The 288,358-nt window shown below is 41.5% G+C and overlaps 7 protein-coding genes and 1 pseudogene across 13 annotated transcripts; 6 read left to right on the top strand and 2 right to left on the bottom strand.

Moving 5' to 3' along the window:
* Positions 1 to 50,153: 50,153 nt before the first annotated feature.
* MAPK11 (mitogen-activated protein kinase 11) lies at positions 50,154 to 82,359 on the top strand. The gene is made up of 12 exons (XM_086747057.1): positions 50,154 to 50,334; positions 64,203 to 64,332; positions 65,298 to 65,356; positions 66,434 to 66,545; positions 69,477 to 69,506; positions 69,643 to 69,690; positions 72,129 to 72,243; positions 72,367 to 72,438; positions 74,044 to 74,123; positions 77,408 to 77,486; positions 78,864 to 79,037; positions 81,696 to 82,359. The coding sequence occupies exons 1-12, from the start codon at positions 50,222 to 50,224 to the stop codon at positions 81,767 to 81,769; spliced, it is 1,086 nt and encodes a 361-aa protein (XP_086603183.1). The 5' UTR covers positions 50,154 to 50,221; the 3' UTR covers positions 81,770 to 82,359.
* An 8,269-nt stretch (positions 82,360 to 90,628) lies between these two features.
* MAPK12 (mitogen-activated protein kinase 12) lies at positions 90,629 to 144,962 on the top strand. Of its 2 annotated transcripts, none has more exons than XM_086747074.1 (12): positions 90,629 to 90,896; positions 91,616 to 91,745; positions 101,584 to 101,642; positions 105,260 to 105,371; positions 118,264 to 118,293; positions 120,007 to 120,054; positions 124,833 to 124,947; positions 125,608 to 125,679; positions 127,589 to 127,668; positions 128,454 to 128,532; positions 130,582 to 130,755; positions 132,714 to 135,514. In XM_086747074.1, exons 1-12 carry the CDS (start codon positions 90,781 to 90,783, stop codon positions 132,782 to 132,784), a joined length of 1,086 nt encoding a protein of 361 aa, XP_086603200.1. In that variant the 5' UTR covers positions 90,629 to 90,780; the 3' UTR covers positions 132,785 to 135,514. The 2 variants fall into 2 exon arrangements, with proteins under 2 accessions (XP_086603200.1, XP_086603191.1); XM_086747065.1 differs by lacking the exon at positions 132,714 to 135,514 and adding an exon at positions 144,813 to 144,962 and having other exon boundaries at positions 90,634 to 90,896.
* A 5,983-nt stretch (positions 144,963 to 150,945) lies between these two features.
* LOC104484901 (secreted frizzled-related protein 2) lies at positions 150,946 to 154,462 on the top strand. The gene is made up of 4 exons (XM_010127111.2): positions 150,946 to 151,232; positions 151,761 to 151,930; positions 152,803 to 152,895; positions 153,982 to 154,462. Exons 1-4 carry the CDS (start codon positions 150,946 to 150,948, stop codon positions 154,290 to 154,292), a joined length of 861 nt encoding a protein of 286 aa, XP_010125413.2. The 3' UTR covers positions 154,293 to 154,462.
* A 1,833-nt stretch (positions 154,463 to 156,295) lies between these two features.
* Positions 156,296 to 174,864, top strand: HDAC10 (histone deacetylase 10). 4 transcript variants are annotated; one of them, XM_086739979.1, is made up of 22 exons: positions 156,296 to 156,348; positions 156,449 to 156,580; positions 157,017 to 157,083; positions 157,896 to 158,030; positions 158,675 to 158,771; positions 159,457 to 159,554; positions 159,632 to 159,736; positions 159,928 to 159,996; positions 160,647 to 160,773; positions 161,254 to 161,319; positions 161,712 to 161,771; positions 162,147 to 162,236; positions 163,547 to 163,653; positions 165,142 to 165,209; positions 165,666 to 165,936; positions 166,574 to 166,664; positions 169,412 to 169,497; positions 169,988 to 170,041; positions 170,671 to 170,755; positions 171,179 to 171,364; positions 173,180 to 173,339; positions 174,036 to 174,864. In XM_086739979.1, exons 3-22 carry the CDS (start codon positions 157,019 to 157,021, stop codon positions 174,059 to 174,061), a joined length of 2,046 nt encoding a protein of 681 aa, XP_086596105.1. In that variant the 5' UTR covers positions 156,296 to 156,348; positions 156,449 to 156,580; positions 157,017 to 157,018; the 3' UTR covers positions 174,062 to 174,864. The 4 variants fall into 4 exon arrangements, with proteins under 4 accessions (XP_086596105.1, XP_086596103.1, XP_086596104.1 ...); XM_086739977.1 differs by lacking the exon at positions 174,036 to 174,864 and having other exon boundaries at positions 173,180 to 173,374; XM_086739980.1 differs by lacking the exon at positions 156,296 to 156,348 and having other exon boundaries at positions 156,552 to 156,580; positions 157,017 to 157,079; positions 158,675 to 158,775.
* Positions 174,865 to 175,489: 625 nt separating this feature from the next.
* TUBGCP6 (tubulin gamma complex component 6) lies at positions 175,490 to 199,983 on the top strand. 3 transcript variants are annotated; one of them, XM_086747043.1, is made up of 27 exons: positions 175,490 to 175,550; positions 176,049 to 176,150; positions 176,262 to 177,069; positions 178,557 to 178,720; positions 180,086 to 180,296; positions 180,800 to 180,973; positions 181,815 to 181,936; positions 182,262 to 182,337; positions 182,843 to 182,952; positions 184,820 to 184,911; positions 185,009 to 185,148; positions 186,868 to 187,017; positions 187,880 to 187,961; positions 188,039 to 188,127; positions 188,312 to 188,427; positions 189,103 to 189,241; positions 189,330 to 189,446; positions 189,696 to 191,004; positions 191,410 to 191,471; positions 191,733 to 191,925; positions 192,196 to 192,364; positions 193,723 to 193,864; positions 195,026 to 195,220; positions 195,491 to 195,623; positions 195,857 to 196,070; positions 197,201 to 197,400; positions 199,175 to 199,983. In XM_086747043.1, exons 3-27 carry the CDS (start codon positions 176,323 to 176,325, stop codon positions 199,264 to 199,266), a joined length of 5,238 nt encoding a protein of 1,745 aa, XP_086603169.1. In that variant the 5' UTR covers positions 175,490 to 175,550; positions 176,049 to 176,150; positions 176,262 to 176,322; the 3' UTR covers positions 199,267 to 199,983. The 3 variants fall into 3 exon arrangements, with proteins under 3 accessions (XP_086603169.1, XP_086603164.1, XP_086603175.1); XM_086747038.1 differs by lacking the exon at positions 176,049 to 176,150 and having other exon boundaries at positions 175,503 to 175,550; XM_086747049.1 differs by lacking the exons at positions 175,490 to 175,550; positions 176,049 to 176,150; positions 176,262 to 177,069 and having other exon boundaries at positions 178,609 to 178,720; positions 180,064 to 180,296.
* A 7,865-nt stretch (positions 199,984 to 207,848) lies between these two features.
* On the bottom strand, positions 207,849 to 221,908 carry SELENOO (selenoprotein O). The gene is made up of 9 exons (XM_086747029.1): positions 221,380 to 221,908; positions 219,791 to 219,994; positions 219,039 to 219,219; positions 215,461 to 215,591; positions 214,771 to 215,051; positions 214,265 to 214,415; positions 211,914 to 212,099; positions 210,645 to 210,801; positions 207,849 to 208,856 (listed from the first exon to the last, which is right to left on the bottom strand). The coding sequence occupies exons 1-9, from the start codon at positions 221,862 to 221,864 to the stop codon at positions 208,662 to 208,664; spliced, it is 1,971 nt and encodes a 656-aa protein (XP_086603155.1). The 5' UTR covers positions 221,865 to 221,908; the 3' UTR covers positions 207,849 to 208,661.
* Positions 221,909 to 226,979: 5,071 nt separating this feature from the next.
* Positions 226,980 to 261,357, bottom strand: TRABD (TraB domain containing). The gene is made up of 10 exons (XM_086747016.1): positions 261,273 to 261,357; positions 251,185 to 251,248; positions 248,931 to 249,009; positions 246,169 to 246,335; positions 245,037 to 245,177; positions 239,694 to 239,804; positions 238,436 to 238,575; positions 236,517 to 236,689; positions 233,835 to 233,946; positions 226,980 to 231,572 (listed from the first exon to the last, which is right to left on the bottom strand). The coding sequence occupies exons 2-10, from the start codon at positions 251,206 to 251,208 to the stop codon at positions 231,395 to 231,397; spliced, it is 1,125 nt and encodes a 374-aa protein (XP_086603142.1). The 5' UTR covers positions 251,209 to 251,248; positions 261,273 to 261,357; the 3' UTR covers positions 226,980 to 231,394.
* Positions 261,358 to 278,426: 17,069 nt separating this feature from the next.
* Positions 278,427 to 279,143, top strand: LOC147601984 (tetraspanin-7 pseudogene; annotated as a pseudogene).
* The last annotated feature ends 9,215 nt before the right edge of the window (positions 279,144 to 288,358 follow it).

Raw genomic sequence — 288,358 nt, 5'->3', positions numbered from 1 at the left:
AGAATTAAATGGTATTTTAAAATTTTTTCCCCTTTAAATAATCTAAAATGTCATTTACCATGAGCAAGGAAATTTGATTTTACAGATACCTAAATACATATGTAACTATATATGTGAGCAGGGAGTGTTGTATAACTGTATTTAACACAGCATGCCTTTAATAAAACTTTCCTGTGAAAAACTCTCAGGGATTTTTAATCCAAGCAGCTAATCATAAAGTTTTCCCCATAACAGTAGATTATGACAATTTTGCCCAAGGCTTTAACATCCCTGAATTTTGCTCTCTGCTTTGAATTAGATTGTGGTGATCAATATTAATAGTTCTGATCAGATATGGTCACCGCAAAACTAAGATGAAACCCTCTTTGCCTCTGAATTTTCCTGCAAATGTGAACATTTATCAACACTTACTCAAGACATAAATGTGAAAGAGAACAGCTATATCATGAGTTTAGTTAAAATTTAACCTCCATGCCAGGCATCTAGAATATTTTCCAGAAACAAATGTAGACTTAGTGTTACTGCAGGAAAGGTGGTAAAATCTGCAAGTATTTGTGATCAGCATAAACCCGGTCCACTCCTAACTGTTCTGGAGAGTAAGAAAGTATGATTTTTTTCTTTCTGCGATCATAGCTTTTTTACAGTAGCTCTCAGACACACTCACATGACAGTCTGTCTGTCTCCAGCTGTTGTTGTTTAGAATATAAAAATTTCCTAAACCTCTGTTTACAAGTAATGACAATATACCCCAGAACAGCCAAAATACCCAGCCCCTTCAATGTCACCACACCTTTTGTTGGGCTGCTCCATTTTGCCGCACGCCCAGCATGAAGCAGCAGCCACGCCGCGTTGAGGCTCGCCTGGGACGGGTCACGCTCCACGCAGCCGGGCTTTCGCTTCCTGGCACGACTTGCACATTGAACTAAAGTTTGCCCTTGCCGTTTTGATGAGAACCATCTCAAAACATTTTGCTTGTGCTCGTTGATGGGATACATACATGTATCTGTAAGGTAAGGCAGAAAAGGCGTTTGCCCAAAAGAGCTGGCAAGGCCGGGGGGAATCTTGCAACAAAACATTGGTTAAAAGCTGTGTTTAGCTGTTTGAATGTAAAACAGGCTCGGAGAGAGGTGAGTCATTTTTCAAACAGCACAACAGAGCTACCAGGGGCAGGAGGAAAAAGGAAACATGCATTTTTAAAGCAGATTTTGTATGATTCAAGTCAAACATGCTCGTTATTGGAATCAGTACAAGAAGCTTGCTGCACTAACGACCCCTCAGAGCCGGGGCACATTGCGTTTCTCATCTTCTCCCCTCAGGGATATCTTACTACAGGAGGGTAACTTTGTCCAGTCACATACCCACCGAGCCAGGGGTTCTGCGGGGCATCTCAGGTGCCCCATCCCTGTTTCTCAGTGCACCTCACACTCCCACTCTTTTGCACCATCTTTGTAGGCCACCCTGTTGGTGCATGCAACCAGCGACATGAGAGACAAAAGACCACCTGGGGTAGAAAACAGCTCCAAATCCAGCAGGTCTTTCCTCCAGTCCTATGCCATGGCTGTGGTGAAAGCAAAAATCTCCTCTTCCTCCTCCTTCTCCAGCATAGAGTCCCTGAAGACCAGACAGGAGATGGGCACCTGGGGGCTGACTGCTGCTGCTCCCCAACAGCCCAGCACCCACCTCCTCCACCATCTGCCCTAGTACCAACGTGTGTCCACAGCTCCTCACTGTCAGTGGGTAAAAAGAGAACTTAAAACCCAGAGATGACATCTCCCATGTTTGCCACAGGTTTGCCTGAAGAGTGTGTTCAACCATTAGTGTCCCAGGAGGTAGAGATGCTGTTAGGGTGGCCAGTTTGACCAATTACTCCTGTGACTAGGGGAAAAAAAGCCAAGAGAAAAGTCTGAAACAGGGAGTTGACAGTATTTACTCTCTAGGCCCTAAACCTTGCAATGTCCTCATTTTTTCCTACGTGTTCTCTAAAACTGTAAGGGTTCATTTCTCAGTTCTAGCAAGTGGAGCTTTAAGAAAACACAAAACAGCCTGAGCCTTGGATGCAGTTCGATGAGGTGATGACAAGCCTGGTCTCCAGCTCAGAGGAGAGAACTGGCTTTACTTGTTGCCCTCCTCTTTGCTTTCTCATGTTCCTTTCTCAGCCAGGAGAAGAGAGAGGGTTTCTGCCACGGAGTGTCACAGTAAAGCACGCCCAGAAACCAAGAAGCCTGCAGGCACTCTTGTTTCCATTTCTTCCTCTCAGTGTCTGCCTTTGAAAGTGATAATAATAGAAAAGAGACCTCAAGTGAGTACAAGTTCCTGCGCTATCTTATACCTTAAAATCACCAAGTTCTGTTTCAGGAATTTTATTCTGAGGTTAATCACTCCATCAGCTCAATTTACAGAAGATTAGCATGACTTCTAGCAAGACCTTGGACCCTTTCACTGAACTTTCGGAGGTGAGATTTTCTAGCATTATTTATTGTAACTACTCCTGTATTGCCTCAACAGCTTCTCTACTGTAATACCCCTCATCTTTTCGTCCCACCCACGCAATCACCCTGCATAGCCCAGTGACTCTCACACAAAGTCTGTTTACCTCCTGCACCCTTATTCCCTTATGCTTCTTGGACCTACTACTCACCACCCATTTCCTAGGATCATGGGACAATTCGGGTTGGACAGGGCTGCAGGAAGAGGTTATCCCTCTCTACTTGGAAATTGTTGGACCTCATCTAGAGTACTGTGCCCAGTCCATTTGCTCCAGTCAGCACAAGAAAGACCAAAACATGTTCAGTGTAGGGCCAGGGGGGTGATTGGGTGCTGGAGCACTTGCCCTGGGAGGGGAGGCTGAGGGAGATGGGCTTGTCCAGCCTGGCTTCAGGCAGACTCAACAGCAGCCCCATCACTATCTAAGGGGAGGTCATCAGGAAGGCAGGGACAGGCTCTCAACAGGCACAGGCAAACATCCATTTCATGAACTCCCAGGATGAGCCTGCAGCCAGAAGAACACATGACATTTTGTTTGGATGGCACTCCCTGGCCTGCACTATTTAGAAAATCAAAATATTTCATTTTAAGTCTACAAATCTAGATATATTAACATAAAAATATCTGTTACTAACATATTACATCAGTCATCTGTGATCCCCCTCCCAGCCAGTAACGGCATCAAAGTCGTTATCTGCACTATTATTAGGTGCCTTGTTTACAAAAGCACAGAAGACCACAGAGAGAGTTAAAAAGATGTTTGCCATCTCTCATTAGTAATGCCAACACTGTCGCTTGGGTAAAAGGATCTTTGGCTAAAAGGGTAAAATCTTCCATCTGGAAGGTTTGAAACTTTCTCTGAGTTTGTGTTCCTTGAAGTTTTTGGTGTCTGATTCCTATGTTGGGGGGAGGGTTGTCTGTACATCAGTTTCTCTTACTGGAGGCACAATCTGTTTTGTGAGTTCTGTTTTCCTCTTTTTCAAAGGGGCAGTTACAAGTCATTCACTCAGTGTTGTTTATAATTTTCTGTTCTTTCAGAATAATTTTCTAAACATTTTGATTTTCTTTTCAGCTGTGAAAGAATAATCCAAGACCAAACATGTTATTCTTTGAAATTAACTCACTCACTAAAGCTGGTTTCCCTATAAATTTTACTGAAGTGGATGATTAAGAACTCTTCTCTACAAATAATGTCTCATGCAATACAGCTGTAATGAGACTACAGTCTGATTATTTAAATGGATGAACATTTTCATTAACTGCAAAATCACTTCTGGCATGCTCTGTATTTAGTACTTAGTGAGACTTCGAAATGACAATAGTGTTTTCACACATGGTTAGGGCGGTTAACTCCAAAAGCTTGTTACTTCAGTCCTCAAAGTTGACTCTGGCCTTCATGTTCCTCTAGGACACCAATTAAACCTAAACAACAAGTTCTACCAAGAACCTGAATGTGGAGTTAGATTCCGTATACTCCCTACTTCCGTGCCCTGCACAGAGCAGATGCAGGGTTATTTGGTCCCAATGGATTTCCGATGTGCTTTTGTTACCGAAATCCGGAATAAAACTCCTTAACAGCAATGAGAAGTTAAGAAGCAGGCACTTCTTTATTGCAGCGCTGGGCGCACGGGGGATCGCTCCACCTAGCGTGCACACCCATTTGATCAACAGCACGGGTTAAATACACATTAATTATACATATTCATTAAATTCCAAGAAATAATATGCATAAACATAAAATTTCTGAGAAACCATTACATCATTTCCCCACCCACTCGCGCATGCCCAGTCTTTTGAGTCGAGGGTCTTTTAGTGGTCTTGGTGGTCGTCAAAACGCCCCCTCCTCAAATTCGCTGGTCAAACTCCTCCTTGAAATCTCCATATATGGTCTTGAGAACAGGTCGCGATGCTCCTTGATTTTCCTGGCTCCAAAGTGATGGCTCAGGGCCTATTTCTGCAGGTGGTGTTTGGGGGTGTTTGGGACTTACCATTGTATTAAAGATATGCTAGGCTAGCTTCTAACAAATGCGTATTATAATATCTCTAGGGTCCCACTCCCTCTAAGGACAAATAGATTTCGTATAAAATTTAACCTATGTGACTACAGTTCTACAGTTAGCAAGAATCACCTCATATTGTTATTTAATTTTCAACATTTATGTCATGTAACACTTTAAAGAGCAAAAATCTCACCTCGGATGGCAGTCATCTATGCACATCTGCAAGTGGATGAGAAAAAAAAAGGAACATAACAAATAAAGACATGAAATAAAATTAAGACTGTAATGAAATAATAAAGAGTACATAAAGTGAAATTCTTCAGTAGACATATGTTCTGTACAACAAAGTCAATTAAAATGAGTTTCTAAAAAGTCTTTTTCCCTAGCTAGCGTGAAGCAAGAGCACAGCATTCATGAGAAGCTCCTAACCCACAAAGTTACCCTCCAGCAATGGGCGAGCTTCAGCCTCATGGCTCACCAGGAGAAACAGGTTAGAGGGATCCAGAATGACATTCCCAGGGAACTCTGTGAAGAACAGCCCACTCAGGAGATATACACGGAAATGGTTTGGCTGTGGGAATCTGGTTCCTTCAGAGCTTTTGAAGCTCAGGAGTTTTTAGACTTAGCCAGTGTTAAGTTCCACTAAGAGATATTTTGCTTCTGTATTTCCCTTGCAGAAATTTGAATTGCAGACACGTGATAGGTGCTGGGTCTTCCTCAACAAACTGATAATGTCTTAAGTTATGCTGCAATTATTTGTGACATTTCTCCTTTCTCTGAAGCCTGGTGAAATAGTTATTCAATTATCCGCTACTCTGAATTGTTACAAAGGACCCCTAGGACAAGCACCTGTGTGGTCTAGGATCTGAACACAGGTTACTCATTTTAGTACAACGAGATGTTGCTACGGAGATGAACCATTAGACGGCACTGGTCTGAAGCTGTGTAGAGCATGGCACTGTGTCCAACCCTCCCTGTCCTGCTTCTCAGCGCTACTTACTTTCTCTTGCTACTACTCCAAGCTAGTTACACAGCTTTCAGTGCTGAGCTTGCTGTGGCAATAGGCAGTGGTGAAACACAGTCTAGCCAAAGCCACATGTGCTACTGTAAAAAGTGGATATGCCCAGAAGCCCTTGCATTGTTTGCCTCCAGACTGTGGCACATTAGAGGCTGGCAGGTAATTGTGGTTTGAACAGAGAATAGTCAAAAAGAAAGAAAATTGCCTGACAATACAAGAAGGCTGGATTGAGAATCTGGCTTTTGCTGCGCGCTCATGTAACGATACCAGTGAGCCATAATGATACCCACGAAGAAGCTGTATGATGATCCCTATCAATCCCAATGGGTGGTTCTTACACTGGTGGTGTCTGTTGTCCTCCTTTAGAGAGCAATGAGACCAGACTGGAGCAGAGAAGGAGAGGCTTTCCTAGTAGATCACTTTAAGCCTTGATGATTGATTGGAGGAGAAGTGTGAAGTCTTTAGACTGGCACCTTTTCCTTGACTTTGACCCTTCACAGAACCATGAGCGCATCAGAAATATCCCACTCAGAAAGGAGCTTTCTCACATTTCCATGCTTTCTTACCTTGTTTTGTGCAAATGTCCTTTTCTCCTCCCAAATTATCCAGCTTAATGCATGTGAGAGAGAAAAGATTATCTGGCCCTGAGAGAGCTGCACTCTATAATTGTCAGCTGAAGGGCTAACTGTGGTATTTTGAAGGCAAAAAAAGTCCTACATGAGACAGGTCTCTTGTGAAGGAGAAGAGAACTTACTAAGCTTCTGAACAAAACTCTTTTTTTTTTATGATAAGTGTGCTGAGACACTGGAACGGGCTGCCCAGAGAGGCTGTGGATGCCCAGCCCCTGGAAGTGTTCAAACTCAGGTTGGATGTGGTTTTGAGCGACCTGATCTAGTAAAAGATGTCCCTGCCCATAGCAGGGGGGCTAGACTAGACTAGACGATCTTTAAAGATCCCTTCCAACCCAAACCATTCTATGATTCTGTGATTTATGAAGAAGTGTTTCAGCCTTCCAGGTAACAAGCCAAGAGGGCTCTCAATAAAAATAAGCCATGTTCATTTCCTGAGTATTAACTGGTCTAGAGTACAAATGTACTGAATGAACCTGTGTCTATATAGAGATAAACAAATAGATGATGCTTGAAGTTTGAAGTGCAGAGATTTCATGAGGACTTTTTCCTATGGCAGAGTAGCACCATTAAAACTTTTAAACTAAGGATTAAAAAAAAAAAACAGAAACAACCACCCAGCTGAGCACTTAAATGCATCAACAGAGGCTTTCACTTGAAAATTATCCCTTTTATCCTTTCTTTTAACTTCAGAAAAATCATATAAAAGGCCAACTCTTTCTCCATTTGGCAACACTTGAGATGGTGCTAAAGATAGGAGCCATTGTCAGGAGATGGGGGAGAGAGTTTGATCTGGCTTCCCTGAACACAAATTAGAGCAAATCACATAAAATCAAGAGATAACAAATGCAGCCTTTGTTTCTGGTGTAACTTTCTGCTGAACAGTCACAGACGCATGCATAGCCTTATCAGTCACAGATGTATTCAAGCGTCACGTTGTTTAAAGTTTTTCTTTTAGTTGCCTTTTTAGCCATAGGCTTAGAATAACATTGCAAAGTATTCAAGCTTAGTCAGCTGAACCAGACTTCCATTAAAAAGAAGGTATAAACTACTAGATAAGAAAAGAGATGAAAGACAGGGAAGTTGAAAAAAGGTGATATTCAGGAAAGACACAGTGGATGTGACCTAGCCAGGTTCTAGTTGTCTGAGCCGGTGACATCTCTGGGTGCCTGAAGGTGGAGGGTTGTCATCGTGGGTCCCACAACCCTAAAGGTGGGGATGTGGCAGTCACCATGGTAAAGTTTGCTTCTTCCAGTCCATCTGCTCTCCTGTCATTGATATTTACAGCCCTACAAATGTCAATAAGCCCAGCCACTGATGCTTTCATTATTGGACCCAGCATGCAGCACATAAAATTTTGTTCATTAATTTCCAATTTCACATTTGTCTTATTTATCAAAATAGCCTTTGGGTGATAGCAGTGAGAATCTTGGGGTTTGCTAATCTCATCTTTTTCTCTTTAACCCTTTCTTTACTTGTATGAACAATTTTAGATAATAGCTTGACTCTTTTTTTATTTTGGAAACTTGGAATAGAAAACTCTCATCACTATGCTCTCACCTTCTTTAAGTGATCTGGAGACTTAAGTGAGTCCTTCCTGCAGGTAGCAAAAAGAACCAGAACAGGGGTTGCTAAAGAAGTATTGCCATGTTTCCCTGTACTAAACCATCAGTGTCATCTTGCCTTCATTCCTGTACCATAAGCATCCACTTACCTCCTGTGAACTCCTTTCTTCTACCTTCCTTCTGGAATCAGTAAAGATCATTTTTCAACTTTAAAAAGATTTAGAGGATAGGAATGTAATAAACCCTCATAAACATGGTTTTAGGGAAATAGCTCTTGTCAAATAAACCTGAATTACTTCTAAAACGATATTACAACTTTGATTAAGTATGTCATAGCTCCACAGTTATCTTTGACTTCTATAGATCTGTTGAATTAATACATGATCTAAAAATTGGTGCTATGTAACATAAAAGCAATAAGGTAGAAAGTTAACTCTATTCGTGGCAAACATCATCGCCAACAGAGTACCATCAGTGACTGCAGGAGAGTTTCACTAATCAGGACTTTGACTTTTCACAAGTGATCAAGGAGTAAATTGTAGTTCTAGGGACAAAGACTGAAAAAGTGGTAAATAGTATTGGAGAACAGAGCAGACCAAAGCCTCTGATTGCATGGTAGTCTGAGCCCATCCAAAGAAATTGGGATAGCCAAAGGATATTCTTCCTTTTTAGAAAGAGGAAGGGAAAGCTAGACTTAGTGAATAGTGGCAAGGATGCAAGAAAAGACTGAGGGCACGGTAGACTAAAACTGTAGCAACAAAAACCAGGTTAATACCTCAGCTAGGGAAGGTTGAAGAGGATTAGTAAATTGATTAAGTGTTACAGGTATTGGTGAGTGAAGACTGAAATACTGTGTGTGGTTTGGGGGCCATTTTTTAAAAGAATGTTGACAAACTGGAGAAGATAAAGCAACTAAATTTCTGAAGGGCTGGAGTGACAAATATAAGAAGCCTGGTCTTTTTTAGCTTACCAAAATGAAGACCAAAGAGTGGTTATGTAAACACTTTTAACTACTGAGTAGTAACACAGTTTTTAACTCTAGCAGTGAAAAACCTATCAAGAACCAGTAATGAAGGAAAGAAAAGTAAGGAAGGGAAAGGCAGGGGCAAAGGGGAGGGAAAAAAGGAGGGATGAAGGGAGGGACAAAGGAAGGGAGGCAGGCAGGCAGTTCAACCATAGAACTATGTTTGAAAAAGCAGGTGATTAACCATTGAAACAAACTACCAAATGAAAGGGTTTACTCTTCACATCTGAGTTTCCAAATTAAGTCTACATGCTTTCTCAAGCACAGCTTCTCCTGGAAAATAAGACATGTTCATAAAGAAACTATTATCACTTCAGTATAGGGTATCCATAATTGTCAGTGACTCATGGGAAGCCCCATCTGATGATCTAAGGACCTCATGTCATGTAGGGTATTTGTAAATAGTTGTTGGTAGTTTTGAGATCAATAGTTAAGTTAAATTTGCTCAGAACTTTGCATTAGGTTAAAAATTTGCCATATGTAAGTTAAAAAAAAAAATTATGAACTGCTTATGTGCTTCACCGTTCCTTTCTTTACAGTGACTTCATGCATGGCAAGAACAGTCTGGTGTTTTCTGTGAGCCGACATGCTGAGGAGGCCCACTGCCTATATTTTCTAGAGCAGGAGTTTGAAACATGGCACAGGAAAACTGTCTTCTGCTGGCCACAAAACATCTATGTTTGACCAAATTGTACACTTCTGAGAATCAACATTTACACATTGTTAACACGGCAGACAGGAAAAGTCATTTCCAATAGAAAAGGCAAATTTAATTCTACTAATGAACCCTTTGTTTTCTTAGTGTCATCTCATGAACAGCCTCACCAGGCATATTCAGAGCTTGGACAACACACTCCAGACCAGGCTTTTCTGCCATTGCCCTTCCAGGACACTGTGTTGGGTGTCCCTGCCAATGTTTTGGCAGAGGGGGATGTTGCAGGGGTGGCCTCTGTGAGAAAAGGCCAGGGCCTGCCCTGTGCCAGACACAGCCAGTTCCAGTCAGCTCAAACAGATCCACCACAGGACACTGCTCAGCCCCTCAGCCAACCTGGTGGCCCCTTCTGTGATAACATATTTAAGAAAGGAGAGAAAACGCCAGACAGGCAGAGAAGGAGTAGGGAGCAAAAAGTGTGAGAAACAGCTGAGGGGACACCAAATTTCTTTATCTTGACCCATGAGCTTACTCACTCCTGTTATTCCTATTTTCCCCATGGCCTGTGCTGCTAATGGTGGGAACGGAGCAGCCGGGTGGGAGTTTGGCTGCTGGCTGGGGCCAATCCACCACACATATTTTGGCCAGTGTCAGAACGGAGCCTGAGGAGCAACTCTGTGTATCTGGAGGGAATCAGGGCAAGGTCAAGTCATGTCCTTTTCCTCCTTGTTCTCTCCTGAGAGGTGCAGCAGAATGTGCAGCATAGGCAGCTGAGGGGACATGGGCTAGGTCGACACCTGCAAACTAAATTCTCAGACCAGCACTGGCACACTGCTGGACAGGGCCAAGAAATACTCCCCCACATAATTCTTGGCCATAATTCAGGTATTTGCATACCACTGCTAAGAGGCAAAGAGTGTGAGCTGACCCAGTTTCAGCAGATAAGAGAGTTTAAGGGCACAGACATAGCCTGTTTCATGACAGTTGATCCCAGCGTCAGACACCAGCCCCGGGCACACTGAGTTTGCTATCAATGACACACCCATGCTGTCCTCAGGAATTAGTCCCGGTGAACAAACATGTGTTTGCATTTATAGGGTTAATAAAGTTAGCTATGCCCTCACCTGGCATTAACCAACATATTTAGCTGAAGACAATGGAGCAAAATTGATTTATACCAGTTTATTTAGGGCTCTTGTGGAAATACTGTACCATTTTCTAAGCTCTAGCCCCAGAGCGCCAATGGTGAAGCACTAATTCTCAGGTTAAAATTCAGAAGGTTAATTAAAAAAAAAAAAAGTTTTATTTTTGCATAAGTACCATAACTATAGCGTGTTTCATGAAATTTTTTGTGTCTTGACCAAATTATTGAAGTGCCCACCTGGAAGGCCCTGGGAATCTGGCTTTCAGTGCTGTGCTTCAGAAGTTCCCGTGATTCTCTAAAAGCTCTTTGTGAAGGTTTTCACCCTGACAGAAGGTAGCATTGAAAGGACGATCATTAAATCCCAATCAGACAAGACACAGCTATTTCTTGGAACTAATCTCGTCCCTTGAATTTTAACGTTCTTGGGCAAAAAATATTTTCCATTTTTCTAAGCACTGCATGCTGTTCTTTATTGTCAATCTCAGTGAGTCATTTAATTATCAACTTAAAATCTGTTTCTTTATTTTCAGAGTGAAAATGTGATTTATTATAATTATGCTGAGTTAAAATTAATGCATGTGTTTGTGGTATATAATTTTAAATGCTGCAATGCCTTGAGACCTTAGGAAAGACCACATGTGCTTGCTTAAAAAGGCACTTCTGGCATGGGTACCGTTTAAACAAACAGCGTATGCAAATAAGTAGTTGTAAGCAAGCAAAAGAGAGTTCTCCACTAATAAGAGCTAATGTTTATTATTGTTCCTATCACCATTCCTGGAGCCAGAAATTACAAAACTAGATTTCCTAATTTGACTTATTAATAAATAAATAAAAAGAACCAAGCTTCCTTTTTATTTCTTTTCCTTTTTTTTTTTCAAAATGAATAAAGCCAAGTTTGTTCCCATCTTCCATATTTCTTCTCCCAACTGAGCAGCTTATTGTACTATCAATGGAATGCAACAGATTGTGAAGGCGTCAAGGAGACGTTTGAAAACAGGTTTGTTCAGCCATACCCTGCAAACAGCACATCTGTTATTGACAGAGTGAAAATAGAGCCTGCAAGGACTTAGCACTAAATGTAATTCAGACTCAGGAACAGCATTCTTGCCTGGATCTTACTTTCTTATTTTGCTTAGGTAAAGTTGTCTCCACTTCAATACAACTGCCATAAGCAGGCACAGGGGGCCTATTTTAAAGGTCCCTAGGCAATGAAAGACACTGTTCAAAATCATATATTACAAGCTCATTCCACATCGTGCTTGTGACACCTTCACAAATGTGAAAATTATTTGTTAAAAGAACAGAGAGATTGCAGTGAGAACAGCTCAAACTGTTGGGTCACTGAGGTTATCAAGTCTCGGTGGACATGCCTTATTTTTTCACCTGGAAATGTAACATTAGAAGAAATTGAGTATTTTAGCACTTGTTTGATTTCTAGAGAGTTCAGCTTTCTGTGCAGCCTGCGTGTAACGATTTTGATGCAATCTGGGAATTGATGAACCCCTTCCATATGCATCCAAGAAATCTCTTGAAAGAGCTACAGCAATCTTGGGAAATATTCATAACAGCTTTAATTTTACTCCTGGGATGCAGTCCTCATTCACATCACCTAACTTGAGCTATCTGAAAGTTTCTCTCCAGCCTTATCTATTCTTCTATGATCCTTCTACAACTGGAGAGGAGGACAGGCATGTCCAGGCAGGGTGACAGATCCACAGTGGGATGATAAGGAATTAGATTAGACCAGACATCAGTTCCTAAACAGCTCCAGTTAGACTTGCAGCTTTTGTATACAGCCATTTTACACTCCCGACATTCACATTCCACATATTTTACATTTGCATTTTTTCCACAGACCCTCCTGCTTCCAGAAGCCACAGCCTTCGCTGAACAAGCACCTGCTCAATGAATTTCCCTAATCCATTCAGAAAACACATTTCTTGCCCAGGCCTTCTTGGCTGCATCATCCAAACCCACACTAAGTTGAGTCATTCACGTTCTTATTACTGGGACTGTTGGCATTTTTGAGGGGAGAAGCCAATAACTCACATGCCAAGTGTTCAGCAACCTGCTAATAGAAGGCAGAGCTCTTGTCTCCAACCTACAGCATCCATCACAGTTTGTTACCAGCTGATGGCAGGATGCTGTTCCCCACCACCAATTTCCAAGCATCCAGTCAAAAGCAGCACTACAACAAACACCCCTGAGAGGAGGCTGAATACAGGCTAGCAATTGGGAATGGTTTGTCCTCCCACAAAACCATGTCTGACTGGGTGAGTGTCTGCACAGCCATCTGCAGCGGGTTGCTCTGTTTCTGTGGATCAGACAGAGGAGTTAAATTGCCTGTTTGGCTCTTTTTAGGAGCATTACATTTGTCCACAGTTCTCAGGTCAGCACTGGCCTAGCAGAGATCTCCAGACCTGCTAAGACCTGGAGAAGGCTTTTTTTTTATTATTAAAAAATTAGATTTCTTTAGAATATAAAAGAATTGAAACCGCAGCCAACCTTAAAAGAGAAAGCAGGGTAATTACATCGCTACAAGGCAGTCGTTGAATTACTAGTGTAAAGGAGTACGCACACATGTAACTATCCCAAAGGTAATGCCATCAGGCTATATGTGATACAGATGCTATTGCTTCCCAGGCTTACTGCATTCTCCTTTAACATAAGTAGTTCTTGTGTTCCTGTTTTCACTGACTTATCTACATTAGGATTTTTAGTCACTTCAGAAATTAATTACCTGCAAGACTAAATACAAATCCTAGGGTGAAGGGACAGAGAAAGAGGCTTTCTGGAGCACAGCTGCCCTTGATCTCATGATCTAGAACACTTCTCCCCTCCTCACAGCTAAATTTTATTTAAAACTGGCAGTTAAAATGGTAGTGTGAGGTCTTTCCCAACCTTAAGTATCATTTGCTTTAGTGCACAAACTGAAAGTTTCACAGTAACAATGTTCCTCCCATCTCTCTGGTGTAGTATTTCAAGTCTTGGATGCACTACTGTCAGGTAAACAAATATAATCTACTTTCTTCTGTAATGTGTTCACAGTAGCTGATAATGCTTTCTTTTACGACTTACCATATCTACATTTTTTAGGATTATAGCTATAGGCAAATACTCTTGGTAAAAACAAAATAACATAGACCAGGAAATATTAGAGAAAGAAGGGACAGGATGTCAGTTTTTCTCCATCTGGTAAGCTTTTGTCCATGCATTACAATCTCCCAACTTTCCCCAAACTGCTGTATTTTATTTTCTGAATGGCAAAATTCACAAAAAAAAAATATTAGAAAAGAGCTCTCATAACTTTCCAGACAAAACAAAATGCAGAATAAGATACTCTCAGTGTAGATTTTAATCTTTTTCTGCTACATTTTTTCATGTCCTCAGTAGTTTGACTTTCTGGATCGATAAAAATAATTCTGCTCTACATTCTGTTTCTCCGGGGAAAAAAAAGGAATCTCATATAAGTGTTTATCATGAGCTCAAACAGACAAAAAGTAAAGACACCTCAGGTAGGGTCCTTGCGGGGATGGTTTTGTCATATGAACAACCTGAATCAAAGGCTCTTCACTGTTGAAAGCTGGAAAGTTGGGGTTTTTTTCCCTCCACTTGCTATGTTCCCTCCCTTTTGCTTTGTTCCTTCCCCCTGTTCTCTGCCTCCCTCCCCTGCTCTAGCTCTGGGGTTCATCTGGTTTTCATGGCTTGTTTCCATGTCACTGTATCAACTAGGAGATAAGCTATTATCACAGAATAATTTTATTCCACATTGATACTATATCACTTACTTTATCTGTTACACAGCACTCAATGCCAGCATGTTAGGTAGGCAAATCAGTCTGTCATCTTAAAAAGGTTACTGCTTTATTCCCTTTTTTCCGTTTAAATGTCATGTTGCTCTGCGCATATTTCAGTGCTTGCTTCAGCGCAGGCTCCCTGCAACAGCAGGACCATGACCACTTCACCAGGGCAACTAAATCAGGAACACAGCTTCCTTTGCTAAGAATATTATCAACAGGGGGAAAACCAGACATAATCCAAGAGTTACTCAATCCATGTACTATCTGACTTGTCCTGCAAATATGCCTCTTTCCCTTTTGTCAAAGTAGGAACCCACACCAGCTGTACTCCTATGAGACATCTACATCAAGTTCCAAAGTTCACCAGGATTAACTGAAGCATGTACCTGCAATGACAGGAAATACTTTTGGAGGCTGAAACAACAGCATACGGCTGGCAACCTGATTTTGCCACAGCTATGCCGGGGCTATCAATCTTGTCCCTGAAATGCTCTTGTTTGAGTTTCTCAACAACTTTTTTGAAACAGAGCGAGTGGGAAGAAATATGTTTTAAATGTCTGAATCAGCAGAGCCTGGGCTTTTATTAATAATGGAAGAGGATATAGGAAGCAATTGTTATAAGCTCAGCATACTGCCTTTCAGCTGTTTCTACAGAGCACTGATTTCAGATCAGCTCAGGCTGCTCACCTACACACCATCCAGATCCTTATATTTTCCCAAAGATTTTCTTAGGAGAGGAAAAGAGTAACATGCACCTTGCAACATATTTAGATTCACCTGCCAAGTTAGGGATGATAGAGCAGACGCAGAGATATGAATCACTATGTCCAGAGGGTATGTGTCAGGCTGAAGTGCAAACCTCAGCTAGCTCCTCTTGCACTGCAGATGAACCCTGAGTCACATACAGGTCAAATGTTGTGTCCCCAAACAACCTGTGACAGTGCCTTGGTGGCTGGGCTTGCAGACAAGCTTGTGCTTTTAAATGCAAATGCAAACCTCTTCCTGAATCAGAAAGACAACTGTCAACAAGCATTTTTTTCTCCCATTTTTCATACTGCCAACAGTGATATGTGTTTGTTTGTTTTTAAAGACCATTGTGAGGACAAGTAGAACTGGAACTGGAAGATCTAGCATCTCTCATGTTGGCTAGAGTGACTAGAGATCATCCAGGCATGCTAGTACAGAAAACAGCTCCTTGTTAATGAGGTGAACTGTGATCAAGCATGTGCATTTTGTGGAAACCTCCAGGCCTAAAAGAGGCCAGAAAACAGCACTGGGTGTTGCTGCTGAATGCTTCAGGGGCAAGAAGAGCTACGTGGAAGAATTACTGGCCAGAGTGAGAGCTGCCTACCAATCCCCACTTAAGCCTAATGGAAGCCAACAACGCTGTCTCTAATCACACCTCCCTAAAAGGCTCGTACAGTCAAAATAGACCACATGCCCTTTTTTGTGTCTTGGCAATGGATTAAAATCTGGGGTTTTTCCCTTTGTTGTAAGGGACCTCTGTGGTTGGTTGTGAAAGCCTGGAGGGAGGGGCCACAGAGTAGGAGAAGGATGGGGAGGCCTCGGCACTGAGGCCAGCTGTATCACAGAAGTCACATTGCTTGGACCAGAAACTGCTGGACTCCACACTCAGCAGAAATTATCTCATTAGTTCTCAAGCTGAGGAGAAAGTTCCAAGCTGACAGGCTCTCTGCTGCCTAAGCGTTGTCTAAGAAACATCTGTCCTTTCTTTGATCAATGAAAGTACCCTTGCTGGTAGGAGTGTGTGGGCAGCTGGGCTGAGCTTTGCAGTGCCTCGTTCTCAACTTCCACAGAAATTTTTCGGAGTAGACAAAGCAAGGGCAGTGACACGACTGTTTTACCACTTTTCCTGAACAGCTGCTTCTAGCACCGCTTAGGAGGGTGTAGTATCAGCTCAGTAATTACCAACTACAACCTCAGCAACTGCAGTTGTTTGATAAAAGAGCTCTAAGACATGAGGATTCTGAACTCTTGTGTCCTGGAGGACATCAGCCCAAACTTATCCAAGGAAATAAACTGATAGCTATTAAGGGCGTTTGATAGTTTGCTGTTCACAGCAAAGGCGTGGAGAGAAAAGCATGAGCAAGGAACTACTTCCCTAACAGAGTGTTAAAGGCTTATGCCTGGGAAGTGAAATGGCTGGGCTTCAGTCCCTACTGCAGTGGCTTTCAAAGAGCTCTGAGCAAAACCAAAGCTGCTAAAATAAGAGAGACATGGACCAGATCAGCCCTTAGCTCAGGCACTACTTCAGTTCCCTTGTCAAAGGTAGGCAGAGAGCATCTGAAGTCAGATTTCATTCCTTTCATGACTTATGCTAACATGCCATGCCATCATGACAATTGAGATGTCTATAAAAGGGACATCACTTCTCCCACTTTATGACTTAAACCCTTTTATTTTATCAGACCTGATAAAATCAAGGTAATCAAAATAATGTTAAAATCTATTCTCTGCTTTATTTTGACAAAAACCTGTCCATGCTGGATAAGCCTTTGCATGCAGTCTGGTCCTTTCACCTCAGAGGGAATAGAAGTTGAAAAGCGGAGATGAACACAGTGAGGATGGTCCAAGGCAGTGAACAGTTCTGAGTAAGAGAACACCAAACAGATAAGGAGTCTCCATGTTGGAAAAAGACAAATGAGGAAGGGTACAAACAATGAACGGTGCCGAAGAGGTGACGAGGTAATGATTACTCACTGCGTCGCACCACACAAAAACTACAGGGCACCCACTGAAATTATTAGGTGTCAAATTAGGAGGAGAGAGCAGATATTTCTTTGCACAGTGCATAATTATATTGTCACAGGCTGCCACACAGGCCAAAAGTGTAGATAAAGTCAAAAAGTCATTAGAGAAATTCAAGGAGGGCTGGTCCAGTGGTAAAAAATAATGAAAAAAAAATAGTAGTCTTAATTCAATCTCTGACTCAGGAAAGCAGAGGAGGATAGATCTCTGTTCACGTACTCTCTTGTGCTTTCTCTGAGCATTACTGCTGAAGTGCCATAGGCACTGCGATAGACAGGCTACTGCACTAACTTCTCTGTACAGGGATGTGAAGGTTCCTAGTCTGATTTTAATTTTGTTTTACATTTTAGCTGAGAAAATCAAGTATTCACACAACTCACAGTACAGACATAGGATAGACAGGACACATGAAGCATCCCACCTCTCCAATGTCACTGCTGGGTAAAGTCTCTAATTACGATGCTTTGTATACACATGCCCTAAAACTATACCTATACAGGCAAAAGCATTACATGAAAAGCATTAGTTAAAATCTGTCTCTAAAGTTACCATAATACAGTATTTATAACTAAAAATACACCAAGACAATTACCATATCTCAAACAGAACAATAATACTACACATTTTCTCCTGCTAGGCTATATTTCACTTTCTACCATCACACTACTTTTTCTATGCCATTTCCTATATCACCCCCGGTATGTCCTTGTTTGAGAGTTCGGACTCACAGAAAGGTAAAACATCTGTTTCTGACATATTAAGGAGGAAATTAAAAAGCTTGTTTATTCAAGGATAAACACTGCCATTCCTTTCCATAACATCCTTGTCTATCTTGGGATGAAATTTGGTCCACTGCCTAGCACTATAGAATACCTCACAACCCAGCCTGCGCTGCCGCCAGAAAGCTCATGTTTAACACCACCTAAGGGAACATCTCAAACTTGTTTGCCGTTTCTACTAACGGGGCAGTCATAAGCTGGGGTAAGTAATGCCGGGACCTGGACTAGTTCTTATAAAAGTTGTTTTTCCTCTTCATGAAGGATCATTTGTTAGTTAGTGCGCAAAATGGCTCGTTTTACCCTCCTGGACATTATACCCTCCCAGGCTGTCTCCTATTTAACCTGTTGCTGAATGTCCATGCCCCAGTATAGCAACCCCTGCTCCTCCGAGCCCTCAGTGATGCTGAGACAGCACTGAAATCTTTACAGAAGGGAGACCCCGTACAGTGACCTACGCCAAAAGAAATCCTTTCCTGTTATAAGAAAGTTTGACATCTGATAGCACAAGTGAGGAGGAAATAAAGTACATTTCAGTCAGCTTTGGAGTTTCTTCTACAGTTCTCCCCAATCTAATGCATCGTGGGAGGTTTTGTGTTCTGTCTATGTTAAGCCCAGGCTGCCTCCTATGGCAAACACACTGAATTTTGCTTCCAAAACAAAGGCTTCCCAAAGGGGCCTGCCTTTTTTTTCCTGAGGAATCAGACACTTGGGCCTCTAAAAATCTGGCCTGTTTAGCGTATCTCAATCAGACACCTAAAACAGATGTAAAAAGACACTTCACAAGAATTAAGCCAGACGGAGTTTTAGAGAAAACATTTTCTGGTAAGTAAAAAAAGCATAGCACACTGGAGATGTACATCACATGCTTGTGGTATTTCTGTCCAGCTATGCTGAGGAAAGAGTAACAAAACAATGAAAAAAATGGCATGTATCAGTTTAATTGGATTGACTAATTGTCTCAGTTTGAAATAAGCACTAAGCATGGGACAGCATATCAATTTTCTTTAAAAATGACTGAGAAAAACAGATACTCGTCTGCTGGAAAGGAAGCTGGGAGAGTCATGGGAAAGCTCGCTCAATGCTCTTGCAAACATTAGGTCTCATTCGTGCCAGAGGAAAGGGGCAAAGCTTAGCTTTTCTACAGGTTCTTTCGTTTTATTGTTTTTTGTTTTCAGTAAACTGTTCACATGGTATCTCTCGGTAGGCTAAAATAAAAATGGTCTGAACTATGGGAGAATTTTTAAAAGGACGAGTGGGAAGCGGGTGCTCTCTGCAAGGGAAGTGCAGCAGGAGGCAGTGCACACCTGGCTGCTTTCCCCAGGAACTGGAAGTGGGAGTGGGAGGGAGGATTCCTGCCTGATTCCCTCACCTGAAGTTCGCAGCATGATCCACGTGAGGAGTGAGGTAGTAACTTGTTGCTGAGCCGAGCTTCAAACCACAAAGCAAAGTAAGACCTTATGAGCATACACGCCCCAGGAGGCACCAGTTTCCTACCTCCCAGACCCAACTGGATTATTTTTCTCTGAGTGACCTTTCATCTGGTAGGAAGCTAGTTTCCTGCCTGTCCCCAAAACACATGTGATTATTCGGGGAATGTGACAGCACCTCTGCATTGGATTAATTCAGAGGACGGTATGAATTTATTCACTTACCAGTTCTGACCAATTGTGGGTTTAAAATCAGAAAATAAGGTCAGCCACAACACACTGTTACATTTCACATCTGGAATGTGTGCTGCAGCTGCACTTCAGTCTCAAGGCAATTATTTTGATCCCAAACCCGGTTGCTGTAAATAAATCTAATTAATTTGAATGTTTTTCCTTTGCCTTTACAGAAAAAAAAAAACCCTCTGTGTTTCAGCAGAACCATAACCACCAGAAGTAGGTCCTTGCTGCTGTTCTGCTCAGTTGTCCTAATTTATAAGAAACATTCTTCAGTTAAACCTCCATCTATTTCCCTCCCACACAACTCAGTTTTATCTCAGATTTCTGACACTAAATCACTTCTATCAGAAAGGCTGCATCAGTTCCCTGAAGCCTTAGCTTAATGCTAAGAAAATTAAAACTACTACATTCTGGAACATTTCTACACTGTTATTTTCTTTCAGTTTCTCATTTCTGACCTTGGTCACAAAAGCAAGCTGGTGCTGTTTTCTCTTCAATTATATTCATTCCAACTGCTTTAGGGTTCATTTTGGTTTTGCTGTTTTCTCTAACGAGTAGCACACAGCTTGCAAAAATATTACAAACACTAAAATAAACTGAGCATACTTCCCAAACTCCCTGGCTAGAATTCCCCTCTGGACGAGACAGCAAAAATGCTGCAAGTTGGTAAACATGACCAGTGGACATCCTCCTGAACCAGCAGATCAAATAGCTTCTTGCATTCCTAGGAAATTCTTCTCTCTCTCTCCTGGCAAACTGAAACATAGACAAAAGCTAAGACTGTACTGCTTGAGTGAAAAAAAAAGAAATCTCAAATTATTTAAAAATTTATGTGGTGTAAAATGTCACAATTACACAACTAAAATTCGTTTAAAGTAGGTTTTAAAAGGCTTTTATATCATTCTGATTTGCCACCATTTGTATTGTAATTGTATTTTTAAAAGACAATTTGGTGGTCGAGACTCCAAGTGAATCGTATGGCGTTTGTTCTTTTAGCTGCGTAACTACTTCAACACCTCTCGTCAGCAGGTACCGGCAGCGGGGGAGGCGGGAACGCGGCCAGCGGGCCCCAGCGCCTTGCGACTCCTCCTGCCTGAAAACCTCCGGGCACTCACCCGCATTTGTCAAAATCCTAAACCCTTGTTTAAAAAATAAAAATAAGTAAACGGAGACCTCCTCGGGCAAGTTTGAAGGGTGGCCGAGGCCTGTCCCTGTCTCGACCCCGGCTCCGGCCCCGGCCCCGCTCCCCCGCCCGGCAGCCGGGCACCCTCAGGGCGGCGGCGGCGGCTCCGGCTGGCGGCGCGCGCCATCTAGCGGCGGGAAAGCGTTCGCCGTGTCTCCAGCGCTTCCCGAGAAAAGCGCCTAAAACACACCTACCCCTCGGTCAGGGTGCCGGTCAGCCCGGAAGGGCTGCGGCTCTCAGAAACACCCCCGGCCAGGCCGTTAGGAAACACCCAGGAGCCATTTCACCAGGCCGTGGCATCTGTGGCGTTTCCCACTTGCACCCCGTTAGAAACGGTCCACCCGCCTCCACATGTGACTCTGCGGCCTTCAAGGCCCAAACGCCACTCAGAGAGTAGTGTCAGCCCTGGGATTCTAAAAAAGATCTTGAAGACATTAATTCGTGTGGTTTTGCACTGTATAGAAAAAAAAAGAAAATAAAAGAACTGGAAGATTTCTGTTGCAATTATTTCATGAAACTGCGTATACACCAGCATTATCCGTGCTGCCAGTAACCTCCAGCCTGATCACGGCCATTGAGCTGAGACCGCGAGGCCACGTTATCTGTTTCTCTGTGACAGGTTAATTCTACAATCCATTATTTTCATGGGCGATAAATTTCACAAGGAAGCTCATTTCTTGGTAACAGACTGAAATATTTCTGCTTGCTTTTGCCTTCACTTAAATGATGTGGCTGCTGTGCATCAAGTGCTGATAAGCCCCCATCCTCACCCAGGGCCATGTCAGGGCTTATAAAGATTTCTGAGAAAATTTTGGAAGCACAATTACAACCTCCTTGTCATGGCCTGTTTTCAGAAGGCAAGGCTTCCCTACAAGCTATTTTACAACTCTATTAAGAGCTATACTCTGAATAACAGACCTGAGTAGTTGTTAATGTATTACTCAACTGGTGTATATAGCACTGTAGGGCTGGGGAGCAATTAGGTTGTATAAACCTGGCATGGTGAAGGAGTGACAAAATGAAGACGGTGTTTAATGCCTTGGCAATCCCACCTTATACAGCAACTCATGTAAAACCCAAGAGCATTTTGTCCGTATTATTTTTATGGTGAGAAGATGTGTTTGGCAAAACCATTTTTTTCTTCAACTTATTCAGGTAAAACATCCATCATCTAGAGGTAGATTATGATCTTAAAGTTACTCAGTGTAGAGGCATTTAATTCACATTTTAAATTTTGATAGACTTACTAGACATTTAAATATTATGAGAGAAAGGAGAATTTTCTTAGGTTAAAATTCAGCTCTATCTGTTGAAGACAAGAGCTGTCAAGACCTTACTTTTGAAGTCCTGTATCTCTGTTATTTATTAACCCTCTCCTTAGCAAGCCTTTCGTTAAAACAGACTGGCTTGGATGCTTTGTTGCTGGGCAACTATGAGAAAGGTCAGCAAACTTTGTATGAATGATGATGTACTAAATAACTCCACCCAGGTCTCCTTCCTGTTCCTGAATGCAATCTAATGTGGCCAAGTATAGCCTCATGTCCTTTCTTGGACAAGTGTAGCAATTTTTCAAGTGCAGCACATGCCTATGGTGATCAGATAAACCATTTGCCCAAAATAAAAACAAAACAAAAAAAAACCTAGCAAGGTTCATAAAGGATTATTCAAAGTTATAATTAAGTAACAGAAATACTAGTGTTGACATAATAACAGTACTTCTAAAACAAATATAATTACTCTGTCTCTTGCGGTATTAACTGAAAATCACAAAGCTGTGCAAACAGCAATCTAGTATGTGAATAAGAGGAGGAAAGAGCATTTCTTACAGAAACATGCAAACTGGAGAATTAAGTGATTTGTCTAATTACTTTGTCCATCTCTCTAGTAGGACAGACTGATCCCTTTGTATTCTGTATATTTGATTTCTAATTCCATACCATGCGCAATGCTATTCCACTTCAAAACTGAGCACTTAAAAGGATTAGTGTTTGTTGATTGCTTTCATGAGATAATATAGCCTTGTTCTCCTTTATGCTTTATCCATTATCTTTTATTTCCAAGGAGAAAATCCTGATTAGCTTTATAGCTTTGAATAGCAGAATTATTCCTAGAGTGTGACAATTGTGTAATCATTCAAATAAGCCAGTAAACAAGCCAGGACAAATTTATCCCCAGCATAACAATTCTGATTCAATTGAAATAAAAACAGTCATAAATTCAATCCACAATAACAGAGTAAAATGCCCTTGGGGGTTCAACGAGTGAAACCTCTCAGGCCGGAAATACCTGCTCTGGTTTCTTAACCAGATTAATGCATCAGCCTTGCAGAATATGTTGTGTGTTAAAATACAGTGACATGGACAGAGACCAATGAAACCAGTTCCCAAACAAGCTGAAATTGCTTTAGTAAATACAAAGCAGAACTAACATTGTAGCTACTATAGGCATCTGGGCTTGGAAGTAAATTATGAAAGGTAGATTTCTAATTTCTAATAACTTTTTTTTTCAGAGAGAAACTGAACCTTTAGGACTTTTTAATTAAAATGGAAAAGATGCATGTGGCCTTTCAGAGAGACCTGGGGAGGCTTGTGGAGCACTGAAGTCTGAAGAACCAGTGATGATACAATTTTTGTTACTTGGTGGTTTATGTAACCACAAACTCATGGCCAGTATGGCTTTAATTTATTACATGGTTAGAAAACAAAGAATGCACAACACAGCCCAGAGCGCTCCTTCACCACAGTGGAGGTGAAGTCTGTGGCCATAAATGGAATACTGTCCACCGTTAACTGCTACATTCTTTTCAGGGCTCTGAAAAAAGTGAAAGGACTTCCAAAATGACTTAGAAAAATGATGGAAGCCCAGGGAACCTCATAACAGAAGAACCTCAAACTATTTAATTTGTTGAAAAGAAAGCTCAGAGTTGATTTGATCAAAGTATCTGTTTAGGAGAAGATTTCTAATAGTCAAAGCTGAAGGGAAAGGATGATTCTTTAACTGGAAGCTGAGCCAAATAAAATCGGAACAGAAATAAGGACCAAATTTTTCACAGTGAGCATAATTAACACCTGGAATTATCTACTCAGGGAGCAGGCGTTTTCTCCATCATTCTGAGTGTATCTGGGGCAGGTATGAGCTTTGCACATTAATATTTGGAAAGAGACATACTGAGACCTGCTGAAAAACATTACTGCAGCTTGTCCAAACATTGAAAGTGCCAGCTTGCCCAGATGCAGTGAGAAAAGCTCATGATTCAGTGGCAACTGCCTGCTGCTGCCTACTAGCACTCACACAAGTAGGCCGTGTGAAGCTATTACAAATCTTTCCATGGCTGACACACCATCAGGGAGCTGAGAGGAAGAAGGCAGCAACAAGCCTCTCAGATCTGAAGGTCCCAGTGCTCGCAGGACCAACCAGGGTCCTGGGTGGTCTAACAGCCAGCCTCAGCAGCCTGTTTTGAGTTCCTTCCTCATATTGCAGAGGTTCAGCCTCCTGATCAGCACAATCCTGATGCCAGCCACCCTTCCTCAGGAACCACACTTCAGTGGCCTCCTCAGACAAGGAGAGGATGTGCTGTGAACGTCTAGGGGGACAAAGACGCTACGTGTGGAAAGCGGGCATGGGGAATAGGGTTGCTTTGAGTATGTGGTGGTGTTATGCTTGAGAGGTATTGCTGTCAGGAGTTCTGTAATGACGTGAAGACCATCTGTAACTGTCTTCCTGCACCTGAGTAACCATCACCTGAAGCACTGACACCAGGGTGCAAAGGCAAGAAACTGGAGAGAAAAGACCCAGAGAGTAGAAGACCTTCTGAAGGAACTTCCTGCCAGATCTAAGGGACATGAAAGGCTGCATAAATATCTCTCCTGAGCTCAGAAAGCATAGAGGGTGCTTAAAGTGCTCAAGTGAAGCTGTGTATCGTTCTCAGCATTACAAAAGTTTGCCCAGAGCTAAAGAACAGTGTCAGCAGAGCTACAGGACTCAGTTGAACCAGCTCACAGCCCCCGGACAGTGCTCAGGGAATGGGAATGGCTCCACGGCAGAGCAAGGCGCAGCTGTAAGAAACGAATCAATTGTGTTGTATAAAATTTTCTAATTAAAATTTCAGTGCAAAGCAGATATTCAAGAAGGAAACTTCAACAAAACCATTAACATTTGGTGAGACTGTAAACATGGTGAAGTGTATGACACTGTATCAATAATAGGCTGTACTGCTTGTATACTCTACATAAAATAATCTCATTTATGCAGGAGGGAAGGCAACGACTTAAATTCTTGTTAACAAAAGGTTACAGTGGAATCAAGTGCTAGTCAGAAGCTTCCAAAAAAGAGCACTGTATTTTGCAGTCATCCTAGGTAAATTCAATGACTGTTCACCTCTCCTGCCTTGTCCTTTTGCTCCATGATAGATGTAGTCTTATTGCTTATTTTTGAAACTTCAACTTTTCAAATCTTCTTGTCATTTAGATAGTGATAATAATTCACTGTAGCTAAAAATCCCAATGCCTGTGATAAAAAATGTTCTTCCATATTTTATACTGCCAGAAGGATCCATTAGTAAGAGACCTGAATCATATTGCCAATTTCATTTTTCTCAGGGAAAAAAAATGTTCTGAGCTCATTTCTCATTATAATTATGTTGTTCATTGTTTTCTTAGGAAACTCTTCTTCCTCAGAAAACAGACTGGATCAATTCCCCTTTCAGCATTCACAGGATGCACATACCAGTGTCCCAAAATGGCGAAAGAATTACATCAGGCAGCAGTGGGCATCTCTAAAATCAATCAAAGTATCCATTTATCCAACTTCAGCACAGACTTTCATATGTTATATTCAGTGCTCTGAAGCAAGCTTGCTTGGTGCTATCAAATCTCAAATCATTAGTAAGGAGGCTCTCAGCTTGCAGAATGAACTGCCAAGCATGGATGCACGGGAGCCAGTCAAGAACAGACTGTGTGATCTTCAGATGGATCCTGTGTCTCAAAAACAAAACATCTTAGCACAGCGAGCACCAGCCTGGAGGAAGTGCCATGGGCTGGTTTGACCAGAAGTCAGCCCCCAGCCTCTACTTGAATTATACATCCACCTACAAAGCAATGCAGCTTAACTACTTGGGAGTGCCCAAGGTCAGTTTACATGGGGCTTTCAGCAAGCTTATCTAGTGAAAGATGTCTCTGCCCATGGCAGAGCAGATGATCTTCAATGATCCCTTCCAACCTAAACCATTCTACGATACTGTGGCTTATTATGAGGAAGGAACAGTTTTACTCTGTCTGGTTTCTGTATATGTTGTTCTTTTATAATTCTTTGTATGTGTGTGTGTGTGTGTGTATTTTTTTTTACATACAATACAATTTTACCTCTTTGTGAAGATTCCCAGTGTGATTTTAATTTTGTCTCAGCGTAACCCTTCAATCTGGAGTCAGCAAGATAAGTTAATATATATTATTTATTTTATATTATATTTAATATGTTCAACTTAAAATCAAAGGCCTAAATATTGGCAATAGAAGCAGCTAAAGGGGGTCTGCAAATTCCAGTCTGACCAAGGTCAGTGGCAGTGGCCTTGATCTGTGCCTTCGTTAGTCCAGCTGCTGACTGCATCCTTTGAGTTCTGCCTCGGGCATGCTGTGCTCTGGACAAGCTGCCTTTCCATGCCTGTGCCTCCCACAGCCTCCCTGTACTGCAGGACCCTCTTTGATTAGAGCAGCCAGACATCTGTGAGTGGTCACCTGGAGTCACCAATGAGGAGGTATATCGGGAGAGATGGTCCCAGCCAGACCTCTGAAGGGTTTTTGTGCACTCGGGAGGCAGGCTGGAGGCTCACTGCCATGGTGTAACCCAGATGTGCCTTTCCTCATCCTGACTGTGCCAGATGTGTGCCTCCTGATGTGAACAAGTAGAGTTTCCACCTCAGTACAAAGGGAAGGTCTATTAAACACCCGTTTTCATGTCTTACAAGATGTCTAATAAGCTTACTTAGACAGTTTAAAGAAATGTGCTTTCAAATTCCCAGCTTATCTGTCTGAGACAGGGACCAATAGCTAAAATGTTGAGGCCTGCATAAATCACTTTGTTTAACATAAACATTTGTTACGTTGTAAATTTAAGCTTTAAAATCTTTAAAATTTCAGCCAGGTCATTGTGGAAATAAGTGCAAGGAAATTTCTTCGAAGGGCAGCTACTTTTTCTAATAAGGGAGCATTTGCCTGGGTTTTGTTTTTCTGAATATACAAAATTTCCCAGGCTGGGCAAATTGAGCCAAGAAGAGACAATCCAAGGACAGGCTAAGTCCATTAGGAACACTAGCATAAAAACATACTACTGAAATGAACTCAGAGAAATAATTTTCTTACTGGAGAATACCAGTATTTCATAAAGTGCTCTTACATCCAGTCTGCTTTTAGGACAATATTTTAGTTTCTTGGAAACAAAAAAAACATTGCATTCTGCTGAAGAGCACGTAAATAAGTAAGTAAATAAATACAAATTATTTGATAATTAAATCATCCTATCTTTGCAGTGGTACATTATCGTGCTGTTATCAGATCAAGACTGTTTTTTCTCCTAACTAATCAGATGGGGGGATTAAAACCTGCATACGCCAGTGAAACACAAAACAGCCAGAGGGAGAAAAGCCAATTTGATAGGACAGATGGGTTGGGATATGGTGACATGCAGTGCCTTACCGTGGCTGGGCAGAAGAGTGGCAACTTTGTCATGAAAATGGATTGGCAGAAATAAATCAGCAGCGGCAACTTTGACAGCCTGCAGGATCTACTCTTTTTGCCTCCAGCCTCTCAGGGCACAGGTTTTCCAGGAAGTATTTTATAAGGGCACAAATAGGTGACACAGATGATGAACTTCACAATGAATTGTCACAATTTGGAACAGTTATGATATATTCTGTCTACAAGGGTGCTTTCAAACATGGCTGTATGTGTTAGTGACTGCTGCACCAACTTAATACCTTCCTCAATTCCTAATAATTTAAAGCATTGCTGTGATAGGCCCATATTTAAATGCACTTGCTAAAACCATTGCCTCTATTCAGTTCCCACATCAGAGTAATACCTAGCAGTACCTTTTCTCTTCTGCATGGTTTGTGGTGCTTGGTGCAGTTCTGTGCCCCTGGAAAACCAACAGCAGCTGTGCAAGAGACATATGTGTTCAAAGAAGCTGCCACAGGCAGTTTCTGAATCACAGAGGATCAATATTAATTACATTTCATCACTTTGATACTGTACTGGGGGGAGAAAAAAAGCTAAAAATAGAGCTATTTCCCCTGTTTATGTTCTTCCTCCTTCTCAGTCTTTTCATTCCATTTCTCTTCTTTGAACTCCAGTTGCATACATGGGAGTACATGCGAGGCATTCCAAACCATGTTAAAATCCTCAACTAACCTGAGTGCGGTTCTGACCTCCCTACATCCCTGGAGCAGGGCAAAGACACCCAGGAATGGCCTCATTACCATCTGAACTGTCATTTTTTCCATCCAGTAGCTAGAGATAGTCTAGCATTTTCATGACTCTTGCATGAAAAGCCATTTTCTTTAAAACTGTTGCTCATACTCTGTTTTCTTGGTCTTTATCTCCCTCCTCGCTGATCTGTTCCTTACTCTTCCTTTGAGTTGCTATTTAATCTTTGTTTGCACTGTGTCCAGCTACTGGCTCCTTTTCCCCCAGCTATTTCATTTCTGCAGGAGGAAGCTATTTCTGCTGTAGCGACACCTGAAAGCAGCTCTCCTCCTACATTAAAAGCAGCAGTCTTTTAACGGCTTAATTAAACTGGAATATTTCTGCCAACAGCACTTAAGGTTTCTGCAAGGGGACATCTTGCATCTCATGCAAGTAATAACTTGCTAGAAAAGCTTAATTAAAAAAAAAAAACAAAAGAGAGAGAAAATAAAACCTCAGCTCTGACTCTCCTCCCTACTTCAGCAATATGAACTTCTATTGAGATATTCTCAGTTTGCATGAGGAAAAGAGAGGAGGATATGGTCCTTAATGTGCCTTGTAGGGACTGTGGATCACTGGCACACACATTTGGACTCGTTTCTTGAGTATTGCAGCAGTAAGTACTTTGAATTTTCAAGCAACTGAGAAAACTGTACATCCCTGTTCCTCTCCCTCCTCTTTCCTAGTAGTACTTGCTAACAAATGCATCCAGTCACAAGTGCAGCCCTTCCACTAACATGGTGGCCACACTCAGCCATAAGAAAAGCTTCGGCAATCAGGGGTCACTGTTTGTGTCAAAAATATTTCCTTGATTTTACAGAGCAGTTATTTTGCCTAAGGTGAATTTTGGTCCTTTGTCAGTTTTCATTTAATTTTTTGTAAAGAAGAAAGATTTATTTTGATGAAAGGTAACATCCTGGACAGTGCAGTATGACTCGGCAGAAGCAAACCAGTTTGCCGGCAAATTGGGACTGTATAATAGGGATTTTCCTCTGCAGCAAGCTGACTACGCAAAGTTCAACGAAAGTCAGGAGTAACTCTTTAACCTTGGACATTGGCTACAGTGAGAGGAAGCAAAGGAAGTCGTGGGCTACAGCTCTAAAACCAATTAACAGACTGTCATTACCCTCTCACCATGACCTGTCAGAACTGAGTGGCTGCCACTGCCGTTACTATTTGCCTCCCACATACATGTGAGAGCAGTAGATCTGATTCTGTGCCTCACAGCAAAATTGGTTTCTAGAACGTTACTTCATGTGCTTGTGCTTCTTCACGTAAGCATATCAATTTCTACACGAATGCCGTCACAACTTCAGATCCATTAAAGTCTAAAGTATGTACATGATTAAGGATTAGAGCACTTCAAAAGAATAAAGATATCTTCTGAATTAGGACAAGAGGCCAGAAATGCATTATATATAACAATCTAGCAAGGTGTAAGTTGAATGAGTAGATCTTTGAGATCTACTGTTTTTTGATCTACTTTGAGACCCCACCTGCAATACTGCATTCAGCTGTGGGCCCCCCCAACATAAGGATGACATGGACTTGTTGGAGTGAGTCCAGAGGAGGGCCACAAAGATGATCAGAGGGCTGGAGCACCTCTCCTATGAGGAAAGGCTGAAAGAGCTGAGGCTGTACAGCCTGGAGAAGAGGAGGCTCCAAGGAGACCCTATAGTGGCCTTCCAGTACCTAAAGGGGGCCTACAGGAAAGCTGGAGAGGGACTTTTTATAAGAGCATGTAGTGATAGGACAAGGGGTAGTGGCTTTAAACTGGAAGAGGGTAAATTTAGGTTAGATATAAGGAAGAAATTCTTCACTGTGAGGGTGGTGAGGCACTGGAACAGGTTGCCCAGAGCAGCTGTGGATGCCTCATCCCTGGAAGTGTTCAAGGCCAGGTTGGATGGGGCTTTGAGCAACCTGGTCTAGCAGAAGGTGCCCCTGCCCATGGCAAGGAGGTTGGACTAGATGATCTTTTAAGGTCCTTCCAACTCAACCCATTCTATGATCTTTGGATGTCACCCATCTGAATTTTTGTGAAATCATCAGGCAAGCTGACACCTGAGGTATAGAAAAAGCCTTTAAAATGTGTAGAGCTGTGGGGGTTTTTTTTTGCAATTATTCTAAGTATTCTTTTTCATACTACGTTTTAACTGCATAGGTGTTTATTCAGTCTTACTGCTTTTCCTATATAAAACCACAGTGTATTTTGGATTTGTATACAGAACAGCAGACATCTACAAGGGCTATGTAAAACACAAATTATGACGTTTGATACCAATAGTTCAAGGAACAAACCTAAACCAAAGTTAATTTTAAGGCTGCATCTTTAATCTTACATGTTTCTTAAAACTGAGTTCATTCTTCTTCACTCTGCTAAAAATAACTGATGACATGGCAAGTCTCCATATTTTGTGCTTTGTGTTTCAGAGTATTCTCCAGATAGCAACCTTGGCCTGGCCGTGAGCCAAACAAATCTCTTTGTGTTTCCTTTCTTTCATTCAACCTTTTAAAAATGCTTTGCTTTTAAGTTTTTAGCCTAGAGCTGTAAAAGAGCAACTTGATACAATACAGATCTCAGGATATGATGTGATTCATAGGAGATGATATACCAAATTTTAAAAGCACTGCTCAGTCTGGAGCTTTAACAGCTTCAATTAAAAACTCTTATTTGTGCCCAAATAAATGAATCATCCTCAAAAATTATTGAGCTTTAAAGCTGGAGAAGCAACCTTTTTAAGAGCACATGGCAAACTATTTTCTTTCTCAATTTAGAGGTTAAGAGCAGCCCTGGTAGAAGTTCAGTGGAAGCTGAGGGATGCTGCCTCACAGAGAGGCAAGATGATACCAGTCAACCAGCTGGCAGTACCTTGCCTCTGAAGGGCAGGGACTGTCTGTGCCCTCTGAATTCAATGGATTCCACTGAATTCAGAAGAAACTAGAAAATTTTGCCTTCCATAGATGAGTTTTCAAACTGCAGAATTTCTCAGCACTGTCCCAAACTGCACTATGGGCAATTCAAAATATGCTCCTGTGTCGCAAATTGTTAACCACTGGTCCTGGATATTACTGAAGATAAGTGAATTAGCACTGCTAAAGTAAGAGGAATTTTGGTGTCCATAATCTATAAGACAGAATTTAACATTAACTCTTGATTTGAAATGCCCAATTCTGTGAAAGTCAAGGAGAACTTACAAAGCTGAAAGCATATATCTTTTTTCAATTATATTAACAGACCTAATATAAACTAATTCCTCTCCTCAACAAATCTAATATAGGCCAACTCCTCTCCCCACAAACTTCAGCTCTTACACTCTTAAAGCATCACAGCTGTTGCAGTACTATTGCTTCAGCCCCATGGAGAACAGAGAACATGGACAAAAGAAGCAACGGTGGAGAGAGGAGTTACACAGGTACATGTAATAGCCAAATGCAGTCTAATGTTGATGTTAATAGTGAATTGTCTTTGCCTGGGGCTGTGATGATATCTAGCGATGATTGTAAACTTATTTCTCCTACTTTTCAAATTCATGTGGTTTTTGTAGGAACACTGCTTTTGTTTCATTGATCTAAACTAGCTCAACTCTTAGGGAGGAAAAGCAGCACAGTAACAGAGGCTTTATCCTTTTTTCGATTCTATTATATATGCTACATGTCCCTTTCACCCCTACCAGCAGTGAAAACAAAGTCAAATTTGCGCAGATACCAATTCAATGCTGGGCAATGGGCTGAATCCTAGGTCCAGCCTCTCTGGCCTCCAGCAACTGGGACTTGTAAGAACCTTTGCTGAATCTTTACTGGGGAGTGGAGCGAGAAAGGGAAAACAAGGTAAGTTGCTGGAAGGATGCTCATAATCTCTTCTCGAGTTTCTTCTTGGGCATGGATTACCCTTTTCACAGTGCTTGCACCATGCACTCTTCTCTGAAAATTGTGGCCAAGGTGCAGCATAGTTGTGACGAACTTTGATGATGACATAGTGCAGCTGAGAAGGTGTGAGGCCTCAGCATGGATTTTGGCTATGCAAGGATCTGCCATGTTGAAGTGAAAAATGCCTCAAGGTAAGTGCTGCAAGGGAATTATCTTTCTTCTGAGATCTTTTACTGTATGTCTGAATAACTGCTCGTATTGCCTATGCAAACTTCATAGGTTGCTCATGCTGAGTGAATGTCTGTTTCAAAAAGCAAGATTGCTCTTAAATACTTAATTTTTATGCGCTGCTTGAAGTCCCAAATTGTTATTCAAGGACAGCAAGTATATTTCCAACAATAAAAACAACTCAGTGGGAAGTTTAACTATTTTATCCTTGTCTTTGCTGTCTCACAAATGAGACATGGTTTCTTCTTTTCAAAACCCTGCTCTAATCCTACATGCCTTCAAACTTTTTGATAAAGTGTCTGTCTTTTAAATGCTACAGAGATCTCAATGCATCAGGCGTTTACATTGACAGAAGCATTAAAATACAAATCATAATGTGGCGCTTTTTAAGATGCAAAGGAAAGGTAGTTTTGAACATCTTTCTAGTAGAAGCCCAAAGTAATAAATTAGGGCTACAGAAGACATTAGTTAAATAAACCTTATCTTGGCTAAGACATGGCAGGAATCACTTGAAGAAACGCACTTGAAGAGCAGTACGAAGAGCAGAGGCTTTGCTCTCACTTGCAATTGTAGTCCTGGTGCACATTCTTTCTTGAAACTACAGCACCCTAGCTACCACTGGTGAACTGCAGTGTGCAGAATGACACAAGCCCACAACATGAGTGATTACACAAACATGGCCGTAGGCAGATGTTTTTACCAGTCCAGCCACATGGACTGGTTTCCTGCCCGTTTCCTGCTCGCTTTGATCTTGCAGTCTCTGTCTTTCTCACAGTTTGATCAAGATGTACAGGCATAGCATGTGACATAGTTTAAAGATGATTTATAAGCAGGTTGAACTCATACAATATTTTAGCAATTATTTATGTACTTCATGATGCAGATCTTAAAAAATTAAGAAAATTTAAAGCACATGAAAAGTCAACATCAGTGACAGTCCAATTAAAGTCTTCATCCTTATGTATGCTAATCAGACTTCATACTCCTCCTAGGAACCTGAACTCATCAGCAGTTATTTCATGGTAGAAGTCCTGTGACCGCTGGTTTCTCAGCTGATGGTCATGCTGATAGGATCACGCTCACTTCGTCCAGTCATATGTGGGGCATCCTATCAAGACACACCTATTGACTTGCTACAAAAGCCATCTCTTCGTGCAGGTCTGCATCTCAAAGTTGCAGCATCTAGTTGCCCCGTCCTTCCAAATGGCTACTGCCAACTGCATTTTATCTACTAGATAATTGTGTTGGGTGAGTGAGACAGGTTGATTGTCTGGTCTGCTTATCAACCTGTGGTTGTCATCCTTCCTCTAGATGAGGCTTGTGTGAAAAAGAGCAATGGTGGGCTGCCCCTGTCCAAGCTGGATCTTTCTTACTGCCTCCCTATGCTCAGCCATCTCCTCCAGCAGTACCAGGACTGTCACTCCTGACTCAGGGCTCACTCCTTACCCGTCCTTATTCTGCTTCCTCTTGCTCACTATGAACCCGCTTCCCACAGAGCAGGCACTGAAGCCAGGCTAGTGAGCTTACCTGAACCTGGCTAATCCAGGTCAGAGCCTCTCTCAGCCATTTCAGTGCTCTCTCCCCATGCTCCAAGCATGAGGCATGCTGCAAAAACAGTCCAGTCACCCTCAAGCTCTCCATTGAGCCCCAGCATTGTCCTTGCACCTCTCCAGTGAGGTCTTCCTTACTTGTTGCATCCCCTTGCAGGTTCAGCAAGACAGCCTGGACAGGTCATGTACATTCAGGTGTTAAAAATGATGGCGTGAGCTGCTCCTTGCCAGAAAAACAAAGAAGCTAAATGAGGAAAAAATCCATGAACACTCAGCCTTGGAACAAATTAAAGTTTCCTGACTCAGATGTGTAGCTTGACACAATTGCTTTATGCAAAAGCTTGTCAAATGTGAGTACCAAAACATTTTGTTTAATCAAGCATAACATACTGTACCATAATATTAGTCTTGGCTGTGCGTGTGTCAGGGGAGTTCATGTCACCATGAATCACTTGTTATGTTTTGTTTAAAGACTTGGTGAGCAGCTCGGAGTGAGAGATGGGTTCTTGTTAACTCAGGAATGTTCTCGTTTCGATGATTTAGGCTTCAGAAGGGAAAGTCCCTGAAACTGATATGGAAGTTGGATGCCTTGATGCACCCCCACCTCCCACGAGAGACCTTTGCCTGCTTGAAAATTTCCTGTCTATTGAAAGTCAGTGTAAAACTAGATGGATTCTTGCAATAACAGTGACCTATGCCTGAATTGAGGTTTATCCCCTAGCCTATTCATATGACGTATGCCGAGGTTACTGAAAAATCAGACATTGCCAATGGAGAGACATTTCTGTCCACAGATTCCTGTGGCCTCTTCTGCCATACATCTTTCTTTTCTTACTAAAAAAAAAAAGTAAACAAAACCTAGGGACCAAAAGCAGCAAGTCAAAGCAGCCAATTAATAAAGGAAAGAAGTACTCTAGGTCAAGGGAGATTAATTGACCTGCGTCCCCGAACAGACTATTCAGCTGCCAGAATAACTGCTATCGCAAAGCTTATGCATGACCCAGTCACTTTTTGTTCTGAAAACATTTCCTGCTACAATAGACTGTTCGGCCCTGGAGCCTCTGTTTTCCTGTGGTTTTCACTGTCAGAAAGTGTGTGGATTTGCATTACTTGTATCAGCACAGTAGCAGTCAGCAATATTTTAACGATCATCAAGGCAGAGGGAGTCAACTGCATCAGTTCTGACTGACTAGAAAATGGATTATTTTTGTTAGCATCTTTTGCCAAGTATATTTACTTGAAAAACATTACCCATTCCTGTAGTCATGTGTCTGCTCAGCACAACTCTGTGTTACCTGTGAATACCTGGGCTGCTTCTAAATAAGCCACAGTAGCATGGAGTTCCAGATCTGATAATTAGCCTCACCTTTTCTGTAATGTTGTCTCATCTGCCTTTACTCCATACGCAGCGTGCAGCACAGATATGCCCCGCAGGATAAGGTCACACAGCAAAATTAAGGTGTGGTTGTACCATGGGTTGGTAACAGCAGCTGCGATGCTTTAACACCACAGCCCTCAGCACATGCTAGCAACCAAAGCAAGCACAATCAGATAGACCAAGACAATAAAAACTGACTTAGTTTGACACTCTTAGTTGTTTGGTCCCTCCCTACAAGCCTATCTTACTCTTCCCTTCCATGACAGCAAGAACTTGCACCTTCCCAGACTGTGAGGAACTGAAGCCAGGCTGCAACACTGTGCAGGAGCCAGATGCCCCTTTGATGCTCCACTGTTACTGTCACCCAGACTAAGATTTGCATGCTTGCACATCCTCCAGTCACACATTCCCTCCACTGGATATACAATCTTTTAAATATTCATGTAGACGCTCATTACTGTGCAAACTAACAACTTAGCATTTTTTTAGGACTTTTACCCTCATAAAAAGCCTTGGGAAAATGTAAAAAACTATTATTGTTGTTTGAGAAAAGCAGGAAAAGAAATATAGAGGGTCAGATTCAGAAGGCCAGCTTTTGTGTCCACCTCAGTTTTTAGACAGCAATTAGATGCAGAAGTCTAATACCATGAACTTCAAAACTCTGGCTTGTACTCCTAGTGCATAAGTTATCAGGGTGAAGGTCCCTTGCCTACAGTTCTACTTTTGTGAATGAATGGAACTGCCTTGATCTCTTCAGGCCTAGCAAGTCATACCTCTCATGCTTGAGCTGACTAGAATCTAAAAATTAGGCTTTCCCAAAGTGCCTCCATTGAGCCTGTTCTCTGTAAGACATGCTCCAGAAGGTTATGGTACTTAGGAAATCAGTGTCTGGATTCTGTTCTTCCCTCTGCTTATGCAGAATCAAAGTTCTCCTTTCCCCTCTTTGCCCTGTCCTCCCATCCCCTAGGACCTTAAGGACACTGGTTATGCAGATGCACTACTGCTCTTACTTCCTTTGTTTGAAGCAGCTCCATTTTGCAAACAAGAATAGAATATTCACTAAGAAAAATTATTTCAAATTTTAAAAATCATCCTTGATGACTTGACTAAAGCAACTCTGGAATCCAGGCATGCTATGCAACTGATGAGCAGCTTACTTGCCCTCCAGCTTGTTTGGTCTTTAAATTCTGTCAGTACAAAACACTACACATTCTTTTGGAGGAATAGTTTCTCCTTCCCATCCCATCTTGAACCATTTGCACTTCCCTTCCTCCTCCCCCATACCCTGGAACCTGGGGACGGGGACAGACTTAGGCAGTGGGCAGACATCTAGGGTTCAAGACAGTAAGTTTGAAGGAAGAATTGAAATCAGACTTCTCACGCCTAGATGAGTTCTGCAAACACTGAAGTCTTGTATAGAAAAGTGTCTGTTTCTCCTAGTGTTAGAAGAAGGGAGTGACTCTTTCTCTAACACCTGCTGGATGCTTAATTCCTGTGCAACTTTGGTACCTAGCTCTTCAGAGTGTATTCTTCAGAGAATGAGCACGTAAAAGTTTTAGGCATGAAAAAAAAAGCAAGTCTTTTTAAGTATCTGGACCAGACAAAGGAAATTATTTCAATAAAATCCCACAGGATGTCTGTGCGAGCACAAGAACTGAATCCGCATTTCTTAAGGTCTGGGCAACTGCTGTTTGTGAACACCCTTCCTCTTTCTGGCTGATAATGGATGTGTCTGCTTGCTGTGTGAAATGCCTGGGGCGCTGTGTGGCTGCTGGTAAACAAGAGCAAAAGAGGCGGGATTCAAGTTGTGCTGAAGCCTGTCAGCTTAACTATAGTCATAACTGTGGCTAAAATAATTGCCTTCTCCTTATGGTTGAGAGTGGGACAGCTGCTATTTTAACAGCTCGCCAAGCACTTGCAGCGGCATGGAGTATTTTACCTCCTGATGCCACCTGTCCCATACTTTCCCAAGTTACCTGCCAAAAAGAGAAACAGCAGTGCTCTTGCTTGCTCTGGTTTTGTCCAAGATTTATTTATAATAAAAACCAATTTCTATTTCATAAAACCAGTTTTTTCTTTAATTTCCTTTCCTGCTTTGATGGGGAAAAAAAAAAAGATAAAAGGGGAAAAAAGCAATAATCTATCATTTGATTTCAGTCACTAGTTACTGCTCTGAGAATCTAGCAGCCCCTGTGTAAAGACTTCTACGTCATGGAAAGCTATTCCCTGTATGCCTTTGCTTTACTTAGAGAACTCACAATGACTTCTGATCACAGCATTTCCTGATTGCAGGATTGCAACTCACTCCTGTACGACAGAGCGCAAAAATCCAGTGTTTATGGTTGGATTGGCCAGGAAAGCTGCACCTGCAGGGAAAGGCATGGGGCGTGTGATTGCTTTCCAGAACAGTAGAGCTATTAGCTTTGTGGCAAAGGCGTAGAGCTGGAAAGGTTGTGTTCATTGTGTTGTGGGAATTGTTTGATTGACTGCTGAAGCTTGCCATATGTGTGAAACATTTGTCTGCTTTCCTCTCTATGATTGCAGTTATTTCATTAAATAAAGAGGGAAAGCTACAACATTTACAGCCTAAGCATCCTCGTCTGTTGCCTTTTCCTCTCAAAGCATCACCTGTCATATTCCTTATGCTGAGGGCCATCACCTTAACCAAAAGATCTAAGGAAACTAATATTTGTGTCTAAGCTAAACTTTTATCAATTTGTACCTCAAATAGAAAACACAAACCTTGGTTAAGCTTTTGTAATTGTTCTTTTTGTTTGCTCGTTGAACAAATATTGCATAGCTATTATTAGTTCAGGCTCAGTTATGCTTCCTGCAGAACTCATGAATGGAAAGCAGAAGGTCACTGAGCCCAAGCTCAGTAATTTTGTTCCTCATGCCCTCTTAACAGTGATCCTTCCAGGCTAGTCACACATTCACACTATCTGCAGCTTGCCCTGCGGAGGGGAAATTCCCTGCTAGGCAGATGCCTCCAGCCATATAGCCTGGATCTATCAGCAGAATGGTGAAAAGCAGACATTAGGGAAGAAAGAGAGCATTCAGAATCTAGTAGTTCTAGGCAAGGTACTGAACGAGAATGCATGATCAACATAGCAGTGGGGGCTACTTCTAGCCAACCCAGCTGCCCTCAGTTTCTTTTTATCTTCTTGTCTGCCATATGGGACTGTGGGAAACGTCTTCAGGGCTTGTTTTGGTCTAAGACACATAGGGAAGAAACAAAGGAAACAATGAAAGAAAATGTTGACACTACTGGGGTGAGTATCGCGGAAAGGAATGTCTAGGAAGATTTATGTCCCTGTTAAAGCAGAACTGCTGATAACTGTCCATGCTTGGCTATAGAAGGAAATAACTGAACATAGAGTACCTTGAAGAAGAATCTAGCCTTCTCATCTTACTTTAATTTTAAACAAAATATTTTCTGGTCTACACAGCTTTTTATGTAGTTGTGAAGATCTGAGCTCTGTTGTATTTAAGTTTTGTACTGCAGTGTGGGCTTGAGGTACAACGAGTCACTGGACAGTGGGGTTGAGGTAGGGAACTGTGTCTTCCCAGAGAACTTCTTGTGCTGCTTCTTATCCGTGTGCTGTGATTTAGCTTTTTCTTCTCTTTGCCATTTTGTCTTTTGCTTGAGTGGTTTGTAACAGGAACATCACAGTACTGGGAAGGAATCTCATAGGTCAAGTCCAGACTCCTGTTGTCATCAAATACTGTTACAACAGTCACAATTATAGAATCATAGAATACCCTGATGGTGTCCAATCTTAACAAATGGTTGTTATTTGTGGAGTGGGAGTCCTGCCAAGTTGGAATGAGGCTGGGATCCTCAATGGGAAATGAGGAAAAGGGAGAAGTCAGATGAATTAAACTAAAAAGATCTCATCACCTTGCAGCTGTTGCAATATGAGAAAATCACTTATCTAGGAGAGAAGAAAGTTTCAAAAGGCTGGATGGTTGCAAAAAAATCTACCGCTCCACCTGCATGGGGAGTGTGGGAGTTTCTAACAGCTAATGACATAATTTATTGATTTTCTGAGAATAAAGGAGCCACTCGATAGGCAGCAATTTCTGTAAGTCAGCACACAAAATAGTGCTGAGATTGAATGACTTTGCAGGCTCACCTGTCCAAAAAGCCACTGGTGATTGCAAAGCTCTTCAGCTGCTATAGCAGAGTCAAACAGAAAGTACTGTATTTTCCCAGTATGTGGCTGGATTAAGAGTTTGGCGGAACATTACAAGTTTAGCAATTCATCACACCAAAACAAGGCACAGGAAACTGCAGGAGTAACATGGCCTCTTTCGAGTGGCACACAGCAAAACTGGTACAGAACCAGGCTCTGAGCACCGCGGCATATCTCGGGAGAGATATCAATGGCTTTACAGATACTTGGATCTCATTGGGTTCAAAACCCAGCAGCCTCTATTTGTATAAAGGCAAAACATCACCACTCCACTGAGCTCCTGGTAACATACTTGTTGTCTAAATAGGAGGAAAAAACAGTCTAGCACGAGGCCCTTGAAATGTTGCTAACCCTTGTTTGAAAAATGTGTTAGTGTAGGGTACAGAAACTGAGACAACTCCAAGCATTGATTTGGGCCTCAAAAATACATGCATAATTGCTGAATCCGGGGAGAGAGATCTGGTAAAGCTGCTAGGTAGATGCAACACCATCACACAAAAAAAAACCAAGACACAGATCAGGCAGAAGGAGTAAATGAACACTCTGCAAGGGCATCCATTACGTTCTGGAGACAGTAAAGAACTTGAATTTTACAATACATAACAAAAACTACTTTCAAATGAAGCTTGAGTCAAGGTTTGCAGCTTCTATGTTTCAAAACAGGAAAAGTTGTGAAAATCAGTAAAGGCCCTACTGGGAAAAGCCTTCTGTGGAGCTTTCTAGAAGGAGAATTAGCTAAAACTGATACAATATTTGCTAAACCTCTATGTTATGGAATGGAGGCATAAAGACTGGCAGAGAGAATTTGTTTCAATGGCCATGCTTAAAATCAATCTAAAGTTTTAAAGAAAATATTGGGATCTATCCCAAAGCGAAAATTGTTGAAACTGACAAGGCAGTTGGCTGATGTATTTCAGGAGGAAACTCGAACAGATTGGAACAGATGAAATTAAAAAATCGTACTTGAAGAAAAGGGTGCTTGAAAGCTCATTCACTGTTTCACACTACTGCAAAAGAGAGGCAGACCACTAGATGTATAAAGAAGGCTAACTGGGGTAAGATGGAGTGTGTTACTTGGCTGTAATAAAAGATGAGTTCACACCCATCTCTGTCATGATTTCAAGAACACCAGTGGCATGGCATAAAAATCACTATCTGTTATCTGCAATTAAGGATGTATTTGCCTTATTAGCTGGTGATAAGGATTTCCTTAAGGTATATTCAGTCTAATCCTACATAAACTGGAAATTGAAGATGATAAGAAGTTATATTAAGAAACATTAGCTTACGAAGGTATTTTGCTGTAAAATAGGCTGGTGTTTAGGACAAGTGTGCTGCCTTTGCCAGTAAAGACATCTTGCATTGGTTTCCCTCAGCATTACAGAAACAGTAACTTTGCAGGCACTGGGAAATTGTATTGAAATGCTTCTTGCTTTTGCTTGTAGGTCTCTTACCTCTGCCAAGTTTAATTACACTCACATTGAGACAGAAGCCCCCAAATGCACTCTGGGGATGTAAAAGGTTTTGCCACAGGTCACTGTCCTGTCATTTAAACGTTCACACAAAGAAGGCAATGGGCATGACCATTACTTTTGAAAGCCTGCTGCTATGCCATTCATGTCGGAGAGTCTCAGTCAATAAGAAAATGCAGCCTATTTGTTATTTCACCATTAGAAGCAGGAGATAACAGTAAGGAAGCAGCAAAAAGGACGGCCTGTGTGTTTTGCTACAGGCTGAGTAAAACTTCAAGGAAATTGGGAATAATTAATTCTAGCTGAAACAATAGACTGTTGTACAAAAAAGGACTACTTCATAACTCCCCAGTGGCCAGAGAACCGTCACACGGTATTTTTCACAAAATAATCAGCTCCACAGGAGGAGCTGTTCCAGTTTTTGCTCACCCCTCTTCTCAAAATCATACAAGGACGAGTGAGCCTCTTTTAAGGCAGGAGACTCAAAGAGCTCAGCGTATTTCATCTGAACGCTGCCACAGACACGCTTGGTGTCTAGAAATACACTGGGGAAATGGAAAAGCCAAGGAAGGGCCACAGAGCACATTGGCACAAGCACAAATATATGTTTGTGCTTGAAAGGTCGAGGGGTAATGGTTTTAAAATAGGAAGTAGATTCAGACTGGACATAAGGAAATTTTTTTTACAATGAAGGTGGTGAAACACTGGAACAGGTTGCCCAGAAATGTGGTGGATGCCCCATCCCTGGAAACATTCAAGGCCAGGTTGGATGAGGCTCTGAGCAACCTGATCTGGTTGGAGATGTCCCTGCTCCTTGCAGGGGAGTTGGATTAGATGACCTTTAAAGGTCCCTTCCAACCCAAACTATTCTACGAAACTATTCTATATTGGGTTTACAAACCAGTATGTGTTTTCTGACAAGACCAGCGAAAAACTAATTACTTTTAAATTGGCACATAGTAATTTATCATGGTGAATGTAGCACCTGTAACTCAATGACCTATCTAGGAAGTCACCTCCAATCTTGTATTCCTTATTGATCCAGCAGCCTTCGCTTGGAAGCTCTTTCCAACACAGTTCCCTTCACCTTTTTGTGTGTTCATACACTTGCTGCAGTCAGGATCAATCTCACTTATTTCTTGCAACTGCTGATAACCCCATTCCTTTCCAGGGCCTCTGATCTTACAATGATTTAGTATTCCTTTTGTTAAGTTCCAGTTTATAAAAGGGACATCAAAGGATTAAATCCTCAGGTCCAGGGCCCTTAATTAATTGTTTCTCAAAAAAAAAAACCTTATCTCTGCCATTGCTTTTATTCATCAATGTAACTGTACACAGTCAGGTACAATAATATAAAACAGGTAAACTGAGGCACCATCTGATATTTATTTCTGAAATATTAGTAAACATATGTCATAGAATCATAGAATCATAGAATGGTTAGGGTTGGAAGGGACCTTCAAAGGTCATCTAGTCCAAGACCCCTGCAAGGAGCAGGGACATCCCTGACTAGGTCAGGTTGCTCAGAGCCTCATCCAGCCTGGCCTTGAACGTTTCCAGAGATGGGGCCTCCATCACCTTTCTGGGCAACCTGTTCCAGTGTTCTACAACTCGCATTGTAAAAAATTTTTTCCTAATTTCTAATCTAAATCTACCCCCCTCTATTTTAAAACCATTACCTCTCGTCCTATTGCAACAGGCCCTACTAAACAGCCTTTCCCCATCTTTCTTGTAGGCCCCCTTGAGGTACTGGAAGACCGCTATCAGGTCTCCCCGGAGCCTCCTCTTCTGCAGGCTGAACAGCCCCAACTCTCTCAGCCTGTCCTCATAAGAGAGGTGCTCCAGCCCTTTTATCATCTTTGTGGCCCTCCTCTGGACCTTCTCCAACTGGTCCATGTCCTTCTTGTGCTGGGGGCTCCAGAACTGGACACAGTACTCCAGGTGGGGTCTCACCAGGGCAGAGTAGAGGGGGAGAATCAACTCCCTCGACCTGCTGGCCACGCTCCTCTTGATGCAGCCCAGGATGCAGTTGGCCTTCTGGGCCGCAAGGGCGCATTGCCTGCTCATGTTAAGCTTCTCATCCACCAGCACTCCCAAGTCCTTCTCCTCAGGGCTGCTCTCAATCCATTCCCCGCCCAGCCTGTATTTGTGCCTGGGATTGCCATGACCCAGGGGCAGGACCTTGCACTTGGCCTGGTTGAACTTCATGAGGTTGGCATGGGCCCACCTCTCCAGCCTGTCAAGGTCCCTCTGGATGGCATCCCTCCCTTCCAGCGTGTCGACGGCACCACACAACTTGGTGTCGTCGGCGAACTTGCTGAGGGTGCACTCTATCCCACTGTCCATGTCGCCGACAAAGATGTTGAACAGGGCCGGGCCCAGCACGGACCCCTGAGGGACGCCACTCGTGACTGGTCTCCACAGGGACATTGAGCCATTAGTGACATTAGTAAACATATGTCATAGAATCATAGAATCATGGAATGGTTAGGGTTGTCATATGTATACACAACTCCATATACAGAGGTTTATGGCTTTATTTGTTTTAAGACGGGAATACATATATAAGAATGTGGCTTAATCTTTGGGTACAGCTTATGTAGCTCAGTTCATAAGAAATCTCATAAACACAAGAAAAACTGAAACGTAATAAACTACTCTTTCACAGCAATTTCATATAGACTATGTAAGTTCATTAATAGAAATAATATTGGATTTCAGTAGATGCATGGTCTAAATAGCCTGAGAAATCCAGTGTGTATCAGACACATCCTGAATAATGATGAAACTGGGAAAAATTGGCCCCCTTTGTGGATGGCAGCTCTTGAACAGAATGTGGATCACACAGATCACAGTTTTTATCCAAATAGCTGTTTGGATTGATTTGAATAATGACATTATTGCCTTACCATCCTGCCATAATAATAATAGCAGAAAGTTTGATCCAGATATTTAGCAAGCAAAGTATGTTGTGGGCCCAAATGTGCCCAATAAATGAACAGTGTGCCAAGCCATATGACAACCATTTCACTGGGTTTATCAAGCCCCTGTGAAGCCTCAGTAGAGGGCATGCCTCCATCAGGTCCATTATTGTCCACGCTGTTCAACATCTGCATTATAATTTGTCCCATTCCAGCCACGTTACAGCCATTATTTGCAGCCTTGCTGTCATGCTTTCTTTGAGGAACCGAAAGTCTGTTCAGCAGAGTCCAAAAGACAGGACGTTAAGTCAAAATCAAGAAGGTGACATTATAACATCAGTGAGGAGGAAATTGTTATTAAAATAGAAATTCCGCTTTTTATCTTTGTGGAATAGCTTACTGTGCACTGGAATCACGCTGATGGAAAAAAAAACCAAACCTGCAGATAGGTTGGAGAGGTTCATATACAATAGAACAAGTGAATTTGTACCATTTTTCTCAAATAGCCTGAGTTGCATCTTCACAATATATCGAATAATGACTGAAAAACACAGCGATGGAGAAGGATGCAGTATTCTCAGTATGCTAAGGTTGAGCGTAAGCGCTTTATGGGAAATGAACAGCACCAGATTGAAGTACAAAATTCTGAAGATGAGCAGCAGATGGCAAATGAAGGCATGTGAATACATGCATCCCATACTAAGCCAGGCTAATAATTTACTAGAGATTTGTGTTGTGATTTTACAAGTTTTAGCATTAATAACTGTTTCTGCTAGGTGTTCATGAAGAGTTAAAGCTGAAGCAGAACTCACATCTTGTTCTGCTGTAACTGCAAATATTTGCATCTTTTTAAAGTGCTCTTTTAGTGCTTACCATGTTTGGAAGCTCCCCGGAATCAGGCAGAGCAGCCCTACAGGTGTAGGTGCGAGTTTGTACATATCTACAACCGTGCATATTTAGAAGCCCTATAAGTAACAAGTTCTCCTCAGATTAACTTAGTGTGTAGGATAAACACAATTTTAGCCAAATCGACAACTCGTTAATATACTTGCTCCAATACATAAACATTTTTGGATTGTGATTAGAGGAATTAATGATTAGCGTATGATTAGGATATTAGGAAAATGCATAGTTATTTTAAAGATCCACGGTGTTTTCTTTGGAGCCAAAAGAGAAAACACAATAGTCAGTTAAACAGCCTTCCTTGAGTGTGATTTCTTAATGCTCCAGCCACGCATAGAGCTTGGTGTACGTCAGCTCCTACATCCACATCTGCTTTTACCTTTGAAGTGTCTTCAGAGTCAAGCAGGAGAAATTTACAACTGATGTTTATTCGGGACACAAACCCAAATTAATGCGTTCGGAACAACGTGTTCTTGCTGCCATTCAGATAATGAAATTTGCCTTTGACTTGAATGGGAGCAGCGCTGGGCTCTCCGCAGCTAGTGATTACACATGTCAGTGTCAGGCTGTGTTTGAATGATACTGTATTATGCATAAGAATAAAGTATGATGGAGTTGTTGTCAGACACCAGGCACCATAATTACATGGATTGCAAGAGAAACATACAGCAAAATATAGCACTACATATTAATAGCCCATCTCAGCCTTCCCTCATTATCTCTGGACCTTTGTTTACTTAATTAGGATTTATTTTAAAGTTAAATCTGTGTTTATTTTTCAGATGATGGCCTTGTTCTGAATGTACATACACTGAGAAGCCCTTGTTGACACGACTGAGCAGGATATTGTATTTTATTAAATTTACTTTGGAGGCTTCTGATGCCAATTGCTAGCATGTTTGCAGTCCCAATAGCATTGAAAATCTAATATCCACGTGAGCTTAGAATAATACCCATATGTTGTTCCTGGATGAAGAGAACACTGCCACCCTGTACTGGTAGGCTACAGGAGGCCAAGATACACTTCACTATAACTTCAGGTAAAGCAGACTGATTTTTTTTTTTTTTCAGAATTACATTTATTTAACAGGATATTAGAAAATAATTCCCACCCTGCAACCACAGCAGTATGAGAGGACTATTTGAAAAATCTGTTATCATTATCTGCAAACAATAATCATAGCTAGTACAAGTGCTATTACTATCTGAGGTAATATCAATCTCATATAGTTATCCTTACATCCTAGTGTCAGTTCATAAGTGTGGAAAGGTGGCACAGAGGTATCTAGTGGCCATCACAATTCCCCATAGAAAGAATGAGGGAGAGAAGGAAGCAAAGCCCCAACTCTGAACTCAAACCATATTAGAATCTGTCTTCTCAGAAAGAGTAAAAACCTATTCTTGCCATGTAATTATTACGATGTAAGTCAGATTTTAAAAGTCCTCAGTCAATAGCAGGATTCCTCAGTGGATTTAATGCCTAATCACGGGTATGAAATACCTTGGATTTTTCATGAGCAAACTTGAGGTTCAAAATGAGTAGCTAAGTATTAACACTTTTCTCCAAAGCAAGACCCTTCATGTTCTCACAAAGTCAAAAAAAGTTTCTCCAGTTTAAATATCTAAGCTGTTACAGGACAAATAGTCTCAGGGTTGAGCAGGTCAACTGAATCAGCTTAGGTGCTACATAAAACTTCCAAACAGGTATTCAGCAGCAACGAGCGTTAATAGCAGAGATAAGAATGATGCTGCCTTGCAGGCATATGCAACAAGTGTCTTATAATTCAGTCACAAAAATACAGTCTCTCGCAAAGCAATCTCATGGAAACCGATGTATTAAGACTAGCTAATGATTGACTCGCTATTTACAGAAGGCTTCATTAAACCTTTCCTGCTGCCTGTGCTTCGTCTTTTCTGTCGTTACAAACAGTGACGGCTTTTCTATGTTATAATTACTTATTTGTAAACGTATAATTACTTATTTGAAACATGGTTTCAGAAATTTGCAAGAACCTGCTAATAAAACCAGCACTGTAGCTAATTATCACAATGTATTATTAATAGTAATGGGGATAATATTCTAATATAATTTTTTCTTTTATAAAGATGTTAATGATTCCTTAGAACATTTTCTAAAGAAAGCGACACAGGAAGCATCTTCATGGCATTCTCAGGTTTATTTTACTGTTAGTAATTTCAGGTGGATATGCTGAAACCTATTAATGGGCATCTCCAAGTTAAAAATTAATTCCACAACAGATCTAGGGATGGAATCAAGGTGGTTCATCCTAAAACCTCACTGATACTTGGTAAATCTTTAGTTAGAGCTACCCTATATTTACAGCATCTGTCCTTTGTTTTCCAGAGCCTGTTTTAAATCAGTGCTGGGTTTACAATAATATGATTACGTTTCCAGCCAGGAAGTGATATGTTTTCAGTAGTAAAGTGGGATTTTCTTTCTTTGAGTTTCCATATTTATTTTTAGTATGGAATTTGCAGTCTTTAAACTGTGTTACCTATTAAATTTGTGATTCCTAAATTGAAAATCAAAGCAGAGCCAGAGAGAGAGACTAAATTATAATTGAAAGGAGCCAGAAGGAGGTTAGCAAAGATGTGCAAGCTTTCCACAATGTATCAAACAGAAAAAAAGGAAGTAAAAGAGGAATGAGGAATGACTGGAAATTAGTAACTCAGAACTGGCTAAAATAATAAATTCCTTTGTTTTCACTGGGTTTTGTTCTAGTGAGAATAGAATTTGACTATGCAGTGCAAGAACACGCCACAATAGAAAAGTGGTGCCCTGCCACACCAGCCAGTTTCCTGCTGGAACGGCTGTGCATCAGAGGGACCCGCACATCCCCTCTCTCCTGAGGGCACGACCTCCTCAGGCCCGCAGCCAGCGCTCACGCCCACACCCAACACCCTGCTCACCAGGCATGAGGCTCATGCAGCTGGACCCTACCTCACCCGCTGCCCACCCCATGGCAGCACACGGGCCTCCCTCCCACGCAGCGATGCCGTCTGTGAAATGCAGTGAGTGCCACTGACCTGTCGCCCTCCGGCCATCAGCACTTGGCGTGGGGAGGAACTGTCACAGAGTTAGGCAGCCGTCGAGGCAAGAGGGGAAGGGGTGGGCAGCATGCACATTGGTTTTATGGCCTTCCCCTGTCCATGGGCAGCCCCAACACAGCCTTAGGCACAGTTTAACGTAGCAGCATTTCACATATGGGAAATGAAAGCTCCTAAGAAGGCAACGTGTGTAGAGAGGAAGCCATGACCTTATCTTTTCCTTATGCCTTCACACCTCTTCCGAGTGCACTCACTCTCCTCTCCCTTGTACACGCACAGACCTGGCTGCCCTGTAAAACAGGAACTAAAAGACAAGAATGCAGCTGACAAGGGAGCTCCCTCTTCCTCTTCCTCGTGTGCCTCCGCAGAGCCGGCAAAGATGGATGAGCTGCTTCTGCTGTGGGAGGAACAGCTGTCAGGGCTTGCTTTATGGGAGGCTTCTGGAGACCTGGAACCTACCTAGCTCTGAGACAACACAAATGCACTGTCCTCTGTTTATGTTTTCTTACATCTCCCTCATTACATGGAGTCGAACATCACATATGTAATATCCAATCAAACAAGGTAATCAAGCACAATCTGAGAGTCATGACTGCAATACAAATAACTGACAGAAGCTCACAGAAGTCAGGAAATTGAGAGCAGCTGTAAATATCAACAAGGCAGAAAACTAACTCCTGTGGAGATTGCATGATTAGAAGCTTGGGCAGATGCGGATAGCCTCGGCTTCCAAAGATCAGGGCTGCAGTTAGCAAGAAATAATCTTGGTGGGCTGGTGAGGCCAGAGGCCAAAACATCTCCAGAGACCAAGTAGAATAAAAGTCAGCAAGTAGGACTATTTGCTTCATTTTGGCGCTGTAAAACATTTGGGCCTACTTACTTTACAGAGGATGGCAGAGGCAGAAATATTTCTTCTTGGCTTGGTGTAGAGTCACTGTACTGTTATTCTGTTTTAAAATTCAAAGTGGTGGTACTGAGAAAAATAAGATAAGTGAATGTATTGTTGGATTTTTCACACTTACCACTTCCTTCAAGTCCTATGCCCTCAGCACAGAAATCCAAGTGGGAGCAAGGAGCAGTCTGGCAAGGACTGGAAATGTCTGTTGCACTAGAGCAGGGTAGAACTGAAAACTAGGCTACAGCTTTAGGAGTACTTACTAGCCTTGAGTGGATGGCTGCAGATAAATGGCTGTAGTAGCATTATTCATTTATTTTTTCAATTTGAAATGCACTAAGCAAATGCCAAAGCTGCTGGCACTGTTCACTCAGGTAGACCTAATATGGAAGCCCTGTTGTGCAACACGGGCTGTGGGTTCAGAGCCGGAACCTGAACCATCCACAAAAACTTGCCTTCTGGCTCATCATGCTCACAACTATTAAAGCACACATGTTCTTTACGCTCACAGTGACATCCTAGCATGAGCTGAGCATCCATTTGTCAAAGTGATGTGCAATTCATGGTATAGGAACACAGTGGACTTACATGTGGGTTGTGAAAAGAGAGGATTTACATCCCACACCAATTCAAAGGCAAGTGCAGAGCAAGCTCCATACACCGAATCTACACAAGCAGGCTACGTACAACTTATTTATTGGTGCTCAAAGAAGTGTAAGAAGCTATGGAAGGAAATGATACATAGCAAAACATACTGGTAACATTGCAGTAGTGCTGCAATGATTCCAAAAGTAATTGAGATACTGTATAAAGCACATTTTGGAAAAAAAAAAAAGAAAAAAAAAACCCCAGTAAATAAATCAGAGAACCTGTTACTTTAATTGGTGCATGAGTTTTGGAGATTTAAAGTTTTCAAGATTTTTCCTCGGTTGTCTTGAGGGCTCGAGCCTCCCTTGAAGAACGGTGGAGGTGTTCAGATGACTGCATGTGGGAGCCAACGCTTTGAGGGGAAATTCTCGGTACCGGGGGACGCCCGGTAAAGCCGAGATCCGGCTGGAAGTGAGGTCTGGCGGGCTGAGGGGCAGCTTCGGCGGCCGCGGCAGCAGAAGAAAGGTGTCAGCACGGCTTGAGAAAGCCTGAGGGACACCAGGCGGAGGACGAGGCGACTGGGCCCGCCCGTCCCCGCGGGGAGCTGCGGGCCGCGACGCTGGCCCCATCCCGCACGTTCGGGCAGGGGCGGCCGGGGCTGTTCCCGCAGCGATACCGGCCGCTCCGGGGCGAGCTCGGCACCTCGCCACACCCCACAGCCCCCCCGCTCCACTCCACCGGTAGCCCCGCGAGAGGAGACCGGGGTCCTCACCGGGGCTCCTGGGCCTGTGCGCCAGGCGCCCCTCGCCCCAACCCGGACTCCCCCGGCCCCCGGCGCTGCCCCCACCCCCTCGGCCTCCCGCCTTCCCCTCCCCTTCCCCTCCCGGTCCCTCCTCCCCGCCGGCGCCGGCCGTGCCCGCCTCGCTCCCCGCCCCGGCTGAGGGGCGGCTGCCGCTGCTGCTGTTGCCGGCAGCGGCTCCGGGAAGATGTCCGAGCGCGGCGGCTTCTACCGGCAGGAGCTGAACAAGACGGTGTGGGAGGTGCCCCAGCGCTACCAGAACCTCACCCCCGTCGGCTCCGGCGCTTACGGCTCCGTCTGGTGAGAGGGGGCCGGGAGCCGGCAGGTGCCGCCGGCCGGCAGCAGCGGGGCGGGAGCTGGGGGGGAGGGAGGGTGGGCAGCCGATGGTGGGGAGGCGGGAGGCCCCCGCATCGCATCAAGACCCGCGCGGCCGTGCCGAGCGCCGGGGGTCGTGTGCGCGCAGCGGGCCGGGAGCTGGGGTGCCCGGGCGGCGGCGGGGCCGGCCCCGAGCGTGCCGGGGCGGGGCCGTGCCCGTTGGGCGGCCGGGGCGTGCGGCGCGGCCCTGGGGCTGGGCCGCCCCCCACGGCCGGCGGGGCCCGCGCACGCCTCGCCGTCACCCGGGCGACCCGGACCCGCGGCCGCCGGAGGGCGGCCCCTCCCCGCCCCCCCGGGCCACTGCAGCCCCCCCGGGCCGCCGCGCCGGCTGTTCAGCCCCCTCGGGCGAAAACGGCGAAAATCGCCCCGAAGCTGGGAATCCTGCACAGTCATGGCGTGACCGAGCGGGGACGGAAAGGGGGGTTCACCCGGCGATTTCGGGGGGAATCGCAGATGGGGGTAGATGGCGGCCCCAGGGCTGCGGCGCCTTAGGGGTGCCTTCGGGTTGCTTGAGGGTTTGTTACATCTTATCATAAAACCTTTCCCTCTTTTTGATAATTACTGTGTCAGGCTTGAACTTTCGGCAGCTCCCGGTGCAGATGGGGCTGTTATGTTTGTGTCTGATGCACACTTACCTATGCTTGTTGAAGTTTTGAATCAATTTTTGGAAATAATAGTGATGTTTAAGGGGTTTCTGAAAAAAAAATCGTGTTTCTTTTGTAAGCTGGGTAGGTGGAATTATGTGAAAATCCATAATGGGCCTTTAAATACGTTCTACAAAAAAAAAAAAAAAAGATTTGTGCAGAATGTAACTTTTTGCCATGGACTGAACTTGTGCAATAGTCACTCACTTTCTTCCTCTTCACAGTCAGATACCAGAAAAAAAACTACGGAGTTTCATATTTGTTGCTTCCTTCTCTAACTCTGTGAAATGCCCTGATTACGTGGAAACTGGGAATATGCATTTTAAAAACCTCCAACAACCAGGAGAAGCACTCAGGACTAGTGTGAAGTATCTCTGAATTCTTCTCTTTTTTATTGTGTCAGGCTTATGCTTGCACCTGGGAAATCTAGGCAAATATTTTTTGGCCATTAGTACCTGCCATTGTAGTTAAGTCCACAGTCCTGTGGCTATCTGATGTGAATCGTTTCAAAAGGACCTAATTTATTTAGACTGTAAAATCTTAGTTTACTTTCTCCTCTTTTATTTTACAAACTGGGACCTGGATATACAGTTGGAGGGTAACTATTGGTGTGTTCCAATTGAACCTGCATTTCTAGTTATTTTCCCTGTTCATGCTGACACTGTTTTAAGGGGAAGACCTACCCTGCTGAATTTTGTAATGAGATGTCAAGACTTTTGAAAAATTGCGAAGGAAATGAAAACATGTGGTGGTTCACTTGCAGCACAGCTGGTGCTTTGTTTTTTTTAAACTGTTAGTGTTGTTAAATCATTGTACTTACTTCTTTTCTGTCTGTAAAGATAAGGAAATCCTAGTATTTTATCAATGGAGAAGCCTAGGAACTGGGATGTAAATGGAGACTGGAAGATGCTATGGGAAAGGTTTAAACTAAAATAGACGTTTAAGAACAGAGTACAGCAATAAAATATGACTCTATATTAATAGCCTTGTTAACGTCGATGAACTATAAACCTAAACAGAAGCTTGAATGTGAGGAAAAGGTTTGCATCTCTCAGAAAAGCCATCTATTTTTAGTGTCTATTGAAATTGATTTTTTTTTTCCCCTCTGTGTGCATGTGCTTTACCCAGGAGACCCAAGAGACACAGTCATTCCCTTGAGTAATCTGCTGTATTCCTTTTGTGAATAATTGTACTTCTATTCAGTAAAATATCTAAAAACGTAAGTCTTACAGAAACCACTAGAATTAAACAAATTCTTTAGTGCTTTGCTGAATAGAAGCCAAGGTCCTGAACTCCAAACACTGGCTTTAAAACAGGAACAAAGTTGTTGTAACAAATCTTTTCCTACCTCAGTGAAACTCTTCTCTAGTCCTACCCTTTCCTTTTTTACAGTAAATTATCAGTCACATCCGATAGACTTGTGCAACTGAAGTGATAACTGGTAATAAGAAACCTATTGTAAATATTTGCATTTAAGCTAACTTCTGCTTGCCCTTTTTTTGATTGCAGCTCAAAATCAATGGAAGAGTTTGTGTCAGGAGACTGTATTTTGGCCCAATTTATTAGCATTTCATGAGCCTCATAGAATTCATGTTCAGGTTAGTTTTTATATGCAGGTGCATCAAGTGTGCTATGGAGGTAGATATTACTGTTTTAAAACAAATTCACTTTCAGAAAGTTATCTATATCAAGCACAGTGTTTTCCAGTACGTTTTTCTTGGTTTTTATTTAGATATGGAATATGTATAAAAAGCAAACCTTCCTTAGCATAAAGAGCTCCACCGCTTTTTTTTTTTCTCACTTTTTTTTTTAATGACATGCCATAAGGAACGGTCAAGAACTCAGCCACACTGTCGGGCAGAGCTACACTTCAAGCATCTGCGTGAACCGCAGAGAGAACTGTGAGGTCTTTCCCTCAAGTACTTCACCCTTGCAGTACATTTTGCGTTACTCTTGTATTTTAACTCTGCGGAGGGCTTCCTTTTACCTGGGCTCTTCCTATGGCCATTCAAGCTGGTGGACGTTCTGTCATTTGCTGCTGTCAGATCTGATTTTTTTTTTTTTAAACTTAGGAAAAAGAATTAAAGCCCTATGGAAATGTAATGTGTAGTTTAATTATGGTTAGAATGATCAATGGAGTCTTCAACAGTACATTTTGGTTAATTTATCTTTTTTCCAGGGGTTGTTTCCTTATTAGCAAATATCAATTTTACATGCACAACTGTTTCTTTTGGAGTTGTTTTCTTTTTGTGCTATAGCTTTGCTTATCAAGTTGAGAGGTTTGGTTTTTTTTTGTATTAGACAATTATTTTATCTTTTCTTCAAGCCAAAACTCAGTTAAATGCACGGTTTTCCTGAAAAAATGCATTTTCACAGTGTCCACCCTTTCTCTTTCTCAGAAGTCACAGAGTTGGTTGACTGTTATAGACCACACGTTATCCCTGCTAATTGTGAGTTTTAAAATCATTTCTGACTTTAAGTGCAGCGTTTAAGCCGATAACCATTTGGAGGGGGAGTGAGCAAGCTTACTTTCACAAGATCATCTACAACCATTTTGTTTCAGTTCTAGAGAAAAGAGGCAACTCATGTTTCAGGCCAAGGCACATTTTAAATTCTTGTCCCTTGTAACTCTGCCTTTTAAATAAGAATCATGGCTGTGCTTGAGTCTTTTGGCTGTCCTGGTGATATTGCTGGACCTCCAGCCTGCGCGTCTCTGCCTCCCTGCTCTCTTACCCTGCTAGGTCCTTTATGGTTTGGTACCTGTCCGCTTTTTCCCCTGGGAGCTGGTGTCACCACCTGCTTGAAAAAGAGCTTCTTCATCTCTTCTTATTTTTTTTTTTTTAAAGACTTTTTATTATACTGTAAATTATGTAATGTGGATAGATTTTTGGTTTACTGGTTTGTTTTTGTTTTTTTTTTTCCCAAGACTATATGCCTCTTTTCATGCCAGCTTTTGTAAACTGTCTTCCGATCTACTTAGTCCTATTTTTGCTTGGGAGGTATAGACTGCCTTCTGCCACGCGCTGTCTCTGAGCTCTTCAACATGTTGTTTCCCAGTAGCATGTTGCAAGTTCTGTGTTCCGCCTTCTTTGGAAAGAACAGACCTTGCAAAATGAACCGCAATGAGTCCAGAGCTTCTTCCCAACCAGAAACTCCTGCAGTGTTTCCTCAGAGGCCGTTGGCATCACTAGTACTTACATCACGCCGTCAGTCTCTTCACTTTAAGAGTGTGCAGCACCTAACATGACCTCAGATGGTGTAACACATTTTTAGAAAGAGGCTTGCTAAGTCTGAGTGTAATGGCACAGGCCTCGGTTCAAGAAAAGTGGGAAAGCAAAGCCTGCCTCAAGTCATTTAGGCCATGCAGCACTTCAGCAGGTCCCTCCATCCTGCTAACTTTAAGTGCATGACTAAGATCCATTAATTTTGCGTAAAAATAGGAGAAGGTGGGGTGGTGTTTAGGCTTCTGATTTGTTTTGAGGAAGTACAACTGGAGAAATAGAAGCAGAAGGGTTTCATCCTGAAGTTTAACCTCTTCTTTCCCCCATCCATCCCGTCCTGTGCTTCTGGTCAGATTGTCACTCACAAGAGTTTTAAGGGTGGCATGGAAGACTGGACCGTAACATTGCTGATACTGTCCTTTCCACATTTGGCACCTTTAAGGAGATGCTGGGACGAATCAGTAGCATGTGAGGTTTTCTTAAAAGCTGGTATAAACTGTCTTTGACTGACAAAGAGAAAAAAAATCCTTCATCCAAGACACTACTTGATTGCTATTGGATGACAAGGGTTTTTTTTAAAGGGACCTTTTACTTAGCTGTAGTGATACTAAGTATACGATTTCAACTACAAGATCAGGTTACTGGAGTTGTGGTATGTGTCGCTGTAACATTACATGCTAGTTTAAATAATAAATGCTGAGATAAACTTTTAGAGTAGTAGTAACACACACCTGCTGTATGTAAATACAGCTGGAAACTGAAAACTGTAGATCTCTGCAGGCTAGAGGCAGAATCCCAGACAGGTGTAGAGCCAGTTGATTCCAGGGGACTCCCTTTGGGCTCTTCCTCTTTCCGGTTAGGTCTTTTGTTTCCAGTGCAAATATGGGGGCTGAAATTAATCCTATACATGTTTATGGTTATATTTTATTGGAAATATTTCAAACAATACTGTTAAAACACTGCTGTCCAAGATCTGTTAGCAGTTGTCTATTTTTGGTATGCATCATTCAGAAGGAAAGTTTTGAAGCCTTTCGTTAATTTTGCACATATTTACAATGAGCTGTGCTAAGCTTATTCAAACACTTTCTTGAAAACTGAGTGAGAAAAGAAGGCTGATATGAGAGTCCAGTCAGAGGCTGGACACCTCTTGAGAGTAAGTGTCTGTAATAACGATAATTAGAAACAAGGCCTTGAAAGTGAGGTTGCAACAGGGAGGAGAGCTAAATAAAAGGAGTTGCGTGATCAACGTTACAGGTTAGGAGGAGGATCTTTGCAGCAGCATTGCTAGAATGATTGGATGAAAATAAGTGAAGCAACAAAAAATGAAAGTGTTGCAGAGTGAGAAAGACCCTCAGAGAACCATGATGAAATAGCTTTTAGGAATGAATACACAATGGGGTTTGCAGCTACAAAGCCGAGGGAGGTCAAGAATTCAAGAAATTTAGTGAAAGATACATGAAGGAAGATCGAAGAGTTTTTCTGAGCACTGGCCAGGGAGATACCACTAGAGAGTTCGCTGAGAGTGGTTTTGTTGGAGTGCGAGGATGGAATGCAGATTGCTCGTCATTCCTTTGTCCAGTTTCATCCTGTGTATTTTCCAGCTGTTGGAACAGTGTAGTTACTGACTTCGGAAAGGAAAGGGAAGTGGGATGGTGATTAGTGGAGTCAAGGTTCCTATTTTAAATGAGAATGTCTAAGAATGCTTTTAATGAAGGAGAGTGAATCCGGAAGGAGGTGTTTGTGGAGAAGGACGAGAAGGGCTGAGAATGGCTGTGATGGAGATCTTTATGTGGGATGCTGTCACTAAACCTGTGGAGTAGTTGGAGAGCAGATGAGAAACATCTGAATGGGTGTAAGGAGGGTGGTAGAGGGAGTTGTAGGAAGGGTGAAGAGAAGGCAAGCTTGAGAAGTGGGAAGGCCACTTTGTATTGTCCAGATTTTCTTTCAGGAAGAATTAATAAGATCTTTTTTAGAGAAGGGGGGGCATGGGATGGAAGAGAGATGAGAGGCACGAAATGAGCCAGTTGTGGCAGAAAGGCAGCAAGGATCGTGGAATTACGGCCTTCTGTGTGGCTGTAGGAATACGTTAGCAGAGTGAAAATTCTCTGCAGAGGGTCTCCTCCATCCCTACTTCAATGTAATTTGTTACAGTACGCACCTTCCTGACCACTGTGCGGCACTGGCGTAGCTAACTGCTCTCCTCTCCTGCCATCAGTCATCACTGTGATTGCAGTTGGCTAGGGGACACGGTCCCTATTCCAGATCCCAGGTCTTAGGGCCTCATTGCTTCAACATGGCTTCCCAAGGAGCTGTTTGCAATTTCAGAACCTATTAACTAGGTGGTACCGAAAATTCAGTATCTTAGTTCTGTGTATACCGTCTGGAAGAGAGTGTGTGTTTCAAAACACCTATGTGACCTGGGAACAAATTGCTACCATTTAATGTTTTGGCTGTTGTAGAGGCAGAAAGCAGGAAATGTGAAGGAGAAGTGGGGGAGGAATAGGAAAAAGAAGGGCAACAATATAAGTGAGATTTTGTCTGCTTAGGCTTATGTAAAGTATTTGAAAGCACCGGTATTTTTCATATTAAACTTTATATCCAGATTAACCACAAGCATTTCTAGCTGTAGCTTTGAAGCCCACAATTTATAACTACCTGGCAGTCTTTTTTTTTAATGAAATGCTGAATAGAATATATTTGTCATTAGTGGTGTACTGGCTTAGTGGCAGCTGACAGATTTTCTTGTTTACATACTGACATTGGGCTTATAGGCTATTTCAAATACGTTATTATTTTAGTATCCATGAGCTGGTTACGCATGCTGAGGAAGCTAACAGCTTATGACCCCAACCTTCTGTATGTGTTTCTCACAAGCATGAATTTAAATGCATCACTCCCACTGATATAAGCTGTACTGTCTATAACTTCACCTAGGAAGGTGTCACTGCTCCTCTGTAAAGTTATTTGAGTATTTAAGTCACTGTGGAGACATAAGAAACAGGTCGGAAAATAAAAAGTAGCTTGTGGATTCAGAGGCTGATAGAGCCTTTCTATGATCATATTGTTACATTGAAAGAAGACTGGTGATGTATTCACGTAAACATATGGATAGCAATTATTTTTTAGTATTTTTCAGTGTCTGCTTAAACATATGTACGTATTTTTAGGTTTGTTATGGAAAAATTATGTTACATATGTAAGAGATATTTTGTGCTTTTATATTTAGATTTAGTGGTAAATTAATCTGAGATAATTGACAGTGACTGTACTAAAGCCAAGACAATTGATGCTAGTGCTCAGCATGGTGTGTTGGAATAATACCCAAGTGATGGGATGTAATTTTACAGTACAATAACCTGTCATCATCAAGCAAGGCTATTTTTCTCTAATGAGGAGATTAATGTGTCATTTCAGAGCTGCCCATTACTCATCCTCTCACCTTTTGTCTTGCTACTATCTCATTTTTCTTCATGGTTTCCTTCTGATGCACATATGTGTCATGATTTGTGTGGTTTAGTAAACAAACACATGCTCTGCACCTTAAATCAAGCTCTTGGACGGTGGAAATCACCAACTTGAACTTGCATAAAGTAACAAAACATTTCTAAAGAAGAAACAAATGAATCATTTCCTGGGTTTACTTTGCTGCTTAACTTAAGCTTACTGAGGGCTGTCTTTTTTTGTTGTTTCTCTTGCTGTACTGCTAATAGCTATTGTGGTCCATTTTCTGGTATTGGATAGGTGTTGCATGTGCTTTTTGCAAGACTATTCTATATCTTAATAAAAAATATCTCTATTTAAAAAAAAAAAAATTATGTTGTAAAAAAGAAGAGCAAAATCTTGAAGAAGACCCAGAAGGCAAAGCTCACAAACTACACCTTGCAAACAAAACCCAAAATCCATGTTACTCACTTACATGACATTTATGAGAAATGTAAAAAGGGTTGTCATTCACTGAAGTTGTGAGGAACCCAGATTATACGACTGGGCACTAGAAAATGTCCCAAGGCAGGGTTCCTGTGTGTCCCCCCTTTTCTATCTTACTTGCCAATGTGTGCTGCAGTAAGGGCTGCCTGCCTCAATGATTAGGTCCTCTGCGCGTTGCCCCTCTTCAGTCCCTTCCCCTCAATGCTTGTTCACATCCACCCTTCTGCTGCTGTTACTTGTTTTTATCAGACATTCAGGATTCTGTGTACTTTCCATTTTGTTTTCTAGGTGTTGCCTTCTTTCTTAACAAAATCGGTACAATTCTGCCCACGCGAATCTGTGGTTTTGAGCATGAATTGCGTTTTTTCTGTTTTTTCTCTTAACACTCACATGTAATGGTGAGTTTTCACGTGTTCTGGAGGAATGTAGCCCAGTGAAGGAAAGAAACTTGTGTTGTGCTGCAGTGAAAGAAATAAAAGGAGAAGCCTAGAGCAATATGGGGAAAACCCAGACCCAGTGTCATTGTCACATGGAGCAAATTTAAGGATCTGCCTGTGTACAGCATTCTCTCCAAGTTTGCTATAGTGTGTCCATCCAGTTGTCAAGCTTCTCATGACGTAAGGGTAACAACCTTGCAAGCTGGGACACCAAGTTATATAAAATAAATTGGAAAAGTTAGTCTTTGTATTTTTTGCACTTAGCCCCAAATGAATCACTTAGAATCAGTGAACCTAATTATCTGTACAGATATAATGCATCCCAAAGCATAAAGTCACACTTTGCAGACAACCAAAACCTTGTGGTTATCTGGGGTGATGAGGATGGGATATTAGCTGACACAGGTAACCTACAGCAGATGGGGAGTTCACTGCAGACACAAGACTGGCACCGCGTACAACCAGCTTGGGTCATGCCTTCATTCTGCATCATCTAGACCTGACCTGGCTCCAGGAATGAAGAGAACTCACTAAACACTGCAGTCAAGCTGAACTTTTTCTGGGCATTTGCAGCACAGAAAGCCAACCACATCCTGGGCTGCATCAAGAGGAGTGTGGCCAGCAGGTCAAGGATGGTGATTCTGCCCCTCTACTCTGCTCTTGTGAGACCCCACCTGGAGTAGTGTGTCCAGAAAGACATGGACCTATTGGAGCAGGTCCAGAGGAGGGCCATCAAAATGGTCAGAGGGCTGGAGCACCTCTCCTGTGAAGACAGACTAAGAGAGTTGGGGCTGTTCAGCCTGGAGAAGAGAAGGTTCCGGGGAGGCCTTATAATGGTCTTCAGTACCTACAGGGGGTTTGTAAGAAAGACAGGGAGAAACTCTTTAGGAGGGCCTGTTGTGATAGGACAGGGGAAATGGTTTTAAAATAGAGGGAGGTAGATTCAGATAAGATATTAGGAAAAAAATTTTTACAGTGAGGGTGGTGGAACACTGGAACGGGTTGCCCAGAGAGGTGGTGGATGCCCCATCCCTGGAAAACATTCAAGGCCAGGTTGGACGGTGCTCTGAGCAACCTGATCTGGTTGGAGATGTCCCTGCTTCTTGCAGGGGGGTTGGACTAGATGACCTTTAAAGGTCCCTTCCAACCCTAACCATTCTATGATTCTGTGATTTTTGGGTAGTACTCTGCCCAGCTAATAAGCCCTCTCCAAGCCCAGAGCATCAGGAAGTTCAGGGGCCAGCTGTTCTCCAGCAAGACCAGTTGATCCCAGGAAGAATTCCTCCTGCATTGGATACTGGAGTTTGCTAAATAGGATACGAGTTGGCTCCATGTGTGGGTTGTTAGATTGGGCTCCCACAAGCAGCCCTCCAGCTATTGAAGCAAATTTGATGCCGAACGCTAAGTAGCCATAGCTGACTAGTGTGCTCCTAATCCCACAGGCCCTGAAGGGTCTAAGCAGGCTGCACACATGAATGCCTCGTCTGTCCAGTATTACCGCTCTGCAACCACAGAGGGTAAATGGCTGGTGGATACGAGGGAAATGATTGTATGTACAGCCAAGTTGATAAATATGGGTGACTAAAAATCCATGCCCCATCAAAAATCATGAAGTTAGCATGAAGCTGTTAAAATCCAATGTTTTTTGCCTCCTGAATTTTTGGACTGCATTAGCTTCCTATGTTCCAACTTTTCTCTGAAACCTTAAGAACTGGGAAAGTGTGCATATAAATAGAGATTGTTATTTCATCTAGTGGAACTTCAATAGAATTATTAAATATAGGAGCTGACAACATTGAAAAGGTAGGTCTAATTTAAGCAATGATTGAAAATCACACTAAGCAAAAGTCTCTAATCTGTGTGAAAATGATGCCGTCCCGGTAAGCAGAATAATGGCTTTTTAATCCTTGATCTTAGAAAGGACAGACAGCAAAAAATATGTCATAACTGCAAAGAGTTCTGGGTCAAGAATGATCGTATCTGAAAAAGCTGTTGCTAAGTTTGTTACAAAGTTGTTTCTTGTAAAATTTTAAAAAAGATAAGAATTGTGTTTCTTTTTAAATTATGGTAGAAACCCTCTTTGAAGTGGTGTTCCCCTATACTATCGAAGCATGAGAGCATATTGCTCTATGATAATGTAAGAAATACTCACTGATTTATTATGCAATTAAAAAGTCAGTTATTTTCACTGCCTGCATCAAATTAAATGCTAGGAACAGATTAGAGATGGAAGGTGATAGCCCTTTACAAATATCAAAGTTTATCTCTGTCATACTATTCTGTCCAGTTACATGAGGTAACAATAATCAGACGTAAGATGTTCCAGAATAAGTAGTCTGAAAGAAACCACTCCTACTTTCAGTAAACAGTAGCTGTTGTGGGTTTGTTGTTTGTTTTGGTTTGGTTTGGTTTGGTTTTTTAAGAAGCTGTTTTGAATAATTTTACTCAGGGGCTGGTCACAGGCCCCCACGGAAGGGTTTGGAGATGCTGAACAGAGGTGGGCCCATACAGTCGCTGTGACTGGGACTAGAGACATCCTGTCCAGGGACTGGTCTGAAAACTGAATACTCTCAGGGAAGTCACACAGAAAGGAAAGCAGTTCATCCTGCCACCTAACAGTTTACTCAGGGGACAATAAGAGATTCAGGGGACAACCTAGATTGCAGCTATGATGATATAATAGGAAGCGGAGGAGGCCGAGTCTAAAATAAGACGAGTAAGTGTACCCGGGGAGGCAGCGTCCTGCTGCTTGCAAGATGGGATCGTGGAGGCAGTAGAAGAGATCACAGACACAAGTCATCCTTGAATTGACAAACAAGAGAGTTCAGCAATGCAAAATCTGTAATTTTGAATGCTTCACTGTTAATAACTTGAAGGTAAACTAGGCAAGGAAAGAGCCTGAAGGCATTAGCTCTGACTGCCATTTGGTACAGTTTCTTGACTGCAGAGCAGCTCATTTAAACCAAGCCGGTTCCTGGCCTGTGCAGGTTCAATTCATACTTTCCTATTGGGAGTCCCAAGGACTCAAGCTGCCATTTGTTTTCTCTTTCTTTTAATTTTTTTTTTTCCTCTCTCCTTATGTGCTTCCATCCTGGGTCTAAAAAGCTGCTGTCATAAGAATTACTAAAGCTAAAAAAAATAGTGCTTTGTACCATCTGAAAGCTTTGCAGCCTTGAGTCATGTGGAGGGTAAAAAGCAATCCATCTTAAACATCAGTGGTTTTTAAACCACCAAAACCCACATTTGACCTTAGAAGTGGAAGGAGAGGGATGTTTATAATGATAACGGGATTTAAAACCTAATTCCTTCTAGCCTTGTATAATGTACAGTATCTCACAAAGCGGTACAAGCATGAGTGGGAAGGCTTGTGAATTACCAGAAGAGCTGAGATGTTAAGCACAAACTGCTGTTCTGGGTAATGTTATTTATTTATCTGGATAAATATTTCCTTTTTCTTTGGAAAAAAGTTGGAAAGGATATAGAGAGTATGTATTTGTGAGACTTGGCAGTATTATCCAGTGGCTTCATTGGCCAGGATTACAGACTGGGCAATTATATCTAATCTTTGTTACATTAACAGCTATGAATTGTCTTCCTTTCTATTTCTTCAGATTTACTTGTGCAACCTTTGTGTTGTCCCTGTGGGCAGTCGTGTGGAATTTAAGATAGCTCTGTTGTCAGTTCTTCTCACACTGTTCATTCCTTGAGCTGCTCCACGTATTTGAGCAACATGGTGTCCTCATATCCTGAATAACTATGTCCCTACCCTACTGCCGGAATAAACATCTCTGTCATATCCCTTCCACCCACTCTTCAGAGTGATACCAGTCTTCTCCTTCTTCCTATGGTTTCTTTCTTCAGCTCAGGGAATGCCCCTCCTGAGGTGGTCAGCAAAGCCACAACCCTGTATGCCTTTAAAACTTCCCTGAAGATCCACTTCTGTGATGCTTGCAAGAATGTAGCTAAGTAATCCGCTTATCTATTTCATTTCTCTCATGAGTGACTCACTCCTTCCATGGTGCCTGCGAGAAACTTGTTGATTAAATCTACTTCCTCTTACTTTGTTTCTATCAAGTAAAAACATTGCTGGATTGTACCCTGCAGTGGCCTTTGTGGAGGTTGGGTGAATTCTAGGATAACTGGATCACAATCACCTTTCAGATGCCACTCTGTTCTTCATGCCCATTTGTTGCTTGCACCCTTTTGTTGCTTCTCATTAGAAACACCACCTTGTCCTCCAGCTGCCTGCAAATAAAGAGGCTTTGCTCTTCACTTGGCTCTTCGTCACTTTAGCAGAGCACCACGTATGTGTAGGAGTCCAGCTCCTTGGAGCTGATAATAGGCTCGGTGTATTAGTTTGGGAGCTTCCCCAGTGTCCTGGTTTCAATGGGTTTCAATGGCATGATCAATGGGTTTTGTCTCTAGCAGGTGTCTCCTACCACAATTTGCAGGAGTGTCTAAAACACTGTTCATAAGGAGCAAATAGCATTCAGTGTGACTATTGACTGTTGTGATCATACTCCATGAATTTTTAATATTACCTAATTTTCAGCGTTTGTAACTCCAAAAAACTTCTGTAAGATAAACGTGGGAAGGTTCTTGGCTTGCTAGTGCTCTCTAGCAAGCACAGATAGTGTTATCCACATTTTAAACAGAGAATTCAAAGGTATTTTAATTGAACACAATTTTAATGTAATGGATAAGAGGAACAATTTAAAGAAATCTTTTTTCTTTATAGGAGAAGGTAGTAAATGGAATCTTTTAATAATTGTACTGTGTAGTGTCATGAAATAATACATACAGGGATCATTTTTATTCCTGTGCCACATAACAGGCAGCATTTATTCATGGCTTGTTGTGCTTGCCATGTCTCTCTAACACACAAAAACCAGTGGGTCTCCCTTTTGTGACGTGTGTGTTTAGTGTCCTCTTCAGTGGGACACCTCCATCTGTGTGAAGTTAAGCACATGCAGTGCGTCAGCAGGATCTGTGGGCTGAGGTATGAGACATGTACCCGTTGTTCACTCGTTACCAGCATTTCCCAAGGAAATGGTGTTGCCTTGGCTATGTCAACATCCTAATTTTATACCAGTTTTATGGCATTATCACCTAGGAAGATAATGGTCATGTAGGTAATTAATATTGCTAGACACAATGTCAGCATTCCTCTAATTAGTAAAGACTCCAGTTTGTTCAGTAAGACCCAGAATTTGGATCCCCATATTCCCTACGAGCCTTGCCTTGGTGCTGGAGGCTGGAGCTGCACTAATGGAGCTAATTTCTCTGCTTACTTTTCCTGCCGTATGGGGAAGGGTTACCTGGGGGTGAGCCCTGAACATCATCAGAAGCATTAGTAATTTGCCAGATGGAAAACAAGAACTGTCTTTGAAGACTCAGACTTACTGGTGACTAGCTCCCCTGGTCGCAGTCCCTGAGTAGAAGGTGAAAGAGGGCAAAGGAGGGAGTCAGAGCCCCCAGGAGAGTGCAGGTTTCTCCAGTGAACTAGCTGAGAGCTTTAAAGTAGAACATGACTTCAATGAGGACTTTTTCTTTTCCTCTTCTAGTTCAGCTTATGATACCAAAACACGGCAGAAGGTGGCAGTAAAAAAGCTTTCAAGACCTTTTCAATCACTTATTCACGCCAGGAGGACCTACCGGGAGCTTAGGCTGCTTAAGCACATGAAGCATGAGAACGTAAGTGGAGAGCGAGTTCTTTCCCTTCGGATGTTTATGACAAAAATTTGCAATATAACCTTAATTTCAGTAAGGTACAATCTTGTCCAAAATCTATATGCAATCTGGCTACCCAAGATACCTGGACCTAGCCATCCTATGTGTAGTGAAGTCACTGGACTGACTTTAAAGTAGAGACTTTCAGTAAAAGGCTGCCTTTTTGTTGAAAAATGATCTAATCTCATCTTGAAGATGCAGCTAATGAAATCCAAAACAAGTAGTCCTACTCCTCTCTCACTAAAGTAATAAGAGTGTTCTGCTCGCTACTGTTGGAGGCTCTTGAAACATCGGTCCAGGAAAAAAAATAACTCAGACCTCCTCTTGCTGAATTTGGATTCTGTTGAGAAATTAAGGGCAGATACTCTCCTTGAAATTAACAACAGTGTAGTATCTAGATGAAAGATTGGAGAACTTCAGGCCTCAAATAATTGAGTACTATTCTAAATTCATGTGGCAAAGAGTTGATTTCAGTGGGAGTATCCACCTACTTAAAAGTAACCTGATGAATTGAAGACTGAATAAAATATAATGGATTGAAAAGTATCCTGGAGAAAGAATGCTAAAAAACTTAAACAACAACAGAACAAAATAAGCCATGAAATTGTGCATAATCTTAAGTATTACAAGTGTATAAGCCATGCGGCAGCTTTTCTGTAATGAGACATTACTTTTCCTGCCTTTATTTCTGATTGTCTGAAGTCTTGTTGTAATTACTTTTTGTAAGTAATATAATTTTCTGTTGGTCCCAGAGATAGCTGAGGCTATACCTGTATAGACTATTTATTCTGTCACTTGTACTGTTTTCAGGATGGCCATATGTCATATTTTTTTTTTGTTTCATCCCAAAAATGCTAAGCATTGTCAATACTAATGCATGTTGCTTTACAGATTTCTAAAAATAAAATGTTGATTCCTTCATCTTTCAGGTTATAGGATTGCTAGATGTTTTTACACCTGCAACATCAATAGAAAATTTTAATGAAGTGTAAGTAAAATTTTACAGTCATTCTTGACTAGTTACTAAGCAGGTAATTACCACTCTGGTTTTAAAAAGAAAGCATGTACCTTTCTAACAGACTTTTAGCCACAGTTGGCTTTGTATGAAGAACCCAAATAAATCTTTTTGCAACTTTTCCACAAAAGAAAAGGCAGGAGGCAGGAGGATGTCCCTCATTTTTGTACTTTTTTGAATGATAATTAATAAGATTATTGGTATATGGTAAATGGTTTGATGCTGCATAAATGCTAGTAAACATAAAACTTTATCAGTTCAACTATGTGTTAGCTGTACATTATTTTTTCACAGCTAGATGGGATTTCAGGAACATAGGAAAGTTCTGTCAGTTAACTGAGACTAGGTGAATTTAAGCTAAATTTCTGACTAACCTAGGACTAGATGTGTTTTGGGGTTACTCAAACATATGATTTATGCTGAGTTCCCCTTGGTTTACATTGTGTATAAGCACTTAGGTAAGCAAATTAACAGAAGAAATAGTAATATAGGTTTGTCTCCTTGGAAATTAGTGGCCAAACTCCTCTGGGAGTTTTGTCCCAGCACTGTTTTTGGAAAAGAATCAACATTTCTGCAAAAATTGTCAAAAAATAAAACTTCTAGTGCAGGCAGGGAGGGAGGTTACACAAAATGCTCTTATTTTACCAATCCAATGTCAATCTCCATCACCAGATATTCCGGCGCCTTGCAGGTACTGTAGTTTCAGTGCCTCAGGCTCCCACTTTGATGTTGGCTGAGGCTTTCTGTTCCTCAAAATACAATGAGTTCTGTCCTCACTGCTGTAGTGTGTCGTGGAGAAAACAGAGATAAAAGCTTTTAACATACTGTAAGGATTTTTCTTTTTCATTATATTAAATCTCATAGCTGTGATTCCAGTATTAAAGCTCATAGCTGATTTAAAGGGCATAAACTGTGCATTAGTAGAAAATGGAAAAGGAACCTACATGAGAGTGTGTAGTTTAGATGTGCTGCTTTTAGGAGGATTTATATTCTGCCATTCTTAAATGAGGTATGTTTCTTTGTTTTCTTCTCTCTGTTTTATTTTCACAGGTATCTTGTGACAAATTTAATGGGTGCTGACCTGAATAACATTGTGAAGTGCCAGAAGTTAACGGATGACCATATACAGTTTCTCATCTATCAGTTACTTCGAGGTCTTAAGGTAGTGGCTGAACGCAAGGGTTTTAGAGTCAGCAACCAAAATATTGTAGTAATGACTGGTTCATTGCAGTGACTGTACTCAAACACATTTTTAATGTCTTAAGAGTGTGCAGATTGCAGCAATCGTTTCAGAAATTATCAGATCATTTTTCTAATCAGAAATAAAACTCCAAGCCTGCCAATGTTTACATGTGCAATGCATGTGAATACTCCCCTTGAGCATTAACTTCAGATCACTCTCTATTTAAGTTATTATTGAAGGAGAATCACTTGCTATATAGTGTCTCAAGTTTTTATATAGTGTCTCATGTTTTGTGTGTTTTAGACACTTCACTTGTCATGAAAAGGTAGTGAAGAAACCTCTGAAGAATGTAAAATTCATAAAAAACAATATGGCAAGTAACTCATATTTGTGCTTTGAAAGACATGAAAAACTAGAGCTCTGATTTTTGCAGAGTGCATCACATAGGTGAAGAGATAACCAAGTTAGCTGGGTTCTTTGGGAAATGTCTGGAAGTAGAAGTTCTCCTAGCAACGTATGATGTTGCACACAAACACCTAGGATCTACTCTGCCTGTAAAGTCATTGTTTCCTGTAATTGTATCAGTTAACAGATAACACAGATGAAACCATAGCAAAAATTTCTTCCAAAAGAATTAAAATATGTATCATTTTGCTGACATTAAACATATAAGTGTCTATAAACAGGAGAAGATGTAGAAAATGCTTCCCATTACTAGGTGATAAACGTTTTCTTGGACAAGTGTTGATTTTCCCAGGTATAAGCAAAAAGAAAAGAGAGAGGTCAGCTGCTTTAGTAGCTAACATAGCAGTAATTGATATTTTAGACATGGAAAATAACGGTATGTTTGAAAGCAAGCCCTGGTAAATACTGGCTCTGAAATATACTGACTACATAATTTTCAGCAAGTCACCTTGTGCATGAGACAGTAATTCTTATTCATGCATGCAAGTTCTGTCAATTTAAGTGCAGATTTTAGTGAATAAAAATTGCAGAACTGAGCCCTTAATTGCTTTGTCTCATTTACTTAAGTTAATAGCTTAATTAGGAAGATGGATTCTGGAGTTAGTTATCCAGCTTGCAGTTTTGAATATAAGGCTATGTTGTGTCAGAGCTAAATAATGGGAAGAATTGTGCTCTAAAGTGAATATTAATTTCAGAAATGCACTCAGGTGCATTTCTGGCTCTTTTTCGAAGGGGAGGGGTTGCTGGTGGCTTGTCTTTTCCAGAACTGAAATTCTCATGTCTCATTAGAATCATAGAGTCATAGAATGGTTAGGATTGGAAGGGACATTTAAAGGTCATCTAGTCCAACCCCCCTGCAAGGAGCAGGGACATCTCCAACCAGATCAGGTTGCTCAGAGCCCCATCCAACCTGGCCTTGAATGTTTCCAGGGACAGGGCATCCACCACCTCTCTGGGCAACCTGTTCCAGTGTTCTACCACCCTAATTGTAAAATTTTTTTTCCTTATATCAAGTCTGAATCTACCTCCGTCTATTTTAAAACCATTACCCCTCATCCAGCCACAACAGGCCCTGCTTAGGAATTAGTCCCTGTCTTTCCTGTAGGCCCCCTTGAGGTACTGGAAGGCTACTGTAAGGTCTCCCCAGGGCCTTCTCTTCTCCAGGCTGAACAGCCCCAACTCTCTCAGCCTATTCTCATAGGTGAGGTGCTCCAGCCCTCTGATTGTCTTTGTGGCCCTCTGCAAAGGACCCTTAGTTGAAGAACATTTGATCGTATAGAACTCCTGACTTACATCTCTACTGGAGTCATTACGGCATGTATTTGCCTACCTGAGTGAGCGTTGGGCTGGCTGGTAGGTGTGTTCAGCAGGACAGAGCACAGGCTTCACGCCCTGCAGCAGCTGTCTGAGCAGACAAAGTGCCAGTGCGGAGATGCGTAGTTTGGCAGGCTCCTGAGCTGGCTGGTAGAGGACTGCTTGGTGGCACCCAGAGGAGCTGCTGTTGTCGCCTCGGCAGAGCAGGGGCACAGCTCCTGCTGTCGCAAGTGGTGGTTTGGTTTCCTCTGCGTTCAGCTGCTCGCAGCTGTTGTGGGGAGCGCTCAGGGGTGGCCCTGCCCTTCTGATAAACAGTGCGTAGGTCTGGAACAAGAAGAATGCCCTTGTGTTTTCTTTGGATTTTCCCAGTCGATATATAGGTTTTGCCTGTAATCTCTGCTCTTAAAAAAGAAGGTGAATTCACCTCTAGAGAGTAGAAGGGAAGGTTTTCAAGGTCTTGCTGATCCAGGCCCGTAAGACGGTAGATAAATTGGTTGTTAATCCTAAGAAGGGAACAAAAGGCAATTATAGAGTAAGCTTTTCTCAATCTTTGAGTTTTAATGTTTTATGTAAAATAGCCAAGACACTAAATAGCCACTGAAATACTGCTTTGGGTCCCTGCTTTGAAAGTGGACCTGAAGTAATGCTGTGGGTTAGGTGGGTGTTTTGGTCACTAACCTGTCCCAGGGTGTGGGTATCTCTCACCCACATTCAGCATTCACAGTGTGGGGAGGTGACTTACATCATCTAGGAGTTAACCATACTGGTCTCTGGGCCACTGACCTCACTGAGCCACTAGCTGATCATAGATGGACATCCAGGTAAGACTGGACTAAATTCCAAATTGGTAAGAAACTTTCCACGGAAGAATCACTGCAAGTGCTGTCTTTTATGATAGAATCTAGTCTTCATTGTTACCTTTCTTGAAATATCTGGCTCTGGATAAGACAAAACAAGGTTTTGAAGTTCGTCATACCTCCATTTGATCTGAAAATGTAATGTGACCTAAGTCTTTCCTGTGTATAAAACGATCAGTCTCAGAAGCGAAAAGGTAAGACAAGTGACTTAGACCTTCCTTCACCTCTAACTTGAAATCTTACCTTTTTTTTTTTTTTTTTTCCTGTTTCACAGTATATTCACTCAGCTGGAATCATCCACCGGGTGAGTTCACTCATTGCAATAATAAAAATGAATGAAGTGTGTCCCTCTGTGCATCAAATGTGTTACTAAGATATAGTTATAATATACTTTAAAAGGTTAAAGTCGTACTTGAGTAACTCTCTCTGTTTTGCTGCAGGACCTGAAGCCCAGTAACCTAGCTGTAAACGAAGACTGTGAATTGAGGGTAGGTATGCTGTTGTAATTAAGAGTGTTGTAAAAGCTCTCAAGATGACAGTTTTCTGAGAAAACGTTAGCTACCACTTTTATTTCTGATTCCATTAATTTCAACTGTTTGCTGCTGTTGCTCCCCTGGCATAAAAAACCCATTTCCATGACCATGTGTTTTCTCCCAAATATTAATTTAGCATGAACGCAAATACCTTTGCAAAATGTTCATCCCTAGTTCCTCGCGGATGGTACATAGACTAAGAATTTGGCCTATGAGCGAGTACTTAACTGAGTATATCTTGAAAGATTGACCTGTGATATGCATCTGCCGTGTTTAGATGAAGCCTTGTAACAACCTTCATTTTTATCTCTACAGAGTCTCTCTATACAAGCTAAATTAAATAATGATATGAAAAAAGATACCAGTGTTACCAGTTACATTACCAATTACAGGCAGTTTAAAAAAAAAACCAAAAAACCAAACCAACCAAAAAGAAGCCCGTAATCTACACTTCTCAAATGCTATTTAATGTACACATCTATATAAATACATATCTTTGTGTATCTTTGTGATACAGTATTACATAATAAGCATGAGACTCCGGAGAAGGAAAAGGTATCTTGTAGCTTTCTAAGCCTTTAAGCCTAAGAATGAGGAATTTAGCTTTTCTCCATGACAGGCAGAAACATCTTTCTCCCTGTGACTGAGACTCTGATGTAATCACTTTATTCCAGCTGCGAGGGATTTAAGAAAAGATTCCACAAACTACAAGATCAGCAAAAAATCACAATAGTGAATAAGAGCAGTGCAGTTAGGTTCTCGCACTGATCTGGGTCTGTGGTGAGAAGCTGTAGTTCCTGTTTGCTTTAGTGGCACTTGCAGATGCTCAGCAAGTTTCGTGATTATCCCTTTAATGTCTTCATGCATGTATGTTCAGCATCTGTGAAATTTTATGAGTCATCTGGGTCTGATCATGCACTCTAAAATGTGTGCTGTATTCTTGTACTGTAAGTAAAGGAGACTTTTAATCTTTTTTCTTCTGTTATTACGGTATCTGTGCATCTCCCTGCCTAGCATTTGTTACACTGCTCTTTGCTTTGTTTATAACTTTACTTCCTCTGACACCAAATTATTTTCTAATAGAACAAACTAGCAGATATTTCCAGGTACTTACAAAAAGGAAATAGAAGCAAAAAGAATGGAGAATGTGTGTGTACACATTTGATGGAAAGGATCAGCTACTAAAGAAAAATATTGCTGAAACCCTTATAAAAATGAGGGCATTAGTTTTTGAGTTTCATGCCATTATTCACGCCTTGTTTGCCTCATGGCTTTATTTTTGCTTATTTAAGAAGCAAATAATGCTTTTAAATTATATTAGAAGTAAAAATGTTAATGTGTTATTTATATATTAATATTTTTCTTTAGGCTTTTTATATCTTTAAATCGGATTATAACTGAGGAATTTTGAATGATACTCTTAACATATTCTTACTGCCAGTGAAAAGGATTATCCATTAGCTTAATAAATAATCCTGGATCTCATCATGGGAGGTTGCTACTGATCTTCATTCACATTTCTATTTGAAGAGATGCTAAGTAGCTGAGATGACTGACTTCACGAACAGCACTGAGGCTCAGATGGTACTCTTTACAACAGTCTCCCCTAGAATTAGGGATACCTTTTAGCTCCATAATCAGTGGGACATAAGACTAATCAAAAAACAGAAAGCAAAGAAATGAGCAGGAAAAAATTAATTGCAGTAACTTCGCATCAATGTAAACTTAGCAAGGGAGAGCATATGGAGGGTGAACATTTTGCCATCAAGCCTATGAGTAATATGTGTACCTAAACAGAGCTCCTTTGTTGTTTCAGTGGGGGAGTTCTACTGAAAACAGATGGGATGTGATTTAAATCTACCTTGTTAAGCAGGATGTATGTCTCTCTCCTAGTAGCATCAGAACAACGCATGATTTGGGTAAATGCTACCTGTGTGCAACTGTGCTTGGATATAGATGGGAGGGAAACAACAGAAATTCTGCGGATTTATGATCGGCTCATGTGGTTGTTAAATGTTTAGATGGCCAGTGGCGCTTGCTGTTGGCATTTTACACAAACATTCCCACTTGGTAATGTTTCACTTTTTATAGCAACAGTGCTGATTTTCAGCAAATGAATGTCAGCAAAAAGTTGAGCTTGAGGCAAAATGTAAAGTTTGCCTTCGAGGACAAAGGGCCAGGCTTCTCGCAGTGGAAGCATCTTTGTGCAGACCCGCAGGCTGCAGGGATACAGCAGGGAGAGCAGGTGAGCGCGTCTGCACAGCGTTGCTGTTTTACTTCACCGGCAGTGAGCGACTATGGGCAAACTCAGAAATTATTAATGGGGAAAATCAATACCTATAACAAAATTGAAAAGGGATTTTTAATTTTTTTTTTTTTTTTGTATTCTGTAGATTTTAGACTTCGGTTTAGCTCGACAGACTGATGATGAAATGACCGGATATGTTGCAACAAGATGGTACAGAGCTCCAGAAATTATGTTAAACTGGATGCACTACAATCAAACAGGTAAACTGTGAAGATTTGCATTTTGCTATAGCTGAATATAGTGATAGTTTTAAACCAAGAGGTAACTCTATTTAATTATCTCTTTGATTCATCATCCACATTTCTCTCTCCATTTTTTGGCAGTTGACATCTGGTCGGTTGGATGCATCATGGCAGAGCTATTGAAAGGGAAGGCCCTATTTCCTGGAAATGATTGTATCCTTAACATGAAGCATAAAATGCAGCTATAGAAATACTCTCTAATTCTTCCTTTTTTTCTAATGATTCAAGTGTGTCTATAGAAATGTTTTTGAAGTAGCAAACTTCTAAAATAGCAGACAATTTTTGCTGATCTTTCAATTTAGTGTATACGACAGCTGAATTTGAGACCCACTGGTAGGAAAAAATAGTGACAGATGTTCCCAAACAACAATAAATTACATTTACTCTTTGTTGTGTATCTGTATTTAAATAATGACCTAGTTACAACAGAGCAGATTTCTTCCATGTGTGTATCTTACTGAAATAACATACATTAAAACTGAAGCTGAGTAAAGGCAATATTTTTTTATTAGCTAATATAATTTTTAAAAAACAGAACTGCTTTTAGGCTAGAAGTTCCTAAAATGCAAACAAATTCACTTATTATTTAGAAGTTAATTAATAGGCGTACTGTCTCCTATTATTAAAAAAGCCATCAGTTCCAGAAATGCTACAGAAGCAACAAAACCCTCTCTTTTCTTCAGCGCTATGGCCTCTGCTGGAGCATCAGGGATTTCCATTGGCATTTTTTGCACTGATAAGAGGAACAAAGGAGCCATTGCTGAGGAGAGCAGTAAAATAATAAAAAAAAACCTGAAGAAAAACAGATAATGAGGAATGAGGAAACAACTGCATCAGAGGAGGAAGGCTTTTAATATGAGAAACAAAGGCACATTCTTCTGTACTGAATATTGACATTTCTCACTACTATGAAACCCCTCGAAAAGCAAATGCTTCTGCTAAAACTAAGCCGTTACCAGGTGCAAAACAACATGACATTAGTATTGCCTGCAAAACTGTTAAGAGAGCTGAGAGACCAAGTCTCCCCGCTGACCTTTCTATTGTGCTCAGCATCATTAGGCTCTATTGTGACCACAGGCATTGTCCAGATGTTTGTCATCTGGATGATGACTGCGCTTCAGACTCTTTGATTACAAGATATGTGGTGTCTGGAAAAATCAATACACCTAGTTTTCAAGAAATAAGTTGTTTTTTGCTGTCATAAAATATTATCTACAATTATGTGAGCACATCAGTTTAAATAAAGCTGTAAAATAAACTTGAGTCTCTAGGGAAAATGTCATATACTTTACAGGTCACATATGACAATGAAAAAATGAACTCTTAAAAGTGATAAAACCCACATTTTTTTAAAGCTACCAAATGAGAATTTTCCACTTACCAGCTCTCAGATTAGTAACCTAGCCCTATGTGCTGTAATAGGCTGTTCTTCAGAAATCCTTCAGATCGTTGAAACATAGATGTGCTATTAAAATTAAAGTTAAAAATATTTTAAATTGGCAACTAGGACAGTGAAGCAATATTTTACATGCACCTTCCTCACATACAGGCACAGCTGACAGAGATTCACATAGTACAAGCGGAGAATTTGATATTCCAGGACTAAGCCTAAGGAGGTATGAATTGGTATCCTTCCATGGTCTATGATGGAATTGTCTTGCTGAATATTTTTAAACATTTTAACTATCTGCATAAAAGGTCATTAATTGTTTAAACCCAGAAGGACCGTGTGCTGTTTATTTCCCTGAAATAATGCAGATATCGATCAACTAAAAAGAATAATGGAGGTTGTGGGCACACCCAGTTCTGAACTTCTGAAGAAGATATCATCAGAACATGTGAGTTCACAGCTTCATTCGGTTAACTGACTTTCTGTCATTATAATTGGCATCGGATGTCACTGGTTGTGTTGCACAGATACTCTGATTTCGAAATGGACAGATACTTCAAAGTGATCTCTTTTTTGCTGCTAGAATGGCATGATTTAAAAAATTATTATTTTTAGAGGTATCCAAATGCCTTGACTGTCAGCTGGATTAATTTTTATACTTATGTACTCCATTTCTGAAAGGAGTTTTGCATTTGGTCCTGATGATCTTTTATTTCACTGCCATACTTATAATAAAAAAATTCAAACTAGTGCTCAGCTCAGAGCATTATATTGTTGCTATTAAATCTGATGTCTCTTTAATTTTTATACTTTTCATTGTTGTAAGGGATCTAAACAGAGATAGAAGAATCAAATATTGTGTGTTCTGCGTGAGTCCTCTCATTTGGATCCCTAATTTGGAATTCATATTTATTAATTTCTCAGAATGCTTGTGTGAGATCCACTTCCATGATAATATCTGTAGTTATCAGTAGGATTCTTAACTTTCCATATGACTTCTTTAAGATAGTTATCTAGTAAATTAACAATTTCCACTTTGTTTCTTTGGTAAAGCTACACTTAAGGGATTCACTTTAAGCAATAAGCGTGGATATGCAGCTGAGGAATGAGATGTGGTACTGGTTCATAAAGGCAGGTGACGGGCACAGTGTAAAAATTCAGATAAACAGCAGCACACAAATAGCTCCTGAGCTGAAGCTGTCTTCTTAAACCTTTTCTGTATACACCTCAATTTAATACTAATGGCTATTTTTCAGCTTGTGTGTATAACAATGGGTTTTCTTTGAACTCATTAGTGAATACACCAGAGGGTTAAGTAAGCAGGAACAGTAGACAAGCTAGAGCAACACTGTGTTTCTGGAAGGTCCAAGCATAACAAAACCTCATCAGCCCAGGGCAACACACATGTGGCTCCAGAGTTTGTGAGTACTCAGCACCTGGGAATGGCCAGGGCAGGAGGAGGATCCATCTTTGTGCCAGGGACTGGATCAAGCAGCAAATCTCAGACTCTGCTGTCCTAACCACAGGTCTTTGTATAGCCTTTATGTGTTATTGAGATGCTACGGGTTTTGCAGTAACACGTTCAGAGTGGTGTATAGGAATGTGTGATTTACCCACAACGTCATTTTGTGGGCTTTTTGATTAAGAGATTAAGCACCTGAAGATAGTATCTGCTTTTGTCTTTAATTTATTGTGTTTCAGAGCATACTCCATTGAGCTACAGGAATCCTGAAACTTTCTTATTGGGGCTAATTATACCTTTAGAGCATAGGTAGAACACAAAAACCCAGTTAATGAATGGGAGTGCTGCTAGGTCACCTCTGGGCTGTTCCTGCCTAGTTAGAAGAGCAAGGTCAAAGGAGATACAAACCTTTCTTGGAGGTACTTGCCTCTTGCAAGGGAGTGTCTTATTCTATTCCTTTGTTCTAGTTCTTCTTTACCTTGTAGTTTGGCCCTATTGTTTAGATATTTCTTAATGTGGCTGCAACCTGTTCTAGCAGGTGTTTGCTGCCTTTATGAACTTTAGGGGCATCAAATAGGTGGAGTGACACTTGTGTTTGACTATTCTCTGCATGACTGGCTACATCTGCTAAGAAAAAAAGCATCCTCAGAAAGCATTGCTGTCAGCCCCCATAATAAAACAGAGAATCATAGGATAGTTTGGGTTGGGAGGAACCCCTAAAGGTCATCTAGTCCAACCCCCCTGCAAGGAGCAGGGACATCTCCAACCAGATCAGGTTGCTCAGAGCCCTGTTCAACCTTGAATGTTTCCAGGGATGGGGCTTCCACCACCTCTTTGGCAACCTGTGCCAGTGTTCCACCACCCTCATTGTAAAAAATTTCTTCCTTATGTCCAGTCTGAATATACTTCCCTCTATTTTAAAACCATTACCCCTTGTCCTATCAAATGGTAATATAGTTTTAACAGGTTGGGGACACAATGCATGAAGGCTTGCTTCCTTTAGTAAGACTGAAACATGTCACTAATGGTAGTCTTGAGATATGTTAGAATATGCTTACATCTTATAAAAAGCAGAAAAAATAGATAGATCTGCCTCGTTAAATTAGAACAGTTTGGAAAGTGACTTAAAAGGTCTTTATATCAGTTCATTGTAGCTACAGAAATTAAGATGATGGCAGACAGAACTGTGTAGGGAACAGGATCTGTTTTTCAAGTGTGGTTGTAGGATTGCACAGATGATATGTCAGAGTATTTTATAGCCGCTTCATGATGCACTGAATTGGTCAGTCCTGAACATAGTTCCACAATTCTCAATCCGATATCTCACTTGAAGCCATGGAGCTCCTCAGTGTGAATAACTTTATTTTATTTGCTGTGTTCAATAGGCCAAGGATGCTTAGCCTCCTGCAGATAGTCTCCTTCTAACAGGATTGCTAAGCAGGCAGGCAGACATCCCTGTAACACAAACATGCTTTTAAAAGGATTAAGGTTTGTTCAAAGACCAACTGGGTTTTCTACAGATTTGGGGACAACCTTTTGCCTCTTTCAGAACTTCCTGTTCTGTCTGATCCCAGCCTTTAGGACCAGCATTCAATCTCTTCTCTTGCCAATAAACATTTACCTATCTACTTCAGCCCAGAAATTTGGCTCACTGTCCTGGTTTCGGCAGGGATGGAATTAATTTTCCTCTCAGTAATGTCAGGCTCCATGCCGGCATTGTGGGCCCAATACAAGGGCAGCCCTTTCCTAACTGAGTTTGGATGAGCCTTTCACAGCCACAGTGACAAGGCAAGCTGTAAATTCTGTTAAAATCTGCAGATCTGTGCCCTGGGAGGAGCATCAGGATTTGTTCTGTGCTTAGTGAAGCTACTGTTTGACAGAGGAGAGAGGAGGGAAGGACGCAGATAGGATTATACCACTTCGCAGAGGGTAACTGAAGGATGATGTATGCTGCAGCTTCTGGCTGAACGTTACATGCCTGTATTCCCCAGGGATATACTGCAATGAACCAGTAACCAGACGTGAAGACCTAAGTGCAAACACATAACCCTTAGAGGAAAATACACCAGTTTAAAACTCTCTTGGTTAATGTACAATACACAGGAGTGACTGTTTAAACCAAAATTATACATTATGGTTTTATGTAAAAAAGGTTTCTCATGTATAAGAAACATAAAAATATTATGTTTGATTTTTTTCGAGTTGGTGTGATAACTGATGGGCAAAAATTAACCTCTGCCCATGTGGTATCTATATTGATTTATTCCTAGGCAAGAAAATACATTGAATCTCTTCCACATATGCCTCAACAGGATTTGAAAGCAGTATTTCGTGGTGCCAATCCATTAGGTAAGAAAGTCAGACTGATATAGTTTAAATCTAACATAGGAACTCAAGCCTTCCTTTGCTGTATGATCCCATATAATGATGATCAGTCCAGTGAGAAGAGCATTGCTTAACCTTTCATCCTGAGACTGTTTTCCCTTCATGAAGCCTGTGTCTTTTGTTTCTAGTGGAGATTATGGGAACCTCCTAAAGGAAACTGATCTGTGGATGAAAAGCTAAAGCCAGCTATATATAGCAGGAATTAATAAAAATGTCATGGGGTCTAGTCTAGAGACATCACTTCTGGCTCAGGAAGACCGTGAGCCGTAAATTGCTGGTGAGCAGAAGAACATACCAGGAAGTATTGCTGTCTGAATGACCCTTTTGAGTATTATTTCCTAGGAATGTATTAGCCGTTGTTGGACACAGGATAATGAGCTAGACAGACCTTGGGTCTGATCCTGCACAATTGCTTTTATGTCTAACCAGCTGGTTCTGCCTGTGCAAAAGAGATGTTTCTGTGAACCATTTCTTGTGGCATGGCAATGGAGACGTTTGAGTCAATGGAGTCACACTACTACAGTCATTGAGTGCACATTAAAATATTGTATATAGGGAAGTATTATGACTTAAAATGTTTTTAATTCATTCTGTGTACTAAAAGACAATTTTATTTTTACATACACAAGTAGCTGTGAATGCTTTTGTATAAAAAATAGGATTTATTCACGTGAGGTACATGAGAGTATGCTACATATTAATATCATAAAGGTGAATTAATGACAATGCTTTTATGAAAGCACTAAAATAATTTTAACATAATATTTTAAATAGTTATTATAAACTTTCCATATAAACCCAATTTTAGCGTTACAGACCTCTCTCATTTCTAATATTCTGCAACTGTTGACGTCAAACATATTTCCTCTGTGCTTGGTCCTGTAAAGTTGCTTTGGGGTTTCCATCTGATTGTTCCATGGGTGCAGCTAATGAAAAGTGTAATCTCACATTCATAATTTTAAGTTACTTAAGTTTGCACTGGTCAGGACCAAGTTAAGCACATGATGCACAACACAGGATATTTAACTTTTAAGCACACAGAGATCTTTTCAGAATGAAGGCCTTGGATGTCTGAAGAGGTGAATCAGATATCAAATAGACTATAATGAACGTTTGTGCATACCACAAGCAAACCAGAAGCTTCCTTCAGCTCTGAAAATTGTACTCACAGTATAAAATCTTCAAAACTTATTCATTATATTGCCTAAATTTTGTGGGTTTGCCAATAATGTTGACTGTGTTTAAGGTTGGTGAGAATAGATTGTGTGTAAACAGTTGTCTTCTCTTTTATGTCCACATGGTCTCTTCTGGCTTTGAACCGCATTGCTCTTTTTCCCTTAGCTGTAGATCTTCTTGAAAAGATGCTTATATTAGACAGCGATAAAAGAATTAGTGCCTCGGAAGCACTTGCACATCCATACTTTGTACAGTATCACGATCCGGATGATGAACCTGAGGCTGAGCTGTATGATGAGACAATAGAGAATAAGGAGCGAACCATAGATGAATGGAAAGGTAACAATTGCACACAGTAGTTAATACATGCAGCAGAACAAAACCTTACTTAAATAACAGTTTTCCTCTCTTTCTAACCAGAGCAATTTGAACTCTTAAGCCTCAGGGAAACAAGATAAGTCCATGTGTATGCTTGTGGGAGCGGAGAGGTGGAAAGGGTTGTGTTTCCTCTCTGGATTTTGCTCCCTTCCCCCATTCTGTCATCTCCTCACTAGATTCCCTGTAGCAGGTTTAATCTTAACTAAAAGCTGATGCTAGTTACCAGGTAACCACACATTCTGTCTTGCTTTTAGTTTTCTAGGTCAGACCCTCAGCTGAAGTAACTGCCCTAGGGCAATGACACTATTGGGGATCCCGATCTAGCTTTCTTCAGAATGAGAAATGAATGTTTTCCACATAGATGTGTATTTTGTTAATCTTTCCTTAGATAGCCAAGTAATTGGGATTAATAGATAAACCATGCTGTTGATCCCGTTTGAGATGAGAGTTGATGATTTTACTTGGGAGTGACACCTCAAAACCCATCCTTGAGAAATACTGCAACAACCTTTTTTTATTAGTTAATTCCATGCTTGCATCATGATCACATTGCACTACAGTATCACGGAAGTAAGGTGGCTAAACATTAAGTTTGCAAGTACTCTGAAAAGTACAGTCCCATTTCATCATTGTCTAATGAGGACATATTATGCTAAAAGTTCCTTACTAGACATTTTAAATTGAGAGTAATGTTCTAGAAAACTAATTGTTCCTGTTTATCAACAAAGTCCTTTTCTTGGCTTAAGATGAAATATATATTCTATAAAATAAGTGTTCTTCTGTTTCTATTTGTATATTCTATAACTTTTGCTCCAGAAAGGTTTGATAAAAATGTATTAGTGGGTTTATGATGAAAAATACTGACTTCTCATGTCTTACTCATGCCCTTCCAATTGTGTCATGTTTTATCCTGGGCATCGCAGGGGAGACAAGCAGACTAACTACAGCAAATACATCTTGAAGAAAGATGGGAGCAGGGTGATGGGTCTTTTTATGACAAAGTAACCTCATAGAATTCTGAAAAGATTTTTCTAGAAGCCTACTGCGTCTGTACAAAAAGGGAGGATTGACTGGTATTGCTTACTCCTTACACATGCTCTCCTCTGCAAAACCTGGCAGCATACAGCACCGCCCATGCATCGTGTTTATTGAGAGGCGTGTTCAATTTGCTGCTGTACTTAGCAGTGGATGATTTGTCTTCTGCTACTTTTTCAGTTGTTTCATCAGTTAGAAAATATTTCAAAATTTTAGAGGCCAAGAGTGTGCTATTCAGAGTTGAATGCTGTGCACTATCTCTCCTCAGCTGTTGCTCCAGTTGTACATATCTCAGCGTAACATCTGTACTCTCGGCTGAGTAGGTGGCACAAGAACTGGGTAAGGAGCTTCATAAACATACACTGCACAGCCAGCAGGAATAATTTCTAATACAGTTCCAGGTGTCTGATTTGTGAGGACACTGGCTTTTTCCGATTCAGTCAGGACCACTCTAGCTCCTACTGACTGCCTGTGACCAGATGCTACTTAATAGCTGCAGGTTAATCACTGAAACAGTCACCTAACGAATCCTTCTGCCTCAGGAGTTCTGCACACAGAATTTCTTTCAGAGAAATCCTTCACTGAAGCTGGCGCATTGATCAGCATACACCATGCTTCAGCATAACACAACAGAGCGTAAGCAAGACTCAGCCCAAAGACTTTTCCATACTTCTTAGAGGAGGGCAGTGCCACTGGCAGGTGTAGCAGCTGTCTGGGTCAGATCTGTTTAATAAACAAGCTAATAGGCACATGTTTGATAGGATGTAAACATCACTGTTTGGAAAACAGAACCTGAAATAATGCCTTGTTAGCCATATATTTGTGTGTGAACAGGATCTGATCCTTTAAATACAGTATCTAACTTGAGAAAATACACAGGAGGCAGCCGCTGATGACATACTCCATTACTGTGCAAGGCAAAAAACCAGGACATGACTGTCGGCATGCAAAGATAAAGGGCTATTGCTAAAGCAGGGTAAAATAGCAGGGAATCTGTGTTTCTAGCTAAGCCCTTCTTGATGAAAATAGGACTGTTACATGCTTCTAAGACAAAATAATTTTTTTTCAGAGGACCTTAAAATTAACTTAGTTACAATAAAACATTAAAAATACCTAAAGCCTAGATCCCCAGGCATTAGCACAGAATTGCACGTGATTTATGTTGAAGGCAATTGACTGAGAGATTATAAAGAACATTCTCCGTGTGGAAAGTGTACATTTTAAAACCTGTTTGGGTGCTTTTAAAGATTCCATTTTCCATTACATTTTGTCTTTTATTACATCATTTTGGCAGGTCATCTGACAGCATAATTGATGTTTCCATTTCAGGGCCTGTGTGTTTTAGTAATTAGCTGAAAGGGACAGACATGTCGTACAATAACAGTATTTGTGAGTCTAATTTGTAATCTGAGGTTAACAGAAGGATTCCTAGTGAATTCCGGCTATTTTTGGATCTGGACTCTAAAAAGGCTGGAAATAAAAACTACAAGTCACATGCATCCATGGAACTGTTTTGTCTGGAATATTTTTCTTTTGAAGAGAATATCACCTAATTGTTCTCTCTCCCTTACACCCTCTCTACAGAACTTACCTATGAAGAAGTGGTTAGCTTTAAACCCCCTGACTTAAAAATGGATAACCTGGAGATAGAACAGTGAATATTGGCAGCTCCATCTTGCCTTGCTGCACTATGAGGACTGTTAAAATATAACCATACAATTTAACCTGTGGTCAGATGTAGATTTTCCTATCCAAAGATGTTGGAGAAGATGTGGAAAAGCAGAAGCAGAAGCCAGACGTGGTCTGTTTTGGGTGGGGATTTTTTGCCTTGTAATATGAATGTATTTCCAGCTCACAAAGGGTGATAAAGAACTGCTTCATTCTGACAAAATTATGCACTGAGTTCTGTCCAGCTGTGTGTTCTGCATGTTTCATTTTATCAGTTGTATTGCCAAAATAAAGGTGACTTTTAAAATTAATTTTAAGATTGTACATTTAAAGCATGAATGTATACAAACACAAATATAGAAGTCCATACAAGCAGTCCGGTTTTTTTTCTGGCATTTTATCTGTCCGTTTTCATATTTATAGTTAGTGCCTTTATGAAGCGAGGGTGTGGTAGTGAGGTAGACAGAATATGCATATGTAGTCATATCTCTGGTGGTCTTACAGATTTACTGGATGTCTCCCAAGAGATCTTAACATCAGTTGAAAGTCAGTAAAAATAAATCTTTGTCTTCTGTTGCCATTCAAGTGTCTGTTCTCATTATTTTCCCCATGTATGTTTTTTTAATCTGCACAACACCCGTTTGTGAGACGATTTTACTTCCCGATGGTGCTCCTAACCATGCTGTCGGTGGAGTGCTGGTGAATTTGCCCAAGTTTACAGGGACGTGCCCTGAAGGCACTGCAGCAGAGCTCTGTGGTCTTCTGCAAGCTTCAGCAAAGGCTGTCACAGATGGCAGCGCAAGAGTACTTAGCTCACAGCTTTGAATTTCAATATTCCTCATTGTCTTATTTTCCCTCACGTAATCCTTGGGAAAATAATCTAATAATTGCTATTGGAAGACATGACAGAACAAGAAGATTTAAAAATTTGTTTGTGAAAAGCAAAATATCCATCTCATCACCATTTCATTGTAAGCAAAATTTTAAAGGCTTTCCAGCTCTGAAAAGTTGGAAATAATAAATTGCAGGATACACCAGATACCGGGATTTCTTAAGTAATTACATTTATGTGATTTACATATTGAAGGCATAATACTGAAACAGGAATACCCTTTGGTATGGGGCCTCTTGTGGTATACTGGCTGTGTCTTTCTACATACTTGTGATTCACAGTTGTTCAATGTCGTTCATTTTTGTGTCTTGTTCTCACTCCGTCAGAGTCTCATTTTGGGGTGGCTTAGGTTTTCTGCAACTTTTGTCATTAAGATTCAGTTGTACAGCCATTACATGGGGTAATGAATTCTACTGCATTTATTTACTGTCCTCTGTACCTTTTCTATGTAAAAAGAAAAACTTTTTCTTAATAAACAGATTAAAAAAAAAAGTCAAGTCCAAGAACTTGGATTTTTTCAGAGATGCTTGATACAGTATTGTTTGTCTTCTTTGAGGAACAGAAATAAGCATTCCATCTAGAAAATGTGCTCCTAATTTGTGGACTAAGTGGTGAACTGCTGTTGACAATGTTGGCCAGTTATCCAATCTTGCGTCCAGTGGAATACAGCCACTTGCATTCAGCTTTCTGCAAGGTGTGTTAATCTGAACGCAAATGCCTGTGTGGATTTCTGGCAGCTCCTCTGAAGTGTTGTCTGGCCATGTTACTCTGGCTTCCTTTGAAGCTGGATGAGGCCTCTAATGGTCATGCAACAACAGAATTTCATGCTGACTAAAATAGGTGAAAAGGTTGTAAATCCTTAAATTATTTGTCTGACTACATAATGAAAATAATCACTTAGTCATGTCTTAAATATATTTGTTTTCATTTGTTTGTTTACCAATTAACAGAAGAGTAGCTCAGTGCTTTATTTCCTCTGAAAGCTGATAATGAGCTTGCTGGCCTGTTCTGATGCTCTGTTCCAGCTGGAAGGGCAGGGATGAAGTAAAGAGATTTCACAAGAACCTCTTGCATCCAACGATAATTAATTTAGTGTGGGATCTGTCCCATCATTTGTTTAATCTGGTTTCCTGGCTATGAGGGTGGCCGTTGCCAAATGTTTCAAAGGATGTGTAAAACTCTGTGGTAGGCAAAGACCAGATAGTCTGCTCTTGCCATAGCTCTACTTGGGGCAGAAAGAAAGTTTTATATCACTTCCAAATTTTGTTCTTCTGGCAAGTCTGAATCTTCCGCTGAATATTTCCTTTTACATTCAAAGATGTAATTTTTTCTAGGAAATAAATTATGTAGGAAGAATACGGTCACAGTCACATTTAAACTAACAAAAGGTGACAGTAATGGGTAACGAGCTCAGCTATTTTTAATGAAATACCATAAAGCCCCATAAATAATCTCATTTTAATGTCAACAAAAACATTAGGGAGCCAGACATCTTCCTAGATTTGCAAAACTAAGGCGATTTCTTAGACCTCAAAAGCCACTAATTAAAGTATTTTTCTAGAGCAGGTAACCGACTCCCCTGTGGTAATCCAACGTGGGACTGCAGTGTGCTAAGTTTATCAGTTTACAACAGCAGGACAGGGTAATTGCAAAGCTGGTACCCCACTGGGACGGAAAGGTGGAAGGCTGAGCACTGACAATGCTTATCGTTTGAGCACAGATGGAAAAAACGATTTGTCAACCAACACAAACAGGCGAATGGAGGTGAACATCTAGGAGTGAGGGCTTTGTCAAGCTTGGTAAGCCCGTAAGGCAGATCGCTTGAAAGTAGATTTTAAAGAGTAAATAAATATAAAAACAAGGATTTTATTTTATAAAAATCTATTTGCTAAAAATGTCTTTAATGAAGGCATTGTTTACATGGCACAAATTTTATTTGCACAACTTGTAGCGGAGCTTGGCTAAACTGTAGGGTTTTAATCTCCTGACACCGCTCTTACTCTCATTATTGCAATCGTGCTTTTGCAGGTCCTCTACACATCGCATGTACGTTTGAGGAGAGCCTCACGGGGTTTAGCCCACACTGAATTAGGGTGCTCATTGTCCCTGACCTCCTGCCAGAGGGGTGCTCCTCAGCACAGAAGGGGTGCTCAGAGGAGCACGGCTGGGCGATACGAGCAGAGAAGGCGGCTCAGGTTCCCACTGTGGGAGAACGCAACTCTCTGAGGGCTTTATCTGGTCAATTACTGTCATCGTTAACGATTTACTTCTAATCTGAATTCACCTAATTTCAGCTTTCAGTCACAAGAGCTTGTTAGCCCTCCACCTACTGAATCGAAATAACTTCTAGTGTTTATTATCTCACTCTATAATCAGTGTTAAGTGCAACCCCAAGCCTAGTAATTTTATCATCACTGGAAGCAAAAGGTCTTGCAAAAGGAAAACGAAATCTTTTGCATACATCTGAATCTTTTGACATGCAGAAGTATACACTACACTTCTTTTAAAATTTGCATCTTTACCTTACAAGCTCTCTACCTCATCAGCACTGAAGCCAGCAGCAGGAAACCGATATGCCACAGCCTAAGCAGAAACAAAGACAAAAGAAATCTCTAATTTACTATGTGCTAATGGAAAGAAAAACCAAGGATGGTTTAGAGGAAAAGCACAGCGTTGGAGGGTATCACGTGCAATAATACACAGAATTCTCTCCTCCCAGAACATACAAAGTGGCTACACAAGCATGAAACAGCGGGTTACTAATAACTTTGGCAATTTATAGGAGGAAAAAATAATAGGAAATTAGGTAATCAACACTGATATATGAAAAAATATATCATGCACCAGTAGGTCAACAGCCATTAATTAGACAGCATTGTTGCAGAATTCCCATGAGGGCTCTTGGCGTGTTTTTGAGGTGGTGCAAAAGATGAAAGCAAGAGAGAAGGAGGGTCAGTGCACTGCAGGATCCGACACAGCGAGCTCACCCTCAGGACAGGACGGGGACAACCTTTTCAAGGACAAAACACTGGCAGCAAAAGCACCTTTGACAGAGGTGGGGAGCAGTCGATACAAAAGTCACTTCCTTCCTTTCTTCCCGACACATGTGCTCCTGGATCATAACAAGAAAACAAACCTCCACCTTCCCGACTCTCGGGACCTGGTCAACGGTGAATCCGTTAAAAAAGTACCGTGTTCAGCTGGAGGCACAAATTACTTAACTAGCCTTTGCTACATCTGTAAATTGCTGACTTGGCCCAAGAATCCCTGACAGATGAGCAGTGGTAAAGATTTAGCTCTTGCAAAAAGAGAATTGCACTGCAAGTTGGGTAAATTACGCCCTTCGATAAAGGCAGAAAGGAATTCAGCCTTGGTGAGCTCAGTCTCCCTAGGAAGAAACTAATAGCAACTGTTTGCTTTAAAAGCAGCTGCTTGTTTCTCTTACATGTGATCCATGCTGCTAGTGTTTATGGATGTAACACAACTCTCTAAAGCTGGTCCTTAGGAAATCAGCTCGCTCGCACAAGTGAGAGGACCAAGTGTCATTAATTTATGAGTCCAGGCAAAAAGCGTAAGGATTTTTATGGGACTAGTACCAAGGGACTCAGAAAGCTGCATTAGTGTAGCTGCCACTGACCTTATTTCTGCTGTGAGATAAAATATTGAACTGATATGCCTAAAAGGGTCTACGTTTTCACTACAAGGAGGGAATATATTGTGAGTTTCCCATGCGAACACTAACCTTCCAACTGGTCCGACACTTAATCCATTAGATGGGAAATTTCTACATAATGAGCAGAACTGTTCAATTAGGCTTCAGTCTTGCATGCATACAAATGCTTCATTTTGCACTCACACAGTGCCCCAGCTTCAATTATTGTCACAAGTTACGATGTGGACCATAGTGCAGACGTTTTAGCTGGTCCTTTTGGGTTCCAACTTGATCACAAGTAACACTGAACGCAGTGGAAATACTGAATCACAGTGGCAGCCCTGAGACAAATGTACATTAAATCTGCCATAACTGGCAGCCTCCACTGAGCCATACTTCGCTCCTTATAGAATAATATCCTCTAGACGGGCTCTAAGATAATATATTCCTATTTCATACTCATTTTATAATAGAGTCCAAAGGCTCGACTCAAGAATAAACCCTAGTTACATTATATTCTGTGCAAAAATAACACACCATGCTCCTGTCCTGTCCAACTCTCTCATTAGGTTGAGACGGAAACGTAACAAATGAATGCAATGTTACGGAGAATGGGAGATGGGGTAAGAGTACCACTAAGTTTTTGGTGATTTAAACAGGTGATGTGCACAACTATGTAGTGACAAATAAGTAAAACTATCAATCAGTCATACCCATTAATGCTCTTTTTGTATTATTTTTGCATTGAAGTTGGGAAACTCTTCATCATGAGTTGGTTGTTTGTTTTTTTTTCCCCTGTCTCAGATTGTGATAATCTTTCATAGTTTAAAAATTAAGAAGTCCTACAGTTTACTGTAGGAATGAGTATGAAGGGGACCTTTAGGCAGGCTCTGAGGAGAAAGAGGAGAGTGTTAAAAGCAGTTGGTTCGTACATAGCTGTTTGCTACCCTCTACACCTGGCCTTGCTTCCTCTGCCCCCCTCCAGCGAGCAGGGATGACGGGGTAGTAAACAGCTACAGTTGTCACTTGACCTCTTGAACAAATGAAACAGCCAGTTTTTTAAAAAAAAAAAAAAAAATTATTTTTTAAAAAGCACTTTGGTGGCCCATATTTATTCCTTTCTGCTGATGGCTGAGTACCTTCACAGCATGGTGAGGTCCCCAGGGGTGTGGGGTGTCACAAAAACTGGAACTGATGAACCCTGCTCAGGGGTCAGAGAGACAAAACCAGAAAAGTTGCAAAATAGTTGGCAGCAGCTCCACTGGGGAAGGGTGGGGACACAATAGCATGGAAATATTTTCAGATGAAAACTAATTTTTTTTCAATTTAAGCTTTAATTCTTGTTGTACTAAATAAAATGGTCTTACTTCCTCCATGGCAACGTATGTAAGTAGACAGAACAGAGTACTTTTTGAAGATGGGGATAGAAAGCTGGTGAAAAAATAATATTCTAGGAATCAGCTTTTAACAACTAATTTTAACAAATTAACAATTTAAGCAAGATTTTATGTTTACTGACATTTAAGGTATGTTTTACAGCACTTAAGTATTCGTATGTGAATTGGTGCATCAAGAATAAAATGACTACGTGAAAGACATTTTATAGAAATAAACAAACAGAAAGATGGGAAGGTGTTTGATTTTTCCAAGGACCTTGCAGGATCTCCTGCTTTTCCCCAGCTGAATCCACGTCGCCAGTGCCTGGACTGGGGGATCAAGGTCCCAGTCCCTCTCCCTGCTCACACAGACACATCTCCTTCGCCCAGGGCCCAGCAGCCAGCCTGCAGTTCAGCTCCTGACAAACCAAGATGTGCCATTTCATCACTGCTAATTAACAGTTTGTTGTGAGCAGCATGGCCATCAAACATTCTCAACCTGACTCTGTACCTGCAGAACTTCTCAGGAAAGCACGGTGAGCTTTCTCTCTTGCAGAGCTCCTGCTCCAGCATCGAAGCCTTACGTCCAGACTGGAGCGTAAATTGAGTTCTCAGTCCTCGGAGGGATTAGAAAGACTTCTGTACACATCCCATCTACCTCATATGCTTTGCAGATGATGGCAACCTTCCAACACATTGAAAGTTGGCTCTTTAAAAAAAAAACAAAAAACAAAGGCATCAAAATGAATGCTTCTTCCTGGTTACAAACTTGCCAAGCTTCCCTTTATAGGATGGGCATTAGAAAAGTGGGACTTTTGCAACATTACTGCATTTATTATCTTTTATTCATGATGTTTGAAGAAGGTTCCTTTTGTTTTATAAACTTTACGATAAATACATGCTAAAAGTATAAATGTCGGAGAGCATTCCTTTTTCAATTTACCCTGTCAAGCACACACTGTGTGGGATAAGATACAGCCGTAGAATCCTATTATTCTCATTGCAACAGATTGTCTTTGGGAGAACACATCATCATCTATCCGGCCGAGCCTAGCAGGATGCTGAGGCTCGTGCATTCTGTGATGCTGCTGTAAGATCAACCAGCTGTAGAGGGATCCAAGTTTCTCCTCTCACTGCCTTCATAGACACATTTAATGGTTTTCTTAGACAAAGCTTCCCTTCGTACAGGAGTGCCGATCCCCTTTTTAGTCTTTTCAGTAAGTTTATCAGTTCATCTGCTATACATGTGACTTGATGAGGAAAAGCAGTCTTCTATTTGACCTACACTGCTACCTCATCCATCTACTACAAAGTACAACTAAATACTTAGACAAAGGAAAAACATGGTGAAAACACCATTGCCCATTTCTGTCACTGAGTTTTAAATATCTTACAGATGTTGCTCTGTAAGCTTCTCAGCTTCTGCACAAGAACGATATCTTGGTGCTTGGTTAGTACTTTCATCTCCTGCATGAAAATAATCTACTTTCTGCCTTAATAAAAAAAGCAAATAGTAAGCATAATTTAGCCACAACTGGATAAAGAAAAATAGGCGAGAGATCAAAGGCAGAACTAATCCTTACTGCAGTAGACACGTATACATTTGTCATTACAAGCAATTTAACTAATGGACTGGCTCAAAACTGAGTGGAAGGTAAAGCTGCTCTATCCTTCACCTTGCCCGTACCACATTTCGCTCCAGCCATCATCTGAATAGCAAACATGGCATAAAAGTGAAGTCAGAAATTTAAAATGTATATATGTATCTGCTGGGGCAGTGGATTTTAAAAACAAACACGTGTCATTAATCTAACACTTGATTAAACATGTTACCCAACAACTGTCAGAAGGTTGGTTTCCACTCTCACTAAACCAGGGAGGCAAACGGCTCATGGCTCGGCAGAGAGCGGCGCTGGGAGGCGGTGGGTGGAAGGATGTTAGTCCAGGCTTAGCAAATTTGCAGGGCTGCTCTGCAAGCGACTTCAGAAATGGTCTTTTCCTCCTGTACCCAACATGTAAGTATTGGGAGGAGAGAGGGCAGAGCTGCTCTTCCACGTTCAGCAGTCAGGCAGGAAAAGGCCTGGGCCCACGGCAGCTCCCAAAAAGGCCTTGGGAGCAATGACACTTGGCCGGATTGCCCCTTTCGAGCTAAGCTCGAAACTGAACTCTCGTGACAGCAAGTCTGAATTACCTAACCTCAGCAACATTGCTCAGGGGTGAAGTCAGACAAAACAAAGGCTTTACCGGACCCCGAAGGACAAGAATTTTAATTATGTTCACACAGAGAACACATTAAACATTTTTTTAGAGCAAGTCTTTGCCTCACAAGTGCCGGTCCAGGCCTACTTTCTGTAGCGATCCTGAGAAGGTCGCTATTCTCTGCGCCCAGCACCGCAACTGTTTCAAGCTGCAGCTTGAGCCACACCAACCACGCGTGGGACTGCTCGCTCCGAGCGACCGAACCAAGCGTGGGCTTGTTTCTTGTTTAACTGTACAAAACGCTGTTGAAACCTGGGGTCTGACCCCGAGACGAACTGGGAAGCCCCCAGCCCCACACCTTCGAGTGAAGGCCGTTTGCAGGGTCACTTTTGTGCTGCCAGCTCTCACCAAACTCGGTTCCTTCGCACTTTTAATGCCAGAGCCGGCTGCACCCTCTCAGGTCCGCAGCAGGACTGCGGAACGAGCCCCGAGCCGGGGGACCTACACGGCGGGAGGCGGGAGGGGGGGAGGTTCGCTTCCAGCTCCGTGGCAAGGGCTCGCCCTGGCAGCGGCAGCCTCGCCACCTGTTTCCCTGCCTGTGCACGCCCCGCTGCCCCCCCCGGCCCTGGCCAGGACTCCCCCGGCCGCTCCCAACCTGCAGTTACACCCGCCCGGGCTGGGGGCGGGCCGGCTTGGTCCCAGCCCCGCCGGGGAGGCGGGCGGCCGGGCCTCCCGCGTGTTGGGGAGTGGGGGGCGGGAGGCGCCGCTCGGCCAAGCCCAGCCCCTCGCCGCAGCCCGGCTCGGCGGCGCTGGCCGCTCCCGTTCTTTCCCCCCACACCCGCCCCGCGTCCGGGCTCTTTGCCGGCGGGGGGCCGCAGCGCCATGTCCTCCCCCCAGAACGGCTTCTACCGGCAGGACATCACTAAGACCCTCTGGGAAGTGCGGGATCGCTACCGGGACCTGCAGCCGGTGGGCTCCGGCGCCTACGGAGCCGTCTGGTGAGCGGGGCGGGGCGGCCCCGGGAGGGGGCGGCGGCGGGGCACGGCCCGACGGTGGGCTCAGCCCCGGGCCCGGGGGAACGCGGCCCGGCCCGGCCCGGCGCTCTCTCGCATTGTTCCCTGGTAACTTTTTCCGGTGGTTATGCCCGAGCCGGGCTGGCCCCAGCCCGCTGCTGCCGGGCCCCGCTGCCCACCTGGCCGGGATGCAGGCAGTGCCGCCGGGGGAGCCCGGCCTTTCGCCGGGGAGCGAGTGGGCGAAGTACCCGCCAGCCCACGCGTGTTTTCGTCCCCGCGGCATGCAGAGCCCGGGGCACCGCCCCCGCCCAGCCCAGCCCAGCCCGGGGGACGCTGCCCGCTGCTCCGCCCGCGCGGCAGCGTCCCCAAAACCCGGGGTGTTGGCCCTTGGGACGGGACACCCGGTTTGGGTTTGTGGTGTTGGTGGTTTTTTGGGGATTTTTTTTTTTTTGTTTTTTTTTTCCTTTTGTTTTTCTTCCTTCCCAGATGTTCCTCTTTAAAGCTTTTGAAAATTGGCTACTTTTTCATCGCGGAGCCTGGCAGCGTTTTAAACAAATGAAAGGAGACGCCAGATGCTGCCAGCGAGGTGTTTTTGGGGAGGTGGTCCCCTCCCTTGCCACAGCGAGGCTGAGGGCTGGGCAGCACTGGGCACGGTTTGCAGTCTTGCTTCAGCCGTTGCTCACGTTCTTCCCTTTCCCTTAAAGCTCAGCCGTCGATGGAAGAAGTGGTACCAAAGTGGCCATTAAGAAGTTGTACCGCCCGTTTCAGTCTGAACTCTTTGCCAAACGAGCCTACCGAGAACTGCGCCTCCTGAAACACATGAAGCATGAAAACGTGAGTTGGGTCGTTAGCAGGTGTCCCCCCAAGACCACTGTTTACACGCCCTAAAAACAAAGAAAATTGTGCAGAGTTGGACAAGGCAGATGTGTTGGCTGCATGGTATTCAGGAGTCTTTGGGCAAGACCTGCATGTCTGTCTTTTGTCTGTCTGTCCTTTAGCTATGAACATCAGTTCGCACAAACTAGAGTGGTGTGGGAAACACACTTCATTTCCATGCAGGAAAGATTGGATGAGGAAGGTTATGACCAAGGTGGAGTTTGTGCTCAGAGCTAGCGAGAGAGGTTAAGGACCAGAAATTACCATCTCCATCACTGCGTTCCTGTGAAGCGTAGGAGAGTGCAGAGGATGGGTCTGTGCCTGTGGGTCTTGGATGCCAGCATCTCTTGTTTTTTCTGAAATTACCTGAGGAGGGCTATGCTACGTGTGCATATCTTTGGGGAGGGTGTAACATTTTCCTTTTTTTTTTTTTATCATTCACGAAGCATTTGAGAGTTTTGGGTTCGTACTAATGTGAAACAGGACAGGGTTGTGAATGACTACATAAATTGCTTTACTGGGAAGCAGAGAATAGGATACACAGCTCTGCACAGATTCCCACGTAATGTGAAAAAAGAACGGCCATAGAAAGAAGTGTTGAAAGCGTCATCACGATACTTAGTCCCAGCAGTGCTTAGTGGTTTAAGAAAAAAAAGAGGAGAGATTTGTGTGAAAAGTTTTTGTGGAATCAAAGCATGGGCTCCAGGTGAGAAGGGTCCCAGAGTGAGCTTGGAGGATCAAAGTAGTGGCTTTAAGTGCTGTTTGTTATGAATGCATGTGAAAAAAAAAAAAAAAGAGAGTTTGGAGGGAGTTGTTAAAATGATGCGTGCTAATAATGTGGGAGATTATGGCGTAGGTGCATTCAGATGGCCTTCAAGGTAAGCTAAGAGACTGAAAATGAGGATAAGAGAAACTGGTAATAACAATAGCCAGTCACTGCCATTTAACGTTTTGTATTAACATTGTGAATACCAACAATATCCAGGTTCATTTTGAAGAGTAGTCTGTGGGATGTCCTGACTGCTGAAAAATACGGACCTTTTTGTAGGCTTAAGAACCTGTGTGCCTGTTAACATTTTGGTCTGAATCTTTTAATACATTTGATCACTGTACTTGGTTCCTTTGAAGTAAGTGCTTCTTAACCACTGCTGTATATGTTGAAGAGTTAATGCTCACAGGGAACTTCTCTGTCATGCATGTGCTTTCATACTCTCAGCGTTTTCTTTACTGAACATTTGGGAGCAGAGCAGCTCGCGCAGTTGCCAAGCTCCTAACTGTGTCCAGAATTTTGAGATTATTTTCCTTCCATTTCCCAGAATAATCTGTTGGGTAGCATTTTCCACTCCAGAGGGGGGTTGTGCAGTGTATGCCCTTCAGGATAATACTCGAGTCCCTCCACGGACTCGTTTGATAATTAAAGAGTCTAGAAAAAAATTGCTCCCTGGGGAATGTGAGCACAATCTGTAAAAGTTACAAATCAATGTATATGAAGGAAGGGAATAATTTACAGTGTTAGGAAACAGTTTGAGCCACAGAAAGAAGAATCTGGTCTACATACTAAGGAAAAGTTTACCATGAATTATGACACCTGCTCATTAGAGAACAAAGACTGAATAAATGATCCTGCAGGGCACCGTGGAGGCAGAAGCCAGCTACTCCACCCGACTGCGATGAGGCTGAGATGGCAGTACAGCCCATCGAGAGAATTTCCATCCGCCATCCCAGCCTCACACCCTTCTGTCAGTTGTTTTGCCCACAGTGAATTAGGAGTAGCAACGCCTTTTAGGATTTCTAGTCCCTGTGCTGATCTCAGGATACTCCTTTAGTTGCTCCACCCATCCAAAATTAAACCAGAGTGGCAGTATCACTCCTCGTCAGGATTTTCAGCCCCCTCTTTGACCCACCACCATATTTTTTTTTACGTATTTCTACCAAAGGATGGATTTACAGGCAGACAGCAAGGTCCTTTCCTGTTCACATCAGCAGCCCCCAGTGTGCTGTGCACATCTTTAATGGTATGTACAGTAGTGACAGGACAGCTGCCTGTTCTCTGGCATTACCGTTGCGGCTTCTGTGGGTCTGGCTATGGACCCCACTCATGTGGGTGTGTGTCTCTGTATAATAGGAATTAGTAGACTAGAACAGTATCTTCCCTGATTTTTCTGTTAACTAATATGTTACACTATACCGCTATAAAATAGCAACTATCTCTCTTTCTGGCTGTACTATAAATACAACTGCCATTAAAAATTAGTGAAACGGAAGTAATTGTTTCAAAGACCACAATAAAATAGCGTTGCCACTGATTATCTCTGTCTTGGGTGTTGGTAATCAAAGTATGTAGAGGAGGTGGCATGTCATAGCCACTCTAATGGTACTGCCACTATGAATTAAAATTAGGGTATTATTGCAATGTTGCACTAAACTGCCAGTACAAATCTTCATCTTGCTTTTTTCCTACTTCAGGATATAAATTATTTCAAGCTTCTGTTTATTTGATAGTCAAAATTACGTTCAAGTTGTTCTTCTGCTCTGTTTTTCTTTTAAAATGACTTCTGTAATCATGATATATTTGGTGTTGGATTACATGAAAAGTGTGATGTTTTGTTTGTTCTCCATGATTACCTCTCAATGGACCATCTCTGCCCTTCGCAGCTTTCCAGGAAGCGTTGTGTTAAGCATGTAGCAATACATTATCATATTTTATTTAACCTTATGCGGTATTCAGAATGATGAAAGAAATTGTAATGGTCTGACACATTGTGTTAAAAATAGCACCTCTGATCCTCCATTAAGGTAGCAGAAGATACCATTAAACTCGTGCCACAGTGATATAATTCATCAGCATGTCATGCTTTCAGCGAAGAGGAAAAGTTCTGCTTAGTACCCTGGATGACCTCCATTATAGACCCTTTGAGGAATATGCTCAGCTCCTTAATGTGGAAGGGTTGTAGGTTGACCAGGAGTCCTGTGAAAAAAAATATAGGAGTCATCCTATGGAGGATGAATTTTACTGGAATTGTATTTTACCTTGTAAGGAAGTTAACTCACAGGTCAGTTTGCTTGTCTATTTAGGTGTTTTCAGGAGAAGGCAACTGGTTGCTGACATGACCGTCTTTCATTATACATGCTAAACCTTTGTTCTCCCTAATACCTCTCAAGTGGGTAATTACTTAAACCTAGTGAGGAATATTTCTGCATAAACCGTGCAAACTTGATAGCGTGAGACTTCTCATCAACCCTTTGCAAACAAATCCAGAGGAGAAATGGTGTTGAGGACCACGGGGAAGAGGCTGTGTGTGAAGAGGATGAGACCTGGCTGTTAGGAGAATAAATTGCTGTCTCTAAGGGCACTGGTAACTCTTTTTATTTTGTAGGTTTTTTTTTTTTTGAGAGGATCTGGGATGTTTCAGAAACATCATGAGCTATTTCTGCTGCCCTAGAAGCAGTCTAACCCAGATAAATTCCTCAGGCATTGCCAAAAAGAAAAGTTAGTTTCCAGCGGGATGAGCTGCTGGTTCACTGTGTAGCTGCATAAACAGATATTCTGTCAGAAGAGAGGGAATGGTGCGAAAATGAGGAATAAAAACAAGAGTGAAGAAAGCACTAGTTTGGGGTTGTTTTTTTTCTTCATTTATTCATGCTAGCTTGATGTATTCATCCCACTACAGCTCTTGATACTTAGCAGCTCTTGATTATTTCTTTAGCATCTGCTGCATCTTGTATAGAGGAACAGACTGTTTACCTTTAGGAAGTTTTTTTCAATAGTGCTGCTTTTGTTCCCTGTTTCTTTCCATTCTGAGCTCAATTAAAGTGAGAACCCTTAAAACTGTATATTATGGCTCTGACTTAAAACCAAAAACAGTGAAAATATGGCCAGTGTGCTAACTTTGTCCCTAGCTTTGGCTCTCAAACATTTGCATAGTTCTGCATTCATGTATTCTTCTGCAGCTAATGGAGATGTCTGTATATGCAAAGCTAAACAGACAAGCAAGCGGAGGTGCAGAACCATTACCTTCGTTTGGCAAATAACTTGGATTTTATTTGTGCATTTGGACTGGAAGTGAAACTGTGATACTCACTTTTGTTGAAACAGCTGCATAGTGACTCGTACTGATCCAGTCCTGGTGCCATTCTCACCTCCCAGTTTGCTAACAGAAGTTTGGGAGCTGCCATCAGGAGTGCAAAATAGCTGGTGAGGGGAGGTGGCACTGGAGAGAGGGGGAGAGCAGCAGCGGCTCGTGCTGATGTCTTGTGTCAGAGCAGAGTGAGAATGTAGTATACGCATAGTTTGTGTGGATACACCTATGTGTACATGTAAGCACATACACTACTTCTGACCCAGTTCTGCCAACTTAAGTTCTGAATGTGTTTCTGGCATAAAATTTTTGACAAATGCCCGTTAAACGTTTCTTGGGCCCGTTAATATTCTACAGATGTTTTCTCTTCCTGGAAACTCTGTGCGTAAGAGGCAACTGCAGTATTTGTTTAAAGGTACTCTGTATGATGCTCTCATTCATTGCTCTGAGTGGAAACTATTCTCTGGTATATTCTCACATCTGAAGACCGGTGTGTGTTTTACGTTATGAGAACCATGTAGCTTTTTTTTTCCCCTTTTGGAAGGAACTCTGGTATCCAACAGACACCAAATTGTCTGTATCTCTACAGTTACGCTTCTGAGGATGATGCAGGCCTTCACTTTTAGGTTAGCTAATACTGAATTCTGTTGACTTCTTTATTTTGAAAAAATGTTGAGGTTTTTATTTATGCTTACACAGTATCAACCAAGGGAGGGGTTTGTTCCAGATAAATTAGCAGGGCACTCTATATTCCTGCCTGAGAAGATCTTAAAGCTGTCTCCTTTTGCAGTTCATCTAGCCTGACACGAGCATTAGAAGAGCAACAGCCTCTGTGGTGTACAAAATCAGACCAAGAAGCGAGATGTAGATGAGTGATGCCTTTACAGATGAAGGCATGCTCACTGTGTTAGAAGAGGTTTTCTGCAGGAAGTCCTGCAGGACTGCACCAACTAAAAATTCACATCCTCTGGGTGCAAGTGCCAGTAAAGTGCAATTCGGGAAGCCTGGCTGGAGATGGCAAATCTCCTTGTGGGTCCTTATGAAAGCAAAAATACAGTTATAACTGGATAGTTCATTGCTGTCAAAAGATTGTAGAGGAGAAACACTCCTGGCTGCTTTTCTGCAAGTGGAAAGCTTAGCGCAGCTAGAGAGCTGACAACCAGAGTCTCTTATTTTGGTACTCAAAAGGCAATAAATCAACACAGTGGTATCGGTTGTCACTTCTCCTTATTTTCACAAATCTGCCTAATAAGTGTTTTACCTAGGCTGGGCTTCGCCTGATGGCCATTTATTCACACTCCTTGGGTACTAATAAAGCAGACTGATCAGCCTAGTCCAGTAAATGAAAATAAGGAAGACAGCACTGAAACCCAAACCTTCTCTTTGGATTGTCATCAAATCCAGAGATGAAGGTGTGTCTGTCCAAAGGATTTGAACCTGTCCGATATTACGTATGGGTCCTTTGAAAGAAGAATGTGGTGATGCTCATGGGCACAGCTTGTGCCTGCCAGTGTGCTGGCTGGCAGGAGAAAAGGAAAGAAGCTCTGAGTCCATCAGCAGGCATCTCTCGTGTCATGTAGCAGTAATCAGGGAGGAGAAAGGGCAACTGTGGTGCAAGCCTTGTGTGTGGATAGTTAAAATTTTCAAAAGATTAAAACTTCTTAGTGTAGTAAAAGGATCCTTTGGTGCCCTGTGATGTGTAACAGTGCAGGAACTTGAAGCTAACCCTGCAGAAAATTTAATGCAGCATAATATGTAGCTCAGTGCACCCCAAGAGGAATCTCTCTTTAAAAATGCACTTGCATTTGTAGCCCGAGTGCCAAAGCCACTCAACTTCACTGTGTTTTCATGCGTAACATCCGCAAGAGAAAGCAGCACTTACTGTATGAGACATAACCTACATTACATATTAATTTATACAAGATCTGAATCTTTTGTTGATGTGCTGCTGCTTACATCAGAAACGTTCCTTTACAGAAACGCAGTAGAAGGATCCTTCGATAAAAGTAATACAGTACGTGAAAGTGCAGGGGAGGATAGAGATGAGGGGCTCTTCAATCCTGTGTTCCACTGCTGGGATAACATTTGGAAAAGGAGGCAGCTGAGAAGGGAAGGGCAGAAACCACCTTAGCAACACAAAGCTGTTATTTATTTGTTGACAGTAGTTAAAGTTGGTCAGTGTGGTCAGCATAAATGTCTTGGTGGGGACAGACCACGACACGGACGATAGGGATAAAAAGGACTGGAGACACTGCCATCCACCCCAGCCTGGCTTCATAGGGAAGAGACACAGTCAACAAAGTAAATATATTGAGTAAAAGCTTACCTGTGGAAAACAAGTTAGACCAGTAGATGGGTAATTTTGCTGTTACTGTGGTTTTGCTTTGCGGGAAGATGGGAGAGACATAGTATTGCACTCTGTCCTCGAGATACAAGCAAGGAAGGTAGTTGAGCGGAGGCTGCGGAAATCCAGGTTGTTTTTCAGCCAGATGGGCGGTAGGAAACAACATGTGTGCTTTGTGGGCTAATTAATTTGAGAAATTGCCTTTTGGCAGAGTTAATGGGGAAAAAAAATGAGACCCTGAAAGGGCTACGCTGCTGCTGGTTTCCACAGATGCTTTTCATTGCCATCGCAGACTGTACTGGGTTCATTCCTCAGCTATGCTTCCATCTCTGATAGTATTAATAATTGTGCTGAATTAATTCACCTACAGAAGGTTTCACAGATACTTCCATTACATTTCATATAGACCACACTATGAAAAACAAATTATTCTTGTAATTGTTTTACAGTGGCTTACTTTTGTGCTGGGATATTATCTTTAAGTATCGTAAACTTTTTTACAAATACTTTATTTAATTGAGAGCATTTTAGGCAAACACAGGATTTTCCATGGCATTATGGAGGAGGGAGTTTGCTACACTGTCCATTTCTTTTTCTTTTCCTGAAGAAATAGCTGTAGTTCTGTCTTTCTTGGAGGTTTTATTTTATCCTGTACCTCCTTGTGCTTAACATATCTGCAGAAAGCTGTGACCTAAATGGAAATACTAATGACTCTGTTCCAGTACAGGAAAATCATCCCAAAGCACAGCTATTAAATAAAGATCACTGAGGAAAAGGAAACGGGTCCCTCACTTTTATTTTTAAATTGATTAACTGTTAGCATGTCTTACCACTTTGAACACTAAAATGGATTTCAGGATTTTTAGAAAGCTGAAGTAACAAGAAGAAAAGAAGTATTGTGAAATCCTTGGCATGTTAAAAAGAGTTTTCTGGTTTATTATCTACAGTTCCCTTCAGCGGGAGCTGAGTCTCAGCGGTGTTCTTCACCGTAGAGGATTTGCAGCAATGATAAACTTCTCTCCATCACTTTGCAACCTTACCTCAGATGTAATGTATATTGTATTTCAGGCAGCATTAAGTAACTACTGGGAACTCCGTTTACTTGAATGGAAGAGTAGTAAAATGTTAGTGAGCTTCATTAAGTGTGTTTTGGGGCTGATGTGTTCTTTATGGAATTGTGTTCCTCATGCTCCCATGTTTCACAGTGAGTGCCTGGTAAAACCTTTGTACACAGATGGATGTGGTACAGCAGCCATCCTTTCATCCTCGTCCTCATCCCTTCTTTTTGTTGTTGTGGTGCCCGTGTGTTTTCACTGCTACGTTCAGACCTGATGGGGTTTATTTTCTTATGTTTCTTGCTTAGGTAAATGAAGGCATGGAAATACCTCCTTGAGGAGAACAAGGAGGACTTCTGAAAAAGTGGGGATTAATAGGGAAAGAAGTGCATAATGGATAAGATTACTGTTAAGACGTTAACTTCCTTCTTTTTAATACTGAAATCTGTGGAGAGCACACAGCTTTTCTGGCTGTGTATGCTCTGTGTGTGTGTGTACTCACGCTGCCTTAGGAAACGCCTGTAGAGCTGCATTATGCTCCATTGCTGTCACATACATCTTCCTAATTCCTCTCTCCTCCCTTTCTCTCCCTGCCTCCTCATAGAAATGGAAAACCTTATGTAAAACTGTCATTAAAAAAAAAAATTACTGTAGCATTAGCACTGAAGATATTACTTCCAATAATAACCACATCCTCTGTGGGTTTAATTATTGTTTTATGGTAGTTATATTATTCTTATTTAATTAGATTCATATAACAGTCCTCAGGAAAATATGATTAGTGATTTTTTTTCGAAGATACATGTGGCTACAAAGAAAAAGAGCTGTAATTTTCTGTCTTCATGTTTATTAGTTTTTCTGTCTTGTTAATCATTATAACATTTTGATAATATCCAGGCTAACCCCCCCTGAATGTGGAAAACATAAAAATATGTGCAGAATGAATTTCATCACAGTTGGAGATTTTATTTAAAGCTTTAAATAAAGGAAATCACCTTTTTGCAATTTTTTTCCTGCATTTCTGCTCTCACTTCTCTTTATTTTCATGTACTTTTTAAAATAACACATTCTGTGGAGCAATAAAGACGTAGTAGTAATGTCCAAAATCTATCTTAATTGTTATCAAAGTGGATTTTGCAGTCCTTCTTTTAGTACTTTGATGATAATATCAGACAATGTAATATGCTGTTACCCCTGGTGTCTTTCTTGCAGTTGCTAATTTTATACAGTTTTAGTTTGATATATAATTTGACATCTTTAAATTGCATGGCCGTGGAGACAGGTCTGAACAAGGTTATGAAGGTTATTAGTCTTCCAGCTTGCTTTCCAGCAAACCCCTGCACACCCCTGTCGACACAGCAGCCTGCGCCTGGAAAACACCATGAGCAGTCCAGGGCTTTGGAGGCTTCCTCTGAGCAGACAGAAATGGTCATGAATTACTAGAAGCAGAAAAGAAGTACCTCTAAAAGCCTGTGCTGTTTAGACACTACCTGGATTAAGCAGCATCCAAGCTGAGATCTGACTTTAGACAATTCCAGCCGCATCTTTTGGAGCATCAAGTTCTGTATATTTAGTTTTCTGGTGTTTAATGGGCTTGAGAGAAGCATTGGCAGTTACTGTAATGCATCTAGTCAGTTGGTATAGTTCTGCTGAAGACCATACTTAGGAAAAACTGTGGTGAGAGATCTGTTTTACTAGATTGTTACTTCTCTGTTGAGTGATAGAATGCTTTTGTTTGACAAAAAATATTCTTAAGGAGAACCTAGGGTATAAGCCAGAGTAAATGGTATTAAGCTCTTGATAATTTACTCTCTATAAAAACAATTTAGTCTTAGTTTCTTCTCCATACTCCCAATTAGATATTGTAGTCTACATACCTGTTACTGAAATTAGAAGACATTTATAAAGTGTTCTTCGTTGTCAGGCAGCAGGCCCAGCTAGGTAAAGAGCACTTACGACTGCTTCAGGTTATAAACCGATTTGTCTGGTTTATTTTTGACACTTCAGTGGCTCAAATTAAAATACTCTCTCCTCTGACATAAAACTGTTGGCCTCTGAACTTTTTGTTCAAGTGAATACGTTTTAAAATTTTTTATCACAGGGTCAAAGAGCCCTCAGAGCTTTGCATTATTTACCACATAACAAATCCTAGTGTTGCTAGGCTCTACTTCAGGTATTCTTCCTGCCATCTTTATGCCTGTAGCTAATGTCTCACTATGGAAATGTTTTTGATTATATTTTTCACTTATGCAGTTCATGATTTTTTGTGTTAAATCAATATTAATCTATGGGGTTTTTTTTCTCTCCCTTATTTTTAGGTCATTGGAATATTGGATGTGTTCACACCAGATGTTACACTGGAGAAGTTTAATGACTTGTAAGTTTTGAGTTGTTTGTGTTTGGGAGCAGGGCATTGTTGCTCGTGCGGGAGGAAGGATGGTTGCTTTTTTAAATGGAGAATTCAAAACATGTCACTTCATGGATTTTTTCTGAATTTCATTTTCATGTAATGCTTATGTGCAACTTCAAAATTGGTAGGCTGAGGTTTTCAGGTTGTCGTTAGAACTAGTTTCGTATCATAAAAGGTGTGTACTTCTTTCAGCCCTTAGTAAGTGGCAGTTTGGTGAATTCCCTAATCCACCTTTCAGATACTGATTCCTTACTCTAAGGCACAGGTTGCTTAAATGATAGGACAATTCTTAACCCAGAGAAGCAGGCTGAAAGTGATGCCTGCTACGTGACAGGTCTCCGGTGTGATCTGTCCTAATTCACGGGTTAATTCAAAACTGATGCTGCTGACTCATTTCCCAGTCCAGTAGTCCAAACAGCACATGATATAGGTAATTTCTAGCACCAGGCATATACATCTCCCTGACCTTTCGGCAGCATCTCAGACACAAGATATTTAGCATGTCTGTTGTTTTGCTTCTGGATCCTGCTGCAGTTCTTGTGAATTAGAGTCACTGGAGAAACAGTGGTCAGAAGTCCTGGTGGGCTGAGTGTAGATGTCACAATACATTCGTAGAACTGTTCTGGATTTCATCTAATGTAGCAATGTTTCAAAACCAATCTTGCATATTTATACGTTAAAAAGAAAGCTAACTGACAGGAAAATGTAGAAAATTAAGTACAGGAAACATGGACAGTGTGTTCATGTTGATCACTGGGCCCAAATGATCATCTGAGACAAAAAAAGATGATGTCCATGTTGCCTATTGTGCTAGCATTTTAGATAACATCTATAATAAAATGCACATGTATGTGATTGGCATTCAAGCGCTGTGTTTTAAATGGGATCCTAAAATCATCCTTCAAGTTTCAGAGGTGCAAGTTATGTAGGAGGGACATTTTTATAACTGAAACTGCAACAGGTAAACCTATGGCAAAATTTACTTTCCAAACTTTTGGGCAAGCTGTTAGAGATGAGCAGAGGTAAAAGTCTGTACATTTAAAACAAAAGTGGAGAAACTGCTGTTGTGAGTTAAGGTCAAGTGGGTCATTTGAGGGACACGTTCTTTTTGCTGACCAGTCATGAGATGTTATCTGTGGCCTATTGTATAAAGATAAAATTCAAACGGATTTGTTGCTAGAAGCAGCAGAAGCAGGGTGGGTGGTTTCACCAAGGCCAGTCCCTAAAGTTGATCTTAGCGAAGAAACCCAAGGCCTCAGACAGCTTCTAGCCCTAGCGTGCTCTTGCTCCACCTGTGCCTCTACTCTACCAGTCAGTGTAACAAAGATCGAAGACAATGTTCCATTTCCTTTATGAAAGAATATTCAGCATCTTTTCCCTGCTCATGCTTGTGCTGATCTTCCAAATTCAACTGATTTAAATGGTGTACAAAATCAGAAATACATATATCTCTACCAATTTAAGTCCCACTCCACCAGCTGCTTTTCACCCTCTTAATCTCTACTTCTTGCTTTGCCTGTGCTTCTGTCATACACAATGTGCCAGAACAGGTTGCTGCTCCTCATTTTGTAAGAATTTTGGGTTTTTACTGGAACTTGCAAAGAACTTAAATGTGTTAGGCATCAAGTTCCCATAGAGGTGAATTATTAATTGGGTACCTAACCTCATCAGCTTATTTGAGGATTCCAGTTGTGGCTTGTAAATACATTTTTAGTAATAAAAACAACTTTGCAAAGTTTTAAGTAGTAGACAGAGTGTTAAAAGTGAGCTCATAGTGTTTGAGCCCATTGTTGTGCTGTTCCAATGTGTTGCTTATAATTGATTACTAAAGTTTGGATTTTCAAGCTCAGATAGGAGTAGATTTTCTCTCTCTTATATTTTGTTTGTTTCTGCACTTACCTAGACCTCTCTCTACTTGACTGTAAGAGATTTGATGTCATAAATTTGTAAACTTAGCAAATTGTGTGTATGTAAAAATACAGTCTTGTTTGCCCTTCTCAGCCTGCTCTTTACAGTGCTTAGTGGTTATATATTGTTTTGAACTTTGTCTGTTCACATAAATCGCCATCCATCCAGAGCTTTGGGACTTGTACAGGTGATGGCAAGCAAGCAAAATCCTCATGAATCCTTGAAGGTCTCTATCAGTAGTCAAAAATGTGTAGATATTTCTCTTGCTCCACCTCTTTCTACCTCTGTTTTTTTTCTAGAACAGTCTCAAAAGGTTTTTTTTTTTATGGCTCATTCCAAATATTGATGACCTCTGGGAAAACATATTTAATAAATCTGAGTGGCAGGAGAATTTAATATGCTTTGAACAGTTAGGAACATCAACAAAGAAGTTATTCTGTTCTCTAAGTTACTTGGTCTCTTGATGAGAAACATTTTGTGTGTTATACTGAGGGAGAAATAAGAAATGTCATTCTCTTCTCCATATTTGCTCTATCCTTACATCGTTACAGAATTAAATTGCTCATCTTTTATATCCAAAGGACAGCAAATTTGTCTGTGAATGCTGGGAGTTGAGCCTGAGTCCTGATCCCCGAAGTTATGGGGAAAAACCATTTGGTACCTAGAAAAAGTTGAAAATACTGCCTATAGATCTTAGTGACAAAATCAGTGTCCCATCTCCCTTACGATTTTATATTCAATTTCTATTTTGTTTATAGTTACAATTCTAATAGGATAAATGAAGTTTTCATACCAGTTTCATGGTAGAAATGAGCAAAATTACAATTTGCATATCTGAACCAGGGTAAACCCATTTAAGTCTAAATAATAAAATTTGTAGCTATGAAACAGTGGTTACATCTAATTCTTCCCTTCATGAAAACGCATCTGCTCGTCTTCAGAAAAAGAGGAAAACTGATTACTTTATCCTCAGGTGCCAGACCTGACTGGCTCTGTCTGTGTTCAGACTTTAAGGATAGACTCTGAGGGATGAGTTTACTACAAGCAATGTGAAGAACAGTTTTTTGGGTCTTAAGTGAAGATTAGCCCTGAAATGCCGACTGAGCATTCTCAAGCATTCTATTGCTGGTGTCACTTCCCAGTACTAAATACCAAAGATCCCAATTTCTCATCCCAAATGAAAATTAATGTAAGTTATTGTTGCCTCCTAATTTGATCAACTCTGTTTCTGTTTGTCTGACCTTGTCTATTGGAATGAACCCTCTAGGCCCTTTGGTTGCTGCTAGTTCAGTGCTGTGATCGTGACTGTGAGAAACATAGCATTGCATGAATGTCTTCATTTTCTGTGTAGGTGCCTTTGAAATATCCCATGGTTCTTGGTTAAGTTCTTTCTGACCAGTTCAGGCTCTGCACTCTTCTGATAACTAGCAGCTTTGCATAATCAGTGGCAGGACTGGGCAATACTTCTTTATGACAACCAGAATATATAAAACCAGAGAAGCTTGGAGGGCAGAGGGATGATAATGGAATTGTTTGGTAAACGGAATGATCTATAATTTAATATTGTCACTGAACTATACTGTACAATTATATTTCAATTTAATTGACAAATTAAAGTTTTTCTGCCCTTTATTTTTTCTTTCTTTTTCTTTTTTTTTTTTTTTTTTTTTTTTAAGCTACCTTGTCATGCCATTTATGGGAACAGACTTGAGCAAGATAATGAAGCATGAGAAACTAACTGAAGACCGAATCCAGTTCCTGGTATATCAAGTGTTGAAAGGTTTAAAGGTTTGCTACTTTTGCTATTATTTTGATTTCACAATCTTTTTTTCTAGTAAACCATCATGGAGAACTAGAAATACTTGTCACTTGATAGCAAGATAAAATTTATCTTACCTTGTATAATAAAAGTAATGACATTCTGTGTAGCAGTTGTTTTGTGATGATAAATGTTATCTAGGTTTTTTTTTGTATGATGGTTTTGTCTGTGGCTTTTTTCAAGAAAAAAGAAAATGCAGTTTTTCAGGGTCTATATAGTACATTGAGCCATGATGACCTTGGTTTCCTTATTTGAGTACACCGGAAAGTCCCTGCTGTGATTTTTAGTTGCCTTCTTCCCTAGTAGTTGATTGTGGTGCTGCTTTACCACGGTTTGTACTGTGGCTAGTTGAAGAGCATACAGACTGAGAACGAAACCACAGCTGAGTTCAGAGGCAGAACTCCCCTTGGCTGGAGCCCTCAGCTGTGTCATCAGCTTCAGATCTCTCTGATTTGAAATTTTTTCCGTGGCTGATCTGATGCGCTGTTGCTAAGGCACTCTGCACGCAACCTGCTCTAAGTGTAGTATCTTTCTGTGCTCCTCTGAAGAGCATATATATGTGTGTGTGTTATATACATATATATGTGATGGGGGGGGGGCAGTGTTTGTACCATACATATAGGTATGGTATGCATATAGGTATGGTATTTATGTACCATACATATCTATCAACCTATAGATGTGTTGTATTGGAGTGAAAGTCTGACCTTGAGAGGGACTCTGAGCCCCATTGACTCCTAGTGCTCAGACTGGTTTTGGGAAATGTTCAAGCACTAGTAAGTGGTACTGTGGTCCCTGTGTGTTAGAAGTCCAGTTCTGAAAAGTACTAAAGCTCATTGCTAAATAAAATAGCTAAGAAGTCATTGAGATTATTTCTGTTTTGAAATACTTTTCTGAGCCAGATATCTGAATGTTTTCTGTGAAATTGAAAAGTATATGTCCTTTGCGTAATATGCATGTGAAGTTAAAGCGTCTCTGAAGTCTCTGGGATAGCTTTGATAAAGAGGAAGAACTGTGGATTTTTAGCAACAAATCTGAGTAGGAGGTGGCTGAGAGAAGCATAGGTAAATCAGTTCCAAGCCCAAACTAATAGGCACCTGAGTTAAACAACTGTGAAAGATGTCAGAGGGAGTCCACTGAAAAAAGGCATTAAAAAGTTATTTTCTGTCAGACTCACTGAGATTGGGAGGGACCTCTGGAGACTGTGTAGTCCAGCTCCCCTACACAAAGCAGGGTCAAACTGAGCAGGCTGCTCAGGAGCTTGTGCAGTTGGATTTTGAGTATATCCAAGGATGGAGACTCCCACAGCCTCTGGGGAACCTGTTCCAGAGTTCAGTCTCCCTTACAGCGAAATAAGTTCTTCTTAGGTTTGAATGGAAATTCCTGTATTTCAGTTTTTGCTCTTTGCCTCTTGTCCTTTCACTGCGCACTACCTCGAGGTATCTGGTTCTGTCTGCTTTACTGCCTCTGTCATCTATTTATGCACGTTGGTAAGATGCACCACAAGCATTTTCCCAGCTAAACAATCCTGGCTGTCTCAATTTCTCCTCTTGTATCAAAGGCTCCAGTCCCATAGTCATCTTCATGGAGCTTCAGTGGATTTGTTTGACTGTCTGTCTTTGACTGGAAATCCTAGTGCTGGACACAGCACTCCAGGTGTGTCTCACCAGAGCTGAGAAGAGGGGAAGGATCACCTCCCTCAAGCTGCTGGCAATCCTCTGCCTAATGGAGGAGGTTTTTGGTTGTCTTTTCTGCCAAGCTGGTCAGCCCCTAGCCTGTACTGGTGCAAGAGGTTATTCCTTCCCAGGTCCAGGATTTTGCTGAGCTTTGGTGAGTTCCTGTCAGCCCATTTCTCCAGCCTGTGGAGGTCTCACTGAATGGCAGCACAATTATCTGGTGTATGAACATTCCTCTCAGTTTTTTATCATTTGCTGACTTGCTGAGGGTGCACTCTATCCCATCATTCAGGTCAGTAATGAAGATGTTAAACAGGACTGGCCTCAGTACTGACCCTAGGGAGGACACTGCTGGTGATGAGCCTCCAGCTGGACTTCCTGCCACTGATCACAGCGCTTTCATCCAGCCGGTTCAGCCAATTGATTCAGTCAGCTTTGATCCAGGCAGTTCAGTCTACCTCACTGTCCGTTAGTCTGGCTCGTACTTCCTCTGTCTGTGAGGGTGTTATGGGAGAGAGTTTCAAAAAGCCTGGCTATAGCCAAGGTAAACAATGTCGACTGCCCTCCTATCATCCACCAAGCCAGTCACCTTATCATAGGAGGCAAACAGGTTAATCAGGCATTATTTTCCTCTTTGTAAATCCTTGTTGACTACCATCAGTCACCTCCTTGTTATGTTTGGAAGTGGTTTCCAGAATTATTTGCTCATTACCTTCCCACGGAGTGAGGCGTGGCTGACTGGCCTTTAGTTCCTTGATCCTCTTCCTCCTTGCCCTTTTTGAAGACACAAACAATATTTACTATTTTCCCATCATAAGGAAGATCTCCTAATCACCGTGACCTTTCACATATGATTGAGTCGCCTCACAATGACATTGTCCAACTTCCCTTAGCATTCATGAGCGCATCCCATCAGAGACCAGGAACTTGTGTCTATCCAGTTTGTTTAAACGTTCTCTAATCTGATCCTCTTCAACCAAGGATAAGTCTTCCTTGCTCCAGACTTTTCCAGTGGTCTCAAGGTCCTATGATTTGGGAAATATTACTAGTAAAGATGGGGGGGAAAGAAAGCATTGAGTACCTTGGCCTTTTCCATGCCTCTTGTCACCTGATGCTCTGCCCCATTCAGCAGTGGGCCAGCATTTTCCCTAGTTTCTTTTTGCTCCTAATGTGCATGCAGAAGCCTTTCTTGTTGCCCTTCATATCCCTCACCAGGTTCAACATCAGGTGGACTTTGCCTTTCCTAACTCCATCTCTGCACACTTGGACAGTGCCCCCACATTCCTGTTGGGTGACCTGACTCTGCTTCCACCTCATGTACACTTCCTTTTTATGTTGCGGTTTCCGTAGGAGCTCTTCATTCATCATGCAGACTTCCTGCCACCTTCACTTGATTTTGTCTTCTAGTGCCTGTTTTTGTAATGTGCCAGCATTTTCCACTGTCAAATTATGGAAGGATTCATAAAAGGCCAGAAAGGACCATTCAGATTTGTCTAGCTTTGAATTGTGTAGGAAAGCTTCATCTTGTAGCTCTTCCAGTAAGTTGCGACTTAGCTGGAGCATGACATCTGGGGAATAATAATAATTTTGATGTAAAATTTTCTTATACTTTAACAAAAAGTATAACGAGACTCCATCCTTAAGTTAATTGTTGAGATCCTTCATTATTCTCTTTTTTTTTTTAATTATTTTCAGAGAATAACCCTGGCTCTAAGCCCAGCTAAACTTGACCATTAATCCCCCATTCTTTCTCAGAAGTAATGTTTACATTCACCTCTCTTTTATCTCTTGGATCTTATACTTCTGTGGACTGCAGAGCCAACAGCAATAGCAAAACAACATACCTTTGTGTTTTACTGACTCTCACAGAGATGATTCTGAATGTATTAGCTGTCATATACTTGGCTCGTCTCTCTGCTAAATACTGTTTATTATTGCTACTGCTTTTTTCCTCTATTTGGCTTTTTAAAAATGGACTGTGGTTATTAATTTTTTTTGTCTTACAATACAAAAAGAAGATACTCTTTAAGCTCCGTGTCCATCTATAACCTGTATTAATGTGATATGAAAGTACTTCTCAGTCTAGATCAGCACTGTGGTTCTTAAATGACAGTGTTTGCTTTTTGGATGTACAAAACTGTGGATCATAAAAAGACTATTAGTACTTTATTTTTTTTTTCCTTTTGGTGACACGATTCCAAGAGAAGAAAAACCTTGACCTAGCTCTGCAGGCTTCAGCCAGACTCTCCTGCAGTGATGGCTGTTTAATTCTCTTTGCTGTTCTGGAGATACACGTTGTAATAACGCTGTGAAACAGCGCTGTCTGGAATTGTATGCTGTTCCTTGGCTGCTGCTTGCACTGTACAATTTTGGTTTGCCTGTAACATACAACATATGGGTAGACTTTCGTCTGCACTCGTATGGAGATAAGTGGAGTCGGTGGGCTGGAAGGTGTGTTGCATAGGGATGTGCTTGTGCAGTGGAAATACAAAACTAGTTTTGATAAACAAAGGTCTGGCATATCCATCAGGATGGTGATTCTTCCAGATCTATATTTGCATTGCCAAACACTATTAAAAATAAACAATAGAGCAGGACAGCGTGCTGTTCTGGGACAAGAACTCGGAGAACAGTGTACCCAAGTTTCCGTTGTCTCTTAATACTTAATGGATACAGAAAGGCAAGTAAATTGTTTTACTCCCATCACAAAACTTAGTAAATAGACTTTGTTGTTGAGTCCTTCATTATTAATTTCTCTTTGACCCTACCTTGATTTTGTGTTATTCATTCGTAGATTTTCACTCAAACAGCCTTTTACATATGCCAAGTAATTATCCTCTTTATTCTACAGTTGTGCATTTAAATGCTAATTCCCATTTTACAAATGCAGAAACTAAAGCCAGGTTTAGGGAAATTTGCTTTATTTAAATAAGAAGGACTTCACCTCCGATCTGGGCTTTGAACATGGAGTTACGATTTCAGTTTTGTAGTTAGTTCTCTAATTACAAAGCCATGTCCTCATAAGTATTTTGTCAAGGACCGTATAAGTGGAGTAGTCTGCTTGGTTGCAGGTAACTGTCTGGGAAACAGGTTTGCAGCAGAGGCATGCTATTCACCAGAGATTAAAAACATCGTTTGGTCTAATTTTACAGACAAGCAATGTATGAACTGTAAAAAAATTAGCTTGAGCTGAGTGTAGTGGAAAGGATGAATAATTAATTTAATTCCAGCGAAATGGCCTAGAAATGTATTTTGGTCCTAGTGGCCTAGATTATCTCATAAAGGCCAGTAGAGTGGAGTTTGTGGTCCTTGAGGTTGACACTGAAGTCTGTTGCATCAGTAAATGTGGAAGGCAAGCAGAGAAATGTGCATGGTTGACATTACTCTGAAGAAAACAGAGTGTACTGGGTTTGTGTAGGCAGGTTTGGTAGTGGGGGGCTGCAGGGATGGCTTCTGTGAGAAAACACCTGGAGGTGCCACCATGTCGAACACAGCCAGCCGGCTCCAAGACGAACCTGCTGCTGGCTACTGCTGAGCCCATCACCAATGTTCGTGGCACCTCATGATAACATATTAAAGGAGGGGTGAAAAATACTGTGCAGCAGCTGTGAGAGAGGAATGAGAATATATGAGAGAAATGAACTTGCATACACCAACGTCAGGGAAGAAGGAGGGGGAGGAGGTGCTCCAGATGCCAGAGCAGAGATTCCCCTGCAGCCCGTGCTGCCGCCCATGGTGAGGCCAGGTGTCCCTGCAGCCCGTGGAGGACCATGGAGGAGCAGAGATTCACCTGCAGCCCGTGGAGGACCATGGAGGAGCAGAGATTCACCTGCAGCCCGTGGAGGATCCCTTGCAGCTATGCCTTGAAGGAAGCTGCAGCCCATGGAGAGCCTATGCTGGAGCAGGCTTCTGGCACATTTTGTGGCAAGACCTGTGCCCCACGGGGAACCCACATTGGAGCAGTCTGAAGGACTGCATCCCATGAAAAGGACCCATGCTGGTGCAGCTGGTGAAGGACTGTCTCCCATGGGGAGGGACCCTATGCTGGAGCAGCGGAAGAGTGTGAGGAGGAAAGAACAGCAGAGACAATGCATAATGAACTGACCGCCGTCCCCGTTCCCCATCCCTCTATGCTGCTCATGAGGGAGGAGGTAGAAGAGTCAGGAGTGAAATTGAGCCTAGGAGGAAGGGAGGGGTGGGGGGAAGGTGGTTTTAGTTTTGGGTTTTTTTTCTAACTATCCTATTCTGTTATTAATTGGCAGCAAATTAAAATAATCTTCCCCAAGTCGAGTCTGTTTTGCTCATGAATTAAGTGATTTCCCTGTCCTTGTCTTGACCCACGAGCTTTTCCATTGTATTTTCTCCCCCCTGTCCTGCTGCGCAGGATGAATGAGAGAGCAGCTTGGTGGGCACCTGGTGTCCAGCCAAGGTCAGCCCACCACAGAGGAAAAGAGCAAGAAGCCTTTGATGTAAGCTGCTATTCCCAGGATTTTATAAAAATGAGGACGTTCTCATTCCAGTTACAAGGCAACCAGCAGGGATGCTGAGATAGTCTCAGTAAATTGATATCTTTGGTCTCTGTAACTGTGTTAAATCTTCTATAGGAAGCAATTCGCCTGAATATTTTGCCTCTTCCCTCACATTTTTGAAGAGCACAACTGTACTTACCTCAAAATTACCAGCAGGAGATAAGACATTATTCTGCTACTACACTCAGATGTTTTGTCATTTCCTATTGCACAGCAAACATTTGAGAACAGTCTTTACTGTATCTGTGGCATTAAATTTTGGATTATTCTTGAACCAATCCATCCAGCCGCAATAATACACCTAGCTGGAAACATCTTTAAGAAATAGGAGTGGTCCATTGAGGGACGTTCTTGCAGCACTGTCCTTGCTAGGCAGTGGGTTAAGCAGTATTGTTATGAAAGCAGTATTACTAGCATGCAGAGAAAAAAGAAAATGGGTCAGTAATTTGTTTCTTATTTTACAGATACCAATAAATTATCTGTTTAAGAAAGGGGCTGCCAAGTTTTGCATTAAAATATGGTACTTCTTAAGGTCTACTGTATCTGGATTAAAGACAGCCCATCTGTGTTTACTTAGATTGCTTTTTTGGCATGGTGGAGGGAACAAAGCATATACTTAGCTAGCGCTCAGTTGAGGCATTACAAGGGAAAAATACTTGCAACACCTGGGAAGGAGGAATATGCCACTGTAAAACTCTTTCAACTTCCCAGGCTTAGCCTCTCCTTTTTACAATTATTTTTTTGCATATTATTTTTTTGCACCTTTTAACTTCGATGGACTCTATTTTGTTGTTGTTGGGGTTTTTTTTGTGTTAAAGATGTTAGCTGCAATATGCATTTTTCCTTTGTGTAAAGTACATAAGCACTTTATGGTATCTGTTTATGTCTGGTCAAAGGCAAGAAGGCTGTTCATAATTTTTGTCACATTCCATACTTCTATTGTAACAACGTGTTTACATGTGACAGTTAAATGCATGTAGAAAAAAATTCTGCACGAATGATTTATTGTGAAGAGATAAGAGAGATTTTTGCTAAGCCCTCAGGTCATTTCATTGCAGACTTTGTTTCTACATTATACCTGTAGAGTGGTTCTGGGTTGGTTGTATACCAAAATGCTCAACAGGCTTGATTTAAAAAATACATACAAATTGAGGTCAACAGAAAGTTCATACTGAGTTCAGGAAGATTTGTATCAAGCCTTCAGATCTTTGCTCAGTAAGTCTGTACTGTCCTTGGTTGTCAGTTAGTTTCTGGTCTCGTTATTTTGCTGTTTTCTTTCTATAGAGAATGAAATATTCATTTCTTTTCTTTGGTGAGGCTTGTAATTTATCAGCATTTAACTTCATCTGTGGTAGGAAAAAAACGATGTGATTTGACACTACTTAAAAAAATGATGTGCATCTCCTTTGTCTGTTTCCTTAGTTTGGCATTAAATTTTGTTTAACTATGAGCTTGCAACTTGGAAAGGCTTTCATAACTTTTTTTGTTTGACAGAAAAGCTGTATATTGTCAAAGAATACAGAAGGCAAGTTGAACATAAATGTCTTTATGTGGGTGGAAAGGGGCTGGAGCTTCCAGCGCTTTCAGTCTTAGGTCCCTCTTCTGCAGCAGTGTGATTTGGATTTGTGTTCCCTGAGGCCTGGGGAGGTGGGTGGCAGCCCCATTTCTTTATTCATACAGTATTTGAGAACGGATGGATAGCTCTTGGGCCATACAAACACCTGTTCAAGCTTCTTTTGCCATACTTGTGGTAACATTTACCTGCTCTAGTTCTCTCCTCTTGTCATTTCTACTATCTTTCGTGCACGTTTATGTTTTTCTTTCTGCTTCTCTGTTTTCCCTTCCCCCTCTCACCCATTTCCTCTTCAGTTTTTCCTTCCCTGCCAAGTCACTCATTTTCATTTTGCATACTGTCTAGAATACTTTTTCCTGAGTATTTTTTAATTCCCTTTTGATTAGGTTTTTATTTTGTGTAGAGATTGCATATACAGACAAGAATGCTTAGCATTTAGTGAACTGTTGGATAGCTTCCTAGCACAATCTGAAGCTTGCATTCAAGAATTTATGCATGCTACCAAAAATTGTCTTCAGGATAATGCACAGAGCTCCTGTGCTCCAAGGCACTTTGCTCACATTAACTGGGTTCTTGCATCAAATGTTGTTCAGGTGAAGTGGTAATAACGTTGTGAAGGATATGTCTGCTCGGGTCTGGATGTTTTTCCCGTGTTAAGAGTAAAAAAATCTGTAAATAAATGGATAACTTAATGAAGAGAATCAGTAAGAACAGGATCCTGTTTCAGAAAGTTATTGAACTGATATGGAAAATTTTCTTGACAAAGACTGGCATAGTTCCAGTGCTACTACCTGTCAGGAGATAATAAAATGTAGTTTAAAAAATACTGCTATTGTTAAAGAAACACTGCAGCACAGCACCAGTATTTCAGTTTACAGAAAGGCTGATGTGTACATTAGCACCAGCAATAAGTGCTATTTCATGTAATCTCAGCACCATTATATTAAGAGGAGTATTTAGAAAATATAGAGTTATTCCCAAAGTGTTAACGTTATTTTAGTGCTGTGAAAACTCATAAAACCTTCAGTGGGTGAACGTGAAACCATGTTCTTCCTCCCAAACAGGTGAGATTTACTTTAACTAAAACTCCGAAGAGTGCAGTCCTTTTAATTCCTATTTCTACATGCCGCATTCTTAGGTGCAGAAGTTCCTGGATCTGCTAGTTATTTCCTTATTGTGTACAGTCATACCAGCAAAAATAGCTTGTAAAATATTTAAAGCATCTGCTCTGGAAAATCAAGAGGCTTCAGTAAGAAGACATTGAAATTATTTAGAATGCAAGTAGTCATTGTGATGTCCTTGATCAAGATGGCCATTGGCAGAAGACATAATCTTCTTCTTCATTTATTGGGAATCTACTTACTTTTTTTTTTAAAAAAAAAGCATATATCTCCTCTCTGGTCTCTGCGTACAAATGACAAATTTCGTCTTTCTGTATCTGGTTCCTCCCATCCCGATCTAATTCATACAGATCCATGACAGATACAGCATTTCGTAGTTCTTCGTTTGCTGTAGCGGTTTTACAGCCTGCGTTCTGGGGAACAGCCCTGCACCCTCAGCCACTTGTGTCTGCCCCAGGAAATCCTGTGAAGCGCTTTGGCATTTCCTGCGGGTGATGTTAAACCTTGCCTAATCTGCAAGTAATACACAGCAGGAACTGGTCTACTGCTGTCCTGGTTTTGTGCAGCGGAGGAGCTGTGGTGGCAGCTTCTGTGAGAAGCCGCTAGAAGTTTCCCCTTTGTCTGGTGGACTTGGCTGGGTCTAGGGTCGACCCACCACAGGCCAGGGCTGAGCCAACTGGTTACAGTGGTGACGCCTCTGTGGTAATGTATTTAAGAAGGGGAAAATTTAATTTAATTTTTTTTTTTTTTTTTAAAGTGAAGAAGCAGATGCGAGGGGCAGAGGTGGGGGGGGGGTGAGCCTTGTGGGCCTTGTGGCCCTCACCCTCTGGCTTCCCGCCGGGCGGCCGTCTGGGCCCAACTCGGCCCAGCCTGGCCAAGAGAAGTGAAGAGAACCTGAGAGGTGTCTGCCTGAGCTGATTGTGAAGAATTTCTTGTGAGAGGAACGGCTGCAGACGCCAAGGTCAGTGCAGAAGGAGGGGGAGGAGTAATGCTGCTCCTGGCAGAAATTCCCCTGCAGCCCGTGGTGCAGCCCATGGTGAGGCCGGCTGTGCCCCTGCAGCCCATGGAGGTCCACGGAGGAGTAGAGATCCACCTGCATCCCATGGAGGACCCCACACTGGGGCAGGTGGATGCCTGACGGAGGCTGTGGCCTGTGGAGGGCCCGCTGGGACAGTCATTCCTGAGGTACTGCACCCTGTGGAAAAGGGCCCCACGCTGGAGCAGTTCATGAAGGACTGTGGCCCGTGGGAGGGACCCCACGCTGGAGCAGAGGAGGAATGTGAAGAGTTCTTCCCCTGAGGAGGAAGGAGCGGTGGAAAGCGACAAGCGATGAACTGGCTGTAACCCCCATTCCCTATTCCCTCCCTGTGCTGCTCAGGGAGGGGAAGGAGGTAGAGATCATTTGAAATAAAATTAAGTCTGGGAAGAGGGAGTGGTGGGGGGAAGTTGTTTTTGTTCTCTCTCATTATCCTGCTTTGGTTTTATTAATAATAAATTGAACAATTTTTCCCCAATTCAAGTCTGTTTTGCCTGTAACGGTAACTTGAATGATCTCTCCCTGTCCTTACCTCAGACCTGGAGCTTTTTATTGTATTATGTCTCCCTTGTTCCCTCAGAGGGTGGGGAGAGTGAGTGAGGGGCTGTGTAGCTTGGTCCTGAGCAGGGCTAAACTATCACAACCGCAAATGCCGAGACCAGCATGGACTCAGGCATGGCAGTCAGCAGTGCACCCATGCGGCAGCAGAGCCTTACCACGATCTGGACTGGATTGGTAAGGTTGTAGGGACAGGGTTAAGGGAAATTATTTTTTTCCCTGTTTTCAGAACCTGCAAGACCACATCTGGAGTGCTTTGTCAGGTGTAAGAGATGAGAAAGTAAATGTCAGAGATTTTAGTTTTGTTCAGTCACTGCTTTAAGAACTCTGCCTTAAATCCAGATCTTGTGCTGCTTGGGTTAGGTTTTATGGATTTCGTTTCAGTTCAGAAACCTAAGTCTGAAATGCACATTGGATCTGTTTGAAGAAGTTGACTTTAATCTATAAATTTACTTTCTTTTCCCTGGTCCCTTCATCAGGTGGCCTGTGAGGATCCCTTTGAGAGGGACTGTTGCATTTACAATGTTAATTGCTCATCTTCATGGCTGCTGGCAAAGAAGATAATGGTTACGGGGGCTACGGCTGGTTGGTAGCTACCCTGCAAAGTTCAGGGCTTCTGTGCATCTCTGTGATGCCACACTGACTGTCCCTGGTTGGTCTTTCCTGGCCCTGACAGCTTGTTCACAGTAACTCTTTGCTCAGTTATTGTCCCACTCTTGAGGGTGGAATGAAGTGAAAACTCTCTGGGTGAAGCTGATGGGATTCGCATCGCATCCATCTTTTCTGGGGACTTTAAAAAAGGCCTTTATTGTTCCTGTGTTGCTTAGTGTTAGTAGTATGAGCTGCCATCAGTAGTACGGTCTGTGGGGTTTTCAGATCAGTTCCCCATACTTGATGCAAACAGTACTAGCACAACTCAGGACAACTTTCTGCATTTCAGAAGAGATGCCTAGGTCTGAACTAGTTACTAGAGGGTCCCTTTATTGTCCATGATGAAAATAGTCTCTTCTAGGGCATCATTCAGCTGGTGAGAGCAACTGCGTACCTCAGTGGGGAGCACTGGTGACAGTCACAGTGCAGACATCTGTATTTGGTCAGCTGCCTTCCCAAAAGAACAAGTTCTAGGTGTCCAGTTTGTTGGTTTGACTTTTGTGAGCCCTTAAATTGGTCACTAGAAAAAGGGTGAAGAAGATGTTCAGGTAAAGGAGAATGTACCATGACCTCTCCATGTTTCATTAAGGAACTATCGAAAGCATCTAGCGAGACTTAGCTGAGAGCGAAGACGTTGACTGGCCCTCATAGTGGTCTTAAATGATCTCTTAAAACTTAGTGCTGCTGGAGCATATGAATCTAAACTATGATGGCACACCAGAGACGTCTATTGCAAGAGAGCATTTCTGATATATAAAATATCAGGATTTATTTTGATGCATACATGCACATCTAGCAATACAAAAATTAACTGGAAACAGGATTTTATGTATGGGAAGTGTGCTGATTTTGGCTAAGGTAGAGTTATCTTTCTTCATAGCAGCTTGCATGAGGCTGTGTTGTGGATTTGTGCTGGAAAAAATGTTGATAACACAGGGATCTTTTAATTACTGCTGAGCAGTGGTTACACAGAGTCAAGGCCTTTTTTGCTCCTCACACCATCTCGCTAGTGAGTGGGCTGGGGGTGCACAGAAGCTGAGAGGAGACACAGCCAGGACAGCTGACCCCAGCTGACCAGGGACATATTCCACACCATACGACATCATGATCAGCAATAAAACTGGGGGGAAGGTTGGTCAGGGGGCTGCTGCTTGGGGACTGGCTGGGCATCGGTCTTTTGGAGGTGAGCAATTGCTTTCATTTTATCACTTGTCTTTCTTGGGTTTTATTGCTCTCTCTTTTGTTATTTTCCTTTTCATTATGAATTTTTAAATTATTATTAGAATTATTTTTATTTTATTTTGTTTTATTTCAATTATTAAACTGCTCTTATCTCAACCTATGAGTTTTCTCACTTTTACCCTTCCAGTTCTCTTCCCCCTATTCTGCTCGAGGGAGGAGTTAGCAAACGGCTATGTGGTGCTTAGCTGCTGGCTGGAGTTAAACCACAACAAGAAGAATTTGAAAAAACTATATGATCTGTTGCAGTACTCAAACTGATTTACTAGTTTCTCATTATTGGGGGAGAGGATGGAGGAGATACTAGTTTAATTATCTGTATACTTAAAAATATAGCTAAAAAGATCTTCTGTGCAATAAATAAACCTCTTCTAATTTCAGATTACCTTAGCATCATGAAAATGGACTTTCTTCCCTGCCCCAGGCAACTTCTTAAAGTCAGGACCTCATTAACGAAAAATACTTTCTCTTTTTACAGTATATTCACTCATCAGGCATTATTCACAGGGTAAGTGGAAGCATAGAAAAGATATTTATATTCTGTTAATATGAGTGGTGTTTGTGTATAAGCATGCACGTAAATATGCTTGAACTTCTGTTTATAGTGTCTCAGTTTGATGATGCCTTTGGTTTCTTCTTCAGTAGGAAGAAAAGCTGGTAGTGACTACCTCAGTGTTAGCTGGGCACTCAAGCTGCACTGAATACAGCTTAGATTTGGATTTCTTAAATTACATCGTGAAGTTGAGTTGTAAGTTGCCACAAGAGCAAATAATGTCTGAACTGAGATGGACAAGAGGGGTTTTTTTTTCTGGCTTTTTTAAAAAATTAAGGTTAAACTTTTAAAAACAAAGTTTAAATGTTGTTTAAATACCATGTTAATATTCAAAGTTGTGAGGGGGAATGAAAACACAGAAACTGAAAAAAATAGTCCAAAATTTTAGACCCTTAAAAACCTCCATTTTTTTCCTGAGAGAAATTAAGCATTCAATTCTTTTTTAATCCCTGCTGTGTCAAAAGTCCACTTAAAATAATGTCTGCACTGTGAAGACAAAGTTCTGAATGATGCCCTCGTGATACCAAGTAGCATAACTTCCGCCAAAACTGCATAAGAACAGGAGAAACTGGCTGTTCGTAATAAAATATCAGGAGCACCACAGAAAGTGCAATATTGTATAGTAGCTTTAAGCTAGACATGAAAACTACACGAACTGCCAAAATAATGTAATAAATCAATACTTCTATTTCTACAACTGCTGTGATCATGGTCTAAATTTACTGTTACTTAGACTTTTTCTAAGCTCCTTCTTGATAGCTCTTGAGCTTCTTGGTTTCATTACGGTTCTTTGCACCAATTTGTTTCTCTCCAGGGTCCCTCTGATCTTAAAACATATTCTTATAAAATAGCTGGATGCCTGTTAAAAAGTTCAGAGAGAAGATTCTTCTAAACATCTTGTACTAAAGTGACAAACAAAGGTTTGCAAAAGCAGAAGGGAAACTTATTTCTGATTTTTTTTTTTTCTTTCTTTTTATAACTGAGTGTCTAAGAGTCACTGTCATTGCAAAATCTTTTTAGTCATTGCCAGTACTCTTTCCTTTGATGCTAAATTTAGAAGTACAACTTTTAAAGATCATTAGAAGTCTCTACAATAGCTGAAGAGGCTTAAGGGAATTTTTTTTTCATGTTGCAGTCTTCATTTAGTTGACTTCATTAGGAAATTGATTTTCCCACGGAAGAGAGCATAGGCTTTTATGTAAAATCTTGTTTGATTCCTTCAGTACTCCTTCTAGGTCTATCAGGGTATGCAAGCTTTTTAAAGCATATTTAAATATGCAATGTGTACAGTCCAGAAATAGTGAAGGAAATTTATTTTACTCCATCTCAGTATATATGAATTCTTAACTTTGTGGTGTTAGTATTAAATGCCACAAATTTATGTCCAAACTCTAGTCACAGTAAGATGAGTGAGTTCCTTCACTGGCAAGTATTTTCCTGACTTCTAGCAGAAAAGAGTTGATTTGTCTAGGGGGAAAACATACTGGAAAAAAGCCAAACATATTCAAGCTTGTGTCTTTCTTTCTGTTATGTATTACATTTAATTTTGTAATTTAAATTTATGACATAATTTTACCTGTTGCTGTAGTTGTATGAAAACCATTAAACCTAAATGAAAGAAAGAAAGAAAGTGTGCTTTATTGTACTTTATTTCAAATCTGATTACAGGATCTAAAGCCTGGAAACTTGGCAGTAAATGAAGACTGTGAATTGAAGGTAGGATATGTTTATTTGAAAAAACAGTCAGATGTATTAGAAACACACCACAGAAGGCAACGGGTGCGACAGCTGTGGGCGTGCTGGCTGGTTTCAGTGATGGGCCAGGCTTTCAGGCTTTGAGGAGCCATAGAGAAATAGGGGAATGCTGGAAAATGAAAGGGAAGAGGATCAGATGGGCAGTGGTAGCAATCTTGAAAAAAAATACAAGAGGCTGCTCCATATAAGTGTTTTCCTGTTTGTCTGGCTTCAGTTGCCACAAGAATAATTAAATATTTATTTAAGAAATAAAGCCCTGAATAGTGAGAGTCTGTTTACCTCCTACTTGTATGTCCTTGACTGACATAAAGATGCATTTCATATGAATGGCAGAGGTGATGCTCAATTTCTGAGATCATTCTGGAGCCAAGCACAAGAAATGGCTGCACCTCAAGCTAGAAACGTAGCCCAGGATGTCCCAGCTGAAAGCATCTAGTCCAGATAGGACACTCCAGGAAGCTGATACCCAGTGCTAACAGGGGAGAGATGGAGATTGACTCCGAAGTGTAGAGGAGGATTTCTGCAGAAGAAGTCAGTGCCACAGGTTATTACATTCATGGCATTGTTGGAGCGGTTGCTGATGTGGGTCCCTCCAGCTGGTTGAAGGGCGGTGTAAGAACTGAAACTGCTTGTGCAGGTTTGGCATTGACGGAGCAGTCCACACCACAGCTGTGTGCCCATGCCAAGCACATGTGCGTGACAGTAATAGTCACCCTTTTCCCATGTGATGTGTATGTTGCAATGAATACTGGTATATTTTTATGCAGTCACTCAACTAAAAATACTTTTCAAGAAATACCATGTCATGGTTACAGTCCGGTAAGAGCTGTAATGGAGAATTGTTTTTATGATTCAACATTCAAGGCCAGGTTGGAAGAGGCTCTGAGCAACCTGATCTAGTCGGGGATGTCCCTGCTCCTTGCAGGGAGATTGGACTAGAAGACCTTTGAAGGTCCCTTCCAACCCTAACCATTCTATGATTCTATGATATATTGCAGCTGATCACTTCAGAGGGGCATGAGAGGAATCACATACTGCTGTCCATGAACAAGAACATCTTATTTCTTTGAAAGTGATTCCCTCTGCACTGTTATAACTAGCAGTAGTATCAAGTCCATGTAGACTACAGTGTATTTCATAGCAGGAATGTATTGGTTCTGCTTCATTTTTGCTCTTAATGGAAGTAGTGAGAAAAAAAAAAAAATCATTAAAGGGAGACAATTCCTAATTCAGCCTCCTGTATTTAAGCTCCTGCAAGACAGGTGCACTTGATGGCAGGTTTTATATTACTTGGTTGCTGCTTCTCTGGAGTCAGGAAAGCATTGGCATGTACCGTGACTCCCTTTGTCCTACCCATTGGGGCTGCCTTCCCCAGGAGGATGGTGCACACCCACACTCCTTTCCAGTATGGAAACTGGGCTTACCTGGCATGCACCCTCAGAGACCGGGGCTGTGGCACCCATTATGGAAAGTTATCCCTCCATAAGTGTAGATGTTGCCACTTCCTTGGAAATGTTCTCAGTAGAGTCCATCTGAGTAGTAATTCTTCTCCTGCACATTTGTCACCTCAAGCCTCCTAAATCATTGAACTGAAATACTGAATCTGGCCTGTTCTGATTGCAGTTTCTTACATATGTGGAAAATCTTCCAAAGCCTGTTAGAGTGGATAATTTTTGTACTTCAGAAATAATTATGCAGTGTACCCTGACCTAGCAAAAATGCATCTGTCTGGCTGTGTTGAGTGACTTTGTTGTAAAAAAGCCAGTTGTTTATTATGAAGTAGAATGATGTAGTACTCACCACTGCTTATTTTAGGAATATAGTTTTTTCTCTTGAGTGTAGTAATAGTGGCCCTGCACTACTTCCAGTCCCCAGTTAATTCTGTTCTTGTCTTTTAATTTTTTATTAGTTTTTAGAATTGCTTTTGTCATTTATCTTCTCTTAGCTCTAGCAATCTGAAAGGATAGTCAGAGTTTTTCAGTTAATGACAAAATCAAGTTATGTCTTCTATGCTGTGCTTGAATTATGACTGGCCTATACGTCCTCACAAAACAACCGTAAATTTGAATGGGGGCTTTTGTGTCCTGATGTGTAAGTACATGTAGATCTTACAGCCAAGGTTTTCTTCCTAAAAGAGATGTAGGACTTCATGGGAGTACTTCAGTTATGTTAGAATTCTAGCTTTGAATCAATATAAAAAAAATCTAACTCTACAAGCTGGGAGATACAGAACGTCAAAGGTTGTGAAGCATTCCCTTAAAATAAAAGCTGATGCAGCACTTCAAAAATGTTTTTTTAGATATAACGTACAAACTATATACTTGCATGTAGCTGTTGTAATACAAATTTTTGCTCTTTGGAGACTGACCTGAATGTTCAGGGTCCTGTCATTTCAGAATTTCCCTAACACAAAAAGCCATTGTCTCCTCCTGGCTTGTAGGTGGCCAAAGAGTGAGAAAATGTAATATTAAGCTTTAGTTTTTGTTTCTTGAGTCTCAGAGTGAAACTGTGCTGTCCCTGGTTATACGATAAGGAGAAGAAAAGTGCAAATTTGCAATTAGGAAATACTGATTGTCAAAAGGTAACTCCAGCCTATAAACAGAAAGCAAACTATAATATGTTGAGAAGTGTGCATAAAAAATACCAAGGTGAGGGTTTAACTGGGATCCCTCTTACACTGAAGGATGTGGACAGACTTCCCCTGGCTGCAGTGCGCAGGATGCGACCCTGTTCTGAGATTGCACTTTCAAAGCCAGTTCCTGCAGGCACAGGACCACACTGCCAGGGATGGTCCAAGCCCTTTTTCCCCCATGTCTGTGCACTCAAGAGCATCAGCTCCGTCAGTGATGAGGCTGTAGGCACCTTGGAACAGTTCCTTGAACTCATAATTAATTAATAAGCGATCAGTTTTATTTTTCACAATGAGCTTTCTGGCTCCCTCATCTGATGCTCTCAACTGTTACATAGGAATCAGAAATGTGATAGTGAAGGGTGCCTGAGGGGAAATCACTGGCCCTTCTGTAGTCTTGAAGTTACAAGTTATTTTTGTTACAGTTATTGAAGCAAGTTAGGAAAATTAAGTTTGCTGAGTAGAAGGAGAGCTTATCCTTGAGGAGCTGAGGGAAATTTGTTCTTTCTTTCATAATTTCTACATTAAAAAGGGATTTTAAAACCTACTCTTGAAATTGCTTTGGAGGTTTGAGCTGAAAAGTTGAAGGTGGGAGTATGAGAATAATAGTTTTGTGTGAAGTTTGTTGTTGAAGTGGTGCCGCGTTGATATTAAATACTAAGAGGATATACTTGTTCCTGGGCCTAATAAGTATGTTAATGAAAAGAAATCCTGAAGTTAATACACAACGCACAAGAATTCTGTCATTTTCTGCTTTTTACAAAAATACAAACCAAAATTATATTTTAGCTATCTCCAACTCCAAGTGTCACAAGCCTTAGTATGGAAAAGGCCTAAAAAGCTGTATTGGAATAGATGGTACCACATGTGGCTTTTGACCTGTTACATTAAACTGCCTTTTTTTCTCACCCCACCTCCCGTGTTCCTGGGAAGACATAATGTGTGTTGTATCTGTAGAATGAATTTGAAAGCTGTATATAAAAGTATATTTTGTTACTGCGAGTATTTTGAGTCCAGTAAATCTTCAGTACTCAAATTTCTGAGGGGCAACTTCCGCTACAGTCAATTATATTTTGTCGGTAAGAATAAAAATCTCTCCTTTCGCATGCTGTTCCTGTTTCTAAATTGGTAGGTAATCAGCAGTTATGGGGAGGATGTGGATATGATGTTTCAAGTATGGCAATAAAGATGAGCCATAACATTTTATACTCTTGATTTATGAATGAAAATAGAATTTTCATTTCTGCTAGTTCCAGGGAATGATGAAACTATCCTGAGGTATTTTAAAATGTTTAATTACAGAGAGCATTACAAAAACATCACTCTTGGTATATTAATGCACAGGTGCTCCTAGTAAAAACTTCTGTCCTGTCAATATATGTGAAGCCTGATACACATGGAAACTAGTGGCTGTTCATGCAAAGCATCTGTGGATGATGATGATTTATCTTTAATAGACTTTACTTATCCTGCTTCTTCTCACTGTTGGATGCATTTTTCGGCACCATCTTTTCATGGTCCATGCAGGTGGGCCTTTACGTTAGCCAGTTTTGTGGAAGCTGACAAAAGGCCGTAATTAATTCATTTTTAATCTTGCTGCTATATACATTGCTATATCTAGAGGTAAATATTTGAGAGTTTTAGGAATAAGCTGAATTGTGCATAATCCTTTAAAAAATTGCACTGACGTTGCATTTGAATAATTGTGCCACCTGGGGTGTGAAAGCAATGAGTACTATCTGAGATGGGTGCTGCTCTTTTAGTCGTGGCCATGTACGATAATCATTCCACGGGCAGGGAATTTTTTGCATTAAATGGGACCCATATTTTTTTAATTAATAATTGAATAACTTGTTATTTTCTTTACTGGTTTTACAACCTTTTAGTGTTGCTATAGGAGTATTTAACATGGGGGAAAAAAACATGAAACTCCTTGCTACTTCTGTCTTGATTTTTCAAATGAGAACAAGACACTTCAGTGAGAAAAAAGATGCAAAACCAAGCCAGTCTCTGCAGAATGCTCCAGTTCTTTTATTTTCTACATTTGTGAGTCTGTATGAAATAGATAACTGGCTCTCTGATCAGGATGTTCTTTGTGCTTCCACTACAGATTCTGGATTTTGGATTGGCAAGACACACAGACAGTGAGATGACTGGTTATGTGGTTACACGGTGGTACAGGGCCCCAGAGGTCATACTTAACTGGATGCATTATACACAAACAGGTCAGCATCTCTTCAGAAAAGTCTTAAGAGAGCTAAAGTATTCACTGAATCAGGCAATACACAAGCAACTCTTTGTTTCTGAAGCAGATGAGAAATTGGAGGTGGAAATGACAATATAATTATGCAAAACTTCCTTGTAGAAAAATTGCAGGTAATCATTTGGTGGTTGTAAGGTTGGGGCTTTCTTATTTTCTGAGAGTAACAGAAAGTGCCAAGGTGGTTGGAAAAAAAGTGATATAAATGTATACAGATGTGACAGTCTGGTCTGTGTTTTGTTTTCTGCACTGACTGTCAGCTTCCTGCAAAGAAGTGCTGATTGAAACTCAGACAGACAGGGGAAAATGGCAGGAGGGAATTCAGGTAATGCTACAATAATTAGGGAGGTTTTTGAAAACATTGAAAATTTACTTCCTGCATGCATCTGCCTGTTAGTGAGAAACTGATTCGCATATTATCAGATTATCTCCAGTTTGCTAATCAGAAAGACTGATAGTTTTACATATACTGTTCATCATACTTGGCAAGGCACTCCTTTATTTCGTAATAGGCTATAAAGGTAAATTTTATACTTCTTTAAAATATCTTTTAGATTAAGCTTTATGTACATTTAAATGGACAAGTATTCAACAATTTAATGTGACTGCTGGTCTTTTTTTTCAGTTGACATCTGGTCTGTGGGCTGTATAATGGCTGAGATGATAACAGGGAGGCCTCTGTTCAAAGGAAATGATCGTATCCTTCAATGAATTTATGACACTAATGTATGAAAATTATCAGAGTTTATGTTATACAGTTCTATGATAATAGAAAAGGCATATTTTGATTTTTATTTTTTTTTTGTAATAGATTGCACAATTCCGGAATGCACATGGAAGATTCTGCTGTAGTATATGGAATTATGTGCACATGTTAGGCCATTTCATGATTTTTGAGATTTTTACCAAAAACGTTATGTAAGTAACATCTAGTGAAATGTTTTAGATTTACAGAAAATATCTAATCCTATAATTTCATTGCTGAGGAACTAAGAAAATAGTTAAGATTAAGCCATAATTCAACCTCAAGTGACACTTCATTGGCAGTATTAGTTGTGATAGTTAATAGAGGATGGTGTTAATAGAAGACAGAAAGAATTCTTTATGTTTCACAGCTTTGTATGTTTGTCAGCTCAGCCTAATAATTTTGCACTGCTTTTTCCCTTGTGGAGTACCAGTCAATAAGTTGCTTATCTGCAAATACTTGTTTACAGAATCACAAAATCACATTTGTTTAATTTTAGTTATATTTGTATTTAAGTACTTGCATGTAAGATTAGGACTTCATTGCATGGATCATAATATTCTTGTTTTGTGAGGAAAAACATAAAAGAGCAAAAAAAATGATGGAAACTATGGAAAAGTAGAATACATCAAATTATTTCAGCTGTACAGATCGTTAGTTCTTAACAAGAAAATGCCACAATGCCTGCCAAAGAACAGCCATTGACTAAAAGTATTTCTCAGCTAATGCTAACCTTGAGCATTCTGGTATATAAATAAGAAAATGAATGAGTCAGAATTTTCAATTTGCACTCAGTAAGAGTGGAAAAGCTAGTATTTTAGTCGTATTGGGTTTTGGAGATTTCAGAACTGTTGGCTGAAGTTCTACAACCTGTGTTACAAAGGGAATTACCCCAGCATAATAGCCCTTGCTGGCCTTTCAGTATATGAATCAGTATTACCTGTTGTTGGAGAAATGCAGCCATGGGTTCAGCTGTGAGTAGGTGCATAAGAAAACAGCTAACTTTGGGAATTTTTGGTTTAGTACTATGAATAGGTTATCCTGCAAACTTGGTATGGGATTTTATTCCTTTCTTTCTTTCATCAGCATTACCCGCCATTGCCTTTTTGTGCAGAGGTGGGTGGAACTCTCATGTTCCCTGAGCTCTGATCTGGCTTTTCATCTGTTGCTCTTACCAGAGTAGCAAACAAGTCATAAAGCTGTTCTCTGCAGCATTAGCCTCCTGTACATACCATGTTTCTTCTTTTAAATAGCTAATATTGTTGCTGATTAATCTGTGCTGGTTTAGTACAGGGAAGATTAGGGAATCTGATGCCTACCCCAGCGTCTCCAACATCTCAGCATCTGTAATTGAGCTAAGCATGTGGGAAATGAAGAGGAAAGGGGTTAATTTTTTTTGTCTTAAAGCTTTTCAGTGTGGAGAAGAACTAACAAGAGACTGGTTTCCTCTGATTTTTGTTCTGTTTGTCATACCGCCTGATGTTCCCTGAGACTCAGATGTCATCTAAGTATTGGATAGACCAGGGCAATGCATGCAATACGTGTGTTGATTGTTCAGATACTCCAATACTTTTGAACTGATTTTGAACAAAAATATAGAGGAGGCTTGATTATATTAGAGGAGTTTGCAGATTATTCAATTATGTGTTCCCAAGTTATAGAATATTTTATTTCAGGTGCTTTCAGTGTTTTTGCCTTTTGCAAGAAAAATCAAGAACTTTCATCTCATTTTTTGTAAATCAGTTCAGTCATTGTACTGTGATTTTTGTTTTATTCTCCAGTAGCGAAGAAACCCACAATTTTTGCAAGGCACTTAGTTTTCTTATGGTGAAACACTTTGTTCCTTATTTCTGGTATTCAGATCTGGACCAACTCACAGAAATAATGAAAGTAACAGGTACACCAACTCAAGATTTTGTTCAAAAACTGCACAGTCAAGATGTGAGTATTCTGCTTTGCATGTTTTACATGTCTTAATTTTACTTAAGCCATGCTCAGTTCTTTGACTGACTGAGAGAATATGTATTGACTACTGAAATGACCCTGGATCGTACATCTCTGCCTTGAAGTGCTTTGCACACCCAGAACAGCTACTGAAGATTAAGGTGGGGACATAAAATCATCAGAACACTTGAAAAATCTGTATGTTTAAATACTTCAAAATTCCAGTATGTACCATATAAACAATTGAACTGATGCATTACTACTTTTATTGGAAATATACTGAAAATATGCACCCATTCAGAAAACTTGGTTGTTTGCAGATGTCTCTGACTTTGTCTTTCCTGTTCTTATGTGGAGGTCCTTCTAGAATACTTAAGCCCCTACTATAAAGAACCTGAAATTATTCATTAGAGTAGCTGTACAATTTAAATACTAATGAATTACTGTATAAGGTTTGCTTTTAGAGATTCTTGTAAACTCACAATTACATTCTTTCAAATGATGCTTAGATATTTATTCTAATTAATATATAAAATATGGAGCACTAATAACTGAAGCTTTACATTATAATTTCTTAATCATGGATTTAAGGCTTGCTTTTTTTTTTTTAAAAAGCTCTTTTCAACAAGAAGGTGAATATAATCAGAGTTTATGCCCCCCCCAATTCATTTGTACAATGTGCTATCAAAGCATTGTTGACTTGCCCATTAAGCATATAGTTAATGTCGTCACATTACAAAGGCAGCAAAGGTGCCTAATTTAATATCCATGTTTCTTTTAAGGCGAAAAACTATATCAAAAGCCTCCCAAAAGTCCAGAAAAAAGATTTTGCATCCATCTTGACGTATGCGAATCCTTTGGGTAAGACAGTTTGTGTGAATATATACAGTTTGTCTTGTTCTTGTGTTTGCATTGATGTCACGGAAACACACACAGAAAAAAATATTAGATGAGGTGATAAACTCAAATGGGATTTATTTGTAACAGACTGCCAACCTTAGCTCTACTTTTTACCAAAATTGCTTTAAGACTCTGATATAATTAACAATCCATAGGTTCAAAATGTTACTTAGGAGTTAATACTGCACTCAGGAATTCTGATGATCCAAAATGTGCAACCACTCACCTAACAAAGTGAGGGCTCGAAACCTTGAGCAGTTTCCTTAGACAGCGTCCCAGCCTAAGGGGAGAGTCCCCAGCTGCAGACCCACTGCTCTGAGAACCGGCTCGAGCTCACCCTCCAGTGGCAGCTCCATTTATACCCTGGTCATATCTGAGCTGTGGTCGTATATGGTCAGGTCAGTTCTCATTGCCTGAAGACTCCACTTTACAACAGCCATATGGTTCTGGAAGCTTCCTAGCTTAGGGCAGGAGTACGTGCCACAGTTGGAGGCAGAAGCAGCAGCAGCAGTCATGTGATAGGTTAAGTGATGGTTCTCCTGCTTTTCTATCTCTTGCTTTCTGTATTTCATAACATTGATTATAGTGGCTGAATTTTGCCAAGTTTAGACTCTGCCAGGAGTCAGATGTTTCTTAGAAGCATTGAAAAAGAAGTATTTTGTGTTCAGTCCAGCATCTGCATAATGATTTTACTGGAGCAGCTTTCTCAAGAGCCCTGGGAGATTAAATATATGTGATAAATTTTTCTCTATATTGTATTTGAAATACAATTCTGAAAGCTCAATCTGATCTACAGTAGAAATGCAAGCAAATAGAAAGCTGACATTTTAGTTATGGAATTAATACATCCTGAGAAACATCTGTGCATTCCTGAGAAGCACTGGCTTGGATTTCACAGATATAAACAGCCAGAAGAGCATAGCAAGTCTGCGTAACTGACATGACCTGAGGCAGCCAGAGCTCTGAGACGGCTCTGCCCAAACCTTATCCATTCCCCAGTGACCTGAACACTCACAAAGACAATTCTATTAGAATATAAATTAGGATAATTGAATCTTCTCAATTTAAGAAGTCAAAATTATATGTTCAGTTACAGTAGAAATAAACATGATTAATAAGAAACTCTTACTCTGACTGCATAGTTAGGTCACTGACCTTCTCAGCTGCAGCAAACTACACATTTCCATTTAGTTTTTAGGACGTTTGTTCCTATCACCTGCGTGGCCACCTGGCTGCTCCTTACATAAAGAACAACTGCTCATGGTCTGGGAGAGAAGGCTGGAGAGAATACATGATGTGGCAAGCAGGAGTTGCAGCATCCTATCCCATACTGCTGCTTCTTCCTTTCAGCTGCTCCACCCAATCCAGGAATGTTCTTTCAGGATAGAAAAACAGAATAAACAAATAATTCATCATACCTGTTTACACTAGCCCATTTTGACAGTCTTAACAGTGGACCTGATCCCAAATCCACTGAACATACAGGATTCCATGGATTGTTTTGTCTAAGGTCAAAAACACGTAGCAGATAAAGTGAACATTGAGATTCTGAGCATGGACAAATGACTTGTCTTAGTGAGCTTCAGAGTGTGCTTGAGCTTGGATTTGGTCACATACAGAGCAATTCTCATTAGCTCTACACCCACGTGTTCCTTCTGCTGCTGTCAGGTTGTGATGTACCTTAGAACCACAACACAGTGGCAATGATGAAAGACAACGAAGCACAGTGGTCCTAGAGCCAGAAGCTGAGAAGTCATTAGGTGAGATGATGTGGCTGTATTGCATACAGAAGCAAGGGAGCACCTCTGCATGGCATCAGGCTTTGTACACAGCCAAGCTTGCTCCTGCTATTTTGTCATGTACATGAGCCCTGCTAGCTATAGAATGAACACTCAATGATTCTGCTTTATAACTCTATGTTTATTTGAAATATCCCCAGTGCAACGTTACTGTGTACAAGCTGGAATCAGTGGTGTGATTTGAATACCCTGTTTGTTTTCTGTGCAATAGCTGTAAACCTTTTGGAGAAGATGCTGGTGCTGGATGCGGAGAAGCGAGTCACAGCAGCTGAGGCTTTGATGCATCCTTACTTTGAACCAATTCACGATCCTGAGGAAGAAATTGAAGCTGAGAAATATGATGACACATTTGATAACATGGATCTTCCGCTAGATGAGTGGAAGCGTGAGTTTAGTTTTGTGATGTTTTCAAAAATAATCAGAAAGGCCATCCAGAAATAGTAATATTCCCCTTTACAAATTACCTTCTCTGCTTTTGATGGAACAGAGTAAACAGACAGCATTAAGATAGAGAAACACTATTGATAAGCAAGTGTTCCTCTTATCAGGTTGTCGTAGTTCAGCCCCGATTGGGACCAGACTACACAGTCTCTCTCTCGCTCACCCCACCCTCCGAGGGAATAGGGAGAGATAATATAAGGAAAAACAGCTCGACGTTTGAGATAAGGAGACAGGGAGAAATCCTTAAAGTTACCGTTACAGGCAAAACAGACTTGACTTGGGGAAAACTATTCATTTATTACTACAAACAGCAGGATAATGAGACAGAGAACAAGATAACCTCCCCCCACCCCTCCCTCTTCCCAAGCGTAACATTATCTCTACTACCTTCCCCCCTCCGAGCGGCACAGGGGGGAAGAGGGAATGGGGGTTGCAGTCAGTTCATCACGTATTGTTTTACGCTGCTGCTTCATGGTCGGGGGAAGAACTCCTCACATTCCTCCCCTGCTCCGTTGTGGGGTCCCACCCCTACGCCACAGTCCTTCGTGGAACTGCTCCAGCGTGGGTCATCTCTTCCACGGAGTTCAGTCTCTCCAGAACAGCTGTCCCAGTGGGCCCTCCATGGGCCACAGCCTCCTTCAGGCATCCACCTCCCCCGGTACAGGGTCCTTCACGGGCTCCAAGTGGATCTCTGCTCCTCCGTGGACCTCCATGGGCTGCAGGGGGACAACCTGCTCCACCATGGTCGTCACCACAGGCTGCAGGGGAATCTTGGCCAGGAGCCGCATTACTCCTCCCCCTCCTTCTGAACTGACCTTGGCGTCTGCAGCCGTTCCTCTCACAAGAAAAGTTCTTCACAACAGGCTGGCAGACACCTCTCAGGATCTCTTCACATCATCCATCTCCTCTCCTCTCCACTTCTTGCAGCCAGGCCGGGCCGAGTTGGGCCCAGTCGGCCACCTGGCGAGAGGCCAGAGGGTGAGGCCTGCAAGGCCTATGAGGCCTGCGCCTCCCCCTCTGTCCCCACTCAGCTTCTTCACATCTTCTCTTCTCTTTTTATTTTCTGTTTTCTCCTTCTTAAATATGTTATCGCAGAGGCGTTATCACGGGACAATCTGCTACCAATCGGCTCGGCCTTGGCCAGCAGCAGGTCCACCCTAGGCCCGGCCGAGACCACTGAAGAAAGGGGAGCGACTTCTAGCAGTTTCCTACAGAAGCTACCACCTTAGGCCCCCCTCACTAAACAAAACCACAACACAGGTCCTCCTGGAATGATCCACAAAGGTTTCTTCTCTGCTTCCTAATAGAGGCTCTCCTTCCCCTTTCTCTCCTTCATGTGTCTGTCCTCCCATCTTCTGCAACGTAGATAAGAAACCATTTCTGTAACATGTTCATTCCATTGGATAGGACAGGTGAACAGATTCCTCAACTGTTCACTCTATAGGACTGCAACGGTTGCTGGCCTTAAAATTAAGTTAGGTTCCGTCAGGAAGAGAAACATACCTATCTCAGCAGAGATTTAAATCTGAATCTAGTTTTCATCTAACATCAGAGGTTTGTATTTTGGCTTTTAAGTGAGGACTTCACTTTTAAAGCTGATTTGCTCAGTTACTCTTTCTGAGGATATTGCCCATTATATTGTAAAGTCAATGCTCAATCCCTTTGAAAGCACCTATAGCATCGCAGTATCGGGCTGCTACTTCAGATCTGAAATGGTGAAAAAATGATCCTTGATTCCCTTCTTACTTTTTGTACTCTTTCTCTCTTTTTTGCCTGAAGAGGTCTCTCTCTTCCTGACCTAGATCAGAGCCTAACCGTGCTGAGGGTTGCACCTTGCTCATGTCTGTTCAGCTCCTTTTCTGACTAGAGCAGCAACACTATGTTTCTTCTGTTGTTTTTCAGGCATTACCTATAAAGAGATACTGAACTTCAAGCCACCACAGACATCTGAGTCAAAGGAGACAGCAGTGTAATTGTGTGACTTGGTCTTTTCAGAACTCAGAAGAAAGCAGGAAAGTTGTAAATGTTTGTGACATTTCAGGTGTATAAAACTTTTCTAAATGAATTGGATGTAGTCTGTTTCATCTGCACTGTAAGCAAGAGCAATGTCTTTTACTCTGCATGTGGAAATTGGTGCCTTTGGGAGTAGCATTTCACAACTATCCAGAAACTTATTCCTGCCTACAAATTCTTCCTTCTGCACAAAAGGATTCAGACTGTGATAACCCAGTGCCATCCTCAAAAGAGTGGGTAGGATTAATTCTTCAACTCAGAGATCAGAAGAGTACAAGCTACCACCTCAAGCAAGCTGAGACACAGAGTATGTCAGAGATGTGCCATGACTGAACTATCAAGGCCACTGAACTATCTTGAATGCAAGAAGTATTCATGTGACTTCCTCTGGAATATTTCACTTTGGCAAGATGCCTGGGGAGGCTAATCAGCTTCTGCTACCTCAGCTAGCGCAGTGGGTAATGGACACACAGCCTGAATGAATGCCTATGTCCCCTGTTCTACGTGAGTGGAGAAGAACCTGAGCTCCAGCCAGTTCTGACAGATCTGGGCAAGAGGCAAGAAGCAAAAAAGTGTCAATGTCCTAGCTTTTTTCAAAGTAGCCAGCATAGCAGGACAATGTTTCACAAACGCACTAGGTGAACAGTCACTGGATAAACAATCGTTGTCAAGGGGTACAATATTTTCCTTCTGAGTACAGTGCAGTCTCTTTGTATAGTACACTAGAGATCAAGGACTTCCAGGGAGAAATTTTTTTAAGACTTTCTAAAATTTTGTAAACTCCTTAGCATTGTAGTATTGAAATTATCACTGAGAAAGTACATCTTCTCAGAGGACATACTGGTTATAGAATCAGTGGTTCTGATTTTAGAAATAAAACTGCACACGGGTCACATTATAGAAAATAAAATTAGGATAAAAATACTAGGCTGCAGCTGTTGGGAATTGGGAATACCTGCAGCAAGCTGTTTTGTTCACAGTGTACAGAGGTGTTGCCAGGTGCAGAATAACAACCATTCCCTTTTTTAGCCTTTTGAACTCATGTTACTCAGAAAAACCCTCAGACCTTCTGGTGAGAGGTGCCTTACTACAGGGAGTGATCTTCCTGATGGGATAGATTGGTTAAACAATTCATGAGTTCCTTTTACTGCCCTCTTAATGTATTTTTGTAGGTGCTTTGTTCATAATAATCTCTCAAGAGGTAGGAAAAATAAATTGCTAAACCTTTGGTGAAGAAATAATTTCTTTGTGAGACTGCTTGTCCTTGTTAAAGGTAATGTCTTTACAATGGACTATTTGGATGTGGATTATTCCCAATGCAATATGCTGTTGTGTGTTGCTATGAAGTGAAATAGTTGTGAAGGAAGACATTTGATCTTAGTAGGTAATAACTGGAAAAGAAGTAAGAAATTACTTGAGATTTTTTACTTTCATAACCAATTTAAACCAGAAGTTTAATCAAGGCACAGTTGTTCTGTTTCTTTCAATGGATATTTAAGTTAAACACCTGTAAATATTAGCATGTGTTTAAAAATTGTTTGTGATGAGCATTGATTAGCTGAGATGGGCACCTAGAGAGACTAAATGGTAACAGAAACTTTGAATTATGGATGTGTTTGGCAAGTCATTAAATACTACAGTTTCAGGAATGCAGATAATGTAATTTGAAACTAAACATTTTTCCACACTACAGGTCACTTGAGGAAGGCACATTTAAGAGTCATACTCCATTTTGCACTATTTACTTTCTGCTTGGACTACACTTTTACATTAAATAGGGACTTCATTTTTTACAGAATAGATGTTTTCTCTCAGGATCACGCTGTGCAGTCCTCTTAAAAGTCATGGGAGAAAAGTGCCTATTGGAATTAGTGGACTTGATAGAGCCAGTCAGTGGGAAATGGAAAACCTCAAAAACTTCTTTGAAAATGCTCCCTCTGTATTTTAAATGGAATTTCAACATCCGAAATTCTAGCAAATATCTGAAGTCTTGAGATAATACATATGGCTCAAATGTTAGTCAAACTTTGAGGGAACATTTTTTTTTTCATTGAAAAACTGCTTTGCATTTTCTTCATAAATATCAGCACTTCAGTGGGCATTTTCAGTTCCCCCTGCCCTTAGGTTTAGTGAAGCCAAGCCCTAAAACCCTCCCCTGGCTGAGGTGAACTTTTCCCTCTCTTAACTTAGTATTGGAGAAGCAGCTAGCATGTATGAGAAAGATGTAGGAAGATAATGTTAGTTTTTCTAGATACTGGAGGAATACAGAACTCCTAAAATATCGGAAGAGAAGACCTTGATGCATGTGTCAGCAAAGCCAGAAGTACTGCTGTGCTCTCTAGTCAGCAAACAGTCTGTAAGGTAAAATAACAAACTTGGAAAGTTTGTCACATCTTGGCAAGATGTTTCTGCAAAGAGATTGAAATCTGCAGCAATAGAGATTACTAGTATAAATAGCTCATTAAAAGCAATGTGAGGTGAAAGCAGAAATATTTTGCATAGGAGGCAGCTGCTGCTTCAAAGGGAGAGACGTTTCCTAAGTTTTTATTTGCTGTTTCTGCTGGTGCTAAGCAACTCAGGAATAAGAACCCAATTTCTGTTTGCCTTAAAGAGAAATGTAAATATGTTCTGCATGTACTTGAAATGTATTGTGACAAATAAAGGTTGGGGGTTTGTTTTTTACACAATAATGGTCTTATTTTTCCCATATGTATTCCCAAATGTGTGATCACTCCTGAAAATAGTACTTTTGGTATAAAGGAACTGTATGAAACCTAATATTGTAGGTACATTTTATGTAATATGAGCTGCCCATGTAGTTTATTTTGGAAGTCAGTCAGACCACAGATGCTAGGCTTTCTCCCATTTTCCAGACTTCAAGTCAGCCGTAGAACTGATCTGATTGTACTGCTGCCACCTAATTATTTCTTACGGCATCTTGGATTTTATCAGACCTTCATTGCATTGAAGACTCATTGTTCATGTTGAATTTTGGTAATGTGGTGTTGTGGGCCAGATGTGGCTCACAGTTTCACTTCTTTATTATTTTCTGGGTTTTTTACAGGATAACACTGAGGACAGTGCTAATATATGTATGTCCTGCAAAATGCGTTCAGAAGATCCACTTTGTTCTTGATTCAGAACTAGCAGGCCTATGAACTGGGTGGGATTCTTTGAGTTTCCTACTTTCTGATCTGCTGTTCAAATACAAATATCAGATGTTTCTGGTCAGCTTCAGGTAAGGTTGTCAGAGAATGGAGCATCTGTTAATTGCTGTCATTCACTGGATCTTGGGATGAAATATTCCTGTAGGGCTTTAGATGGTCCCTGCAGGTGCCAGGGAGAGAATAGGGGCTCTGCTGGTTAATTCTCCATTGCCTGAATACACCATAGGGCAACTGGCTGTAGAAGTCAAATAATGCCAGAAACAGTTTCATGCACTACAGCACTTAAAATCTCCTCCTAAATATTTTTAAGAATTCAGAAGCAGCAGGTGGAGAAGGATCAAGGGAGGAGCACTTCCATCCTACAGACACTCTCTGAAACTTCATGGACTACTAGTTAATGAGCAGCTCTTCCACACAGATTATTTGCAGGCCTCTGGGTTAGGAACATAATGATCTAACAACTGCATTGCCACCTAGCAACCACATGCAGCTCTCAGGCATGGGAATGAATGATGCATGCTTTTTAGCTACCAGGAACAGCATCCCTCCACAAGGAGGTAAGTGGGGACAAAAAAGTAGTTTAAGGTTTCATTATATTTGTCTGCTGCTGTCCTGCTCTGCAAGCAGAGCTCCCTTATGCATAATCTTGCTACCTTTCCATGCTGGAGTTCTCTAGTTCACTCCAAGTGACAAGTTTTCTAGTTCGCTCCATCAGTACGTGATGAGGTGCATTTCCCAGCTAAGTTTGAGCAATCCAGGTATGCGACTCCTGGGCTTTTTATTGAAGTATTTTTGATACACTGTTAGCTTTGAGAGGCAAATTGAGGCAACTGGTGAAGCAAGCAAATGAAGTGTAGTGAAATAAATGGCTCAGGTCCCGTTTGAGAACGCACTGGGTGGTGTTGTGCAGTGTCCTGGGGGCATGTGCTCCTAGGGAGCAGGAAATGTCTCCTGCTGTGTTTGCATGGTGCCTGCAGCAGCCAGACTCTGTCTGACTGACACTTGTGATACCAACACAGCCAAAGACTGACACCTAATCCAACTCAGCCTGGTACTAAGGAGAAACTCATTGATTATTATTATAACAGTAGTAGTATAACAGATTATAAGAGTAAAGTTATGCTCCTTGGGAAACCACGGGCATTTAGCCTACTGGGGGCTTGGGCCAAGGCAGGTTTTTTTGGCCATTTAAAAAGCCTTGTTGGTACATGACAGAATTCCAAGTAGTACCACTTGGCATGTGTCCAACCATTTTGCTGTTCCAAGAAAACTCCTTACATTTCTGGTTGAGAGTCAAGATTGAATTCTCTTTTTCATAAAAATGATAGTGTGCTAGTGTAAGGAGAGAAAATGTGGCTGAGAATTATAAAAAAAAAACATTTTAAAAAGCAAACCCTTCTCTCAAGATGTAGGATACATTATAAAACAAAATTCAGTAACAAAGACTCAAAATTGCTACTCAGGAAGAATCCTGAACAGTGGCTGGAGTAACCAAGTATTTTTTTGTTAGATTTTGAACTCTTACAGAAAACCAAGGAGACTTTTTATTTAATGCAGAGTATTAACACACTATAAGCTTTCAAAAAAGATGAAGCATGACTGGTGCACATGAAATATCTGCTCATCCTGAAGCAGGGCACCTTTTTATGAAGTGGTTTGCCTCCTGATGAGGGGGACACAACACTGCAGGAACTCCCCAGAAAGCATCCTTCAGAAACGTGTGTTGATCTGAAAGCGTGTGTTTTTCCATCTTGCTGGAACAAGTTGATCAAATCAGGGAAATGTTTGGTTCCATTTAAATGATTACATTAAATGTAATGCATCCTGTAGTGTGTTAGCTAGGGTTTTTAATTCTGGATTTCTAGGCAAAAATGTAGCTATAGGGAGATTCATCACAGAGGATTATTATAGTCCTGAGAGTCTCAATCTGTCCATATCACTACTACCGTCTGCACAGTTTACCTAGGTGATGTGTTATATCACATAGGTTTATGTTATTTTTTTCTTCATCTGATATCACTTTCATTGAGGGCTATGACTAAGTCTTCTCTAGGAATGCATTAGGATGTTTTTACCAGAAGAGATTTCTGCTCCTGCGCCCCAGCTCTTGCTGAAGGTGGCAAGTATGTGGCCACTAAGACAAGATAAATGACTGCAGGACATTTTGGGTACCACGACCATGGTGGTGATACCCAAAATGATCCCCTATAGAAGCCATAGATCCATCTCCCTGCCTCCACCAAAGCTACCTTTGACTGTTCCTTGTGTTTTGGCTGGTTGGCTGGAGACCTCGGCACCTGCTGCAGTGGGGCGTGCTCTGGGCTTGTATATGCGAGCCAGTGGGAGCTGTGTGTTGGACACGTGGGCTCTGCACTAACAAACTCACCAGGGCTGGGAGTGTTTCCAGGTGCTGAACTTCAGCTGCCTGCTCTGTTAAATCACTAACACAGTTTTGGCCCGGGGCAGCTGGGGTCTTCCTGCAACTCCCTCAGCACAGCTGAGGAGCTGGCAGTGGCCAGGTGGTGCTCCTGACAGGTAGTGGGATGCCATCAGCTGGCTTTGGAGGGTAAGAGACTTTCATAGTGCGGAGCTGGGCAGTTTCTTGCCAGTTGGTCTTAGATCTGGCAAACTGCTCCGGGCATGGTTAATTTATTAGCACAGACATGGCCACAGAGCCAACAGTGCTTGGAAAATTGTGCTCACTCCAACCTCATGGGTGCATATGACTCTTTGTACTGTTGTCCTCTAGCCATAAAATAATAAAAATGCAGCCTTTGTGAAGTAGTTGTTGAGGAAAGTTTGATGGTGAGCTCTGCTGTAAGAGCTATAAGCACATTCCCGGGGGCTCCTGGAGGCTTGGCTGCTGGGGCTGGAGGCCAGCTCAGAGCCAATGCAGCCAAGGGCAGCCCCTTCCCGGTGGTGACCCTGAGGAGAGGCTCTCAGGTATCGTGGAGCCAAAACGTGGCTGGGGGAGCTGCTTCCAGCTGAGGCTCTCGCCTTGGCCCTCCCTGAGCTGCAGGCCTCACTGCCGCAAGGCCATGTGCCTGGCCATGGGTCCCACCAAGCCACTGATATCCCAGCCTGGCCTGTCCCCATCGCCAGGGAGGTTCCCCAGGCTGGGGCTGGGGCTGTCCCTGGCTGCCCTGCTCCCTTCTGCCCTCACCTAGACGTGGTGGTTTACATTAAATTAGGGTCAAGTTGAAAAGATTTATTGTCACTGCTCCAAAATAAGATGGAAATAACATGTATTTCCCTTGCCATTTGGCAAATCTACTGTAAGTCACTGCGAGTCTCTCATTTCTTATTAACATGACTTTGACCAAGTAAATGTCATGACAGCATCATTTGCCCTAATAAAGTTTTTCATACAGGAAGGAAAGTTATTGCAAGAGAGCACAGATTTCCTTTAAACAAAGAAAAGACAATACAGGAGGATTTTTCAAAGCCATAATAAATGATTGGACTCTTCTGAGAGATAAAACTGCAGCAGTGAGAATATTGTGAATGCTGAGATCAAGTCCTGCCAGCAGAGCAGGAGGGCTAAATCATTAGGGACACAAATGAACTCCCAGTCCCACGACGACATGTTACAGGCTTTAAACATAACTCCCCTTACAACTTCTAAACACTCTGTTAATGCTTTACATTAAGCATTATCAGAATTATCTGCTGAATTATCAGAACAGGTATGAAACTATGACTATATGTAAACAAGTGACTACCTGGAGACTAAAACAAGTGGGATTCTCTTCACAATCAGCTCACTATAACTATAATTACTACAGCTACTCAGTATTGCCATTTTAAGTCTCTAAAACAGAACATTAACTACTTTTCCTTAGCTTTCCCCATGGATTTTACAGCCTTTTATGCTTTATGACTGGATTAGTGGTTTTGGTCACCTGGATTTGATATGGGTAATGTTATGAACTTGCTGCATGTCTTCCAGCTTTCGAATTGCTTTCCATAGCTAGTGTTTGGCACCATTAAATTACTTCGGAATATAAATTATTTATGTAAAGCAAAAATTCACTTTGCGCTGTAACCTTAAATCTCAGCAGTGGGGTAAGCATGACCTCCTGTGAGAAAATGCTCAAGAAAGGCTGAAGAGCCGAGCTAAGCAAGCAGAGAGCATTGCTGTGCCCCAAAGATTGACTTGTCCTAACGTGCCACATTCATACCGAAGATTCCCTTATGGTGAATAAATTCTTCTCTAATCTGGTGATGTGGCATCATCAGCTGGTTCATACAGCCTTTATGATAAATTAGTAGGTTTAAAGAAGACTAAATCTCTCTTTTCTTTTCCAGGAATCTTAGAACTTAAAAACATGGGCATGTCAATAAAGCTGGTTATGAAGAGCCTGTACCAGAAATGGTCCATTCCTCCTGGAAGTAGGCAGAATTTGAAGCAGTATTTCCCCTAGTTTTTCTGTGTTAGTTTTATCTGCTGAAGTAGTGTTCTTACCAAGTAAATCAAATGCCACTAATCCTCAAAAAAGTAGCCAAGTGAATGTTCTTATGCATGTGGGCATGGACCCAGGCTGGCTTCTCCCACAGGGAGGGAACAGCCGTGTAAGGACTCCAGTAAGCACAGGGATAGATGTCGTCTGTTCACTTTAAAGCTTGGTGTAGGCACCTGCAGCATCCCCTACTGGAGGCAAGATAGTAGGATGAGGGTATTTTACTTAGTCAACCATATGGCAGAACAAAGTACCTTCCATACCAAATCCTTTTCTAATATCATGTCCCCAAACCAAATATTTTTGTATAACCTCCTTAAAGATAATTCACAAAAAAGAGTGGAACAAGTGGCCTGTTTATGTTGGCCACCTTTATCAGTCTTGCTCACATGAAGGAATGCCGTCAGAACTGCACTGACATCAATAGTATGTATTGTAACACTCAGTGTAAGCAAAACAGGCAGAATCTTGGCTTTCAGGATATAATCATGGGTTATGGAAACTGTCATTGATCAGGGAAAAAAATACTACTCAGCATAACTAAGGATAGCAAAATCTTACCCAACTGTTTTTGTTTTTTTTTTTTTTAGATAAAAAAAAAAGGGAAAAGAAATACAGAGCATTTATCCACATACCCAAGTGCTCAGGTTACACTCTCTGGATGTATTTTCTAAACATACGTTTCTCTCTCACCAAACAAAAAAACTCTCTTGCCCTTGTACATTTAACAGTAGCAATGATGTAGTTGAGATGTAGATATAACAAGGCAAGGCAAGGGGAGTGGTGATAGCTTTTGTCAGACAGTCATAACCAGGGGGAAAAAAGCTAAAAGAAGCTGTCAGGCTCCTTTCAAGGTCTGAAACTAGAGCTGCAATCACGAATCTTTTGTCTCTGGATGCTTCTGAGTCTAATTTCAAAATACCTTCCCCTCTAAACTCTTTGCTCCTCTGTGGTTTCCATAATGAAAAGAGCCTCCTGTGGATACAGTTATCAATCTTTGGTCACTGCAACCAGCATGAAACCCTTAATGCTATTTAGAGAATGAAAATGGTTCCTAAGACAAAAAAAAAAAAATCAGTCTCTCCTAATTAACCTTAAATTTAATCATTTCTCTGGTTCTCCCTCCCTGAGCTTCATAAACTAATTAGAAGTAAACCACAATTCTAAAGATCGTTCAGGTACTGGTTGATTTTGAGCCATTTCTAAATGATTGCTCTCTAACTTTTCCTTATTTATTTGCTCAGCTCTTGCCGTTGTGTAGCTATTTAGGATGGATGCACCTCCATTTCATTTCCCAGAAGCACCATTGGAAGAAAAAGCTTGCCCTGGGATGAGAGTAAAGGGCTGTGAAAGCCAAATGACATAACATTTCACAGGCAGGCCACGCATGGTCTGCGCCCAGATTAGCAAATGGGCACTGGAGTCCTGGACCCTCTAATCCTGGCCTGCAGGCTGAAGGGCTCTGCCCAGATATTTAAATCCAAATAGGATTTAATCATTAGGGTGAAGACTTCTTTATCAGTGAACTTCTCTTTGAGATAGGGTAATAGAAACCAAATATCTTTGATCTCAACTGAGGCCATGTGTGTGACACAAGCCATGGTGAACGGGAAGGAACCTGCCATCTGCCCTCTGAACTCTAAGGGACTGAAGGCCCAGAGAAAGAGGAAACTTGGTTCTTTTCTTCCCCATCTTTTTAAAGCATATTGCACCTATGCTTTCTGTTTGAAGGCTGATTTGTTGGGGTTTTGGTTTTTTTTATATTGAATTCTCCCCCTTTGCAGAAGATTTAAAGTCTGTTGTGAACGCCAATGGGGCTGTCCCACAAAATGGGGGGGTGAGGATGAAGCAGTTGATTTGACTCTCAGGCGTGCTGTGGGAATCATTATGGCAATATAAATGCTCTCTATAGGAGCAATTGCTGAGGTTTTGCAGCTTTTGAGGGCCCAGCATCACAGCATTATGAGAAGGCGCTATGTAACCCCATTAAGATGTATAAAGATTTAGTAAGTGTACAAGATGCAAAATCTAGTTACTTTTACGTAAGTGTTCTACTAGATGTCTTCCAAAATGGACCAGACTTACAAACTATTTACAGTATGACAACATAGAGAGAATCATAAAGGTTTGATTCATAAAAAAACATAAAGGGCTGTTCAGCCGGGAGAAGAGAAGGCCCCAGGGAGACCTTATAGCAGCCTTCCAGTAGCTAAAGGGGGCTTAGAAAAAAGGTGCGGAGAAACTCTTTAGCAGGGCCTGTTGCGATAGGACAAGGAGTAATGGTTTTAAAATAGAGGGAGGTAGATTCAGACTAGATAGAAGGAAGACATTTTTTACAATGAGAGTGGTGAAACACTGGAACAGGTTGCCCAGAGAGGTGGTGAATGCCCCATCCCTGGAAACATTCAAGGCCAGGTTGGATGGGGCTCTGAGCAACCTGATCTGGTTGGAGATGTTGCAGGGGGGTTGGACTAGATGACCTTTAAAGTTCCCTTCCAACCCAAACTATTCTATGATTCTGTGATTCAAAAAGAAGTTGTGTCTGTGAAGCCATGATCACTTTTGATGTCTGTCTATGATAGAATTACAGAATAGCTTGGGTAATACAGCTAACGCCTGGCATGGTCCTGCCAGTCACCTGCCACAGTGCTGGGCTCCTGCTCTCTCCCCTTGCTCACTCCTCACACAGAGATGTGATTCAGCTACACATCTGTTACACCAAAGGCCAGTGACTTCATTCACTGAACCCTGAAAAATGTTTTGAGTTCCTTGGTATACGATATCTGATATACGATATGAGAAATACTGAAGAAAAGTAGATTAGTGGCAGCTCTAATAGCAAGTGTGTCTTTCGGCAGAGTAAGAAGGTACATTAAAAGCTCCAAAAGGCTGTCTTTTGCGATCATCCTTTTCCACAACGTGCGTGTAAAAGAATATCTAAAATAGGGAGAGTGAAGATAGATAGAGAATATTCACACCTTCAGTGAGTACCCTTTACCCGTCAGGCACAGAGCTCAAGTAACAGAACAGAAAAGAACTATTCCCATCAAATATTTGCATAGCAATCAGGTAAAAATTATATACCATGCACCTATGAATGGACACACTCATTTGTGAAGCAATGAGTTGCTCTCCTAAGTAATTTGTAATTGCCATAATTTAAAATATATTTTATTTTCTGTGAATCCCCAAACAGTTTTTGAATATTAACTATACACATACTTGAGTTCAGGACACAACTATTTCTTTTAATTAAGCTATCCAAAGTTTAGTATGCACATGTGTACTTCAATGAAAATGTTTGCAAATGCTTTTAGAAAAAAAAAAATCTCTTTCCAAAACTATGCTGACATAGAAACTTAATAATAAAGGCTAGGATTTATCCAGAATTTTTTTTTTCTTTTTGAGATTCTAAAATATATATCTACACCCTTAAAAACAATAGGAGTCATGACTTGGAGATAAATTTGTGATCAAAAAAGGCTGCTGGGATTCTAACAACCAGAATCTGAAATTCATGTCCAGGATGTAATTCTATTTCTTGAAAAATCTTGGTTTTAATCTCAGTTCACCAAAAACATCTGCAACAGGAAAACTCGTTTTGAGTATTTAGATTTAAACACATTTTCAATGCTTGGAAAGAGATTACATTTTACCATCATTATTCAAGAAAAAAAAAAATAATGCTAAAGCCAGTGGGAATTTTGCTTAGAGAAGATTTTACCATAATATCTACTTCAGATATTTGAAGCACATTTATTTTTTTGTGAAACTTTACAAACATGATTTAATTTTGCTTATTCAGCAAAGCATTTAGGCTGAAGTTTGACTTTTAAACAGATGCTTCAGGTCCGCTGTCTCCCAGGGCGTTAAAGAGAAGCCAGCCTGGCCTGCCATGTCCTGTTACAACATCAGATGCGGAGAGCCTTTCCTCCGGGTGGCTGGGATACATAGAAGTTAGATGCAAAATGCCATCAAGCGACTTAAAAGGGCTGGGCTCCAGGCGTGCTGGAGTCAGCGAAGCACTCACCCACAGTTTCACTTGCTTAACTGATAGAGCTATCTCCAGTGACAGCCAGAAGCCAGACATAATTTTCAAGACTTAATGTTCCCGTCTTATCTTGATCAGTAGCCACAGACAAAGAGAGGATTGGGGGGAAGAGACAAGATGACCCTGTTTACTTTCTCAATAGACTACAAATAGTTGGTATGTACTTGCTGTTTACTTGTAGCCCAAACAGCTGTTCCACTGCCTTCCTATGAAACGGTCTTGAGAGAATTTGTACTCCCTTTTGTTCACAGAGGTTTGGAAACAAATTGGTGTGCTCTCTGTTTAACCCCACTTTTTATTTCATTTGCAGTTGCTTGTGACAATGCGTGAGCGGGGACTCGGCTACAACAGAAATTTGACAGAGAGAAAACCAGCATTGGCCCAGCTGCCAAAAAAATGCAAAAACTACTTAAGTATAAAACAAACAGGAGCCTTTCTGCAGAGCAAGAATTGTGCCTGAAACATGTGAAACTCCATTTGTCAAATTGTCCTTCTTACACAAAATCAAATCAGACGAAAACTAAATTGAAACCCAGTAAAACTGACTAAAAACTAAAAAGAAAAACAGGCAGTATTAGCCAAACCGGCGAACCAATACCAACCAAAAGAACCCACCAACTCCTAAGAAGTTTAATTTTTTTACCTGGGGAGAAACAGAGAAGAGTGGCTGTTACTACTGGCTTTGTGTGGAAGGTGCTTATCCGGTACATGATCAATGGCCTAAAAACCTACATTCAGACAGCCTGTGTTTTGCTCCCACCTGAAAGCCATAATTTGGAATTTGCTTACCACTGGGACAAAAAAACCCCAAACTGTTGAACCTGCCACACTGCTTATGATTGAAGAGCAGAATTCCACTTTCTTAACCAGAACTGTGTCAATGCTTCTCTCCTCCTTTCAGCCTCCTTGAAAGAAAATCACTTCACACAGCATTTAACCAACACGGTGTTCACCGTAAGGCCGTGCTGTGCAGCACACAGGATATGGCCTGAATGCAGTTTTGTAAGCGTGCTGCTAGTAAGCACAGGATTTCAGTTCTTCCCCTAAAATCTCTTTACGTGACATGTCCTGCTCTGCAGCAACCAAAATATTGGACACACAAAAGCGGAATGGGTCAATGAATACTGCGATGGCAGAGCTCTGAGTTGTATGCTTGCGTGAGCCACCAGCTGATGAGCAAGTCACCTAATCTTCCTATGCCCTTTCTCCATTCCTGATTTACTTGCCCTAGGAAATGCAACTTACCCAGTTTTTGTTTAGTATTCAGCACTCTTGTGCCTTTACGTGATACCGTTGGAATCTGTGTGGGTATTTACGTGCCTCCTCCCCACTCTTGTAGCATCCAGCATCCTCCCGGCACTGTTAACCCAGGCAGTCTAGGTGTGGAAAAGTATGATGCAGCGAGCAACAGGAAGCTTGTGGCAGAATCAGAGACTAAGTCTGGGTCACCCAAAGCATCAACTTTCTCTTTCACTATTAAAACAAACTTTCTTCTCAGTTACTCAATTAATAGTAATAAGGACAGAGCTCAGCACGCCAGGGCAGTGAGCCTTTAACAATTTGCATTACAGATTCATAAGGAAATAATTTCTATCCTTTAAAAGTTAAAGCAATGCTAAAGACATTGTGACAAATAAATTAACAAGGCCTTTTCAAAACCATCTCTTCTTCTGCTCTTTTACAGACACCATATTGTGGACTAATTGTTTTTTTAATAAAGCAAAGGAAATGTTATTAAATAAATCCTGCCCCACAGAGTAAGGATGTTGGTCCAGCAAAGCTGTCACCAGAGAGAGGACCTCCTCACCGCATCCTTCTTTGAGATTTGGGGTGCACGGTTACAAGCTTTGATCCTTGTCTGAAAGCCTTGCAATTAGACCTCAGATAAAAATGACTCCAGTGGAATATTGCAACAAATGTTTAGATTAAAACCAAAAATCCCTGCATCTGCTAGTTTGCTCTCAAACCCCTACTTTCTTTGAAGAAAAATTCAGTCCCGTTTCTTACTGGGGTCTGATGGGTGGCTCCTGGTTAATCTCTGTCTGTCTCCCTGGTAACAGCCAAAGGAGACACAGAGGTGGGCAGGGAGCGAGCCTCCAGTCCCGTTCCTGTTATCAGGGCCCATCAGCAGGTGACCATTGCTCATATCCAGGGACAATAAACACAGCCCGGTGCTGAGGGAATAACCACACAGCTTTCCTCAGAAGTCTCAAAGAGCATTAGCTGGACTCCAGATTTCAGAAGGAAGTTTCCCTAAACCCTCAGGTCTTGTATTTTATGCTGTCCCCTCGAAATGTATGCAGACACTGCAATTCTCGCGATAGTTTGCTAAACTAATTTTTTTTTTATTTTATGCAGTCTTTCTTCAAGCAACCAGTACACACATATATCACTACTATTAGAAACACTGCGCCCCTGTCAGCTTTTGTGTAATTTGAATGTTTAGCTGGTGACAACAGTAAATCAGAGTTTACTGTGTTCCCACAAGTAAGCTGTGTGTATATTTGCCTGACTTCTTTTTTCCACACCATGAAGCCAACACCTGACTGACCTGAAGCACTCTCCGAGCAATGGCAATTTACTTTGCATGTTCATTTTTAATAACTCTTCTGCAAGACTCCTGCTAAAAATGATAAATGATAATGACTTGCTGTCAAACCAAGTTTCAAGATAGCATCTGCTCATGAAGAACATCAGAATAATTAAGCCTAAACAGAAGCACAGCCGAAGTCTCTGCCTTGCTTAAAAGCAGCTTGTGAGCATAGCGAAAAGAAGTGTCAAATGGGCACATTCCTTAGTAAATGAGGACGCTGAAAATGGCACAGGGTAAGGAATTTGACCCAGCTAACATCTTGAACCCAGTGACTGTCAGAAAGAGGAATCAGAAGCTCCCATAAATGATGCTCTTTCCTGACAGAAGGCGGCTAGCAAAAATGACTGAATTACAGATAATGCTCTGGCTTTAAATCCAGCCTTAAACCCAATGCAGTCATAGGTGTCCAGCAAAGACATTTGTGCACATTTTGTTCTCAGAGCTGATAGTGGTCCTTCAGCCCTCAAATGAGCTTCATCACTCCTGACAAACACGTAAAGTCCTGCTGTTTCCTGGGTGAATGCTACTTCAGTCAAAACAGCACGAAAACAAGAAGAAACAGAAGCAAAGCAGATGGCTTGCCATTCTTCTGGTGGTAAAACCATGGAGTTTTCTCCATGCCCTGAAATCTCCCCTGCTCCCTGCTGAAGCACCGTGCCAGACGTGGCTGAGTGGTGGAGTGCAGCTCCTTCCTCACCCGCTGAGGTCTTAACCCTCCTGTATGGTCGGGCCCTCAGCTTCCAAAGATGCCACTGTACTCACACAGAGAAAAATTATTTTCTTGAGCATTACAAAACGATGACCCAATGAAAGTCAGCTCATCAAAAACAAGCATCGAAAGATAGCTGGCCTCCTTTGAGACATATCTGAGGCTAGAAGAAACTTTAAGGCACAGGTCTGCGCTGGCTCGTAAATGACCGACCCCCTGTGAAGCCCCGGTAGGAAACAGTGACTCAGAGATATACAATTATTTATTTCTAAGACAGCTCCTAAGGAGACTAAGTTCATCAGGAGAGGTATTAGCTCTTATTAGATCATCTTCGTCTCACACACTCTCATTATGCCTGTCTCTGTTCTGTCCATTGGTGGTGGCCCATAGCTCTCAGATGCAGACCTGCTCCACAACCCAGCACGCCTGGTCTCGGGTACAGCCAGAGCTCAGCCCAGCACAGGCCTAGCGCAGGGCGGTTTGCAAGGCACTCTGCGGCGGGAAGGGGCAGAGCAAGCCCCTTCTGCGGCACCGCCGGGCTGTTCTGGCAGAGCAGCGCCAGCACAGCTAGCGACTCCATAACCCCTCACATCCACTCAGGATTTAAGATGAATCAAGTTTTTCTGTAGGCTGTGAGACAGTCACAGAGAAAAACATCTAAATAATTGAGAGACTAAATACTGTTTCTTAATATATATTTTATGTCCCTCAGAAACGTGCGTGTAATACCATGCCCCACATGCAACGGAAGGGCTTTCTTCATCAGAGATCTTGCCACCTACTTTCAGATAACAACCAGATGAGGAAAGTGCAGTGGAAGAATACAATTGTGGCCAGAAAGGAATTTGATTAATTTCATAAAATTATGGGGTGACTTGGCAAAGACATCGGCAATGTGGATGGGTGCAGAAGCCTCCTGGATAAGGGGGGACACTTGTATCTGGAGTCCAGTTTTGCTCCAGTTGCTGAATGCTGAAGTGACGCCCAGGTAAGCGACATCAAGGTGTCTGCCAGATCTCCGGAGCCTGTGTGAACTGAGTTCTGCACACTGGGCAGCTGTGCCTATGTGTAGCAGGTCAGGCTTGCAGCTTCACTCTGAGCGCACGCGATGAACCAGATGATACAGGGAAACCATTCAAAGAGGCTGTGCAGTTGGCTTGGCCTGCAGGTCTGCCCTCTCCCCTGTGTGGAGCAGCTTCATGTCGTCATTTCATTGCAAAATGGTACGTGAAGAGCAGCTACGTGAAGGGGTGGTCCCTAGGGATATCCACATAGATTTAGCAAGAACATGACTTTTACCGAGTTTTAGTAAGGCTCTTCACCTTCTTATGGAATACATGGAGCAGCTGGCAAAGGCATGCTACCATCAGGCCTAAATCAGCCTGGTCAGGTATTCAGTTCCTCTGCTGTGAAGTAGCAGATACGGAGAAATCACATTTATTGGAAAAAACACAGAGCTGGCAACAAAACATGCAAAGAAAAACTGACGATTCTTTTAAATGTGTCTTTAGTCCCTGGAACCTTGAATGTTATCATTTTTTTCTGACATATTTAAACAGATATTGTAATTTTCCCAGTAGCTTAGAGTAAAGAAGACAGCTAAGGAGGAATCAGTGGGGGGTTGTCATTGATTTCAAAGATGTTAGGATTTATAATGTAACATTTAGGAATAAACATGTAAATGATATGTAGTGCATCGTCTAAATGTACTACACCTAGGTATAGGCACAAAAAGCTGCTGTTTCTGATAAATGTGTTTCGATCAAGCATCAGTTATACCAGCTGATGCACTATTATGAACATACTTATTTTAGTCTGATAATCAAGCCAGATATTTTACAGTAGATCCACCTACGTGTTTTTAATATCTAAACATTTCTGCTAATAAATAATATAATAAGAAATTGTAATAATAATTAACACCCATAACTAACTGGAAAAATGTTTTAATCAAATTAAAAATTTCCACAAAATGTTTTGTTTAGATCTTCAACTCTTCTAACTAATAATCTGACTTTTCTATTCATAATAGGTAAGCTACACATTGCTTAGATCCTTTGTCACCTTAACTGATTCCCCAGCTTCTCTATAGCAAAGAGCTGTTTATCAGTACTATATCAAAGACAGTAATGAAGTACTCATTCAGTAATTCTGTTAAGTTTTAAGTTAAGAAATTTAATACTATTTTTCGTGCTACAAACAAAAAGTACACACCTGATATTATTTGCTTCCATACAGCTTAATGTAATTATAATTTATTAATAAATTGGTGAAATGCTGCATTATTTGAGCAATTTTAAATGTAGCCAGGTTCATTTGAAATAATAAAAATGTTTCTCTGTATGTGTAACCACCTTTTCAGTCTGAATAAATACTGATAGTCCTACAATATTCAATCCGCCACTGAACTTGCATAAATGAAAGATGCGAGTTCTGTAGCCATCTGATAGGCATATACTCCAATCAGTAAAACAATTCTGTATTTTCTAGTGTCTATTAAAATTAATAGAAGTTGGGACCTTTAGTATGTCACAGGATAGGGATCCCAATTTCCAGACAAAATACTTGGTTAATAGCGGGAGGCTGTCTCTTTTATAGCGCTTGACCAAAGAAAGTGCCTCTTCTACATTGTAAAACAGTGGCAGAGACATGGGCAATTAGCACAAGCAAAACATTTTCACTTGATAAGTCAATCTGGGCTGGTTTTTCTGCCTGGTCAGCAGTGTCTGAAAACAAAGGAGACACAGCAGCCCCAGGAGACAGCTTGTCTGCCCAACCGCTTTCCTGGGGGGATCTCTTAATTTGTTTTGGAAAGCACATAGCAAAAACCTTCTAGGTGTCAAAATTTAATATGCCACATAGCACACTGCAGCAACTGGCACCGTGGGACACGTGAAAGTCTGTATCAAATTGGTGTCTTTAGGGAATGTACTTCTATATTTTGTCTCCACCTCCCTGGTTATCACAACAATCCCTTGAATAGGCAATAAGACCGGGTCTTGTCTCGAGTGATTTGGTAAGCAGTTGATAACCAATGGTTCATTAAGCTCCTGGGGTATATAAACCAGGAGGTTTTCAGCGTGCCCCTGTGCCTGGGGGGTTTGACAGCTCCCTGCTCAGCAGCCTAGGAGTCACTGGAAGATGGTCTTGACTGCAAAATTACTTATTTTCGCTCTGAGCGGTTTCCTAACAGTGGCAACAGGCTTTGACATTGGATTATCCACGAAATGTGTTGTGATACCCAAGGAGATGGACATGTGCCACAAGATCGGGTACTCCGAAATGAGGCTTCCCAACCTGATGGGACACAGAAGCATGGCTGAGGTTATCCTAAAATCCACTGCCTGGCAGCGCCTTGCACACACCGACTGTCACCCTCACGTGAGGACATTCCTGTGCTCCCTGTTTGCACCCGTGTGTTTAGATACGTAAGTACCACAGCACAGTACAAAACTCCAGCCTTTATTGCCAGAATAAAATGAAATGCATGTTTATCGTAATCGAAAGGTGATCTCCACTTTATCTGAAATAATTCTGTTAACTTTTTCATACTCAATGGAAAGAAAAGTACTAAAAGCCTGTTCCACTTCAACTTTAGTTTGCTTTGGGGAAATGAATGCTGTTGTCAAAGAATATGTTTTATTTTGTTACAGCTGGAATTTTACTGTTGTTAATTTGGGGTTGAAGCACCTATTACGAACAGCATCAGGCACTTGCTGAATCTTTTCTCAGGTTGTAATAAAAGCGTTTTTAAAACTGTAACTTAATCCTGTAAGCACAGTGCAGTCCATATGCAGATCATTTGCACAGTTTGCACTTCTAGAACTATATTATTGTTGAAGGATGTTAAATATCAGCGAAGACAAGGTACTTTGCGTAGAAATCACTGTTGCACTAGTTTCTGTTCTCACTGAGAGAGTTTAACTGATTCAGCCTGCTATTTCCTCCGGCAACAGGTTTATCCATCCTTGTAGGAGTATGTGTGTTGCTGTCCGTGACAGCTGTGCCCCCGTGCTCGCCTGCCACGGACACCCCTGGCCTGACAGTCTGGACTGCGACCGGTTCCCTGCAGACGAGGACATGTGCCTGGCATCTCTTACAAAGGAATATAAATACTTGCACAAAGGTAGCTGGAAGATGGCAGAGGGGAGGGTGGCCGTTCCCAGACAGTCTGTGATTTTGTAAATGGCATCACGTCTGTCCGTACTGCTGCACCCTATCTGTGCAGATGGCAGGGGAAAGTGCTAATACTTGCAGTGTAAGCTGCAGCAGACCTCAGATGGTGTAAATCGGCATTGCTTCAAAAAAAAAAAAAGTGTAGACTATCTACACTTTATTAGTGGAGGAAGGCAATTATCACCTGCTCAGCTATGGGCAGTATCATACCCACGACAGCACACTGTGCTTGGTTTATTTTGAGAGCTCTTTATAGATTTATGGCCCTTATTACAGACAAATTTATGTGTACAATGAATTGGTTCTCAGATCAGCTTAGAAAAGTTGGGATGATTTATTATCTGATTTTCCTGAGGGAAACCTGAGTTATCGTGACATTAATGTTCAAACCTTCAAATACACTCAGGCTTATTAACTTCCACAGAAAGCAGTAGGAATCAGCTGCTGCTGACACACCCAAATTCATACATTCACAATCCTAGTGCAGCTGCACCCAGAGTCACTGATAGAATCAGCCGCCTAACCTCTTTCCCACCCACCACAGCCGAATTAAAAAATAATACTGTATTTGTTACTGTATTTGATGCTGATAATGGAGCTTGTCGGCCTGAAGAAGGACTGAGCGCACATGGAAAACGAAACTCCTTTTCATCCCTAGCCGTGTTTTCAGAGAAGTGTGTAGACTTTCACATTGTCACTGACCAATTGTGTGTTTTCTCTGTCATTCCTGGGGCTAAAGAGTGGGCTCTCAACTTTGACAGCAGAAAAGGAAAACAAAAGATTCTAAAAGATAGCAATGAGATTTTTGTAATTTCTTACCAGTCCTACCAAAGCCTACCTGCCAGACCTGCCCAGCAGTGGAGGAATTCTTTACGCACAAAAGAGTTCTTGAAGTTTTCTGTCACAACAACTTTGGTAAGTCCTTGCTAATACGGCTGCTATTAAAGAGACTAACAGCTCTTCTTCTACAATGCTTTAAAATTTGGATTATAATAAGTGACAGTTTCTGATGGGATTTCAAAGGATTAAGAGTTTGGCTGCTAACAACTTTAGGGGTTTTTTTCGGAATATGTGCTTGCTAATCAAAATGTAAGGAGGATTTATTTTGCATGAAAGATTCATTAATGATCTAGTTTACAACCAAACAGATCTTCTGTTCTTGTCTAGTTGGCTACATTGTAGTATAACATGCTTTTGCCAGAAAAATATTTCTGGCAAACCAAGACAAATAAGCAGTTTGCCTTTTATTAGGGGTTAAACCCAAAGTAAAGCTTCAGTGTTTTACCAGTGAACGGCGTGTCCTTGTTACTTGTGTGCATGAGGTTTTTGTGATACATCACGTACTGAAAAGGAGACTCAGAAAATCATATCAGTAAAATAAATTCTTATCTCATGTTATCTTGTCAGAGTGTCAGGCGATACTTTTGAGTTTGCCCTAGAAACTTCCTGCAAAGCCCTTGACGTCAGTGCGGAGACTCTCAGCGACTTTGGCTGGCTTTAGATTAGGCGATACAGAGAAACTTCATGCTAAAAAGCGTTAGTGGAGTCAAATGGGGTAATGCAAAGGGAATATCTGAAAGGGTGGTATCAGCAAGCATTACTGGCTATTTTTTGCAGAGGGGTGCGTCATGTGGACAAAGTAAGTCTCAGGAGAATCGCTTGGGCAGCCTTGTGATACAAGAACAACACCAACAACTTACAATAAGTAATTATCCAAAAAGCCTGACATACATGGTGATGGCAAAAATACATTACTGACTTCCGCAAAAATATTTTTTCCTAGTTACATAATACCATGACTACATGTAGTATATTTACTACATAACCTTTATTTAAAAAAATGTTTAAAAATGTTTACTGCTGCTGGAGAAGGCCTCACCATCCTCTATCAGCATAAATTATAATAGTATTTTTAAGGAATCATCCTGCTTTCATTGGCAGTGTTTCTTTCTGCTTTTGAATAAATTGAGTAACTTACATGTTTCCTTTTTTTTTCCTTAGCAGTGAAAGTAAAGCTGTCCAAGAAGAGAACAGTTTTTGGTGACCAAGAGTATAACATTGAATGCCAAGTGGAATTCATTACCCAGGGCTCACTCTTGACTTACGAAACTCAGAGTGTGATACAACAGTGGCTGCTTATCAATGAAAACTGTACACAGAGGATGACTCCAACTCATCGTCCCATGGTGTATCTCCTTGTGGGGAATATTGAAGGGGGCATTGTTTTAGTAAACCAGGTTTATCACTGGCAGAGGAGGGACTCCCAGCTGTCTCTAGCCACTCAGAAGTGGAGATACCATAAATGCTTGTAAATATTTATCGTATTATTTGTAAAAAGATTATTACACTTCTCATGGCAAACCTATATTGTAAATAGGAATGTATTATAAGTGGAATGTAAAGTCTTAATTTCTTTTTAAATTGTATTATAAGTTGAACTTAAACCCCAGTGTTACCAGGCCTCCTTTCTGTAGTGTTCCAGCTATTCACATCAAGTTTGAACTTGGCCAAGCATGTATGAACTTTTGAGTTATTGCAAAAATATTTCGTAATATGTACAAAAACTGGCATAAAAGTTTTAATCCAGCTGACCACCTTTAATGTATTTTTCTGTACTGCCCACTCTGCCATTTTCTCAAGTTACCTAAACTTTCCCTTGCTTAACGTTTCATTGTCCACCTAGTTTTCTTCCATTAGAGTATTTTAAAAGAAGGCAGCCCTCTGCTGGTCGCTTTTGCCAGAATCAAAGTGGAATGAATCACAGCAGATAGCTATGAACACGTTTTGGTTGGCCCCAGCCACAAGAAGATTTGGCTACTGGGCATCATTTTACAATGACAGAGCTGACAGCGTCTCAGTGGTAACACTTGAAAGCATAAGCTAAACGCAATTTTTGAAATTTTATTCTTGTGTGACCATCTTGAATGTAACACAGTTCAACTGGAATCTAAATCAAGCCCCCACACTGAAAGGTCCCTTTTCATTTTCAGACACATTTAAAAAGCCAATGCAGAACCTTTATCAGTTGTTTAAGTGAACTGCAGGGGACTAATGGAGTGATAATATTCAAGAAATGCAAAATATTACAGTGGCCACATGATTAGCATCCTCAGTTGCAGTGCAATACACTGACATTAAAGGCCACATGAAGATGGACAGAATCTGACTTAATTGTAAATTGTTTAACAAATATGTATAATAGACACAAGAACAGGTAAATGATAATACATAAATTAGACAGTATTTCAGTAATAGAGTGTCTGTTATGTATGTCTGTTTCTTGAAACAGATATGGGAAAAGCTTATGGTCAGTAGCTTTCTAAAAGTCGCATCTGTAATGATCTGGGCTCCTGGTAAGTCCCCATAAGTGCAGGTTTGTATGCCTGCTCCTGATGACACCTGTTCCACCGCTTTCTACCATGACCTGGAAAACTAGTAGAAACCCAGGAAAAAAGCTGAAACAACCTATATTCAGTTTATATTGTATAATGAAGTCACTGCTTAGAAAAAAGTAGGTTGTTCAAAAGCTCAGTTCATTTGATCTGGCAGAGTCTGTGCTGGTTCCTGCAGGAAAACTGGTAAATAATTGAAGCAGCCTGTCATTGCCTTACATACACCAGTTGCTCCAGGGGGGCTCAGGGGGAGGCTCCTGAAGCGATGTGCAGCCCGTACATTTTGTGACCCACTTAGGACGGGCAGGAGAAGCATCAATACCCGGGCTTGGGGCAAAGGGAGACGGTATCTGTCTGGTGTTACCTGCTGAGAACAGGAGCCTCATTACTCTGCAAAAACAAAGTGGCCATTTCAGTTCAAGCTTTTATTTCATTTCTCTTTACATTAGAGGACACCATACAGCCCAAGGTTGCCAGTTATTTCGCTCTTAGATTTGTTATGTATAAAAACAATACCCGTGATTGAACTATCCTTGGCCTGAAAATATAACTCAGACTGCCAGGCCTACTTCAGAGAGCTCTGGCAAAAGCCAAGTTTGGCCTAAGGCCTCCCGGTTGTACGCCAGTGAAAGGGACAGCGGCATTAGGGCCTCCGAAAATTAAACTTCGGAATTTAAACCCCGCTCGCCGGGCCGGGCTGAGCCGGCCGCGGGGCGGGGCCTGCGCTCGCCGCTCCCAGTGCTGCCGCCGCGGGAGGAGCGGGCCGCCCGGCCGGGGCGTTCCCGGCCCGGCCCGTGTAGCTCAGGCGCGGCGTCTTCCCGCCCTCGTCGCCTGCGGAGGCGCGGGCCTGCTCGCCGCCTGCCCCGGGGCGCTGCCGGCGGCGCCGTGTCAGGGCGCCGGGGGCTGCCAGGCTCCCCCAGCAGGCGGGCCCGCAGTCTCCGCCGTTAACGCGCCCTTCGGCAGCTCCGCGTCTTCGGTGAGGCGGCCCAGCGGCTTGCTGCGCTTGTTAATCTGGCTTTCTGCGCATCGGTTTCTTTGTTTCTCTCAAATGACTCTTCTGTGTTTTTGAAAGACAGATAAAGATTTAAGCACAGCGGATCCCTGTAATTGTTCTACCTGTGGTGTATGTGGCCCTGTTTTTCATACTTTGTGGATTTAAAACTTAAGTTTTTACAAGCAGCTGGTGCCTTTCACCCCAGCCGTGACAGGTAAGCGTCTGTGTGTCATGGCGGGAGGAGGACGCCAGTGCAGGCCTGTGCTCAGATCCTCTACTCCCTGTAAGGCCCTCGGCCTGGGCTGGTGGGGCTTCGGGGGATCACCTCACCCCTTCACCTGCACCAGAAATACTTGCCCCTGGGTTTTGAAAATTTAGATAATGGCGAATCCTGCCTGTGTGCTTCCAGTTTCAAGGTGTGTGCCATTAGCTTTGCAACTGCTGCCTCGGTCTTGTCAGGGCTCCGCCTAAATGATTTGCTTTAATTTCGTTGTGTAAGTACAAAGTCTGAAGTGCAGAATCATCATGCAAGTAGATACACTGCGCACATACACTCTCACTAGCTAGTAAAATATTAACTTTGTTTTAATATACATTTACTTCTTGGCTGAAATACGTGACATGGGATTTTTATTTTCTTCTGTCTGTAGCAATGGCTTCAGGAACAGCGCTGATTTACGATGAGGAGATGACCACTCATAAACTGCTTTGGAGTGAGTAAGTCACTGCCGTTCTGTTTACGAATAGATTCTTATTAGGACTTCTGAGAGAAGTACCAAGTAAATGTGGTTTTCATAAACATAATAGGAAATACCTAGTTATAGATACCTTGTCGTTTTCCTAGTAAACAGAAAGTCTTCTTTTGGGGAAAAAAAAATACTCCTAATTTGTATCCGGATGCTATAATGATAATCTGAAATTGGGTTTGAGAAGCTGTAGGCCTCCAGTCTGGTAGGCCTTTAAGCATCTGAGTAGCCCCTAAATGAAGTATTGTAAGCTAATTAAATTGTTTATAAACATCTTGGGGAAAAAAATGTAGATATACTCACTCAGTGGAAACCTGTCAATTAAATTCAGTTAGAAATTGGTATATGCCACTTGCTTAAATTTACAAAAATTAGAGCAATACCTTTGCAGTGCTCAGAGTAACAGTCCAGTGTTATCTTCTCTCCCAAACCCATTTCTCATCTGTTCACCTTCATTTCAATCTACAGCTTTTCATTTCAGCATTCCTGTGTCTGTAGTTAAGCATTGCTACTTTCAGTGGTGAGAGAGGAAACAGAAAATTATGCTTTTTTTAAATTTAAGGACCATATGTAATTTTCTGCTTACATAGTTTGAACCGATTTTTGGCTCAACTCCAAAACAAAAAGTATTTACAAATTTTATTTTTCTTTTGCTCTCACATGTCCCTCTATGAGGGTAATGAATCTTCTTACAGTGGGATGTTAAAAGCTAGGCATTATGAAGTGTATTTGTTTGCTGTGCTGGTATAGTATTATAGTAATATGATTATTGCTTATTTCTAGTCCTGTTTGTGATATTGAAGTGCCAGAAAGACTGTCATCCTCCTATGAGAAGCTTAAATATTACCATCTTGTGGAAAGATGTGTCCATGTGCCTGCCAGAGAAGGAAGCGAGGAGGAGATCTTGTTGATTCACAGGTCTGAAATTTACTTTCTTAACCATTCAGATTGATTCAGCGGAATAACAGATCTCGTACCTCCAGGTCATATTTTGCTCCGTTTGAAAAGGTCTGCCCCAAAACACGGTCACTTCCAGTAATTTCAATGGAAAATGCGTCACACGTAAAGGTAGACAAATAATGTTGAGTATGGTGTAGGTGCTGAAGTATGAATCTGCTATTCCACTAAATCCCCATTCTCCCTTTTTTGGTTCTTAAGCAATGAATGCTGATTTATACATAGGATTAAAAGTAAACTTCTGATGAAAGTTGGGACAAGACTTAAAAGTGTAGAAAAATGGACATTTCTTTAGAAAGAAAGAAATATCAAAGAGCCTTTTTTTTTGAAGGCAGTCGCCCTTGCTGCTGGAAAACGGAGAAGAATGTAATATTCTGAAGACATCCAAGAACCCTTGCTTTCATGGCGCTCCTTATTTTTTTCACTATGTCCTGCAACTAGCGTTCCAGAGTACCTGCTGGACTTGTGAAGTCTCACAGAAAGCCCCTTTTAACATATATTCCTTTACTTTAAATTACATTTTGCATTTAAAAAAAGCAACCAAAAGAACCTTTATAAGTCTATTTGCTTAGTTAAGTGTTGTGTTATCTCTCTCTCCTCTGCAGTTCAGAACACTTGGAAGTGGCAAAAAGCACCCAGACAATGAATGAAGAGGAACTGAAAAGAGTCTCTGAAAATTATGATGCTTTTTTCTTTCATCCGGTGTGTAAGTTAAACTGCTTCCTCTACGGGCAGTTACAAGTATTTGTGGTTTTGCATCTTTCCCTTACTTTTCTAAGTAAGGGAAAATTAGCAATATGTTTTTTTGCTATTTAAGTAGTCTTACTTACATTTATGAAATTATTATTACCTGTTTCAAGTTTAATATAATGCTGTAATTTAAATTGGTTAAGTGTCCTGTCATCTGCTCTGTAATTGCTTCATGCCAGTAAAGCGCACTACTCAAATTTTAGCTCTATTTTTGTCACTTAATATCACTGTAGACCATTAGTGATCTGCAAATCACATTTTGGTAACAGCTGCTCTTAAATATTGTGCCAGATAATGGAGGTGAAGTCTTTTGTGTTTTGTTTCTGTAAGGTTTCATTCCTTATTTTCAAAGATGTCATGTTATTCCACTAGTCAGTTCAATATGTCCATCTCATGTTTCTTAACTGCTCCAGAGGGAACATCCTGATAAAGGATACAGTGGTCATAGGTAAACCTAGTAGAAAGCACATTGGAATTTGTATTGTAAAATTCTGCTTTCAACTATCTGCCTGCAACCTCAGTAGGGTAGACTTATGTCAAGACAATTTGCCGTTGAGGTGCAAAAGCATGTCATGTGTGATCAGTTTGAAACAAGCTTATGAGTGATTGATGACAACTGAGAGATTCTCTTTTTCAGAACACTTATCGCTGTGCCAGACTAGCAGTAGGAGCAACTTTGCAGCTGGTGGATGCTGTGATGTCTGGAAAAGTGTGCAATGGAATGGCATTAGTAAGGTAAGAAAATGTGTGAGAAAGTCTTCACTTCTCAAAATTTCCTTTGTTGTGAGTAACGATATAAAACTTTGTTTTAGACCTCCAGGTCACCACAGCCAGAGAAACGCAGCTAATGGGTTCTGTCTGTTCAACAATGTTGCTATTGCAGCAGAATATGCAAAACTGAAATATGGTCTACAGAGGTAAGTGCATGGTTGACTCTAGAGAAGCTTATCATATGCAAGTATGGCATTTGGGTAACTGATGTTGTGTTGTTTTAAATTAACGCCTAGAGCTTTCTGGGTGTCATGTAGCTCCTGGGACAGAAAACCATTATTCATCTCTACCTCCTTCAGTTCTTCTGCTGAATGTTTTCTTTTACTGATCTATGCAGAATCCTAATTGTTGACTGGGATGTGCACCATGGGCAAGGAACTCAATATATATTTGAAGAGGATCCAAGGTTTGAAGGATACTTTATTTTTTTTTATGTTAGCTGGTTAAATATTGCTTTCCTCTGTAATTAATAAGGTTTCTTAGCTTTCTAAAACTAGACACTTGCAAAACACAAAACATTCTCCTTGCTATTTTAGTCACTCTGTTGTTTTTACTTGTTATCAAATAGAGGGAAAATTTTAACAGAAAGAAACATGTAAATCTATTCTACTGTAAAGAATTACAAACAAAGTGAGCAATATGACCACCTTGGTTTGTCAGCAGTAAGATACCTGCATGACAGCATTCAGGTAATATCTATATTCTCTCTATTCAGGAATCTCTCTGTTCAAGTATTCAAGTAGTAGTTGGATAAAACACATTGTTTTCTGAAAAGACACGGAATTAGATTCTAGAAACAAGTCTGCTGTTCTGAAAATGCCTTGCCTTTGATGTGAAGGGATTGCATATAAACAATAGTTTTTTAGCAGTTGCCCTAGGTTATTTTTGGCATAGGACCTACTGTACCAAGTTTCATGGTCCAAGTCTGTTAAGAGAAGTAAGGGGAAAGGACGATTCTATTTTCATGCTTTTAGTCAATACACGCACTAGGTTCAGCATATAAAGTCAGTTTCAGAGTATTTTAATCAAGTTGGATTTGTTTCTTTTATGTTTCAGTGTTTTGTATTTTTCCTGGCATCGCTATGAACATCAGGAATTCTGGCCATCACTCAAAGAATCTGATTATGATGCTGTGGGTCTGGGAAAAGGAAAAGGTTTTAACATAAATTTGCCTTGGAATAAGGTAAATGTTGTTTCCAGCAAAACAAAGCAGATGCACTAGCTTTCTGTCTCATGCTTTATGTAACACTTTTTGAGAAGTGCACTGCTTCACTTGCTTGGCAGATGTCTTAGCACAGTGTACTTCCTTCCTGTGAGTGGAATGTCTGCTGAGGAGTATGGCTCAGAATATGATAATATTTTTTTTTAAAGAGAGAGAGAGAGAGAGAAACATGCACATATTCTTTTTTTTTTTTTTTCTTGAATATCTTGCCTAGGCATCAAAACAGAAAGTGTTTCAGGAGATTATTACATCCATCCTCATTCAGCGGGGAAAAATGTTGGATATTTATGCACTTTACTTAAATGGAGTTTGTTTTACTTGACCTCATAAGGTTCCCTTATCTTTAACTTTTGATACTATCTTTCCCTAAAGTCTTGACGAACCTTAGAAAATTTGTTACTCCAACAGGAAAATTTGACCTATATTTCTCACATTTTGCAGACTGGTATGGGAAATTCAGATTATCTTGCTGCATTTTTCCATATGTTGCTTCCAGTGGCTTTTGAGGTAATTTTTTACTGCTCTGCTATTTGAATAGCAAAACCAAAGACTGTTCCCTAAGTACTTCTTAGGAAGGTGCCATTGAATATTTTGTAGAAATGCAGTAACTGCCAGTAGCACCGTTAACACATTATTTCTTCTGGTATGGATGTATGTTCTGATCAACTGAATAATATTTATGGAATGTTAGCTATTAAATAATCAGTATAATGATCTGCAATTTCTCTAGCAGGAATGAGAATAGTATAAAAGGGTAATCAGTTTTCATTCAAGGAGAGTCTTTATTTGTGTTCACATTCTAGCTGAAAAAAACAACCAAACGTGGTACTGTTGAAATCCAATACCAAATTGAAAATAGGACCTAAGAATGTGCTGCAATTGTCTCTATTTTATAACAGTTTGATCCTGAACTGGTTCTTGTCTCCTCTGGATACGATTCTGGAATTGGAGACCCTGAAGTAAGTAACTTGTTGTGGACTTTGTGCTGTCGGTCATACATCTGTTTGCAAAATATTCCTATCTCTTAAATGTCCTATGATTGCTAGGTGAAATTCACTTTGACCAAGCTAAAAATACATGTTTGAGTCTTTAAGCAGACCCCAGCTCATTAAATACTACAAAGAGACATATAAAGACAGATTATCCCATAGGTGTAATTACTGTGGTGTTTTTTGCACCTTCGTTTAAAGCAGTTGGTTCAGCATTTTGTTAGATAAAATGAGCGGCAAGTGTTCAGTATTCCAGTTCAGACTCATGTATTTCAGATTGTATGGGGTTTTTTACCAATGTTTTTGATTCAGGGTTTTATCTCTTAAAAATTTTCCTTGATTTAGGGTCAGATGAATGCTACTCCTGAGATTTTTGCCCACCTTACCCATTTCCTGATGCAGTTAGCTCATGGAAAGCTGTGTGTCATCCTAGAGGTAAGGACTTTTGAAATATACTCCCAAATCTATGTTTTAGAGCCACATAGGGCAAGCTAGAAGCTAGGAAACAAAACTTCTTAACAAAATAATTTATTCTTTTTATCTTTCTTTTGAGAATCAGGAATGCAAAAATGTCTACGATTTGACAATGCTCTTATACATTGAATTGGAAGAAATGCATGTCTTAAACTTTTTTTTTTTTTTAACATAAAATTTTGAAACAGAGGATCGTATGCTTATTGTTCAAAAAAACATATCCTCTACAGATATGTTTAATTCTTGTGAACAGTGACTTATCTGCTGCTCTGGACAGTCCCAAACTCATTAAAATGTATTTAGTGAATAAGCTGCACTGCCAATGTTTTTGCAAGTATGTCTTACCCCAGGAGCATTTAAAAACCTTTAACCTAACTATACTCTTACTTAGTTATGGAGCCCTTAATAAATTTGCTCTTTTTTGATTAAAACCCTCTATGTAAGTTCTTTTTTTAAAAGCTCCTTTTTTTTTTTTTTTAAACAGTTAAAAATGTTTCCTCCTTTTGAAATCTAGATTTCAACTCGCTATTTCTGCTGCGTGTTAGAAAAATGGTGGCTTTTCAGGTAAATAAGTGTGTGGAAATACTACTGTCAACAAGATCTCCAAGAATGAGCAGTTTAAGAATTGATTCACTTAATGTCTGTTTTGCATGACCTTTCTTCCATCATCCTTCTCTCCAGCAGGTTATTATAGATATTTCTGTCTACTAGTTGAAGTGCAAACAAGCATCCCCTCCTAATACAGATGACATGACTGCCCCACAGGTGATATGCAGGAAGCAGTCTATCATCTGCAATGTAGCAGTCTTAAATCTATCTTCAGCAGTCCTCCAAATTCTGCCAAACCGTTGGGACAACCATATCTTACAAGTGTACAAGGGAGATTTCCCTTGTACAGGCATTCTAAAGGACAGTGATAGTATTTGCATTCTAAGGAATCTTCCAGAAGAATTGTTGAAGATGGCATATCTTGGAAAGGAATGGAGAAGGTGTATGTTGCCAGAGTTTTCATGGCAAATCATGACTCATTTTCTAAATGAACTGAACCATGATAAAGTGAGTTGTATCATGGGATGCCAGTGAAGTTCAGCAAGTAGCCTCTAACTTACTGTTTTCATATTGAAAATCATTGACTTAGATGTACTTGCATATCATCTTCCATTTCTGTAAATTCAGATATATTTCAAAAGCTCAATTTATTTTCCATTATGATATTCAGGTAGATGTTACAAGTACTTGTTCCTTAGGTGACACAAAATACTTTTTTCTAGGGTGGATACCACTTAAAGTCATTGTCTGAATCAGTCTGCATGACTGTAAAAGCTTTGCTTGGAGATCCTATACCTCAGATAACTGGAGAAATGGCACCTTGCCTAAGGTAAGCATATGAAGGATTTTAGAACAACCCGTGTATTTATCAAAGAGACTGAATACATAAATGCTTTGAACATTTTGCTGAAGCAAGGTTTTAATAAGATGCTTTATAATATATTATTTTTTGCTTTGGATAATTTGCTTTCCAAAATGTAATCCAAGGTATAGTTTTGTATACTTTTTGTTTCTGAAATTATTTCAAGTTGCAAGAGCAACTTGATGGCTTATAATTTTATGCTATTTATCCTTGGGCCTTCTTATCCTGTAGAGATCCATCTCACTCAAGGCTGAGACAATCCTGCTGTAATCAAGGCAAGGCCAGTTATTTACAATGGCTGTGATTACTGCCAGTATTTGGGAAAGTATGTAATTGCAAGGATTAGTTCTTCAGACTCCAGAGCCACTTCAGTTGCTGTAGTATGGCAACAGCTGGAGCTAACCTTTCTCTCATCAGTGAGAGCTGATGCCGTGCAGAGCCAGTCTTGGCGACTCTTTGCGTTTCTGGAGTTCCTGAAGTGTGAAAGCACTAAACTGTATGGAGCTGTACCAATTAAACTTTGGGTCTAACTTCTTTTTGGAGACAGTAAGATTGTGTTTGCACAGTGGTGAATCTGACCTAGTAAAGCATTCTGAACCTTGGGCCTGAGTCAGTCCCACATCTAAATAGCATCTTTCTCTCTACATGTCTGTACCATCTCCTCCACATCTCCATGGTCTGTCCTCAGTCTCTCTCCTACCTCAGCAGCTGTCCTGTGCTTTTTTTTTTTTTTTTTTTTTTTTTTTTTTCCAGCAGTAATGCTCCTTATATATTTTGGCGGGTAGAAGGCAGCACCTACCAGTTGGCTGTGTTAGTTAAAACTCAGAGCTCAGATCAGTCAGGGAAGCAGTGTAAATATACACAGGTTATGGGCAGGGTTGGGTTTGGTAAACTCTGGTGGAGCAAAGCTGGTTGCTCCTGGTACATCCTATAGCCCCTATATCACCTCTTTCACACAATACGACCATTTGCCTATAGTGCTTCAAATACCAGTGATAATAAAAAAAGATATTTCAACACAGAGAATAGCAGGGAATGTGATTTACTTGGTTTCTAAACAGGTAGTCTTGCTTTTGAGTGAATCCAATTACATCTTTACATTCTGTAGATAAAATCTCTGACAGAGCAAAGACAGATGAAAGCTTGCCTTTCCCGAAGTCAGGGATGGGTGTGCTTCCTCCAATAGCAGGGTTGGGATTTCACTCAGTGTGTGTAAAGGTGCGTACATACCGCATGTGTTCTTCACTTTTTTTGACTCTTGAATGTAATCTTTCCAAGCAATCTGCCCGTTGACTCTTATTCTCTTTACCTTTTCTGTTCTGCAGTCTTGGAATAGACCAGAACTTGTTCATTTTCAGTTGTATTTTTTTTAGTTTTGCTTTTTCATTGAGATAAAGTTTTACATTTGCTGTACTTTCATTAGCACTGATACTGTTAATCCTGTTTCTTTTGTAGTGCTGTTGAATCTATTCAAAATGTGAGAGCAGCGCATAAACCCTACTGGAAATGGTTGATGTATGAAGGTACTCACTCTTCTCTTGCTTCAAGTAAATAGGATTGGTAAATGGATTTATGCAGAAACTCAAAAGATTAAGATTAATACCAGTGGATTAAAATACTTGAACTACCAGTTATTCATCAAGTGACTGATGCAGCACTGTGAGGCTTCATTCAAGGTCGTGTCTTTAGCTGGTCTGAAAAGAGTTTCTGAAGCCAGAAAACATCACACCAAAAAGTAGCACTTTGATATCTTTGTTTGAGGATGCCGTTTTCTGTGTCAAAAATATGGGCATAAGATTTATTAACGTTTATGACCTTTTGCTAGAAAAATAACATCTGTGGCAGAAAACATTGTAACTAGTGCATGGAAATAAATATGCATACTGTGAGTGCGGAGGTACTTTGTTTTGTAAATAAATGTAACCAAATATTAACAGGAATTAGTAGATGTGAAACCTCTGTGTTTTTTTTTTCTCTAGACACATCATTTTTACAAAATTTGAGCACCAAATCACAGTTACTAAAGAAGGCTAATACAAATCCCTCCACAGAACAAGAAGAATTTAAGATGACTAACAATGATGAAACTATCAAAGTAGAAAGGTTTTTGGAACTGCATATGAAAAATATTCTATTTCCAGTGCCTCCCATCAAAACAGCAACTGACTCTAAAGGTTCAGCACATTTGCTCCCTGTACCCGTTCATTTGGTGAAGGAAATGGACAAAACTGAAATAAAAGCTCTAGTCAGGTTGGTACTGTCTATTTAATTTTCAACGTAATTACGAGGATAAGAGGTCTCTGTACAGACTGTTATCTAGCTCTGTCTCTGCCATGATAATCTTTTTGGCCTTTGTCTATTCAATTATAGCCAGTGTTTCTTTCTTTGAAAAATGAAGATGTTGGTGTTGGTTATCACTTGTAGCCTTTAGGTCCTTTAAAGAACTAATCAGAATAGTTTTAGAGAAAACAATTTCAATGGAGATAGAACAGTTAGTGCAAATGCATACATTTAGAAAGAGATTTTGCTAGGAAGGTGCCTTAAAAGTCTGTGTTCACTTTTAGCTGAAAAAATACCGAACTGATCTGATTTGAGAAGCTCAACTTTTGGTCTTAGAAAGTCTAATTTTGTCAGAACTCCATTCCTTAATATCATCAGACATTTTTGGTTTTTTTCCAGAGCAGAATGGAAACAGGTTTGTAGAGCTCAAGACTGTCAGGCAACAGTGTTGTTATCTTCCTCCTAGAGTTAGATTTCTGAGAATTAATGTGTAGCACATACACAAAATGCACCCTGTCAATACTGACTGTGAAGTACTGTATCAGTGTTCTCTTCAAAAGCGCTATTGCCTCTAACCTAGTTTTTCTCCGTATAATTTATTTTACAGTGGCTTTTATGCAGACCTTGTGAAAGAGGATGAAACTTTGCTCTGTCTTGGCAGTATGTTGGCCATCCTAGATAAAATACTTAAGAAGGAGGTAATAATAAACTGCTTTGGTCTTGGGGGGTGGGAGGAGAGTTGGATTCCTCTGATTTCTGCTTGTACTATGTTGTTATCCAGGTATTGGTTACTGTGTAGTTCACAAGCCCACTAATCTCACCTAGATATGTGCTTAGCTACAAGAGAGAGTATACAACATGAGGGAATGACTATTAGGGTGTCATAGTTCAGCCCCGATCGGACCAGACTAGGCAGTCTCTCTCTCACTCCCCCAACCCTCCGAGAGAACAGGGAGAGAAAATATAAGAAAAAACGGCTCGAGGTTTGAGATAAGGACAGGGAGAAATCCTTAAAGTTACCGTCACGGGCAAAACAGACTTGACTTGGGGAAAACTATTCATTTATTACTACAAACAGCAGGATAATGAGACAGAGAACAAGATAACCTCCCCCCACCCCTCCCTCTTCCCGAGCTTAACATTATCTCTACTACTTTCCCCTCCCGAGCGGCACAGGGGGGAAGAGGGAATGGGGGTTGCAGTCAGTTCATCACATATTGTTTTACGCTGCTGCTTCATGGTCGGGGGAAGAACTCCTCACATTCCTCCCCTGCTCCGTTGTGGGGTCCCACCCCTACGCCACAGTCCTTTGTGGAACTGCTCCGGCGTGGGTCATCTCTTCCACGGGTGCAGTCCCTCTAGAACAGCTGCCCTAGTGGGCCCTCCACAGGCCACAGCTGCCTTCAGGCATCCACCTCCCCCAGTGTGGGGTCCTTCACGGGCTCCAAGTGGATCTCTGCTCCTCCGTGGACCTCCATGGGCTGCAGGGGGACAACCTGCTCCACCATGGTCGTCACCACAGGCTGCAGGGGAATCTTGGCCAGGAGCCGCATTACTCCTCCCCCTCCTTCTGAACTGACCTTGGCGTCTGCAGCCGTTCCTCACAACAGGCTGGTAGATGTCTCTCAGGATCTTTTTTACATCTTATTCACTTCTCATCTCCTCTCCACTTCTTGCAGGCGGGCTGGACCGAGTCGGGCCCAGTCGGCTGCCTGGCGAGAGGCCAGAGGGTGAGGCCTGCAAGGCCCATGAGGCCTGCGCCTCCCCCTCTGTGCCTCTGCCCCCGCTCAGCTTCTTCACATCTTTTCTTCTCTCTCTTTTTTTTTCTGTTTTCCCCTTCTTAAATACATTATCGCAGAGGTGTTATCACGGAACATTCTGCTACCAATCTGCTCGGACTTGGCCAGCAGTGGGTCCGCCCTAGGCCTGGCCAAGTCCCCTGAACAAAGGGGAGCGACTTCTAGCAGTTTCCTACAGAAGCTACCACCTTAGCCCCGCCCCCTACTAAACAAAACCACGACATAGGGATAGTTGTTAACCTCAAATATCTACCTCAAACATCTTTCTAATCATCTTTGAACAAGACATTGTCCTGGTTTTCTTCAGTCACTGCATGTGAGCTTGTATCAGCCTTCTCATCGCTCTTCCATACAGGTGAGCCAGGCTTTCACTCATCCAGTTAAGGGGAGCAGAAGGTGGTGTATCAAGCAGCAGGGAGCAGCAGCCAGAAATCTGAGCAAGAAATGTCAAAAACTTTCCTTTCTCAGTGCACAGTCTTGTCTTCTGTCTTTAGGACAGAGTTTACTTCTGCATTACCCTTCGTTACAAGATGCCATGCTATGTGCAGTTGCACCAACATACTATTACTTGTACAGCAGTTTACTCAGTGTGTTTTGATTTACACACGAATACACACATACATAGTGGAGATGTTTAAAACACCACTGTATGCTGTGATTCTGAACAGAGTAATTCCAGTTCAGCATTTGGATTCTTGCAGGGTCAGCAATGAGAAGGCGGCAGGCTTAGAGGGTGAACATTTGTATTTATGTATAAAAACTTGGAGAATCAAAGAGAAAAACTGCAAATAAGATTATTACATCATAATAAATCAGTTTCTCCTTTGAATGAAAAGCTCCCTTTAAAGTACCAGGCCTGTGAGGAAGAGTAGCTGCCAGAATGGCCTCTTTCTTGTAAGTCATGTTCTTGCTATTGGAAGTCATATAGGTAGATCTCAGGGACACATTTCTAACATTATCAACTGCACAGACCTCTAGGAGAGCCTATAAATAGATCTAGCCTGAAAAATGGTAACTGGCAGAAAGCAATAGAACTTTTCATGAGTTGCAGATGCTAAGCTTTTTGTGTTGACAAATACAAAAAGGAGTGAGGAGAGGGAGAATGCATTATTCTTTTGCTTAGATTTCATGTAGCGTTCAAAGCACTACACAATATAAATGAACATCGAAAGGCTGACTGAGGAATACTGTCATAATATTTTCCAGAAAGGAATAGCTTGCCTCGGTTAAAGGAAGAGTCAGAATTAGAATTCAGGGACAACCTCCTTTTCACAGAGTGTATTTTTCTGGTGCAGTTTTCCCTACTGGCACACTGAATATATTCAGTCTGCAGACTACTGAGAGAACCAGTAAAGATGACCTTCCCCTGCAAAAGCTATTTTTACCGTTGTCTTTCAGCATAGCACCATGCTTTTGAAGTAATAGAACAGCTCTTGGCATAAGGATCAGATATGGCCTTTCTGTAGAACATGAATTAATAACATTTTCTTAGCCCTGCTGTGATAGATCATGAAGATCCTTTTCATGCAGCTGTAGCTTTGTTTGAATGATACATACAAAGAAGTACAAATAAAGTTGTTACAAATATGAAATGACATGATCTTGTGCAGCATGAAATACTACTGAATGAAAAATATATTTTGTAGGTATTGAATGGAATTGCAGAATCACGCACAACTGCTGTATCTGTTGCTGTTGCAGTAAGACATTCTGTTTGTTTTGGATTTCAAAGGTGAATTTGTATTTTTTGCATTTGGGGCCCTTTGACAAAATGTAAAATAAGATAAAAGTGTGTGAAATATGGCAAACTGCTGTTGAAACCTTAATCTTAAATAGCATCTCCATATGCATAGCATTTTTAATATGTAGTACAGACAATATTGTATATGCCAACAAAAACTTTTTACCCTACCAAAGCCAAAACATTTGTAAGGATGACTGCTATGGTAGCCTACATTTTCTTTGTCAGGTTTCAATTCTTTGGCCTCAGGACATTTTCTTGGTTTTGTTTTTTCTCCCCAGTATCCGGTGGGAGAAAAAGAGTTCCCTTGAGCTGTCATAAATATGTTTTCTTTGTACTTTTAATGGACCAAATTCAGAAATGATAACATTCTTTTTTATGCATCTAATCTACATGCAAACTCTTTAAACAAATTGCACTAATTAAAAAAAAAATTACTTGTAGATGTAAATGTATACATATTTTCCTTTGTTTTCTGCAGAGTGCTTTGTATATTTGTTGGAGACATGCAAATCATGCCAAACACAGAAGATGGGTGAGGTTTCTCTTGAGGGAGTCAAATCCCAAAGGCTTTATAAATGTTCATAAGTGTCCATGTGTATGATAAATTCTGCACTAAGGAATCAGTCATGAGCTGGTGTTTGTTAAGTTTAGCTTGAGACAAAATACAAAACATCCCCAAATATATCTGTAAAGACAAACTGCTATCTCTAGGTGCCACTTTGAGTTTAGTGGTAGGTTTAAAGTATAATCTTTCTATATTAATTGAAATTTAGATTATTGTTGAAAATAGAATATCGAAAATAGAAAGTAATAAAGAAGAAAATTATTATTTATATAGGGTGTAGCCTCCTATAACTGCAGGGGGCGCATACCGCTAACGCTGAGTTCCTTGCTGAAAGTCATCTTTACTTACCCATAACTTTTTTTTTCCACTTCACCTTTTTTGTAAAATTAATTTGCCTATAATCTTTAATACTCTTTTCAAGAATACCTTTAAAAGGATTTCAGTTTTTATTGGTGTTTACAGTATGGCATGTAGTAATGCAAGTAGTTATTTGCTCCTGTGTTATGAATTGGTATTTAAAGAATGATGGAAGAAAATATATTTTTATCTCATTGGAAGTTGTTGGTTAAATACTCAGGTATGGTTTTTATTTACAGAAAAATACTCATTATACATATTTGTGAGAAAGAACAGTCTGGAAAGACCAGCTCCAAACACTGTATTTCTCTAAACTGGAAAGAGGTAAGATTCGCTTTCTGTAAACAAGAGAAAAACTTTTTTAACAGAAATAATAGATTATATTTACAAATTCATAAAATGACACTGAGAATTTTGATTTGGACCTTTGAAAATACTTCCTTTGCTTGTCCTTGCCAGGGTACTACTCCTTCACAGATCTTTAGAGTGTATTAGAATACATAAGCTTGAGGAAGCCTTCAGTGGTTACTGTAGTTCATCTTCAAGAAGGTGGAGTTGCAGTGCAAAAACACTGAGGAAGAGATTAATAATCTGCATGTTTAATATAAAAGTAGCTGTGAAAATAGATCAGTATCCTGTTTACTAGGTCAGTCAAAAGCTTTTTGAGATTCACCTTGCTGTTTTGTTTTGTATCTGGGAATTTGGAGCTTTATGTTTGTGCTAAACAGTTTCTCATTGTTGTTAAAGGATGCTGAAGGAAATGACTTCTTTTTTGCTGTACTTGGACTCATTCTTCCTGTAGCATATAGTTACCAGCCTAACTTGACAGTAATAGCTGTTGGACCAAAAAGGAGCCTTGGAATAAGTGGAATTTCTCTGCTTTTTGCTTTACTACAAGGATTAGCTGAGTCTCGAATTCTTGCAGTGATTGAGGTAAGAAGTGGTGCTAAGCCATGGTACTTCAAAGTCCCTAGGACAGAACTTAAATCAAGCAGCAGCATGCTTGGTATGAACTGCTTCAAGCTGCCGAATAGAAAATACTGGCTGTATCTGTACTGTCTTTGGTAGCCCTGAGTTCACAGTGCAGATAGCCCAAGTTTCTCTCTGGCCTGAGAACAAGCCCAGACACAGGTGCATACTGAGCTGTAGGCGGCTTGAGTGATTGACAAGCTGAGGCGTGGATGCAAGCCCATGGTTATGTCTATAGACAGTGCGTGTTCTGACAATTTGCCATAGTTCGGGGATTAGCTTCCCTTTCCACTTGGGAAAACATTTGTTGTCTGTTAATTATACAGCCTCTTTCCATCAAAAGTGATTGAAAGCAGCCCACATCATAAACCCAATATCATAAACCACTGAATTTCCTCTCCTTGTCTCCTCCATGCTGTACTTTATCACACATGACTTCCGTCGTGCAGAAAATAAGTCAAAATGGCACATATCCTTTAAGTGAACTTAATTGCCAAGACACATAACTGAGGACCAATCTACCCCAGCTTTGTGTTTCTGATAGAGAACATGGGAAAGGAATTAAAAAATATATGGATCTTTCCCTAGTGTAGTGTTTCCATACACTGCCACATTAAAGATTTCTAAATTTAGAAAGTCAGAGGCTGTATCCAGACCAGCGTGTGATAAGTGCCAGTGAGCGTATCTTCCATGAATTTGTCTAATCTCTTAAAGAACTCACACTCTTGGCCTCTGCAGCATCTTGTGGCTGTGAGTAACACAATTGTTCTGTGAAACAGTAACTTTTTACTGCTTTTGTGCCTTGTAGTTCTTCTTTACTGAGAAAAAATGAATAATTGTTCATGTATGCAATTTTATTCTGATCTGTTTCCCAGCAAGTATCAAATTGAAGACACACTATTCATTAAGCTGACAATTAAGTGGATTTTGACATACTTTATTCTGTAGTCTTCTCAAATGATATTTGTTTTAACTTACAGTGCTGATATGTAAATTGTCTAAGCTAATATAATATGTACATGAGGTATACAGTAGACAGAAACAGTGTATTTGCACATCACTAATTAGGAGTTTGAAATGGAAAGAATTATTGATAGTCTGAAGTGTAAACTCAAAAATACAAAGGAAGTTAGAAATAAATCTTTAAGAAATGACTGAGATTTTTATATTGGTATTCCACGGGTAGCTCCACAACAGTATTATCTAGTGTGTGCAGATTTTCTGCTGCATAGTTTGGCTTTTTAGAATAATTTGAAAAAGACTTGTTTTTTAAAAATAAAATTGAATTACAGTCTCAAAAATAAATGTTAATAATCCTTGTATGCTGTGAAAACCTCAGAATATAATTTCTGTGAGCAAATGACAGTAATTTAGACTGTCAGGAGTCAAAAAATTGTCACTTTCTCATGAAGCAAAATATATCACTATTTTCTACAGCTAGAAAATAAATGAAGCATGAAGTAAACAAGCTCCGTGCACCCCTTCCCTCCTAACATTTTCTACCTTTAACCCAGCATTATTTCTTTTCAGTCACAAAAGGAAAACCGAGATTCTTTCTCTGTTTGAGAAAACATGTTGTACAGGAGATAAAAATTAATTTACCTTTTTTTCCAGAAAAAAACCTCAATTTTGACACATTTTTATTTGAAAATTGAAAGTTACTCATTCTTGCTACTAATATTAGCAACTTGATTACAAAAGCTGGTTTTAAATATTTCATGTATTACAGAAACAAAGTAAGTTTGGTTCCCAGGAGTATTTTTTTTCCTTCTTAAATAGGACACAGAGATAACTGTAATGCAAAGTGTAGCCAAAGTATTAGCCGGTGCTTCTACACCTCACTTTGGAGTTTATGTACCCCCTACCCAAGAAAAAGTAAATAAAATAAAAATGTTAAGAGACCAGTTTCAGCAGGAATGGAAAATGCTTCAGTGCTCAGGTAAGTTGTCTATTTTTATCTTTAGTTCTCATTAAAATACGCAAGTTTCTGAAAATATTATAAAATATAGCTGGATCCTGTAAGTCAGTGGGATATTAAAGTCAGTGGGAGCACATTGATCTAATGTGAAAAGGATGAAACTGATTGCTTTTAAGTCTGCCACTGGAGCTATAAAGCACCAGATTTCATAGCGTAACCACTGTACCCTTGGGAACTTTGAGTACTGTTACTCCAGAATTTTGAAATGAAACTCCCAAAATATGATGTGCTTAAAGAATGCTTAATAAGATGTGCACTGGCTCCGATTGCTGGTGTGTTTTCTGAATATAGTGCAGAATCAGGTTACATCTTTATTTGTATTTAACTTGTCCACAAATAACTCAGTACTGGGTGGTCATGCTTAAAGTACATTCACAAATAGCAGAGGATCAGGTACTGCATTTGTATAGCACTCAGATTAGGTAAGGGTGTGTGTTTTCAAGCATACTTGTCTAGGAACGTTTCTCTACTGAGTAACTGCTGCTTTTCAACAGAAAAAGCAGTCATAAAAGTGAGCTTCTCTCTGAAACAAAATGCCCTGCTCTCTTTCAGTAGAAATGGCCAAGAGCAGTGGTCTGGTTCCAATAAAAATGTTCTTATGGAGTTGGGAATTGTGGTATGAGCTTGATTAATAACTGTTGTTGCTTTTCTTTTCAGTGAAAGATGGGGTTTCAGGAAACTGATTTCACTTCAGAATCATTTTACACAGCAGACGAAAAAGAAAATCTGTTGCTGTTCCTGTTGCCCTAGAACTCGTCAGGAAAAGAGATGGTCAGTCTCTTAAGTGGAGTAAGAACCATTCACAATTGTCTCCTGTTTTTTAAATACTTAAAATCCATATTTTCAGCTAGAGAATTGTGCTTGCAAATTCTATATTGGCACTAATTATTCAAGACTGACACTTGGAAACAACTCCTGTACTTCATTACTGCAAATCAGGGCCTTTATCATTTGTGACATTGTGAAGTCAGGCTTGCATATGCAGTAGCTTGACTGCATTAATCTTAATCTGAAATGAGCAATCGTAATAGCCAAAACATTTTAATATTATTCAACATAATACCAGAGCGCTTGCACTGCTGCCGCCACCACCACCATTTCATTGGGAGTTTAAACTTAACAACAGGTCCTTCAGATTAATGAAATTTCATTTCTTAATCTGATTTTAAGGATTGACCTAACATGGTCTATTCTTCTAATTTTTTTTTTCCTAAAAACTAAAAGAAACTAAAAGCCATGTCAAACATTTTCACAGACAAAAGTTGGAGAACACGAAGATGTTCTGTTTCCGTTCACAATTTCTTTAAACTTCAAAGAGTATTTACTTTAGATTGGAAACTGAGAAATGGCCGAACTTTAGCTTCAAAAACTTTTCATAATAAGAGATTTGTTGGTTTATTCATCTCTTTTCCACTCTTTTTCCTGGGAAAAAAAAAAAAAAATTTTTTTTGGACAATTTAGCATTTCCAAGGAAAAAGCATTTTCTTAAATCTCTCGATTCATTCCCTTTTACCTGCCTTCATTCAACTGCATTTCTACAGTGCTTGAATGACACCAAAGTTGTGTTTTTATATGTTTTTTTCTAAGATCTTGATCAAATTTATTAAAACATGAATTAAGAAAAAAAATGTGTACTCTTGGTAGAATTAGTTTGTAAATATTGTCGAAGACTGCAGTTACTTTCCGTGGATCGGGACGCTTTCTGGCAATAGCGTTACTTCTCATAAACTGAGAGACAACGTTAACAGTAAGCATCGCAGGACTGGTTTAAAAATCCTGAATCGTCTAAGTCGGCCTTTAAACCAACCCCCCTCCGTGGTAACGGGGGGCGTGCGGCGCGGGAACGCTCCTGCCCCCCGCTCCGGCCCGGGGACCCGGCCCCCGCCCTGGGGTCGCTGCGTTATCGCTGCGGGGCCCAGGGGCCTCGGTGCCTGCGGCCCCACGCCGTTTTACGGACCGCGGCACGCACCCGCTGTGCCTCGGGCTCCGCTCCAGCCAAGGCAGGACCCTCGGAGCTGGGGCGACCAGCCCGGCCGCCCAGCCCACCGCCGCCGCGGCCGCCTCTCCCCGCCCCGCGGCCGGTCGCGCTCGATTGACGTCGGCGGTGCCGCGCTGAGGGAAGGAGGCGGCCGCGGCGCCCCGCTCCCGCCCGCCCCGGGGGAGCCGGCCCAGGTACGGCAGCGGCTGTGGGGAGCGCGGCGGCGGGGCCCCCTGGGCAGGAGCAGAAGGGTGGCAGGGGCTGGGGGTGGCGGGGCAGCCCCGCGGGGTGCGGGGTTCTGCGGGGGGTGATGCTGATGCTGGTGCCGTCTGCCTGCCCTGGCGCGGGGGGTGAGGCTGGCGCGCCGTGATCGGGGTGGAAGGGCCGGGCCCAGCTTCATCCCTAGGGTGGGCCCGCGCCTCCGGGGTGGTGCTGGCACCACCGCGTCTGTTTGGTGCTGCCCCGCGGATGGCGGGTGTCGTGCAGGCCAGCCCTGAGCTGCCCCGCACCATCAGCACCCGCGTCTTCTCGCCCGCTCTCTGCGTGGCCCCGCTGCTTCTGCCGAGGGCGCTGCGCGAGTGGGAGGGAGGTGGCCGATGTCGCCTGAGGAAAGCTGGAGCGGTCGAGCTTTTGGACGTGTTCCCAAATGAATCCTGTGCCACAGCAGGACGGTCTTCTCTGTCCTATTTCAGTCTGCTAAGCAAAGTCAGACGCCTGGAATTAAGCTTGCATCACCATCACTTTGTGATCAAAGTTGTCGTATTTGTATAGCTCATGTCCTAAATATGTGGAAGGTCGGTTTTCTTCTTTCTGATTTTGAGCTGCCTCAGTTTAAGTTAAAACATAGTCACCGGTTTCTCATACACGTTACAAGTATTTTCTTGTTTTTTCCTGATATTTTTCAGGTCTTCGCATGAAACCAGAGACACAGACTGTAACTACTGTAGCCTGACGATTTGATTTGAAATGGAGAGCATTACGCAGTTGTTCAGTGATCTTTGTGAAGCACACTTGACAGGTTTGCCATGGAAGGTCCACCTGGGCAGGCAGAAGATCAGCAAGAGAAGGGCTAAGCAAAATCTGAAAAGGGTTGCATATAATGCCCTATTCATAAACCTTTTTCAGGACGAGGCTCGTAAGCTGCAATCAAATGTTTCTAGGCTTCCAGTGAAGAACAAAATTTTGATGCTGTCTTTCAACTTGAGAGTTGGTGGCCTAGGTGCTCAGGCAGATAGACTGGAGAATCTGGTGGAGGAACTGGAAACAGCTGAATGCTTACCATTTACTGAAGTTAATGCTGTCTTGGATCTCTTAGTACAGCTTGCTGGAACAGGTCCTCCTCAGCTTGTGCCACAAAAAAAGGACTATTTCCTGAACAACAAGTATGTTGGGAGAAATGTCAAATATCAGGGTTATGATTATTATGATGTGAGTGTATTTGAAGCTGATATACAGTCTCTAATAACAAATGAAGAATGTCAGTTCAACGACACCATTCAAAAGACGCTTCAGATAATGGAGGCTGCACCTGGCACTGGGCTCCCTGCCATAGGCTTGTTCTCACAGAACTATCCGGCTGGTGACAAGTTTGAGAAAGAAACACGGGTCTCGCTCTTTGGTGCTCTTGTCCATAGCCGTACATATGATATGGACATCAAGTTGGATTTGCCACCGGTGCCTGACAATGCAGATTTGTCTGGACTTGCAATTAAAGTATGGTATTATTTGTTTTGGACTTAATACTGTATGCATGTTTTCAATGTGCCACTTTGAAACTATCGTTTAAAATACAGGTAGAGGTTTAGTGTGTAAGAGAAGCATACAGTGTTGGAATTTAAGATGGAGCAGAGATCCTTTTCTTTGCTGAGAACCAGATAACCTTTTTGGGTACAGAGATGTATGACAACAAAAACCTTGGTCTTGTCCTATAACTGTGTGAAAAACCATCATGTGGCCATAGCCTTTGTGAAGTTAAGCCGTCAGCTGTATCTGTGCCTTCCCCACCCTGGTAATATTTTGCTTGCATTTTTTTGCCTGCTTTGTATATTGAACTCCTTTGTGGTTTTGCTTGCTTGTTACTGTTCAGCCTGACTGCGTAAGCATTCCTGTCTGAATGTATGTGTTTTGCTGTTCAGATTACATTACGTAACTTATATTTTCTTCTTGACTTGTATCTTAAACCATCTTTTTCACTTATTATATTTCATTGAACCTCCTAGTTCCCACTGCCTTTTTACCTTTTCAGGTTCAGTTTCTACTGTATCTTTTTTTCCCCCTTTTGTTGTCCATTCTCTTTATTTCTGCTATGTTTTGTTCTCATAGAGGTACTAGATAAACTTGTGGGGTTTTCTCTTCATTTTTACTGTGTGTAGGTAGATCTTTTATTCTTTCGTACTTTTAGTCCTCATTTTGTTCCCTCTGCTTAACATATGGATAGCTCTTGCAGTTCCCTTAACCCAGGGTCTTAACTGAAACTTGAAGGCAGACACATTAAAAAAGAAAACCACTGTACCACTCTGTACACATATGGATGTAAGTTGTAACTGAGGGGAGGCAGAACCTTTTTGAGTAAGTGCTGTACTCTTTCCATCAGACTGGAAAATTTGTGATTTCTTGAAGAATGTGCTGCTTTTTATGTGGGTGTGATTGTCTTTTACGGAAATTGAGTACTATTCTGCACATACAACTCCTGTTGAGTGGGAGTTGAGGATGTGACATATACACTGTTTGGACATCTGCAGATTTTCTACATATGAGTAAGCATAAGGGAACAAAATATGTTAGTCACAGTTAACAAAATGTTTACAAATTTGAAGAATTAGGGCCTGGGTCACTTGCTCAAATGAAATACTGAGCAGTATGATTTTATTAGTGTTACACGTTGTTAAATGTCCAGACCTCAGATTCTCTTATTTGTAGAACTGTCTGCTTACCAAAGGAGTAAGTTTCAAGTTTAACACCGACTAACCTAATGTGTTATTTTGGTGATGACTGTTATTTTATGCGTAGGCATTAGTAGAGACTTATCAAATGAGTGCTTGCAGGAAAAGATTAAAATAGATATAAAGGGAGAGTGGACGACACAGCTTGAGTCACGTAGAGTCGCTTGAACATGAATGATAGCAGAACATCTTCTTTATTAGCATATGTTTCTTTAGTAAAATGCTTTTTATGTGTAACGTTTGAACTCTCTCTAACAGGTTCCCCAAAGTATAGACCAGTCAGAAGATGAGGGATTCCAGTCAGCATCCAATCTGACTCCTGATTCTCAGTCAGAGCCAAGCATGACTCCAGACATAGACTTGTGGGATGCAGTGCTAACATATGGACCCAGCAAACGAAGATGTTGGGAAAGAATTGGATAGTATGTGTCTGATGTTACTGGCAAACTTACTGTGCGTCATATGCAAATGTATGGAAGTGCATTTCATCTTTGTTCCAGATGACCTCAGTATAAACAGAGAAATGTGCATGTTTAATTCACAGAATTAAATATGCTGCATTAATGATTGAGAAAGGAGTAAAGGTGCAGTTTCAGCAAACTAGTTCTTAGATTGCAACTGTTACATAGGAAACATCTCTGTAAAAAAACACTGAAGTTATTATGGGAACACTTGCTGTTTGTGTGAAATGCAACATTTTTCTAACTAATCTGAGTTCTTATGCACTATGCAATTTATCTCAGTCTAAAATGATTCCATATTTTCAGTGTCAAAAGAGAAAGTGGTAGTTATAGAGCACTAGAGTAATTAAACCTATATCTTCCAGTGTTGTACAGTATTGCGTTCCTTTACCCTGTCTGTAACCAAATTAGGAATTATTATAACAGATTTCTTGATGGTGTAGTTAGACTTGTTTTGGCTGTTGAGTAGAAGGTTCATCTTCTGAGAAAAGGCTCTATATAGCCATGTTCAAGCTTCCTAACTTCCCTGAAATACAAGGGAAAAAAAAAAGGCAGGTATGGCAGGTATATGCCTTATATTCCTGATGGACAGTGGTGTACCTGATTCTTGGAGAAACTTTGCTCTGTATGTTTTCTGTAATTTAAAGTAATAATCTAGTGATGTCTGTGGCAGTATTACATAGTGTTTTTTCAACTCTGAGCCTGAGAAGCTCAGAAACTCAGCAGTTCCCCGATCTGATTTTTCAAAGCCACTGTAGCACACTCTGGCTTTGTTCCTAGTACAATACAGTTTTTTCTTGCTACAATTTAGACTCTTAAGGGTCTTAGCATCAAATAATAGACCATGTGCCTGATAGGTTTCATATGATACATGCTAGTAGAATTCAGAATTTTTTGAAGAATTTTAAGGAGAAATTGTTTTGAAGGTGATAGTAATCCTTCCTGTGAAGAGCTAAAATGTGTTAATAGAAGTCATTGTAGCATTTTGAGCGTATTACTCTTTAACATATTTGAATATAAGTATTATGTGGACCCTGGAAATCTAGTATATATTGACCTCGTTTTCCTAATGTGAAACTGCATCAGGTAAGGCCAGAAAGTAAGCTGATAATTCTGTGTCAAGGTTTCTGTCTCTGAACTGGTGTTTGAATTATCTACCTGTTTCTTCACTGCACTGAGTTTGGGCTACAATTTCATTGACTGAATGCGCATTCCCTTGAAAATGTACTGTATTACTAGTAGCTTTTTCTGTGGTCAGTACTGGCTTTTTTTTTTCTTCAGGAGATTTATTTCCTTCATTGTAGTGTTGTGTTTACTCTGACACAGCCCACCTGGTAAAAAAGAGGAACCGTACCTTACTGAAGCTGGGAGAGAAGCTTTTGACAAATTTTACAGACTTCGAGAAGGGGAGTTGCAACTGTTTAGTAATACTGTACTTCAGCTTCCACAGCTTGTGCTAATGAAGGAACCTGAACTGGTTAAGGATGTCTTGAATGTCCTCATTGGTGTGGTATCCACTACGTTTTCACTCAATCAGGTATGGAAGATTTTTAACTGTGCTTCTTAGTCGCATCTTGTCATTTTTCCTTGTGGAGGTTTCAGTAAAATTGTTTCTTTTGAGATCTTGCAGTTGTGGATACTGTTAAACAGTTGAGTGTGACCTAATAGCAGTAAGGCAGTATTTATATATTGCAATGATGATATTGCAATAGGCTAAGAGTATTTGTAGTCCTCTAAATGAAAATATGTTTGTGAATATGTGAAAACAGATATGTAAGTACTTCTGTAGACTGGATTTTCTTTCAGGAAATAGATAATGAGTCTTATTCCGTATATTTGAAAACACCATTTGTACTCCTGAAATTGTGTTACAATTTAATAAGTTTATCACACTGTCCTGGCTATATGGTCCTAGTCACCAGAGTATCTAAACCTAAAATTTGTCTGCTGTTATTTTTGTAAATGTTTGCTATTTTAAATCAGAATACAGCTATAAAATATTTGAATCTGCCTTTTTTCCCCCTCCCTATATCCTTTCAGGCTGCTCAGACATTTTTGATAAAGGAGGGGGTATATGTATCTGGAACTTCACCAGAGACAATGCACAACCTACTCTCGGAAGTTGCAGAGTATGGAACCTATTACACACGGTTAAGTCGTTTCTCTCTTCAGCCAGTTTTAGATTCTTCATACAGCAAAGGCCTTGTGTTCCAGGTGAAACAATTGTATTAAATCATCTAGATTTAGTGGGCCAGTTATCTTAGGTAGAGAAGGTGACTTTGATTTTGTGTACAGCTGGAATTTCTGCATTCTGCAAAACTGCCAAACATTTTAAGTGTAATGCTCATCTCAGGTCAGCAATGAGCAGTGCTGCTGTGTTTAAATCACAGCTCTGTGTGCTTAGGGCATGCTTGCACTGAAACACATGATAAAGGTCTTCGTCACCTGCAGTGTGGTTTGTTTAGTCATGTTGTTCTGTTGAGGACTAAAGGAATATAATTTTTAGGTATTTTAAAAACATTACATATTTATACATTAAGATGTATAAAATTAAATACAAGAACTTTCTTAATACAGTATGTATTTATAATATATATTACAAAAATAAAAACTGAAATAGAGAAATATTGTGTTTAATAGCTTGAATTACTTTTTCTCAGTTGGGAGTTAAGTGCAAATTTTCCCTGTCAGTCGTCTCTATATTATGCTGAACTGTATGTAGATGCTGTAATATCAGGTGTTTTCATCTCTTCGTAACGCACAGAAGTAAGTTAATTTTGGTTATGAAAATGTATTCCTTCTGAATATTTGATTTACACTAATGGTAATAGAAGTATAAGAAGTTCTCTTTCCTTGTCTTGTTAGAAGTTTTAGAGGAGTTTTTTCCAGTATCCAATAGACTTTTATTTCCCCTTTGGTACCAAAGTCTCTCTTACCTGCATATGCAAATTATTTTAGTAAAGCGTTTGTTTTCACGCTGATGCAGTTGATGTGAGATAGATAGGCTATTAATAGCTTTAACAGTAAGACTTTAAATATTTTCTCTTGATGCTAGGCATTCACAAGCGGGCTGAGAAAGTATCTTCAGTATTACCGAGCCTGTGTTTTGTCGACACCTCCTACTTTAAGTCTTCTAACAATCAGCTTTCTCTTCAGAAAATTAGGTCGTCAGTTGAGGTAAGAGAGTAATGTTAAATATTGAAGCTTTTCATAGCGGAAAATATGGAATTTATTTTTTCATACACAGTAAAATAGACAATATTACACAGGCATTCTTACATAGTCATTCTGTATTTCTCCTCTATTTTAACAGAAAAATTTATTTATATCCAGAAGGTTATAGGGAAGACACGTAAGGTCTTTATATTCAGTATCTTTGTTATCTCTGTTATCATTCAGATGATGTGGTAGGGTGGTATTCAGCCTTAGCAAAGTTCACATCACTGTGATCTAAGAGACTTCTGATTGAAATTGTTGCCTATTTTTTAATATTGTTTTTTAGGTATTTAGCTGAACTTTGTGGCATAGGAACAACAGCAGTGGGGATCAGCGGTGGAGCTGGTGCTTCATTTCCTACGGTGATAATGAATTTGATATTTTTGTGTTTAGTTTGGGTTACAATGCTAATATTATTCAAAGTTAAGTAGGATTTTACATAAAATATTTAGTGTTGGTTTCTCTGCTACCAAAGATATGACCTTGGACCTCCAGTTAGAATACCATGATCTTTTCTCCAGATATATTCAAGTTTGGAATTTCGTCAGGTGTTTTGAATTCCTAAAGTAAACAAAGGATCCAAAGTAAGTCTTAGAGTGCATTTCATTGCATTCTAAAGGAGGTGTTTGTAACAAGTCAAATGAATCCAACTCTAAAGATACCTGTTTCCCTCCAGGGACTGTAAGGTGAGCTTGAGGTAACTAGCTCAGATATTAATTGCAATAGCTAGAGGAAGTGAGATGAATCCTGCCTTCAGTGTCTAGTGAAACATGAGTCTGTGTATTTATGAGTCTTTTGTTATTAAAGTTGTAGTGAAGTTTGTTGCCTAGTATTAGAATATTTTTCTTTTTTTTTTTTTTTTTTTAGGGTGTTAAATTGCTTTCATATCTGTACAAAGAGGCTCTCAACAACTGCAGCAATGAGCATTATCCGGTTCTTCTGTCTTTGTTGAAGACAAGCTGTGAACCATACACAAGGTGCGTCCATACTGTTCTCTGCATAACTGTGTTTAAGAGCAGTTCTGAATTAGTAATCTGGTGAGTAACTCTGCTAGTTTAACAATGGCTTTTAACATTTTCAGAGAAAATGTAAGATGTGGGTGTGTCTGCAAAATACATATTAAAATTAATTCTTTGTACTTAATCCTTCCTTCCCTCTTTTTACCAGCTCAGTAACAACATAAGGGTTTTTTACTAGATTAGTAAATAAATACACGCAAATAAGATTGCTTTCTTGTGGCTGGTCCTGGAAATTCTTACGGAAATACAAGACTCAGATAAACTCCTATTTTTTTTTCTTCTCATACCTGTAGTAGAATCCTGAAACTGGCAACTAACAGGTTCCTCTTGGTGTTGCATAAACTGGGAAAGTTCGTGCTTATTTCCACTGTCTTTTTATTGTGAGCTTTTCAGTAAGCAATTTTTTTTTTTAATGTCTTGCTTGTTAAGTAGATGCAATTAACCACAATAGGAAGTAGAGTTGCTTGCATTGCAACAGTGTGGTTAAGCAGTGCACATCAATTTAGAAGTTGTTACTTTATATGCTTCTGAAGAGATGCTAAATTTTTTTAAATAGCTATTTATAGGGATTATAGCTGTAGTCCACCATGAGTTTACAGTGATACTTAATGATACTAGAAAGAGAAAACCAAAATCTGTTCAAATGCTTTAAACTTAAGATTCCTCCCATGGTCGCCCTTCTTGTTTTTTCTTCTTTCTACGTAAGAATGTTCTTACGTAAGATGTTCTTTGGAGAAATTTAATTTCAGATTTACCAGAAGACTCAAAATATATTCACAGCTCCTGCCCTGCAATTTGTAGAAGGTAGTCAGATTTCTGAAATACCAGGGGCAGGATATCATGGCATCACAAAGAACCTAAAAAATATGAAAGTACACTTACTAATATGTGATACCTAAAGCATTGACTCCTAAATTTGTTGCAGATCTTTATGGAAACATCGATCATATGCAAATCAGGGCTGCCATGGAAGGTGGCCTCCATTATCTGCAGAAGGTGTTATCCCACTCATTTATTAACTTGAAGTAAATTAAATCATAGAAGTTGTTGCTCAAATAAGTCATAGAAACATCAGGTTTAACACATTAAAAGTTCTTAACTTTTTACTAACAACCTTAACATTGAATGGTGGTTCCTTTGCTAAATGCTTCCTCTTTGTTACATTGACCCAGCGTCTAGGAACAGTGTTAATATTGCAGCTAATAAGAAAACAAAATATTAGCTTCAGGGCACTCCAAGCCTTTTTATCTGTATCTTCAGATAACTCTGGTTTTTATTTCTTCAAAAGTTTGGTTTCACACAGAGGAAATACGAAACAGCATGAATAAGTATTCCAAAATAGTAGTTCTCATTATTGCATGGATATTAAAAATGTCTCTAGGTCTGAGGAAGAAGTGCTTGATACTGCATCTTTGTTTTATACCCTTTCAGTTTCTTGCTGCTAAAATTACCTCTCTTTAAAATAAATCCTTCCTGCTTATCTCTGCCTATGCTTTCAATGCGCTGCAAAGATTTCTAGAAATTTTTAGTATATCTTAGTAAATTAATGTACAGAAATAAAAATGTTTTAATTAAGGCAATGTTCTTTCATCTTAACTAATTATCACTTGAATGTTCTGTATAGAGGTGGTTTCTTTTAAGAAAAATGTAGAGACACTGTGTGTATCTTTAAATACCAGTGTGACAGCACTTAATTGCTGTTTTTCACCCTGCCCATAGCTTGTGTCTTTTGATATTTTAAAGAATATACTTGATGTTTGGTTATAATAAATTTGAGGAGGTGAAATAATTGATTTTCAATATTGTACAATTATATTTTTTTTAGATTTATCTATGATTGGGTATACAGTGGTGTATTCAGAGATGTTTATGGAGAATTTATGATCCAGGTGAATGAGGATTATCTTTGTTTCAGAGGTACAGTATATATATGGAGCATGTCTAACTTATGTAATTTGTACTGTTAATTAAATAATTTAAAACATATACTTTCATCTTTTTGTTTGATGTGTAGATAAACATTACTGGACTCATGGTTATGTTTTGATTTCAAAAGAAGTAGAAGATTGTGTCCCTGTATTTCTTAAACATATTGCTAATGACGTATACATATGTGGGAAAACCATAAACTTGCTGAAATTGTGTTGTCCTAGGGTAAGTTTTGGTTTGTTTTTTTGTATTATATTAAGAAAATCATATCTCTTTAGAGCAAGGTTCTAGGTTTTTAGCAAGTTTGCTCCTTTGTTGAAAACTAGTATTGTATAAATAGGATGTTGGTTCATCAAAGGCAGTTAGTTGCTCTCAGATACTTGTGAGCTGATAATCCACTCTACTTCCTAAGACCTCGCTGTAGAAACATAATTTTTTAACAGCATCAAATTTATTGTATCCAGTGCATGTGCTATATTTCTTACCTTCTTTTGTATTGAAAGCAGAAATATTTTAGGCTTCCAAGCAAGTGCCTTCCGTTTTTCACACAACTGACACTACTACTTTTTGGTTTAAAGATGCCTCACATACCAGGTCTTCACTCAGTTCTGCATAGCTCTTGTATTTCAGCTCTATCGCTACGTTTCTGAGAAGTGCTTAAATAGTTCTGTTTACTCGTATTTTGCAAAACAAGTCCTCTTGATAAGAAAAACATATTAAACTACTTTGTGTCTTCCCTTTTCTCTATATATGTCTAACAATGAAGGAACCACAGAGGTGTCTAAAGTCTATAGGCACTCTTTCCCAAGTAAAATCTTTCTTTTTAACATCAGGACTGACCAGTCTTGACAGAGCTGAGCAGCTCAATATCAGTTATCTGATATCAGACATAAGCCCAATATCTCAAGTGAGATGACCCTCTGCTAGTTCTCCTGAATCTCCTCTGGTAAACATTCTCAAACCATGACTCAAGTGTGCCAGTAGTACTGAGCTTTTTATAAAGCAATGTCAGCTACCATTTCCATTATAAATTACAGCTTTATCAGTCACTAAGAGAGTATCTTAATAGATAGAACATTCCCCCAGGATGTGGGGCGCACAGATTCAGTCATCTTCCATCTGTCTGAGAGTGCCAGCCACATTTCATGCCTTTCCATGATAATGCCCTAAACAGCTGGCTCTTGCCTTTTGCTTAGGCTAACACAGTCCCAGAAACACAGTTCTGGGCATCCCGTCTTCTGGCTTTTGCGAGTAGACAAGGGAATCCAGTGTGAGCATGCTTATGCACTCTTTTTTTTTTAAAAAAAAAAAAACCCAAAAGCTCACTTACCTGTTTTCTGCACTGAGTAGAACAGCTTCAGAGATTTATGAATATTGAGGTGGAGCAGAAAGACCTAAGATGCTTAACTCAGACAATAGACCTCTGTGATGTGCACTGGCTGTATTTTTAGAGTTATGTCTTGTGTAGAGCTCTCTGCTGTAGGTGTGTGTTAGTTATGTTCCAGACAGTGCCTATTAAGTGAGGATCTGGGGGAGATATAAGTGAACAAACCCTAACTTTTTATTGGAGAGATGCATTCAGTGCTGAGTTATTCAGGCTTGGTTAATTTGGATATTCAGAAAAGTAAAATTTTAGACATTTAGAACTCGGCTAGTATAAATGTATGTATCAGATTTTAGATCCCTGTCCGGTTCAGTGGGAAAGAGGGGACCCTTAGAATTGGACCTGTGATCCAAGTTCTGGAACATTATATCTCTGTCTCCTACTTTGAATGATACAAATGTTAAAACCAATTATATTAATAAAAAATTTAGATCTTGTGTGGAGGCTTGTTTCAGTATCTTGAAGCATTGCTAAATTAAAAAAAATAGATAATATGAGTTCATAATCTAACATTTTGCAATTTTAAAAATTTATTTAAAAGTAAATTTCTCATTTTTCAGCATTATATATGTTGGTCAGATATACCTGTTCCCCGGATTTCAGTTATTTTTTCACTTGAGGAGCTGAAAGAAATAGAGAGAGATTGTGCAGTGTACGTAGGCCGAATGGAAAGAATTGCCCGATACAGTTCCATAAGCAAGGAGGAAAAGGTAAATGCATACAAGAATAAAGTCCTTATTGTTGGGATTTTTTTTTAAATACCAATTTTTTATTTTTATTATAACTTTGACAGAATTTCAGTGAGGGTGGTGAGTCACTGGGACAGGTTGCCCAGAGAGGTTGTGGATGCCCCATCCTTAGGAGTGTACAAGGCCAGGTGGGATGGGGCTTTGAGCGACCTGGTCTAGTGGAAGGTCTCCCTGCCCATGACAGGGGGGGTGGAACTGGATAATCTTCAAAGGTCCCTTCCAACCCAAACCATTCTATGATTCTATGAATTTGTATTCATGGTCAGAATTTTTGAATTGGTCAATTACTGTTTGAATTGTTACCACAGCAAATAAACTTATTTAATATAACTTTTAAAAGTGTAGGTGGTGTGTTGTCATTTGTTGGCATTTTCATATGTTAAATGAGTTTTGGACTTCCTTCTTCGTTCTTTGCAGCAGCAGATTTGCCCTCCTACTGAAAAGTACTGAAAAGATTGTTAGATTCTCATTTAACAAATGTGACAAGCTAATTAGCAACCAGATAAAACTCTTTTTGCAATTTGCATAGCTAATTGGTTTTTCAGGACTCTCTTAGTTATGAAGAGACTTCTGTCTTTCAGATGTCATCAATATAGTTTACATATTAAGTGGATTTGATTAGTTGTAAGATCTGGAGTTATTAGTTCAATATTAGTTTGTAGACTTTCTGTTTAATTAATTCCTTTATTTGTATTTCTGTACTGTAATGATAGATTAATAAGCATTATAAAGTGTGCACCTGCCTTTGCAACAGTGTATTTTCAAGTCTAAAATAATAGAAAAATTCCCATCTGTGTTTTTGTTTGGTTTTTTTTTTTTTTAGGATTTGCGCATGGAAATAGCCAAACAAGAATTAATCGTTCATGCTCGAGAAACTGCTAGCAAAGTACTGAAAGCCATTAATGGTAAGCTGCAGTGGTGTTTCATGTGTTTTCTCGTGGGTTTGCTAGTGTAAACTAACAATATATTTATTGTAATACAGATCGACAAATATCGGAACGAATGGCTGTGGACGCAAAGAAACGGGAACAGTTTCAGAAGCTGAAAGAGCAATTTGCAAAAGACCAAGAGGTATTTCTGTGTGTGTTTCTAAAGGCCAACTGTATTTCTTAGGCAAATAATGGAAAGGGTATCTCAGTTTATTGTACTGACATTGAATGAATAGCTCATGGGGTAGAATTAAGAACTTCTTGCAGATATGTGCCTTACAGCCGGTACTGAGAATGGCTTTTGAAAGTTTTAAATATTTACGCAGCGTCGCCTTGCAATAAAGCAAGAGGAGATTGATGATGATTTCAGCTATGCCCGAGAGCTCAGAGAGAGAGAAAAAAGACTGAAAGCTTTAGAAGAAGAACTGGAAAAAAAGGCAAGGTAAATGTATCTGAGTAGTCTCCCAAAGCTTAGATACTCCAAAACCATCCTAAAGACTTCAGGAAAAGTTATTCTATGTTCAGATTTATGATACTAGCAGTTCCCAGGCATTGCTCTGCAAGAGTAATGTTTGCAGTTAAAAGGTGGATGTAAGGATTTTTGCTAATCTGTGAGCAATTTTGTGACTTAGGAATGGTTAGAGGCCCAAAAATCTGGGAGCCACTGATTTGTGCAGACCCGATCCAGTCTAGTTTTTCTTACAATCAGAATTTGAGGAAAAAAATTAGCTGTCTTACAATTAAAAGCTGAGCCCACAGCAGAAATGGTCACGTGTGTGTCAAAGCAGAAGTAAAAAGCAGACAGAAGAGTTAGATTGATAATTATTTGAATTGCTCTTGTTGTGCATCTAGTTGTGTTTCACTTTCTTCTGTTATATCTAAAAATACTTAGGATAAATGAGTGGCCTACTAAGAATTGTTATAGGAATACATGTTGACTAAGAATACAGTCCTGTTTTCTCCACGTGTTTATTCTCTGTGATTAAAGGCTCTGGCTTCTACTTTTAAAAAATTACTTCTCAGTTCTGAAGTGCTAAAAGGTGTTATTCTTTAGGAAGGTAGATGAAAAGCAGTATGTGAAACCCTGTAACTTACCTTTATTTTTACCTTCATTTAGGCAAGAACTAATTGACCATTATAGCAAACTTTCTGATGATGCAGCCCGTAGGGAGCAAAGAGCGTTATGGAAAATCCAGCGACACAAGTTGGAAACAGCCCGTCTTAAGTTTCTATTAGAAGATCAAAAACGCATCGAGGTATCTTCTGAAAGATTTAAGAAATGTGATTTAGAAAATTTGGTACTTGGTACTTGAAGACTTTTGTTTTTGTCATTTTTACTTACAGGAAATGCTTGAAAAACTTCCAGATGGAAACTACAGGAGGAAATTGGATATTATTCCTTATAAACAGTGCCAGCTGGCTTTAGATAAAAACCCTGTTGTGAAAGGTCCACATACACAGGTGAGTTTATTTTCTTCCATAAACTCCAGGTTGCTGTTCCAAGTTTCCCTCAAGGGAGTTCATTTCATGGTTCATTTCACTTCAGTAAACAGAAGGTTCACTGTAACAGCAGGGTGAGTGTTTATCATATTATTTGTAGTACATCTGAAAAACTGTAGAATTTTAAATCTTACGTGTAGTAAAGGGGTGCCCTAATAAGTAGCTTGATTATCTGACTAGCCGTACAGTGTAATAATTACTTCTTTTTAGGTGTCATCTGTGAAACCTCTGCATTCTAATGAGACAGTTGGCAGAAAAGAACCTGGACTGGAATATGCTGCTTCTGCTGACAAAGCACTGCCTGTGCTAGAGCTGGCAAATAATAACGCTGATCAGCATTTTCAGCCTAAAGCAGCAGGATCTGAAAGCAGTCTCCAAAGTTCAGAAAAAGCATGCAATACTGTATACGGTGCTGATTCCTTGCCTGAATCCAATGTGAATATAGAAGATTTCTTGTCAAAGCCACAAGATGAACAGCCTGTTGCCATCAGCGTGCAGGGATCTTTGCTAGATGAAGCATTCCGAAATATTAACTCAGATCTTTCTGAGACTTCTCAAGCCAGTGAAAATCAGCTCGTCTTGAGAGGAGCACTGGAAGGAGAAGACAATGCACCATTGCATCAGCAAAACGAGTATGATTTTAACACAGTTCTCAGACCATCTGCAACTTGGCAGGGACATGTTAGAGTTGGAGAAAATGTATTTGATGTGGAGTACAGAAGGCCTCGGTGGAATATTCATGGACGCGCATCTGATTCCAGCATTAGAGTAGGAGAATATGTACCTCATGTGGACACTTACCAGCCACATCCAAGTTCTTATGGGCATTCTTCAGACTCCCATATAAAAATCAGCAGCTATACTTCTGAAGTTGAATCTAGCCGACCTCGATGGAATATTCATGGACATGTTTCTGAAGCTCATATTAAAATTGGGGAGTATGCATCAGAGGTAGAGCCCTCAAGGCCTAGGTGGAGCATCCATGGACATGCTTCAGAAGCCAATATTAAGATTGGAGAGTATGTGTCAAATGTAGCTCCTACAAGGCCTCGATGGAACATGCATGGTCATGCATCTGATGCCAATATCAAGATTGGTGAAAATGTGTCAGAGGTGGTCTCAACTAGACCTCGTTGGAACATCCATGGGCATGCTTCACAGTCACACATCAAAATTGGAGAACTGGTTTCAGATACAGAGCCTTTGAAATCTCGTTGGAGCCCATTTGGTCATGCATCCCAGTCAAGCATCCAAATAGGGAGGTGGACTCCATCTACAGAAGATGATCCAATACCTCATCTTAAAACTATTTCAGGTCCTTCATCTGACTCCACAGTTCAGACACTTCTGTACAGTGAAGAATTATCCGCTCCTGAAGGGAGCAAAAAGGAAGCAAAAACATCACAAGTTAAGGAAAACACTTCACCACAGTCAGAGTCATCTGACAGTTTTCCAGTCTTTCCTGATGCTAATATTAAAGATGACAAAAAAGAAAATACAATGGAAGAGAAACAAGAAGGTAAAATAAAAATAAGTTTATTCAGTCAGTGTTTGTTTACAGACTCATGAAAGTAACTGTAAATATTTATGTTCAGAGTGAGTACTTACCACTTAATTCCTTGCATAGCTTTTCAGACACTTAGAATTCAGAGGAAAGAATTTGAGCTTAGTCTTGTCTGCTGTATACAAGAAACAGAGCATTAAAAAAACCCTAGTCTGAAACTTCGTGAAACAGGACCTCATGTGATCTTGAATAAAGAACACGCGTAAAACTGGGTGGGACTACGGGGAGTGACTGTTACTGGGGTACTTGTTTCTGTGATAATCTATAGAGAACTTTTGAAGAACTTCGGGAGCAGATCTGACGTATGAACTAAGTATTATAAGCAGATCTAAGTAAATACTGTCTTTAATTTACTTGTAGTTACAGACATTGCAAATGTGGTCAACAAAGACCCTTCTCCAGATTCCTCACAGAGCTTACAGGTAAGAAACACAGTAGTTGTCGAGAAAACTTCCTTTTCCTTCAAAGAGTTAAACACACTGGTAGTTAAGGTAATAAATTTCTGTCCTAATCTAGTAATCACTCTAATACCATATTGTCTTTATGTGTCAGAAAAGTACAGGTGAGGAAGCTCTTTTGTTTTCAGTTGGAACAACTGGTCAGTTGTCTGTAAGAACACATTAAGTGTGAGTTGACAAAGCCAGCATCTCTCATAATATTTGTCCATTTTTTTTTTGTTTTAGGCAGAAGAACCTGAAAAAGCAATTCCACAAGATACTGTGCCTCAAGAAACATTATTTTCTGAAGCTAATGCTCCCAAGACTAAGGAGGACGAAGGGGGAGAGGAAGATATGTGGGACAAAGAACAAGCTTATTTGAAAGACTTATCGGATCAGTATTGTATTGAGAAATACCAAGATAGTTATGATTTGATGTGTAAGTAGAACTGTTGGAACAGTAGATCAATAGAAGATGGGGTGAACTCCAGCAAGAAAGCTGAGTGCCAGAAAAAGTACTTGAATTATCAGTAAATTACCAATATTGTGAACTGCAGTAGCCCAGCAATTTGCTTCTAGGCACAAAGATGAGAAATACATTTTGACACATGATTTTGTAACCTAAAGGATTTTTTAGAGTTTAATGGAAACAGATTGCCAAGTTGCTTAAATATAATAACTTGCAATGTTTACGTATTTTTAAATGTAGCAGAACTACCGGTTTCTCATCTCTTGCATCATGTGATACCAAGATCGTACACTTTTCCTGTGGATCCTATGGTACAGTCAGCCACAGATGAAACGGCTGTACAGCTGAGTGAGCTCTTATCTCTGCCAGTGCTGATGAAACGTTCTATTACTGCTCCGCTTGTATCTCAGTGAGTATTTGTTAGAAATAGTGAATCCGTAATTTAGCAACTGAAGTCGTGTTCTTTATTATTTTTTTCCGAGACAAGAGTTGCACATAGATCTGTTCTCATAAATTTTCTCTTTGCTCCCAGAAATGTTTCAGTAGATGGTCCATTACTAATGAAAAGTTCTGATTTATATTATAAATAGTAGCATAAACTTATATTTTTATGTGTAAATTAAAAATTTGAAGGTCTATTTGAAGTACAAGGTCTTGGATGGAAGTATTTGCTCTCAGACACGTGGATTATGCAGCAGTGATTATGCAGCAGGAAACCATTGGTTTCCTTGTTCTTCTGAAAAGGTGTATTATTTATAATGTTTGTGCTAGTTTTTATTTGGCAGATAAAAGATAAGGGGGAAAAAAGAAAAATCTTTTGATTGTGTGAAAGCTCATGCATACTGATCAGGATCTATTTTATGTTTCTGTGGGAACTCCAGCTTCAAGGCTGTTTTGAAGTTTAATAGAAGCTGTTCTTGTTACTATTGGGATATATAGGGAAGCCACATATATGTTGGACCATTTTATTAGTATATCTAGTGGTATTTTAAGGGAAAGTTTTTGTTACTATGTACAAGATGAGCTTCTGTCATGAAAACAGGGATCACACGTGTTGAAATGCTTCCTGTTCTGAAATCTGCTTTCTTGCAAGTTTGCATTTCCATTTACTAACTCTGAATATGCTATACTCCAAGTTTGGTGCAGTGTAAAAAGGTGTAATTTTCTAATTTAGTTTTAAACATCCAGATTGGCTACCAGAAAGATATGTATACAGATTGATGTATTCAGCAAAGCAAAGTAAGCAAGCCTGAGTTGTATGCTGGCAGAATTAGCCTATCTCTGATATGCAAGATAAATTATTTAAAGCTAGCTTGAATACCTACACTCTACTGCAAACTGTAGTATAGACCTGCCCTCAATTTCTAGTGTCAGAGCTTTACCAATTAGGAATTCTTCTCAGGGATTTAATAGTCTTTCTTCATCTGTTTGCATAGGTGACAGAGATAAGACAGGAGGTTATTGATAAAGTGCTGCTCCAGGCCCAGCAGCAAGTTCTAAAGATCATTGTGTGTAGTCAGTCTTAAAATATTTCCTTTCCACAGTACTGCTCAAAACCCAGTTATCTGAAGTGGTAGGTTTTAATTCTCATATATTCTGGGTGAAGATATTTTCTGTCTCTTTTTTTTCGCTTGTGTGAATATCATCCTGCCTTGGATATCAGAGTGAAATACTGGAGCATTAACCTGATGTAGCCACAGCTGAATGTTAACAGTAAGGAAGGAGTTGCTTGTAAGAATAATACCTTTTCTGTATTTTTATTCTTAGTGTTTCCCTTGTGAACAAAGCAATAGTAGATTACTACTTTGTGGAACTGAATGTAGAGAAGCACTTTGAAGCACTGAGGCACTTTTTGTTAATGGAAGACGGGGAATTTGCTCAGTCGCTCAGTGACCTGTTGTTTGAGAAGGTATTTGGTTTGTTGTCTTTAACACTTGTTTTTTGGTTGTCTGCTTTAGCTTGACACCTCTGGATTAATTTGGATGGGAATGAGGGAATGGTGTGAATAAGAATCCTGGCTTGTGCTGTTTTCCTCTTTTGTGCCGTGTCAAGAAGTCTTGTAGCAAGGAACTCTGTTAACGTTGTAAGGAGTGAGGCAAAAGAAGGTTTTTGCTTGAAAGGGATGCCCATGCCCAAGGGAGTTCCAAGGAATAGAATAGTATTTCCTATTGCTAATCCCAGCTAGAGAAAGAGTACAAGGATTTGACACATTGAGGAGTATAATTTCAAACTTTGTCAGATAAGCAGTTATAGAAGGACATTTTACTCTTTCCTGTGAAAACTGCTCCACTGTTGCTCTGTCCCCTCCCATCTGCTGGCAGCAAGGCTGGAAGAGCCTGTTGCCATTTGCTAAAATCCAGTGGAAAGGCCTGTGCTGCAAAATACCTACCCTTACCTCTAATATCCTATAGAGCACAGGGGAGAGCATCCAAAGCGAGTGCTGGGCCCTCTGATGAGACAGTATTTTCATGACTTGCCTCTGTGTTCATGGGGAACACAGCAAGATAGGAGGGCTACCCTGGGTTAATACAGCTGCTTGCCAGTGGAGATACGTGGCTGTAGGATAGTTAATGTGTTTCTCTGAATCCTCAGAATGCCTTAAACCCAACTAGGGAAAGCACTTGGGGATTTAGAGTCGATGAATAGCTTTGGTTGTAAACCTCTGAGGGTGCTGAGTTGATGAGACAGGCAGATTGGAGTCAGATAGATAATACCAGTCCCATCGCTGCCTTTCTGCCCTGCTAACGCCTAAAGGCTGCATTCCCTGCAGTGCAGGTATGTAGCAGCTCCTGAACCACAGCCAGCTGCAGTCCAATATCCCAAAATAAATCAGTACAGGTATGAAATTACCTCCATGCTGTGAACAGCACATAGTTCAGAAGTTGCTTCTTATGCTGTTTATGCATCTCTACAGCAGAAGTAGAAACCTCCAATCAGAGTGGTGGAGCACGGCAGGGTACTCACCACTTTACCATTCTGGTTTGATTCACCTGCGTTCAGGAGCAAAGACTCGTTAATAATACTGTGTAATTAGGATTTTTTTTTTTTTTTTTTTTTTTTTTACTCCTAGCTTGGATCAGGACAAACACCTGGTGAATTGCTGAATCCACTGGTTCTTAATTCTATCCTAAATAAAGCATTACAGTACAGTCTTCATGGTGACACCCAGCTTGCTTCCAATCTTTCTTTTGCCCTCAAGTACCTTCCAGAAGCATTCAAGCCCAATGCGCCTGATGCTCTGAGTTGCTTAGAGCTAAGGTACAAGGTAAGAAAGCGTGGAGAAAGGCAGTAGTACTGCAGTTATACCATGGTTCTGATGTACCGTGGTAGAGTGAATATGTTCTTAATAATGGAATACCTTTAAGAATGAAGTAAAAAAGTTGTGTAATGGAAATTACAGGATTTATTTAGCCTGGTCATTGCATTACATTATTAAAATACATATATTAATTTGTATGTCCCTGAAATACTCTGAAATACTCTTACAATTTCTAACACAAAAATATAGTATGATCAGCACTGTTATTTCTTTTAGGTTGACTGGCCTCTGAACATCGTCATTACTGAGAGCTGCATGAATAAATACAACAAGATCTTCTCGTTTTTGCTTCAGCTGAAGCACATGGTGTGGACGCTCAAGGATGTTTGGTTTCACTTAAAACGCACAGGTATGTATAATGAGTGAACTAGAGAGCGTCCTGTTTAAAATGCTTTTAGCACCCTGTGCTAGACAGTTGCTTATAAACAGTCATGTCAAGCTTCAAAGCCACAATTTTTTAAAGAGACTTCCTTGGCATTTTAAACAGACTCTACTAACAGAAACCTTCATTCCCTTAAAAATCCTGATTTCAGACAGTCTCCATGGGTGCTGATGATAACACATTTTTGTTTTTATTTTCAGCTTTAGTGAGTCGTGCATCAAATTCTGTTCAGTTTCGACAGCTCCAGCTGTATAAACATGAAATGCAGCATTTTGTGAAAGTTATTCAAGGTTACATTGCTAATCAGATTCTTCATGTTACATGGTGTGAATTTGGAAACAAACTGTCTTCTGTAGGCAACCTGGAAGAAATTCACAGAACACATGCTGAATACCTCAACAAAGCAATCTTCAGGCAAGCTACCGTACTTATTTTTGCTTCAAATGTTTAAGTTAATGGAGCTGCCAGTCCAGCCTAACGTATTTGTGCAAAAGTGACTTCTACCTGACGTACTAAGTAGTCATTACATATGAAAGTGTTCTTACGTAAGGGACCCAAACTCCATGGCACATCGTGAGGTCCATGCTTTGATACTTTTCATCAGCTACCTGTCCTCTTCATTTCCCCAGTCTCCTTGGAGTTCCTTCCAGCTCCTGTTCACCCTACCCCTGCAAGCTTCAGGTCCACTCAATACAGCTCTAACCTGAAGATGAAAGGCATGCTTGCCACAGTTCTGTTTTTCTTTCACCCCATCCTTGTCGTAGCCTTTGTAAATGAATGCCGTTTCATTCCGCATGAGTAGTGTGCACAAGTAAGCCTTGCTCACGGATTGTAAAATGCTTCTTCTGTACTTTATATGTGCCTTTAATATAGGTGCAGTGGCTAGGACTGGACTTTGAAGGAACAAATGTGACCTCATGCCTCTGTTGAGATTTTTGAGCAGTACAAGAGACATCTGTCTTTTAGGAATCACAAGTTTTTAGCCCTTTGGTTACTGTATATGAGGCAGAAGGGTGGTGTGGATAAGAGGAGAGGAGCTAGGGTTTATTTGGTTTCTTCTTAAAGAGTCTACACTGGAATGATAAAGTGGGGAGATGGAGAAGAGATTATAAAGAACAGAAATTATAAACAAGAAAAGAAATCTGTCCTTTCATGTCTCTCTTTTTCAGTTTTAATAAGAAAAAACTTGGCTAAAGTTGCTGTTTGGATACCAGGTGATAGAATGAGAAGGGATTAAAGTTTAAGGAAACTCTGAGCATGGTAATGATTTTAAATGTCATCTCTTTTGCAAATGCAGATGTCATTCTAGAAATCAGATACACCAATGCAAATATCAGTTTCTTGGATGTGGAAGCAAATGGTATTAGGATTAGGCACCTTTTTAAAAACCACCATTACTGTTAGCTGCAGTCTTGTGGTTGTTTTTTTTTAAAGCAATTAAAGAGGAAACCTAAAAGATTGTCACCCCTTTGTATTTTTCTTCCTACAACCAATAAATTATGATGTCAACTACATGTCTAAAGCTGTTTTTTTTTTTCTTTTAGGGGTCTGTTGACAGAGAAGGCAGCCCCTGTCATGAACATTATACACAGCATCTTCAGCCTCATTTTGAAGTTCCGCAGCCAGCTGATCTCTCAGTCGTGGAGCTTCGATGCAGGGAAGCAGATGGCTGTTCATCCCAACTTCGGTCTGATGCAGCAGTCGTACAATACCTTCAAGTATTACTCCCACTTCTTATTCAAAGGTGAGAAATTGCATAAATTCTAGATAGAAGAAAAAGTCAACTGACAACTGAAAAAATTACAAAGAGGTTTTGGATGTATAATGTAAAAGTAGGAAGATGTGTGTACTTTGTGTTAGAAAATGTAGTTCCCAAAAGAAAACTGCATTATTATGATTTGCAGAGATCTGCATATCCATAAATTAAAATGTCCACACAAGAAATCTAACAGATATCCCAAAACTGACCATAAGTTTTTGCTAATTTGCAAAATAAATAGTTGGCGTTTAGCTCTGTATATGTGCTTAGATTTTTTTCTTTCCTCTGTAATTGAGTTCTGGAACTTTTTATTGGCCGCAATGAGAGACAGTTAGATACGACTTTGAAGTAATTTTGGATACATCGGTCTTAGTTGAGTATTCCCATTGTTACGAGATTTGAAAATTCTGATTCCCGTGTTGAACTGAAGTTCAGAGAGCCTCCTAGCACTAGTTGGAGCTTATGTCCAGTGCTCCAGGCAAGCGTTTTTCAACTGCACAGATCATTTGCCAAACATTCTTTCCTTTAATGTCATAAAATTTCTTCTGTCGTCTTAGCCTATAATGTGAAGAAATGGTTGATCTGTCTTTCCTCTCCATTTCTCTTTCAGATCTTGCTTGTGTTTTTAATAGAACTTACTTATCCTTTCCCTGAGTACAAAGGTGGTTCATGGAGTTTGTTTTGGTTTTTTTTTCAAATCCCTTAATTCCTGAAGGAAGTGCAACTGTTTTCCTTAGATCTATTTCTCTAGAATATTTTCTAGTCAGACTATATTCTTCAGGAAATGAGCTGCCCTTTTTATTCTTTAAGGGTGTCCAAAAGTGGTGTCAAAGGACCAAAACCAGATATTTCAGGATGAGTTAGAATGGCTGCTTCCAAATTCTACAGGAAGTCAGAACACCTCTGGGAGCCACCTAAGCCCATACTACGAGATCTATGGTTGCTTCATGGACAGAGATTAATAGACCATTCCGTAAGGAAATTCGCTGAGTGACCTAGTTCTTTACACACTCTTTATTAAGCACTACAAAAAAAAAGGTGTGCTTGTTCATACACTTGTTCCTTCAGTCACTGCGTATCGTAAAATGCTCTCTCACAATGGGTTGATCCAGAATCCATTGAAAGCCAATACAAAGTAGTCTGGACTTCAATGGCTTTGGCTCAGGCCCGAACTTCTAACTATACACCTTCCCTTCTTCCTTGCATGTTACTGCTGCTTGCTAATTCCCTTCATGCTGGTGCATGGGATGTTTATGAGCTTAGGGAGTTTCTGTTGCCTTTTTTCCTGTGTTGCTCAGGCTGTTTAGAGCAGTTGGTTTCTTCATTTGTAGAGTTTGAGGGGTTTGTCCCAGGAATTTCTCTTTAGTTTTTCTTTCTCAGTGGACTCTGCTCAAGCAAAATTCAGCAGAGCTGCTTCTTTCACAGAGGTCACCAGAGGACCTGAAAGTGCTTCCGGGTCAGTTGACATTATGATAAAAACATACCATCTTATTGTGACAGGAGCTTGAGAAAGCATTTCTTCATTAGAATAACACAGCTTCACTTAGAACTGACACATAATCCTTCTCTTCCATCTTGTTTCAAATACTTTGTAATTCCAGAAAGAGATACTGGACCTTTCTTAGGCAAAAATAGACATTTTTCCATTGTGACATATCTACATTAGGCTGCTTTTTTTTAAAATTAAAATGCATAGATACTGTCAAGGCTGACTTTAGAATATTTATCTTAATTAAGTTTTTTGTTGTTGTTGTTCCAGTGGTAACAAAGCTTGTAAATAGAGGCTACCAACCACATTTGGAGGACTTTCTACTGCGAATCAACTTTAATAACTACTACAAGGACAACTGAACTCTACAGAGTAAGGATCACTGATAGCATGGCAGAACAGCAACAGCTAAACCTATATGCTTATGATTTATAGATGCTTATGCAAATGCCATTCAAGAGGCATTTTTCTTCAGTGAAATAACCTGCCATATAATAGCTTGAAGAATATAACCACCACATACAGAGAATGATGCTTCTTAAAATGCACCACACCAGTTTTTTGATCTACTGAGAATTGGCATTGTCATTATTGCAAAGATGGAAAAGCTGCGTGCCTGGTCTTAACAGGGGAGAGAGTGCAAAGCTGTATATCTGGGAATGTGTAAATGTTGTATTTTGTGTTGTGAATTTCCTCCATTGTAAATACATGTATGTGAAATAAATTAACAGATACTTTCTAAAACTGTGGAGAGATGAGTATGAGGTACAAATGTTCAGACAGACATAAGTACCTATTTGATGTGTTTTATTTTCAAACTGCTATTAATTCTCACTGTAAACATAACTAATTTCTTCAAAGCTGTTAGTCACAGTGGAAGAGGGCGTGATAAAAAGACCTTGCAGTGAGATCTGCTAGGAGATACAGTATGTGACTATTCAAGCACTTGGTAATTGTTGGATCACTTGTGCCAAACAGTTTCCTTATTCCTGATTTAATCTGTACACCTTACTTTGTGGTGATTATGTAGAACAGCTAAAACTGAAATTCAGCCTCACTAAAGGGAAACAGCACTCTAATTCCAAATACGTTCTGACTACTGCTTTCAACTACAGGATCACATTTTCAATTTGCTAATGATTTTCCTTTTCCTCGATGTTTTCTTTTTTTTCTCTCTATATTGTGAAAAGAGACAATTGAACTTTTAACTTCATAGTATGAAAACGCTGTAGAGAGGCAGTCTGCTTTGAAATTTTCAGCTTTGCAGTTATGTTGATTTTGAGATCCTGAAGTCACGTAAGCTGTGGCTATATCCCTCAGGAGCTCATTGTCTCATTACTGGCCACTTATTTAAAAGTACAGGCACAGCTGACGTGTTACCAGTACTGTCAAATATTGTTATTGAATATGATTATGTTCTAATAATGTGTAGGTAGTTTTATAGTTTGTTGTGGGGTTTTTGGGTTTTTTTTTCCCCCTAAGATAGAAATTAAGCATTAGAATCAGCATATGCCAACTGTAAAGTTAACCTGAGTGTTTCTGCTTCTGCTCTGGTACCAAAGTCAGTATAAAAAAGTGGCAACACACAGTTGTAATGCCCCTCATCTATTCCAGTTTTTTAATCCATGCTATATTTAATTAACTAGGTTCCTTCTGTTCTACAGAGTAGGAAATTGAATGAGCAAGTGACTTGCAGATTGAGCTGTTCTGTTGCCCGGGCCAGTGGAGAGCTGTTTATCTGCCCGACTTGCTCTTCAGGAATTTACACGGCCAGGTGCGTACGGGCGAGCTTGCCTTCCGTTGCAGCCTGATGCCTTGTCCTGACGCCCGACTCTCCACAAGAGAGCGGCCATGCGGCTTCTGCAGGGAGCAAGTGGCTGATGGTTGGGACCTTGGAGCTTGGCACTGCAGCGTAGCTGTAAAAAGACAAAGTTTTAGCTTGTTCGTGAACCCCGTGTGACTCCTGGAGGAAGGCTATGCTGCCAGGCTGCAGTCAGCGCTCTGAAGCGCCTTGGCTGCCCAGTGATACCAGCAGCAAAGAGAGGGAAGAGAGAAAAATGTGATTCAGAGCACCTAAATTAAAGTCCTGGTACCAGTATAGAAGAGGAACAGCCCTCTCTCTGTTGACTTCCAGAGGAGTCCCCTACAATGAAGGAAAATAGCAAGATCAGCAAGAGCTAAAAAAAAAAAAAACAAAAAAACACCAAAAACAAAAAACCAAAGACTTCTCAAATACAGGCTCCTCAGCAACCCCATATCCTAATGCAAGCTCCTCTTCTGTGGTGTGACAAAAGTAGGCTGGCATGGCTGCACCCACCTCCCCTTGGTGAAAGATAAACTTCTGTTCTATGTCAGTTTAGTTTATCTTAATCATTTGAAGTGCTTCATTTTTTTCTTAAATCTCCTATATTCCTGCCATCTTCATACTTGCAATTTTAAAACATGTATAAAAGTAGTGGTGTGGGTGTTTTTTTTTTTTTTTAGTTGGCTTAGGCAATCTCCAGTGATCTGTTCTGGCCTCCACTGTCCTGTGATATTTTTGATTCAACTTAAATGCTGCTGTTTCAATTGGTGTGTACCACACTGCCTGTCCACACATCCAGCTCTGCTAATGCTGATGGTTTTACCAAATTCCTCCTTTATGATGTACCTAACGGAAAAATCTAGCAGCACAGTTAGGACTTCTTTAGGTGCAGTCCTGCAGTGATGAACTGCTTCCTGACAGACAAAACTCTTCAGAAAAAAAAAAAAAAAATTGGAGCCAAATATGGAAATGAAGAAACCCTCTACTGCTGTCCCTGTTTTTTATTGCTGAGCATGACGTTATGTGGCATGGCACACCCATTTGGGTTAGCTGTGTCCAGCTGTTAGGGGCTGTGTCCCCCCACAATGTCTCACCCACCCCAGCCCACCCCAGACAGGGGCAGAGTGAGAGGAAGAGGCAGCCTCGGCACTGTGCAAGCACTGATCAGCAACAGCCAGCACTGCTGTGTTATCAGCCTGCTTTAGCTGCAAATCCAAAACACAGCCCCGTGCAGGCTGCTATGAAGAAAGTTAACTCCATCCTGTCCAGACACTGGACAAAGTTAAATTGATTTTGATTTGGAAAAGTACGGCTTGTTTAGGAAGGGCAGTTAGGAAATACCAAGAATGACCTTCAACTAGAAAAACGAATGTGTACCTTCAGCTTTGTGGTGTTACACAAGGACTTCAATAGAGAAATGGGTCCAGATCCCTGCTTTTCTGCAGAGCAAAACTTTGGAGTGCAGTGGACTGCAAGTCATCCAGAAACGCCTACAAATCAGAATTTTTGTTCCCACCTTGGCACTGGTAACTCCTAATTGAAGGCAGAAGGGTGAAGGCCCCACAGCCTGCTCAGCTCCCACTGTATGGGGGCCGTCAGAGGCGGCTGAAGAGCACTCCCTCAACCTCCTTTTGCCCTCATTCATTGACGGGGGACCTGCTGTCTCCACTTCTGGGGAAGAGTTAAAGGTGGATGGATCACTTTTTGGTTTTTGGCTGTGGCTGGAGAGAACAGAGGAAAGAAGCCAGTTTACGAAACAGGAGTGTTGCAATGCCAGTCTTTGAGCTGAATTTGTTAACTCACAAAAAGAGCATTTCAGATAACGAGGTTTCCTGACTGACAGCCACCAGGGAAAGGCAGAAGGCCAGATGGAAGCACCCATGCAGCCGCTTGGTCAACCATGGCTGAGGAGGTAGAAGCTGCCTATGACTGACTCCCACCACTGCCCACAGCATTGACCCAGGGTCGTCTTCATTTCTGTGCACAGCTCCCACACCACAACAGGGAGCTGCTTGGGGAATGGAAAACCTCAGTCACCAGCCAGGGCTGGGAGCCAGCACAGCATTGCCATCATCAGCAAAATCACTTAATCTCTTAGAATTTTTCAGGTGGAGAACCTGAAGCACTTTCTTTTTTAAGTTCTCCACTTTAAATTTTTTTTTTTTTTTTTCTTCCACAATAACGGTTGTGGAGCACAGGAACAAGTTGCCCAGAGAGGTGGTGGATGCCCCATCCCTGGAAAAGTTCAAGGCCAGGTTGAATGGAACTCTGAGCAACCTGATCTGGTTGGAGATGTCCCTGCTCCTTGCAGGGGGGTTGGACTGGATGGGCTTTAAAGGTTCCTTCCAACCCAAACTATTCTATGATTGTATGAAAAATGGTAATAGTATTCATCTTTCTTTATGCAACCTTCTTTTAGAAAAAAAAAAAAGCAGCAAATGCTATTTAAATATCAATGTAACTATCTATTGTTCTACTGCATTAAAATGTCAACTTCCTTTTTTAAAAATCAACTCCAGAATGTAAGTCACATTAAATAAGCTTTGTAGGTCAGCTTAGCCTACTAAAAATGTTTCTGCTTATGCTTGCACAAAGTATCATTAATTCTCACCTTTGGATTTACCTGCTGAAGGCGCAGGCTTAGCAGGAGCTCTGCAGTGCCGCGACACTGTCCTTGCCCAGGCAAAGCAGCAGCAGGGGAAGAAAGGAACAGTACAGACCTTCAGATTGTTTGGATGCCTTGGCTACAGACGCAGATATGCCATCGTATCTGTCTCACATCACAGGGCAGCTGCATCCATCAATTGTGAGGCTGATTTAGGGGTGAGGGGGAACAGAGGCGCTGAGGGGGAGAGGGAACAAAATGCAACATTTTTATACAGTTGAGAGCAACTGAGAACTGCCACTGCACAAAAAAAAACCAACCAACCAAACAAAAAACAACCCCAAACCCTTCCCACTGTCAATGCATGAAGCATAAAGCCACATGAAAGTAAGATGTAACACAGGTATTAGTTGCATTATTTAGAATACGGTCTGACAGTAGGTGTGACCCCCCCCTGTGGGGTTTACATCCATTACCCTCAAGTATCGCCCAGTTCTGGAGGGGTAAGCACAGGTTACTACCTCTACCTGTCTCACACTGATTCTGGTCAGAGGGAAAGCTGCCCAGGTCCCGTCCACCCGTATAACAAATCTCAAAGGTTTGTTAAGAAAGAGCACTGTGGCTGCCTGACTTGATCTAGGATGATTGAAAAGGTGGTGTGTGATCTAATGAAGGGCACTGTGTGGAGATCCACGCTCAAATGTGTGAAACATGGATCTGACAAAGTAAACTCAGGATAACCAAGGCCTGGATTTGCCCTTTCAGTGTGCCTTGGGGGTTGCCTCAGCCCTTTCCCTGGATGTGCTCCATGCAAAGGGAAAAGCAGCAGGTTTGGCCTAAACCTCTCACAGACAAATAAATTGAGATGTAGAACACCAGAGTCTGCCTCTACCTTCCCTACACTCTCCCAGTAGCTGCTGCAGACAGCAAGGCATTTCCCCTTAACCTTCTCCTAAGGCTGAAGAAATCCAGTTCTCCCTGCCTCTCCTATGTGCACCACAGTCTTACATCATTTAAGATGTGCTACTCTGCCCAGAACCAGTTTTTGGCTACACCACCACCACGGCTCAGAACAAGTACACATCACTGCTGATCTGGCTGCCAGTGCAAATATTTCTCCCCTTGAAACCCACATTTCTCCTTTCTCTGCTCCGTCCCCACGCACCACAACCAACATCAGGAGCTTTGCCCAAGGAAGCCATGAACACCCAAGTATCTGTTAAATAGCTCACGTGACATTAACAACGAACTGGTTTTGGTTTATAAACCAAATGTGGGACTACGTAAGCCCCTTGGCTGTACCAGTAACCAGCAGTGGAGTAAGTGGAAAGTCATCCTCACCAGTGAATTGCTTCCCTGGGCCGTCACAGCTGTCAGGGAAATCCCTGGTACTCACAGACTGCAGGAGTAAGAGGAGGCCCTAAATGGTGCAGAGTCTATTTACAGATTGCTGGATCCCGATACGCTATTTCCTCAAATGCAACAGGGCCACGTGCCAGGGCATCCATCTTATCGAACACATTCCATACTAGATGCTTTCCACTCTGAAGTGTCCCATTCTCTATGATACCACTGAGATCTTTGGAAAAAAAGTTATCTGCATGAACTCCATCCAGTTTAAATAAAACGCATCTTCACTTTCTACCTGAAGCCGTATTTCTGTGAGCAGAGTTTAAAATCACATCCTGTATCTGCTGACATCAGGTGGTGGGTTTCATTCTTCCTTACATCACTGGAATTAAAGAGGTGCCAGTGTAGGTCTTGTGGCCAAGTAACTAAGAGGATGGGTTTCTCTTTGAAAATGGGGAAGGTTCTTCCCTTGCTCCAGGCATACTACCAAAAATAACTGGCGAGGCAGAAGACTACCTGTCACAATTCACTCACCAGAAAACACTGCAAAAATAGGAAGTGAGGTTTCTGTGATACAGCCTGGCCATCTGATGTTAACACGGACCAAATACAGCTGAAGAAATGAAGGCTGCGAACGGTATGGTTAACAGCAAAACTCTTTCAGGAAACAGGCGTAAACAAGAATATTAAAAATTGCAGTTTTAATTTTTTTTAATAAAAGAATCAAAGAAAGTCATAGCACTTACTTGGGGAAAAAAAAAAAACAAAGAAAACAAAACCAAAAAACAACAACTTACAAACCATTCCAAAGTGCGAGCTGACAGTAAAACATTCGGCAATTGTAGATTTACAAGCTCATGAAGCAGGGTTACGGTGAAATCTTATGAAGTCATGGGAGGAGTCCCATTACCATGTGGGACAATCCAGAGACACGTCTCCAAGAGCTTCTCGTTTCAGTTTTGTAATCTGGGTACCACTTGCTTCTACGTAAGGGTAGCTCAGGCTGTACAACCACAGACTAAGCCTAATCAACTGTCACCACAGAAAGCCGCTGATGTGAAGAGTCACCGATTCCTTGCGAGCACAAATCCATGGCTTTTAAACAAGCAGAATGTTTGACCCATAAGAAATACTATTTTCGGGTTTACCCATTGCAAATACAAACTGTAAAAATCAAGCAGCAGTTTATGATACAAGTATTTAGACTCCCAAATGTTATAAGCTGTATTCCCTTTTGTCTGAAGAACTGAGCTAAAAGTCCTTACCTGGACAAAATTTAGTCTTTAGTTGTCCTGAAAAACCTCTTGCTTCCACACTGCTCCAGAACAAGAACAGAAGAAACTCACTATTACAAGAGCCGAAACTCCTACGTGCCTTTTGGAATGAGGGTGCTAGAAGAGCACAAGCATTCCACGTGGCTTCTGATCATCTTCACATACAAAGCATCAGTATTGCTGCCTGCACTGAGGACCGAGCAGTTGCAGGTCTGTGCAGTCAGACTCTGTGAATACCCTCTCCGTATTTCTACCAGCCTGTGAATACACTACACCTATTACAAATATAACTTTACTGACACACCTAAGCAGCCATGCCAAGGGTCTGCATTCGTAATTTCAAGCTTTCTAGACCTCTTGCACTTCACCTATATGTAAGAAAATAATGCATTTAGCAGGAAATGACACCACATTTCCATTCCTCACTGTTACATTGTTTCCCTTTTTAAGGATAAAATTGCTAGCAAATTATTTCAAAGTATCTCTCTTCATTATTTTGGCATTACAGGTGCAAAATAATTTGTGTCTTTAAATATAAAATAATTTGGTAGTTAATTCAAGTTCTCCTATGTCCAACCACATGGTTATAATATTATTCTCTTTCGCCATACCATTATTAATAGAGATCTACTCAAACCCCCCAAATTAATATCAGAATGCTGTTAAAAAGACTTGATCCCTTAGGTACGGTGTAAAACCGTTACTTTTTAGATCATTCTGTTAAGCCAAAAGCTTGGGCAGAGCTCCTCCAAAACACTGTTCCCCTCTGCCTCCCAAAAGGCAAGAAACACATCAAGAAACAAAACCATCACAGAGTTATGCTGATCAGCCTGGAGCAACCTGCCCCCCCATTACTCCCTTCCGGACCAGGCACAGCATAAGAGACCGCTGGTTCTGCGGCTTCGTCAGGGTACATTCGAAGCATCTTTTATCTCTGGAAAATGACCAGCTGCATGGGCTAGCGTTACTTGTTACCCATTTCTTCAAGGTACTTCCTCTTTCAACTACACCATTCTTCAACGGACCAGGTAAATACACCTTCGAGTTTGTCCTTTTCTGTAAGGACTCTGAAACGTCACAGAAAGGGCTGCGCTTGTCAGAGATTCCAGCCTATCACAGACAGCTACTCGGCATCAGTTTCTGCAGGTCAAAGGCAAGACAGAATGAATGTTTACACTCAAAGCATCAGCTACTGACTGTGGCAGCAAGGAGGACAAATTGATTATTAGTACAGATGGACAAGCAGTAGCCCATCTTTCTCCCTGTTCTTCCATAGCTTGTATGTTGAGGAAGACTTAAAAGAGCACAGTTCAACCTGAGCCAATACCAAGCTTACAGAGGGGTAGAGGAAGAATTTACCAGAGTACACTTAAACTCACAGTGTAAGATGGTGGTCTCTTTGGAAAGGAGAAACCTTTGCATTAAGCCAAGCTTTTCCCAAGATTTCAGGTACCTGAACCAGCAGTAGAGTCCTTTAGAAAGAAGTTCTAGGATTCTGTGAAGTTCAGGAAGTTAAGTAATAGCTAATGACTTGATAATCTTGGAGGTCTTTTCCAACCTTAAAGATTCCATGACGGAACAACTTTTTTTTTCTGCTGACATGGCAATGATGACAACTAACTTTCCCCTGAAACCTCAACTGAAACACCGTCAATAAGTAACTTGCAAGCAAGTCAGCTCCCATCCTCCTCCCACACCCTTGAGGAACAAGCTCAGATAGCATGATCCTGAACAGCAACTTTTAGCATAAAGGTTTTTAAAGACCATGGAAACAAACTAAATGGTACAAGACCAGAGTGGGAATGGAAGAATGCCGCTGAGCAGCGTGAACGAACAGGTACCCCACCTGCACGCTTCTCATACAATGAGACTCTGTTAAGAGCACACAAATAAACAGACAATGAACCTGGGTCTGAGTACTGGGGTAGTTTAAGGTTCACGCTAAATTGGCCAAATGACCTTGCCTGAGTCAGCTGGCTTACAAACTGCACCCATGATTTTAGTAAATATTTACACGTATTGTATGCAAACATACTGAACCTGAATAAACTTTACCACTGTGATTTTTAAGTGCAAATATATAACGTCTCCCTTAATTCTGCTCTTATTGTATTAAAAAAACCCCACAAACACCACATTCAATTGCTCCCCCCAAACCCGAGCCTGCACAAATTCTCTAAAAATAGATAAGTATCAATCTGAAGGTTCACAAGAAATGAACTACTTAATTAAATGAAACATAGCTTAAAACAAGCAACAATGGATCTATTCCTCCATTAAAGAGGACTCGAAGTCCCTGCATAGAGAAAGCAGTAAATAAATGCTAGAAGTACTATTAGTTAAAGACATCAGACAAAAATGGATCAGATTCCTGACTTGCTATTTTTGTCTTCACATAACAACAACTCCATTTGGATGTTTGAAATTCAGCCTGCCTCAACACAAAATATTGCTTTCTACTTGCAAGGCGGTATGAATAAAGGAAAGACTTTCAGCCTCAACACATTTAAATTACTGATGCAGACGGACTGTTGATTGTCACTGGTTTGCTCCAATGAGCAAAGATTGCTTCAAATCAAGCACAGCTGAGGACTGTTGCAGATGCATCCAAATGTAGGGTTGTTTCAATAACTTAATAGCACTTTGATGTGTGCCTTGCTGAATTCTTCACTGCTGAAGGAGGACCAGAGTCTTCAGTTCACAGCAAAAAATAAAACAAGGCAGTTATGAAGATCATGTAACACAGAGCTCTGAAGCCCACAGCGGAGGTTTACTGCAATATGGTAGTCTGCTCCTGGTCTCCTGAGCACAAGCAGCTGCTGTAGCAGTTGCTCCCTCCTCTTCTGCCTCTTCCTTTACCTCGCTGAAGCCTTCTGCTTCTTCGAATGGATTCTCCAAGAGTTTCAGTACATTTCTTACCTAGAAAGAAAAGGCAAGACGATGTAGAGAAGAACCTCACAGCAAATAATGGTTGAGTATGTTGTATTTAATACACAAACTCCAGAAAAGCCAAATATTAAATAGATAAACAATATGCATATCAAATAAACTGAAAACTGTAAAATCAAAACTGACTGAGTGTTCTGGTTTTGTTAGTGGGGGGGGGCCTAAGGTGGTAGCTTCTGTAGGAAACTGCTAGAAGTCGCTCCCCTTTGTTCAGTGGACTCGGCCGGGCCTAGGGCAGACCCGCTGCTGGCCAAGGCCGAGCCAATTGGTAGCAGAATGTCCCGTGATAACGCCTCTGCGATAACGTATTTAAGTAGGGGAAAACAGGAAAAAGAGGAGGAGAAGATGTGAAGCAGCTGAGCAGGGGGCAGAGAGGGGGAGGCGCGAGCCTCATGGGCCTTGCAGGCCTCACCCTCTGGCCTCCCGCCAGGCAGCCGACTGGGCCCAACTCGGCCCGGCCCGGCTGCAGGAAGTGGAGAGGAGATGAGAAGTGAATAAGATGGAAAAAGGATCCTGAGAGGCGTCTGCCAGCCTGTTGTGAGGAACGGCTGCAGACGCCAAGGTCAGTTCAGAAGGAGGGGGAGGAGTAATACGGCTTCTGGCCAAGATTCCTCTGCAACTCGTGGTGAAGACCATGGTGGAGCGGGTTGTCCCCCTGCAGCCCATGGAGGTCCACGGAGGGGCAGAGATCCACCTGCAGCCCGTGGAGGACCCCACGCCGGAGCAGGTGGAGGCCTGAAGGAGGCTGTGGCCTGTGGAGGGCCTGCTGGGACAGCTGTTCTAGAGGGACTGCACCCCGTGGAAGAGATGACCCACGCCGGAGCAGTTTCACGAAGGACTGTGGCCCGTGGGAGGGACCCCACGCTGGAGCAGAGGAGGAATGCGAGGAGTTCTTCCCCCGACGATGATACAGCGGCGTAAAACAACGCGTGATGAACTGACCGCGACCCCCATTCCCTTTCCCCCCCCCCGTGCTGCTCGGGAGGGGAAGGTAGTAGAGATAATGTTAAGCCCGGGAAGAGGGAGGGGTGGGGGGAGGTTATCTTGTTCCCTGTCTCATTCTCCTGCTAATTTTAGAAATAAATGAATAGTTTTCCCCAAGTCGAGTCTGTTTTGCCCGTGACGGTAACTTTAAGGATTTCTCCCCGTCCTTATCTCAAACCTTGAGCTGTTTTTTCTTATATCATCTCCTCCTATTCTCTCGGAGGGTGGGGGGAGCGAGAGACAGACTGCGTAGTCTGGTCCTGATCAGGGCTGAACTACGACACTGAGTTTGTATCTGTATCAAACTCGACCTCAAATAACTTGAAATGCAAGTCTAAAATAAAAGTTTTAATGTAATTTCTCAGAATAAATTAATTGTCCCATATTCTGCATGTAACAATCCACATACTGAACTCCACAGGTGAAAGCCAGGACTTTTGAAAAATAACAGCACGGCAAGGAACAAGTATAAATTCATCCCCAGCTGCCTCCCACAGCAAACACCATTCAGAAGACAGTGAAAGCAGAGGTAAGCATCTTGTCCTGGGATCAGCCTACAAAAGCTGGTGAAGTTCAGATTTTCAGTTTCTTTTTGCTCTGCAGTCATTAAAACCACAGCTCCCTCAAAAATAATACAGACCTTCCAAACAGCAAATTCCCAATCCACCAAACTGCCCAAGATGCTAGAATGAATCTCACCTAGCATAGTGTGAGTCATAAACAGCATCACTACACATCCACACAGACCTAGAGAAATGTTAAGCAGTAACGGCTTACCTCTGAGAAATCCCCATTTTCAGCTGCTTCTATGGCATTCTGGGCAATATAATTTCTCAAGATATATTTTGGATTGTTTGAATTCATGACCTTCACACGATGGGCATTCCAGGCATCAGCATCACTAACACTTTCTGTTTCTTTTTGCAAACGGACTCTAAAATTAAGGAAGTGAAAGCAACTGGTTCAGTTCAAGATCCACATGTAAATGTTGACCTGTTTCCTTGCCTTTTGATCCTTAGTGTGCAGTTCTTAATGAGTATTACATCACCTATAATCTTATCTGTTTATAAAACCCAGCACAACAACAGATTACAAACCACCACTTCACTTAAAAGCAGCATTACAGACCATCAGCAGGTCCTGAGGAGGCTTGAGGAAGTGACACACCTTGCCTGTTTCTCTGAAAAGTCCGATTAAGACACCCCACCCCACACACACACAGAGGTGCGTGGTCTGTCCTGTACTGCTGTGCAAAAATCTTCACATGCACAACTTGGCTTAAGTACTTCTATGCTTGTTTACTGGTTAAAGCTTTTGATGTTCTGATAAAAGTAAAGGGATGCAATGCAGCTGGGGCAGTCTGACCTACCTTTTTAGCAGGAATACTTGCTAGAACTCTCAGACCCACTGGAGAACAAGATCACAGGGAACCAGATGAGGAAAGGAGTCCTGATCAAATCTATGCAGCCGAAACAACTAAAGCTCTACTAAAGGGTTGTCTTTGTAAAAACATCTCCTGTTAACACTAAGTTTTCAGGCTTTTAAGTTACACCTATTAGTATAGCATGGACAGTTTTTTTCCTGGCCGTGACATCTTTTACAGTTACTCTTTGATTAAGACTGCTTCTACTTGCTTTCTCTATTAATACATAGATTTTTCTTTCACAAAAAAAATTCTAAAAGGATGAAATGCTTAGCGGTCAGTCAATTGTAGTCACTGAATACTTAATAGCTCACAACTGAAATTAGTCTCTGCTAGAATCAACATCAACATTCTTGAAGTACTTTTAATACTAGATTTGATGCCAGGTGATTTCTACACCCTCACTCCTCCCCAAAATCTAGTAAACAAAATATACAGATGCCCTTGAACTTGCACAGCAACAGACACAGTGATCTTGGAGTAGTTAATATTCTGAGTTGCATGCACCCCACATCCCACCCAACCTATACACTTTGAGACAGGGTGTCTTTCGTGAGACAGGCACGCTGTTCTCAAATAAAACGCAGAACAAATATACTGCTCTGAATACTGAGAAACCTTACCTGTATTTCTCCAGCCATTCTTTCCAGTGTCTTTTATTCCTGCTTAGTAAATCAGCTGCTGTTAACTGCTGCAGTTTAGAGAATTGTTCAATGCGTTCTAATTCTTTATTTATATTAGCTTTTGTTCCAATTAATGCAAACAGCTGAGGATTAGACTGAGCCAACATAAGCATCATTGACAGTTGTCTGGGAACAAGAGAAACAAACATTAGATATTAAAGTTGAGCTGCCTGTCAAGAATCATCTTTTTGCAACCATAAAGTAGATATGAAAACATTCACAATAACCTATAATTTCACTAGAGAGGTTAAATAACAGTACTTTATAATTAACAGAACGATTTTATAATAAATTATCCTAATTTTACTGTTCCTTCCCCCTTCTTCAGTGTGTTTAATTCACATTTCTGTGGTACACAAATTGCAGACAGCAGATTTTTCAGAATTACCAGTTGGGTTTACATGTGCAATTCTCATCAAAACACCCTTGGAACTTTGAAAGGAATTTAGAATATGGAATTTGATCTTACTTCGGTAACAAGATAATACAGAATCCATAAGGCTGTTTTTTTAAAAATTTCCTAACGTTAATACTGTAACAGCATGCAGAATAAGGCTCTAACACCTACCAACCTTACCAGTACTAAGAAAAACTCAAACAAAATGGGGAAAGATACCTCATTTAAGTAATATGAGACAACAGTTTACTTTTTTAAATTTAGCCAGTCTAAATCACAGAATGAGAACTACTTTGTGGTAGTAATTTCCTAACAATTTCCTTTGCTGCAAGTTTGACTAGTATTGTATCTTTTTACATTTGACTAGGTTAGCTGGTGCCTTACAATAGCTTCACCTTATTTTCGACACCATGCTAGCCAACTTTTCTTTTTCCTAGATTAGCAACTGTACTAGAGCAAAAGGTAAAATGAAAAACAATGTTAAGTTGCAGCATATCAAAACACATTAAGTATTTTCATTTCCTTCTATGAATGCATTTATAAACAAAGGAGAAAAGAAACATTATTCCCTGGCATCAAAACAGACAACTCAGTATATCAGCTTATATTGTCCTACTTTTAATAAGCAAAGATAAGCCAGGTACTTTGATTTTGAGTTTATATAAACTCAAAAATACTATCCAAATCTGATTTACACATCCGACGTGCCCAGCTCTACGATATCCAAGAGCTGTGACAAAAATAAATTATGTACTCACTTTAACACAGTACTATGGCCCTCCAAAGCTTTACATCCACGTAACGATGATTTATAGCTACCTTTTGTGTTCCTCTAAGCCTGAAATTAATTTTTAAAAAATATTGTCTCATCTGTCATCCAAGCTATCTTCATATTGCATGATATCTGTTTAGAATTTCAAAGTAGCTGAAACCTGGAACTTAATTAAACAAGCAGTATCCACCACCTTAATTTAGTTCCTTTTCATTTTGCTGTTATTGCCACTAAAAGTTAAATAAATCAGTAATATCTCCAAAATGAATAAATGACTACAGCCAGCCACGTTGGCATAACACCAAACTCGTACAAACAAGTTTCACACCAGCCCATCTTCTCAACTCCCCGCTTTGTGGTATCAACAGACAGAAAAAAGCTGAAGAATTTGGTAGGTTTGTTACCTTCGTAGAACGCTAATTAACTGAGTGGGTTGAGGGGGAAACACATGACACCCGACTCAAAAGATCCCCACTTTAATTTTTTCACCGTCTGGGAAGATACCAGAACAAACAAACAAAAAAAAAAAAAAAAAGAACCAAAAACAAACAAACAAACAAAAAAACCCAAACAAAAACGCCAAATAAATTCATGGGTGTCACTCATTTGCTGTTTTCCACTGCTCCAAAAAGTGAAAAATGGCTGCAATCACTGTTATAAGCAGCCATTGAACCAAACTTACCATCTTTCCATGCCCAGAGCAGCAGCTGGGCTGCAGAACATAACCAATCAAATGGAAATGGACAGCATTACACAGCTTTCAGAGCCTAAAGTGTGTGTTTAGGTTATGCTTAGCCCAGAACACAGTGATTATTTGCTGACAGTACACTGGCAGAACATAATGAATCCATTTCTTCTATAAAATATTTCTGCACCATTTCACTATCTGGCACTCTCACTGCTCAGACAACATTAGCCCAAGAACCAAATGCTGCAAGTCACTGCTGAGCATTCACCAGTCACAAAATCCACAAGAATTTGCACTGCTGTAGATCATGATGTGTCTACTTAACAGTGACATTTCCACATTTAGTCAAATATTACATAGCATGCAGAGTCCATTATGGTTATGATAAAAGTAAAAGCACGCGTCAAAAGCATTTAAGTAAAGACGGGTATTACCTTGGATCCATCTGTGGTTTGAAAGCAACTTTCAGTTCTTCCACAGAAGCACACTGACTTGTAAGCTTTTCTAAGAAATCTTCCAATTCTGAAGGATCAGAGTCTACTGAGAATGAACTCAGCAAGTAGAAAATATTTGTGAAGTCTCCACCTGAAAAAGTAAACTCTGAGTAACGCAACTAATAAATCAGCAGGAAAAGAGGTCCCATATTTTCTTTTTATCCTCCTCCCCGCCACAGCAGTAGAGGCCACCACTCCAAATAGGCAAATAAACTGCTTCCTCAGCAAGGGTGCAAATGTGAGATGGGGTGCTCTCTATCAAGGCAACAACTGCCCCCACAGTTCACAAGAAGGTAATTATTTTTCAGCCTTTCATTCTTCTCTCAGATGACAACGTACTTGCACAAGGATGCTTTCTTGTAAGGTCAAGTCAAAAACTACATTGTGGTTTGCCTGCAAGATACTGAGGGACTATTAAATAATAACCCGCTGTGTTCCTCACCAACCTGTGAGATGCATGGTTTCAAGGAGTTCAGACACCAGTTTACTATCCTCTTCTAATTCCAGTTGGATTAGGCCTAGTTTCTTTCTCATCTTCTGCAAATAATGTTTCTCAAATTCTGCATCATATTCCTCTTCCAGGATGAGTTCACTTATTTCCAAGGGAAGCTCTGGAACCAGAGCTTCAGCAAGCTTCCCCAGGTTCCACTTGCAAATCTCTGGCTGCTTGTTGTAAGCATAGCGCCCTGTGTTATCAGAACCATTGCAAATGTGCTCAGGGTCATACCTACAAAAGAAGAAATAGTTAGCATTCTTCTAGTTATCTGGACACCAATATCGTGAGAAGTAGTATTTTTATTAATTTCCTAATGGAGACTAAAATAAAGAATTGGAAAGGGAACACTCCTTGATTCTTTTCCCAAAGTTACCTCATTAGATATCTTCCTGCCCTGTCAAACACTGAGGAAGCCCCAGAGGCGACAAGTACAGTCTAACAGTTAGAGATGTTGTCAATCCAGTTAAAAACAAGTTGAAAAGAAGAATTACAGGACAACTAGAACTAAGTTAATCTACTTTGCCATAAAGAGGATTCACAAATCTACTTCAGAGTTAAAGTATTAAAGCAATTGTGAACATCAGGATAGTTCTGCGTAGCAAATACACACGCACATTGCAAATAATTACACCACACTGACCTGTCCATAAATCCAAAAGGGCCGTAGTCAATGGTTAGTCCAACTATGCTCATATTATCTGTATTCAGCACGCCATGGCAAAACCCAACACACTGCCATTCAGCAACCAATCTTGCCGTCCGTTTTGTTATCTAAAAGAGATATTTTTTTTTCATTTTCAACATAACTTGTTTCCAACACATTCATATATTTCCCAGCATTTCCTAGCCTGAACGGATGTTTCTACAGCTCCGGTGGAAGCAGATTCTGGCAGTATGTTGTACGCACACATATCTTAAGGACAGCTTGCCTCTCTCCTCCTGTTAGGAACAGCCCTGTTTCTCATTTCCGTTTGCCTCGTCTTCTTTCCTGCCATGCCTGACTTGCAAGTCAGCTGGACAGCTTCAAAAACAAACTGGAGACAGAACACTGAAATGTTTGACACCAGACTTGCCTACTATTCTAGATATTATACAAATACATTATTTTGCTTGCTACTAATTTTAAAGACCCTTCAACTACAGGCAGGAGAAAACATAAGCAAAGTCTAAGAAATATGCAACACAGCCCAATGTAAAGTTTGTCTTTTGGTTACCTGGTATGTAGGAGTGATTTACAGAAAGGTAAATGGTTTAAACAAAAAATTATACCTTGCTAAGACATTTTAGCACTGATAAGCAGTTCTCTCAATTTGCTGAGAGTGGAAAAAAGCTACAAGATTAAGTAAAAATATTCCAAGAATGACAATTTTATTTAAATCCAACTCCTCTTCACTGAATGCATGCTTCACCAGAGATTTTCAGTTGCTTAACTGAGAGTTATTGTTGTGGAATCCTTGACTGTAATCACTGCACATGCCTCATTCTTCACAGAAATAGTGTAATATTTTAAAATAGTTCCAGTTATTTAATTTAATTAGCCCATCTCTCAACTACAACTACATATGCCCTATGAAATCTAAAATTCTGGAAGCTAACCTGGCTTTTAAATAAACCTAGGTATTTCTAAATATTTTACTGCATTTCTATAAATAAAAGCTTTATGTAGTCATTAGCTAAAACTTTTAAATCAAACTATTTTCATTGCTAAAATAATTCATCTTCCCAAATAGCTATCAAAGTACAGAAATTCAAAGCAACTATTCTCTCCAGCAGCAATATAAGTGCATTTTATTAAGGTTTAAAAACCGAGCTAGTTAACAGAGCAGAAGCAGCTCCATGTGTCCAAAACTGATTACTGGCAGGCCATAAACCAGGCAGGGAGACACACCCCGCACAATGGCTCTGTGCCAGGAAGATGGTAAAACTTAAAAATAAAAAAATCCAGGCCACCAGGGTTGGGATGAAAGCATGCTAGCGGTAAGGCAGTTCATGACTGCTGGGTGTCTTTGTATGAATGCATCACATACTGCCAGTAAAATTAAAAATAAATCCTGCTAATGAGAACACCTGCAAGCAATTAAAGCTCGGGCACCACTCAAAGATGGCTATATTAATTAGAAAGAGATGGCTTGGCACTCACTTTGACCTTTATTCTTTTTGATCCTATTTTTCTACTCCTAGCCATACTAGAAAACAAGTATGGTGTACATGTAAATAAGAGCACTGCCTCAAGGACATGCTCATTTATACTTAAACAACACCTACAAATTATTTGAGAAGTACAGGTAACGGTGTCTGCTTTCCAGACAGTGCTGTCAAATCCAATCACCTGTACGCTTTTCCTCTATTTCTTCCACAGTGCAAAAAGAAAGATAAAACACAGAGCTGAGCTGACAGCGCTTCCCCACTATTTAAAAAGACGGCTGTGTTTGTCAAATTGGGCAAGGGATTGGCGTGCTTTTCAGATGGAGACAGGCATGGAAAGTCTCCACTAAGGAGGAAAGAAAACATGAAGAGGCTACGCCAGCACAGGCTGGAGGAGCACAGCAAACCAAACAATGGAGACAGGGGCAATAAGGAAAGTCTACCAGGATGGGAAGAGGAAACCAGTAGTAAGGAGGCCTGGAAGAGCAGCCAAAAGCAGAGAGGCAAGACTGGGCACACACATCTGCAAAGATCCCCAAGTCTCAGGACTTTTCTGCCATCTGAAAGCAAGCACATCAACTACAGAGCTGGACACGCACACAGCTGGTGACGAGACACAGTCCTCATCATCAGCTCCAATCATTCAAACACAAAAGGCCTGTCCAGCGAAGTTACACTCTTCTGCAGCCAGCAGTGGACCACACCACATCTTGCTTCTGAAGAACTAATGTAAGTTTGCACAGGTTGCGTTAAAAAAAACTTAAAAACCACACCACCAAAATAGCCCACCACAAAACCACCTCGCAACACAAATTCACAACCCACAAAATTTAGAGAATGTCAGATTTTAAGCCTGCCTTTTTGAGCCCTTATTGGCCTGATAAGAACATGCATCATGTTGCAGCTACTCCCTCAGTCCCTACCAGATAATTTCAGATTTCAAAGCACCACAACTGCTTCTATGTAGACTAATTAAATGCACCAGACTGTAGTATTTTTTAATTATTCTGTTTGCTAGCTAGTTATGAGATTATTATTTGGATTGTAACATTATTTAAACCTCCAAATCGGAGCCTTTATTACAGTTCTCCAGTAATTTCAAGTTGGATCTCTTCTGCAAGGGTAGCATTACTATATTCCTGTCACTAAAACACAAAGAGAAGCATCCTTCCCTGAACTCCAATTCTTTCTTTCATTACTAAGATAGAAGAATATAGCAGTAGCAATTCAATATCAAGAATAGCAATTCAGTATCAACAGTGATGCAAAAGGTATATTCAGGAGATCAAGTTTAGATACCAATTAATTTAGCTATATTTTATTTCAAAGAGAAATACAGCAATTCTACATTTACTAATGTTATTGTTCTGATTTTTATTACGAGTCTCCAGTAATTGTTAATGTCTAAATTCACACAGTAATTGAAAAAGGGTTCAAAACAGGTCTCTGAGAAATCACCTAGTCTCTCCTCTGGGCCACTGCAGAATGACCTGATACTACACCACATCTACAACATATTTATCTCACTTGATCTCACCATTCCCAAAGTTGGAGGTTTTGCAACTTCCTCAGGCAAGCCCTCACAGTGCTTGACTGCCTTTAAACATATGAATTCTAAACCGTGAAGTAAAAGTGATTTGCATTCAGCATTCCTGTTTGTAATGTGGAAAATGAGAGACAGGAAGCGACTCGATGTTGTCAGTATTTTACAAGACGATGCCTTGCAAGTGACTTCTCGGTAGCGTCAACTCATCATCTGGCAGTCAGGGCCAGAATTCCCCCTTGCAGTGTAAGACACTCTCAGCAAATGGAGACAAGTCTTGGCAAGCATTCCCAGAGCAGAGAAATAATGATTTACCATTAAAAACGTTAAACCGCTTTCACTGGTTTGATCAATATCAACATTGCTTTCATCAATAAGCAGTTCTATTAAAAGTGTTTTATCCAAAGAAAAGGATAGTTCAGGCAGCCGGATGATACAAGGTATTAACCGACTCCAGTCATCCGTACTTGCAGATGAAGTTGCTAAAGATGACTGCTACGGATCTATGAAAAGAACCTGATCTTTCTTACCTCTTTGAAGAAAGCAGCATTCCTCTGAATACTGCTGTCTGAATAAGCCTCCTGGATTTCCGGATAGAAAGTGCTGATCACATAATCAAGCATCTGTATTCGAATATCATTTCGGTTAACGCTGGGACCCTTGCGTCCTGTGTATTCATCAGCAGGTTTAAAAATTTCAAAAGAACCAAATCTGTTTTAAAATAACAAAAACGTGCTTTAGTATTAACTGATACTATTATACATATACATGCACATATTCCTTATGTCTCACCTTCCTCTCATATTCTGGTAGCTTAAAAGAAACAATGCAACTTCCCGAAACTCCTAATGTTTTATGTCGGAGCAGGAACCTCGTACACTTCTCAGGCAGGGAAAGTACACCCAAACTTTGACGCTACTACATTAAAACAGCTTTGGAATTAAGGGTAGAGCTATAATCTACCACTACTACCAACATCAAAAGAAGCACATATTCTGTGCAGACATAAACATCAAAAATCTCTTTGGAGGTCTGCAGAACTCGGTTCTTTCTACTAAGCTCTCATCCTTAGTGTTTATCTGTTTGGGTGCAAAGACACCAGCTCATCCCATTCGCTGGACAAGAGCAGCAGCTTCCTACAGCCCAGCAAAAGAGTTCCAAGCCTCCAGAACAAGAAACATGCAAATGCTCCTGTTATGGAAATACACTTAAAATGGCATTTTAAAAGACTGCTGTGCCTGGTTTTAAAAGAATAAAAAACCCCAACAAAACAGACTGCTACCTTATAAACGTAGAAGCTATTCTCAGAACAACTGTACATCTTTCACTTTTTGGATTCCCATCGTAAAATATGTCACGGACAACTTTCGAGTCGGATGTCACGCACGTTCCAGCCCTTGTTGTTGGTATTCCTAGGTGAAACATGGCCTCGCTGCACAGGAACTCCCGTATGCTCGACCGCAGGACTTTCCGACCATCAGCTTGTCTGAAGACAAGAAGGCACAGTTAGTTTTCAGGCTATAAAGGCGGGAACTCCTGTCTCCCCTTAGCAGTGGAGAAACAAAAGCCAAGAAGTGATGTGCTCTGTCCACAGTCACGCAACAAAGTAGTGGCAGATCTGAGAACAAAAGTCAGACCTTCAAACTTCTGTTAAAGCTCAACTAGACGGACACACTTGCAATGAAGACCACACATAATATAAAAAAATAAACCTTCCAGTTACACATTACCGTTCTAATCATTAACTCTGTCGCTTTTATTGACACAATAAATCTTTAAAAAAGATTTTGGACAAGTACAGCCATTTCATTTAGCTCTCACTAAAATGTCTACAGTTACGCCTCTTGAAAAATAATATTATTTTGGATCTTCCTGGGTAAGTAATCTATAAATGGGGTGTTAAATACAGGCACTCATGGCAGTTGCATTAAACACCTGAACACATAGAAAAGAGCAAACCAGCTGATTTAATAGATACCAAGTAAACAGAACAGGCGTGAGGGGTTCTCAGCCCACACTCCCAGCACTTCAGAAGCTGCAGGCAAGCAGGAGAACTGCCCAGGGCAGACCTACCACGCTACCACCGTATCTGGGATTCTCACTGCGATTTCCTTAACCTGCACAGGCCTGAAGGCCTTTAGAGCACCACATGCATGAAACCGAGATGTTACCAAGCCTGTGCACAGCTGGAACAGAAAGTACACAAAATGCAAGTTGGAAAATTACCTGAAAGATCTAAGGCAGCGCAGGCTAAACTGACTAATGAAGAGAGCCACCATCCCTTGCAGGGATTTGGTCAGTATGCCATTTTTGGGGCTCTTCCACCATTCCCTCCCACAGCCGGGAAGGACGGAAGAAAGGCACCGCTGGCAGTGGGGCTGGAGCACGACCAAACCAAACGCTTGCTTTGCAAACACCATCTGCAGGGCAGCGCGGCAGCAAGCAGTCCGGTGGCTACGGCACACGGCTGTCCCCGCTTTCACCAGGGTGTGCGTCCTCCTAAGGGGGAAACCTCAGAGGACAACGAGGGACAGAGCTAACCAGGTACCGCCCGAAGGAGATGCAGTTACAGTCTTGATTTCCAGAGGAAAATTTTGCCACTTTCTGGTTTGACGTTTAAGCATTGCACTTGCTGCAGCGAGGAGAGGAAAAAAACCCACAAAACTCCCAGGGTTCAAGGGATGACCTCTGCCTCGGGAAGGCTCCTCAGCACAAAACCCGCTGGAAAAGCACGTCGCTGAGGCCGCGAGTGGGCAGGGAAGCCCGTCTCCGTCCCCCCTCCCCACACGGCGAGCTCGCCACGCAGAGGGGCTCCGCGCGTGGGCACAGCTGCTCCAAAAACGGCCACCGCCCCTCCCCGCGCCGCCTTACCGGGAGAAGGGGGTGAGGCCGGCGCCCTTGAGCTGGATCTCCCAGCGCTCGCCCCCCGGGCACAGCACCTCGCCGAGGTACATGGCGGCGCCGTCGCCCAGCTGCCCGGCGAAGCTGCCGAACTGGTGGCCGCAGTAGCAGTGCGCCGCCGGCTCCGAGCCCGCCAGCAGCCTGTTCCCGCTGAAGTACAGAGCCGCCTCGGCCTCCGCCGCCTCCCGATCGGCCCCCGGCGCCTCCAGCCCCAGCAGCGCCAGCGCCGGCAGCGACATGGCCACCAGCCGGGGGTTCTGCAGCGGGCTGGGCCGCACCCGGGAGAAGCAGGCGCCGGGCACGGCCCGCGGCCCGCCGTCCTCCGAGGCGTCCACCGGCAGCGAGCGCAGCGCCAGGTTGTCGAAGCGCAGCGCGCCCAGCCAGCCCCCGCCGCCCGCCTGCGCGCCGCCCTCGGGGCTGCCCGGGCGCGCCGGGAGAGCGGCGGGCTCCTGCATGGCAGCACCCAGGGAGCCGGGCCGGCCCGGGCCCGCCAGCGGCGGCAGCAACCGCAGGGGGAAGCGGCCGCCCCTGCGCAGTGCCCCGGCCATCTGCCTGCCTGCGAGGCGGGGCAACGGCGCCGGGGAGCCCCGCCCGCCGCCCGGCGAACGGGCAGAGCTGGGTCTGGGCGGGAGGTGGCGCACCCTGGGGTTCGGTACCGGGAGGGGGAGCGAGGAGGGCGGGGGTGGTGGATAAAAGCCGTGTGGGTTAACCAAGTTTGGGCCTTGGAGCAGTGCACTCCCTTCGCACACGAGGCGGTGAAGCGGGTGGTGACCGCCATCGGGCTGCCGTGGCCCAGGGTCGGGGCGATTATCAGAGCCCTGCCCACCGATGAGATGTCGGGGAGGGAGATCTTAAGGCTGGTGATCAGGAATTTGGGAGAATACAAGCCTCTCAGAGATAACATGGAGGGAGCACCCTGGAGAGATGTCCAGGAGGTGTCAGCCTACGTGTGTGGGAATGTCTTACTCTGGGTGTCAAAGCAGAGGGAGAAACCGGTGACCCCTAACTTTGACATATTTGGGGTGAACACAGAGCAGGGGGATGTGGGGGTGCTGGCCTGCCATACTCCTGAGCTACACGAGCTTGGGGTCTACTTTAATCGGCTGCCCCCCTGGCGAATGCGTGGCTGCCTTGGAGAACATGGGGACCCTGGTGGGAGCCAAGGGGAAAGGGAGGGTGAAGAAGTACAGGATGGGGGCAAGGGGGGACAAATACGTTCCTAGAGGGACAATTTGGAGATACTTAATAAAGCAGGGGGTGAATGAAGGAGAGCTAGATAGTCATCCCACGGGCGTTTTAATTGCCAAAATGAAGAAAATCCTTCAGGAAAAGGGGATGAAGCAAGAGGAGATCTGGGAAAAGCTGAAACAGTTGAATCCATCATCTCCTGCTATCCCAAAGGGAAAGATATACGCGCCCTTGGAGGATCTTAAAGATTAGGAGTCCCAAGCCCTGGTGTCAGTGGGGTTAACCTCCACCACACTGACCTGGTGTGCAGGGAGAAGGGACTACGTGGAGGTACGATGGCTGTTGAAGGAGGGGGTGGGAAGTTACTTTCTTAATTGCTATGGGGTCAGAGGTGATGTTGTTAGATTATCAGGGTCCTTTACTTCCAGCTAAATCTATTCAGGTATTGGGAGTGGGAAGGGGAAAAATTAGGGGAAAAGAGGTAGAAGCCCAATTGTGGGTAGGGGAAGATAAACTGGATGGATGGATAGTTGTGGTAAAAGCAGAGACAAACATTTTAGGAGTGAATTTCCTGTCTGAGTTCAAGATAGATCTGTCCAAGGGAAAACTGTATTGCACTGCTGCTGCAGATAATGGAGCAGTTGTGGGAGTCCCTCAGTCGGTGAGGTGCCGGTCTAAAAGTAAAACAGAAGCGAGGGTAGTAAATGAAGGGTATGAGGTGGTTCCAGCCAGAGAGCCCCTTTTCCTCTCCCAGTAACTGTACCGTTCTGAAACACTGCAAGGTGATGAGGAGGCTCAGAGGGTGCAATGAAGGCTTAATAAATAGCGATTTAAAATCCTTGGTTTTATGATTTCTGTGGAAATCCAGGGGTGCAGAGTACATGGATGGTGGAAACCCCTTGCAATGAATTGTAAATCCACATTGGGTTATGCCTTTGACCCTTGGGAGCAGGCATCACTGCAAATTGATTACATGGGCCCCTTCAAGAGATCAAAGGAGGCTTTGTATCCATATGTATTTGTTGCCATTGACAGAACAACAAGATGGGTAGAGGCAACGGCAGCATGGGAGGCTACTGCTAATACCATGGTTTGGTGTTTACATGAAGGATTAAATGGATGTGGTCCTCCAATCTTAACCGATTCAGTTAAAGGAAACCATTTGTCAGATGCACCAGTCCAGAAGTTCCTGGGAGGGGTAGGGGTGCATCAGTTAACTTGCATTTCCTCCCATCCACAGTCCTCCACGGTAGTGGAGAAAGCTAATAGGTCCATCAAGGTGAGACAGAGGTTAATTGTTGAAGAAAAAGGGCTGAGCTGGGTTGAAGCACTTCTGTTTGTGTGCTAGGTACCACTGCAGCCCTTACGAGCTGGTCTGTGGCCCTACCCCACAGATGGACATCCTCTGTGGTGAGGCCAGTAAACAGCCATGTGTCTCCAATACTGATTCCATCCTAATGTGTGAGTGAGATTGGTCTTCAGTATGTAAACTGCCGGATAAAGTTCTCTTAGCACTTGGTCAGCTTGCATGAGGATCAAGACTAATGTGGAATAGTTGTGTCTAGGAGCTGCAGGAGGTAAGCTAAACCCAATGGGATGACCACAGGAGAATCGTGGGGAACAAGGCTGCCTGCAGTGGGTATCCATGCCATCATGTAAGGCTGCAACTGTCTGGGTAATGGCATCAGAAGTACCACAGCTAGGTATGGCTGTAGCAAAACTGGGACCAATGGGGCGGGAGTAAGTGGGGACAGGTTGTTTATTTGGGAGGGATTTGGGTGGAGAAGAAGACATGGCAGTAAGGTGGGCCCTGATGCTGAAGAATGAAGTATGAGGTTATAAAGTCCACTGAAGAAGACCGGAGGGCTCCTGTTGACAGTGGGAATGCAGATGCCTACAGCTGGTAGCAACACTGACCTGCAGACTCAAGCCCTGGGAAGCTGGAAGACATCTCCTGGGATAGCCTGCTGCATTCGCTCCATCAGGTCTCTGGCTGTATGTTGTGGTGTGGGGGGATGAACCTGCACCTTGCCATTTCCAAAACTGTCATTGAGGGTTAGCCATGCATGGGGCTCAGTAGATCTGAGATAGAAAGCTCCTAACTTCATAGCTGTGCATAAATATGTAACTTGATCAGTAGTATGGTACTTAGGTTATTGATTACTTTCCTGTTTTGCTAGTTTTCTCATAGCATGTTCACCAGTCAATAAACAGCGTGGCTCAGTTATGTCTCGGGAAACTGGTCTGAAGAGAGGAGTCACGCCTCAGCACAATCACCGAGCTGTGGGAGTGCTGCCTCCCGCAAGCCTTCCTCTAACAGGCCTGGGCACCCCAGAGAGCACATGTAGGACAAGGGCTGAATGCCACGTGCCCAGATGCCATTATTGGCCTGCCTGTGCATGGTCAGAGAGGTAGAAATCCATGTGTTTAGTGGGAGAAATTGCTGATACCTGTGGTGAACCATCAAGGCTACTGTGGGTTCCCCAAGTCCTCCCATTCTGCCCCATGTTAAAGAGCGGCACCAAGAGCCTGCCAGGGCGGTCACGGTGAACGGGTTTGGGTGAGAAGCCCGCAGAGCCTCCAGCTGCCTTAGAACAGCAGCAGTCCCTCACCATGACAAACAAAAATATGTTCAACTTTTAGATGAATGAGAGTAGAGGTCTACTGAGGTTGGGTCTTACATGAGGAGCAAACTAGGTCTGTTCTTAAGCAATCCACACTAATTTCAGTTGGTTTAAACGCATGATTCTTACAAAAGAGCAAAATTAAGGTGTAATAAGGAAGTTCTTCTCTAGCAATGTAATTTCTGTATTTTATAAAGTACCCTAGAAGCAACAATATCATGCTTTTTGGCAGATGTAAGTTTTTACAGTGGAGGTTAATACATTATTGCTGATTCATCAAGAATCTGCCTCTCCAGCATCAATACAATCACAACAAGAGGAAAGAGAAATGTGAGTGTATTACAAGTCAGTAATTATTCAGGATGCTCCTGTTTTGTGTCGTTTCAGTTAATACCAGGTACCACATCGGTGAGTCAAAACCCAAACCTCTCCAGGAAATGCACCCTTACCACCTTCCCTGAAGAACAGCCTCAGGGTTCAGTAGATACCTCCACTTAAAAACAGACATACCAGATAAACCATCTGCAGTCAGTAGATGGCACTAAATAATTACTATTCCCTGCATTTTCCAGCTAAATCAGAATGTAAAAATAAAACCACAACACTGGGTCTCAGCTCCAAAGAACTTGGGCTGTAAACATGAGGCAGCACGGGGATGGATGCAGGGAGGTGGAGAGAAGATGCTCGCTGGCAGGTGGTGCGCACCTGGAAACCTGCTGCACTTGCTCAAAGGTAAAGCACCGAGCAGGCCCGCCAGCCTTGGCCACCCACAACTCCAGGGACTGTACAAATATTCCTGCTGGCCCTGAAACTGGCAGGTGCGTGCTGCAGAGACACAGTGTGTTCATATCCAACGTGCTCTGATCAAAATGTCACTCTTAATTACTTTGCCCAGTTCATGAATCATTTCTGTAGCCGCAAGCAGGGGCATTTTACCGCTGAAAGAATGTGACTTAGCTGGGAAGAGACACAGCCTACCAAAACTGAAACAAGTGTGCAACAGAGGTGTCCCCGTCCCCCCCCCGCTCCCCCCAAGTCTGATTCTTTCCACTTTCCCTCATGCTTCAGTCTTGCTGCATCAGCACCAAGTATCTTGCATGAAGCAAGCGTGAAAGTGGTAGCGTGCATATTTTCTCTTCTCAAACACACACCACGAGAGCTTCCCTGTACAGTGGCTAAATGAACCAACAGCCAAAACATCAAACAAGAAAAACTGAGCGCTTCCTCATGTTACACCGTGGCCACCCCCAGCACAGAGCTGCCTGAGGAGCCAGGTCCCAAGGGTAAGGTCTTGCGATTGAGAAGAGCACACGCTCCCAGTTGCCACCCTTTTCCCTACTAGGAGTGAGGATAAGGCTAACCCCATCTTTGCTGCTGTCACCTCCCCAAAGTATAGAAAGCTTCATTTGCTCTGGATTGTTAAGACTGCAGCAGGCAGAAGGCAAGCACCAAGCAAGGTGTAGCAAGGATCTGCTGAACTGGACAGCTGCTTCAGCTCTTCGTCATCGGCTACAGAAGACCTTCTGCTGTGGGGATATGCAGTGTGGTTGTATGCACCTGAATGGTCAGCAGACCCAATTTCAGCTTTGTATTTTTACAGCTACTTGTGTCCTCCAGTTGATGTCTTTCATGCACATTTCCACAACCGAGAGGGCTCGGCCCCACACTGAAGTCTGTCCATCAGTCAGAGCTGGAAAAGTGACCCTTCTGCTAACACTTAAACTTCCAAATCTTGCAATAAAATCAGTCTCAAAACACTCAAGTCTAAAATAAAAGTTTATTTCAGTTTTAGAAAGAAACAGGAAAATATGTACATGAGTATCTTCTAGTTACACAAGTGACAGCGCGTTGTTTCTTTTCCATGTGTAGTTCCCACTACTGCCTGGCACTTTCAGATAACTTGACATACTTCTCAGTGCCTTTTAGATACTTTACAATACACACACAGAAAAACAGCTTCCAGTGGAAATCTGGGCAATATTAATCCACCTCAAAAATATATTTTTTAATTTGGTTCAGTTTTCAGTATAGGAAAGACACATCATAAACATGAACTAGGCAAGCAGTATGCATGGATCACTGTGAGTACAACACCTGGAAAGCAGGCAGCTGCCTTCCGTGTGCGTGCAGGTGTGCAAGCCGAGAAACTGAGGCTGCCTGGCTGAGCAGTGCTCCATAGCTCACCTGCTATGCAGCAACATGTCATCTGCCAGTCCCATAGGCAGTATTTGGCTACAGTATTGAAATGTTTTGGGTTTTGTTTTGTTTTTTTTTTTTTTTCCCCTCCATGTAAATAGCTTACCCAGCACGTCTTTGCAGACACAGCTCTAAGTGCAGCCAAAGGGAACTTTGCCTGATCAAGGACAACTAGACTGCACAAGCAAACCCATGTTTCACCCATGTACAATCAAAAAGTACATCCCACTGACTGACAAAATATACAATCAGTTAACTACTCAGCCAGTACAGTATCTGTATGGAATACAGCATATGATATGTACCAACTTTCAGTATGAAAACAAGGTCTTCTCATTAATAGCTTTTAAAAAAAAAGTAGTGGTCATTGATTTACCCGGCTCAATTTGAAAGACTAAACTTTTTGCCACTAATTCAACCTTTTCCACTTAAAGGGTCTTTAATTCCCATGCAGAGAACAGCACTGTAAGCACACGTGACTGTGCCTGATGTTAGGCCAGTGTTTGAGCACTTTGCTGGACTGGGACTAAGGCCATCAGCTCCTTGCAAGACTGAGCACTGCAGAGACATTAAAACAAAAGCAACAACAACAACAAGTCCACTCACCATGCCTAACTCTGGACTCTGAATTCCAGTACTCACATTGAGAACTCAGTCTCCCTCCACATTCAGCAGGGCAGGGAAACTCATCCTTTCCTCTCTTAACCGATTACATATGGTAGGTAACTAGTTTCCCATTTCAGCATCACACTCAACTCAGATGCCCCTCAGTGGGAGGTATTTACTCCAACTGACCTGCTTGTTAAAAAAAAAGTGTTAGATGGTGAAATTATGTACTAGATCTAGCTAACCAGTGTTTGTTCTCAATAATAATACTGATTAATAAGGAAAAATAAATGCCTTCAACAGAAACGGTGGTTAAAATATTTTATTTTTTATATCATAGAACATACCGCTGTTTACTTTAAATCACTTTAGAGTAAAGGCACACATTGTTAAAAATACTTCAAATTTACATCACATGTACAAATGCATAAAACAGATGTACATGTCACCAAAAAAATACAATATGGCTTCATAAGGTTGAGGCGGGGCTGGGACAATTCAACATATATTTAAATTTTACAGGAAGCTGTTAACACTGAAAGGACTGACTAGAACAGAAAAGAAAGGACCTAAACCACTGATTATGTTACATAAACAGTACAACACATTGAACATACAACATTGAGCAGTCATGTATGGATTCATAGGACTGTTAGTTCTGCAAATTCATCAGGCTTTCCAGTGCCACTGAGTAAACAGTGCATGCGTATGATCGTCCAGTTGGCAACAGTGGGAAGGTAAATTGCAAATTCTCTGTCCACAAACAGGCTCCTTGAAGAATCTGCTGATATGCTTTGTCAAAATAAGAGTGAAAAAAATAGACTTAAAGTATATTAACTGGAGAGAACAACTGGAAAATGAGTGGACAACTTACATGGTAATCACTTCTGGCTAAAAAGCGTAAAACATTAAGTCTGCAAGAATGTTCCATGACAATCATTTAGCATTAGTCCCACCCAAGTTTAAGGCTCATATCTAAAATTTTCCTTAGATTTGTTTTCCTTTGTGTAAAATTACCTGAGCAGATATCAAAGATCTACAGAGCTTTTAAAATATCTGCAGATACCTTAAAAATCCGTAGATAACTTAAAGCAAAACATCAATATATTGAATTCTACCAGCTAAAAATTCTCAGAAAAACCAACCAACAAAACAATCTTTTGGTATGTCAGTAAAGCCAGGAGAAGAATGAGCTTAAGCTTTTGCTTTCATCTTTTAAAAATGTACATAAAATGTAATAGAATCATTCAAATAGGACTGCTTAATTGTAAACAATACATTAAACCTTAAAAAAAAAAATCAGGAATCAAAATTCAGGCAGTCACTCTAGTCTTCTATAAATTGTTTACAAATGCTGCTTTTCCTCTTGCTAGAGATGGCTGGTGGTTTCTTAAGTATCGATAGATGGAAAATAAAAGGACCTGCCTCTGCTGTATTCTGTATTATCATTCACACTTTGTGTCCAAGAAGTGTGAATTGTTCCCATTCTCATTCACTAAGGTTTAGTCCCTGTGCAACTGTAAGGCCCAGATCCAGAAAAGCACCAAGCATAATCTTAAGAGTTCTGCAGGATCAGGTTGGATTTAATAGATTTAAAGATAAACATGGACTTAAATGATTTGCTGCACTGGGACTCATAAAATTTTCAAAGTGCAAGGCAGAAAAGCATTAGGTTGCATGGACAGACCAGCTCCCAGCGAAGTCAATGCCATCAGAGAGCAGCATTAGACCCTTAATTTCATTTAAAAAGCTTGAAAAAGACAACACTGCACAGAAGATACACGTACATACTTTCAGCAAACAATAGACGGTATGAGGCGATTTCTAGCACAAGGCTTTGTAAATATACCCTACTAAAAGCAGTTTGTTGATTTTATTGAACCAACCAAAACCAACAAAGGAACATAAAACACAACATCTCCTTTTCCTCCTCCTGCCTCACACACTGGTTCCTATTTTTCATTCCTAAAAGAAAGTCATACAGGTAAAAATGTCACTTTAAGCAATGAGCAACTGTATATGAGCTTGAGGAGCAAACGGGACTCTTCCATTCAAATACATTAGGTTAGAACTTTGATATGATGATTACAGTTATTTGTACTGTTGAACTGGGACTAGCTGATTGCAGAGGGCACTTTACAATCATTGACAATCCTGTATAAAGGGTACAAAGAAATTCCTATGAAGTATGAACCCAGGATTGAAAAAAAGATCAATGATGGATGGCTGGATGGCTGACCTGGATAATTAAGAAAGAAAATCACAGCTGTCTGAAGTACCCATAATTCTATGTATAAATAGCAGATAAACCAAATAAAATGCTACAGCTAGTTTGAAAAACTAAATTGAACACTGCTTTTCTATTAAATAGATTAAAATATTAATCCACTGAGAAATTACATTGATAAATAAAGTATTTTCATGTATCAAAAATGAGGGGCGGGTAATAACAATTCCAGACTTCTTATCCCAATAATGAAAGGTCCGATAAACAAAAGTCAATTGTACAGTAGTTCTAGTCTCTTAAATTTACAATACTGAATCCAGCAGGATTTGGCTAAATAATACAGTTTAAATAAGCTAATCTAAAGGAACAGAGTGTCCTGTAAACATCTGACACAAACCACATTGCATTCTGATGGTGTGGCTATACCTTCTCTATGCAGGAGAAAGACAACTCAACTGGTGGTGGTAACAAGGGATGCGATCTAAAGGCAACGTTCCTGTTCTTCAGTAAGGCTTGTAAAAAAATTGAGCAGTGTACGTATGACAGCCTGTACAATTCTGAAATTTTTGGAAAGCTCTTAAGTTTTAAAAAAGCCTAAATGTTTAAAGTATAAAACACACACTGAGATGTCCTTCTAAATTATGTGTAAAAGTGTCTGGCACCAGAAATGACCACTAGGTATTATTATACCTATGGAAAAAAAAGCAAAGAATCACTCAAGACAAGTGTCCCTGAACTTCGGAGTGGATGCAGCCAATTAGGTGACTTTGTGTTGTTCTGTTCCTCTGGAAAAGAAGTCATGAACACACACTCTTTAAGCTGTCTGTACTACATCATCAGTAATATATATTATATATACAGTAAGAATATATATATATAATATATATATTTGCATACATATTTCTTTTACCTCAATCTGGAATCATGTGGTTTCATGCAACACACTTACCAGGAATCAAACCTATTCATTAGATCATAGCTGGTGTAACTTTAGTATCAAATCACTTATTATACCGCGATTCGGCTTTGCTCAACATCAATCCTCTCTGACTAGAATCTTCATCTCACTCTTCTTTCAGTCCAGTTTGTTGCCTCTATTACCCTTTTTCAGCCACCTTCTGCACACAGTGCCTCCGCTCGATGTTCAATGCTGAGATCTTATTTCTGTCAGCTTCTGAAGATAGCTCTGTGCTGCTGGCATTGAGAGAATAAACTGAACTGTCCTTTGACCTATTCGGTAGCAACCATATCCCATCAGTCCAAAAACCGTTGCTTTTATGACAAATTTGAAAATCTTACTTGAAGCTGATGGAGGAGGCACGCTGAAGCAAGAAACATAAAACAATGTTAACACCTGCATACCTGAAAGAACAGGCGTTTTACAAGCAAAACAATGATCTTTTCTCCCCTTCCCCCTTACAGTGCAGGAGACTTGTAGATAACAGATTGCGTCATGAACGAACAACGTGCTCTTTCATGTTCAAGGGCTACATCCAAATTAAATAGTAACAACAACAAATAATAATAATAAAGCAGTGCTTTTGGCCTCCAGAGCTCTGCAGAGGGCAGCGAGGACAAGTCAAGAGAGGCTTTGCATGAAGCTGTCTCTGGTCTGGCAGGTATAGCTGGCTTTGAGATCTCCACAAAGCCACTTCAAAGTCTCTGCACTGGAACCAGGAGGGCAGAAGACAACAGGCACACCAGGTCTACCCCTGCCTTCAAGCAGTCTTATTAACTTAGTGTATGAAGCAAACAGTTCATATTACCTTCAAAATAAAGCTGGCTTTGAAAGCGCAGTTGCATGCACACATAGCCCTGCACCTTCACTAGCAGCTGGCCCTGCACCCATGGCATGCCTACACTGCAACTCAGATAATCCTCTCACAGATGACAGAGAGATCTCTGCATGTCATTTCAAAGAAGCCACAAGTTCTCATTTATTTATATCTAGAAAATGTTTCTAATGTATTCAGAAGCAATCAGTTACAGTGCTGCAAAAACACTATGGGCACGCTCAAATCAGGTGAGATGCACTGAAAGTAGGATACAACTAGACTGAGTTTAGCTCCATGTGCTCGCACTAGGGCAAAGTTAATTACTGGCAAGATTTTGCATGTTAAGGGAATATACAGGAAGACTTTTAAAAGAGTGTACACATTGAACAAAGAATGAGGTAAAGGCATCCCTTTATACCTTCTTACATGCTTCTCTACCTATTCTTTCTCAATTCCAGGCCCTCAGTGCAAAACAGAAAAATCAATTCATAACAATCTGAAGCAAATAGTAAGGTCTGCTCAGACTCAGGTTCAATGCATGACCTTAAAAACTGGAAGTCTGAGAAATGTGTATGTTTCTATCCAGACAACTTCCAAGATCACTTTGCAACTTGTAAACCTACCTAAATACCCGTAAGTCTTAAGAACTTTTCACTTTAGAGAGGTGACAACAACTAACACACAAACCCCTCCCTGTAACTCTGCTCTGCAACTGCAGTGCAGCAGCATGAAGAGTAAAAAAGTTTAACAAGAAACGAGTCTCAGTTCTGTAATGTCAGTGATGCAACCAACATCAACCGTATAATTACACTGATTTGGGCAACCGCATTCTACAGATTATTTATGAGGGTAAACATGGACATCTAGCTTGTGACTCCAGGCAAGGCTTAGCCCTGAAAAAGACCTACCAATGGCTAGGGAGGGCTTCTGTACATTGCATTCTTGGATCCAGACGCCAAGTATCCCTAAATTGTATTTTAGATGCCCAAATACACCATTTAGGCAGGACATAGTCTTTTCTGTTTTTCAGAGCCTCTGAAGAGATGGGTGAGGTGCTTACATAAACACAGTGAACGGATGTGATAAGATACAGTGCTAATATTTGAAAGGCTATATTATCCCAAACCAGCACAGACCAGTACTACCAAGTCGTACTATAATCCCTCCTACATTTTCTGAAGTCCTGACCTCTGTGGCTTTCTAGGATACACATAGTCTGAACATTTTGGTTCTTCAATTCCTTCTTTTACAAAGCATGTTTGTTGGAGTGAGAGTTCACCAGATATGTGGCTTAAATCAGCCCATATTTAGGTATACACATTAAAACATGTTATTACTTATACATGCAGTTAAAAATAGGTTATAAGCAACTGTGATCGTAAGCTTGCCAGAGCCAGCAGTCTCCTGACACAACAAAAGCTTTGAATCCAACAGTTTATATTTACTTAAGCTAGACTGGAAGCCTGTTTTTGTTTTCACCATCTTTTACAGACCTCATTTGAATTCTCATTTTAAAAGCCTTAAATGTGGATCAATAAATTTTTTTTTCTAGGCAAAGGCATTTTCTAATCTCTTCTTCCCTAATATCCAACTATTTACTTTTTTCCTTTGATATTTTCTTTTTCTTTGCTGTAAGCACAATCTGCAAGCACTGCATAGTAAGTCAGTGAGCTGACAACGCAGTGATGACAGTAGTGATGTTTCTTGAAGTTGTGACAAGCAACCAAAAAAATCCCAAACAAATCAGTTATTGCTGTCTTTTAGCAAGGGAACCTGTTATATCAACACGTAGGAAAGGATCACCGTTACCTCATTATTTCCTGGATGTTTAAGTCAGAGTTCCAGTTCTTTTCAATTCCAGGTACATGACCCATCCCAACAACACCAACTACAACAGCTGGGATGTATCTTCTAGGTTCAGCTGAGAAAGAGATTGAAACAGAGGAACATATCAGTAAAAGAACTAATTTCAAACTATAAATAAACAGGCAATGTATGAGATTACAAAACAGAATTTTCCAAGAGGTAGAGACTCTTACTACTAGATATTAAAGCTCTGTTACATACTAAAAGTTAATACTCATCTCACCAACTGCCTCTTATGTTGAAAGTCTGGAAAAAAAAAAAAAAATCAGCACCATTTCTGGATTTTCAGGAAATGTTTGTTTCAGTAAACAGACCTAGCCAAGGTTCATACTCCAGCCTCAGGGTAAGAGGCTCAGCAGATGCAAGCTAAATTAATTTATTTCCTTCCCTATGTGGAAGGAAACAAAGAGCTGAACAAAGAGCTTTCTTGACCAGTTTGGACAGTGGCAGCTGGCACACATCCAAATTGTGACAAGACCTGGGCTAACAAGCAGAATGAACAGCGCTCCGGACGACACCTGCCCCTATTAACTATACTGTAACAGATCTGGCCTCAGCAAGTAACAGCAAAACCTGTACCACTCGTGCAGCAGCTAGCCAGTCACCATTAGACCGTGGCAACACATGCCAGCTCTCACCCTCACCTCCCATTTACCATCTAAATTCCACAACACCCAGTGGGAGTTAAAATGGTTCCTGAAGGTTTTGGGATTACCTCTCCCTCAATGAAAAAAATGGCACCATGACACAATAAAAATAATTAACAGAAAAACTTTCAAAGTAATAGTAATTAGGCTGCTTTCCTACAGGGAAAATTTATTTGAAAATGCTATAACTATTATATACATTTTCAAAACTGTTTCTTTGGACTTGCCTTTTCTCAGCCTGTTCTAGGGTTGCTCTCAATCAGAGCTGCAACTACAACAGAGGCAGAGCACAGCACCTCAGGGCTGTCCACAGCACATCACATCCACTCCAACCTCCACCCGTATGTTCCTGTCTGCTTCTGGGCAGGATTCAAAGATGACACCAGTAATGTTTAAAGCCCTGACTGAAATTTAGCCCCAGAAGAAAATTTTATCCCCCCTCTCAGAGTATTTTGTGTGGAGTAAAGACAGAATGAAAAACTAAATGAGAAAGTTTCATTTGCAAGCTCTTTGGAAAAGTTCACCGAGGCAAATAGTTAGACAAAGGCTAGGAACAAATCAGACCTAGTTTAGGAATATATCAGACCAAATGTATATTTGAGTGCTGCAGTGTCCAGGAACTTCCGCTTACTATGTCCCTACAACAGCAAACCATCTGGACAATAAAGATGATGTTCTATTTCTGCTCATTTGAATTGTGGGGTTTTGGATTTTACTATTAATCTTAAGTATATAATTTGGCTTTTTTTTTCCCTCTTGTGAGCATGAATGTATAGAACAGATTATAGGTATATAATATATAAATGCACAGCTTCTAAACCAAACTGTCTCTGGCACTGTCTCTTGTTAACTAAGAGACAGAGACACATAACTATCAGTCAGGTAGTCCCTCACGTTCTTGTCTTTCATGGTCTCATCTTCTATTTTAAGCACTTCATAATGCATATAAACCCCTTCCAATTTCACAGGCATTCACTAAACTGGTGATCCAGAGACTGAGCTTTTGAGAAGGTAGATTTAAAGTGGAAAAGAGGAAAAAAAAAAAAAAAAAAAAAAAAAGAGAGCAGGGGAGTGCTAAACAATTCCTCTTGCAGCTCATGACTTAGCCAGAACCAACAATAAAACTAAATTTTCAACCTGTTCTTTGGACCAAGTAACTGAATGCATCTGTGCCTCTTTCAGCAGTATCAGCTGAGCCAACAGGAACTCCTGTGTGCTTGGACAACTTTTATGAAGGCAGCATTGAGGTAACATTAGGCAAAGGAGACGCAAGAACACAAGTGCAATCCCCTTTGCTATTTTTTCAATCACAAGACAGCACCAGACGTCTGCGCTGAAATTATTATGAACAGTATCTTCCCTAAGATAGCAAATAACAGGTAACCCATATCTCAACATGCTTATGGCAGGGCACACAGATCACATGGCAGCTAAATACTTCCAAAAGCTAGAGAAATGCAATTCTGTATGCTTACATCTTGCTGAAATATGCAGTCACACGTTTCATTGTCACTGCCACATCATCAGGGTTCCTAGCAGCCCAATTTATAATACGCAAAGTATGAAGAAAATTCAACTTAGGGGCAATTTAGCAAGAAATGTGTTCCTCAGCAGCTAGTGATGACAACGGATTTGGTGAGATAAGATGGTGGAAGTGAGACAGACAACAGAAGCCCAGACTGTCCCATGCTGTGCCGCAATACCAGATGCCTGCCTTTTGAAAAAGTTGTCAGGCTAAGTAGTATTTTCAGTTTTAAACAGCACAATGAGGGAGAAAGGAATCATAATTTGGAGTCTACTGCTCTAGATGGTTGCAACAGAAGAGTAATATCCCTTTTAAATGTTTTAAGCACTGTAATCTTAAGTGACATGTGGCACACATGAAAAGAACATCCCCGATTTCCCGAGAAGAACTGAACTTTGGACTAGTATGCAAAGAACAGCTTGCTAGTTAGGATATCTGCTTTAAAAGAATTACTTTCTGAAGCTCGAGGTAGTTCTATCTGCTTTGCTGCTTGCTTCAGCATGTAGGTCAAGTAAACATCTCGTTCCGAGACAATCGTTCGATGAAGATCAGGGAATTCTCCAATCATTTCTGCCATCATCTGCTCCAGTAAGTCCTTCTGTTTGCACTTCTCCACATCATCTTTACTGAAAAAAAGGTAAGTTCTCAGTATCTGTTATGCTTTTAAAGCCCAATACAGACAAACCAATGAACAAAACCAACTGGCTATTATTCACATTATTCACCTAAACCCACGCTCTACAGCTCTCCTCTCCAAAAGCAAAACAATCTCCCTAAACCTGTAAAACTGGATACTTAACAATGCCCCTACAGTGAGGCAAAGGGACAGAAGAGACGTCATTTGCCTTTACACAGTTCAACTGAATTTCTACCCTTCATAGTTTGCAAGCTAACTCAACTGAGCAAAAGCTCTAGGGCTTCAAAGGAAATAGTTATCATGGTGCCCCACTTTCCGAGTGTATTAATAAGCTTAGAAATGACAACACAGAGCACTCCCAAGGAAGCAGATCTGATCACTGAACACACAGAGGCTCTATTTAAGGAACAAAAAGGCACACTGTCAGGCACAGTTTGATGGGACGGAAGGAATTCTGCGGGTTCTTAGTGCCAATCATAAGTCTTCAGGAGGGAAGTCAAAGTTATAAAACAATTCCCTGAGCAGAATAATAGGAAATGGGCAGGAGATAAACAAATAAAAATTGCAGGAGTAAATGTAATGAGCTTTTACATTTTTATAGGTGCTGTTAATCGTCTGTTTGCACCCATAGCTGTGGTACAGTCATAGTTTGTTGCAATAGAATTATCCATTTTTGCACGGCTGTCTACTGAAGAATGATGCCAAACGTGCTTTCTGTAGTTTCCAAGATCAAAAGGACACTACAAATGTCAACAGTGCAACCAAAAGGAGAATTTCATTGCTAGCTTTCCACAGATCATAGAAATGTCATCACTGACAAAAATTTGATCATGAATTATTACTCCATTTTCCATAGAAACTGATGTTGATAGCTGGGTGCACAATACTACCCTCCCTCCAATAACCTCCCGATTATAAACACCTTTCTTTTTCAGCCTCTGCGCACATATCTCTGTTACTGACAGCCTTGGCTGCAGTCATCACAATATTGTGGAGTTTGGAATCCTGCTGAGCATGCTGAAGACTAGCACTAAGAGAAAGGTTTTAGATTTTAGAAGAGCAAACTTCACCTTGCTCAGAGCTCAGCTGAGAAGGATTCTGTGGGAAGCTTCGATGGAGGATAAAGGAACTACCAAGTACTGGGAGTTTTTCAAGAACCCTCTCTTGGAAACACAAAAACAGTTCATCCCCTTTAAAGGTAGGGGAAGTACGTGGAGCAAGAGATCTCCCCTTGGCTTAACTTCGAGCTTCTGAGTCTGTTCAAAGCAGATTCAGTTCTCAAGCTGCCCTGATCCAGATCTGACTTAGCACAGCAGGCCCAAGTCCTTTGGAAATCTTAAGGAAGTATAAATTAGCATACCAAGGCCCTACTGTCTTCTATTTACAGTATCCACACACAGTAGTGGAAAAGATTTTATTTTCTGCATTAAAAAAAAAAAAAAATTAAAAAAGTTTTTTCCTAAGTACCCTAGGAATTCTCTAGCATCAAGTCTTCCACTTCACCTGGAAGTAATGTATCAAAACACAATTAAATAAAGAGCTGGAACAAGATCAGAAAGCCAGCCTTCTTTCAAAAAAATATGAGATATTGCAGAGTAGTTTGTGGATTTATCCTTCTCACTAACTCCAAGTTTCACTGCATCAGGCTGGGAACCAAGGACCTCCAGCTCCTACTAAGTTAAACCAAAGAACTGAACAACTCAGCCCAATAAACATATATGATGCTCATTCATACCTGATTGGGTCCGATAAGAAGCAAAGGCCCCAGGCAAGCTTGACTTTTTGCCAGAAAGAAAGTGCAGCAATTGCTCTCTTAAATGTAACAGGGATGGGTCGGTCTCCAAGATGGAATTTACAGAAAGGTACTTTACTGGCCTGAAAAAGAAGATACAAATCACTAGTCAACATTTCATACTGCAGCACAGTACACACGTATTAAGAGAACATTTAGAATCATAGAATAGTTAGGGCTGGAAGGGACCTTTAAAGGTCACCTAGTCCAACCCCCCTGCAAAAAGCAGAGACATCTCCAACAAGATCAGGTTGCTCAGAGCTTCATCCAACCTGGTCTTGAATGTTTCCAGGGATGGGGCATCCACCACCTCTCTGGGCAACCTGTTCCAGTGTTCCACCACCCTCATCGTAAACATTTTTTTTCCTAATATCTAATCTGAATCTACCTCCTTCTATTTTGAAACCATTACCCCTTGTCCTGCCACAACAGGCCTACTGAAGAGTTTCTCCCCATTCTTCCTGTAGGCCCCCTTTAGGTACTGGAAGGCCTTGTTTTATTGTGTTATACAAGGTATCTTAAAAAAAATAGCAAGTAATGTCATACTTCAACATCAAAAAATATTTTGGCTTTGTAGCAAATATTCTTTACACATGCAGTGAAAACAGTGTCTCAGTATTCCCAAACAAACAAAAAAAAAAGGAGTAGCTGTGATGTAAAGTGTAGAAGTCTAGCTACTATTTACTTCCCAGTATCACAGCTGGCAGTAGTAAAAAAGGGAATGTTAAAAGACCAGATAAGACTAACAGACCAGTAAGGTGTTTTACTTCCCCAAATATTCTTCTAGGTTAATGCCTTAGATCTCATTAATTTAGAACTGGTTTTCACAGCCTGAAACCCTGACACCACCAGCAGTGGTACCATGATCCATATCCAGAATTCAGAACTAATTATTTAACAGGAACAAAACAAATCAATAATTAATGAAATGAAAACAAATGCCATCAGAAATATAATTAGGAAAAACTCTTTATCATTTGAAGCCTTTTTGGAGTTGCTTTCATGCCACTCAGGGCTACAAACCTCTGTACTTTTAAGTGCACTTTGAAGCTGAAGATGATTCTTACTGCTTCAAAGGCTTCAGCACAAGTGTGGCCAGAGCGCTCTTTTCTAGTCACTATCAAATGGTTTTATTTAGTTCGACTCTGGGAGCAAAAGGCCAGTATAACTTGACCTCAGAAAAACCGTTTCAAGTTCGCACCTCTTTGAAAGCCTCCCTGAATTCTCCTCCTGGGGCCATTCCCAGCTGTTCTGTGATGTGAGCAGAAACCTTCAGAAGCAGCATTTGCATCAATCCAGACATGACTCCATTCTGGCAGAAGAAGAAGAAAAACATTAAAGAAAAAAAAAAAAAAAAAAAAAAAGAAAATCAACAAGCTGTGTGTGGATTTCTCAGAAGACAAATGCACTATTCACAGTCATGAAAAAAAACTTTAATTATCTTAGTGAAGAAGCAGCACTGAAGCTACCTTTTGGAGCCAATTCACTGATCAATACAACTCTTTTATTGCAGTTTGTATCAGTTGTGATACAAACTTTCACTTCGGTGTATTCCCCCTTTCAACAAAAATGTATGGCAGAGTTAAGAAAAGAAAGGAGGGCAGCCAGACTTAACTCAGTCTATATTTACTCCACTTGCTTGAAGAAAGTGGCTGAATGGTAAAACAGCTCATACTGCGCATTTAGTTTTGCTTGATCTATCTGGTTACAAAGAAGCGGGACCACAAGAGTACATCCCATTGAAGGTACAGTGAATGTCACATTTTAGAGATACTGAAAGGGAAATAGCTAGTGGTCTAATGATGAACACTTCCACAATCCTGGGAAACCCTAGGCTAAGGACTGACTAGGTTAACAGATGCAGAAACACAGAGAATCTAGTGTTGTGCAAGAAATTGCTGTGCATGACTTCACCACAGAAGACCCTAGAAAAGACCTCAGTCTTGAGTATAACTCACTCCCACAAGCAGACTGAAGGCCTCTTCTATTTTTCCTTTTTTTTTTTTAAACAGAGACCTAAAATCAAGACTTTTCTTTTTAAAAAGAAAAAAAAAATCTCCTATATATACTTATGCAAAATTTCCCTTACCTATCCTTTAACAAAAAGAAGGAATGAAAACACATCTCAAACAAATCCATTCAGAGCTGTTCCTTCTGTCCAGCTCTGGCCATCCTCAACAAGTTGTTCTTATAACTAAGACTCAGCAGCTGAATGTTACCTGTCCCCAGGTGTAATCTATACTCTGGCTACGCATGTCCTCCAATTTGGCATCAGTCCATACTGCTATCAAAAGGGGCATTCCCCCTTCTCTCACCAAAGGTTAATTTCCTGCTATATCACCAATTTCATGCAACTGAAGATGAGGTTACATGGGATAGCTTGAGTTAATGTAACTGCTTGAAGTTACCAGAGGAAGGTCTTGGTCTCCATTCCTTGTTCCCAGGACCATGCTCAAATAACCCACCCTGTGCCAGATCTGATGCCTGTGTGACCTCTCCAAAGGCTACAGTTAAGTGGACCGAATAGGCACTGAGGACCAGAACTGGCAAAAGAGAGGGGCTATTTTTAAAGCCATTTGATTATCTGCTTTATGCTACAAGCTAGCAAGCATGGCAGAAAGATACAGCACTGGGCTCCTGGGTTGAGACAAGGAAGAAAGAGGGCAGTGAGAAAAAAAGGTTTTCAGCATCCTTGAGATGCAGTTCAAAAGCCTGAGGGACAAAGGTTTCCAGAAGTTCAGAAAAAATGCTCACAGCAAACAAAAAAAAAAAACCCCACCCAACCTAGGATAATGCAGCCTGAGGTTATTTGCTGGCTGATCTCTGCTTCAGGATTGATGTATTTGAAGTTGCATTTTTACACTGTGACAGAAAGATTCACCCTGCTGGCTAACAGAGGGATGCATCTTTGAAGTGTGTCTGAGTCATCTGTGCTCTTAACCTGCATCAAACTCAGTGCCTGCCATATTTGCTCAGCATCAAGGTGATGTGACAAGGAGCCGTATGTAGCAGCAACCAGCAAAAACTGGCCAGCCAGAAAGTGTTAGGGGATAAAGAGCAAAATGTACAAAAAATGATGGGAGCAAAACAGTAAAAGAGGCTGTCATCAACACCAGATTATTAAATGTCAGATAAAGGATAACTGACTACAAAAGGACATTAATTCCTGAGTGGCTGGCAGTAACTTCACAGATCAGATGCAACAGCCATAAACACAAAGCAATGCACAAGTAGAAGGAAAGTGAACTGCACAGGTAGAGGGATGCAGAGCTATTAGTGCACAGGAGAGAGAAAGCAAAATACCGATTCTAGCAGCCCAGTATTCAATAGCAGTCAGAAAGCAAGGAGAGTGAGAGGGATTACCAGGAAAGGAACAAAACAGAAACATCAATGTGCTGCTGTATGACCTTTAGCAGACTCCTGTCTTGAAAACAAGATACCTGAACTGGAAAATGCAAAAGGAAATACCAAACATAAGAGAAGAGATGAAACATATTAAATACTCATGAGGCTCGGGAAAGGATGACTGAGGAAGATACACTCTATGGGACACCATGACTAGCGTGGAGACAGTGAAAAGGACAGGAAGAGAGAGGAACAGGCATGCAAGGTATGATTGCAGGTTCTAATGTCTTCCCCCAGGCATCTGTTATTGGCAGCTGCCAGAGGGCTTCTGAAGCAGAGAAATCTTCCACTGGACTCAGCACAGAACCGCTTATACTACTGCGGGAACACAGCCTAAGGAGGGGGCCCTGGGGCTACTCTTTGGCTGTTTAACAAGTCACAGACCTAGCACTAACTGCAGAACTGTGGGCAGAAACAAACAGTTTGTATTGTAGTCCTCTGGATTTCTTCTCTTAAAAACCTTAATTCCCACAGACATAGCCCTGTGCAAATGCAGCCTTGCCACCTGGAGCCTGGAACTGGTTTTCCTACTGCTGCAAGAACACGGGAGGTTCGACTCTAAAGCGCAAGTGAAGGTAGCAAGTGACAGCAGCCTGCTCCTGTCCATATGGATATTCCCATCATCTACCAATTCACATTATATCCGATTTATTTAACAGAACAATCCTGTAGATTACCTAAACATGGAGGGCTGTATTACGCAGTGCAAAATGAGAGCTTTTTCACTGGCTAGAAGTATTAAAAAAAACCAAACACATTAGAACATATTCGTGCACAGGTAACTTCAGCCTAAAGGAGCAGCTTACAAAAACAGTGAGGCTGAGCTAAGATTTTGCTGCCACCAGCCCTTTCTTCTGTGCTCCAGAACAAGGTTTCTCAACTCCTTCTCTGTGTCAGGTCTAGCAATCATACAGCCACACAGGGACACAATGCAGTTAGAGCCCTGTTCAGACTGCGGCCATGTTACGGACACAGAAGGGACACTGGAAACAGGAAGCCTGCGGAGAAGGTAAGACAAAATTTATGTGTCACCAGTTTTGTTTAAACCAACTGTTACTGCACATCTCCGCTACCTGCATTTGAGCCAGACGCTAGTTTGCACTGTGTTGCATTGCTTAACGGAAAGCAAACAGGTAGCTCTCTGCAAACAACTGTGAGGGTTTTGAAATTCAAGGAGGCGCTGGGGGAAGGCTGTTTTTCACCCGCAACAGTTGCTTGATAAGTTGTGAATGCCAGTGACCCACTGCGAGTGTGTAATCATTTCATTTTAACACTGCTCAGTTTCCAACCTCAATTAAGAGCAATGAAGTGCAATTTTACTGCTTAAGATTTGTACAAGTGATTATAAAAAGACACAATTTTCTTTTCCTAATTTGATACTCCAGGATGAAAGTTACAAGCCGTTCTGATTTTTGGTGTAGCTTTTGGGCCTGAATGCGTATTTCAATGAGAGGGCAACTGAAGCATGACTAAGCAACTTATCAGCTGGGTCACTTTTACTAGAGAAAAACAAAGACACTACAATTTAGCATGAGACAGTTGAACTGTTTTTCCTGGTTTTCCCTATATAACCCATGCTGCTACTGAATCAAAGGGGGAAGTTGGGTTTTTTTTTGGTTGAGACTATAGACAGATACATATATTATTTAAAAGGCACAATGTAAAAATTATATTATTATTTGCATTATCCCTGGTGACAAAGGAGACTAAGATTGAGCTGTAACAGTAGGAAGGATCTCTGTGTTATTCTCTGGCTTTGGAGCCAACACAGTCTGCATTTCCTATGGTCTGCACACAAGATCACTTCAAGCCCTGGTAGGAAGTGCTAATTACAAAGCTGTCAACATAAATTTACATCACAGAGAAAAAAGCTGCTATTTTAATTGTCCTTTTCCTCTTAACAGATAAGCACAGCAAAAACTGTTGCATTTAGCTTTGATATTAAAAAAAAAAAAAAAAAAAAGGCTTCTGTGCCTGTTTACGAGGTCAGAAGACCTCAGCTATGCTGCTCTGGTTGTTGGGAACACACGTTCTTTTGGCTACATGCATCAGAACAGTCCACCTTATCTAAAATAGACAGATGGATGCAATAATTCATGCAATATGCAAGCGTTTTGCAATGTTGTTTCCCTTTAATAGGACATAAATAAAGAAAACAGGAAAGACTGACTATTGCCTAACTCTACAAGTCAGAAAGGCTGCACTAAGACACAATGTGTATACACACACACACGTAAACTAGCCCCTAGCCACTGCAAGTGCTTCTGCATGGATGTAGATTATATTCTTATGAGGGGTACAATCCTGGAAATTCCCCAGTTACAGCAATAAAACAATTCTAATATATAACTACTGCATCGCACAACCAAAATAACGATCTGAGTTTCTTCATTCAACTGGACACTGGAAACCCTCTTTACTATTGACCACATACAGCCATTCTAATCAAATGTCCTATCATTTTTTAAGTAAACTTTGTACTGTTTCACTGTGCCTAACTTAAAATTAATTAAATACAAGCTAACTGGGAGAAACTGAAAAAATACAGGGCAACACTTCTTTTGTGCACGCATGCCAGATGGCATCAAACTGCCACAGTAGTTATAATTTGAATAGAATTCTACACTTTCCAGCCCAAATTTTTAAAAAATCTCCCTCAAGATCTACTGTAAATGAGAAAGACAAGTGGATGAGAGTTAAAAAGAAAGAAACACACTAGGATGAAGAAGGAATGCAACTAAACAGATCATGACAGACAACACCAAAATTAAGTCCTCCCTAAACAGCTGTGATGCAGATTGCAGGAATAATGATCATATTTAAACATATTAGCAGAGCACTGCAATTACAAAGTTAGACTTGTGTCCTGCAAACGGAGCAACTGTTAAACCCAGGAGGATTCCTGCTGAGATTAACAACTACTTGAACAATCCTGTTATGAAAAGACGACCTCAGCTGAAAAAAAAAAAAAAAAAAAAACAAACAAAAAAACCCAAACCAAACTTAACTTTGCCACTGTAATAGTCCTCTCACCCAGGTGAGCAGTATTAAGTTCCCAGCTGGTGCAGACACCGTTTTGGTTGTAACTTGACAAATTGCTCTTAACACACAACTTCAGTTCTCACTGTGGGAATCATACCTGCTTTATAGCTTGTTGAAGTTTTTCCAGATTGATTTCTTTGGCTTCTTTTAGTAATGTTTTTTCATCCATCTTTAACATAGAAACTCTGTACTGGCATAGTTCCACCACAACTACATCAGGTTGCACTTCCTGTATTGTCTGAAAAAGATGAATTTATTTACATCAGTTTAGGGAGGATTAAACAGAAATGCAGCCAATATCGACATTTTCATTATAAAAGGGACTTAATAAAAGCACATTCCAGCAATCATTTTCAATTAAAAGAACAGTGAAAGAGTAAATAAGACTTCTCCAAATAGCTATGTATTGAGAAAAACATTAAAAGAGATGACAGTTAAATGCTTCAGCTACTGGATGCTTTTGGACACGAAGATGGAGAACAAATTGGAGCAGGGGGAGAAAAACTTGATGTTACACTTCTTTCACATTCACAAAGTTCCTTTAGCTATATTCAGTGATCATTTGCAATCCAAGTTAGAATAAAGTTGTTAGAACCAGTATTGATGATTCTGGCACAAGATTCTTCCCGCTCCAGCTCCTGGACAATAAAGCCACTCTAAACTGCAGACTTTGCACGAGGTACAGTATGAAATAGTTCCTACTTTCCCTAGAGCTTCAGACCTACTTGCATCTTGAGAACAGATTCCAAGTTTTGGGGCAGCATGGTTTTACAGCTCAGTACTATAAATCCTGGGCAGACAGAAGCTGTAAACTGCAGTTTCTGTTCTAGGCTTCTCATCTTCTCAGCTCGTCCCCACCACAGCGAGTATGCAAACACACAGAGTACACCGCGTTGGTGTGATGTGATGCTGTATTGTGACAGGCAGGGTAAGCTTCACTAGTGAGACTTCTACTTTTAACAGTGGCACTGTATTTAGATTTGTTGTTTAAGGACAAATAAAAATATTTGTGATTGGAGAACAATGTACTGCATCAAAAAATTATTAAGATAATATGGCTGACTTAGTTCATCCCACAGCACTGTTAACCCTCCAACAGCTAACTTGAGAAAAACAGAGCCTGCACGTTACAGCACAGAACCAAGTCGGAGAGTTGGACTTCATTCTACTTAATGCTAAGTTGACAACATTATAAACACGCTGTTGAAGGACTTCCACTTAGTATTTACCTTCACTACATCTTTTTTGCTGCTGTCACTGAAGTGGGCTGTTCCAACCACATATACTTTAGAACCATCCTCGGTGTCAAGCTCAGTCACAGTGCTTGGTAAAGTAGTTTTTTTCTGCCTCTTCTTCATCTTCATCTCCAGAAGAATTTTAAATGCATCTGCATCAGCTATAAATGTAAAGAAAAACAGAAAAGAAAAGCACACATGACTATAAAGTGCAGGTAAGTCAAACAGAAAATAAAAATGTCACCACTAAACAGCAGAGTAGAGCTAAAATGCCATTGATTTACCACTGTAATCTTACATTCAATTCTGAGGCTACATCATTGAGAGTGCCACCACTGGAGAGGCTGCCTCCAAGCATGGGTCTCAGTCCAGGTTTCCTACCCTGTGGACACTGGGACAGGTTGTCCACGCAGTTCAGTAAGGGAAAGAGAGAAGCTGTGTGGCAGGTGAGGCGGACAGAGAAGCAAAGAATACTTAGAAAAGGTATACACTAAATTAAAAAAGAAAAAAGGCATTTTTTAAATTCTAGAACAACTAGAACAAAAGAGTTACCTTTTGGGGTTTTATCTATATAAACAACAGCAACACATACACACTGGTTTGAGTATGCTGGTAAAGTCACCTGCACATATTGGCACATATTGGTACTGGTAGGTATCCTATCTTAGCCTTTTCTATGATTAACACACCAGGGATAAGTATACAACTGAAATTTAAACCTTAAGAGGCATTCAGGTCAGGAAACCAATCATTCTTCCCTAGTTTCAACAACAAACTATTTAAGACCAAAATGTTACAATGTGAGTTCAGCCCATCTATCTCAACCCATGAAAAACAGGAAGATCTATCAGTTCTATCATTTGCAAGCAGCTTGTAAAATGCCAGAAAGCCTCATTAACCGAGACAGAGAAGCTTCAGTTTTACATCAACGGGAAATACAGTAACTTTGAATGAGCTATCTTTAATCTGTAATGCCTCTTAAAAAAAAAAAGTATCATCAAGTAGGAAAGCAGAGTTTTGTTTCCAACCAGCTCTCTCTGGGAAGCTGCTGCACAAGTTAGCAGAGGTTTCAAGTAGTCCAGAAGCCCGGAATAGGATCATAATTCCAGGAGAATAAAAAAGGTTAGTGAACAGTTTGCAGGCAGGATGTCAAAGATGCAGATAAATTACAGCCTCCTACCACACATGCATTCTTTTCATTAATCTGGTTTAACTATGTGGCTCTGGCTCAAGATCTGTCCCACAAATACTTATCTCACAGGATTTTATGTCAAAAAAAACCAAAACCCAAACCAAAAGCCACACTCCCACATCCTTCTTAGTGAGCATTTTAGCAGCCTACTACTTCATGGTCAATACGCAAGAACATGGTGTGTTGCAATCAGTACGGTCTGATCTAAAACCATGTTGATGCCAAAACAGATGGTGATGCTAAGGAGGGCGTGGAGAAAACATGACTGTAAAAGGAAGAAGAGGTAGGGCTGTTGCATTTGTAGCACTCTCAGTCACATAATCATAAAAGCAGCCACAGTAATCAACCAAAACCTACCTAAGCAAATAGCCTGTCTCCCACAATGGTCAAAAGTGGATATCCAAGGAAGAATGTGAGAAATGGGGAAACATGCACAATATCTTCCCCAGATACTCTCCTAGCCTAAAGCCATGTATGGCTCAGATTCCCCCAGCTGAAAGTGGTTTCTACATATTCAGTAACTCTTAAAGGATTTCCTTTCTATTAATTTTTCAAGCCTTCACCTCATACACATATTCAGAACCGGACTGAATAATGTCTCCTGTGAAGAAAAACTGCTGTAACAGTCAGTACCAGATGTTATCATTTAAGGACATAATCAAGGAAAACATTGTCAAAATGGTTTTTATTAAACCAACTTGTACATCTGGAGAAAAAAGCAACATAAAAAATTAATCTGCTTCTTTAGGTCCAAATGCTTTTCCCATAGCTTTAGTCAAGGCTCTGTTTGCTCCCATGACTGTTATTTCTGAAAGCTGTGATTCCTAAGGATTATTCAGCAACTTGAGCATTAACGTTGCTGTTACCCTCTAATTTGCCCTAAGGTGGTTCAGAGCCTTATTTGCCAGAAAGCACAATCTAAATGTTCCCATTGTTCAAAATGAGGATCTTGCACATTAACATCACAACAATGTATCAATAAACAGAAAGCAACTCCTAAGAAGCCTTTGTTTACTCCTGCCGAGAAAGAAGTGTCTGTCAGTATCTGATCCTTACCACTAAAAGTTAAGGATTGATACTCTCCCTGGGCTTCACAAGACAGTTTTGGCTGAAATATTTCTGTTCCCACATCCTGCAGGCTTGGCCTTCATATCAAAACGTCATCATGCTAGCATGGGCAAAGTATGCCACCTGGGACAACGGACTGAACATCATACGCTAGATGCCAGAACGCTGAGGCAAACACATACATATCCATCCCTGGCTTAGAGAGCAATGACAGAGCTTAAAACAAAAGCTGAGTATATCTGCTAAATCAAAACTCATTTACTTTATTTTGAAAGCACGGGAGCAGCAAACTGGCAATCAATTGCTCTTTCCAAATTTGGTTTATGCAACTGGGCTTTTCCACAAATCACAAACAGATTAAGTCAGATACGATCTCATTCACATCTTCCTTTTGTGCTAACAGCAACATCTTTATCAGGTAAAGGAAAAGGGATGCACGTTTAGCTTAATATACTTCCCACATGATACACCCTCCCCAGTCAAACCAGAAACATACAGATATTCTGCGATACACTTGACGTTTCCTTTGGGCCATCTTCTGGTGCATCAGAGGAGGACATTGGATCTGCAGCAGCCTGTATGAAACAAATTCAAAAGGAAGCAGGGAATTATAATGAAATGTTTTAATACATCTTTCCCCTTGTGAGTTTGCTCAGTTTGAACCTACATGCAATATTCAAGCAAGTAAATAATTTAAGCAGTGTCAACAGTTCAAAATGTCTGTGGTTTTACAACTGGTTTTCTCCTAGCTGGATGAGAAACAATATATTAAAAACTATTTCATGCCTATTTTAAAAGATAATATTTATACCTGACATGGAGTTTAAAAAAAAATTAAAATCCTATTCTGGAATAAAAAGAACAAGTTTATCTCTAACACTACTACAGTGTTTTCTCTGTTGGAAATTAAAGTGTGCACTGATCGTTATAATATCATTGCCATTTTTAAGACAGCATATTTGACTATACTACCAGTCAGCATTAGTCTGTGAGCAGTCTTACAAAGTTCATCATCACTCACAAGAACACATGTATCCATTCAAGAAGAGTTTGCTCAAGTATTTTGTTCTGTTAGAATAAGTGTAAGGTAATTACACAATATGCACACCCAATGTTATAAGATTTATGTGCACGTTGACTTTATACACATCAGAAATCAAAGTCAAAAGGATGAAAACATCTGCATAGTGTTGTTCCCTGAAGGAGCACTAAGTAATTGAAAAGATTCCCAAAGACTGACTTGTAAATATTATCACTAGAAGTACACAAGGCAGGTCTTTGACTAACAAAACCTTTCTTTCTTTTAACAGGCAAGTTTTAAAATCTGTGCATAGAATTCAAACAATCCCAGTCATTCAGCCTATGTCATCCAAGCTGGAAAGGCAGAGCTAGTGGAGAAGAGAGAGACTTAAGAACCAGGGAAAGTTTGATTATGAACTATCTTTAAGCAACTATGTTAATTCAAAGTTGAATCAGGAATGATTTTTGGGAGAATCTGGAATTCTTGAACAACATTAAGTCAAAAAGTTAGAGACAGGATGTGAATACATCATTCAAATACCTTTCAAATGAAAGGCAGTATTAATGAGTCAGCAAGCAGGCAGCCAAACTCTCCTGAAGGATGTCAGCTTTTTAGCAGGAATGATTGGTTTATTTACTTTGTACTTAACCTGGTAAGATTTAAAACAGGACTGTACAAAGTGCATCCAATTGTTAAGAGCTTTCAACAAGAGTAATTTCTTCTTGCATTCCATTATTTCACACAGTAATTTTCAGATAATAAATCCTCAGTGTCTTACCTTGGCCCCACTGAAGGTAAGGCAAAATTTATCACTGTATTTCACGGAGTAAGACCAAAAAGTGCAACAGTTGTACAGTGCAAAGTTTAAAACATTCACAGCAACTATCATCCTTTCACTGCAAAGCAAAAGTCTGTTCATGGATAACTGCAAACTACAATTACACCACAAATTGCAATTACATTCACAAATCTAATTTAACACCAGCTCAGCTTTTGATCACAACATATGGTTTGACTCTACTGCTTGCATACGTAACTCTAGTCACAAAAATATTTTGAAAAATTTATCCATCTGTAACATATGGAGTTAATCCTGTCACTTACGCTGGCTTTGTCATCATAACAGCCTTACAGTATTGCAATGGGAAAAGCACTGAGCAGCATATTAAGAGTCTGCTGGTTCTCCCCCCTCCCAATTAATTAACAGGACACAGGAGCTGACATTCTTACATCTCATAAGAAAAAAATTTCCTGAGCTTCACCTATTACACGGGAAGAAGGTTTTGAGATACATGGATATGAAAGGAGAAGAAAAGGAACAGAAAGTGTAGAAAAAAGCACCTCAGTTTAATTTGGAAAGGTACTTATGTGCAGTGAGATCATTCATATACAATTTCTGCATTTACTCATCAAACACTTTTTTCCTCCTAAACGTTTAAGGTCATGGGCTAGATTATTTTCTGCAACTCTTTACCCGCAAGTAAATTAATAGAAAAGATCCTTTTCAGCTTTTGCAATTGTAGGGAAAAGGACCCCAAAAAGAAAAACCTAAATGTGGCAAAACAATAGCACTCAGTCCCCCATCCCTTTTAAAATGGGTCTGATACTGATACTCTTGACTCCTGATTTTGCAGACCTTCCCTGAGGATGAGTGGAAGAACCTGGCTGATTCAGAGTCTTGACCTTCCCTGCAATTCTACTGAGAAAAAATTTCAGCTCCAAGCCCTACCTCAGGCTGTTGATCCTCTTGCATCCCTGTAGTGCAGGCTTTATTTTCACCAACCACACAAGAACTGCAACAAGTAAAAGGAATGGAAGAGAATTAAAAATTAATGGCATAACCTAGAATATTTGTTTAAGAACTGTAAGGAAAAGGAAAAAAAAAACAAAACCAGAAGTGTCTCTGCCATCTCTGATAAAAGTTCAACTAATAAAAGTAGCAAACTGAAGATGCACAGATGCCACCTCTTCAACTCTGCTGCTGTTAAAAAAAAAAAACAAAACACAAAACACATCAGTAGGGTAAAACTCGCCTTTCTCAATCCAGTTTTTGAGCTGGCTCTAAATCCAGAGCAGTCCTGTTCTCACACACTGAGAATACCTTGATAAACAAGAATGGATTTCATGGATTTCAGAATCTGCTTTTTTTTTCTGTCTTAGATTCTGCAAAAATGTCTTTTTCCTCCAGATCACTTTTAAGTAATTGAAGATTCAGGATGGCTGTCAAAAAGGTTTCAGCAATAAAGCAAGTTCAGCAAAAGCCCTCCCCTCCACTTCCCCAAATGCAACAGTCTCCTTGAGTCTGATTAGCGCTCTGCATTCTGGTTTCTAGCCTTCCCCCCCCTCCCCCCAAAAGTGAGTTGTTTTGCTTTCTAGCTTTGGTTAAAATATGTTTCTATAAAAAGAGCATTTGCCTGGCCAGCGTGAAATGTAATTCAGACTGCTGGCACACGTCCCTCCACGTGTGTACGGAGGGACTTCAGCAATACATGCCTTCACGTTGTCCACTGCTAGTGGTCAGCCAAACCAGAGATTACAGTTGCAGGCTGGGCAAGAAAAATGTAGAGTGACCAAAAGCCTGGCTTCTGCATGCTCCCTGGGAGCAAAATGCCCACGAAACCCAACTGAGCTCCACACCCTGGTCAGGCAACAGCTACTGACACAGCTCCAGAGCTGCAAGGCAAACGCTTTGTTAAAGCAAAAACCACACACTGCAACAGTCCAAGAGGTTCAGTAACAGACTATTTATTAAAAAACATGCAAGAAGTTTGCACGGGCAAGGTAAGACACCGTTGCCCAAGTACTCTGTTGTTTTTGCTACAGTGGATAATACAAATTTTAAAACCACAACCATGACTTCCTCCTTTCCAGGGAGTCAAGTGAAGGGAACTTGGATGCCAGAGTAAGCTGAAACAAACAGGAGATAAGCTGAACTGCTCTCTTCTGCTTCACTGTTTCCACAATTTACATGCAGTGTGGACAGCTCTACATAAGTTCAGTAGAAGGAATCCCTTGCCTGAGACTCACAACCGGAATGGGGACATGCCAGCCCACTGACACCTCACGCTGGACAGCCTGGCCAGAGTTGTCTGGTCGTGTTGTGGGCTTAAGTGAACCACTGGCTGCTTTTATGCTGTCCTGTCTCTGTTGGACTGGTCTAACTATTTGTTGACTTGTGCAGTAAACTAGACTGGAGAGCAGATTCAGGTTAAAACAATCTTTTTGCCCACTCTACTAAGGCATTTTAAGCTCAGATGACCTAACAGCTGCAGGAACAACTGCAGCAGCAAAACTGAAGAGACAACATGAAGCGGAGATGTTGAAACTAATAAGACTATCCTCAGAGAAAATATTTGTCCAACTATAACATCAGTATGATGCTCAGCATCATACTCTGATGCTCAGCTCTGTGCTAGGTTCTCAACTGGTTTATGTGCAAAACACCACAGTGGTTTTCCACCACTGAATGAGCTGGCCCTAAATACAAACTAAAGTTCTAAGCTTGACTGAAGGCCTGCCCACATTTGAAAACGTCTCTTTTCTATGGGAGCGCTCTTAAAAATAGTGAACTGCAAGTTTCAGTTAAGAACAGACTTCTATACAGAAGCATTGGGTGATTTTTTTCCACCAAGTGACATTTTAGAAAACCTCATCCCATTCTCACCACTAGGTAAATGATGTGTCTGATGCTGAAGAGAGATACCTTCTCTGAAGTTTGCTCATGCTAGCTAGCACTGCTTTTTACCTGACCTTTGGAGAAAGCAAAACTGTTCAGTGCGGTTCCCAGCTCCACCACAGTGGGGTTCCAGCCTCTGCAGGGAATCCATGACACAATACCAGGACGGTCAGATGAGAGGCCGGGCAGACACACTGATAGTGGCAAGTCTGCCACTGTTTTGTTCCAGGAGATATTGTTCTCAGGTGCTTAGATCTGCTCATAGGAGAAAGTACATTTATTCTGGGACCTAGTCAAATTCCATGGCATCCAGGCTGACCTAGCTCATCCACATGGAAAAGTTACCTTTTGTGAATACATAGGTATACAGGGGTGGTATCCACATCCCATGATACTTGAAATATTAGTTCCAAAATCTCTCAGAGAGGACTGAACGTACCTTGCTGTTACACAGATAAGGAACTGAAGCATATGAATCTGTACGCACTTCCTCCCACTGTGTCCAACAGTGAGAAAAATGGTGCCGATTCAGATCAAATCCTGGCAAGCATCTGGGCAACTTAAATCCAAGCATTTCCAAATTTCTTAGAGCGCGATTTTTCAACCTTGCAGTTTCTTTTTGGTTTTTAATAAAGTTCAGCTTCCTAAAGAAATTAGACTAGGTAACAAGGCAGAACTTATTTATCTATGCTTGCTAACCCACAGGTGAATTTTAAAAATTTGGCAGGGAGGTAAGAGCCTCACAATCATTCAGAGATGCACTGCACAGCACATGCACTGCTCTTCCAGGAAAAAAACATTTACTGAAGATTACAAAGAGTGGTGCATGTGCGTGTGAAAAAGAGGAGGTTAGCAGAACCTATCAGGGAAGAAGAGGAAGTTCAAACCCAAGTTGTAAGGCCACAGGCAAAAGCAGCTGTTCAGACAATTATTTATTGTGCCCCATAATACGTATACCACAACATCTCATAACCTCAAGTTTTTCTAATTACCATGAGATTTGGCACAAACATGCAAAACCAATCAAACCCCTCTCCTCCAGATACTTCAAAAGCCTGTAAGAGGCCCTCAGGAGATAAAACACATAGTGAGAATCTGAGATATGACAGTGCATTTCTTTCAGACCAGCTAGGAGATGCAGCTTCTAGGCACTCATATATCAGAGATTAGGAAGTATTTCTGTTCTCTTATCTGCCAGGAGACTGTCTTAATCTGGGGTTCAGTCCTCCTGCTGAGAGTGCCACCAAGAAAATTCCTGGAGCCAGAAGAAACAAGAAGGAGCCTGAAATGGCTCCTTACGATCCAGCAAGACTGGGTTTTCCCTCTGGAATTTTATTGAAAGAAATCCTTGATGATTGAATTCCCATTTCAATCACCTTTTTCCCTGGCAAGTGGAATTACTGTGCTTATTTCATCTTCATTAGTCCTAGAGGGCTTGCCATTCACTGGGTGATTAAATATTGTCCTTTATGTATACACATATGAACACATTAAGTCCTTTTCCCAACTCTTAAGATACCTTGGTAACCAGACAGACATTTTTGAGACCACCTAAATAACTGCAAGCCTAAAATTTAGCCTTTATTCACATTACTGATAGACATCTATTTCCTTTCAAGGTCTCCTCCTTGTCCTGACAGCACACGCAGGGCAGCCATTCACCCTGACAACACTACTGTGGAAAAGGGGCTATATTCTTCCTCTACACTTTGGGGATTATTTTCATCCTCCTACCACAAGTTCAAAAAGCAGCACATAGGTAAGAGTGACATCTTCTAGCAATGCTTATCCTGCACAGTGACTGACAAAAGCAGAGTGAGAAAGACCTCCCTGCCATGCTATTTCAACATCAGTCATCCAGCTTTCCTAATGTAAAACAGCTTCAAGAGCTTCCTCTTCATGCAAACTCTGCTTGTGAACTACTGGCTCATTTTTCATACTGGGTAGTCTCAGCTGACCAAAGTGTTTTGGTTCTAGCCGCATATTTAGGCATCTGAAACTCTCTTAGCTTGCAGTCCTGAGGAGACAAGAGGTATGCTCACAAGTCAAGGGTTCTAGCAAGGCAAGTTACAGGCACTAAAACACGAGCTACCGTTAAAGAACGAATGCCCTTTCTCGTTTTATTTCAACCAGGTGGTCCAGGGAGAAAAATTCAAGAACACCACGGGGTATGGACAGGCAGTTCATTAGGTATCCTCCTACAGTAGGACTGAATTTCTTCCTTTATTGTCTTGTCTAAATTCACTTCTGTCAGACAGTAATTCAACTGAATCAATAAAAAAGCTTTTTTAAAAACTCTCATGCTCCTTCCTACCTATAAAACAACGTAGTCAGCTACTCTTTAAAAAGATTTTTATTGAATGATTTCTGCTTTCTGAGCTATACAGGAATTTAGAAGCAGCACGTGCTTTCTTCAGCAAAGCTGGAGCTTTCAAAGTATTTCAGTTTTGCAATGTGAGTTTTCCTTTGTTTTTGATCAGTGGTGCTTTAGAAGAAGACTGCCCCCACGCTCCCTGGACAGCACTTCCTCACAGTCGCATGTGAACATCCCTCATCTTTGTTCCTCTAGAGTCACTGTGGGAAAGACAAGAGGTAGGCTAAGGACTGAATTTGACTCAAGAACAAGCTGTCTAACAATAAAGGGGACATTCTGCAATAAGAATATAGCACATCTCATACAGATCACACTGTAAGAAAGCCAGAACTGCCCTGAGCTGGAGGTAAGCCACAAGACACATGCAAAATGACTATTTCATGAGCAACCTCCTGATCCAGCTTTCTAACAACGCTCTCCCCGGCCAGTACACAGCCTCTATCTGCTCGACATGAGACGCAGCAATAAGAATTTACTTACATCTACATGTACTAAGTGTGCTGTGTTCTCTTTATCCTCTAAACCTGCAGTTTCACTAGCAATGGATATTTGGTTTAGCTGGTACAGCCTGTGTGCTTCAGATTCATACTATGCACTGCTTAAGCACATTTCAACGCAGCTACCTATTAACAGGACCACTTATTTTACATAAATAGAAGAGGTGTACCAACACTTCTGAAGATACAGACACAGCTTTTCTCCCACTGACAAACCACTGCACTCATCACTCGCTGTCTAGAATACCTACCAAAGTACCTTCCATGCCTAACATTTAGCCTACTAAGAAGGCAAAACCAAACCAACATATACCCACTTACATCTCAGCAGCATCCTCTGCAATGGAAGCAGAGTATTTAAGATTGATGAGGCTTTTTCCGTGCTTATGCATAGAAATTCTACAAATGTTTACAAACAATCACCAGCTCCAAATGGTGTTTCTTCTCTGTTGATAGACTGCTCATACCCAGAAGGGTGCATCAGCTGAAACATGACTGCCAATTCATGCAAGACCCATAAATTCAGAAATTGGAACGCATTTCAAAACCATCACCAAGGTGACCTATTCTACATATTGCACGTATCTCTTTGACATAACCCACGCCCTTGCAACTCAACTGAGCAACTGGTTCTGTGATCACAGATGGTTGTAGATTGCGGCTCTGGTTTCTCATGACTCAGAAGTTCATAAATTTCAAAACACAGTTTTTTTTTTTTATCCTCAGCATCAATGACATGTTCCTGCAGCACGAACTGTGCTGATGTATGCAGCCTAAACTCAGGTACCTGCACACTGGAGCCAACATCCATTTGTACACTTTGGAAGCTAAAAGATAAAAGTCACAGACAACTAAATTCATTTCATTTGAAAGGAGATGTTGGAACAGTATCTGGGCTGGGACACTGATGCCCTGAAAACACATTTATCTTTACCAGTGAAAGACAAGAAGGCATTCCCATATATGTTTTGTGGTTTTAGAAATTATTGCTATTACATTGACTAGGGCTACAAGGTGAAATGAGTACGTACGAGGTGAATCAGGATGCTAATGCAGAGCAGAATTGAGAACAAACAATAGGCCAAATCCTTACTGTTTTAAGAAGCTGCTAAATTTAGGAACATGGGACAGAAAGACCGAAGTGATGTAGCCCAAGTCTGGGCAGCCACTCAGAAACTCACACCGTCTTAGAACTTCCACACCTAACAAAGTCACTTTTCTATTTTAGTCTAATAGAAATCATCTAAATTCAGGGAAGATTTGGAACCAAAATAATTTTATTAGACTCTCCTGCGATCAGCAGATTGGGGTAAGATACCCACTGAGCACACCTCCTCCCTCTAGGCCATTCAAAACTATGAAACAAGTGACACTTCTGATTCTGGGAAACCCTCTGCAAAACAGTCCCAAGCAGAGCAACAGGAAAAGAGCACAGCTGCTGTGTGCACAGTTTCTACAGAGTTCTTCAAGAAGCAAATTTTCTACTCCCTGTTCATTACCTACAAGCAGCCAGCAAAGGAGGTGGGTAGAGAAGTTCTGCCATGGACAACTAACCAGTGGATTGGAAGATATTTTGACTGTGGTCCACAAAACTGCTACAGAAGTCGTCTTAAGCTGCACATACGCATTTATTCCACATGTCAATGGCTGTCTGCTGAGATGTGCAGAATCTGGGTTCCAGGAGTACTGGCAGACACTCACATCCATTCATTTTTTTATGAACACTTTTAAATGCAATCCTTAGGATGGTACAGTTGGGATTTTGTAGGACAAAATTCTGCCCAACTGCCAAACACATTATTTATCAGTGCTCTTCTGCCTGGCCCTTCCACCCTAGTTTCCAAACAGTAGCTGGGAACAAGCTGATGCACTCTTTTTCAAAATCATTAGGTGATCACAAAAGCTGAAAACATTGTTACATGACACAGGCCCATGTGCTGGTTACAAGCAAAGACACGCAGCTCTACTGTGGCAAAGAGGGTCAGGTTTCAAGACAGACCTAAGAGAGACAAAGCTCCAGGAAAGCAAGCTAATTCCAGCCTGCAGACACGAGCCCCACATGTTAGAACTAACCAGGAAAGTAATCTTTCTTGCAATTCCATCCAGCTGCTGTATTACTCATTTAATATGTGAAGCACCCTGTGCCTGACAAGCTCAGTAGCTAAAAAACAATCTTCCCTCAAAAGATTCTCTATTTCCATTCCCACCTGCTGCCCTCCAAAGAAATGAGAAAACCCCTCAGCAATTCCTGACCCTGGTTCCTCACACACACCCCTCCTTCATCGGTTATGCTGTGACTAGCTGTCTTACTGTCCTTCTGAGGGACAGTTCCCGGTTGTGCAGCACACGAGACGTGTCCTACTGAGGTACGCTCAGGATCTCCAGATGTACTGCACAGGTGACTGGAGACCTTTTTTCAGCTTCATCAGCATTCGTGTTGCTGTTCAGCTGTGGTGCAGGCTCTTGCTCCCTCTCACAAGTGTGCACACCCTTCCTGCGCAGAGACACAGACCTCTCAACACGTGTGTGACATCGCACTGGCGGCACAGACAAGGTTATTTGGCAGACAGCCTGCAGGGCTTAACCACTGGAAAGCACGAACTCCTGGAGCTCCAATGGAGCTCCAATGTCGTCTCTCCTGCAGCCTGACATGTGTCATCAGGACACTTAAGTTCTTGTATGTGGAGACGCCAAGTCCCCGCATCCCTCAGCGATTCTGATCAAATTGCATAGCAAGCACATCAACTAAAGGTGCAGGAGGAAAGAGGCAGGAGGAGAAAACAGCCCTTCTAATTTGTTGTTGTTGTTTTTTAGAAAAACATGTGGAAAGGAAGAGAGATTGTCAGCATGTATGTGTTCATACAAATCTATAAATTGCGGGTAATATTAAAGTTACAAATCCTTGAGTCATTTTGCAGGCAGGAAAAAAAGAAATGCACTCCTACTTGAAGAGTTTATAAGTTCAAATGCAGAACCACAGTATTAACCAACATGTTTACAGCATCTCAAATTTGAGTGGCCCTTTACAAAAAATCTTCAATAATTGAAGGTCTGCCCTCAGAAATTATTCACATTGGAAATCTATTTGCAAATATTTATCTAGCAACAACCACTACCAACAGAATATACTGGCAAGATCTAGTACTAAGTCATCTGTGACAGACAACTGGTGCTGCTAACCAGTGGACTTACCCCACAGGACAAGGAGAGCTGCAGAATCCCTCCTTCCTACTGGCACTGGCTGGCAAAGTACATGCTGCAATATCACTTCAGACAGCTGTAGTTAACACACCACTCCCATTAGGCACACTTATCTCTGGCCTGCTCTCATTTTTTCATTTTCTGAGACTGCCCTAAATCTCTTTCTTCACTTTTTCTAAGTAGCAAATAAGGAAAAAGAAGACGCTTTCTGAAAATACTATTCTCAAAACAAGCAATGGGATGACTCTCCCACAAGTCAGATGCCAACATCACTGTGCTTTATTCACAGCTGTGGTGGCGGCAGCAGCAATGTTTCATCATATTTACCATATGGAAGAAAGAATGCTCTGAAAAATATATACAACTCCCCTAGCACTGAATTAAACAATATCTGAGTCTACAGTTGAGACACGGGAGTGCCAGACACTGTGACGGCTGACAAATTTACAATCAGCAAGTCAAGTTACTGAAACTTGAAAGTCTACTGAAAGCCACAAACAGCAGGGCACAAACCAATGCCACAGCCATAACCCAGTATCTTCGATACTAAACTCACTTAGTTTAAGACAATTAAATATACATGTGTTTTTCCCCTACTGTTTAAGGTCTGTCCCCTGCAGGGGGAAATCCCTGAAATCTCGTTTGTTTGCACTTGAAAAATTTTTTTCCTTTGCTTTACTGTCAGCTTTCCAAGAAGGAACACATGCATTGTCAAGCTAAAGAACACCACATGCACTGATACACATCTCTACAAAATAGAGAAGTGAGGCCGTTCCAGGCATCTCTGATATTTCCTGGGACTACCACTGACACCGTCACACATGCAAAGTAGCATCTAAATTTTAAAAGCCCACCCTCTTGCTTTTCCAACGCAGCAGCAACCACTCGGCAATTGCAACCTTCTACGAAGTTTTACCAAACAAAACCCTTCTTTTTCTCCCTGAAAGCTAGCCAAAGAGAAACACCTTCGTACTATGAACACCAGCACACAGGATTATCAGCGCACGTATTTTCCTCAAGAGAAAAGCACAAGCTGTGCCTGGGATGTGAATTATTTTCGAGATCTAGGTTAATTAGAACTATTTGCAGAGATGAATTTAAAATCTTGGTTTCAGAGTTTACTCTATGTGATGCACAGTGCTGACAGTCTGAAAAAGCCACAGCTGTTTAGAGATAAAAAAAAAGAAAGAAGAAAACCTGTGAGCCTTTGCTTTTCTCTTCTCCAGCTCACCATCACAACCAAAACCACAAACGAATCCCACGTTCTCATCACCAAACACCCAGAAAAAGCAGAACAGCTCGGAACGCTCTGCCCACACCAGGCCGCCACCTCCCCGAGCCCCAAACGGCCATAACGAGGTGAATGGAAAGGTGCAGCCGCCAGCGTAACCGCACACGGGCCCGGGGGCCTCAAAAACGGCCCCAAAGGGACGCGTTTCCCCGAGTTTCGTGCCCACCTGCACTTCGCTGGCCGGCAGGGCCGGCCTCCTCGCAGGGCTCCGGCGGGGAGGGGACGGGCAGCGGCCTCCCCTTTCCCTCCGGAGCGGGGATTTACGCCCCAGCCCCCCCCCGCGCCGGGGCCGAGGCGGAGCTCGCCCCGGCCCGGAGCGGGCCCCTCAGCTCCGACCGCCCGCGGGGTCACCGGCGGGGCAGCGCCGAACCGGCCCCGGCCACCCTGCCCCCCGCGGGGGCGCCGCCCGCCGCGCTCCCGGCCCGCGAAGGCTTCCAGCGGCGGGAGCGGGCCGCCTCGCCCCGGCCGCCTTCCCTCCCTCCCGCCCGCCCGCCCGCGCGGGGCGCTGCCCGCCGGTACCTCCGGATCGGACACCTGGAAGGGCAGGGCCGGCTGCGTGCCAGGGGGCAGGCGGCGAGGGAAGGGGGCTTCGCCGCCCACAGCCGCCCCCTCTCCCCCGGGGCACCGGGAGAAACGCGGCAGTTCCACCCCCCACCCCGCTCGCTCTCACGCACCCCCGCCCGCGCCGCGCCTCGGCCCCAACATGGCACCGCCGCCGCCCCCCGGCCCGGTGTGAAGCGGGCACCGCTACCGCCCCCCGCCACCTCGCCTCGCTCACTTGCCGTGCGGACCGGCGGGCTCCGCCGCTGGCTGGGGCGCTGCGGGAGGAGGCGGCGGCGGCGCGGCAGAGCTCGGACGGCAGAGACACGCTAGCCGGGCAGCATGCCGCGCTCGTCATCCATAGCGGGGGGCGTGCCCGGCACCGCTGGGCAGCCTGGGCCTTGTAGTCCCCCGCCACCGCGGGGGCCGCAAGCGGCGCGGGGCAGCGGGCGGCCGCGGACTACAGCTCCCAGGGTGCACGGGAGGGAGCACGGCCCGCGGGACCCGGCAGCCGTGGGCCCCCGCGGCCTCGTTCCCCCGCCGCCCTGCTTCCCTCGCTCCGAGCCGGGGCTTCGGTGGCAGTGAAGGCCCCTTCTCCCCGGGTTTACTGGTGTCTCTGCGGGGCGAGGAGGGTGCGGGGTGGAGGCAGCGGGTGCCTTCAACTGCCCTCGGGAGCAGGCGGCCTTCTGGCAGGGAATTGAGCCGCCTCCGCTTTGCGGCTGCTTCTCGCAGGTCAGCAGCCTGGGCCCGCCGCAGCCTCCCTCCCCCCTGAGCCAGGCCTGCCCAGGTAGGCGCAGGAGGTCTGGTTTGGTTCCCATCTTCCAAGTCCTGGTGCTTTCCAGGTGTCTGTGCCTGTTGTGTGGCTGCTGACGAAAAAGTTCCCACTTCAGCATGCCGGCGGTTTGGGAACCCGTGCAGGTGCCCTTACGTGTGGGACTGCACGGGGTATCCACGTGAAAACACGCTGTGGTCGTGGGTCTGATGGAGATGGAAGACCCGGGGAAATCAAACTCCAAACTATGTAATCTGAACCTATCCACCACTTCCTCTCGTGCAGTCCTGCTTCTTACCACTGCTGTTCTGTCCGTTCGCTTTCTCTGTTCCACTGGACCTTTCCTTTTTTTGCTGGAGAACAGTTAATGTTTCACCCACAAAACCTGAAAAATACATGTTGCACCACCCTTTTAAGCACAAGCAACTGGTGATACTTCAAATTACTAGGCTGACATACAAATATTTTATTGGTCAAGAAAACTTTTTTTTTCAAGAAAGATGTGTTGAGTTGATAATAGCTACTGATTACTTTCTGAATTTGTCTCCCTCCCTTTTCCTGCTCCTCTGTTCTGTTTCTGATAGGTCGCAGTTCAACGACAGCATGGCTAAAACACCCCCTTAGTCTGAGCACATGTTTATTATCTAGATACAGTTTCACTACAACAGATTTGAGGGTACATTTTCTGATTTTTTATCAAATATTTTACTTCACAGACATATTCTAGCCAGGGTTAGTTTAGGATTGGGCTGACCTTTGGAAGTACGTGGTATGTAGAAAACAAGTATGGGCATGTTGAGGCAGTTGGGAATTTCACTTCCCGTTTGGTGTAATAATAGTTTCAACTTGCTATAAAAACACAGAGCAGGCATTTCATGCATGAACACTCAAAATACAAGTAATCATCTAAAGGTATAAGCTATGCAGACCTTCACTTCTGGAAAAAAAAAAAGGCATCCAATATCTGACAGATTAGGAAGAAAATTTAACTTGGGGCATTTTAATCTAGTGCTGCACACCAATTTCATTTACCTTTTTTTTTTTTTTTTTCATAACTAGTGGGTGAAGGCCACCGAGATGGGACGCTGTATGGGACAAGAGCAAGTTGGCTGTTGCTTTTGGGGACTGGCTTTCCTTGCATCCAAGGACATCCCCCTCAGAGTACTGCCATTTCCAGATGCAGCTGCTCCTCACTGACCACAGCTGCCTGATTCTGTTGTTAATCCCACCTCTTCCAGGCACCGGCCTGGCCCAGCCACTGGCCTCCCATGGCACTGGATCGGCTGCAGGGCTGCAGCGTGGCAGGTAGCAGGTACAACACTGTGTAGTGTTGGCTAAGCAGCATGTGACAGAGGTCGCACTGCTCAGCAACCTGGATCTTAAGTCACAGTAGCGTCCCTTACGCAGCTGATCATACATTTTATCCTCTCTGATTTGTTCAGCTGTCAGCGTGTGCCAGGCGTACTCTCAAGCCCCGGTTATTTGCAGTGTAATGTGTTCAGTTTAAACGGTACATCCTGAGTGACAGTTCAGCATTTTTTTGAGCTGCACCTCCTCCTGCTACACTGTCGCTGGTGTCCTGTGCAAACTTTTTGAGTCCCTTAACAGACTACAGATGTCTTCCCAAGCTTCCCACTGCTTCAGCTGCAAAGGTCCAATGATTTTTGGTCAGAGCTGGGGAGCACTGCCTTAGCCTGTAGGAAAGACCTCACCTGATCTGATCTGATCTGATTGGCAAGCCCTCTGCTCGTGGGAACCTTGCTAGCCTGTTTTTCCTTTAGCTCATGATGTTGCACCCTGATTATGTCAACAGTGTCAGTGCTTTTGCGTACAGTTTCTTCAGGCAGTGTTTCCTTTGTTGGCTCAGTGAGAGCTGTGGGGGTTGAACATGCCTTTACAAGGACCAAGGTAAGACGCAGGTCTCTACCGATGTGAGACAGCGCAGCTGGAGGTTCTGCCTGTGCTGTTTCAGCCTGGTCTGTGGCACACAACACTTCTGAAAGTGGAGAGGGAGCACTGAAATGGGAGGAAGTTTATCAAGCCACTGGCATTGCTGTGGCCAGTGATCTCTGGGGAGCAAGGCTCCGCAGCCCTGCCAGCAGCAGACACGCTGGTATTGTTAGGGGCGTCCTCTTGCCAGGACCATGCCAATGATCCCACCAACAGCTGTGGTGTCACTGCAGGAGGATGCATGGCTGCACATTGTGCTCTCATTCCTGTTTGCAGAGGGTTGGGGTAATTGAATGCCCTATTAATTAGCAATTGCAAGATGGGTCACTGGTGTCTGCCAAGTGGCCTAGTGTAACATATAAACCCAGTTCTTAACAGTTTGTTTTTAATACTTTGTAGATCTTCTTTAAATGTCACCATTGACACAGAATTTTTTTGAGGTCAATGGCAGATACCAGTAATGAAGAGAGGGCTTGCCAGCTGACTCATGGATTTCTTCAACTAGATTTAAAATGGCTCACTGAATCGTGACCAGCCACAGCACAGTATATCTGAGGTAATTTTATTGTGTAGAGAGTCAGAAAGGTTCCTTATGCAGATAACACTGCTCTTAGGTGTAGGTGTTTCCAGGATGGAGTAGGAGTAAGGAGGGAAGCTAAGTGCACTTCTGCTCACTCTCCCTTCCTCTCTCTTTCCTTCTCTGGTTCCTTCCCTCCCACCATCCTCCTTCCATCTCTTCCCTTCTGTCATGCTTTAACCCCAGTCAGCAACTAAGAACCATGCAGCCACTCGCTCCCCCTCCCCAGTGGAACAGGGGAGAGAACTGGAAAGGTAAAAGTAAGAAAACTCATGGGTTGAGATAAGAACAGTTTAATGACTGAAATAAAATATAACATAATAATAATAGCAATAATAAATATTGTAATAAAAAAGAAAACAACAAAAAGAGAGGGAAACAAAACACAAGAAAAACAAGTGACGCAGTTGCTCACTGATTGATGCCCAGGCAGTCCCTGAGCAGTGATCACTGATTGCCACCCCCCCCAGCCAAGTGTCCCCAGTTTATATGCTGAGCATGATGCCATATGGTATGGACTATCACTTTGGCCAGTTTGGGTCAGCTGTCCTGGCTCTGTCCCCTCCCAGCTTCTAGTGCGCTCCCAGCCCTCTCACCGGCGGGACATGAGAAGCTGAAAAGTCTCTGACTTAGTGTAAGCATTACTTAGCAACAACTAAAACAACAGTGTGTTATCAACATTATTCTCATACTAAATCCAAAACACAGCACTATACAAGTTACTAGGAAGAAAATTAACTCTATCCCAGACAAAACCAGGACACTCTCTCTTCTTTCTCTCTCTTTTCCTTGACAAGTTATTTTTACATAAGGTTTCTTAGGGACTGATAGCAGTGATGGTGACATCAGCTAGAATTGATCAATTGCCTTCAGTGATGTCTGGTTCACAATAAATAGAGACCTAGTGTGATGTTTGAATTGGCCCCTGAACAGATTGCTGGGGAAGTCACCACGCTGATTCCTGGACAGGCATTTGTCTGTCACTGTCACAATAGGTTCTTAAGAACTTGCAGTTACAAAGGATTTACCACCACCACCTAGAAAAACCCTACCATTAAAAACCTTAAGTGTTTGGAAGGTTGTTCAAACATCCAGCCTAAACCAGTGTTTGCTTCCATCCAAGCCCAGTAGCTCTTGCCCTACTCACTGCAGGTCTGGAGGACAACTTTCTCCCCATGTCTTTGTAGCAGCCTTCACCTGTTGAAATGTTGTCATTTCTCCTTTTGCCTTTTCTAGACTAGTAAGTCTTAAGATTTTTGCCATGAGTCCTGGCGTCTGGGCCATGGACGTTGGGTGCCAGGCCGCAGGCCTGTAAGATGTGTTTGAACCGACCAGGACCACTGCTGAGGCTGTGCTGATCCCCCAGTTCAGCAGGGATCCTCCACCACACCTCTGGCTTTGAAGCAAGGCAGTGGCGGTGTGACCACTGCCTCAGCTCCGGAGGAGCTGACAGGGGACTGCAGGGGTACAGAGGGGAGCGTTGTACGGGTGGGCTGGGGCCGGAGCGGAAAGCACAGGCCAGGAAAGAACCCTGGCGGCCTTCGGTGACCCTTGCTTCGTGACTGCCTGCTGACCCTGACTTTGGGGAGTGTGCGCCATTTTCGTGTTACTGTTACCTGGATCATTTTAGAGATTTCTCTGTGAATTATAAAGGGCAAGATCTTAAAAATGCTTATTTGTGTGCGTGTGTCTGCGTGTCTGTCGGGGGGGTGCGGGGGGGACACGACACGAGACGAGACGGGGGCGGGGCCGCTGCCGCGGAGCTGTGGCGCCCCCTGGCGGCCGCCGGCCGTCAGCGCCCCACGAAGGTTCCGCGCTCAGCTGCGTTCAGATCTGCAGGGTGCGCAGGGTCAGTCTGTCACGAAGGGCTGCTGCGAAGGGAAACCGGCGGAAGCCGATGGCGATGAACACTGCTTTGGTACCCACCCCACTGCTGTGCTGAGGCAGCGGGGTGCAGGCAGGCGTGCACGTAGAAGGGGATGGTGCTCATGGTGGGGGGGAGCAGAAGGGCTATAGTCCCTTTGTTCTTCCTCTGCATCATCCTCTCCCTCTTTCCACTAAATTTGCAGCTGACCTGCACAGCACAACGTGGTGCGATGCAGAGGCACTCCAAGTAGCTGTCAGTAACGCAGCTTGAGTAGCAGAAGATGTGTCAGCACAGGGCTGGTTTTGGGATCATTCGTGTGGGGGGCATGAGGAGCAAGCAACATGGCATTGCTGGGGCAGTGAGATGGGTGCGAGAGACACGCTCTGGGCTTTCCTTGTCCAGGGAGAAGGATCACGCAGGAGGCAAACCAGAGCTTGTGCTTCTTTACAGGAAAGGATGGAAAAGAAGGCAAACCAGAGAGGTGCCCGTGTGAGGGAGCCTGGGATTGCACAAGTTAATCTTTCTGTTCGCCAGAGGTAACCAGAAGTCCCGCAACAGAGCCTAACACCGATAGGGTTTGGAAGACAAGGAGAGACAACCGAGCTATTATATACAGTCTTGTTCTTACACAGGAACAATTAAATTACACAGTGCTGTCCTCAACTAATAATGATGTGGATTAGTGCTACAGAGCAGAAAACTCTGGGCTAAAGCCAACTTGCAATACTTGACACACACTAGTCTGCCTCAGATTTGAAAGCTGTATGGCATCATGGGAGACTTTGGGTGTAATCCCTGTAAATAAGTAAACAAATGAGCTGAAGATAAAGGCCAGATTGTGAAGCACTGACAAGCACTGCTGATGTCGATGTGAGATGTGGACACAAGAAACAAAAGGATGGGTCCAGAAGCTTTTGTTAAAGTTACATTGAAAACCCTGGTTTAGCAATGGGACTTTTCTGTTGAATTCCTTCCTTCTCACAAGCCTTGGGGCATACATAAGGACTAACAGCTTGTCCTGCAATAAATTGAGTTGGGGACTGAAAGAGCAGAGTGCTGCCTGCTCTCCACTGACTCACTGGGAATTGTTCAAGGCAAACAGTATGTTAATTTGGAGTAGGTGGTGCAGTGGCTTCCCCACAGACAATGTCCAATTGTCCCACAATGGGGAATTAGTCAAAGTTCTGTAATCAACTTGTCTCCTCACTAACTCCTCCATTTGCCTGAGCTCTGAGACTCCTTATGTGTACACGTGTTCATTTAAGGACAGGGCTTGCACAACTGAAGTCTGTGGCGAAGTGTTGTCACACTTCAGGGGCTACAGGACCTGGCTTCAGGAAATTGCTGCGGCTGGGCTAAGGCTGGGAATGCTATTAACATCCTATTTCATCAATTTGACACATGATTACAATCCCTTTATTACTAATATCTAGAAATACTCTGATCCACAAATTCTAGCTGCTTTTGCCTTCACAGATTAGATAGGAAAAGCGCTTAACTCCTGAAAGTTCCCTTCATAATGCCTTTCTCCTGAAAAAAAAAAGTTGCTAATAAAGTCCTTAACCTGCCTTAATGTTACCTTGTGTTTCTGTATGTGTTTCAATAGCAGGGAATAGTTGCACAATGCAGAATCAGAACCTAAAATCCAAAGTTACACCTATTGCATATCAGCGTATTCAATTACCTCCCATGGATTTGAGTCAAAATGTCAGTTCCTGTGCCTATGTCCTCTAATAGACCTTGAAATTAGGAGGTGTTTGTTGTTCAAACATTCTGCAGAAAATCCTAGGGCATACACCTTCGGATAGGAGGAAGGAGACATCATCAAGAAAGGGAGGTGGTCCTTACTTACTTTTGTGATAATTGGGGGAAAAAAAGAGGTGAAAATGACCGTGTAACCACAATAGACAGCTTCCTTCCACCTGTGCTAGCGCTTGTGGTCCTGGTAGAGTGGTTTAAAGAGTTACCACCCTTCAATTAGCGTTTAGTTCCCCTAATGAACTTGTGAGGGTTTATGCAAATCCATCCTGCCTGGCATGACAGTGGCCTAGAGGCACTCTTGTAATTTGTCCCTCCATCTCCAGTGAGAATCTAGGAACTAACAGCAACAACTTCCTAAACCACTTAAAGGCTACTGGGGCCCTGCAACAAAATTCCTCCACCTGAAAAACAGCATAGTCCCCAGCCAGGTTACTGCCTAGATTTTTTTGCGCTTCTTGAGAAAACAAAACAAAACTACAACAGTACAAAAATGTATGGTACTTATAACTTGTGCATCATACAAAATAAATTGTTTTGAAGCAGTGTTCATAGATGGCACACCAATGTTAACAACCGTGTCTCCTAACATATTGACCTCGGGCTCCTTTTCTTGTGCAGTTAACCTTGCTGTCAGCTGAAGACTGTGAAATAACAATAGCACTTAGATGTGAGAGAAGTAGACGAGACACACCAAGGCAGAGGGCTTTGCAAGCCCACAGATGGTAAATATCAGTGCCAAGAGCTTTACTTGGCATGATAAATGTCCTGTTGATGTATCTCAGAGCTGCCATTACAAAGCAGAGCAATTTGTGATACAATATTTACAAACAATTGTAAATGTGACTTAACCCAAATTAAACTGGGAACTTATTTTCACACATGTGGAGATTCCATATAAAAAGTGAAGTCCTTCACAAGCAAACTTACTTGGGAGTGGTAATATGACCAGAGAGCTGTGATCTGCCAGCTAAATCTGGATTTTAAACTAAGTACTTTAAATAACTGAGCAAGAAGATGAGGGCTGTGGGTTCCCCAGTTGTCTTTTAATGAGACAGTTGTCTACAAAGCTGTATGAGAACAGGTGAAGGGGGCAAATTAGAGATGTGGCAGGTGTCAATAGCATCTAGATATTTTGAAGGACAATGAAAGGTAAGATAAAGTTCCCATCAAAGTTTATATGTCTTGATTCCTTTGTTTTCTGTGGCTTTGCATCAGCCCAATGCTGCTTTACTCAAATTTGGGCTTGCTTTTACTGAGTGACCTTTCCATACAGTGGAGAATCAAGTGTTACATGCCTAGGGGTATGTTCTGCTATATCTATGTGTTTAGGAAGAATTCAAATATTGTTCTGTAGCAGAAATCCTCCTTTAGCTCAAAGATAGAAGGGTGTCTTTCAAACCAGTAAGATGGATTACTGTATCTTTTATTTTAGGGAGGAATTAGGCAACCCTGAGTTGACTGCATCAGTCCTTGTTCCTCATCAAGGGTAAAGGAAGAATTGTGTTAAGATTCACTGCAAATTTTTAATTGATTAGTTATGAAAAATAAGAACTCTCTTTTTATGTAGTGTTGGATATTATAATTTTCTAAGTTCTTTTATTAGTTTTGTTTTGTTTTAGAAACCTGGATTAATCTATCTACATTATACCCTGTCAAAGGAGATGATGTGGAATTTTAGAATGAGGAACTCTGCACTAATTTCAGGTAATCCATCGGAGACATTGAAGATTTTTTTTTTTTTGTCAGAGTATTTAAAATCAACACTATAAATTAAAAACAAATATGTTCACAACTCAGCTTCTGCTCACCATCTCCTGGAGAAGACAGGACAGTCTGAATGGGAAGACTGTCTCCACATCTCATTCCTCTTCCTCTCCTTCTGATTTCCAAATCCCCTCTGATTTCCTGCCCCCACATAATTTCTTTTGATTGGTATGTTGAAATAACTTGTAATTCCATTTTCCAGATCTTTCTCCCAGATTACTGCCACGTGACCCATTTTGCCAAGCCAAAGTTTGTCCTTTGGAAAAACTTCTGTCATTGCATTTGCACCAGTTAGTTCTTCATGCCTGCTTGGGTACTATCAGCAGGAACATTGAGAGCATAGGAAAATTTGAATTCCAGTACTTGGACAAAGGAGATGAGAGTAGTTGAGAGCACAGATTTCAGGGAGAAAACTGAAACCCTGGCCTGAATCATGCTGAGAAGGTATCTCCAGCAGTTCCAAACAAAATATTGACTGAGGAGGTGTGAAATAATGTTGCAGAGATTTACAGTTTGCCAAATTTAACCAGTTTCATGTGAAAACTACAGGGAAAAAAAAATCCTTCCTAGTCCTTTGTTAGCTTTCAAGTCTGTAGTCCAAAGCCTGGAAGTGCTATAAGGAGGTGGTTAAAATGCTCTTTTTGAAGGAGAAAAATAACATAACATTTTTTTATCGTAAACTTTTTCAAACCAGTTTTTGTGGAACCATTTTTTTCTGGAAGTTTTTAAAAAATTGTATTTCAGACTCAGATAAATATCTGCCCTCGAAGATTTCAGCTCAGGTAGTTAAGAATACAGAATCATAGAATCATAGATATCTCAAGTTGGAAGGGTCCATAAGGATCATCGAGTCCAATTCCCTGCTCCTTGCAGGACTACCTAAAATTAAACCATATGACTAAGAGAAATGTCCAGATGCTCCTTGAACTCTGACAGGCTTGGTGCCCTGACCACTTCCCAGGGGAGTCTGTTCCAGTGACTGACCACCCTCCCTTTTCCTAGTGTCCAATCTGAACTTCCAAAGACACAGCTTCATTGCAGTTCCTCATATCCTATTGCTGGTCCCCAGAGAGAGGAGATCAGCACCTCCCTCTCCGCTGCCCACTCTGAGGAAGGTGTAGACTCTGATGACATCACCCCTCAGCCTTCTCTTCTCCAAGCTGAACAAACCAAGTGATCTCAGCTGCTCCTCATAAGTCTTGCCCTTGAAGCCTTTCACCATCTTGGTTGCCCTCCTCTGGACACACTCTAATAGTTTGATGTCCTTCATACACTGAGGTGCTCAAAACTGCACACAGGACTTGAAGTGGGGCCGCCTCTGTGCTGTGTAGAGTGTGACCGTCACCTCCTTCGACTGGCTAGCTATGCTGTGCTTGATGCACTCCAGGACACCTTTGGCCCGTCTGGCTGCAAGGGCACACTGCTGGCTCATATTCAACTTGCCATCAACCCAAATTCCCAGATCTCTTTCCATGGGGCTGCTCTCCAGCCTCTTGTTCCCCAGTTTGTACATATAACCAGGATTACCCTGTCCCAGGTGGAGAATCCAGCATTTGCTCTTGTTAAATTTCATACGGTTGGTGATTGCCCAGCTCTCTATCCAGATCTCTCTGTAAGGCCTCTTACCCTCAAGGGAATCCACAGCTCCTCTGAGATTAGTATCATCGGCAAACATACTTAATGTCCATTTGATTCCTGCATCCAGATCATTTATAAAAACATTAAAGAGCACTGTCCCTAAAATTGAGACCTGGGGAACCCCTCTGGTGACTGGCCAGCAGCCCGATTTACTACATTAACTCTTTGAGCCTGACCTGTTAGACAATCGTTCACCCAACGTATTACAGACTTGTCTAGCTGTGCACTGGACATTTTGTCCAGAGGGATACTGTCAGAGCCAGTATGAAAAGCTTTGCTTAAATCCAAAAAGCCCAAATCTACTGACTTCCCTTGGTTAACTAGATGGGTGGCCTTGTCATAAAAGGAAGTTAAGTTAGCTAAGCAGGACTTTTCCCTCATGAACCTGTGAAGACCAGTAACTTTAAAAGTACATGAAAATTGTCACAAAAAAAAAAAAAAAAAAAAAGGAAAGTATTCAGCAGTCCTTCCTATAGAAAAATCCAGGAAAACTGCCTGTAATTCTCACATTTACTACTATGCTGAGTAATGCTTTATTGCATACAGGCAAGCTATATAATTTAATGAATAGTGCAACAGGCATTTTTCAAAGAAAAACATAGTAAGAATGTTTAAGATTTTAGCATCACAGGAGAGCTAAATAAGATTCTTCGTACCTGAGAGTACCAGAGAAGACAGGCAGGCTGGCAAATCAATGCAGCCAGCATTAAGGCAATGATGCCAGTGTGGTGTGTTGTTTGAACGCAGACTGTTTCCTTTAAATGAGTCTTTCCTGACTTTTACAGCAGGTAAGAGTGATGCTTGCTTGAGGACAGCACACTCCACGTGAGCAATTCAAGGAAGCTGTAAAAGTCTATGGATCCGGACCCCAAGGCTTGGAAAATCCTCTGCTGCTCTAATGTTGCGTTATAGAAATGCCTTAACCATTCACCTCAGCAAGGACACAGGTTTCAGTGACCCCAGGATAACAGTCTGTGCCCCACGGCGTTCTTTAACCAGTCCACAGAGAGTGCCTGGTCACCTTGCCCTCTACCTGTGATGGCATTATCTGTCCAAATCTGGAAACACGGCGGAGATACAGAAGTTACATGTGCAGGTGTGAATTGGCCTGTGCCTGTGGAATACCTGCCTTTTTACTGGATCTCAATTTTCTGCTAGATGCTTCGGCTGTGGCAGTTATCCATGGGATTTCCCAATTCCTGACCCGGAGACCCAGAAAGCATGAAGCTTGCTTGTAATCAAATATTCCTTCTCCCCATCAACCTTGTGCCAAGCACCAGGAGGAAGCAAGGGACTACTGGTAGGTATTTTTTGATACATATAGGTTACAGGCAACACATTAATCACCTCTATATATCAGGCTGTGTACACAATAATTTTACTATCATCAGCAATGACAGGTGTTCATTCTATAAAGCCACACTTACAATACTACTAAAAAGTCTACTATTCATTGATTAATACATCAAAATAACATCACGTGATATATTGTGGTCTATCGTATGCATCTACAGAGGAATAGTCTCCCTTACACCACTATCCTGCATTGGTGAACTGGAAGCCTCCAGTGTTGTGATAAAAGTAGACACAGAGTTGGTTGTGCTGTGCTACATGACTCCCTACTTTACCCTAATTTATTTTGTTTCAGATGGACTAGTACATAATTAGTATAATGACATTTGCTTAAGATAAAACGAGGAGGGAGGTCTTTAATTTTCAAAATTAGCAAAGATGATACAAAATTATACCAACCAAGTGAAAAGCAGAATAGATTTTTACAACTGCAGATCTTGGAAATCCCCCTCATATATGGAAAATCATATTGATAAGTGTAGGTAAGTATTATATGAACGATGACCTGCCAAGTACACTTAACTGCTGTCAACACACACATTACATAGATCCCAATATGTGAAATGCTTAATACCCTCAGTTCCTCATACAACAAGTGGAAATTGAGAATTAGTAGTAATATATTCGAGTCTTTTTAAGATCAAGCGTAAAATTTGGCAATGTTTAACCTTGTCTTCTCTTCCCATTGCTCCCTGAAATGAAAAGCCTAAAGACCTACTTCTTTTGTAATTTCTCTGGCATGGTATTTTGACAGTTTTTCCCACCTATCTGGCCTGCATGCTATTTTGATATACTAGTGTTGAAACATATCTGATATTCAGCACATAATAATTTTCTATAGGGTAACTGGAAAGTGCATTGAATTTTCCTTGAGAGTCTTGCTCAAGGCATGGATCATATTATCCTCTGTAGCTATGTGGAAGCTACAGATAAAATGAAGCTTTGTGCTTTCTTTTAAGGTTAAAAAACACATTAGAAGTAAATCATTAATCCAAAGGACCTCTGATTGTTGCTATTAATAGCAAAAGTAGCTGATCTATAATAGAGATTGTATACTGGAGTTCCTAAAATAAACTCAGTGTGAAAAAAATAGCACTCGTGCTGCTATTATTGGTGAAGTACATTCCAAGAAACAGCAGGCTGGGTTCTGCCTTAGGATCGTACTTGCTGCAGGCAAAGACGGCTCCTGCTCAACGATGCAAGCTGGCAGGAATCCCACCGGAACGCCGCTCCGGTCTGCTCAGGCTGTGTCCCTCAGTCTTCCTGATAGAGCAGAAACAGTTTATCCAATATTTCCTCTTGGATCAAGGGTTTTCAAAAGGGCCAAGAGTAAGTAATATTACATAATCTATTAATTTTCCCTGGAGAGACTTGCAGCTGGAAATGAGTTGTGTTATGAAACATTAACACATTCCCTTCCCAGAGTTAATGGGAAGTTCAAGGAGAAATTCTCTCTTTGTCCCAGTCCATCTTATTTTCCCATCCAGCCTGGGCTTGCACCACATCCATGCTGCACAGCACTGGGAGAGTGAAAACCATGACTTGTGTTCCTTTTGATTCAATTTAGAATAAAGATTTCATTCAATTTTACATAAAATAATTTTAATTGGATTTTGATAACCTTCCTCACACTCAATAACTTCTTTTTCTATTAAGAGTTCTATTGAATTCAATGGAATTGAATTTATGGTGTAAGAGATCACTCAACATAACAAAGTATTGCAAAATCAGACTTTAACAGAAGAAATATTTTTGTTTTGTATTCACAAGGATCCCGCCCAGTAGGTATTTGTCCATGGGAGGAGATCTTAAACATATCACCAGACAAGAAAACACCAATAATAAATAGTTATAACATCAAAAGTACGCTGGTATAACATCAGCAGGATACTACGGGGGCATCACAGGAGTTCTAGTTTCCCTCAAGGTAAATAAATGCAAGTACGTTGGCAGCTATAGAACATCTTCATGAGTCATGACATGAAAATCTCATTCAGGTGTCTGAGGAAAGCACACTTGTGAACACTAAACTAACACTGCTTTTTGAAGCTGCTCTTGCCACCCCTGTTTTTACAGTAAAGCTCCTGACTAGCAGATCTTGCTCTCTGTGTTAGTGCTGTGCTGTCACTTGTTCTTGTAGCCACAACTACCTTAAATAGCCATAAACTGGGGACCGCAAAAGGACTCACTTTCCTTGAGAACCCATGAAGAATCTCTGCACCATTTTTCTCTCTGTTGCGGACTGATTTGAAATAGTCACTTCAGGATAGCAAGTGTAAACTCAGACAAAAAAAAAATCACAGAAAGTGGAGACAGAAAATTGTGTTAAAGTAATCATGCCTCTATCAGGGAAGAGATGTAGCACTTAAGGTATGCCCAAACCAAAACAGTAAGGAAAGAGGAAAATTCCTGCTTTAGGCAGACTGCTTTTCCTTGCCAAATAGTATTGCAAAGCGCTGCCTAATCAGCTATCTGCTATCACCCACATATCCTTCAGATGCGCTGTTTGACAGGCTTCTCCCACCAAGTACCAGTTTTCTCCAAGATATTTCCCAAGGTCAATCTCACTGTACTTGCTGCCCATGTTTGTAACCCCTCTTCGATAATTGGTATTGCTGCTCTCAACAGCGGGTTAGTGAATCCTCACTTCTGAAGGTATTCCCATGACACTTTGCTTTCCGAATGACATGTAAAGGAATATCACTTCTCTTTCATCAAATTGTCAGTCCATGTATCACATGCAGTATCATGAACATTTATTCACTAGTATGCTTTCATGAGATTCTGTAACAGTTTGCTTACCAAGATGTAAACGTATTTTATGATTCTGCCAATGGCTGAAAAATCAAGCTATTCTAGGAAGATTATTTCTCAGACACTGAAGCTATTTCAATGTTTATGGCTTCACATACACACAAGGAGCCCAGTCCTACCTCCTTTACTTACCCAAACAATTCCAGTGGCACGGCTTATAAGAAATGGCAGAATTTGTCCCTGTATACACATTTCACCCTGGTGAAAAAAGCACAAATGTTCATATCATCTGACATCTTCTAACACTGAATGTTTGACATGATTTTTGAAGGAAGTTCAGCACTTAAGTGCCAGTGAAACCAATAGTTATTATGTGCCAAATACTTCACAACAGCACCAACAGATCATAAAAAAACTTTACAGAGATACTTTCAGATTTCTGGACCCTTAGCACCATCCTTCATCTCTGACACTTGTTTGAGGAACCTGTGTGACAACAGATCTGCCCATATGCCCTGTATTCTGACCGCTCCTACCTGGCATAACGCATCCCAAGATACCTGTACAACCCTGTTCTAAAGCTATTTTGCCTGTCTGCTTTCACTGTAGGGAAGGGCAAGGGTAACAGAAGACACCACTTATTCGTATTCTTCGTGGTGTTCTTATTGATATTGAAGCCAAATGTGACGTCAAATCTGAGACAGTATCTGGAGAGAGCATTCACAGGTTTATCCTGTGAAAAGGAGCTGTAGCTCCTCATTAGCACTGCGCAACATAGCTAGTCTTGTTCTTCTACTAAAGGTTTCAGCTGTTTGCGATACAAGACCCAGTCCTGATAGCACCAGCTCCGAGAAACTTCCAAAGAAATTGCTCCATCGTGAGAAAGTACACAGAGTCATGTGAGATAAGAAAGGCAAAATGGCAGCGGGTAGTTTTCAGATGTGGATAGTTAGCAGTTAAAGGATTCAAAAGGAAAAAGCACTGCTATGAAAAGATATAAAATCCTAAGAGAAAAAACAGGTGGTTGGAAGATGACAACACAGCAATGATCAGCCCATAGCAAGGACAGCAAGGACTTTCCCTGCATGGCTGACAACTGCCCAGCTAGCAGAAACTCGCTGCTTCAGAAGAAACGTAACTTCATGAATGTCACCTTCAGAGCCTCCCAACACTGTAGGTTCACTTAGGCATGAAACAGTGAAAAACCATCACCTTTTAGACATTGGTTATGAAATTTCATACCTGCAGACCTCTAGTTTGCCTTTGTCATGAGCTTTTCTTCTTCACTGTGGATATTAGCTGTATGATTTAGTGCTAAAATGAGTAATATAATGCAATGTACCAGGGAGTACTTCTAGAGCATGGAAACTATAATTCCTAAATCATCTTGACATGAAGATCCGAGAATCTTCTGAGAAGATCTGAGAATCAAACGAGCTAGCTCAGACTTTATCTGTCAAGAAACTGATGAAGAACTTAGTCTTGTAAAAAGGCGAAAGAATCTGTAAAAGGCAGGAATCATAACAATCTCCTGCTAATTAAATTATCAAGGCCTCTAATAAAGAACAAATGATATTTCAATGATGATTATGTTATATTAATCCTTTGACAACTGTGAGTTTCCAGTTGTGTATTAAATAGATACGTTAAAATGTGATACATAAAGCACCTCCTTGCCTTCCATGGCTCTGTAACAGAAAGGAACCAACAAAATGTTTTTCTTAAACTTCCACACAAAAATTACCACTGGAACACAATTAAACCTCAGAATTCAGTCTTGAAGGAGTTTGATAAAGATGTGAAAAACAGGGTACTCCGGCCTGATTTTTTTTGTGTGTGACTGTTGCATATACAAACTAAAAACCCCAGTTTCACTTAAAGCTGTATCAGTGGAAATTCAAACGAGAGTAATATTTTCCCTGGATAAGGAATTACAGAAAAAAAAAAAAGACTGACTGTTTGAAGTGCACAGTAACCCAGTAAACTGCCCAGGTTAAAGACCTTCCACCAACTAACGAAACTGTAATAATAAATATTTTATTATAACATTTTTTAAAAAGCAGCATAAATGTTTATAGAAATCTGATAATATGTTACAAAATTAATTTCTGGAGCACCTGAAGACATTTGAAAGTCAACTCTATGTCTTGCAATGCCTTTGAGTAGTTTCTGTATTCAGTGCAAAGATGCATTGTAATTAAGATGGTACAAAATCTTGCCCTGAAGAGTGCTACATACCTCTTGTGGTGGTGTCAAGAAATGCTAAAGAGAATTTGGTCGCTCAATATGTCCAGAGACTCACTAAGCAATGAATTAGCGCCGGGGATGCTGATTCTACCTCTGCCTGAGATCCTGCCTCATTTACGGTTTCCTTTTCATCTTTTTCTTATCTGGTTTGTAGGAGCAGCTTATCTTCTGCAATGAGACGGTACGAATGGTGGAATCTGGTATCGGACCTTCCTGGGCCACTGGTTACAGGGCAGTATCTATCCGTGGACACTCCCGTGTGGCAGTTTAATGCCTTCCCTGTGCCTCAGTGTTACCGTGGGCTACATCAAGTGAATATTTAACTGAGTCAGGCCATCTGGAAAATAGTTCCCGGCTGGGAAGATCAAGCTCGTTTAAAAGGGGAGGGCGCGGGGAGGGGACCCCCAGGGAGGAGAACCCCGTCCCGCTCCGCCCCGCCGAGCCCCACAGCGCCCACGGCGCCGCCGGCCGCGCCCCCGCGCCGGGCACTGAAAAAGGGGACGGGGCGGAAGGGCGGCGCGACCGCGAGCGGTACCGGCTGCCGCGGGGAGGAGGAGGCAGCTGCCGACGGGCCCTGCACCGAGGGCTGCCCGGGAGAGCCGGCGGGACCCGGTCCGCACCCCGAACACCTCTTCGCCCCGCGGACCAGCACCCTCGGGGGGTGCGGGACCCCCTCCCCGCGACCGACCGACCGGCGCCCGAGGGCACCATGACGGCGCTGAAGCTGTCCCTCATGGCCTTCAGCTTCGTCTTCTGGGCAGCGGGGCTCACCATGCTCGTCATCGGCCTCTGGGCCAAGGTGTCTCTGGGGAGCTACTTGGCACTGTCGGCCAACGACCACCCCAGTGCCCCCGCCATCCTCTTGGCCACCGGCGCTGCCGTCGTCATCTGGGCCTTCCTGGGCTGCTTCGGTGCGGCCACGGAGCACCGGGGCCTCCTGCGTGCCTACAGTGCCTTCCTGACCGCTGTGCTGGCGGCTGGGCTGACGGCGGGGCTCTCGGCACTCCGCTACCGCCAGGACATTGCTCAGGGTTTCCAGGACGGCCTACACCGGGCCCTGCTCACCTACGGGGAGGACGAGGGGATGGCGGATGCCCTGGACGCTCTGCAGCGTGCCTTGTCCTGCTGCGGCGTGGAGAGCTACCGTGACTGGGTTGCTTCGCCTTGGGGGCTGGAGCAAAATGGCTCGGTGCCCCTCAGCTGCTGCCGGGCCCGCCGGGGTTGCCAGCGCAGGCCGCCCAACGTGCGCGGGTTGCACCACGACGGTTGCTTCAGCAAGGTGTCAGCCTTCGTCAGCAGCAACATGCGTTATGTTGCCACGGCTGCCCTGGGGTTGGCACTGCTGCAGCTCATCGGCATTGTGCTGGCCTGCCTGCTGGCTACCCGCATCCCTGCCCACCTGCTGGGCATCGCTGCCCCTTGCTGAGATCCCCCCGGTCCTGCCCCGTGTCCCCTCCAGCTCCCTTCTTTCCCCCAGACCTGTGTGCATGCCACTGGGAAGATCCTCCCTTCATATTCCCCATTTCCACCTGAGCTTCCTTCTCTGGAGCCTGTGTCAGGTGCATCAATGCCACTCTGGGGCTCTGCAGCCCCTCGGAGCTCGGAAGGTGCCTCCTGGCCTGACTGTGCCTGCTGCGCAGTGGCAGGTCCCCGTTTCCCCCCTGGAGCCTCTGGACTGCTTCTGCGGAGAGTGGTGGCAGTGTGGACAGACATTACCCTTTGGGACAGCTGGGTCAAGGCTGACCAGTATTCTGGGTGATGTGAACATCCTGAGGCACTGAAATGGGGGCCAGGAAAGAGGAGAGAGTCTGAGAGAGCAAGAGAGGTGTCCCTCAGCAGTACGCCAAGTGAGTGTTCTTCTGAGACTGGAAAATGATGTTTCTGGAAAACTGCTGGAGTGCACAAGGGGCAGCTCTAGTGCAGGGACACCCAGGTAGCCATGCCAGCAGCTACCATCGTGGTCTGCTTGCATCCCACTGCCACAGAGATTTCCTACCTTCGCTGCACGCAGATTTAAGCTGTCCAGGTGCTTTTCCCGCTGTGGTGTTTCTGATGCTGATTTCCATCTAAAGGTGGAGCTGCAGCTCTAAGTGCTACTCCCTCCATCAGGATGTGCCTGTCCTCTTAGCCAGTGCTTCACTGGTTGTCTTTGCAGGGCTGAGAAGACCTTAAATTTGAGTCCCTGTCATACAAGAGGATGGTGAAAGCTGTAGGATCAGACCTGACTAGGGGTGGCGAGAGGAGGGAAGGGCAGATTGCCCTTCAGAAGTTTCTTTTGGACTTTTGCTGTTAACTTCAGGGTGAGCAGAACAGACTGTGTGTTATAGAAGAGTTTCTAAAAACCAGCCCTTGGACTCTTTGACATTTTTCCTTTTTCAAAGGATCTATCTCTGAAGTGTGCCCGCACCTACGTTTCTGAAGCCAGCTCTACACAACCTGAGAGGAAGTAGAGGACCCCAAGACTTGCTGTGTAGCCCTGGGTGTGTGCAAGAGAGACAGTAGTGTGAATCTGCAGGATTTTGTTTTTTCCCAACAGTTCTGGGCTTGCATTTGGAACTTTAGGAAAAGCAAGCCCTGCACCTTAGAGGGTCCTGAATTTTTGGAGCTTCACCCTGGCTTCTTCCCACTTCCTTAAAAATTCTGAACTGGACTTTTGCTGTGTTTTACTGCATCACAGCACAAAGATGTGCTGAATACCCCCCTTACCCAGCAAGCTGAGGAGGGAGGATTTTGGAAAAGAACCAAGAAGCTCAAAGGAACTCCAGGATGTGGTGTCTTTTAGGAATGTGACTAGCAAAACTAGTGGTCAAATGCCAACAAATACAAGCAGGACAGGAAATCCTGAATGAAGATGACAGCTTCACGGGAAGAGTGCATTACCCTTGGGTGAAAGGGGATTAGCAGTGAAGCTCTGGTGCCTAGGCAGTGAATGTGTGGGGTGAGGGGCTTGGCTCATTTTCTTCCTTGCTTGCCTTATTACTTTTGAGATTTCTGGCTTTCTCTTTTCCTCCCACTGAAGAGCGACTGCTTGGCTCCTAGGATGAGCCAGGCAGAGCCTCCATCCCACCGGTGCAGGAGATGAGAGCTTCTCTTCCCACTCACTTTGGGAGATGGAGCTGGTCCTGCCATGCCTGCTCACCCTGGTGAGGCAGGCAGAGGGAGAGCAAACCCGTGGCTGGCTCTCCGTGGGGAAAACCAGATGCAATGCAGAGCTAACTCTCCTCCCGCTGTTTAAATCCTCATAGTTTCTATACCTGCAAGAACTCTGCGTTGGTATTTCTGTGCTTTCCCACTCCTGAAAATAAGCTTCTAGGATTTTTTGACAGTGCTCCTGGGGGTGAAACCAGGGCAAAACGTGTATTCACTTGGAAAGATTCTGACTTCAGGTATCTTTACTGCTTTTAATAGTTTATACCATTTAAAAATACCTGGAAATGTTACCACTTCCTTGTCTTTTGTGATAGTGAAACCTTTTAATTTTTTTTTTTTCTCTTGCCAATCTTCTTTTCTGGGAGAGGGATCGCTCAATGCTGTGCTGAATTTGCTCCACCTGCAGCACTGTAACTATTTCTGACCTGCGGACAGTGCTGCAATTTTGCCTGCTGATAAAAACCCGAGTTACTGGACTGCCCTCATGAAAGTGCAGCATTCCTGCAGAGCAAAGCAAGCTTGTCCATTAAAGGGAATTCCCTCAACTTAGATTAACAATTGCACAAGTTTGAATAGTCGTTGAGAATGTAAAATAAAACCCTAAAACAAAACAATGTAAATAGGGGTTTCCATGGAAAAGTGACGTTTTACTCTCCAGATATGCAAAATAATCTAAATTTTAAATGAAGTTTTAGCTGAGGACTCTTGAATCCAAAATGGTATTTACAAGCAAAAATCTACAAGGACCAGCAGGGAATGTCCAGCACTCTCTGGAGTTCAGGCACACAGACTGATTTTACTGAATTTATAAAAATATCTTTGTTCATGGAAGTAGTTCCTTCAGGGTCAGTTGTCTCAACCAAAGCTCACAAGAGCAGTAGCAGAAAAAGAGAAACTGGATATTCCTTTTTGGAGAGCAATTTTAGTCCACATGGATGGATCTTAGGACTCTGAGCTAACAGTTCTATTGTGCATGGGTGTTAGCTGTGGCTTTATCTTAACTGTCCCTTTGCTCAGGTATTAGGTGGCTGTGTAACGACGATAATCACGTTCCAGGTGAACAGTGCAATGTAAACAGGCTTCTCAGTCATTTGACTGTTCATCTGAATACGTGAACTTTGAAAACGTGTTGGGAACTTGTCTTTATAGAGAAAACAATGCTTTATTTTTTAGCGCTGATGTTTATTGTTTTACCTAATAGAATTTTTTATTTCTGTTTGTAAATGTCCCTGTATTAGCACCGGGTTTTTTTGGAGTTATGCATTAAAGAACCAATAAGACAGACATTGTGGAGAGTGTGGGAAAGGGACACAGAGTTGGACTGGGTTTATCACAACTGTCTTCTTTATTTGAATCAATAAGGCCTGAAAATTTACAAGAATATGGCATTGCTCTTTTTTTTTTTTCCCCTCCACTGATCACTAAAGTTATTTTTGATCCTGACCCTGATTATGTTGTATGACACATAGCAGTCAGCTGAAATGAAAGATGCTATTAAAACACATTCAACCAAAACTCTTGTGTAGGTACTTTGATTGATTTGTTGTGTTTTTAAGTTGCTAGCAATAGGAATGGTATGGCCAATCAAAATAGGAATGATATGGCCAAGTTTTAAGAATGTTTATGTGGTGGCCAGGCATGAATCTCAGGACACCGACTTAATGTAATGAATAATTCAGAATGTAAATCATCACTCTGCACTCACTGAAATGGAATAAACTTTGGCAATGACCACGTAAATGTTAAGTATACTTATATCACTGAAGATTTTATGAACTGACTGTGAGTTTTAGTTGAATGCTTGTTGCTAGTTCCTAGAATAATAATGAACAACATTAACTTTTGTAGATGTATGGAAGAAATATAATTCTTCTCTAATTAGTTTCCAGACTAGCAGATTTCCAGTAGTTGTTTCAGTTGTCTTGAATCCTTGGTGCTCAGTGACCAAATTTTAATTTAATTTTTTAAATTACCTGGATTCAATGTTAATTTTGTTCTGGATGGCCAGAATGGCTGTTACTGGAAAACGTTGCTCCAAACAGCATCATCTACGCCTTACTGGAATACGTATTTGTTCTCTGTCATCCTCTTCAGCATAAAGCTGTTCCACATGACATCCTTGTGTCTAAACTGGAGACACATCCATTTGCATCGGTGGATAAGGGATTGGCTGGATGGCCGCACTCAGAGTTCTGGTCAGCAGCTCAGTGTCCAAGTGGAGACTGGTGACAAGTGGCGTTCCTCAGGGGTTGGTATTGGGACCAGCCCTGTTTAACATCTTGTCCACAACATGGACAGTGGGATAGAGTGCACCCTCAGCAAGTTCACCGACAACGCCAAGCTGTGTGGTAATGTTTTTTTAAATAGAAGGAGATAGATTCAGATTAGATATTAAGAATTTTTTTTTTTTACAAAGAGGGTGGTAGAAACACTATAACAGGTTGCCGAGAGAGGTTGTTGATATCCCATCCCTGGAAACATTCAAGGCCAGGCTGGATGGGGCTCTGAGCAACCTGATCTGGTTGGGGATGTCCTTGCTCCTTGCATGGGGGTTGGACTAGATGACCTTTGAAGGTCCCTTCCAACCCTAACCATTCTATGATTCTATGATTCTATCAAAATGATATACTTTAATAGAAGCTGATCCTATCTTTTACAAAAAGCTAATCTCAATTTTAACATCACTGGTTATTTAATCAATTAAAAAACGTACCAAATTAAATATAGGAGCAAGCTGTGTTGCAGTTGTAGAAACAATAGCTCCGTTGTTTGGACAAACTGAGATTTAGGATTAACAGGGTGGTAAGATTAAACCCTTATTATGAAACAAGGACTATTTTATAACATTGATCTAGAATACCAAGACTATGACTCTTTCAAACTTCAGAAGTGTTTTGATATTTTGTCCGACATCAATTATTCACCGGACTTGTGTGTAGCTGAACTTGACATTGCAGATAACCAGAACTGAAAATGACCTTTACAATGGATCATGAATTTTTAGAGAGGAGATGGCTTTTCTGGGGTGAGAAGACAGTAAGTAAACAGTAAGATTGGGTAAATCAGAGAAGAGAAAAGATTTCTTTTATTAAAAAGTAATTTTAGTGTTTATTTATGTATTGTCTTATTGTAGCATTATCTTCTCTCTTCTCGAGAAAATACAATCACTTACTACCTCTGTGATTTCCACTCATAGCAGCTGATAAAGCCCTTGATAAGAAGAGTGCTCATCCTTCTATTTCCACAGATAAATTTCAGTAAAGATGCCCTTTTTTTTTTGTGGGTGCAGCAACCTACAGGAGATTTTGATAAATCAGAAAGTGTGGGAAGAGAGCTGGAAATGCGGTGTTTTCCCGGTCTAATATTTTGGGTTCCAATAAAAAAGGCATGTCCATGGAAAGTTTGAAGTCAGGAAGTCTTAACCACAGTCTTGTTCTGAAGAACCACAAAATATTGGTCAGAAGCTTAAACCTAAGTCACGCAAATAACAGAGTTTGAGACTTTCTTTTAATCTGAAGTCTGTTCAGCCCAGAAGGATAGCAGGTACCATCAGGAAGGTAGCTCTAGTTTTGCTGTTTGAGCTATGCTGGCATCAGCATTGAACAGAGCAAGTTAGAAGATACTCCCAACTTATAAAGATCTCTGTAGTTCCTGAAGGTATCTGTAAGGATCAGGGGAACATCTGCAAAGATGGTACATGTCCAGTCCTTCGCCTTCAGCCAGCCACAAATTTCTACCTCAGGGAGCTTATCAAAGCCACAGTCACTTCCCCATAACATCCCAAATTCTGTCTCAAACAGTTAAAGAAAGTATTTATTTGTGGGAAGGGATTTTTTTTTTCACTAGGAAAGCAGATGGTTGACATTGGTTTATTTTCCACCCATAATGTTTTCTGGGCTTTTTGGTCCAGTGCCAGGACATGAAGGAATAGCTCCTAAACAGAAGTACAGCTAAAAGAATTTAGACCTGACTAGAGACCTGAAGGAGGAGAAAAAAAAAATTCCTAAAGGTAAGGGCAGCTGTGGTGACAGCGAGACTGCAAAGGAGGAGAAAACGGCGGTAAGTTCTGCGCTGCCATAAAGAAACCATTTCCTGAGCAGAATTTAAGCGTGAGCTGCAGAAAAGGTTGTACTGTGGGTGAATCCCTTTTGCCATTTGCCTTCTCATATGTGTTGCATTTATTTTTTAATGCCACTGTTTACTTTGTGCAACTTCAAAAGCTAATGGAAGTCACATAATATCCTTGAATTTTAAGCTTTTCAGGATGATATTATGGAAAGGCATGCAAAGCAGAGCGCAAAACAACCTAGTGGTAGGTTCTCCTGTGGTTCTTCTCTGTTTCCTTCTGCTTCAGAGCCTGGCCATCTTTGTAAGGTAAGATTTTTGACACCAGTATGTTCACTGGCTAAGTGTACCTCTCTGTGTAATTTTACTTCAGTTTATACTTCATTGGTTGGGGACCCATTATGGTTCAAAGTGGTAAAAACACATGCTTCTAGCCAAATCAATTCAATTGAAAACCCTAAATCTCAATTTATTCAATATGCCATTGTTTGCTGAGAAACCAGTTAACGTATCACAGTTTAACCTTGTTTTCTTGTGCCCTCTACTGTCCCCATCCACTTTCTGGGCCAGTAAAATTCAAATATTGAAGGATACATTGTTCCTGTGTTATCAAAGAGAACACAAACACACACATACATTTTTCAGAATCTCTGTGTTTGTTGGTCAGATATGTGGATTTGCTTCTGGGTGAGACAGCCACAGAAAAAAAAGGTGCTATCTAGAAACATATCGTTCTGTCCTTGACATGAGCTTTCATTTGCAATGAACACTCAGTACTATTGTAGAGAGAAAATCTTTTGTTAATGGTTTTAATCCATGTGATAGAATTTAGTAGAGAATCTTATCTGGGCTACAGGATTAAAATTATAAAATTAAACATTATTTCAAATGCTCTAATTCTATAAAGATTTCTCTAATCTGCTTCAAGCGATTTCTGTGAAGCCTTGTTTCTCCTGTTCTCCCATTCTGCTGATGGCTACAGTCACTCTTAGGCTGGCTTCATAGCAGCCAAGTTTTGAGTTAAGTAGTGTTTGAGGTTTGAATCTTAGACTATTCCCATTTTCTAAATATTACTCCTGTTTTATCAGATTAGGGTACTCAGGCTGATACCTTTTGAATATAACATTTGTATTTCTTGGTTTTGAACAGGTTGCCCACAGATGTGGTAGATGCCCCGTTCCTGGAAACATTCAAGGCCAGGCTGGACAGGGCTCTGAGCAACCTGATCTCGCTGAAGATGTCCCTGCTCCTTGCAGGGGAGTTGGACTAGATGACCTTTAAAGGTCCCTTCCAACCCAAACTATTCTATGATTCTATAATATCTTAAGTCTAAAGCAAGACCACAGTGAAATAAAGGAAGGTGCAATGCTCCTATTGACCAAGACAGGCAACTCCTTGGAACTGGAGTTTCCTGGAAGAGTGCCGTATTATATTCTAACACTGCACAAAATAGGTCAAATACTGCTTGGCAATTCATGTTGTTGGATTACCCAAAATAACAGTTCTACAGCTCTACTCAGTCACCATGAGATGCATGGTATCAGCACTTCAAACCAGTGATATGGTCTCATAATAAAACCTAAGAAAAGGGATCTTTCATGCTTAGTGTTAATCATTTCTGATAGCTTCACTTCTTCCAGGTCATAAAGATGGGGTGCTGGGAGTATCCCAGGTCATTTCTAGGACTGACTGGAGAGTTGAGATTGATAATATCTTGGTTAAAATGTCAGCTTCACTTAGAGTAGCCCTACTGCTTTATTACTGTTCTGAGTGCATCTTCCAGGGCTGTTTCTCTGCTGTTTGGTCTCCTGACCTTGCAGACAGCACTACGTAGGGTGCCTGCTACCTTTTAGTAATTTACAGGCAGAGTAACTAAAGTGGTGGGAAAATGACCTGTGCAATACAGTGCTCTACTTTCTAAGCAAGCCTTCAACATCCCTGCCACAATGTAAAGGAAACCTCTCTAGGTAGTGGATGTTTTTTACATTGTTTTTGAAATTTCTTGTTGGTTATTGAAAGGGTAATAAATATGTCTTTTTCCATGAAAGCTTTGATAAAGCTTCTTTTGGAGTGATGGGGTCTCTTCTGCTCACCTTAGCCTTTGCTGTGCCGAAGTTCGCAGCAGGAATCTCTTCTGGCATAGCAGCTCACTGCTGAGAGCAGACTGCCTTGAGTAGACTTTGGAGTTCACCAGCCCTTCCGTTTCCTGAAACCACCTTTTTGGCAAGGTGCTTTTCTTAGTAGTTGTGTGGAAATATTATGTTATGTTCCTTGACGTAGTGTACTTGTCTCCCAGTGATCCCAGGCACTGTCATTCTTACCTAGGAACTCTCAGAAGAGATAGAGGTGGAGGCTTGCCATCTGCAGTAGCACCTTGAGTTTTGGTGCTTAGCCAAAATAATTGTGAAAGAAAAGCAGAAATCCAACAGTTAAATCTACCTGTCTCGTGATTTGTAATAGATCTGTTCACCAAAACTGATAAACAAAGCACCAAGATGGCTAGCTAATAAGGAGAACTGGAAGCTCATTAATACTGTAAAATTTTCCACCAGTGTAGCATATTCACACTTTCTTGCTGATTTTGCCCTTCCAAGACCTGTCTCTGTAACTCCACTTGCTCACAGAGTGTTATTATCTGTAATGCTCTTCTCAGCTGTTAGTTTTCTACTGCCTTCTGGGTCCCTCGAACCAACTCCTCTTTTTCTTTCTGGCTTCCCACCCCAGGAGTCAGGCAGTCCTTCCAGGTCTGAGCTCCTAGTTGGACAGGTTTTTGAAAAGAAGCCTCTTGATCTGCCTGGCTTTAGTAACAGCAGCTTTCTAGCACTACTAGTCACCTTTATGTTTTTTAATTCTGTGAAAAATTTGACAGAAAGTCATAATTAAACAATAATTTCAGATAGCTACTTTTCTATTAGATAATGTTTGTTTCTTACCAAAGCAAAAAACATCACCACCCACCTCCTGTATGTCTTCTTTGTTGGCTTGATGGTATTGTTTGTTGTTGCTGTTGCTTTGTTAGAATAATACTCTGGGAAACTTAGGTAGAAGCTAATATAAGTGGTTTTGGACCAGGTCTAGTGATTATGTTAATAATTTAGTTAATGAAGTTTAGAAGGTACCATTGAGCAAACTCTCAGAAAATAAATGTGTCATCAGATACTTCCTGGAGAAAGTAGAGGTGGAATTCGGGTCTCTCTTCCGGATGAACTCCCAGAAAATGAGCTTCATGGTTTGAAAGCAGAATACAGATTAATTTAAAATCCCCTGATAAAGGGCATTGAGACATATACCTGATTAATACAGTTCTCCCTAACAAGTAGAAATGGAGATGTGAGTGCTGTTGTGAAGCCAGCCATGTTGTATACATCATGCCTCCAGTGCACCAGGGATGCTATCCTTTATTTCCATTCTGTGTGATGTTCCTTG

The sequence above is a fragment of the Chlamydotis macqueenii genome, chromosome 1 (genome assembly GCF_036417535.1).
Source record: "Chlamydotis macqueenii isolate bChlMac1 chromosome 1, bChlMac1.mat, whole genome shotgun sequence".
NCBI lineage: Eukaryota > Metazoa > Chordata > Aves > Otidiformes > Otididae > Chlamydotis > Chlamydotis macqueenii.
This window is presented reverse-complemented; position numbering and strand designations above follow the sequence as displayed.

Coding starts and splice junctions, on each gene's coding strand:
- MAPK11 (XM_086747057.1), top strand. CDS start 50,222: ATGTCCGAGCGCGGCGGCTTCTACCGGCAGGAGCTGAACAAGACGGTG. Junction 74,124..77,407: donor AGAAGATATCATCAGAACAT/GTGAGTTCACAG, acceptor ATTTATTCCTAG/GCAAGAAAATACATTGAATC. Junction 77,487..78,863: donor TCGTGGTGCCAATCCATTAG/GTAAGAAAGTCA, acceptor TTTTTCCCTTAG/CTGTAGATCTTCTTGAAAAG.
- MAPK12 (XM_086747074.1), top strand. CDS start 90,781: ATGTCCTCCCCCCAGAACGGCTTCTACCGGCAGGACATCACTAAGACC. Junction 91,746..101,583: donor AACACATGAAGCATGAAAAC/GTGAGTTGGGTC, acceptor CCTTATTTTTAG/GTCATTGGAATATTGGATGT. Junction 120,055..124,832: donor ATGAAGACTGTGAATTGAAG/GTAGGATATGTT, acceptor CTTCCACTACAG/ATTCTGGATTTTGGATTGGC.
- LOC104484901 (XM_010127111.2), top strand. CDS start 150,946: ATGGTCTTGACTGCAAAATTACTTATTTTCGCTCTGAGCGGTTTCCTA. Junction 151,233..151,760: donor GCACCCGTGTGTTTAGATAC/GTAAGTACCACA, acceptor CTCCGGCAACAG/GTTTATCCATCCTTGTAGGA. Junction 152,896..153,981: donor TTTCTGTCACAACAACTTTG/GTAAGTCCTTGC, acceptor TTTTTTCCTTAG/CAGTGAAAGTAAAGCTGTCC.
- HDAC10 (XM_086739978.1), top strand. CDS start 157,019: ATGGCTTCAGGAACAGCGCTGATTTACGATGAGGAGATGACCACTCAT. Junction 159,737..159,927: donor CTGAAATATGGTCTACAGAG/GTAAGTGCATGG, acceptor TGATCTATGCAG/AATCCTAATTGTTGACTGGG. Junction 165,937..166,573: donor GAAATAAAAGCTCTAGTCAG/GTTGGTACTGTC, acceptor TTTATTTTACAG/TGGCTTTTATGCAGACCTTG.
- TUBGCP6 (XM_086747043.1), top strand. CDS start 176,323: ATGGAGAGCATTACGCAGTTGTTCAGTGATCTTTGTGAAGCACACTTG. Junction 180,297..180,799: donor CTACGTTTTCACTCAATCAG/GTATGGAAGATT, acceptor ATATCCTTTCAG/GCTGCTCAGACATTTTTGAT. Junction 181,937..182,261: donor AAATTAGGTCGTCAGTTGAG/GTAAGAGAGTAA, acceptor ATTGTTTTTTAG/GTATTTAGCTGAACTTTGTG.
- TRABD (XM_086747016.1), bottom strand. CDS start 251,208: ATGCAAGAGGATCAACAGCCTGAG. Junction 236,690..238,435: donor TTCTTATCGGACCCAATCAG/GTATGAATGAGC, acceptor CCTTTTTTTCAG/TAAAGATGATGTGGAGAAGT. Junction 231,573..233,834: donor AACATCCAGGAAATAATGAG/GTAACGGTGATC, acceptor TTCTTGCTTCAG/CGTGCCTCCTCCATCAGCTT.